The 288,358-nt window shown below is 38.7% G+C and overlaps 5 protein-coding genes and 4 long non-coding RNA genes across 35 annotated transcripts in view; 4 read left to right on the top strand and 5 right to left on the bottom strand.

The window, feature by feature from the left end:
• Positions 1 to 2,160, bottom strand: part of LOC147652602 (uncharacterized) — a 4,681-nt gene extending 2,521 nt beyond the window's left edge. Inside the window, exons 1-3 of the long non-coding RNA XR_015287911.1 lie at positions 1,931 to 2,160; positions 1,631 to 1,694; positions 1 to 983 (exon numbers count right to left, since the gene is read on the bottom strand). The exon at positions 1 to 983 is cut by the window's left edge and continues 2,521 nt beyond it. This is a non-coding gene — a long non-coding RNA (uncharacterized LOC147652602). The remainder of the gene's footprint in view (positions 984 to 1,630; positions 1,695 to 1,930) is intronic.
• Positions 2,161 to 11,514: 9,354 nt separating this feature from the next.
• LOC147652603 (uncharacterized) lies at positions 11,515 to 29,065 on the bottom strand. The gene is made up of 3 exons (XR_015287909.1): positions 28,869 to 29,065; positions 16,585 to 16,773; positions 11,515 to 15,260 (listed from the first exon to the last, which is right to left on the bottom strand). It is a non-coding gene; the product is annotated as an uncharacterized LOC147652603 (long non-coding RNA).
• On the top strand, positions 18,384 to 29,354 carry LOC147652604 (uncharacterized). The gene is made up of 3 exons (XR_015287910.1): positions 18,384 to 18,409; positions 22,915 to 23,042; positions 23,462 to 29,354. It is a non-coding gene; the product is annotated as an uncharacterized LOC147652604 (long non-coding RNA).
• Positions 29,355 to 35,213: 5,859 nt separating this feature from the next.
• On the top strand, positions 35,214 to 43,299 carry SRP14 (signal recognition particle 14). 2 transcript variants are annotated; one of them, XM_086892708.1, is made up of 5 exons: positions 35,214 to 35,319; positions 35,747 to 35,819; positions 36,470 to 36,582; positions 37,112 to 37,144; positions 43,155 to 43,299. In XM_086892708.1, exons 1-5 carry the CDS (start codon positions 35,296 to 35,298, stop codon positions 43,212 to 43,214), a joined length of 303 nt encoding a protein of 100 aa, XP_086748834.1. In that variant the 5' UTR covers positions 35,214 to 35,295; the 3' UTR covers positions 43,215 to 43,299. The 2 variants fall into 2 exon arrangements, with proteins under 2 accessions (XP_086748834.1, XP_023784091.1); XM_023928323.2 differs by lacking the exon at positions 43,155 to 43,299 and adding an exon at positions 37,486 to 38,304.
• On the bottom strand, positions 39,125 to 81,001 carry EIF2AK4 (eukaryotic translation initiation factor 2 alpha kinase 4). 5 transcript variants are annotated; one of them, XM_086892696.1, is made up of 39 exons: positions 80,775 to 81,001; positions 75,049 to 75,164; positions 73,821 to 73,923; positions 71,114 to 71,287; positions 70,197 to 70,277; positions 69,593 to 69,741; positions 69,187 to 69,302; positions 68,386 to 68,543; positions 67,444 to 67,979; positions 66,963 to 67,072; positions 66,300 to 66,457; positions 65,543 to 65,955; positions 64,749 to 64,818; positions 63,551 to 63,634; positions 62,492 to 62,614; positions 61,940 to 62,044; positions 61,613 to 61,670; positions 60,874 to 60,953; positions 59,331 to 59,432; positions 58,728 to 58,778; positions 57,470 to 57,706; positions 56,803 to 56,878; positions 55,057 to 55,178; positions 54,624 to 54,673; positions 54,364 to 54,532; positions 53,769 to 53,885; positions 53,268 to 53,333; positions 52,560 to 52,730; positions 51,841 to 51,975; positions 51,621 to 51,728; positions 50,748 to 50,876; positions 49,367 to 49,453; positions 47,966 to 48,078; positions 46,344 to 46,402; positions 45,154 to 45,251; positions 43,119 to 43,187; positions 42,443 to 42,487; positions 41,202 to 41,326; positions 39,125 to 39,999 (listed from the first exon to the last, which is right to left on the bottom strand). In XM_086892696.1, exons 4-39 carry the CDS (start codon positions 71,282 to 71,284, stop codon positions 39,945 to 39,947), a joined length of 4,596 nt encoding a protein of 1,531 aa, XP_086748822.1. In that variant the 5' UTR covers positions 71,285 to 71,287; positions 73,821 to 73,923; positions 75,049 to 75,164; positions 80,775 to 81,001; the 3' UTR covers positions 39,125 to 39,944. The 5 variants fall into 5 exon arrangements, with proteins under 5 accessions (XP_086748822.1, XP_086748823.1, XP_023784090.2 ...); XM_086892697.1 differs by having other exon boundaries at positions 80,790 to 80,997; XM_023928322.2 differs by lacking the exon at positions 80,775 to 81,001 and adding an exon at positions 76,703 to 76,935.
• GPR176 (G protein-coupled receptor 176) lies at positions 77,018 to 116,455 on the top strand. Of its 4 annotated transcripts, XR_015287908.1 has the most exons (5): positions 81,022 to 82,196; positions 109,678 to 109,930; positions 110,820 to 112,345; positions 114,964 to 115,091; positions 115,688 to 116,455. XR_015287908.1 is itself a non-coding variant. In XM_086892699.1 (3 exons), exons 2-3 carry the CDS (start codon positions 109,686 to 109,688, stop codon positions 111,925 to 111,927), a joined length of 1,353 nt encoding a protein of 450 aa, XP_086748825.1. In that variant the 5' UTR covers positions 77,018 to 77,837; positions 109,678 to 109,685; the 3' UTR covers positions 111,928 to 113,761. The 4 variants fall into 4 exon arrangements, 2 of the variants coding, with proteins under 2 accessions (XP_086748825.1, XP_086748824.1); XR_015287907.1 differs by lacking the exons at positions 114,964 to 115,091; positions 115,688 to 116,455 and adding an exon at positions 113,067 to 113,761; XM_086892699.1 differs by lacking the exons at positions 81,022 to 82,196; positions 114,964 to 115,091; positions 115,688 to 116,455 and adding an exon at positions 77,018 to 77,837 and having other exon boundaries at positions 110,820 to 113,761.
• A 1,610-nt stretch (positions 116,456 to 118,065) lies between these two features.
• FSIP1 (fibrous sheath interacting protein 1) lies at positions 118,066 to 186,340 on the top strand. 19 transcript variants are annotated; one of them, XR_015287685.1, is made up of 14 exons: positions 118,080 to 118,489; positions 119,671 to 119,802; positions 120,181 to 120,367; positions 121,158 to 121,241; positions 122,560 to 122,732; positions 123,586 to 123,670; positions 125,149 to 125,247; positions 127,893 to 127,984; positions 128,696 to 128,803; positions 132,194 to 132,358; positions 136,364 to 136,501; positions 182,902 to 183,448; positions 183,967 to 184,033; positions 186,188 to 186,340. XR_015287685.1 is itself a non-coding variant. In XM_086891957.1 (14 exons), exons 3-14 carry the CDS (start codon positions 119,767 to 119,769, stop codon positions 186,208 to 186,210), a joined length of 1,737 nt encoding a protein of 578 aa, XP_086748083.1. In that variant the 5' UTR covers positions 118,475 to 118,489; positions 119,152 to 119,189; positions 119,671 to 119,766; the 3' UTR covers positions 186,211 to 186,340. The 19 variants fall into 19 exon arrangements, 15 of the variants coding, with proteins under 15 accessions (XP_086748086.1, XP_086748082.1, XP_086748087.1 ...); XR_015287686.1 differs by having other exon boundaries at positions 118,423 to 118,489; positions 122,563 to 122,732; XM_086891957.1 differs by lacking the exon at positions 183,967 to 184,033 and adding an exon at positions 119,152 to 119,189 and having other exon boundaries at positions 118,475 to 118,489.
• A 7,009-nt stretch (positions 186,341 to 193,349) lies between these two features.
• Positions 193,350 to 209,125, bottom strand: THBS1 (thrombospondin 1). The gene is made up of 22 exons (XM_086891964.1): positions 209,006 to 209,125; positions 208,741 to 208,835; positions 207,425 to 208,002; positions 206,890 to 206,965; positions 206,444 to 206,640; positions 206,146 to 206,271; positions 204,522 to 204,615; positions 204,000 to 204,173; positions 203,454 to 203,630; positions 202,973 to 203,146; positions 202,670 to 202,797; positions 202,404 to 202,556; positions 201,740 to 201,958; positions 201,136 to 201,243; positions 200,602 to 200,761; positions 200,095 to 200,213; positions 198,234 to 198,468; positions 197,626 to 197,853; positions 197,161 to 197,432; positions 196,605 to 196,702; positions 196,359 to 196,498; positions 193,350 to 195,688 (listed from the first exon to the last, which is right to left on the bottom strand). Exons 2-22 carry the CDS (start codon positions 208,808 to 208,810, stop codon positions 195,681 to 195,683), a joined length of 3,534 nt encoding a protein of 1,177 aa, XP_086748090.1. The 5' UTR covers positions 208,811 to 208,835; positions 209,006 to 209,125; the 3' UTR covers positions 193,350 to 195,680.
• A 33,178-nt stretch (positions 209,126 to 242,303) lies between these two features.
• LOC147652605 (uncharacterized) lies at positions 242,304 to 244,578 on the bottom strand. The gene is made up of 3 exons (XR_015288314.1): positions 244,512 to 244,578; positions 242,654 to 242,834; positions 242,304 to 242,484 (listed from the first exon to the last, which is right to left on the bottom strand). It is a non-coding gene; the product is annotated as an uncharacterized LOC147652605 (long non-coding RNA).
• Between the last annotated feature and the right edge of the window lie 43,780 nt (positions 244,579 to 288,358).

Genomic DNA, 288,358 nt, shown 5'->3' on the forward strand with positions numbered 1-288,358 from the left:
GTATGCAAAACCACATTCTTCTCATTCATGCATCCATCGTGAGAAGATGGTGGTCTGAACTCCATCCCCCCACACTATTCTGATGACCCTAATTTCAGGAACATCTCTTTTTGGTGCCCATGTCTTTTACATCTCAATGACCGCAGCTCTGAAAATGAGAAAGTAAAAAAACAGCTTTTCTGAGAGCCATTAGCATGAATAGAACTACCTGGACTACCTCGAAAATACACTTTGCCAAATGTAAGGTGGTAAGAAAAGTTACCAAAATGAAGAGAATGAAGCCTTTTATTTCACATATATGCTATAGTAAATGGCATTTTCTTATCCTCATTTACTGCTGAATCTCCAACCTGTCCTGGACTGAATGCCCCCAGAGAAGAACAATAATAGTTTCCAGCTCTGAATACTGCCTTTTGTCATCAGGTTTGAAAGCCCTGCACAAAGGAGAGGAATCTAATTTTCTGTGTTTTTCCACAGGGAGAAAAGGGGTCACGCAGGCAGAGCCGGAGCACCGCTCCTCTCAATGCCAGCCCGCTGTTGTGCCTCCTTCCCAGGACATGACCATGCCCTCGCCTGCCACCCCGCTCCACAGCCTGAAATGCTGAAATGCTGAAATGCTGAAATGCTGAAATGCTGAAGCCACTTGCGCTGGCTTGTCCAGTAAACATTTGTTATCTACGCGGGAGACTGCAAATGCTCCTGGTGCGAGCACTAGCTGGTGGCTGAATCAAACGGAGGAGCTTCCAGTGAATGCTGACCAGGGCTAATGGAAAACTGACTCCCCAGCCCTTCGCTCACTCTCCAAGCTCCTCCTCCCCCAGCAAGCACAAGTGGGTTTTTTCTTTCATAACAAAACTTGAAGCGAAGAATTGCTTTCCATTACCCAAAGTGCAGATCTTGTCCTTCTCCTTAAATCACCTTCAGCTTGATGAGGGTGGGCACTCCTCGCTGGTGCCTCTAAACATCGCCTGGAGAGAAAACCTCTGCGGAAAGTGAAATTCAGAAGAGCTAATAAAACATTTTCTGAAGAGTTTGAATCTCTCATTCCAAAGAAAACAAAAAGGTCGGCTGACCTTTCAACCTGACCCTTTTCTTTTTTTTTTTTCTAAGGCATTAAGAAAAACATTCTGCAAACAATGAGTGCTCGTGGTAATTGTCCCTCCCCTGTGCCCCAGTTCTTGCCAAAAGCAACATTTCAATGGCTATGGGGGGTGGAGGTTGAAAGCAAATGAGTGAGCAAGCAAATGCTGGCTTTCACACATCAGTGGCTGGCTACGCCCTGACCACATCCAAGGAGGTTCAAGGTGAGGGAGTCAAGCTCTCAGGCTGCTCCTCACTGAGTTTTACAGTCGCAGTGTCTGAAATATTACGGTTCAAGTATGGAAATCTGTGTCGGAAGCATTCAGAAAGTCCAGTCAAAGGGTAAGAAAAAGGGTCATACAGCCTTAAAGTGAAGTATAATTTAGATCAACATCTCTTCCATCGGCTGTTGAATTCCACCTTCGTGTCACGTGCTACATCTACTCATTTCTCAGCCAGTCCTTCTAGTGTTAGGGAGAGGCCTGTGTGAAAATAATTTCATGTCAGGAAAAAAAAGTGTGTTTTTTATATGAGAAAAGCCTTCTTGTACCATTTATCTCCATTGTTTTCCAGCGCTAGGACCTGCAGTGGATCCTGCTGTGACATGTTTCCAGCTGCAAAAAGAATCAAAAGATTTAGGGTTGAGTTCCCTCCTGATTCTGGAACATGTTCCACTGTGCAATCTTTTGTAATATCTCTCTGCAATAAAAGCACTAATGCTCTCCAAGAGGCCTCCCCCCTTTCACTTTCCTCATAAGAGGTGATGACAAGCTCCCAGCCCAATTGTCTGCACACATCCTTAACTGCGTGAGCCAGAGATTTAGCTACCTTTCCTGGTTCTGACACTAACCTGTACAGTGGTCCAGGGCAAACCATTTAATCTTTACCCCACTCGGGGAAAATGTCCATAGAAATCCCTTCTTGCTCGTGCTGGAGCAGAAGCGTTAGCACTGCTGGGAGGTGGCTGTAAACAGAAGGGCTTTCAGCTGCCTTTGGGACTCGGCTGCCAGGAAAGGAGACCTGCCTATGCCAGGGCTCATCTTGCTAATTCTGAAGCAGCTGAATCCATTCTGTTAAAGCACACTGGTAGTGTCAAGGTCCTGCCTTTGAACGTGTTTCTCCAGCTGTAAAATGAGGATAGAAACACTGAGCGAGCTCTGTAAAGGTCTGCTGAGATTTAAGCTATGTTGGCATTCTCCTCCTCAGTGTTAGTGGAACTGGCAAACACTAGGAGAGAGCAGGACGGTTTCTACTTTCCTTTGAATCGTACTGCAAATCTCCACAGCCCTGAGAACAGACCTTGTAATTCCCAGCAAGCACACGAGTGCGTTTAGGCGCTGGTGTGGGAGGAAAGAAGAGGTCGGGGGGTGGTGGTAAGGTGGGGGTTAGGGCTGTGTGTGTGTGTGTGTGTGTGATGACATGATAAGTAAACAGTGCATCCAGAATCTCTTTGTTACCCTCCAGATTTACTTCTCCTCTTCAGTAGGGGTTTGTACAGCAAAGTACAATTTTGTGGCTCTTCTTCAAGACCATTAACTCAATATAAAAATATCAGCACTGTTTTTATTATCTGAAAAAAAGAGCTCAGAGCTGAGTTTTTGTGAGCAATGCTTGGTTCATTATACAGTGACTCAGAGTAGGTTTTGTGGTGAAGGATTCAGCTTTTCCTTAGTGGTAAGATCAAGATGTTCTGTTTCCATGATAATCTTACCTTTCATCTCTCTCACGTTGCAGAATTCATTTTTACCTTGATCCCACACAAACGTCTTAGTTTCTTGCCTTTGTTATTGTAAATTATTTACTTTAGAAATGCTGAATCATGACACTGAGGTTAGAGAAAATTGCACTTGTATTTAAAGTAAGGATTGTTCCCACATCTTCTGAAGATTCCTGGACTATTATTTTTGTGTGTCCTTACATTTTTATGGTTCAAAAAAGTTTAAGTGGCGCTCGGCTTGGCCCCCCTCAGAGAGGTCCAAACCTGAACCTTTTACCCTGGAGATATTTAATTCTAGCAAATGATGCCTCCCCAACGCTACATGGGGGGAACTGTGCTTGTGTATCAGCAGGAGAGCTGTGCTTTCAGACAGTACTGACTTCCTTCAGCCCTACTCGAAGCCTGGGGGGCAGAGCATGGGTGGGTTCTGGGGGCAGCTGTGGGGCTCCTGTTTCTGTGAATGCTGTGGCACCCAGACAGAGGCAGCCTGCAATTCAGAGAAGTGCTCCAGAGTTCTTGTGAGCGCCTGAAGCTCCTGTTAACACTTTGGGCCTGCAAAGATTGGGCTAGAATTCTCCCAAAGAAAAAGATGATCATAGTTCCTAGCTTTTATTTGAACAGAAACACAGGGAAAAGGAGTGAGAGCCCCAGCCCCAAGCATGCTCTGCAGCCCATCAAGCAGCCTGAAAATACATCATCACAGTGTGATGCCATGGCTTGGTTATTACCAGCCTGGTAATACCAAACAACTGCAACCTGGTCCACAGGTGCCAGGGCCACCCTCACCTCTCCATAATCTGCGTTCTGCTGGCCAAATCACAGCTGCTGTGAGCAGACATGCACTGCATGCCCATCCTCTAGTGACACACAGCTACCAAGGCTCTCTCCACAGCAGTCACAAATTGCAGTGAGAACTCGTGTGTCAGAGGGCTGCAGTGGATTTGAATGCAGAGACAGGCTGCCGTGTGGTGTGTGCTGCCTGCCCAACTGCAGTGAGTTGCAGCTAAGAGCCAGTCTGACCCAGTATCCCTTTTCTCCCCATTTTAATAGGTTTTTATGAGTGTGACGAAGAGATAGATGCAGGAGAGTGGGTAGAAGAGAGTGTGAATAATTTTCAATTTTCTTTTTTTTTTTTTTTTAAGCCATAATTTAAAATTTTCTTTTTTTTATTATTTTTTTAAGCCATATTTCCCAAGTTCCTGTGTTACATATACTTACAGGTGTCTGTTTTACCACCCTGTGCATTTTCTATGGGGTTATTGCAACACCGGCGCTACTTTGAGAGTAAACTCCGATGGGATACAACCAGTGGGGTGTGGCCAGTGGCCTGGGGCTGGCATGCGGGGCTCCTGCCATCTCTTCTCTGGTCGCCCACCAGCTCTAGCAGCAGCCGCCACCTCCGCTCCACTGAGCACCGGCTGGCATGCGCAGGGCCAGACAGGGGCCACCTCGTTAGTCATTTAATGAGTAAACAAACCATTTCTCCAGCGTTCTCCGGGATCATTCAGCCTGAGCCAGAAAGCCAGCCTGGCAGAAAAGGGTCTCTTGTTCTGGCCCCCCTCTGCAGCAGCTGATGAGGGGCTTCTCCCTCCAAGTGCAGCAGGGTTGCCACACAAGCAAGCCCACTGTGTACACAGCACACGGGACCACCCGTGCCAATGACTTTTTCCAGAGGCCAGCTCAATCTGCATCAGTTAATCCATGTTTTCTGTGCATTAGACCTCAAGTTCTTTTATATTCCCACTGATAATTGAATTCTCCATTTTAATGGCTCTCATCTTCTGTAGATGTCAGCAGTGCTCTGTAACTGTGGATTATTTAAGCCTCAGCACATCTTTAAGGCAGGTTTAATACCCTCCATTTACAGAAGGGCTGGGTGAGGCCAGGCAGCAGTCAGAGGGTACGTGCCAAACTGCACCATGGCCATGGATAAAGCCCCATTTTCCTCTGTTCCTGAAATGGGATGTTGTCTGTTTAATCTAGGCAACTCTGTCAAAGGATGGGGTTTCCCATCAGGATGGTATGGTGGTTTCTGTGCATGTGAAAGCCCAAGCCAAAGTTCAAAGCTGAAGTGCTTTTGGCTTTTCCAGTGTCAAAGTAACTATTTTACCTGTTAGTTGCCCTGCATTTTACAGCCCTTCACATTCTGTGTGACCTCACAACTGCATGGATGAGACTCTCAGGAGGTGCTAACCTGCTTACAGGCACAGCTATAGGGCAGCCGCTATTTCAGCTCAGGCTGGAAGGAGAGGTGTTGGAGAGCAGAGCTGTGGCGAGTGGTAGGACAGCAGGAACCATCTTCAGTCTCCCATCTTCTTTTCTCCAGGGCTTTATCAAGATGCCATGAAGGCACTTGATGTTTGCTCCTGCTTCATACGTGAGGCTTTGCCACCCTTTGCAGGAGTCACATGGGTGCTGTCCCTGCCAGCAGAGGCAGGGACAGACCTCCCTTGCCCCACCACCCACTCTCTGGAGGGGTGGCGAGGGGAGAACCATGTGCTGGAGGATTGGAAACAATGCAGGACGGCGGGGAGAGCATAGGACTGATGAAGCAGGAACATTTGGGTCGCGTGTTAGCACTAGAATCCTGCCAGAAACGGGACAAATGCAGGAGTGCAGTTAGTGACCCGTATTCCTGGCTGTTTCCAGGCAGCGTTCATTCCCCCTTCCCAGCTGTGCTGGGGTGGAGGTGAATTTGCAGTGCAGCGGGAGCACTAACAAGTTAATGTTTAACATTATTATTACCTCATCTTCCAGAGGCTCCTTCTAAACATAACAATTGACGACAGGCTCCTGATAGTTCGGAGAAGACCGACCTCAGCCCTAAGACTATGATGAATATGATTTCCCTTCCCCCTCTGTTTTGATTTTCTGCTCTGTTACTCCAGAGCATTGGCTGGCCATGACCCCTGGCTGCTTTTTCTGTAATTACCAGCTCCTGCCAGATTTACTGTGGAAGTTAATGTCTGTTCCAGCCAAGTCAGCCCCACTGTTATATTGTACGAGACAGTAACCCCTTCAGTACAGGCAGAGCTCTGGTGAAGCAAAACAAAGAGTCAGGAACGGGGCTTCTTGAGGCCCTGGGGAAAGTTTCACGTGCTTGACGAGGGTGCTGCACTAACAGGAGCACTTTCATTGTGCAATCTTCCTTGGGGTCTTTCATATCCTTCGGAGCACGAGGAGTGCTCAGTGTGGAAACAAGAAGAAAGCAACTTGTACAAGAGTTTACTCTGACCAGCTCTCAGGATTTGCTCTCAGTCCGCTGTGTGCCTCTGGGCCATTTCTTCAGAGCCTGTGCATGGTCTGGTGGGACTTTCTTTAATAAATTAACGTTCTGGACATTTACCCTTAAAACTGGAAGGATTTCTTTCAGATGTTGTTTTTGCAAGCAATTTTTTACATGCTCAAACAAAGCATGCCAGAAAGGGCAAGATTCAGGCTCAGATGGCTGTCCAGCAGATGCACAGGTCTCAGCTTCGGTCCAGCCATCAGAAACACCCTGTTCTGCACCGACATGTTCTGCCCTGGGCTGCACTCACTGCAGGTGTGCCAGTGCAAGAGCATTCTAAATGTCTGTGGAAGGTGAAACATAATTGAAACATAGTCAGGGGGTAAATGTAGTTAAAATACAGTCCAGATCCTGATAGAAATTATATTCAGCTATGTCTGGAATAATTCCATCTAAGCCATTGGAGCTGTGGGGTGCAAATCCTGTGCCATAAGGTCATGGGGAGATTAGATGAGTAGCCTTCGTATCCTGTGCACCACGGGAACAAGAAGTGGCCACCACAGCAGTGTGCAATGTCGGAAACTTCTGCTCCAGACACGGTTGGGAGCTAATAATGAGAAGTCAAAGAGATCACACAGGTGCCAGTCTGTTAACATGACCCTTTACTGTGGAGGGGAAGACACTAAGAATAGACCAAGTAGGCCTGAGTAACGCATTTGCAACAAATTCTGCTCCAGGGCTCCCATATTTCTGTTTAAGATTTTGCAGACAGATGCACAGCATGTGTGTGTCCTGTTATTCTTTGTGTTTTAGAGTGATATTTAGATATTTGGGGCAGTATGGATGCATTAGGTCTGTGCAATGGACTTACTGGGGTGGCTCCTGGGCACCTGTGTGAGACTCTGAGATGTGCTGCAGCACAGCAAGGGGCTTTTGACCTCCTGGTCCAACCATATATTCAGGAAACCATGAGAAATCTATAAAGCTTAAAGAAAAGAAAAATATCCAAAAATATCCAACTGGAGATATTTATCTATAGAAAAAGAGGACACAGCTGAAAATGTGTATGTATGGGCATCCCTAGTTTCCACCACAACTTGGATCTGTGGTTCATGGCAGATAGCCCATTCTTGAGGGAAAAACAGCACTCTTTTCTTCACCCACACCATCAGAGCCAGCTTTCGGGTTTGTGGGGCTGCGAGTGGGACTGGGCACCAGAGCTTCTTGGAAGGAGAGGCTCTCTGCTTATTCCCACTGTGGAAGCCAGGACTGGAGCCATGCCAGGACAGCGGGGCTGGAAGTAGCAGTTTGATACGTGGGAACTCACAAAACCCAGCTTTGGGTAAAAGACCACCAGTGACTACAGACACAGATGAGGTGAGCCACTGGCTGTCTGCATCCAGATTTGACAGGAGCTCATCTGCTCACGCTGTCCCAAGGGGTTGGTTGGTGTGGGTCCTGGGCTGGCTGCCTTTCTGCGCTGGTGGAAAACAAGAAGGGAAGGTCTACACCGGTGATGTTGGCAGTGGATTGCAAAACACAAACAAGAGTAAATGCAGAGTATCCCTATCAGAAACATGGGGTGATGAAAGTCATCTGCAGCACCCTGAGCACCAATTCTTAACCAGATCCAGGAAGAGGCTCACCCACCAGCCCCTGTAAACCCCAGGCTGAGTGAGGACAGTGAAGGGGACCCTGCATGGGCCTCTCAGTGATGAAGCAGACCTTCTCAAATCTTTTCTAGCCTGTGAAACAACCCAGTGGCCTGTCACGCGACGAGGGGACGTGTCTGGCAGGCTGGCCCTGCGAGATGCAGGGTCTGTGGCAGGAGGCCACGGCGTCCTGGCTGCCCGCCAGCCCGCGAGGCTCTCCTCCTCCAGCAACCTGCCAATCTGCCGCCCCTGGACGTGCTGTCGGGGAGCGGAGAGCCTGGCCCCGCGCTGTGCTCAGGCGTGAGGTATTTATTATCCCAGCAGTGAGAAGGTGGGAGTTGGATCTGTGAGGAAGGCAGGGATTGGCTCTGCCCTTGGCACAGGGATGCCTGAGCTGGGGACAGGAAGGTGCCACAGGAGCCATGGACAGCACTGCAGATGGAGATACCTGTCTTCTCAAGGTACTCCAATGTGCACAGGTGCCTGTTGGCTAAAATAATCCATGTCAGTACAGAGTACAGACAGCATTGCCCTCTCCCTTCACTGCTTAGGATGACATCCCAGCTTAGCACCCCACAGCTGCTGCCCTTGTCCCCCAGGCTGGCAAGATCTGCAGCACTGCCTGCAACACACTGCGTGCAGCGTGCTGGACACGCTTGGGCACATTTGCCTGCCCTCTGGATGCCACCACAGGTTTTTGGGAGCTGCCACTATGGGAGGCTGTGCAGACATGAGGAGAGGCCATCAGTGTCCCTGTGTGAATTGTGAATGGGGTCTTGCTGCCCTCGCCGCTCTGCGGGCGCAGAAGCCCTGCACAGGTGCGTATCGCACGGGCCGAGCTGTTCCGAGGCACACCTGTGCAGCACCCCACCGGCTGTCAGGGGTCACCAGGGCAGGGCTCACCACTTGTCTGGTGCAGCTGGCTGCCTACCTGCCCCTGGCTGTGGCTTGTACTCATGCTGCTGAGAGGAAGGGGAAGATCTTGTTCCTGCGTCAGGGCAGTGATGCTGGGCTGAACTTTGCAGGCAGGGAGTTCCCAGGGTGCTGTCCACCTTGTGAGGGAGACAGGGCTATTGCTTCTATACTTCATCCCTTCTCCCTTTGCTATGAGGTACATTGCTGGACATGTGGGAATCTTACAGGTATTTCCATGTGGGGAATAGCACAGGATAGACAAACATGTGTTACATGCCATTTGCAACATCTTCACCAGTGCACAGCTTAAGAATCTGCAACAGCTGCAGCCTGGCATCCTCTTGGGTACTCAGTTTCAAACCCTCAGCTTCACAATACTGAGAGAGCTGGATTGGCAAAAAATCCAAAAAGAGTTAGACTCTCTTGATTTTATATCACTCTCTGTCTGATTTTTAAAATATATTTTCAACCAGTATTGAAATGTGAAATATATTGTCATCATCTTCTTAAGTGTCTTCAGGTACAAGTAAACATGATGGGAAGACCTTGAACAAGGGCAGGAGTGGGAGGTAGTTCTGTCAGTTCCATTTATGATGTTCACTGGGATTTGCTTAATTTGTTGGATTTGACTGCAGTTTTGGTGCCATTTTGGGGGTGGGTACCTGTTTTGTCTGAGTAACTATTTTAATAGTTACAGCCTAGGATAAGAGCTTTCTGTGCCTGTAAATTAATGGTATAGATGGGCAATTTGTCAGTTTGAAACACTGAAGAATTACACCTACACTGCTGTGCTGATACATACAAATACCTATATGCAGACAACAGTTTTGTTTTTTATTGTTTATTGATGTTATTGATGTTGTTTATTATTGTTTATTTTATGGTCTGTTCCAAAGCCTGTTCCTGTAAGGTGAAACCCTCCCTGTCATAAACACACTCAGCTATCTGGTCATCAAGCTGTGGGGTTTTTCTTGTTGGGTTGGAGGCTGACACCAAACAACAGAACAAAAGCTTGGTCAGAGGAAAGAGGGTTTGCTGTGTATGAAGTGAGTTTTGATTCATTCCCAAGCTCAGATGTTGCTTTGGGAAATATATTCTCTTCAGGCCTCTCGCTGTGACTCTATAAACAGAGGCAGCAACGGGCATTTGGAGGCACTAAAAGTGATTTAAATGATCCAGCCTGGGACTTTTGCCAAGCAGCACCTCCTTCTGTTTGCTGCGGGGGCTTTTCTGCCCTCCCCCTTGCTGGTGGGTTGGTTGTTGTTTTTTTTGGTTTTTTTTTTCTTCTTCCATGCAAAATTTTTTGAGACTATCCTTTGAGACAATCTCTTTCTCCTAAAAGAAGAAGAAGAAAAAAAAAATAGCTTGCTTCTCCAGATGGACAGCTGCTCCCTGCTCCTTTTGATGTTGCTTTTATCTGCCAGGCCAGTGCTCTCTCACCCTCTCCCCTCCCCCGGAGGCAGTTTCCATGGGGGTCTCAGGGGAGCTTTGTCTCTCACATGTGTTTAAAGAGAAATGTGGAGCTGACACAAAGGCTCCACAGCTCGACCTTTCGCCCTCCGGAGTTATGAGGGCCATAAAGCTCGAGTCCCTGGTAACAGCGCCGATGACCAGGGCAGTCCTGGACACAGACAGAGCTTTTTTGGCAGAAAATTGTTTAACTAAAAATAGTTCTAGGAAGGAAAATAAAAGGTTGTGCAAACTAAGCAATGTCTTTTATTGCCTTATTTGGTGTTACTGGTAATAACATTAATTTCTTTGGTATGGCCAGAGGCAGATGGCTTCACTGCATTTAGTACCAATTTTGAAATGCGTGGGGCACGGATAAAAAGTGACACTGGCTGAGGTGCTGGGGACCAAGCCTGTGCTCGCTGGCCTGCAGATGCAAGAGGTGAAGGTTGTTCTGCTGCAGCACCTGACACCCAGCAAAGCTCAGTGCAGGCCCTGGCTGAGGCAACACCCCAGGCATCGAGCTTTCTCTACCAGGCAATGGGAGACCTGCTGGAGAGGAGGAACCTCGGAGCCCAGCAAAGGGCTGAGGAGCTGCCAAGCCAGCCAACGAAAAACTTCCAGCCTCAAGTGTCACAAAAGTATTCAAGTGCCTTAGCTCCAGAGCAGATGAAGGGATTGCTTTTCCCTCACTGCTCACACCCGTGATGCTCTCCTGGACTAGGTGTGCGCCCTGGGAGCCTCCCACCATGATTTGAGTCATTAGCAGTGCCATCCTTCTCTTGTCTTTACTTTCTATTTGGCCTGGCTAGCAGCAGATGTTGGATCCCAGTGCTCCCGAGTTGCCACAAAAGGTTCACCAGTATTTGCTTTCCTGCTGAAACTCATGCATTTGCCTAAATTGGGCCAGTTAGGAAATGAATGGGAAAAAAAGTCCCTATGCATGAGTTTTATCAAGTGGAAAAGCTTGGAAGCTCCCAGGACAGCTGGAGCCTAATGACAAAGCTTCTCTCCTCAGAGCTGCTGAACGCCGGAAGAGAAGCTCAGAGGTGGATCCTTCAATTCCTTAAGGGAAACTCTAATGTTTGAACGTGAAAAGGGGCTCCTGACAATGAAATCCTGTTGCCCCGGTTTTCCCTCCTCCAAGTGAAACTTGCTGCAGTGTGGCCTGGCCTTTTAGGCAGGGGTTTGACAACATGCATGAAGGCCAAGAAGGTGTTTCAAAATGCTTATGGAATCTATATATTGTGAGAAAATGCCTCACTGTCTTTTGGTAGCAGGTTGTTTGGGAGCAGTGGCCACCTGTTACATATGTATGTATGGGTGTGTCAGCTTGGTGGAGTTCTTATCAAGGCTTAGGGCTATGGCAGTAATAAGACACTTCCCAGGAATCTTTCCTGTAACTTTTGTTCTTCTAAACCAGATAAAGTGGAGGTCACTTGCTGTGCAACAGAGGGATGGGATTTTCCTACTCAGAAAAAAATCCAGGAGGCTTTTATTTTAGGTTGACTAAAACAAAGCCAAGAAGCAGAGGGGAAGGGGGGAAACCAAGTCTCCAAAAGAAGGAAAAACTTCAGTGATTTATGCTGAGACATTTTGCGTTTTTAACCTAAATACAGCTACTGTTAGGGCAGACAGGGAGAATTTTTACACCAAAAGGTACACACAAAAAACAAAGACAGCATCTCTTCCACTTGCTTGATCTCTCACCCTGGTAGTTTTTTGCTTGAAACGAGCAGCTTTGTGTGTCAACAAAAGTAAAATTCCCTGTGCAACCATGCACCAACAACCACATGCAGTAATTTTTCATGTAGCTACGTTTGTCTGCCTGTCTTGCATGATAAGGTACACATAGGCACTATCATATTTCTTCCTATAAATCTCCTTTTCTTTTCAGAAAGTTGTAAACCTAAAGATAACAGCACACACTCTCTTGAAAGCAAGGTTGACACTGAAATCCTTGGCTTAAAAATGTTGCCTGAGGGAAAAAAAGTCTCCATCAGTCCAAAGGCAGCAGATTTGGCTCATGTGCCAATTGTCACTCTCCCACCACGCCACGGGGAGCATGCTGCAGGAAGGAATGGTGCAGAAAAGGAGTGTGAAGGGCAAGCAGTCCTTCGACTCTGGCGATCCTTCAGTGGTATATGAGCCTTGAGGGGATCACATGATGGGAATAGAGCAAAACAACCATCTAGCTCCTCTAAATCACATCACCTTGTGGAATCAGTGAACACAATCTCTTCCCTCCCATATATCACCCTCACACCAGACAGATCTCAAATGCAGAGGAGAATTGAGCACTTCTGCTCCAAAGCATGCGTCTGTGGTTAATGACAGATGATCCTAATCACTGCTCCTGGAGCCCAGGGCTAGCTGATAACTCTCTCTTCTGACTACCGACCCCCATAATCATCTCATTCCTGAGAGGGAACAGATATTGTGAATGATGGGTTTTAGCAATTGGGACAAAAATAGTCCTCCTTTTGCTCAAGGAATTCAGATAGCAAACTAAGGGAGAAGCAAAGAGGCTGAACAACCACACTGCAGGGCTGGGAAAGATCTTCATCATATCTGGATCTGTCACAGGTTTGCTCTCAGTGACCTTAGGCAAATTAGTTAGTCTCACAGCCTCATTTTCTTCCTCTGGAAAAATCAAGATAATACTAGACAGCAATTTCAGAATGGCACTATGAGGATGCATCATTAATTGCTGCATTTATAATAAGTGTTGAATTTTCCAGAGATACTGTATTAACAGCTGGGAAACACACTTTGCTGAACCCACTTCTTTCCTCAGAGAGTGGTTTCAGTGCTTCTGCAGCAGCCCTCGAGGCTGCAGTGCCACTGAAGGGCAGCCTTCCCAGCTCTCCACTTACACTTTAAAACCTCTGTGCAGGCAGCAGCAGTCACAGATGCAGCTGCAAGAAGAAACCACACACCACACTTGTGCAGGTGCATGTGGGCCCCAGTGGGGAAGAATATTAACTATTTCCTGGTAATAGGGACACAGAGGTCCTTCACACGGCTCAAATAATCTCAGCACAGTTCCAGGACATGGCCTGTGTGGGAAATGCTATCCAAATGAATACACAACTGTGCTTAACAGATCCCAGCTTACTTAACTGCACACTATATTCTGGATTCTCTTTCAAATTCAGCTAGGTTTGTGCATTGTGCCCTGTATCTTCAATGTGGCAGGGAAAGCTTTCATCCTATGACTTCCCCATTAGTGTTAGTTTGAAGCTTAATTTCTAGAAGGCATAGTTGATATTTACCCCAGTATTTCAAGATCAGATCCATTTTGTGTAGCAAGCTAGTCATATTATTTGCATCTCTCCTTGACAAAAAGTTGCAGGAGGATCATTCTTTGTTTCCACTAAGTACATGGGAACTGGAAGAAAAGTTTATAATTGATGATTTTTAAAGAATATTTTTATCTCTTTGGGAGAAAATAGTTTAATTATATTCTTCTAATATGTTCTTTAATTGTAATCATTGTGTGAAATGGAAACTGCATGCTTATTTGCAAAAGTAATGAGGCAAGTTTCCCTTCTCTGAAAAGACTGAAGTGAGGATGAAGCCTTCACTATGAATGTATGCAGCTACATTTTAAAATAATTTTCTATGAAATTGCTTCCAGTTATCTGGTTTGCTAGACTATTAAGATGCAAATCTAGGCAAAGTAGATTTTTTTTTTATACACTAAATATCTGTGAGTCTATTAGGATTGGCTGAGCTGAAGCTGCTAGAGGAGATAATGATGCTCTGCTGAAACACAGCAGTGCTTCAGTGAACCCTGATGATGACAATACACTGAAATAACAACATGTGGCGTTGCAATCTACCCACACATCATCATGCATCACATCAAAAATGTCATGATACGCTGATGGTAAAGTTTCTCTTCTAAAATCACCAAGCTGGCAGTTCTAGCTGCAGTGCTCACAAACTGTCCCTTTTCATTTTGTGTCTTGCTGGTTTCAACTGTACCCAGGATCTTTCTTGAGATGGTGATGGTGGATGCCTCATAGCATTTAAAAATGGGATTCAGAAAAATACTTAGCCATCCAAGTTTCTGCTCCTACAGAGCCCCACCTGAACAGTAGGAGGCTGTAAAATGAGGCAGAAAATCTAGCAAGAAAGAAGTCTGGCACCAGATTTCCATGCTGTCTTGCTTTCAAGCAAGAAGTGGTCTCTGTCTTTCAATTCTACTTGAAATATAACTTCTTCATGTGTGCCAAATGCCTTTGCACTTAAAAATGTTTGAAAGCTGAGATTTGGCATGAATTTCAGAAAAGGATTTAGGGTGGTAGTTATTGCTATTATGGCAGAAATGGGATTTTGTCTTCCATCTAAGCCATCATAACAAAATGGCTAAAAAAACTTTTTTTGTTGTTTTTTTGGTTTTTTGTTTGTCTCCTTGTCTGATAAATCAGACAACACATTTTTCACAACCACTTTCAACATTCTACCACTGATGGAGCTAAAGATGAAAGATTTTAGGAAAAAAAATATGCTGAAATGGATCTGGCTAAATCCTAAGAGGGCCTGCCTGTATTAAGGTTGGGATCTGGATGGAGTTTTGGTTTCTATACCCTAAATTTTAACGTTGATAACCTCAGTTATGCTTAACTCTGCAAATACCTGCTTTCAGCAGGTGTTTCAACTCTTAACATCCACAGAAAAAAAAACATTTAAGCAAACACTTCGGTGTTTGCAGTCCAGAGAACTGTGACTTCTTCTTCCATATCTACAGTGGAGATCCAGGCACAAAATATTTCTTCTCTCTGCCATTCCCTCCTTTTCCCTGTAGGGCTGATGATGATGATTGCTGGTTTTTGTTGAGGATATTTTCCCCCCCAAAGCAACACTGATGATGATGATGATGATGATGATGATGATGATGATGATGATGATGATGATGATGATGATGTTGATGAAGAATCTGTGTTTTCACACCAGAGCTTGGCAGTTGCAAGTCATCCCAGGATATACATTAGATGCCACAAAGTAATTGACAGTCTTAAACATGTCCATTAGGATTTCTTCCATCCTAACCAAGGAGGGAGCTCTCATTTAATATTTTTAAGGTACTGTGGAGATGGACATAATTCCCTTCTGAAGGGCTTAAAATTCACATTTTCCACCTCCCTAGAAAGTGTGGTGATGATTCGGGGAGAGACCAGGATGGGACATTTCTTCTCTTGGAAGTCTTCAGCTGGAAAGGGAAAGAAAATGGGATATGTCAGAGAGAAAAAGAGTGGTTATGGTTATGATGCCTACTGGTTAGGACACTCACTAGCCAGGGCCTAGCACACCTGCCCTGCTAAGGGTTGATTGTGCACTTTGCACGAGGCAGCATTGCATGAAGTACCTGAACATCCCTGAGATCAGCATGTGGAGCCCAGGATGTCCCTTACCAGCTGACTGCAAACTGGACAGCTATATACTTTCCTTTTGATTCACTTTCCTAAAGCTGGGTTTCCCACAGGAGAGTTCAGGAATAGCCCCAGATTTCTTGTCTGGTGGCCAGAGTACTGTAAGCAGCTGTGGCTTTATGGAGGGTAGGAAAGGGCACAAGCAAGGCTCCACTGCATTTCACACCTCTGGCCAGTCGCACCTGCTAAGATACCACACACACAAATTACATGACGTGACAGTGGCCACAGGACTGACTGTGCTATGTATTTCCTGCTGCACTTAGATCAGAGTTGTGTCTGTCCCTGCCTCCTGGAAGGTCTGAACCTCCTCTGGGTCCTGGTTTCTGCTCAGTGGGACTGAAAATTAGGTATCGCACAGCCTAGCCCTGCAATGACAAAGTTTCTCTTCTGGACTCAGAAATACAGTGTGTGAATGAAGCCTGATCATATTTTAGTGCCATTCAGCCCTGTCTTTTAGGTGATACTACCAGTAATATTGGCAGTGATTTGCAGTGATTTAGTTAGGGCAGTGATATTTTGTTATGGGAACTCCCATCCTGGCCCCTGAACTGAGCACGCAGGTTTCTGCTCAGCAGAAAGAGCTTTGGATGGCTATTGTGCACAGACAGATTTAGAAACAGATTTGGAATCAGGGAAGAGTCTTATGGATCCCACTACTGATCAGTAGAGCCACTGGTTCCTGAGGAATGGCATGGCATACATATAAAAATACAGATAGTACAAAAGAAGAATAAAAATAGATGTGAGGCAGTGCATGGACTTCTTAGCAAAAGGACTTTGGGTTTGGGAACTTCCTGTACAGACACATGCTGTACCTTCTCCTTGTTCATACGGCAGGGGAAATGAAAGATGAGAAACACCAAGGGTGGGAATTAAGATCGTTTTCATTTCCTCTTTCTTGTTTGTTACTTGGTCTTTCTCTAGTAAAAGAAAAAATAACCAAAAACAACCCGACAACAAAAAACCCAGCTGCACCTGGGGTTTTACATAAATGTTCTCTTGCACTTCAACTCGATCACCTCCTGGCAACACTGAACTCCAGCAAAATGCGGTGCACTCTCTCTTTAAGAGAGACTGCTCCCTGCCCAGCTGTTGACTTGCCTGAAGGTGAGACCTCTGCTTAAATTCATGGCTCCAGCTGTCAAAAGCAAAGAAAAGCAGCTTTTCCTTGGCGGCTTTCTGCTTTGGGTAGAATTTGACATCTTCCTCAGTCAGCAGAATTTAATCAGTATCAAGTGCCCACAGCCACTCAGCTCCACCACTGCTGGGGCTGGGGCTGGGGAACCAGACCTGCAAAGGAGAAGAGGGGGAGAGTCCTCAACACAGCATAGACACAGGCACAATCACACATTTCTATGGGAAATCCAAAGCTTGTCACTGTCTAGGGAGAGCCTCATTATTCTGTTTGACTTAATTGCTGTTATCATGCAGTAACCTTACCTGGCTCAGAGTCTGCCATGTCCTCCTGAGCAGCTGAGAGCAGTAAATGGAGTGAGTTATTGACAGCTAACAATGATACTGATTTCCAAAGTAAAGCTGGTGAAACAGGCGCAGGGATATGGTTTCTCAGACCTGAGTGGACAAGTAAAGCCAAGGGAGCAACTCCTGATATCATTATGCCTTGCTTCCCCTGGGGAAAAGAGCTCCTTAAGTTATTGGCACATAGATGCCAACAAACTAAATGATCCAGAATGTCAGAATATTGTTAAGCTGAGTGCCCAACCTATGAAGCCCAGCATCTGATCCATTCATGAGCCTCCAATGATCAGATCAGAGCAGTGTGTGCACACATAGGGACACGCAGAGTTGCCTGTGGACATACTGTGGCAGGAGGGCATTTGCTTTTTCGCAGTATTGTCACCTGCTTCCTGCAACCAAGGCCACAAATCCTGCAGAGAGAAACACACTGGGGACAGATCAGGCTAAGGTGAGTTGAGAGCATGGCAGTTCCCAGTCCAGGTTTTGACCCTGTGCTGATGTGTGTTTTAGGACTGCATTTTGTTGTTCCTGGGAGCCAGCCTGGCTGCCCCAAACTTTCATTCCTTCCACCTGGAATAGTGCATCCAGCTCTGGGTCTTCAGCACTGGAAGGACACAGACCTGTTGAAATGGATCCAGAGGAGGGTCTTGAAGATGATCAGAGGGCTGGTGCACCTCTCCAGTGAGGAAAGGCTGAGAGAGTTGGGGTTGTTCAGCCTGGAGAAGGCTCTTGGGAGAGTTTACTGTGGCTTTCCAGCACCCAAAGGGGGCTACAAGATACATGGAGAGGGATTTTGAACAAAAGCATGTAGTAATAGAACCAGGGGGATTTGCTTTAAGCTGAAAGAGGGTAGGCTTATATATGAAGAAGAAACTCTCTACTGTGAGGGTGTTGAGACACTGGAACAGGTTGCCCAGAGAAATTGTGGATGTATAAAGTGTTCAAGGCCAGGTTAGTTGGGACTTTGAGCAGTCTGGTCTAGTGGAAGGTGTCCCTACCCATGGCAGAAGGCTTGGGGTGAGATGACCTTTAAGGCCTCTTCCAACCCAAACCATTCTATGATGTTGGGGCACTTGCTTAGAGCAAGACAACTGCTGGTACAGCAGAAGTGTGCTTGGGGTGCTTTGTCAAGGAGACCTTGCATTAGTGCTTACCTACTTAGAATAACCTATTCACAGTAAAAGTTATTTATCTACATATTTTCAACACTCAAACTCCAGGCATTCTTATACATGTAGTTAATTTTCTAGCACCTGCAGCTATTACCCATTTCCTGACAGCATCATCATGCCCATTGAGGAGAGGAAGGACACGTTGGGTTGTTTGGAGGGGTTTTTTTTTTATGTTTACCCCTTCCACCTGTTTGGTATTAGCCAGCATAATGGCCCAGAGTTAAAGCAAAGGAGACGGCTGCTGGGAGCAAACAGGAAATGAAGCAATACCCAAGGTAAGGCAGGCAAGGGCAGCAGAGAAACAAGCCTGTGGGGATATTAACTGGTGAATATCCACATGCCTCTAAGCAGAGGGGTGGTTTAGTCCAACCTATGTATCAGAGGTACACTAAAGACTGGAATGCCCTCGGAAAGGAAAGCAGAGGAGTGAGAAAGAAGGAGCTGGGTAAGGGGGGGATGCTGTGAGTGCAGGTGGGCGTGCAGGTAAAGGCTTGCTGCTCAGGGAGTGGGGGAGAGCTCGCAGGTGCATTGCAGGCCAGCAGCTTGACAGTGATCAATGTAGAGCTCTGGCTGTGAACTGTGTACTCTCCCAGCCTGTAGCCATGAATGTGGTGGGTTTTTTCCCCCCCGTTCCTTTGTATTTGGGGAATGAACTTCATAAAACCTGCATTCATCGTTTCTGCTCAGCCACATGACAAACTTCTACTGAACTGTGTCCTGGAGGGGTGATGCAGCCACAATAACAAGATCCCTCCTGCTCCAGTCATTAAGAACACTGCATTTCTCATGTCACAGAGCTGGGGGAGGGGACCGAGAGCAGCCGAGGAAGCAAATCCCGTTGTGGATACTGTTTCAATATGAAAGAAACCATTAACCCAGTGCATTTACCTATACAGAACTCATCGAATGCCTTACCAAAAGACATCTTTAATCTTATCATAATATCGCTCATCTTTCTCAACATTTGCCTTCCAAAAAAAGCTGTTACTGATAAGCAAACTTACAACCTTGCTCCCCTTCTTAAACATCTTTAAAACTTTGCAGTGCTAAAAGGCACAATGCTGATCTTGTGTCTGGAGCCTCTTCTTCTCCAATGGAATTGCCTGTATAGAGCAGCTAACTGAATGCATCTGTTGAATGTAATATGAATGCTGCATGTTTGGTCTATATGTATTATCTTCTATATTACTTGCAAATAATGTGTCTAATTATTTTTTTAACAATGCTATTATTTGTGAAGGTGGGTTTCTATTGTCAGCCAAGTTCAGTGAGTGGTCAAATACTGTTTGTAATTTTTTTAGTAAGATTTTGTTATTAATTAATGGTGTGGATGTGTATGTTTAATTATTTTGATAGTTCTTCCCTGCCTCCTGTAACTAGAAGAGGTGATATGCTCATTCACAAGCAGATCCTCAGTTATCTTTCACTATGATGCACAGATGAACTGTGACAAGCTTTGTGTCTGTAGGATTACCTGCTGTACAGCACTCTGCTTGTGGGAAATAGGCCAACTAATAATGTTGGATTACAGAATAGATGGAAATGACTGAAACGTATTTTCTTTTGGGATCAGAAATATTTTGCTAGAAGTCTTGGAACTTTCATTAAATTTCGTGACAGCAACTGGCATGGACTATTTTAAAAAGTACACATTCAGCAAATGTCTGCTGAGAACTTTTTCTCTACCAACTCCATTTTATCTCCTTTCTGAAAAAGGTCCTATAGACTCTGACACAGCCAAACTGCTGTGGCATGCAAAAATACCAGTGTTAGCTGAACCCTGGTAATTGTACAAACATGTGCTTTTAGCTGGGGCAAACACAGGATAAATGACATTAACACTTCTCTTGGGTATAGACTAAACATACTTCTCCTCTCAGGAGGAGGCCTGACTGCAGGTCCAGCAGGGCAGCCTGGCTAATGGGCAGTAACTATCTGAGCTTAGCCTGTAGATGTGTCCCAGCTTGATATGAAGCCCAGCTCCTTCCCAACAATGACAACAAGGGTGCCTGACCCGGTGAGTAGAGAGGGAAAGTGTATTATTAGTGTTATTTAATTTGCATTACTGTGATACTTAAGAGCTCTGGTTTGGATTAAGGACTTTGTTGTGCTAGGCTCTGTTTAAACACACATAAAAACATGACACTGTCCTCAAGAGCTGCCTGCCTTACACAAACACACATGGAAGTCAGGTATGGTTTCCTGCTGAGGTTGGGCTTTGTCTCCCTTAATGCCTTGTGCTGTGCCAGGCATGTTGTCGGTGGCTGCAGACCCTCCACATCTCACAGCCCATGCCTCAGCCAGCTCCTGGCTGAACTGGTAACTCGGTGAGCGCCTGTGTTTGTGTAGGATGTTGTGGGGTACCCAAAAGATACTCGAGGCCAAGGGGGACAGACCTCCTCTTTTAAGGGTAGCTACAAAAACACCCCAAGCACTGCAATTCTGAGTGGGAAATGCTTGAACTGGCTGAGTATGGAAAACGAGCACCTAGCACTGGCAATGCAGGGGCCAGGAGAAGGCAGTGTGATGTGGCATAGGCAATACTACAAGACCGCTTGGGAGTGCTGCATGCTTGATGCACGCAGGATGACTAAAGGGCTGCAGGGCTTGTCATCCCGTGGGAAGTATCTCTCCATCAACTCTGAGGCAATCCATTAAAAAACAATGACAAAATTGCCTTTGGAGGCAGCAACTAAAGCAGGACCAGTGAGAAGCAGTTAGTTTACCCTGTGAGAAATGTGGATTTGTTTTCCCTGTAGGCTGTTCATAGGACTTCTGGCTTTAGCATAAGTATCATAGAATGTTACGTGTTAGAAGTGACCTTAAGGATCATCTAGTCCCAACCCCTGCCTTCCATAGGTAGGGACACCTCCCACTAGTCCAGGTTGTTCTAAGCCTTAGAAATCCTACCTTGTTCCCTAAAACTTCCTCAATAAAGGTGAGTTACAAGCAGTATCTGTCTTTCAAAGCAGCAGTCCTTTTACCCTATGAAGGAATGGTGGCATGATTCCTGAGAAGGAACTGCATAAAAACCTGTTTGAGTAATACCCAGTGTTCAGTGGCCTATAGTGACAGACTCAAAGTAGTGTGCATCTAAATGGTACTTGGATTTATCATTTTCTAAAAGTAAGCAAAGACCTCTGTGCAGTAATCTTCTAATTTCCCCTCTTTCTCTCAATGTTGAAGATCTGACTAGACTACTTCTCATAAACCTACACTCACAGAATATGCTGAGTTGAAAAGGACCCACTAGAATCATCAAAGTTCAACTCCTGGCCCTGTGCACATCACCCCAAGAGTCACACCATGTGCCTGATGGCACTGTCCAAATAATCTTGAACTCTGTCAGGCTGGTGCTATCACCACTTCCCTGGGGAGCCTGTTCCAGTGCCCAAACACCTTTTCCTGATATCCAACCTAAACTTCCCCTGAAGTTTCAGCCCATTCCCTCTGTCCTGTCATTGGTCACCAGAGAGAAGAGATTGGTACCTGCCCCTCCAATTCTCCTGATATGGAAGCTGCAGGCAGCTATGAGGTCTCCTCCTGGTTGCAGACTAAGTCATCCTTGTCACTAGAGGACACGGAATGATTCACACAAACATGTCTCAGGGGTGTGATAGAAAAAAGAGAGCTTTTTATTTTCTGACTCCAGTATTTACAGATTCTTGACAATGATCAGGGATTGGATAATTAAGTTACCACCTTCCCAATCACACTGGTCATGTGAAATGTCCATCAAAAGACGTTTCTTAGAAGCAATGTATAAACATCTGTTTACAGTTACTTTCCTGGGAAAGTGTCTAAAAACTATGAAAACAAATGAAACTTATTTTTCAGGGTGACATCTCACGCTTTCTTCTTTAAAAAAGAAGAAAGAGAAAATGAGCAATATTCTAAACAATCAAAGGGAAAATAAAAAAGAAAATAACCATTGTTCTAAACAATCAGAAGGCCTTAGTTTCAGGGTGATAGCACCCTGCCCACTACTTTTCTGGTTTCCTGTCTAGACCCTTCCCCATCTTTGTTGCCCTCCTTTGGATGCTCTCTAACACTTTATACCTTTGCTATCCTGTGGCTCTCAGAACTGTCCCCAGCACTGGAGGTGAGGCTGTCCCAGCTCAGAGCAGAGGGGACAATCCCCTCCCTTGCCTGGCTGGTGATGCTGGGCCTGAAGCCCCCAGGACAGGGCTGGCCCTCCTGGCTGCCAGGGCACTGCTTGCCCTGCCTAATCCACTGTGTCTTGTGGATTAAACAAGTTATGTGGGCAGACTGATTCCAGGAAAGCATTTACATATCAAAAGATGTAAGAATTCTCAAAACTGGTATAAGCTTAATAAACAAGCGTCCTCAGGTGTCGTTCAAGATGGTTTGGTTTTGTTCAGAAGGAAGGATGCAATGCAGTCAAAGTGTTGTGGTCTGACTGATAAACCAGTTCTGGTCAAGATGGGGCACAGAGCCTATACCACTTAGCTAACCTCACAGAAGTGAAGCAATTTGCCTTTTCTTTAATGTACTGCACTCTGGCTCACTCCTGTGATCCGTCACTCCCCAATAAAAACACACATTTTTACTCTTGTAGACAAAATGTATAAACATTTGACCCCTGGAAATATGATATACAGCTAGAGACAGCCCTGGAAAAACCTGGAGTATGTTCGTGCATTATAAATTTCCCCTATCTCACAGGACCAGCATGGTAGAAAAAAAGATAATCGGTTGTCTCTCTTGGTCTCCACCTCATTCCCTCATGCCCTTGCACTCCCCCTCCCTTTTACTGCAGGATGTGCCAGCACTTGTCTTGGCAAAAGCCAGTCTTGGATCTTAAAACTGAAGAAAACTCCAGTGTGTTTGTGACTAGCTCAGCCTTTACCAGACCTCTCGTCCTCCTGCCCCAGCCTGCTCCACAAGGCGAGTACATGGTGGTGGGTGTGCTCTTGGGAGATGCAGGAGAGGAGCACGACTCCCTTGCAAGCACGTGGTTAATGCATCACTCAGGGAATGGGAAGCGTGTGTAAATGCATGTGTCCTGCTGGCAGAGCATGGCAGCTGCCACGAGCCATGGGAGAGCTAACAGGGTACCACCCTTCACTTTGGTCTCGGTCTGTGCTTTCAGTGGTGAAGTCAAATGAACAAGTGCTTTGTGGGCAGTGATATGGACCTGGGTCCTTCTCTGGACTCAGGCCAGGTAACAGGCTGTGTGATTTCCACCCACCACCTTCCACTACACCGCACATAGCTACTGGTTGGCTGTTTTCCCTGTCCAGACAATCTTTGGTGTTGTTAGAAAGACTGCCTGCAAATCTTATCGCCATCATCACTTTTGGCAGTGGCAATTTTGTGACAGAAAACTACTTGTTTGGAGTTTAAAGCAGCTCATTTCCCAAAGAAGTTACCAATGAACAGTTGGGTGTCTCTCCTTCAGCCACACTCAGTCTGGTCTGAATTTCAACCAGGAACCAAGACATGACAGCTTCCTGTTCTCAACAGTACCTCACAGTGCCCTGTCCTGATCATTAAAAATTAAATCACCCTGTGAGTAAACACACATGCTGTTTTTCATATGTATGCATCTGCAAAGTCCATACCAGGACCTGGGATGGAAAAGGTCTGGTGGGACCTTCTGCATCATATTATGCTAATAATTTGTGAAGCTCCATCCTAAGCTTGCTCTCTCTATTTCTCCCTTGTTAAATTTAATGGAAATTTTTCATATAAACTTGGTCATTATTTCATACACTATCTTGTTCTTGTGTTAAGGTCATGATTTAGTTTAAATGACTAGTTCTCTCTCCCTGTTGTTTTCTTTTCTGACATATTTAAATAATCCTGTCCCTGCTCATCCATTCTTGTTTTGTTGCTATCAAATCAGTTTATTTTAGTTTTCTAGGACAGTTCTCATTTTCCTGACCATCAGGGGTTGTGGTCTATTTTTTTCCGTAAATATGGGTGACACGGGCTGTATGCATTATTCTGGATGAAGCTTTGATACTGCTTTACACAGTAAATGTAAACACTTTTCTAATCATCTGAAGTATCTTGTCTAATATACCCTCTGCATGTGTTTACCTCTTCCATGGCTATGTCACACTGGTGGCTCAGTTATGCTGTAATGGTGAATAAGTTTTGGTCTCTATTCACTACTGTTTCTTACAAATACTGTGTCCCTGTCTTAGCAGCAGTAGCTCCTGCTGCCTAGGTTTATGCTTCTATGCTGTGAATTTCTGAAGTAATCACATTTTTTCCTGGTATTCTACTTGTCCTCTCTGTTGATGTGCCATTTCACCTTCAGTAAATTTCAGTAGCACACTGTTATTATTAATTTTATGCCTCCATCAGTCCTGCTTAAGACAAATAATAAGTAACATCTCCTTAACTTTTGTCTTATGTTGTTCCTGGTGGGAATCTCATCCTTAAAGCTGTAACACAAAACCTCTGTTGCAATTCCTTTTCATCAGTGGCAGAAGCTATGCATGCACCTTTGCCCACCTATTTCTGCTTTTCTCGAGTGCAAGAAAGGCAGGAGGAAAGCAGACCTCTTAACCATGCAACAGAGAACAGAAGTGTGCTGTGATAAGATCAGCCCTGAGCAGAGCAGGGTGTGGGATCCCTAGAAGTATTTGGGAAAGCAGTTGACATACCTATGGAGGGGGACAGAAAAGGATTTCTGCTACTTGTATAGGATTCCCAAATATGCTTTGGGAGCCACCATGGAGGCACATTTTACTTCTGCAATACATAGCTGTGGCCTTTACTCCACGTGCATCAGAGGCTAGAAGAAAACAAAAACAGTCTCGAGTTTGTGTGGCAGTTCATCTTCAGTCTGGTCAGTTCCACTGGGGAAGTCTCAGGGCTTTGAGTGCAGCATTTCCAAACACTGAGAGCAAACCCTAAGCATTTGTAAAAACCACAGAGTGTACAGTTAATACACCCAGATGTGCTGTCAGCTCCACAGCACTGCACTGGAGTGGATGGAGTGTGTAAATCTTGGAAAGGTTAAAGCTGAGAGACCAGTGATATGCATAAAGACTCATGTTCCTTCCAGGAGGAGGGGGGTGAGGTGTTATCATTCTCCATTAATCACTTACATCTCCAACCTGCCTAAATCCTCTGAAAAGAACCAGCAAAGAAAACACCAGCTGCTGTAGCTCCTACTTTTTCCTCTGTAACCACCAGTCTCCCTCCCTCCTCCCTGCCTTCCCCAGACTGTTTATTTTTACTGCTCGTGAATCAGCCAGGAACTTGCTCCCTGCAACAGGATCAGCTGAGAACAAGCTGCAGATTGAATGTTCCCTGAAATCCTGGGTTTGTTTTGTAGCTTAGGACCAGGGGAAAAACAGTGGAGAAAGGGAGAGAAAGTGATACCTGTCTTCTTCCTCACCTAGAGACTTCCATTCTGCATAGAGAGGGACTTTCCCAACTTGCTCTTTGAACACACTGTAGGTTTCCCTGGAGATTCTAAGCATGCTAAGCTTATGGAAGTCACTTAAACTGTGGGTGCACTGGGTAGGAAACAATTGTTTTATACAGGCATGCCTGAGTCCTACAGGAGCCTGAACTGCTTTATCAGAACACCCCACCACACCACAAGCAGCTCAACACTCTCCCTTCAGACATGACTGTGCTGGGATGTGAGAACTGCCCTGTCTTAAATAGCAAAAAGATTCACCTTCCAAGCTTGACTGCACCGTGGCTGCTCCAGCTCTGACATTAGTGCCTCAGCTTGCACCAGAGGCAGGGAAGTCCCTACATTAGTGAGGTCACTGCTCTGCTTAGTGAAAGCCATCCTGGGTGACAGCCAGGTGCATGACCAGGGTAGTGAAGAATGGCAACTGGTGACAAAGAAGTGACTGATAGGGAGGAAAGAGACAGAGGGAAACAAGAGTGGAAAATTGAAGGAAAAAAGGAACTGAAACAACCCCCCTAAATTATTTTTTTTTTTGTGGGAAAGGAGAAAAAGAAACAGTAAAATCATTCTTGGGAGAATGAGTGTCTTCCTCAACCAGGATGGGGTGGTGTCTCTGGTGCCTCTCTGAACCCACACTGTCTAACTACAGCACCCATGAGTGCAAGACCTGTGCACAGTGTCGCATGTCCTAGGGACCAGGACATGCCACACTGCAGTCCTGGTCCCTAGGAAGATCACCTTACTGATCCACAAGCAGTGGAATTTGGGGAATCAGTCTGGGGTCCTGTCCTTCACAGAGCAAAAAACCAAGGAAAGCCGTATTTACAGAGCCCTCAAAATATTAGCTTTCTCCAGATTATTGTGTTCAAACAGTCCAAAGGCCACCCTGACATTTGCAATCTGACAAATCATGTAATCTGATTTAAATCCAGCATTTCAATTTGTATGCCTCTGAAAGGCATGAAGGCATTCCCTTGTCACCAAATGCAAAGGAAAAGCACTCGACTTGTGCAGAGGGCTGCGTCCCCCACGCAGCGCCGCCACGGCACGCACCCAGAGGCTGAGCTGTCACTTGGGCTCTGGCCTGGTGCAGAACTGCTAATCTCACATTGAAGAGGATATTTGCTGCCAAGACTTCTCTGCCAAAAGATAGCTTTATAATACTGATAATCAGGTGTCCTGTGATGATAAAATGCCTGTTGCTTGCCCCGTATGAGGAGTTTCTTGCTGACATGCTGCTTATTACGGGAAACCATGTTAATTACAGAAAAAGCAGTCTTTTACTGAAAAGAAGCAACAAAATCTTATCTTAGTCTAGAAGTGGAGAAAGTGCAATTAATTAATTTGTTTCTGAGTCTAACCTCTAGACATAATAGATTTTATAGTACAGCTATATATTGTAATTACAGGATGGAGCAAGTCTATACTGTAGCTTGTATTTGAGTGTGTAATGAGGAGTGAAAGATTGATGTTCAGTGTGGTCAGATGACTAATACACTGTTAAGAGCTGAACTGGTTGAGCAAGTGTAACAAGCACCCAAGATAGCATTTGATGTTTTGCTGAATAATGATGTTGTTTCCTATGTTAATTATCTTCCTCTAACCTGATAATTAACTTGTCCTAAGAGTATGGAGTGCAACGCAACATTGAAGACACTGCTGCTCCATGGGTAGCTGGTGTCATGCCACTGCTCATCCCTGTGGTCTTTATTCTCCCTCAAGGACACTAGGGGATTTTCCCAGTCTGCACACAGTAGGCATGGATATATAAACACATGTGACAGATGACAGATGCCTTCTAGAAATTGCATTAATGATACTCTTCAGTCTTGTCTGGGAAAACAATGAAAAGAAAGACGAAGGTGAGAGAACGCCATACCTTGATTGCAAAATAATCTTAGCTAAACCTTTAGCATAGACAAAGCTGCTTTCATCCTAGGATTTATGGGGGCTTTTTTTTGTGTCAAACATATCCTTTTTGTAATGTTCTTCGTAAACACCTAGAGTGCTCTTCCTCCAATGGAGTTCAGTGTGGTTTTAACTCTCCTGCTGTGTTCAGATGATGATAAAACTATGTTGGGTCATTACAAGGTTTAAGCATGATAGATGCCCTACATTTACTATGTCTCACTGGCTGAGCTCTCTGTAAAACTTCTCTGTGTGCTTGGCAGTTTAAGTCCTGGAAATTTTACTGCTTTTTTTTTTACTGGCTTTATAACCCAATCATAACTTCTCTGAAAAAAAAATCCCACACCAAAACCAACAGGTGGGGTTGAGGTTTCACTGCAAAAACAAACAGACAAACAAAAGTTTTAACAAAATAAATTCTTCAATAAGGAGGTTTCTGGCACAGTATTCTGTAAACTTAGTGCAGTACTTGCACACTGGCTCTTCAAGCAGTGCCAGTCCTGAACCTTGAAAGCTGCAGGGCTCAGTTGTCACAGAAGTTTTTAAGGCTACAGGAAGTAACAAAGGAACTGCATTTGTAATATCTGCATTACTTCTGATAATTTCCTTGTCAGGATTGCATTTAAGGCTCTGTGAGCTTGATTGGCAATGTCTAGGTTACCTGCTCCTGCAAGCAGGGGTGACTCACCTGGGATTTCTATAGCCTGAGCACTAACAAAGAGCCTGTGACTTCCAATCTGCCTGGGGCTCCTGTCTGCTGCCCTGTGTGCCTTTGAAGACAACATGTATTCAGAAACAGAGGGGGAGGCAGAAATAAAGGGACAGGGAGAGCAACAAGCCCAGATTAAGGTTTGGGCACCTGTGCTTCCTGTTTCTGTGTGGCTCCACTCACAGTTATAATGCTTAGATTCTTCTGCTTTACAGAGGTACCCCCTGCAACCCTTAATCCCAGAAGAAACTTTCAATAAAGCCAGTAAGTGAGGTAGGATTTGGATATGGAGAGACATCACCACAACCAAACTATGTCAGGGTAGCAAGGGATGTTGCCTGAGTGTGTAGGCAGTAGGAGGCAAGTAGGAGAGTAAAAGCACTCCATGAGCTGATAAGAATGGATTAAGGATTTGGCACTGAGCAAACCACTAGAGAAGAAGGACATGTTTCAGAAAGGCAGAATGAGAAATCACGGCCTGTGCTGTTCCTGCCCTAATGAACTGACCACTGCTGGAAACAGTTATCTCAGGGTGGTGTTGAAAACTATCTCCTATGATGGACGAGATGTTTCAGGTGTTGTAAGAAGGCACGAGTGACGCTTGCTGACACCAAAGCTCCAGAAGCACTGCACGTGATTCTCATTTTCCCTCTTACAGAGAGCAGAAGAAAAGACATAGACTTGTAATATCAGCCTGCTGTTTCAGACTCACCTACATGGGGTCCAGGCTGTTTATATAGCAGAGATACCTTGAAGCCCTTGACACCTCAGCCTCGAGTGTCTCTGCCTCCTCTCCTGTGCTGCCATCCACCAGCTGGGGATGGGTGTGTGAGGTGGGGGTGTCTGGAGCAGAGGGGAAAGGCAGGCAGACAGCTCATGTAGAAAACAGCTTTGCAATGCCTAGATCCTGCAGTTTTTTCTTTCCCCCTATTGTTAAGTGGCATTGAGCACTAGCAAAACAGGAAACTGCTTCCTCCAGCCGCTGACCCAGTGAGCTCAGGGCAGCTGCTGGCTGTGCAAAGTGGCCTCCCCACGCCACCCTGTTCCTAGAAAGTGTCGGGACATTTGGAGGAGTCTTTAAGGAAGAGCAAAACATACCACTGAATCTTGAATAAGTAGGTATGCTTGGGAGCTCTTACAAGAAGGGAATCATACTGGAAATATCTGTTGGTAACAGTTAAAACTCTGTTTTTCCAAAGTTAGGGTTTATGTAAGCGAGAGCAATGATGTCTAAGCCAGTCTCTGTCACCTCACTAGTCTGGTAACTAACTTGACTGCCCTTTTTCTGTGATGTGCAGATCTTGTATCGGACATCATTACTTGAGTTATGAAGAAACTATTGTTTTACAGGCACAGCAGCTTTTGTTGTGATCCTTAAACCTCTGAAGTCCAGCCAGGTCTCGCCTTGCTGGGCATCCTCAACAGAGGCAGGAAATAGTGCTGGTGAGGTAGTAGGTGACCTTTTTCTTCCTGAGACACCAACACCCCACAGTATCAAGAGAATACATGTGCTGGGGTTTCTGCCCTTCTGGTGAGACTGCAAATGGAGGATAGCAATGACAGTGGCTCCCTTTCTAATTACACATTACACAGGTGATCTCTGATATCAAGGACAGTGTTATCCTCCCTGGTGACATTCTGTTGACCTAAAATTTCCACTGATTTGTTTTTGTTTAGTTGTTGGTTTTTCCTATGTTGTGATATTCTTCATTTGGTCTTTTAGAAATTTACATAGTTTAAAAAAATTCCTGTAGCCTCACTGGGAATGTCTGGTGGAAATTTTTCACAAGTGCATTTTTGTCTTTCTGAAAGTAGGACACATTGATGTGAAAGAAATGATGATCAACCTAATCTCTGTCACCTCATTACTCTTGAGCTCCAACTTAATTACCTCCCTGATGCTTTGCACAACTCTTAACCAGACATTTTGTGTCTACTTAAAAACCTGCCATACTAAATGAACTGATGACTAGATATACTCTTCCCACTGGAGAAAGGAGATGTGAAGTTTGGTTTCTAGAGCACCCAGAAGGTGCATCATATTGTACAGGATTGCTCCTGCACTCGTGGAGTTCACAGATGGCTTACAAAGACTCACTGAAGCCATGCTGAGCGCTTCCATCACACAGCGGCGGTGCCGCACTCACGGCCACACGGTCTCTAGCTGATGCCTGTGTGCAGTGCAGTGTCACTTCCCAGCAGTGGTGGCAGCAGCCACAGGCCAAGGACCGAGAGGAGGAGGGGACCGGCAGGACAGCTCAGCTGTGTCACCTCGCAGGTGCACTCCTTCAGAACAGGCTGTTCTTACACTCTGCTCTGCTCGCAGCTGAAAGTTACCAGGACCAACCCAAACACGTGTTTTGATGAACATGGATGTTAATATTGCATCTCTCCTTTTTTATCTGACCACTTTCCTCCAGTGTTTTGCATTGGATTTGGGGGTATGTGAGATGGTCTTTTGCTTGCTCTGTCCTTCAAACTAAATACATATGATGACACATTGATTCTTGTCCCTAGGCCCTTCTTCACACTTTGGGAGTTAAATCAATTGGCTCTTTAATTTCATTGTTCCCAGAAGTGTGTTGAGTGCTTCAGCATTATTCATGGATTCAGGACATACATGCCATTGCAGGGTCTCCTTAGAGATCACAGATGACACCATCACTTGTACAGACGAACAACTCTGCATCTGCACTTTTCTTCCAGCCTTTTCCCCCACATTTTTTGTCAGATGAGGGCTTGTCACAAAACCACTTCAAGCATGTGTGAGACACTTGATAATATGGTAAATATACATCCTTTATCTTCCTTGACAGGGAAACTTTCTAAAATCTGGATTTTCCAGGTCTTTTCCAACAAGGTCTTTTTGTGTCTAACTCAGATAGGCTTCAATTTGCACTACAATAGTAATGTGATGCATTAGAGTTTTAAGAAAGGTATCCATATCTATTTCCTGGTCTCCCTCACAAAATATAAATCACTGTTAACATTGCTATTACACAATGAAAGTAAGTCTGTTGAACTCAAGGTTGCACTTAACCTATCTTGAAACTCATTATGGGTAAATATGACCTAATATTAAATTAAAGGAGGGATTCACTAAAATGAACAGAAATGCTTAGGGAAGAGCTTAGGGTAAATGAATTGGTTCCTAAGACATAAGGAACCTCTTTCTTGAGGAGATCTTCTCTTTGAAAGTTGGCCTTCTTGCCAGGAAAAGCTTCTCACTCAGCAGCTTTCTGGTGGCATAACGTGGTCTCAGAAAGATCTTTCTAAAATGCATTGTTTAGTTCTCTGTTGGAATCTCTAAGGTATTCAGAATCTTTCTCTTTTTCAGGGTTATCAGCTGATGAGGTGAATAACACTGACTGTGCCTCTGTATCTATATTGATCAACAGGTCTCTGATCACTGTCCCCTTGCATGGCTTTTATTTCTTTTCTCTTATAAAGCAGGTTAAGACCCAATCTCAGGACTGACATTCACCGGTGCAAATGCAACCAACTGATTGCTTTGTTGGAAATCCACCTAATACCAGACAAAAAGAGTAACTGTTTCTTCCTCTTGTTAAAACTTTTCTTCTTTACTCCCCTGGCACAGGGCTTAGGGATGTTTTGGTAGCTATTCCAGGGTTAATAGTCTTTCTGCCCAACCAGCCTCTGTTAAATGTTGGCTCTAGAAGGCTTTTCCTTTGCCTATTAATCTCAGATCTGGTGAGGCCAGTAAGGCAGTGAGGTGTGCATCTCTGTTTTCACAGTGCTAATGATAGACTTGTAAAGGGGGGGAGGCAGTTACTGGGCTTTTGCTCTAACTCTGACTTTTTCCTGTGCATAGTTATACTTTGACGTGGTATTCTTGAACTTACAGATCAAAGAGAGTTACCAGAATGATCCACTTGTGAATTGTGGGCCATTATCTGTTATTAACTCATCTCGAGCACTGTGGTGAGCAAACTGTAATTTACAGTATGTTATTACATTTCTGCTCACTGTGGTGTGCAGCAGCTGAATATGTGTGTGTGCTAGTCCATAACGAGTAGTAATATTTGCTGGCTAATTCAAATAAATCTTTGCCAACCTCTACTAAGGCTGATCAAGAATTTAATTTACTTCTAATAGTTTTGTTTTTCTGCTTCCTGCCCCTCCCACCACATTTAGGAGAGATTTCACCTTCTCCTTTTCTCTTCAGTACATGCTTGCTTCCAGGAAAACTTGGAAGCACAGCAACAACCTCCTCCAGTCCTCTGCCAGATTTCCTTCAGGATTTAATGATTCAGGTGGCTTCATTTACTAAATTTTTGCCAAAAAAAGAAAGAAAGAAAAAAAAGTAGTTCTCCACTGACACCATATAATAAAGTTGAGCAAACAGGAGGGCTGGTAGGAGACTTATTTTTATTGCCTGGCCCTGGTCACATGACAGATCAGGTTACAAAATACTAATACCCCTGCCAACTCTCAGAATCCACCAATTCCTCTTGCTACTGTTTTAATCCAACCTGCCTTTTCTTATTTTTTCTTTTATTTTGTTTTCTTTCGTCTGTTTTTTCTATATTTTTCTTTTTCTTTTTTTTTCTTTTTTTCTTTTTTTTTTTTTGTGAGGGCATGGGGTGAGGGGAAAGACATCAGGCTGGGGCAGGAGATAGAGTGAAAAGCGAGTATATCATGATTGGGAGTATCCCTTTAGCTCCTTCAGTGTTTGTTCAGCACTTTTTAGCCAGCTGAATAGCTTATTCCCTCAGAGTGTTGGCAGCCTTTGGCAAAAGTAAAGCAATGTCAGCATTCCCCTGCTCCATCTATTTTTTGGAAAGGGATCGTTAAAAATGTTCCATTTTCACCTTGTTTGCAAGTTGTGATTAAGGCTTCTCCCCCAATTAAATTGTGACATTCTGGCTTGAAAAACAATTTCAAGATCAGGAAGATAACCTAACACACATGCAAAAGAAAAAAAAAATCCTCCTTCTTTCTTGTGGAAAGAAATTGAGCAGTTCAGTTGAGCCACTTCTTTTATTAGCAGTGAGACAAATATATTTTCAAAAAAATTGCTGATAAAACAACAGATTTGAAAAACGTAACCTTCATGCAACTCTCTGGAGCTCTTCACAGCAGTTTCCTCTTTGTCCCTTCTTCCAGCACGCAGCAGAACCAGAGCTTTAGTGTCACAGATTCCTGCAAAGAATCTGCCTGGAGAGGTGGATGCCCTGTATCTTTGTAGAGAGTCTCTGCTGTGGCACCTACACTGCTACTGACACTTCAGCTGCATCGAGATGGGCACAACTACGGCTGCAGCAACCCTCAGCAACCGAACAGAGCAGGGAGACTAAGGGAAAAAATCCCTGTGGTGTCGTCCCACAGGCATTGATGCTTTTTGTTGTGTCAGAGGTTTAAGAGAATGACTACATATAATGCTTCTCCACCTTTATAAAGAAGAGCTATGGCACAGAGAAGTTAGGAGAGCAGTTTATGGCAACTCAAGACCTCTCTGGTGAAGTCAACAGTCAGAATTCAGGTGAGGGTTGCAGTCCCTTTGTTTCAGCTACGAGACCACCCATCTTCTCTTTTGGCAAGCATGAGTGGAAATGTACTTCTGCCTTCCAGTGCCTGTGACCATGGTAGTTTCCAAGGGGGAGTATGTTGCAATTGTTTTAGTTTTTCCATTTCTGCTCTTTCACAAGTTGCCTATAAAAACCTGCAACACTCATACATTGTCCATGTTCAGGGCTCTCTTGAAAACACAACCCTACTCTGATTTCTGACAAAACAACCTCTTGTAGTCAGGAGTGTGTTACTTCTCCAGCAACCAGCCAGGGTTGTTAGAGGAAGTATGTGTCAGCAATGACTCCATGCATCCACCCATCTTCGCTTGCTGTGCCCACTGACTGCAGGCTGGCAGGGGCAGGGACCATCGCTTCCTACACTTCTACAGGGCTTTGGCCTATCCGTACTTCCAACCACAGCACTGATGGAGTCCCCTGAGAACGCCTGTTTTCAGGAGGTTTCAATAACATATTACTCCTTTTTAATGAGATTTTTAATGCCATGAGAAACAATGGAATTTAATTTACTTAAGACATTCCTCCTCAACTGCAAATAATAATAAGTGCAAAAGCATCAGGAGGATGCTTACAGTCCCACGATGTGGGAAAGTAGTGGTGGCTCTCTACACTTCCCCTGACTCTAACGTAATGGAGTTACCTTAATAAACTGGTAGATTTTCATAAACCATGGCCGTGTTGCAATGACCTGCTTCTTGGGTATTTATTTCCTTGTTCTTTAGGCAGTTTCATTTCTGTGTGTGCAATCACAGCACCCTCTACTGCCTCCCGCCGAACCTGCAAAAGGAGCGCGAGTAACTGGACTCTTAAATAAAAGGACTTTAGGAGTGACTAGGCTTTCTGATAATCACGCGTTGTTTCATGAACGACACAACCCCCGCACCATGAGAACGATAATGCAAGGTGTTTCGGTTCTGTCTAGAACGTAGGCCAGAGCTCATAAATGAACAGTACTAATTCCTCAGGGACTCAAGCACCTATCAGTCTGAGAACTGTTTTTCCTTTTAATCTGTAAGGCATTATCTTCCACTTTTGTTAGGGCCGTGGAGGAAAAAAACAGATCTATTTTCCTAGTGATAAACACGAAAAGGCGCTAGGCCACGAGACACTGCTGGGCACTCCTGCACCGACTGTCACGGGCCTGACGGAAAACTCCCACTACAGAATCCACCCCTCAGGAGCTTCAGGTGCCAGGGCTGTGGAGTGCCCTCTCGGCCCTGCCAAGCGCAGGTTTCCCCTCTGCTGTTTTTGCACAGATCCAGGAGTCTGGTTCGTTTAGTCTCACATCCCTCCCTTCACCGCCAGCCGCGCTCAGCGGGGCCCTTTGCACCAGTCCCGCCTCACGGGGGGCGACGGCCCGCTCCCAGGAGCGGCCTGCGAGCGGCTCCCGGTGCCCGGGCACTGACACCGCGCCTCGTGGGCCAGAGAACGCGGTCTCCGGGCTCCGGGAGCCGGCGGGGCGGCTGGAATCGCGCTCGGCCCGGCAGCGGGGGCGGGAGCGGGGCCATCCCGGGCCCTCCCACCCCGCGCCGCTGACGTGGCTCTCCCCGCGCTGCGCATGCGCCGCCGGCCCTTCCGGAGCGGAGCAGGATGGTGCTGCTGGAGAGCGAGCAGGTACGGGGCCGCGGCCCGCCGGGAATGGGCCCTGCCCCGTGTGCCGCCGCGGAGAGAGCGAGGGAAAGAAAGACAGAGGGAGGGCCCGCAAAGCCCTGCGGCGACGCTGGCTCCGGCGGTGGAGGAGCCACTGGGGGGGAGGGGAGCGGTCCGGTCCCCGGGGACTGTCTCAGCGAGGCAAAAGCGCCGCGGCCTCGGGATGTGCGGGGACTCAAGAGCTCGTGTTCGGAGACAGAACCGCGGGCCGGGCCGCCCCCGGCTGGGACTTCGTGTCCTGCAGCTTGAGCGTGGGGAAAGCCGAGAGTTGGTCTTCCCTCGGTGCTGCCTCCCGCGGGGGGCAGAGAGCCCGGGCCGGCGCGGCGCGGGGAGAAGAGCTCGGAGCTCGTGTGGGGGCCCCCAGCCACGGGCGCGTCTCTTTCTCTTGCAGTTCTTGACGGAGCTCACCAGGCTCTTCCAAAAGTGCAGGACTTCCGGGAGCGTTTTCATAACGCTGAAGAAATGTAAGTTTGGAGTCTGTTACTGGATTAAAGAGGTGTTCCTATAAATCTGACTGCTGTCATCAGGTATTTTAAGCAATACAGTTGTAATCTAGGGTATCTGGAGACAAGAGCGGCCATAGGGACAAACCCGTCAGCTGGAGCACTGATGTATTAGCCCTACGTTTATTAGTGTATTTACTAGTACTATTAGTATTAATAACCTTTGAGTAAAACTGTATTTCGAACTGCAGGAAATACTGGGACTTTCTGATTGTCAAACAGTAAGTGAAAATCATTAGTTTTCTGTAAAAGGAATGTTTTGATGTTGTTTTTGCGTGTTCACGTTCTCTGGTTCCTGGCTAGCTGGCACTACTAGAGAAGCAATATATCGAGGCAGGAGGCAGCAGGCTGACGAGCATTTAAAGCATCAGCAGGTGGGGCATACAGCACCTTGAGGGAGGATTTACTTCTATTTCTTCTGGCAGATGCAGTTTACAGAACAGATCCTTCTGGGGTTCTGGAGTAAGAGCAATTTGGCAGCAGTGTTAGTTCAGCTGGCCTGAAATTCCCGGTGCTTTACAGATCTGCTCATGAGCAGTTCTTAACATCTCACATCAGAAGGCATCTGTAGATTTTAATGAAATAAGAATAAAAATTCTTTTTCAATACAGATGATGGCCGAACAAAGCCAGTTCCACGCAAAGGCCATGTAGAAAGTTTTGAACCAGCAGACAATAAGTGTCTCCTAAGAGCAACTGATGGAAAGAAGAAAATTAGCACAGTGGTAAGTGACAAATTTTAGGTTAGAAAGATTAGTGCCTCTGTGTGTTTTTGATTTAATGCTCCATATTTTAAGTGAAACTTGAGAAAATGTTAACTGAAAGTTGAAAACCTGGTGTGTATTTACTTTGAATGGCGGATTGGAAAAGGCTTCAGCTGACTTTATCTCTGCTCTGTGATATGACACAAGGAAAAATGTTACTTGGAGAAAGAGCTGCTGATTTGAGCTGCAGCAATTTATGGCCCCACAAGTGAATCAAACTTTGAATGCTTTTTCACATTCTTCCCATTTGAAAACATTGACTTAAGGATGAATGGCCTGTAGAGGGTTTTGTTAATCAAGGAATGTTTTCAGTTTTCTAAATCAGTGAAGTCCTGTGATGTACCAGTACAGCACATTGACCACTGAATGCGGTAAGTTGATCCAACTCCTGCTAAAAAGACCAGATGCTAACTGATGGGTAAATGTTCTGATACTTGGTTTTAATAGAAACCAGAGTTTTCATGGTTAACCTCCAGTATTACTTTTGTAGGTGAGCTCAAAGGAAGTAAATAAATTCCAGATGGTAAGTTTTGTATGGCTTTTATCCTCCTTTTCCATAGGCAGTACATGTGGTCTGTTGGATGCACTGGACACCTGTGAACAGGTTGATTCTGTGCTGAACTGCCACAGAAACTAACTTAGACTACCCATTTATCTTAATCTGTTTTTTAAAAAATCCTGTTTTATTTTGCCTAACCTTGTACATTGGTTTAGAAACAGTATTTTCCTGGTGCAGGGTGTAAGAGCATGGTTCTCTGGAAAAAGGCAGATGACTGGCCATTAGTAATACATAAAATGTTACCTCTTGTGTATTGTCATTTTAGTATTAGGAGTTCTTTTAAATGGTTCTAATTGTTCTTTCAGGCATATTCAAATTTGCTAAGAGCTAACATGGATGGCTTGAAGAAGAAAGACAAGAAAAGCAAGGCCAAGAAGAGTAAAGCAACACAGTGATGGGATGGTGTGTCACCAGCACTATAATAGACTTGACCCTTGCTCAAAGCAAAGTCCATTTCTTTTTGAGTTACCACTTGTCTTTGGCTTTCCTTCCAGCAGGATACTGGGATGTGATCAGTACTTTTGTTTAAACTGAGAGCAGAGGTGCTTTCTTTGGGTTGTTGTATGGCAGGAGTATGTACAGCATTATACTGAAATAGCTTTACACTCAGCTGGTTTGTACTTACACTGCTGGGTTTTACTCTGCAGTGTAAAACCTGTCTGGGGGGTAGCACAGGGTAAGAGAAATGCACCGTGCCAGAAGCAAAACAAGACTGGTGCAGCAGCCTCAATGACAGATGCCCAGGTTTATAGATGAGCCTCAGTAGTTCTATGGAAAGCAGGTGCCACCATATTATCAGGAACAGCTGCTTTCCTGTTTCTTTCTTAATCTGAGGGCTATGTCTCCATGACACAGTGCAGATATCCCCACGGCAGCCAGCAAAGTGCTGGAGCTCCTGCAGAGCCTTCACTCCATGCTGATCCAGCTGTCCTGACCTGGGTTCAGGGTGGGACTCTGCATCACGTTCCCTTCAGACGTGGCTTAAAAATCCTCATGTCACCTAAACTTTTTTTTAAAAACATCATCCTTCAGGATATTCAGGGATCTGAATTTTCCTTCCTTCATATGAGCAGATGTAAAAAGTAAACATGTAATTGCTCCTATTAAACATAATGAAAAATTGATTTGGTGTAATGACTGATGTGACTTGTCTTGGTGAATTGCTAGGAATGGCACAGTTATCTATGCCTTTAGGATTGGCGGCTGCTGCTGCTGCTGCTTTGGACATTGCTGTTAGTACCTTCACATTTCTCAGAAGTTTTTTGGTTTGTCTTGCAAATTACCTATACACATTTTAACTTTGCCTTCTTTGCTACAAGAAAGGGTAGAAAAAGTAAGTAGGTATTTATTAATGTAATTTAAAAAACCCCTACAAATAGCAATCGTTTGAGTTAGAGAAATAAAAAGGTTTAAGTTATTTAAACAAAAGGTACCAAGTGGGGAGGGAGGGTGAACACCAATGTGTTTCCAAAAATCCTTAACATTTCTGCATATTCAGCCAGTGTTTTGATGTGAAATACACAGTTAACTATGGCTGCTGTAAATCAGTTTCTCAGCATCATTTTTCCTGATGGGGTTGTGTTACGGTTCAGCTTCAAGAAGGTAATTATAATACTTCCATCATTACTATGACTTTAACCTCAAACTTCATCTGACAACTCGGGTAAAGAAAGTTAGTTCAAAACTCTGGTTATGCCCCAAGCACATGCAGCTTATGTTTCTCTTCAAAGTCTTTGGTTTAGATTCTGCAGGTCTGAAACAAGTGTTTTTCTTTTAGCAGGTGTTGATCTCACAGAAGCTGCTGCTTGATTTCAATGCAAAAGTACAGACAGGACAAGCACAGGCTTGTAACAGCTCTCAGCCTGAAGTCTACCATATTTTATACATAAATTAAAACAGTAGGTTAAAAATCCCAACCAAAAATGAAACACAAAAGGCTCATAATGAGTATTTCAATAAGGCTCAGCAGTTTTTATTACATAAAAACTCAAAAACATTTAAAATTATTTGTTAAAGGTAATTAATTATTTCATAATTCTAGAACTGACATTGCTTGTTGCAGTACTACTGTTGCATAAAAGGCATTTTGAAACTATATAAAAAAAGGTTTTACATCTGTACAGCTGATTGATGTAGCATAAGGGGCAAGAATTACATGGTAATGCCTAGCTGTGGCTATAGTCAGACTTGCTCCTTAATTGCCTATAAAACAATTACTTCCACATTTTGAAAGCATTTAGTTTTGTATTTGTCATGGTTTAGGAATGTCATTCTCTAGTTTAGTGCTCCATTTGAATCCATGTGCCACTCACTACCCCCTCCCCTACTGGTGGCTGGGGAGGAGAACTGGGAGGGAGACACAGAAGGTAAAGAGCACAGGTTGAGGTATAAATTTACTGGAAACAGCAGTGAGATAAACCAGTAACAGCAACAACACCAGTGGCAGAAGGTTCAGGACAGGTGAACGAGTCCACAGAAACAACACACCCCAACTGCTCCCTCTGCCACACTGTGCCCGCCTGGAAGGCCCCCAGCAATGGCTTGAGGTGGTGCAAATGAACCTCTGGGTCCTGGCCATGCCTCCTAGCTACAGCAAATCTTAACCCTCTCCTGGCCAGAATCAGGACAGTATTATACGTGAAATGCAATTTGGACACAGAAAAAGGCACTAGTTGCCTGTCTTGTATTACAGCTTTTTGAAATTCCTTCTGACAAAACACTGTTGTCCATTTGTAGAAGGATCCCATGAAAGATGCTTTAAGTACTAAAACAAAACTTTGTATTCATCTCGGTAACTGTACAGGATAAGTGCAGGAACCCTGCAGAGGGAAAGCAAAAACAGTTTTAAAATTTTGAAACTGCAGGTTTGAATGCTGCAATTCCTGTGACAAATCCTCACAATAAGATAGCAGCAAAGATTTAGTAGAAAATCAGTAAGTTTTAGTTTGTTTGGCTGTGATTGCAATTTTCCCCTCATCCTCTTTCCATTGATCTTGCCTGTTCAGTTTTCACTTCAGTGATCTGAAGGCTTATGGCTAGGTAGTGCTCAAGCCCCAAATGGGGTAGGAAGATAGTCAGGGACTGTATTACATTAATACCCAGTATTGTATGGAATATTATTTGGGTTCTGTTGCTCACAGCCTTGCAAGCCCCATAAAGAAAAAAAAAAAATGCTCCACTTGATATGTAGCTGCCTTAGTAAACAGCAAACCTGGAGCAATTTTAGTGCATCTAAGAAAAAGGAACCAAAGTTTTAGTCTTATTTAAAGGTTAAGTAACTTCAAGTGGAACAAAAAAAAATTAAATTAAACCCATAATTAGGCATAAAGACCCAGGCCTCAAGTGGTTCGGTTTAAAACTGGTCATACTGGATGCGTCCAGATTATCTGTATCAGCCTTACCAGAATCCAGCTGGAGTCTATGGGAGATTATGAGTCGAATATAAATGTTTTTGTGCTTACAAAACAAAAATGGGCTTTACTGTATATGCTGGGGGAGCATCCATCACACTTGCACGAAACTGGGCACTCTCCCACCTGTGCCTGACTGCCATTGCATTATTTCAAAGCAGGAGGAATTAAATGTGCTCATGAATCCTGAAAGACAAGCTGCATGCCTCTCATCAAAAAAGAGAGCTTTTATGTAGCATATTATATATTATATATACATGTATATTTACATATATAGAAGTATGTGTACTATGTATAGCAGGACACCTGACTGTACATAGCTGTCTGCTATTTATTTTTATTAACACAGCAGCACATGAGATAAAAGTGGCAATACATTCTACAGCTTCTTGAAAAGACTTACAAAGATGAAGTATTTAACATTTTATCAGTAAGTGAGGGTTGGTGACCAGTCCTCTAGTTTTGAAGGAGCTATACACATTTTTTGAGTATTTCTTTTTGCCTCAGAGAGAGGGGAAAGCAGAAGACAAGTTAGGAGCAGCTTATCTTTTAGTTTGAATATAGAAAAAATTGAGGTAGTTTATATACCCATAAGAGCTTAACAAATTTACCTCTTTTCCATTTTGAGACTGTAAATTTCATCACAAATTGCTTGTAAATAGGAAGATCTCTGCTTGGGCCATCGTGACATCAGTTGTCTCACAGTAGCATCAAAGGCTTGTCTATCTCCATCAAGCTATGGGAAAAAAAATTGATAGGGAACTATGCCAGTCTTATATTCTTTTGTGAAGGAAATACTTCTCCCAGTAGTATGCAGCCTTCTGAATACTGTGCAATGTCAATGCTCTTTAATTGAACAGCTTTCAAACGTGATGAATGTCAACAACACATGGTAACTTGATTTATTTTTTTTTTAAGAAAAAATGTTAATTTAGTGATCAGTTTCTTAACATATTTCAGTGCTAAAAAGCAATAAAATGGTGGTATCAGCTTGGCAGTGCTGGAAAGAACACAGTAACTGACGTACTGGTGACCAAAAGTGAATGATGCCAGCTGATCATGTGCATATGCATTTTCTATTTTTTTTTAATTAAAAGGTGATAAACTAATTCCATGATTTATATAGATTGTATGAACAAAGTATTTTGAAAATGTTTTGAAACATTTCACTGGGTTTTGATTACCAGACAAGCACTTACTGCTTCAGAGCAGCAGACAAAAGGTATGAAAATACTAAATGGACTTCCAGTAGGATGCCGTTCTTGACTTTGGGTTTTTTTTAGGGGGTGGAGAGGCATCCATCCCCTCCATCCATCTCTCTCAAGTTAGCACTGCCATTGGAGAAAAGATGAAAGCTTTGTCTTTGGTGTTTTCATCTTTCTTGCATCATTGACCAGTTTCTGAGTTGTTAAAGGTGTCGATATAATATACATCCCCTTTATATCTTTGCTTCACTAAGGGATGCTTCAGCTACTGTACTTGAAACAATTGCCTCTGTATTTTGGGTTCTCCTTCATTAACAGCTTCAAGGAACATCTTTGTTAAAACTGCTATTAATGCTTATTGGTTTCTGAAAAAGAGGAGTTGATTTAATTTTAGATAACTATTATTGGGGAAAAAACTCAGAGCTTTGGATTAGGACTTCCTAGTCCTGTCTTGTGTAACTTGGACATTTGACAAAAAGATTTTTCTCAGTCAAGCTCCCTGGGTAAATCCTTTTAAGTTTTAAGCCTAATTCAAACTTGAAAGAGAAATCTAGAATGGGTGTATTTTACATTTCACTTAATTTGGAACAGAATTTATCATCTATTGTGTTTAGCTAGAGTTCTAACAACAATACTTAATTGCTTACCTCTAATGATAAGAAGTGTATCACAGTTGCTTTTGGCAGATCAACCTGTAAGAATATCAAGAAATCAATACTTAGCAGTTTTGTTACCAGTTTGCCAACTCGAGATGAGCTATGCTGAAGGGAGCCAGACTTTTTGATTTTCAGAGAAGCACTCATGCTGCTGAAACTGGGAACTTAGCTTAAAATTATTGAAACCTTTTTAACTATTCATGACAGATTCCACTATGGGAAGTGGCACATAGGTGCAGGCAAATAGGCAGTTATGTTTCCTGAGAAGGATACACCATTTTAAAGTTCTTTGTGACATGGTCAATGAAGTCTAAAAGCTATATACAAACAAGAGTTGTGTTGGCTTAAATGAAAGTCTAAATGTAGCCAGAAGCAAGTTGTTACATCTACCACAGTAGCTGGTGTAATTACAGCTTAAGAGCTTACAACTAAATGCTTGTTAAATTTTATTCCATGCAACTATCCCACACACACAATTTGAGATACTTTTCAAGTATCAGAGAAACAGACCAGGGGTCTTATTTAACCCTTTATTTAAATTCAATAAAGTTTGATTCATTAAATTATCACTAAAGTGAGGCAATTGGCAGTTTGTTCCAGACAGGAATGACATCATCCACTGCAATTAAGAATTTGGAATTAATTCAGGCTTCTGCCAAATACTTACTGCTAAAATCTCAATCTCACTTGTTTTCTGTTGCAGGCTAGAAATGAATGTCTGAAGTCTTGTTTGTACCTGGGAACAAAAGATGGGCAAAAGTAAAATACTGCTTGTGTGACACAGTTTAGAAGCACTAATTTAATATTGCATAAATGAGAACAAAAGAGGCTGCTTCTAACAAGACATAGAACTACATCAGATTTAAACAAATGTTTAATGTAATTTTCAGTAAAAATTTCACAATAATCCATGATGAGCAGAGATGAAGGAGACTGGGGCTGAGACACAGCAATGGTAATACTGGCACAGTGCTAAAGCAGACAGAACCATGTGGATGCTTGTGTAACAATTGAAAACTGCCCTCTGTTTCTGGTGTTAGGTAACTTTTAAAGGAACCTGAGAACCTGTGACTGGATGCAGTGAATCACCTCCAGCTAAAGGAGGAGGATGGCTTTCGAACACCAAACCAAAATAGGGGTCATGCCTTGTAACACCTTTTTTCAGAGAAAGCTAGTGGTCCTGCCAAGTTAGCACTATACAAATGTAGTTGCAGCCTTGCATTATGTTGTCTTTTGTACCTTGGAAATGTTGCTTTTACATATTCAAAACCTGAAAACAGTAAGTTTGTTTAGCTCAGAGAGTAACATCCACTTCTTTATTTGGGCTCTAAGAATTGTTAATTGGGAGATTTTTTTGTTGCACACCCAAGTTTGGACTGAAAAGGGGATAAGATTACAGTTCTGTTTTACCATGTACTCTAAATATGTTGAGGCTAGTAATGCTAAACAAGAAAACTGACATTTGTTTCTAGCACCACTGAATGTTTTCTACATTACTATAGTATCATGTTTTAGGCAGAATTGTAGGGGTTTTTTGTTTGTTTTTAAAAACCTGTAATTTTTTCTTAGGCCTTTAGTTTGAGACAACATAATGAAATAAAATACAAAAAGTATCTTTTACAAACATACTACAGATTAAAAGTAAGATGAACTTGCACCTTTGTGCTGGTTTTGTCTGGTGTAGAGTTAGCTTTCTTCACAAATCTGGTATGGGCCTATGTTTTGGACATTTGATGAGCACAGGATTGGTAACAGGCGTTTTTGTTACTGCTGAGCAGTTAATCACTGATAAAGTAAGGAAGCAATAGCTGGTACAAGACTGTTAGCCACAGATGTAGAGATCAAACACAACTGTATTGAAGTTAAAAGAATTTTCCAACATCTTCCCCCACTGCTGCATAGACTAGTTCTTTTAAAGAATGTAACTTGTTTGATAATACATAGAGCCACGGCCTTGTTGGTTTTCTTATGCCCACACTGGTGAGGAAGCTGAGGGTGAATGGCAGGCTGGGAGGCGACACAGCCAGGACAGGTGACCCCAGCTGACCAAAGGGACATTCCAGACCATGTGACATCATGCTCAGTATATACAGTGAGAGGAAAAAGGAAGAAGGGGGAGCATTTGAAGTGAAGGTGTTTGTCTCCCCATTCACCATTACAGGCAATGGGGCCCTGCTCTCCTGGGGATGGCTGAACACCTGCCTGCCCATGGGAAGCACTGAATTCATTCCTTGTTTTGCTTTGCTGGTCTGCACAGCTTTTGCTTTCCCTGTCTTTTTCTCAATCCAAGGGTTTTCTGGCTTTTACCCTTCTGATTCTCTCCCTGGTAATACTGGTGAGGGAGTGAGCTAGTGGCTGTGTGGGGCTTGGCTGCTGGCTGGGGTTAAACCATGACAACCTTTAATAGCATTTAGGGAGGAAGAAAAAGGAAGTTCCAGAACCACAGTTCCTAGAAAAGTAGGGTTTCTAATATGTATGCACAATGATAGCTGAGCCACAAACGTCACAGATAATCCTTAGCATCCAAACTGTTAAAAAGGGTGGTCTTTGCCTTCAACCATTTGTGTTGTTCCAGGTCTATTTTATGAATAAAGAACAAAAAGGATGAATTTGTTTTAGTTAGGTGATAATGGAAAGTATGAATTCTACCATTCCTTAACTTCTAGGGATCACTTCTGAATACTTATTTGATGGGTGTGTACCTGAATTTCTTGACGACGCCTGGCACTGGCAGATAATTTTTCAGGAGCTATAACACTAACGTTAGGCACTGCAAGAGTTCCATGTGATTCAAACACACCTAAAATGCAAACACATCATTTTAGTTTATAGTATTTCTTTATACAACTAGTATCAACAAACAGAAAATTCACAAATATTAATAAATGAAAATCAGTGTAGTACTGATTAAAAAGCTGCTGAAAACCTCCAAGATCTGACAGGATAATGAGACATGCACATAAATTCTCAAACACTCAGTTATGACTTTGAAGGACTGATTGTTAAGACTAAGAAATCTGGTATATCACTGTTGCCTGAAATGAAGAAAAGGTTCCAAATGACTTGCATAATTCTACAACAAAATGCAGTGCACCTAATAGTAAGCAAAGAAAAGCCATTACAAGAATGAGGTGACTATTTAGTGCTCGGTCCCACAGCAGAACAATAAGTCCCAGCTTCCCCAAATAATAATTAAAATTTGAAATGGCTTGTTTTGAAATCCAGATTTCCACTTCTGGTAGTCACACACACAAACCCCTCCAAGTTCAACATGGCTTCTCTCCCTCCCTATTATATAAAAGTGTGCATGTGTGAAGTGTTTCTCTAAAAATCACCACCACCACGCATGGGATCAGTGCTCAGTAAAACATGTATCAAAAATGCCAAACTTTAGCCACACGGTAAGCACTTAATATTATTCTTTATATACAAAATTGTATTAGAATAAGGAATGCAAATCCATAGCTAGAAATGTAAAGGCATTTTCATTTGGAAAAAATGTTATTTGTTGATTTTTTTTTTGGTAAGTCAATGTAAACAGATCTCAATATGCTAACTATCACAGGTCAAGTTATTTTTCATCAAGATGACATTTAAATTTCTCCTCAGCTATGACAAATTTGTGAGTTTTGGCTTTCCCAGCCTCTTGTATTACTGTGCCAATGAATGCTTGTACGAAGAATATTCTGTCCATTGGTCTGAGCACTTAGTTTGGAGAAAAATTCAGTTTTAAATCATTTGGAACAATATCTGAGATTAAGAGGAAGTGCCTCTAATCAGAGTTCTGCTACAAAATATTTTCTTACTTTACCTTTGTTAATATTTTCCTACAAAATAATTTTTGAGCAGCAAGAGGAACAGTTTGTATGTTCTATAATTAGAGATTAAATACCTGAAATATTAGTAAATGATCCTTTTTGATTTGGTATTGAAAGATTATCTGTGGTTTCTCTAAAAAAAACAAAACAAAACCAAAGACAGTTAAGGAAACAGATTTACAATTATAAACAAATCCTGTAATAAGACAGTAGTTTCAGATTATCATACACACTTAAACTTAGTTCCAATACATAAAGAAGTTTGTGGATACTCCCCAGCACACATTTGTTAACATGAATCAATTCTACTGATTGAGAGGAATTGAGAGGAAACCATACAGAATTGCATTAAGTCAGGTCTAGAAGCAGTGCTCTCTATGGATACAAAAAATGTCCTCCCTATCATGCAAGAGTGATTTATATCCTAATACAAAAATACACTGTGAGAGTATTCTCTCTGAATTATTAATTTAATCTGTTTCTCACAGGTTTCTGTGACATAATGCTGAAGTATAAAAGTAGTATTTATACTTAAAAGTACACATATTCAAAGAAGTCTTCAGTAATTCGTTTGGATACCTTTACTTTCCACATTCAGGAATTCATTCAAAGAGAAATTTGCCAGCGCTACTACAATCAGCTATTGCATGTCTCTGCTTAGTGGTACCATGCAGGGATTTCTCTATTCTGTTTTCAGGATTTAGAAATAAGGTAAGTTTTTGAAAGAGTATTTTTCTTTCACAGCTTCTAGTAGATCAGTAAGCACCTGAGGATCAGGTTAGTTGCAAAGTTAAATATGGAGACTGGCTGAGACCAGAAGAAGGAAAACAAGAGGTGGGTTGCAGGAGACATACACTGCTTGTATAAACTACTGCTTCATTTCAGCATTTCCAAACTTACGATTTCTTTTATTGTTAAGCCTAGTCAGAAAAACTGGATGGCAAATCTGTTAAGTTTCTGAATTCTACTTTGTGTGACTAATGCATGTCTATTCCTGCTGCCAATGCAGACATATATACGTACACACATATAAATATAGTTAGATGCATGAATAATGACAGACTGACAGGGCCTATGTGTAAGTAACAGCTGTACTGCTTGAGCACACAGGAATGACTAGTCTCCCCTGTCACTTCTGTACTAACTTCCACTGGTGACAATAAATAATAATTTCAGTGAAGACAGGATGAAGGGGTTCTCCTGTGTACCTCAAGTCTTTGCCAGGTGTTACTTCCACTTGTGCCAGCACAGCATACAGAAGTGCAACAGTTACACCTTCATTTCACCCTACCAATAGTGCCTCAGAACGAAAGGGATTTGTTGCTTTAGTATTTTGATTACACAGTACACAAATGTAATGGATTTCTGCTCAGTAACAGGGACTTGCACACAGCCAAACACTACTACTACTCTAGCTGCTCTGATAACTGAGATAACTGATATAAATGTGTGGACTTTTAATTTGTGAAGCACTATGCATGTGTGAACGTAGCAGCAGCTAGGATAATCAGTTTCTTTCCGACAATTCTGTAACAATTTCTACAATTCTATAACAAAGCCTTTTGCTTTCTTTTCCCCTTAAAAGAAATTTAGCAATTTCTTTACCAAATAAAATTAAGGTTTAACTGAGCACATGCAAACATATATTCACTTCTGATTTTGACCATTCACATTATTGACACATTGTGCTACTTACCTACTACATCTTTCATCACCGATTTTCATTTTCAGTTTCTGGATCAGGTGATCTACTAAGTCAGATTCTAAAATCCTTTTCTCCGTCTGCCTGTCTTTCTCAAAGGATTTCACCTATGATGTAGTTCAATGGTTCTTAAGATTGTTGATTCTTAAAATGGCATACAAATAAACTTCTCAAACTTAATCAAAACCAAACTTTCACCCATTAAAGGTGAAAGAGTCAAAGGTAGGAAGCTATTATCATTACCAATCAATCATTGCCAATTAAATATTTGATTAGATTTTTTTTCAGCCAACTACCAATTTATTCTGCATTCCCAAAGCGTAGCTTGGCTCCCTGCATTTAATATGTGATAAGTAAGTTCTAAACAGAATGGTTTATAATTGTAAAAACAGTATTTTTAATATTTTTAGTTAAGCAATTATATTAGAATAAGGCTTGCCTTTCAATTTGCAAGAGTTAACTCAAACGTTCAAAACTTAGGAATCTGCACCATCTTTATTGGCAAGAGCTTAATCAGTAACAACACCATTCACCTCATTAACATCTCCTTTCTTGGTTTTGCTGCAATATTTAAAAGAACACTCTATAATAGGCCTGTGGAGGACTTCGAAATATCACATTGTCATCATCAAGATTTACTTATTCTTGCAATTACTGCTGTTACAGTAACAGAATGAATAAGAAGTTAAAAATATTTTAGTAAGTCACATTGGCTGTCCTTGCCATATGCTGTAAAATGCCTAGTACTTTTTTCAGTCAAAGAATTAATCTTTATTCAAATAATAATAATGTTTTCTCTAGTGATCCAGAATACTTTAAAACTTTGAACTTCAAAAAACCAAAGGTACCAGAACCACAGGCTGCAGAGTACAGAAGTACACAGTACATACATGTTGTGAAACAGTCCAGTCTTTGCATCCTAATCTGAGTTTACAGAGGTGAAGAGTGTGGTTCTGACTGTCTGTTGGAACTACACCAATTTTTTTAGATTAACATTTTAGTTGTATTTGTTTTGTAACATGAAAAGGTGCCAACTGCAAAGTCAACTAATTCATTTTGTCGATTTAAAGAAATCAAGAGACAAGAGAAACCTTTTTCCATGTTAAACCATCCATGGCACTGTCAAGCAATGTTTGCACTAGTTTTTGGACTTTCCTAGAGGGAAGGAGGTCTGTGAATAACAGTGTTATGCAGGGATAAAAAAATGTTAGAAATGCTAAAATTAATTCTTCAGAATAACATTTCTACAACTTAATGACCAAAACTGTACTTATCTCAACTCCACTTAAGTATAATTTATATCATATTAATAATGACCTTAAAAAAAAGTAGAACAACATAGTACAAATCTGAAACACCATAAAGCACCCACCACCATAAAGGTCCCATGCTTACCTTCACATGACTTCCTTCTTTCTCTGACACCAGAGCCACATATGTAATCCCTGAGCATCTGCAGTATTCCTGCAGTTCTTCCTGGGACTAAAGTATGAACAAAATAAGAGGTATGAGACACTAATTTGACAGATTATAAAATGACCAATTAATTAATCACAGTCTCCTGTCTTTAATTAAAGTAACTTGATATACAACAGTCACACAGCTTCAGAGAGAGAAAAGCTTTAACAACTTGAGTAGCTGAAACTTCATTGTGCATATATTTATCCACCCAATGCTTGCTAAAATTGAAATCTGAGTCTACACTTAGAGAGAATGCCTAGGTCCTGTAGCCCAAGCTCCCACATAGAAGGACTACCTATACCTAGAAGTGCAGAGTCTAAGTAGCTGCAAAAATGTGCAGTCACCACCCTGCTGCCTGCAGCTTTCAGTCCTGCATGGTTGGAGGTCTGCCACGAAAGCTGACTCCAGCTTGGTTCCTATAAAACCAAGGCTATGCTGACTTACTCAGCACTGGGTTGCAGGACAGCATTAGACAGAGGCAAGGACTACCCAAATCTTCATTCCTTATGAATCAAAACAACCCCAAACCAAGAAATTCCAGCCTAAGTGATCATAGGAAAAGTATATAATATGGATTTTTTTCAGTCCCAAGGGATTGACACTGTTGGAAATGCGATGGCAAAAAATTACAAGAAAGTCAGACAATGAACTGAATGAGCTCAAAACTTCCTACCCTGCAGCACATGACATGGAAGGGGCAACTGCAGAGTCTCTCTCATTAGTCATGAACTGGCACACTTGAAGGTGAAGCAGACTCATAATCCTTACATAAGTGCCACCACCTCTAAAAGGGATTTCAGTGTTGCCATGCGGCTCCCTACACTCCAGTGTAGTGCTGGCTACAGCTCTGTTTGGTTTCACCTGGACAGAAAAGGGCACAACTCAGCTTGCCACTCTCTTCCCCTCCTACTACAGATCTTTCTCTTCAAGGACTAAAACAGGGCCCCATCTAGTAGCTCAGTTTGCCAAACTATTTCTAACAGTAGAATAATAACAATATTCCCTCTGCACCTGAGTGTCTTCAGCTATGTGATTGTTTAAAACTTGATACCACTGTTCTATTCTTGATGTATCCCCATTAAGTATTATATTTATTAATAGGAGGGATCTTTCTTCACAGTTTTAAATAATCTGGAAGAATGCTGCAAGTCCAGTGAGACTTTCTTGACATTATTTTGTCTGAATAGCACCCTACATGCCCAGTATTACGAGTCTATCGCCATAAAACCAGAAAAATACCCAAAAATAGTATGGTTTCACTGCATTAATCTTGCAGAACAAGAAGACAGATAACACATGGAGATAAAAATTCTACCTGGGACCAGTCATACATTATTTCGGCTGGAATTCCTGCAGTCCATAATTTCTGAACAATGTTGATAGCTCTACCCATTGACATCTGACCAACACTTACAACCAGTAGGTCACAAGAGCTGACAGAAACCTGAAGGGAAAGTAAAATTGAGACAATATTAGTGACAATAACACCTTTCACCTCACAAAGCAGTTGAAGCAAGAAAGATGGACAAATATTCTAACATTTGTTCAAAATGCATGAAGCTAAAAAACCAAAAAGGGATTAGATACACCTCTTTTTGAGAGCTACAATCCACCAAAGTCCACCTGAAAGTCACTGGAGCCCAATCTTCAACGTAAAGCACCTCCAGGGCCTCAGCCTGCCAAGTATCCCTGCCTACTTTCCTTCCCACTCTCCTTAGAAATGTTAATTCATTCTTATAGAGAAAAGATAATAAAATACACATTTCACGGCCAAGTGAAGATGTGTGACACTGTACAAAGTAGTCAATATTCTTAAAGTTTCTTTCCATCTCTATCTTCTATACTTTGATAAGGGGAGAGGCAGTAGGGGAAAAATAACACTAAATACACGCAGTTGTACTCTTCCATCTGAAAGAATACACAGGCTAAGAAAAACATCCCATTTAAATTCAAAATACAATGGTGTAAGCCTGATGATCCTGTCTTCCTGTGATTCTCACTTAATAAATAGTTCTGTGTAGAGAAACACAAAAGGAAACAGGTAATCTCGATGTCTGTCTTTTATTTCAGTATGGTATTGTTTGGGAACACATCTGAACGTCTTATTTTTTGTCCACCTCTAGCCACAATTAGGTTATTGAACTGTGAGAAGTAAACAAGTTCCCCACTTCCCAAGAAAGATACTTACAGAATCCTCCACACTGGAAACAGCAGCAGTTATTTTATCTATAGCTATGCTGACTCCAACAGCTGAAGGAACTGGTCCTACTGTCTGTGGCCCTCTAAACTGTGGAATCTCAAAACAAGAAAAAAACAGAATGGAAGACCAGATATTTATCTTGGCAAAATACCATTTTTCTCAAGGGTTAAAAAAATGTCCAAATTTACTAGAAGAGATGAACACATACCAGATGATCATATCTGCCTCCTGCAGCAAGAATTTCAGGAACAGTTCTTTGTCTTCTTTTGATGTATGCTATAAACTGAAAGATAATACCATTGTGCTGCTGTATTTTGTAAACTAGTCCCAGATTGATAGAGATCTGTAAAATAAAAACGAATATGTGCACATATATAACTAATTTCCTGTTAGCAGCATGGATTTAAAACACTGTTTTTACATAAGGAATACATATGGAAACACTCCTTAGCTCCAAAAATTTAAAATACAGCGAAAAATAAAGAAATAGTGTTTTAATCTTACAGCATCCCAATAAACCTGCAGCATAAAACCCAAATAGCAAGCTTCAAGGAAGGTGGAGGCCCTTAGCAGTCATTAGATTTCTATATTTTAAAATATTTACAGTTTGTTCAAAATTTATTAAAATCCCTGTTTTCACTCTAAGTAATGCCTTCAGTCTTGGCTGGGGAAAGAAAACAGTCTTAGTGTCATTAGAGAGAATTTAAGCCAGAGACTTCTGACTGGAAGAGGTCTTATTTTTATAATGCATCTTTAATTTAAAAAATAAGAACAGAAAGGAAGAAGTATCAATGCCAGTACTATTATTTGCCATCAAAAGACACTTGTGTGTGCTTTTTCTACTATAAAATATCTTAATTTCCTGGCATATTGCAAGGCCCAGCAGCCTGTAATCCCATTAATTTATTAGCCGAGCATTTTACAAACCTGAAGTTTTATTCCCAGTTGCTTTAATAAACCTATGATTTCCTCTAAATCCTTCATGCCATGCTTCAACAGCTGAGTGACACTTGGCTTTTGTTTTATCATTGTGTTTAGAAATGGAAATACATTACTTGCTTCTCCCTTCTGCTCAATGAATTTATAGAGTCGAGAAAGCTAAAACCAAAAAAATAAAATTATAAGCATACATAGCAACACAGACAACATTCATAATATGTCCCATCTAAAAGGAAGGAAAATATCTGACTTTATATCTGGAGTAAAACATCTTGCCTTTTTTGTTTGTTCTGTCTAGCAGGCTGTTTTTACCTAGTGAAGTTGAGCAAAAGAACAGAGACAGAGACAAGTCTTAGACTATCCAGAAGTTAACTTCAACTCTATGCACATTCAACATTTGCAGAGATTTTTTTTTAAAGTTTCTCACAGTTTTCTTTATTAAATAGTCTTCTAGAGTATTCCATTTACCCTTTATTAGTTTCCACAGCCTGTGAAACATGCTTAAAGAAGCTGCAATATTGGCTGCCAGAGAGAACAGAGAACAAAGCCAGACCACTTGCAAAGAGACTGACCTATTCTGAACAGCACATGTAACTGGTTATTTTTCTTACTCTGGTTGATTAAATTACAAAAAAAATAAAATATTACTGACTAATTACAAATTACAGGGAAATTAACTGAATTAAGATCACTTACACTAGCTGATGTGAGAGAAAGATTACAGAACTTGGCTTCTACTTCTCTTTTAGTTAGCTTTTCAGTCTACAAGAAAAACAGATTAAAACAGCATTTGGTTGTGTTTAATGCGTTATTGTAATTATTCAAAGTAACTTCACCTGTATTCTCTGCTTATAAAGTAGAAAAGACCTAACTGATATTAAAATACATTTCAAATTTAATTTTTTTAACGTTTTTATTGACTAGCCTGTCAGTTCTTGATTATACAGCTGAATAATTCTCTCATAAATACACATTCAGGAATCATAAACCATCCCAATTCAGAAGCAACAAGAAACTAATTAATCTATGTTTACAGCCCAAAGGCAGCTAGCCTTTTTATGCATCAAGAGTATACTCCTGGTCATGCTGGCAATGGGCTGTAAATAGTTTTTAGAGACAGCTCCACAAAATAGAATACTCTACAGCCATGTAGAGTTACATGTATACAATAGGTTACATTAATAACTAATGCCTTACCACAGCATCATAGAGAATGATGTAGACCTGATTGAGTTTGTCCTCTGGTATCCCACAGTGCAAAAGTATGGCTTTGAGTAAGGCAGTGTGGTTCAGATAAATACTGTAGTTTCTTTCCTAGCAAAGCATAAATTAAAAAAAGAAAGCATGAAAAAAACAAGTTTTACTTCCATTCTGTTTTCTTTAAAAAACCAACCCACATAAAACAAAGTCTTCCTAAACATTTAATAATAGTTCAAAATTAACTTCAAACCTCTTCTTTCACTACCTTAATTTTCATCTCTAACCAGAGAATGGCAACCTTTGTCCCATTCTACAGTAATCACTTCTTGTCTGACAGAAGACATTATTTCAATGGTAAATAATACTGTAAAGGATTCAGTCAGTATTTCCTTTGCACATAAATCTATGCTTCATTTAAGTTTACCTAGGAAACACATTTTTTATGACAGTGTTCTATAAGTGACTATAGATTAACTGTGAAAATAGTTCTGTACTGGTTAGAGTATCCTTTTACAACATGTCAAACTAGACATTTAGATAAATTAAAATTTTGTGTGGAAAAGAAAGGAAAGGGGCTGATTAGAGAATCTACCTGTAGCACTGAAAACTCTTGAATGATTTCTGAAATGGCATAAATCGTTTCTGCTATAGGCAAAAAGCTATTTCCAGTAGATGTAATGATGTCAAATGCACATTCTAGGAGTTCTTTGGGATGACAGCGGTCTAACTTCCGAGGTCTGAAAACTCGCTCTATACAGTATCTAAAAGAAATATTGAAGAATGAATCAGCCTCTTCGGAAGTCACTGTCCAAGCACAGTTTCAGTGCAAAGCATTACCTCTACATATCTTACCTTTTCAAGTTTGATATGTTATTTCTAGCTACAAATCTTGCAAAAGGAATCTGAAAAACAAAATACATGAAAATTGTTGAAACAAAAGTCAGTCTGAGCTCTGTAGCTAGAGATGAATTAAACTGTGTAGTTACACTTGTACTCTCCCAAGTCTAATATAATGCCTAAAAACCTGACATAGCCAAGTAATATTAATCTAACCACCCTTGCTGCAAGTTTTAAATAAAAACATTACTTTCAGCTATGTTAAAAAAACAAACTTCAACACATGGTCTGGGCTCCAGCTGTCAAGAAGAGTACAAGAGAAGTCAGGAGAACAAGGACATTGAGAGACTACTTCAGCAGTCAAAAGAAGTGCAAGCCTAAACCAAATTCCACCACTGCACCCTTCAAATCCTCTGCAAGCTTTGCCTGCAGAGATGATGCTACTTACTCTGAGGTCGTAAGGAAGCATTACCAGCATCCCGCTGTGATCCATGAAATACGAAGCTTCATTGTGTTCATATAGTTTTTTATTTCTGGGCATCAGCAGCGGAGTATGCAGCTTGATGGCTCCTGCACAAAACCAGAAAACACTTCTCTCATTTCAGAAGTAACACCTGCTTTTTACAGGCTCATGAACACCCTTGCAGGGCATAATTATGTCAATCCATAAGTTGAAAAAATTACATTAAATGTCCTTAATAGACTTCTCTCTTCCATATTTAAAGAAAGAAAGTCAGAGTTTGTTTTATGCTTAAGTTCCATGCTTCTTGGGCTCAGCAAGGAAGCCACAGAAGAGAGAACCGCCAATTCCACAGCTCAGCAGAATTCTTACCTTGCCCTCCCTCTTTAAACACCACCTTTCACAAAAGCAGGCATACCAAACAGATGAGAAACTCTGCAGTTACCAGTAGCAAATACTGCTTTGGTCTAGAGGCATTTCCATATAGAACAAATTTTGTTCAGACACGTTGCATCCTCTGTCTCAAAAATATACTAGAAGTATTTGTGTTTCATTTTAAGACCTCCTGAATATCAGTTTTTTTCCAGCTATATTTTGCAACCATCTATCTGTATGAATCCAATCTTCAGTGAAACCTTACTATTACTAACACCACTTACTACTGAAAAATAGTTTCTTGTTTTAATATTTGATTGAGAATCACTAGAGAATTTACTGAAGCCTAACTCAATTAGATTTCAATATAAACTTTTAAATGAGAAAAAAAGCACCCCAGATAGAAAGAAATTATTTTAGCCATTACAGATGTCAGACACAATCTAATGGAAAATATCCAATCCCTCTCCCCCCATTTTTTTTCCAAAAGCATGGAAACATTTCAGTCTCTAAAATGCTAACAAAAACTTTCCCAAATCTGTCAAGGTTTAAGGAGTGGGGGGAGAGAGTAAACCCATCCTTGACTTCTCATTCCTCAGTTTTCTCACTCTTTTGTATTGCCAAATTTTGATCATGCTTAACCAGATTATGATTTACTTGAAAAATGCAAAATTACTATTTCAAAATTCTCTATTTTTATATAAAATACTACTATGAACACCTGTAAGACAACACAACAACATTTCAAGTGTGACAGTGGCTGCGTAAATTTTCTTCTCAAAAAATAATTTAAAGTGAATACTACTATTAATGACTGGAGAGATTCCTGGAAAGGAAAATGAAAGACTATTACACATCATGGCATCAGCTTTGGCTCAGGAAGTTCCTGAACAGCAAAGCATTACCAAGAATACATCAGTGGAAGGAGCACTACACACTTTGTTTCCATGCTCTCCCTTATGCTTTTCCCATTCTGGCTGTTCAGTGAAAGGTTACTGTGCTACATGGATGCCTGATCTCCCACCACAGAACTACCTACCCTTGTATTCTGATCCTGATTTTGCATAACAGCCTCTACCTCTAAAACCTCATACAGATTTATCAGAACAACCATGTACATTCAAAAATATAATTAAGATTTTCACTCTTCTTTCTGTAGAAAAATGTAAATCATTCAGATTTGATGTTAGTAGCTACTACTAGAATGACAAATCAACAGAAGAAAACATCATAAAAACTTCAAATGATCAACTACTGAATATGTTTTCTGATTTCTCTTATAGCAGTAAATCCATTCCATTCTTTTAAATTAATTCAATCACAAAAAAGGAAATTAATGACTTTTGTAAACACACCCACCGTGTCTTTTAAATATCCGGCTGACAATCTCACATACATGCTGCTGTATCTTGGCTGCCCAAATAGAAAAACTACCCTGAAACCATCACAAATAAAAAGTACATATATAATTCACGTGTGATGAACACTCCATGTAGGCAATCATTCCATGTAATACAGGCAATAAACATTCTGCTATCTCATCCCACTACAAAAAACTGCAATGCTTACATAATAAAAAATAACTACAGCATTCTTGTACTGTGTTACCTCTAATTTCTTTAGATTTAGAAAGATTCAAGAGCTGAAAAACTAAGAAAAATTACATTAATTAAAAAGAGAAGAAAACACCCACGAGGGGCAACACTTTCTGCTGACAAGTGGTCAACCAATAATTTGACAGGAACTCAGAGTAAAGGACGCCATTATCTGGACATAAAGCTTTAGCTGCTACAATCAAACACTGCTGGTTTCTTCATTGAAAAATGAAATTAAGGCTCAAATGGGAAGTGGCTATTCAAACCCACACAGCAGAGACTGTAGTTTTAAATGGGAACCAATGTGAAAGTGAATCTTGAGATAATGCAGTTCACTCAGAAATGCTACAGGTTTACCCATATAAGCATGTTTTTAAAAAATTCAACACAGGGAAAAGCCAAACCCATTCATCCCCTGAACACCTACAAACCTTCAGCATATCACTGTCATAAGTATAGTCTATTCCTGGAGATACACGCTGTGCAAATATCTGACTCATCATAGTCCGGTAGGCCTTTCCATCCACGTTTGCTAAGGTATGGTGAAGAACTTCATGGAGTTCTGACTCTTCCATTTGTGGTGGTGGAAGATGTTCACTTTTTAGCAGCTCCACAGCTGTTGGTCGTGCTGCAGGGTCGTGGTTCAGAAGCCACGTAATAACCAATCTCTACAAATTAAATCAAAATTTTACAGATTAGAAACAGTTTGTAAATTGACAGTATTTGCAACAAACTTGGTAGGCATATCAATTCAATAACAAACTAAGACACTCTACAGGGGAAAAAACAGAATCCAAATCTTTTGGATAGACATTATTTTCTTATTAAATTTTGAATATATTTTATTATCATCTGAAAAAGTTTACTAAACCACACAAGTTATTAGAAATGTGACTCCTGGGATGACAAAATATGTAGTATTCTTTTCCTTTGTTGTTCCATGGTATGCAAGCTCTGGCATCTCTTTATCAACAAAGTTAAGAAAGCAGAATTGCATGCATGAGATCAAAGATTTGAGAGGCACAAGTATTAGAATCACAGGTATGTGAGAGGCACAAGTATTCCCCAGGGGGAATCTTCCTGGCATATTTCAGTGAAATGTACAAGCTGGAAATGTTTTTCTGGTACTAGCAACAGTGTAGATTGCTGTTATACAAGCATAACACACTGAAAGTTAACACTAATGGTCAACAAAAGAGTTGATTAGCACAAGGATAAAGCCACCTAGATGGTCCAGAAAAGATAACACTGCTTCTTATCACTTCATTGCTGTGCCATAGAGGCCTCCAGAACAGCTCTTGGCAGCTCTGTCAAGTTTGGAGCAGCCAACTGAGCTTGCACATTTCTTTCATTTGTGCGACACATTTCTTTCAAAAAGTTTAAGTAAAATGTTAAACAATTCAGCTGCCATTTCTCTGAGCATAAAAAGTCAGAATTGTCCCTCAGAGCTTAAAAGATGTGCCAGTGAACTCTAAATTTCTTCATGACTGAGCTCTGAAAATTTTGTAAGTAAATATATGTCAGCTTAGAGCATTCTTTTGAGATGTTATTTCCTGTGTTCTATTATCACGTAATAAGAACTTGGCAGAGAATACCAGGAGGGGCATTAAGTGGAAAATTATGAGCAAAAATGATAATCAATGTTTTCTGAGAAGGAATGCCTAATAGTTAAAATATCTTCAAAATTACCTGCTTTGCATGCTTGACTTCATCAAAGTCCTTAGGAAATATAATCGCAGGCTAACAAAACAAAAACCAAAATCCACATCTGAATTTTAACAAGCAGTCCAGACTTCTCAGATTAGTCTTAAATTCTACATATTAAACAGAGTATTTCCATTGCCCATGAAAAAATAAACCAAAACCACCAAACAAACCAACCCCCCACATTGCCAATTTAATTTGAAGAGCTCAAAGGAAAAAGAATGCTATTATGTTTTTTTACAATGAAAGTATGACCCATAATCACAAGCATTTTCTAACTACAAATACCAACTGATTCCTAAGAAAGGCCCACCAGGCCTAAACCTAGGTATAGTAATGAAATGATCCCTTTATCTGATACATAAAGATTAATTTCACAGACAGAACACTGACTGATGGCACAGTGCATTAAAGGAATGTCAGTGCAACAGCTTCAATTGTATTCTTCACTTTTAATGATATATTTTACGAACCTTATTTTTAAGCACTCTCTGTGGCAACATTTTTTGCTATATTTTGCATCCTTTTGCTTCTCTTAAAAAACTATTTGATGCATAGAATTAGTATGTTTCATCTCTGTGTACTTACCAGCCTTAGCTGACCAAGAACAAAGATCCTTTCTGATGCAGTATTCATAGGATGGTAACACATTTCGAAGAATATTATACCTAGGCTGAACAGGTCCACTTTCTAAGGAAGAAAAAAATGAAAACTTGAATGTAGTACTTACCAATTTTCTGAAGATGAACATAGCAGAGGGAAAAAAGGAGAGAGGGCTGGGTGTCTTTTTCTGTGTCTTTTTGCGTGTTTTTTTATTATTATTTGTTTTTAAAGCTTTTTTGTTAGAGGACACATTCCATTAAGATTTGGTAGATGTTAAAGCCTTCTATCATCACAGCTATGACATAAATGATGGTTGCACTCAGGTTGTGGTCAGCAGCTTAACACCGACCTGAGGAGTGAATGTTCCTCAGCAGTTGGTACTGGGATCAGCTGTTTAACATCTTTGCTGGTGACATGGACAGTGGGACCCTCAGCAAGTTTGCTGGTGACACTGAGCTGTGTGGTGCATTTGACCACATGGAGGGATGCCATCAAAAGGGATCATGACTGGTCGAAGAGGTGGGACTGTGTGTGCCTCATGAAGTTCAACAAGGCCAAGTGCAGGGTCCTGCACATGTATTAGGGCAATTCCAAGCACAAATACAGGCTGGGCAGAAAATGGATTGAGAGCTGCCTTGAGAAGAAGCTGGAGATGTAGGCTGAAAAGACCCTCAACATGATCTGTCAGTGCACTGACAGCCCACAAAGCCAAACATCCTGTGCTGCATCAAAAGCAGCGTGACCAACAGGTTGAGTGAGGCAATTCTCCCAATCTACTCCATTCTCATGATACCCCACCTGGAGTGCTGCATCCAGCTCTGGGGCCCCCAACACAAGGAGAACATAGATCTGCTACAGCAAGTCCATGGAGCAAGTCCAGAGAAAGGCGACAAAGATGATTAAAGGAATTGAGCACCTCTCGCACAAGGAAAGGCTGAGAGAGTTGAAATTGTTTAGCCTGGAGAGATTTCAGATCAGCCTCAAGCAGGCTACAAGAATGCCAGAGGGAACTTTTACAAGGCTTCTCAGTGATAGGTGAAGGGATAATGGCTTTAAAATGAAAGAGGGTAGAAAGAAATTCTTTACTGTGAGGGTGGAACAGGTTACCCTGAGAAGCTGTGGATGCCCTATTTCTGGAAGTGTTCAAGGCCAGTTGGATGGGGCTTGAAGCAACCTGGTGGTCTAGTGGAAGGTGCCCCTGCCCATGGCAGGGTGTTGGAACTGGATAAACTTTGGGGTCCCTTTCAACCTAAACCATTCTGTAATTCCATGACTCCCACTTGGAAAGCATTTCCCTGCTTTGCAATTCAGTTTGTCTCTGCATATAAACAGGATTCTCTTTGACGGAAAAAATACACCCTTCACCTCCCACAGTCACAGTCTAGAAACCCAAATCAACAATACACACTTTATTACTTTAACTAAAGACTAAGGTTTCTATCCTATTCAGTTACAAAGGTCCTCCAAATCATACCTGGTACATCTTAGATTCCATGCTACCTTTTCATTAAGTCTGCTCCAATCATACCTGATTGTATGTGGATTTTGTGCTTCCTTGGACCTCTGGGCTGACATACAGTGCGGTGCCAACCATCCCTGTCAAGTTACCTGTGTGGCAAGAGATGAGAGCACCAGTTTCAAGAAAGTGGGAGAGAAATACAGCATTCATGTCAAGAAAAAAAAATCATTCATGTTCTCTTCCTTCTAGGTGGGAGTGCAGTCCTTACTGAGAGAGACCCAGCTGAGAACGCTTTGACAAACAGTTCTTACTCCACGTATCTGTGTCTAGCTGTAGTAGCTAAACCTGTATCTTACTTTAAAGATTTGTAGTAGGTCAGCACACAAATGTTACTACTAATATTACTATTAAATTTCACAACCATTACATTTGTCTTTAAACATACCACGTACTGAATTTCTCTCAAAACACCATATTCAGACAAACAAAAACCAAATAAATGACAGTAAAGTCTTGAAATTGTCCTATACAAGCAAACACAAGTGCAGATAGAACAGATATACAGGCTCTCTATATACCTCACCATGAGGAAGGCACTGATCTATGACAGAAGGCTAGCAGAGGAAGCAAATTAATTTTTAGATAAGAGACAAAACTGCTAGATTTTAACATGGTGGCTAGGGAGGGTCCCACCCCTGACCTCAATAAAGAGAAGTTTTACTGTTAAAGTAAATGGGAAGTTTTAACAGTGTACACAAGACCACAGAAGATAAATGCTTGCTTAGGACCAGTTGTAATGTAAACTAACCTGATGGGTCAGACACAGCAGAACCATCTGAGAGATTTTCCTCTTGTTTGGAGACCACCTAAAATCAGCAAAACACTTGTATTGTAAATGACACATGAAATGCTTCTGTTGGTTGTTCTCACTTGGTTTGGCAGTGCATGCTTTAATTCTAGAATCTTAGAAATTTAAAAGAAGCTTATAGCATTCTTGATATATAAACACTGTGGTCATTTAACTTGTTTTTATTTTTATTTTTCAATAAATATATTTTTATGTTTTATTTTTGTTTTTTAAGTAATTACATCACCAAATTCAAGGGTCTTTTAATTCACTTCAAGCTGTACTTACTGCATTTGCTGGATAATCTGTAGCTAGACCAAAATCACCAATTTTCACATGATCATCTGAATCTAAAAAAATGTTCACAGGTTTCAAGTCTCTGTGGATCATTCCCTGTTACAAGACGAGAATAAAAAAAGACCCACAGAATATTAAACAAACACAATTCAAATTATAAGTATTTATAATAGACTGGAAAATCATATTACATACTTCTACTACAGTGGGAAATCTAGTGCATTAAGTCACCGAAGATCAGTCTTGAAGACAAGATTATAGTTTGTAGCCCAGAAGCTAGAAACAATTTTCAGTGCTACCAGACACCTAATGCATGTTTTCAAAAGATGGTCAAATTCTTACAACAAACAGGTTAAATCTGAAGTGGTTCATTATAAAATTCATGTGATAAAATATAATTAACCCCAAGTACAGACTAATAATGGAAAGGGTAAAGAGAGGAAACTTGCTAATAAATACCCCAAAATGAATACAAAGAAAGCCACAGATAAAGAGGCATAACACAGTTATTATGCACAGGTCTTAACTATCATATTTACTAACCTTTTCATGGATGTAAGCTAATCCATCCAAAATTTCTCGGAAAAGCCGCCAAAGCCGACTGGTATCTTCATGTAGCCCTTGGTCAATAGTGTCCCTTAATGTGCTTTTTTCACAATACTCCATCTTCAGTTACGCATACACAGGGGACAGAGGGAAGAAAGAACAGCTTTGTTAGGAAAAGAGACCATCGGAAACTTGTATCTGTACACACATTACTGTCTGGGCTCAGGAGCAAACAGTATCACCAAAAAGTTCAGCTGTTTGCAATTCTCCTGAGAGCTGTCTTTTAGCTGCCAACAGGCATTCACTTCTGGATCCCACCTCATTTTCTGGGACAATGGTATGAGCCTGCAGAGTAGCACATTCTCTAACATAAACATTAACAACAAAGTGAAACCAGCCAAGCCATAATATGTGATAAAGCCAAACCACAAAGAATCTCTGGCTTTATTGCACTTCGTGTATTAGCTGCTTTTATTATAAATATACACAACACATACAAACATGCTTATTAAAATCTAATTCCATCTACTTGTAACTTCCTTCCAGACAAGCTCTAGCATTAAGTGCATTATAAAAAATTGCACATCACCACAGAACAGTTAGCTATAAATAGTTAGCTTCTGGGAGAAGTTGACTAACTCCTAACACAAAGGAGGTGTCAGTAGAATAGCCTGAAGCTGCAACCCAGCAGGAGTTTCATTGTGTGCCTACTGTTAGAGCCATACAATGGATTTACGGATTACTGATTGCTATTAAAATGAAGTGCACACACAATACAGCTAGCAATGAGCAACACCAGTTATCCCATTACACACTATGGCACTACAAAACTTTGCTCTCTCCAGGCACAAATACAGAGCCTTGGAAGCCATAACAAACCACGTGCATTGCACAGAGCCTTCCACCAGCCAAGCCTTCAGAAAACCAAGCTATTGCAAAATCAGCACTGAACTTACTTGTTTGCATTCTTAAAGGTCATTACTCTTCTCATGAAAACCAGCAACTACTCTCTGCAAACTGAAATGAACAGTATCCTTTTTACAAGCACATTTGTACCTGAATGTACAGATAATGCACTGTCTGAACAACTGGTGTCCTGTCTTCTCCTCCATGGCTATTCTTTTCATTGCCTTCTTCATTCTTCATCACAATAAAAGTAACACAACAGTTAGCTACAGGAAGCTGTGCAGACTTTTTATTACACATACTACTATTTTTTAATGGCTAGAATACACTGATGATAACTAAACTTCTATGGACAGGTTTGAAAAATAGCAAAATAATACAATGACATTTTTGTAATACCACTGCATCTCTCAAAGTGGTGGTGGTATTTTGTAATACCACCATCTCTCAAAGTGAAATCGAGCAGCATTTTGCTATCATTAGACACTGAAGGAAAAGAATTCTGGAAGAACTAGATGAACCCTAAATCTCAAGCTGTGTCACACTAAAAAAAAGAGAAAACCAAAATATTTTAAACTAAAAGACAGAATGCTTGCTTGATAAATAATGCAACCCCCACCCTCAACCAATAATTTTGGTACTGTGTGTATGCCTATTGGTATATACGTATATACAATGACAAAAGAATGCACTGCCATATTATGAAATTATATACTGAAAACCTTTTCATGTCAATGAATATTATAACAGAAAGAGGCAGGAGATGCAGCTTTAAATAAAAGCATGTTACAGATCATCAGGATTGGTAATGACATACTGTAGATGCTGTAGAAGAGTGTGCATTAGCTTTGTAGAGATACAGAGCACTGACTGTCCACAGCAAGTGCTGTGACACAATCATCTAAACCCTTAGTCATTATACCGACTTCCCCTCTCTTTCAGACTGTAACAATATGTATATTGCCTGCTTTAAAAAGTGGCTATGAACAGATGTACTGGTTAAAAGCATCTAACGGCAGAACAGAATTTCAAATTTGAGAGGCCTAAGACCATGTAATCCATATGGCTGTTAATCATAAACACATTGAAGAAACTTGCAATAATAACCTGGGTCATGACTAAAATCCCCTCATATTTAATTCAAGAAACACTTTAGGAAACAGAATCCAGATTAGCTGCATCAGTCTGATTTCTATGAGATGCAGCTCACAATGGCACAACACTTACTCCAACAGACCTATAAAGTTGTGCTTATGTACTTACAACAGAAGTGAAATAAAACTTCCAAACTGACCTGTTTACTTGTAAAAGATTATTATATTTTCATTGTCACTAACTTTACACTTACTGGAGAATGACCTTTACTATTTTCATCTTCGTTATCAAATATTATTTCGCTTTCAGAATCTGTGGTTGGCCTGTTTAGAGAAGCAGAAAGAAAAAAAACCTCAAAAGTTCTGCAAATATTTACTGAAGTATTTGGAAATTATTTTGGGGGAGAAAAAAAACAAACTAAGCTTCTGCTGAAGACTTTCAATACACTTTAAACAAAAAAGCAAAACAAAACAATACCCAGAAAAGCATCCTGCTTGCAAAGAAACACTTCCTTTGATAGCCCAGTTCAAAAAAGGAAGGTATATATTTGTATCAGTAAAATTTAACTGCTACATACAATAAGCAAAACTGAGGTAAGTTTACTTACTTATACAAAAAATCACTCTGAGTGAGAGAACTGAACCATACACAGAGGAAGGTATGGAATACACTAATAAAAACCAAAATAAAAAAGGGCAAGTTGGATATTTTTCAAGACTTGTAATCTCTGTTAGTCTTTATTAAAAAACTTTATTCTCAAAGCTGGAAAAGACAGTCAAACATAAGGTAAGAATTCATGCATTCTGGCACAAATAAGCAGCTTCAAGAAGCCTACACCCAAACATTTTCCACACAGATTGACAATTCTTAGCTAGAAAATTTCCTCTTGCTGCCTGAGTGCTGGCAAATACACTTTTGAACAAGAGGACAGAATTAAAATACAGCAAACTACTTCTGACAAAAGAAACAAGAATGCTAAGACACGAACTTAGAGAAACTAACTCTGCTCATGCTCCCTCTGCAGTGGTAAAACTGAAGCCTACTTACAAAATTGAATGTGAGAACACGCCATCACCATCATCATCGTCATCACTGGACTCCTGATCAGCTCCACTGAATTTGTTGCTGGAGGATCTTTCACATGAAGTACTCCACTCAACTGAACTTGTCAAACACGGAGGAGGAGCATTAGTTTCCACATCACTTGTCTCCTCAGCAGAAAGGATGTAGGGACCGGCTTTGAGGGGCATTTTTCTCTCTTCAGTTGTTTCAAATGTTGACACGGTGGGAAGGGGACTTTCATGTTTTTCTATCCAAGCATTGTAATACCTCACAATATTCTCATGGTTCAAGCGGGAAAGTAACGTTACTTCCCCCTTAATCCTCCGAAATTGCTTGCTGGTAGGGTTTATGCGAATACGCTTCACAGCATAATAGCAACCATCAAGTTTATTTCTCACCTGAAAAATCCAAATTAATCCAAAGTCAAATGCTTACAAATGCCTTACCAAGCAGAGCCAGAAGAATAATTTCATCAAACAGGAAGTCTTCCTTTCACCTGGAAAATGACTACAATTCAAATGCAAGGTTCCCCATACTGAGAGGCTTCTCCCCAGTTTCCCAGCAACCTCTTGCAAGAAACTTTTCAGACTATTCAGTTCAGATAAAAACCTCAACACAGGCACAGCACACTGGCAGACAGTAAATAAAACCATGCAAACCATCCAATATATTGTTCTCCTTCACAGAAAACAAGCATATCTCCAGAAAGGTTTCCACAGAGGAAACAGTTTTCATACCATACCTTGATGACTGCTCCAAAAGCCCCTTTACCAAGTAATTTTAGCTCTTCAAATTCATTGTAGTATCGTGAAAATTGTCTTTGTGTTTCTGTGAAGAATGAAGCACTGGATATCCGACTGCTGGGTACAACTGTCTCCATGTAATCTATACCTGCTGAATCTGTAATGAAGACAAAGTTACCATCACTGGCAATATGGGGATAAAGCAGTAGGGATTGCCAAATAAGGAGCAAGAAGGAGACAAAACCTAAAAAACTGCAAGTGCTCTGCTGTGTAAAGCTCTAGTATAAGCATAAATCTTAATACAGTTTTTAATTACTAACATGAATTATGCTGAACAAAGGAATGGTTTTAACAAGAATGTAAGAAGGAAAGAAGTCTCATTGGAACACCATTTTCCAAGGACAAAGTTAAGTGTATATGCAGGAGGTGGATAAGTTTACAGGTTTCTTTAAAGCATGAGCTGATTCTACAGAAGGGAAAACAGTAGTCAGTCCACCCCAGCCAGTCTTGGACAGAGAAGTTGAAGATCACACTACCTTTTAAATTAGTTAATGTAACACACTTGGTGCAGTCTTGTGAAGCTGTAGCACAGCTCAGTTTTTCTTAGTGCAAGCATATAGTCCACTAACTTAGCAGAATACAAGAAGAGCCAAATTCCTTACCATCTAGATTTTCTTCAGCTACAGGTATTTTTATTCGTGGAATGTTTATAAAACTATGTTGTAGCAACTGCTGAGGAGTCCACCTTTCTTTATCTTCCAAGCAAACACACCTGTTAGCAAACAATAGTGAGAATCATTTCGTGTCTGACATAAATGTTAGAAGAGCTCTTATTATATTTAAGAAATTATTCCTTCCATCATTCAGATGGGAATCAGAAGCAAAGACAGACTAAATGGCTTATCCACAGTGATATACAGTTGGTGTCAGAGCAGAGAAAAAGAAAGCATCAAACCTGTTCTCCCAAATCCCAGATTAGCAGCCTGAGCTATGAGACCAACCTCTTCTATAAAAACTACAACTAACAAAACAGGAGGACTTATTTATTCTTCAAAAAACTAAAAAAAAACCCCAAAAAACTATAAAAAAAAAAAAAAAAAGGAGAATCAAAGACAAAAAGATACAAGAATGTGACAAACATACCTTTCTAGAAAGTCTTGAAAGTCAGCAGGTAAATTGGTAGGAACAGCAACTGGGAATTCCTTGGTTACTTGGCCCTGGCTGAGTGAAAGCAGGAGCAAGCCCAGACGCCATACATCTCCTTTTTTTCCAGGTTTGTTGGGAAGACCATCCTCACTAAAACGAACCTTGGTCTGCTCAAAAACATCAGCTTTGCAGATGTCAGCTAAGCGCTTGGAAATGCTGTAGTCTGTGACCTTGATGTTCCCCTCAGCATCTACCAGGACACTGGAAGCACAAAGGACCTTGTGCACTACTGAATTACTGTGCAAGTAGTCGAGAGCAGACAGTATCTGGATCACATAATGGCGCAACTGCTCAACTGGAACCGGAGTCTCTTTGTGCAAGTATGTAGAAAGGCTGCAACCACTTATGTGCTCCACTAAAATATCCACCACAATTGAGTCGTCCCTTTCTTTGAGGTTCATACATTTGTAGTGTACTATGTTTGGGTGGCTTAGCTTCGTCAGTGAGCTGAACTCTGTTTCTGCTCCCTGAAGCTGGTAGGGAAACACAACAGAACATGCACTTTGTCATATTTTGGAGTGCACTACTAATAAAATATGTAACACAAACAGAATATTTATGATATCCTCATAGTTTTCTAAAAAGGAAGTACTGTGCACTGGGGAAGTACAGCTTTGATTTCTAACAGATACTCTTCAGAATTTCAATGTTTATTTTATTTATGCATACTTGCAAACACACTTTCTTGCATTTGTATTATTGTAAAGGAACTCTTGAATACCCCAATACACTCATCTTCTTTCATGCAGATACTCTAAAAGATTAGCATTTTCAAGTTCATCACCACCATTCTCAAGTTTAATATAAACTAGCAGCCTAAAGAAAAGCACTGAACTTCACTTAATCTTTATTAAGCCAAATGCAAAATATAGGCATTACCTGTTTCTTAGACTTCTCAACCTTTTCTATTTCATGAGTTGTAAGAAACTTTCCCATCTTTTTTTGCCAGTGCAGAACCCACTCATATATTAGAACAAAGTCTCCACTGTGAACTTCCAAGGCATTGTAGACAGATTTACCAAGCTGCTCATCCTTGCCTATACACAAAGGGAAAGAAGAGGAACATGGCTACTTTTGTTTCTCAGGATTTGACAAAAGCTCCTGCAAAAGCTTAATAAATACCAATAACCCTGTTTTCTAAATTTAGAAGCATAAACCTACTTACAAGTAGACAAGACATATCTACATGGTAGGTATGGAAAATATCAAGCTTGATGAGACTGAATGCTATATAACAGTACTCTAATGAAAATAATTGCATATTGACAAAAAACTGCTGCATGTTTTCAAGAATTAGTTTTAACAAATGAACAACTTTCCTGCCTAGCAAATGCCAAGCTCTACACATAGTAACACAATTGTTCATCCTGAAACTGCAAAATAATAGAATTTTCCTTTCTTAAGAGACTTTCAGGCTGTTTGTCCATCCACTGAGGAAATGCTATGTTGAAAGCACATTTGATGGTCTGTCCATGTGGGCACTCCATGGAGATGTTACATCTCAAAGTTTCCTCTGTATTAATGTTTTTGCTGAACCTGCTGCTTTTATACCATCGCTATCAGCAGCAATGGATGGACAGTAAGCATGCATTTCCGGCTCTGTGCCTATCAGTGGCTTGACATGTTCCTGAAAGCATCCCAAACCCCAGCATTTCAAGCTGCAACTGTAATTTGGCTTACCCAGACATTTTCCTTTATGGACAGTAAGCTGTCCAGCACCACTTGTGCTGAAGTTCAGAACTTCGTGATTTCCAGGGGACTCTTCATTATTACTAACAGAAATCTGGCGTTCTCGTCTGCAATGTGAAGAGAACATTTTTCTCCAACTGAGAACAATAGTATAAAGTCAAGACTTGAATACAATCCTTAAAATTGGAAAGTTCACAAGTCATCCACAGCACATGGCTTAGTTAAGCCATGACAAATGAAGGTAGGGGGGAAGGTGGCAAGGAAGAAACCAAAATGAACAGGTCAACAGTATGGCACACTATTCTTCTGCCTCCAAATTTCACTTTATAATCAAATGTTTGGAACTAACTAAATAAATACAAATAAATCTAAAAACTCCACATGCAAACTGACATACTTTGAACGTCCAGCTGAATTTGGTCGGTGTTTATTATTCACTCCATGTTCCAAACAGCTCCCATTTAAGCGTGAAGCAACTCTATGTCCTGCAGTATCTCTCCTGTGAGAGTCTTCTTGATTTGTCAGAGCAGCTATTTCCAAACGTTCCTATAAATCAGGAAAAACACCAACTAAATACAGAAGCCACTCCTACCATCAAAATATGCAAACACATAGTTATTATTCTATGAAGTCATGCAAATCACAGAAGAAATATGTTTCCATAATAAATGCATGCATGAGGCCAAAGAAAAAGTGCTCAGATTTCAGAAAGTACATTTTGGCACTGCCCATGGCAAAAAAGCAAACAACTCTGGAAACACTAACATACAACCTTTTTTCTATGTCTGCTTGAAAATATTCACCTTGGTACACTCCAGATGCTAGTATATTCCAAAAATAAACCCCAGAAACAATCAAGAATCCATTTTAATTTAGATCTACTAGAAGCCCTGAATAAGAAAAGATGTCCAAGAAAATTTAAAATTTTTACAAGTACTGTTACAGTGCTGGGAAGAGCTTACTACAATTTTTTTTTTTGCACAACTGCTTAGAAAGAATACCTGTTTGGCAATCTCCTTCTTTTTTCTTTCTTCCCTTTTCTCTTCCTCCCTTCTCTGAATCTCGTTAAGGATTTCACGTTGCTAAAATAAATTTCAGTTGTTAGAGATGAGACAGTACATGCAGTGCAGCTGCTAAAACTTTACCCTGATTTAAAAGTCAAAAAGCTATGAACCTGATTTTTTGGAATTGTTGGAAAAGGACTTAGAGGATGTGTCACAAGAACAAAAACGCAGAACTCAAATTAGCTCTCCTGAAGAAATTAACAGCACCAATTGTATGATATAGGAGAATGGAACTGTAAATTACTTCTACTGCCAGACCCAACAATAAAGTCTGACACACATACACAAAAAAAAGACAGGGAGATAAATCCAAACGATCTTTTAAAAACCAGAGCTACTCTAACCATATTCCCCACAGAGTGGAGACTTCATACTACTATCTCCTGTGAGACTTGGATGAATCCCCTCATTTCTAGTGAAGGATGTTCACCTCTCCAGATTAGATTTGTTGCTCTCTAGAGGTGCCTGTCACAGCAAATGCTCCCGTCATCCTAAGTGTGAAAGAAGGTATCAATACCTGTCTGCCTGACTAACACTTCCTAGTTTAAGATGGAATGCACTTAATATTTACATTTGCTTAGATTTTGTAAAAGGTCCTTTTCATAAGTGATTTTTATAGGATCAGGAATCAACACTGAGGTTTGTTTCAGGCATAAATATTTCCCCGGGTTAAAACCACATCATTAAAACATTACAATTACAGCAGCAGGTAGTTCATATAATAAATATTGATCTACTCATACTGGCAGGTCTGGCAAGTTAATAATTCACTAAAACTCACCATTATGCAGAGGGATTTTAAAATCACGGTTATGTTAAGAATATACGGTTATTCATACTTTGACTTCTCTTACCTCCTGCTCTTCTCTTCTTTTAACTTCTTGTGCCCTACGCAATTCCTCCTGAGCCAATCTTTCCTGTTCCTTTTGATGATTTTTTAGCATTTCCTCATGAAAAGACTTGGAAGGTGGTTTATTATACTCACTGAGAAATGACTGTACATGGTCAGCTAGTTCAAATATCATCACCTGAAAGAAAATAAGTATGAATGACATGCAGAGTCAAATGATAGACAAATGATATGCATTCCAAAAAGCAACACAGCAGAAACATTACTGTCAATTTTTTTATTTATCAGGGAGAATCTATCATATTTCACTATTTTTTCAGAATTTATTTATTAATAAATTGTAACAGGACAAATCCCTGACTGCATTAGCAAAGATGGCAAAAATTACTGTCAGACTTAAGCCATCTTATTTTTCTAACAGAAAATGAAATTTAAAAATAATTTTCTCATCTTCTTTTAGGCATAATCGTTCTGTTCCCAAAGATAAGGTTTATGACAAATGAGCTACAACAGAAGAAATCCTTCACACTATCTGTTATTGCTACAAAATAATTATTATTTCACTGCTAACCACAAATCCAACCCTTCCTCTGCAAAGCAGTCCCCCAGTTGGGACTGTAAAGTCACATAAGGCATTCCATATTCATATAACCACAACCACTAAAATGAAAACTGCACTGAAAATTCTGCTCAGCTGAATTCTGCTACATGGTTTGCTGCTTAGAATCAATTTTCAGCTACTGTTTACTTGAACTGTGTATGTATTGCTGATCTATTGACCTGTCAGGGCTTAAGCTTCAGCAGTCTAGTAGCATCTCCTCTTTAATTCAAGCAATCCACAGTGCTAAGAGACCATTTTAGCTCTAAAATTAAAGAATAGGACAGGACAAAGGTGCAGTTAGCAGCACCACTGAGCAGGATTTGCATGTACAGGTGGGAGATCAGCCACATTAAATTGTACCATCTGCCTTAACAGGGTGACATTTAGAAGATTCTCAGACTCCAAATCCCTGCTTGAAAGTAAGAAGGTAGCCAGGAGGCAGTCCAAAATAGAAAGAACAGCACAATATGCATAAATCTGACATGTACAACTGAAATATTTTTCCCAGGTTACTATTCAAAAGGCAAGGCAATCATTCCATGTACACATATGTATAAAAAAACCCACTTAAAAACAACAAGAAAAACTCAATAATTAAAAAAACCCTAACAGTTTGCTGCTCAGTTTGAACAGGTGGTTGAGGTATTGTCAAACTTTCTGTATCACAAAATACAATTTAACAAGGAGTATCTGTCAAGGCCGAGAGAAAAGTTATCTCCCTTCTGCTGCAGATAAAGTAATTCAGGACAACTGCACATGCCATTCACACAAAATGAGTGCCATACATGTAACTCACAACCACATCTACACATTGCTGGAGCAAGCATGACTCTCTCTTTGGAAAACCAACATTAGAAAAATGTATGAGACATTTTTAGGTCCCTTCAATGAGATTAGAAATCAAACTGGGACTAATAATTCTTGTGGTCAGTTTTGAGCAGACCAAGTATATATTGCATGGTTTTGCAGTTACTTAGAGACTTTAACCCTTGTACTTTCTATGAATTGTCCATAACGCTGTCATTAGAAAAAAATAAACAGCAAACAAAAAAACCCACCTCTAAATTCCAGAATACATTATTAAACTGCTAATTTCCAAAGATACTGAAAAATTTGAGGAAATTTTCTGTTATTGAACAGAACATATCTGGCTAAAACAGTTATTTTGAAATAACTGCAGAAAAATTTGCAATCAAAATACAAATATGGTATTCAAATAGGAAAAAAGGCTTGATGCGGCAGGAGTGAATGACAGACAGCTCTTCCTAAACCTGTAAAGTCGACAGGCTTTGAAAAGTGAAAGCAAAATATTACCCCACTTCAGTCTATTATAATGTCCACAGCTGTGTAATTCTCATTTTTATAAAGGCAAATTGAGCTATTCAAATGAGTTCACCTGCAACACTTCCAAATAACAATGAGAAACATGCCAAAACCCCTCTTTTGACCAAAAATTCTTTGTTACCTTGTAATTCTTTAAATCATTGCAGTCCTCAACAACAACTGAAAGGTATCGTTAATACTAAACATACCCAAAGATGTATAAAATCCCTTAAAATAGATAAAAGGCCTAAGCTTCCCATCTTTCCCTTATTACCTAGTTCCAGAGAAACTCAAGTATCACTACTCCTAAACACAGAAATAAAAATGGCACAATGGCATGGAGTGACTGTGCTATGAAGTGTTGAGCTGGTGTTGGAGGGAAGATCTCTTGTGCTTCAGTTTAGCATTAGGTGAGCAAGATCACGTGGAAAAACTCCCCAGGTAACTACTGCTTGCTTAAACAGATATGGCCTCTTATGATATTCAAATTAATCTGAAAAGTGCAGAAAGCTCCCAGTTTAACAGTTAGCACTGCCTTTTTTTTTTTTGCCAAATATCTTCCTTTAAACAGGAATAAAGCTTGCAGTATTTATACATGCACTGGATTTTGAGAGTGTCCATAGTCTGAACTTTCATTAATTAGAAACATTCCTAAGAAAGATAGTCTCTCCTTAAAAGCAATGCAACTAGCACTTCCAATGTGGATGTATTCCACTATATTATACTATACATCTTTAGAACTATTCAAGTCCAGAGTCTATTTCTCAAGGAAGTGAAAATCTCTTACCTCTCCACAGCGCTGTTTTGCCAGTTCAGCTAGCCTGCACTTTAGTTCATTTATTTTCTCATTTGACAAGCCTTTGGAATTTTTTAGTTGTATTTCAGGAACTCTGAGGGACAGCAAGAAAATATAAAAAAGTCCTCATTAGAAAAATTGAGTGTAAAAAGCAAGATTTGGATAAAAACTGTGAAGGAAAAGGAAGGAAATTCATAGTCACTTGGCAATTAGTCAGTGCTCAGAAGCAGAAGACACTGTATAACAGATTTTGACAGATAAGTCAGAAACACTGTATTATATTCCCTATCATCAAATTTTCCAGTTGTAGATTACCTGTTGGTAACACTTAACAGTAGAACAACCAAAGAAACCCTGCAGACTCTAATAATTCAGCTCTTAACTGCTAACTTACTGAGCCAGCCATTTAAAACATTACTAACATAATATTCGGATGCTTATAATTTATTTATCTCCATCACACAGGTTGCACAAACTCCAAGAAACAAATGCAATAAATAAATATCATCTAGATTGAAAAAGTATTTAAAATAAACAAGCAAAATGTCTGAAGGTGTGTATTTTAAACTAAAACAAAAAAAATGAGAGTAGCTGTTACATCCTTGTTATAGGATATAACTGAGCTATCACTTAGTAAGGAATAGCATTTCCCTTCTACAGCACAAATGGATGGACTGAAGGGAGTTATGTTTTGGACTATCAGTGGTATAAGGACTGAATAAAATACAGCACAGGGTAACACAACCCAGAAATCACCTGCCAACATAAAATGCTGGGGTAGGCTGGTCACCTGCAACTCCTTCTACACTCTCTATAGAGAACTCATCCCAAGGCGAATCCAACAGAAAACAGAACAACAGATGGCTTTAAATAAAAAGGAGATTCCGTCTGTCTCAGGTGAAAGAGTCAGGAGCTGAAGAAGCCTAACAAGGGCCTTAAAATGGTGGCAGGTACACCTGTGTTTATGTACCTCCAAGCTACAAACTGGGGCTGCAGTTTTGCACTGTCAAACCCATCCCAACTATTTGCCATTGAACAAAAGACTAAATCCAATTCAGGTGTCAAAATTGAACGTTGCGTATTATAAAATACCCCAGGCTTAATAAATACTGATGTGCAGAAAGCAAGACTAAGAGTGATGAATAAAATTACATATTTTTTCAGCTTACATTTCACTGTGGAAAGCAGAGAAAAAAGGTTGTATTTTACGTTCACTTACGTATCAGGGTAAGTATGTGGACACTTGACCCACAGGTCAACTTTGGCATACACTTCATTAGCACCAGTCAATCCCTGAGGACGCAGAACTAAATTAATTTCAGGAGGCTGTCGTACCTAAAATGCAAAACAAAACTTCTGATTGATAAGGGTTGTTTGGTTTTGTTTTAATGAAAACACACAACCCTATACTATATAGAATATATTATATTATAGGAGAATACAGCTTAGACTATACAAACCATGAAAAAAATACACCAATGTGTTGACATTGCTCAGTAGGAGTGAAATGGTCCCCTGACTACCATGGTTTATCCAGTATATTTTTAGAGTTTATACAGATAAGTGTAGCAACAGTCATTAGAAAGATGATTCAGACTCAGCAAAAATGAGGTTCTATAATAAAACTTTTGTATTCTGCTTACTGTAAGATAGCAGTAGAGAAAAAATAAATTTAACACAGGTTATTTGTATCACAAACTAAAGCCTTCATTATAAAACCAGCATTTTTCTTTTGTGTTTAGGTTACTAACCCAGGCATTATTTTATTTTCTGACATGGCAGCAGACCACAATGTCACATTAATACACGTCTTATACAGCCGAACAAATGGACAGTGGGTTTTTTCCTGTTTTGCCATAAACCAGAATTTTAACAAGCCTTCCCCATTCCCACCCTGTCCAAATCACCTACTCAAAACCAGGATAAAGTAAAATATGCCCATATAAGCATTCCCAGCTTATTCTTTTCAATTAGATTTAACAATAAACAACAACAAAACAACCTAGCCCTTAGTAACATGAAAAACAGGGAGGGAAGTAAGACCACATGGAATAACAAATACAGAAACAGATGGTTAACTATCCCCCTTTGCTTTTCTAGCAAGGAGAACATGTTAAGCGAAGAGGATGTCAGATATGATCTTCAATACACAGTGAACACTTCTGAAAACCCAACAAGCTACTAAAACTGTTCTTACCAAACTTCATAAAAAGAGGAAAAAAAGTCGTAACTTGCTGCAAAAAAACTAAGACCAAGTCTCTGGCACAAAAGAAAGCAGAGGATATATTGTAGACATTCAAGACAAAAGAATGCAAAAAGAAACAAGAGTAAAAGTGAACTTGTGAAACAGAACAGAGTGACCATTATCTCCAGGTACAGGAAAACAATACCGTGGACACAGCTGGAAAGGAAATATCAATTTGATGTGGACACAAAAGACAAATGGAAGAGAGTAGTGAGTACCAGACCCAAGCATTAACTAGCTACAATTAAAAAAACCCAAACCTCTAAAAATGAAAGCAAAAATTATTATCATGGAAATAGGTGCACTGTGACAAAACCACAGCATGTAGCAACTATTCAAATATCATCATGTACACCGACGAGATGAATTCACTGAGCAGGTATGTAATTAGTAGGTTAAGGAATTAATTAAGAGGCAATTTTTTAAAAGCCTGACAGTTAATTAAAATGCAATTTACGAGCACAGCACCGATTACGGAGCGAGCATTTCTGTCTCGAGAATTAATCGCGAAGGCGGCCGGCCGAGCCGTCAGGCAAGGAGGACAAGCACCGGCGCCAGCGAGGCAGCGCCAACCGCGCTCCGCACCGGGACCCGGCCCGGCCCGCTGCACCCGGACCCCGCTCGCTACCTTCCAGGCCTGGCTCTGCCGCAGGTCCTGGAAGTCCTGCCCGTAAATGGACTCCAGCACCTGGAGCTCGTTCTCCTGCCGCAGCTGGTAGCTCTCCGGCGGCTCTGCGGGGAGCTCCGCCGGCTGCTGCCGCCCGCCGCTGGCCCCGGCCATGTCAGCGGCGGGGGCGCACAGCGGCCATGGCGGGTCCCGCGCTGCCGCCCTGGCACTGGAGCGGGGGCGGCCCCGGCCCGGTACCGCCTCCCGCGCTGCCGCCCTGGCACTGGAGCGGGGGCGGCCCCGGCCCGGTACCGCCTCCCGCGCTGCCGCCCTGGCACTGGAGCGGGGGCGGCCCCGGCCCGGTACCGCCTCCCGCGCTGCCGCTCTGGGACCGGAGCCCGATCGCGGCCCGGCACCGCCTCCGCCGGCGCGGCGCCAGGAGGAGCCGGGGGCCGGGTCCGCTGGCGCCGCCTGAGGCTCACTGGTTCGTCTCCAGGAACGCGTCTATGGAAGGGATCCATAAGGATCCTCACGGGACTCCTCAGAACTAAACAGTGGGACTAAGAGCACTGTCCGAACTCTGTGAGGCTTGGTGCCGTGGCCACTTCCCTGGATACCTGTTCCGGTGACCAACCACCCTCCGGGTGAAGAACCTTTTCTGGTGTCCTGTCTGAACTCCCTCAAGATATGCCTCCAGGTATATCTGCATTACAGAGATACACAGCAAAAACAGTTGGATACTGTGTAGATTTTTTTAAACTGACCTTGAGAAAGATTCACAAAAGGGAAAAAATAACCACGAATTTCATAGTATATTTAATGTAGAGCTTGGGCAGGATACAAGGTCCTGTGAAAACTGTGAAACGGTTCCCACCGACAATTGCTGTAGTGAGTAATAGCAGGTGGAGGGTGAAATGTCTTTGGTTGGACTGCAAATAAAAAGTGAGGCGGCCGGGTGTCCTTGGTGGACCTGCCAGAGAGAGGCACCCGGGGCTTGTCAGGGGAGCAGTGATAACCGGAGAAGAAAATGTGCTTTCCTTCAGACACTTCACATGGTAACTGCTACTAAGGACTGCCCCAAGATGGAGCCTTTAAAGTTTTGGGATCTTCATAAAGAAACCCCAAGTAAATTCATTCACACGAAGTTATCCAATAGGTGAGTAATCCCCAGGCAAAGAAAAATGTTTCAGTAGTCTGCAGCTTGCTACCACGCACCCAGATATAAAAATGGAGTTTTGGTGATTTTGACTTTACTCCTTGACCTTTGAGTACAGACTTTTGTTACAGAGAGATCATTTGCACTAATGAACGGTTTCTATAGCCCTCAATTTGTCCTTCCGAAATGAAAAGCTTGTTCCATGCATACTTTCAGTTGCACTTAAATAATATCCTTAGTATCAAACGAAAACCAAGTGTTAAATTGTATCACTGTTGTGATGCAGGTCTCTGTTCCACACTGTTTCTAGAGCGTACCTTTAGCGGCGGGGTCTTTCTATCTCATCTGCTTTTTGGTGGGAAATGCATGACCAAAGATGTTTAGTGTTTATCTAGCAACAAGAGAGACGTCCCTTTGCTCAGTCAGCTGTGACCTGGGGCACTGTAACTGGTCACTGGAGTTTCCTCTGGTGCAGTTGGGTATGCTTGTTATCAATTTGTATGTAATTAATAAAAAATTTCCCTGTGTTAAAGACTGGAAATAAAAGTTCCTAGACCACAGATTCATCTTCTGTCCCATACAAAGACACAGCAAGAATGGCCAGTTAGAAGACATGATGCAGTAAGCAATTAAGAAATGTCAGCAATATTTCCTTTAACAGCAATTGTGGGTTTATACTTCCCAAGCACGTGGTGTGGGACACACAGCCCCACACATGGGAAATTTCTCCCCTGTTACACTGTACAGCAGTGGGTGGGCCAGGTAACAATATGCCTTTTAAAGCTGTCCAACTTTCCCCTACTTTGTGACTTGGCAAAAATTCAACCAGTTAAGATGAAATGTTCTAGATGCCCAGATGTCTACCTCAAACTATTTTTCCCCTTAATTACTTCTATAATGATTCATTGTTTCCAAGAAGAAAGACAGGGTAAAATAACATTTTATAACATAATCATAAAAACATACTGAGAATTTGTTTTTAAAGGTCTTGTACTCCAGCAGGAGTGCGAAAATTTGATGAGGAAGAAGAGACAACCTTTTTTCAGTGCTCTGGGTTTGCTAGCTAACCTTGTGAAAACCTACATGAACGAAACCAAATTACATAATTGTAGGGAGTATTCACATACTCAGCACAGGTTTACTGGAATACAGAGAACATCCACCTGCCCCAAACATGTGCCAGACTGCATCTGGACAGAAGCTTCCCTTCCAAACTTTAAGACAAAATTTAAAACTCCATCCCACAACATTAAAATTTAATTATATCAAATAAAATTTAATTGAGTTGTGAGAATGTGCTTTCACTTCCCCATATGCATGTGGAGGGGAAGTCAGCCTTCCTATGTGAAGTGCAGGAGAGAAGGAAAAGGTTCTGAGTGTTAAGAGTAAGAAATTTGGCAGAAAATAAAACCTCTTGCATTCCAGCTAGTCTCCAGAGATCAGAGGGGCTGTGTGCAGCTGGGCTTATTCTGATTGTAACCAAACTGGCATTACATGTCTGGTCAAGTCCAGTGGGAACTACTGAGCACAGATTCACAACTAATGTGATTTATTGAAGTAACAGAATATAATAATAATCTAATCTAATCTAATCTAATATTATCAGAATATATGCACTAGCTGGGATAGCTAGCTCTAATGATAACGTTGTGTTAACTTGGGTAATAATAATAGCAGGTAGACCCTTACCAAGACAGCATCTCGACTTGGAAGGAGGGAGAGGAGAGTAGCCTGACAACTGTCTCTAAGGTCTTTTAGAGTCTTTTTCCTAACAAGTCTACCCTCCTTACATACAGTGCAATCTGATTCCCCTCCTTCTACATTACCTATAGCAGGGTCTAAGCAGAGAGTTGAGTAATAGTAATTTATGTGGTAGCATGTACTTCATTAAGCTTATTAGCATATGCAGGTATGAACATTTTAATATTTAAATTACTTTTAATCAGGGAGACATTTCCTTTTTGGCCACGCCGTCCTTCAAAGTTCCAGTCCTACCACTTCTGTTCTGCTCCATGCCTAAACCTGGACCATCTCATGTCCACAGGACCTTTTCCTTTAGACAACTCAATCTTACTTGACCATGCAGATCTATGCAAAGACAACGCAGAGGGTACACAGAGGTACAACGCAGAGGCTGTAGATAGTAAACATTAGGTCTTGCCTGGCTCCTTGGTCATTATTCTGTACCAATGAAGGAACTGAAGAAAGGGACAGCTGTGTGAGGAAAAACACCTTGCAGGTGGCTGGGAAGTGAAGGGACTGAGGTCAGACTCTGGTTACAGACATTGGCCACAGGAATGCTGGAGGCCAAAAGGAGGAAGAAGCCTGTTTGCATGTCTCAGGAAAGTAAACATGAAGGGAAAGCATGGTGAAAGCTGCTGATTATTGCCTGGGAAAGTGGGGAGAAATGGGACTGGGTGGACAAAGGAAATGAGTTACAGGTGAGAGGAAAAGGTAGGAGGGTGAGTGAGTCTGACGCCACAATCAGAGTTAATCAGAGACATTAATTACTAGAAAAGAGGCTGGAGCAATGAACTCCCAGGGGAATGAGAGGAGGCTGCAAATGGCTGGCCTGAAACACATGGAGGTACAAGCAGAGGCTTGGCCAACAGCCTCCAGGACCTGTGGTGGGATGGGACAATGGCAGTCCCCTACCCCTGTGGTCAGCAAATGGCTTTGAATCCATGGCACAGCACCGAGCTGTGTCCTGGATCACCGAAGTTCACATTGCAGGAGACTGCGCCAATGTCACTGGAACACATCTCATGTGTGTGGGGTCCCTAAAGAAGCTTTTCTGTGCAGAAGCTTTTCTGGGGCTGAGCACAGGGATAGCTCCTCTTCCCAGGGCACTCCAGACTGGCAGCCACTGTCTGGAAACCTTTTTGGCTTAATATTTAACAAGCACCCCCCCAACGTTAAAGGTAAACGTGTACCCACTATATGGATGCACACCGTCTGTAAAATCAATCTCCGAACTTATTGCGTCCACTGAAGAGCTTTTCTGGAAATTTATACATTTAGGAAAGTATCTATTTTAACAAGGAACATGCGTGTCTAGAACCCAGCACCGTCTTTTGAAAGTCTGTCCTCAGAATCAGGGCCCTGTTTTAAAGCACCGGTTTAAACGGCTCCCGCCGGCTCCCACAGCCCCCGAGCGAAATGGCGGCGCCGCGGCCGCGGTTACGTGATGGCGGCGCGCCCGCCCTCGGGAGCGCGCCCGGGCGGCGGCTCCTGCCCCGGCCTGGCATCGCCGCAGTGTTGGCAGCGCGGGGCCGCGGCGGCTCTGCGCCCGCGCCGGGATGAGGGAGCACGAAGGAGAAGGGCTGTCGCTGCCCGCAGCGCTCAGTGCGGGGCGCGCAGGGATCGTGCGGAGCCGCCTCGGTTCACTGGACACTCGAGCGCCCCCCGCCTTGCGATTGAAACCTGAGTTCGTTTTCCCCCAGAAGCAGCGGGAGCGCAGCGGCAGTCCCCGGGCAGTCACTGGCCTCTGGACGCTGTGTAAGGGTCGGCGCGGCGTCCAGCGCCTCGCAGAGCCAGCAGGGAGACTGGAGGGAGCTGTGTCTCACCACGGGCAGAGCGGGAGTAGAAATGCCACGGGGAAAGCCATGCTTTTCCCGTCTCAGGGCGGAGAGCAAAGCCAGAGCTCAGCGCTGAGAGTGGAGTGAGGGGACGGAGTTGGTGGCCCCGCCACTTCGGCAGGCCCGTTTTGCCGTGCAGTGTGCCCGTGGCCGTGCGAGCGTGTGCGAGGCGGGCGCGCCGCGACCCGCGGGAGGATGAGCCGCGGTGTGGGGTGTGATTCTGGGCACCGTGACTCCTTCTCTCCCGCTTATTGCGGTAAAACATGCTGAGGAGACCTGTGGCGGTGTGAAGCAAAAACTATGGCACAGCTGATCGGAAGGCGAAGCCTGGCTTGTTTTCTGCTTTTGTTTACTGGCTGTCGTGACTTACAAGGTGGAAACGCGAGCAGCCAGCCCTGCTTCTCGGGACACAGGAATGTGGTGAAGATGCCTCCGAGAGGCAGAGACCGGGCTTCATCCTCAGAAGCGTCCTTTTGCCTGTGGGCTCCGTTCATTCACTAAACGCAAGGGCTGGGCAAGCTGTGTGACAGTGAGAAAGGCGGGAACTTCGCCATGGGGTACGGCAGAAGCTGGGTGCTGATGAATGAAAGCGACCATGGCCCGTCGCCGGCGGTCAGCAGAGCTCTGGAGATGGGGAACGCCTCGGCCGCGCGGATGGTGTGGCAGGGCGGGAATGCCAGCGAGGCGGGCACCGCCGAGAGCGAGGAGCACGGCGAGGAGCAGAGCTACCGGCACTTCACCACCACCGTGCAGGTTGTCATCTTCGTGGGCTCTCTGCTGGGTGAGTGAGAGTTGCTGGAGTTTTTTGTTGATTTTTTTTTTTTTTTTTAATGTTTAATTTTTTTTTTTAATCCTTGCAGCCAGGGACTGCAGACCAAAAGGTAACTGGCATCATTGTCTGTCTTCGTGACTCTTAGTGCATTTCTGGTCCTCAGCTGTTTGATTTCAAGTTCCTTGTATAAAAGCTCTTTCTATAAAATGTATTTGTCACGGATGAGAACTTATACAATAGATGTATGTATTACTTAGTAAGCTTTTCTGTCAGAATTTAAACGGGCAGAAATTAAATGGGTTGATGACATGCTTATTTTCAGCTGCAATGGGATCTGTTCTCTTTAACATAAAAAGGGTGTGGAGTGTTTCAAACAAATTTTGCTGAATTTTTGTTTCATTTTGCAGTAATTTGGTGTCTGTGTCCCGCAGATTTTAAATAAATCCTTTGAAAGTACATTATACTGTAACTATGTATAACCATGTGCAATCTCGCCTACTCTATACTCTTACAGTAGGAATCATAGTTTAGATATGTGTTAGTAAGCTATTGCTATATAATTTTACTGATGTGTGTATATTTGATTTCTCGATGCTTATAGTTTTGTTAGGAATATGTGTGCATTTCTTAGGGAAAAAAAAAAGCCTTATGGTAAGTCAAGTTATCACTATTTGGGAGATAAGTAACCTGAGTTTCAGTAAAATGTCACCACTATCTCAATCATTCAAAGCTTTACACACAGGGTTTGACTGAGAAAACATCCACCTTTCATACGGGAGTTCAGCAGGAATTTGTTGATGGGAATTTGCTGATGGTCATTGGCTTATTTTATCGAGGATTTGTTTTGGATTTTCCTGATCTTGAATAATATTAAAACCTATTTTTCTGGTCATGGTAACAAATTCTTATATCTATCTCCTTTTGGTAATATTTAATGTCACTTAAATAATTCTTAAGAAGATGGTGGAACAGTCATGGAACAGTGTTGAGTCCCAGTCAACAGTGCACTTACTGGTTATTTCTGTAAATCACTGAGTCTTTTGACATCAATTACTCCTCTTTTCAGTTGGGATAATCCTCACGGTTCTTGCTTTTTTTCTATTTAGCACATAGTGTGGGGAAAGACACTATTAGGATAGGTACTCTTTTTCTTTTGTATGTGGGATAGTACCTGTCACAAAACCATAGCCGGCAGTGTCCTAAAATAACAAGACTAGATGAGAAAACTCAGAATTTTAATTCTTTATTATTTGGGTTTTGAGCCTTTAAGAGAATAAATTTGAGTCATATGTCCCGATTTAGTTTCATGAGCATGGATCCTCCAAATTTATTTGAAGATGAAAACACACATTATCATGTAATCATTCTTTCAGCACCTAGGAGTTTTTAGAAACCAGCCAACCAACCAAAAAATACTACAGGTACAAAATTTTGAAAGCTAATGTAAGTTATGGTTTGATACTCCTGCAATTGGTTTTCAAGAGGTGGACCTTACATTGTGAGAAAAAATTACATGTCACAAGGGGTTTATTTGCCAGTTGTATGGCTGGGAGGCTGATGAAACTTCCAGATCAACAACTTTTCCAGGCCTAATAAAGAGCTAAATAGGGGAGGAAATAATATGTTTTTTAAATTATGAAAATGCACTATCCAATGACAAATGTTAGCAGTGGGCCTCATGTATTTACAGTGATGGAAACCAGTTTTAAGTATGGTTTTGAAACTGCCCTTGCTTATGGTCTTCCTGTGTCCCCGAAATGCTAATTTAAAACATTTATGATATGTACTGTCATAACAGCTGAAAACTTTGGAGTCCTAAAAATGTCTTCTACCAACCTAATGAATGTACTACTATTTCTTCTTTGCTGAATGGAAAGAAAGCTATGTCTCCAGAAGGTCTCAGGGCTTTGGTGCCTGTGTGCTCAACTCTCATATGTGCCAGATGTTTTGCATGTTCAAATGCTGGACAGTATCTCTGCATCAGCAAGGCATAACAACTGGATAGTTATCTCACACTTAATGCTTGCACAAATGCTGTTAATTAAGTTGTCATTTTTTTCTCTTCCATGGTCCTTAGAGTGTGAGTGGTATCTAGCTGTTTTCTCTATCAGGTGAGCCCCTCGGTTAAACTGCAGAATAGTGGTTCTTTGTTCTAGTGAGTCCCAGGCTCCTCTGAGAGGGGCAGCCTTTCAGTAGGTGGATAAGACTATCCTCCCTAAAGACTGAGATGGGGGTCACACCCCTCAGGGGTAGGATGTGTGGGTTTGAATCTTTCTGGTTTGGGTGGATGTGCAGCTTGTGCATTTCACATCATCAGTGTGCACCCAAGGCACTTTGCTGTTGATAAAATAGCATTACCCTTTCAGAGGAAGAAATTATTTTTAGTTTCAGTGTGAAATGGAACAAACATATATGACTCAGTCTTGATAATGATTACAGGGGTCTGACATTAGCAGGAGTCTGCAGCATGGAGAAGTCCAGGTCCTGCAAGGGGGAAGAATCACAGTTGGCGTTGTGAATTTTATTTAGGTACCTGCTGCACAGAAGAATGTTGTCAGCTATGAGAGCTGCTAGATGAGCAGCTGTATGCATGTTATAGTTTTATTTTCTCCCATTTAAGACCTCTATTTGAGACCTGTGGGAAGACTTGGAACACTAGGATAAATTCTTGTGTTAGCTCTGACTGTGACATGACAAAACAGTGCTGAGTGTTTCATTATACCTGCTGAAGGCAAGGAAGAGTCAAACTTTTTTTTTCCTCTTGTTTTAAGCTTGGGATGACATAAGACACCTTTTCCAAGTGAGTAAATTTTTAATAGCTTTCTTTTTATCAAAGAAGATTCTTAAGATCAATTTTGCAGTGAATATAGCGAGTACAGCAACACTGATCTTGCCATTAGAAGGAATCAGTCTGCAGAGACGAATTATTACCTTAGGTTTGAAAGAAGAGTGTATTACTTCTGAGTTTTGGTGGGGAGAGGTCACCAGAGGTGGCTGTAGCTGCTTTCAGTTGAGTGTGAGCAGTGGGATGAGATCCTGGGGATGAAAAGGGTCTCCAAAGAGCTCTTGGAACCAGTATGCACAGTGAGCTTAGTTTGAAAGGGAGATAAAAAGGATGGGAGAAATGCATGGATCACCTTAGTGGCCAATTAGCTGAAATAAAGTTTGGCAAAGCAAAAAGTGATTGAAAATCAAGTCTAAAAAGAAGCATCAGACAAATGTGAGATATGCATGTAATGTGAGGTTGCATGTAATACTAACTGCATAGTAATAACATATTGCAGTATCATAACACTGTAGTAATAATTTTCCCCTGCAGTTTTGTATGGGTGGTTCTAAGCCTCAGGAATCATGGACTGTGCAGCAGTGAAGCTCAGTTCAGGATGCACCTTGGTAAAGTCTGCCTGGAATAGATGTTATGCTTTTGTTTCTTACGTGTGTTCAGTTGAACTGCTAAGCAGTTCTCTTTGGAATAAAAATTGAGTTTGAGGAAAGGGTGAAGAAGAGGGGTTGTGAGAGTGCTGGGACCCTTGTTGCCACGGAGACCTTGCCTGGTGTTGGCTGAGGGGCCCTTCAGGTAGCACTACTGCTGGCTTTTAAAAGAGAGGCTTTGGTGAAACAGCTCTTTACCTAGCCTGGAAGTGTGAGCTGCAGTGATTTATACCCGAAATGCACGTGCCCGATACTGTGGGGATACTGTGTGCTGAAGAGTTCCTCAGATGTGTTGGGTGGGTTAACCAATGTCTCTAAAGATCATGTGTGTCAAGGATGTTAAACTTATCCCCACTGATCCTAGAATCACAGAATATCCTGAGTTGGAAGGAACCCGCAAGGATCATTGAGTCTGACTCCTAGTCCTACACACGACAGCCCCAAGAACTACACCATGTGCGCGAGAGTATTGTCCAAATGCTTCTTGTTCTGCTACTCACTTCTCTGGGGAGCCTGTTCCAGTGCCCAGCCACCCTCTGGATGAAGAACCTTTTCCTGATATCCAGCCTATGCCTTCCCTGACACAGCGTCAGGCCATTCCCTCAGATCCTGTCATTAGTGATCACAGAGAATTAATCAATGCCTGCCCCTCTGCCTCCCGTTGTGAGGAAGTTGTAGACTGATACTATTTAGGGAGAAACTGATTCATACCAGTAATTTTACTGTCTGTACTCCCTTTGTGAACACTTTAATGAGAGCTATGAACCACAGCTCTTTAACTAAGTGACTGGATGTCATGTTTTGCTTTTTACTGTCAGTTACAGTTGCTGAAATGCCTGCTGGTGTGTATCACTCCACTGTTTTGAACTAAAATGAAAATCTGGATACAAGATTTTATATTGATGTTATAGGCAGTAAGTATTTCAGGCATGAATGAACCCACACACTTAGCAAGAATTTTAAATAGTGTTAGTTCTGTTACAGATTTCATTTATTGGCTTGCTGTTAGGCAGGCGTCATGAGCTCTTAAATGAGGGGTTTATTCTATTCTGTTAATCTTTAATTAATTTCTTATTTGTGTGATGTTGGAAAAAGTAAGTTTGCCACTTAGGGGCATTTTTCAAGATCTAGGAAGTTGTATACATCTCCACAAAAGGTGCTGGCAGTGCTGCTGAATCCTGTAGGCCTGTAGAGGTGTTCCTGCTGCAGCTTCATGTCCTCAGAATGAGCAATAGTAAGGCTGAGCACGTGTTCCCAAGAGGCAAACATGCATATTTATATAAAATATATAAGTATAAAATATATAAGTATACAGATATATAAGCCAATGTGGATCACTGTGATCTTAGACTCCCAGCCTACACAGTAGCTGGCCTGGGATCCTCTTGCCTCCCAGTTCCCTCACACACAGACACACAGATGTAGATGGCTCTCTCCAGGAGTTGGGTTGGAGCTCCTGGTCCTCTGCTGGACAATTTTCAGACCCCCTTGTCCCCTGTGGTTACCTGGGTCACACCCATGGCCACACCAGTGCTTGCCTCCTGAGTGTCTCCTACTTGCTGGCTGGTCTGGCTTGATGTTCAGTCACAGTCACACACTGACACACCCACACAAATCCTCACTTTGTCTCTCCAGGCATTGCCCTCCTGATGCATCAGCCCTGATGTCCCGTGCTCTTTCCCCAGTTACTGCACTTGGATTTCTGTTTCCTCACAGGTCCATGGAGGAGAGAGCCCCACACCCATGAGAAGAGTTGGAAATAGAGTTTAATGAGAAGGTGGTACAGACTGTGCTGATCTGGTGCAGGGTGTGGCCAGACCAGTGTACAAACCAAATGCCTATTTATAGATGCCTTTTATCTCATTTTTCCTCTGGTTTCCCACACTTGTTCCTACCCAAACCACCATGGCTGGATACCTGGATCTTGGACTGTAAGATAAGACACCACAGTGGGAACCTGAGATAAGATAAAGGGGGATACCATTGTCCAGGTGTTATCTCAGACGTAGGGACATGTTAAGAAAGCTTGGGGAGAAGGATCTATCACTGGTAATGGACACAAATAATGCTGGATTTACAAGCCTCAAGGAAAGCCAGCTCGGCAGCTGTGCTGAAATCAGCTCGGATTCCCTAAAAGGTAATTCTGGCAGGGGCAGATTGCAACCACTGACTCACAGCCCACCAGCTCAAAAAAAGACCAAGAATAAGAATGTGGACTTACTAGCCTTAGAGGTGAGGAAATCATTTAGCCAACAGAATAAGAGAATTGTGTAGTCAATGAGCGTTAATTCCTTTGTTTGCTAGGATGTATAAATAGCAAAAAGTTTTGAATGACCTTGGGATCCCCCCCCACTGAGAAGCCCAGGGTGAAGAAGGACCAACAGAGTATCAGTGGATCCACAGGTGGTGACTATTTTCTACTTGATCTCTCCACTGCTCCCCCTCCCTTTTCTATTTCTACCTCACGTTCATCGTTAAATAAAATCCGTATTACTGACTTTGGCATATATATATAGTCTCATTCTCTGGGAAGGGTTTGGGGCAGGGGCTACTTTCTCTGAATAAGATTTTGAGGTTCCCACACTTGCTATCTCTCTGCTTCTTCATCTTCATGGAGGTGAGCCTGTAATTATATTTCCTAATATAGCTTATTAGGAAATAATTCTTTTTGATACTTGGTTAAGATGAGGCTCTGAGATCATATAGGAGATGTATACTAGTGAAGTGCTTTGTGGAGGAAAAAAAAAAAAGGATTTTATATACATCATGTATATATTTAAGGAAGAATTTCCATATTACCAAAGTACTGTTTTGTTTTCCTGTTGTACTTGTTTTTGATCCCTTCACCCAACTGGCCCATCGCAGAATTTGTAAATTACTCTAAATAGTCTTGGGTGTCCAGTATGCGTGGTCACTGGGGCAACAGCTAAACTGATGCCCAAAGACTTGGGATTTCTCCGTGTTATGTTTCCTGTACTTGCTGTCTCAATATCCAATGAGGAAAGAGTTTTCAAAATGTTTTGATAGTGGGATAGGTATTGCTAGAAAGTTTGCAAATGGCAGAAATACCAGTGAAACAATTATCGTATTGTACCTTCCTTCATCTCACTGCTGATTAAATGCTCTCCCTGCAGGAAATACAGCCTCTTGTTTTCTGAACAGTACTGTTACATGTAAGCCTTTTCTATTTTTAGCATCTTTAGATTAGATTTAGCAGCTGGAAGCAGGGAAGAACTGGTGCCTTGTAGTCAGTCAGCTTCCATAGAAACATTACAATAAGGAAAATATCCTGGACTGGAAGGCTGGCTGAATAAGAAATTGTGTAACTTCTTATGGCAAGGCATGAGTTTAGCCAGACAATGCAAATAGCAATTATGGTGGTAATGAAAGCACTAGTGAAGCTGAAATGGTGATGGCAGGGAGAGCACAAATTGTCTTATTCTCTGCTCATGGTCTTGCTGTCATTGGTGATTGCTGGGAGATTGCTGTGGGCTGCTGCCTTCTAAAATGGTTTATTAGTTATGATATTCAATGCTGTAATTGACATATCTTTCCATAATGAATAATCTGGAATCCTGGCAAATACAGTCCTTCCTTCTGTTCTGCCAGTTCTTTTGGGAGGGGGGAAAAAAGCCTGTAGTTGTTTGAGAGACAGAGGCTATTTTTAGTCTGCTTTATTCTACCACCTTTGACTTATTTTCTTGTCTGTCAAAGCAATCCATACAAAAACTCAATAATTTTTTCCTGAAGACTGATAAAATACAAAATGATCTTCCTTCTTCTGTAACCTCTTGTATCTTTGTCCACAAACCTTGTGTCACTTGGCATGTTTCCAGACCCCAACAGCCTTACTTTTGTTGTATCTATATTTTGTGTGGCATAACTGATAATTTCTTTGATATCTTAGAAAAAACAAAAAAAAGTCAGTTATAAAAGGGTATAAAATACATTTTCTTCTGCTATTGCCTGGATTAATTGGAGCAAGTGGAAAACACTGAGGTAAGGTGTTTTGTTTTTTTTTTTTGTTGTTTCAGTTTAATATCTGTAGTTTTTAGGATTATCAAGAACAAAGAGTAGTCTGATTTGCCTTTTCTATTTGTGATATTAGGTTTATTTCCCATTTCCTTTTCAGAGGAGCCCCTTTATATTTTGTCAGTCTGAATTAGGGACTTCTCTGCCCCTGAGTAGGTAATCACATACATTGTGATCTGGCCAGTAGCATTATCTCTTTCTGGAATTTGGCTGGCGCATTGAGCTTAACATGGTAGTTTTAAAAAGTTTTATTAGTTTAGCGTGTCTTTTGCTTCAGTGCCTAAGATTGCTGTCCCCCTGCTGTACTGTAGGATGGTGCCTTTGTACAGTGCTTAGCAGTGAAGTTGCTTGGTGAATGCTCGGAGTAGCCTCAGCAAACTCTCACTTACCCAAAGCAAGTGGCCACCAAAGGAAGCGGGCCAATCCCAAACTCACCAGTCTTGCTTGGCCTTCCCTCTGCTCTGTCTTTCCTGGGCAAAACAGCTGTGCCACCTGCCCTGTTTGGTTGAACTTTGTTTGCTGCTCCCTCCACAGAGAGATAAGCATTCATCCTAATTTTTTTGGCGTGCACAGATACCCTGGGATTGCTGGACACAGCATCCATCTTTTTTTTTTTTTTTACTGATACGTTGTGTCTCCATCTTGCTTAAGTCTGGGAAAGGACCTATATATGTACAGTAACACTGTGTACATGACTGCTAATCATCAGGAAATGACAGGGGATGTTGCCACACACACTGTCCTTTGACATGTCCATAGTTTTTTTTAGCCCATATTTTAAAAGATAGAGGCTTATTTTGCCCATTCCACACAAACATTGATGCATTCACAGGAAATGGGGACATTGCAAGGAACATCATGTACAGGTCAGCAGAATTACTATTACACTTAGAGAAAAAGCTGCAGAATTCAATAGTGTATTACAGAATGTTCTTTTACGTCAATAATAAAAATTATCTGTTATCCTTATTTTCATCCACTGCAGTTTCTAGTGTTCATGTCAGATTAGGATAAGTATTCTATTAAGTATTCAGTATTCTATGTCTGCAGTTTAATTTGAAAAATTGCCACCACACTAAAATTTTTCTGACTGTAACAAGCCTCTGTACTAGGACAGCAGACATCCTTATGTTTTATTTGTTTTTTAAAACAGAGACAGTAGAAGAAAAGAGATCCTGAAGTCCAGAGAGCAAAGGAAAGAGTAAACGAAGCTAGAGTATATGAAGGTAGCAGAAGAAGCAATGGTTATGATGTGCATAGAGATTCATACAGGTGAAATAGTTAGAAATTATGAGTGAGTTTTGGCTGTCTGAGACAGATGGATGGTCACCATCTGCTGAGTATCAGGCTTGTGATGTCACCCAAAGAATCATTCTCTGCCTTTGGAAAATGGAGCCATGAGTGACTACCAAAGGTAACATGGCTTCTTAGGGAATACTGTGATCTTATCTCAGTACTCCTCCGATTTGTGGTCTCTCATTGTAGACAATGGCCAGGTTGTGCCTTTGGAAACTCAAGAAATAAAATATTCATAAACTTTTGATTTTAGAAATGCCCCCCCCCACACCCATATCCTCCCCCCTCCCCCGGCCCCGACACTTCTATCATGTTTCAGTCAAGTTATTTTTATAATAAATTTTTATTTGAAAAATGATTCACTACATTGGTAGAAGCTTAATTAGAAAATCCCTGCTGGTTGCTGAGTGCTTTTAGTTATTTTGATTAATCAGATACTACCACTGTGTGGAATAATTCTGCCATGACATGGAAAGTCTTTTAAACAATTTGCTGCTGCTTAGGGGTTCCCTAAGTTTGACTGTAAACTGAGATCATCACAGGAGTATGCAGTTAAGAAAAAAATTCTTTTTTATACTCGAGTTTAAAAATGCTTTTTAAAACTCGCTTGCAAAGCCTGTAAAAAACTGGAATAGAGATTGAAATCTGACGTAGATACGAAGGTGAGTTGCACAAAATTGCCTTGGTCTATGGAGAAGACAGCAGACAGACCAAAGAGTTTTCTTATATTTTTTTTTTCCTGTAGCCTTTTGGCTGTTGCTAAATCTACTGAGTGCAGTCAGAGACTTTGATTTTTTTTGAGATTTATTGTTTTTGGCATGGTGACTGCTGCAACAGCATCATGTAATAGGAGTCTCAGGCTAGTAGTATTTTAGGTAGTTATTAGGGAGCTTGCTTTGGTTTTCCTTACACAAGGGAATAGGTGTCAGGAAGCTCAATGCCATGTCTGGAGCAGCAACTGCTCCAGAACTGCTCTGTCCCATCTGTGTGGACTTGAGGTAGAGTGCAAATACGCTCAAGTGCTTATCATCCTTTGCATTCAAAAGTGTGAAGTCACAAATGAGATTTGTGCTTAAGGAATAAACATTCAGACTCCTTGTAGCTGTTTATTGTTAAATCAAATCTTTGTGGCATGTTGCAGTACTGAGAGGGCTCCATTTGTAACGTTTTTTCACTACAACAGATTAGCAAAGTTTGGTGTGCCTTAAAGTTTCTAAAAAAAGAATGTTGGTCTGCCATTCTGGTACTGATAAAATATCTTTCTGCATTTTATATAGGTTTTTAATGATAAATGAGATTTTGTTCCTTAGAAAACATGGTTAAAGCTGTAAATTTGTAAACTTTCAACTTTGTCTGTGTAAAAAGAGGTTGCCTTTAATCAAGTTAGTTTATTTTCAGTGTCTTATCCTTAATTTAGTTGAGTTTGCATGATTAGAACTAAACCTCTCTTGGCCTGGTAAATAATGCAAAATTCTATTTTGTAAGGTGCAGAGTGAGAAATATGAGAGATCTCTGTAACATTTGATTTTTGTATGTTTTGTATATATTGTTTTGTATGTTCCCTGTGAGTTTTTAATTTTTTTTTCTTTTTTGCTAAAGATCACAAAAGTATAAAGCACTTTTGTCTACAGAAAGCAAAATAGAGAACTCTTGATCCTGCCATTGGTACCAAAAAAAAAAAACCAATTACACTGGAGTGTTACCTTCACCTATTCTGATTGCAGGCTATGTGATTATGTGTGCAATGACAATCCAAATAGATAAAATTAAGTTTAAAGGCACATAAGTAAAGGTTCTTATGTAAATATGCTGAGAAGTGTCTATGAAAAAAGCTAAGTACTGTTATTCCATCCATGTAAGCCACTGAGCTGTGTACACGTTGCAGTGTTAATGCAATATTTGTCTCAACAACAGTATCATTAAAGTCACAAACATAGCTTTGAAGATTACTTAGTATTCACATGTGTCATAAATCTGCTTTATTTTGCATTTTGTTTACTTGCATTTCAGTAAATGTAAAAAATAACCTACTAGGTTTGTGCCAACTCAGATAAAAAAGAGCTTTTGTAAAAAATAGTACAAATCAAAGAGTACCGAGCAAGTCTCATGTCCAAGAATGGTGTGTCTTCAGCCTGAAAGCTTTTCTTTCTCTCTTCCCTCAACTTTTGCAGCTGGTTTAATAAGATTGCCTCCCATACCATCTTTGCCTCTTCTTACTTGGCAGAGCTATGATTCTTGTTGTTTGTTGTACTGAAATGGTAACTTGAGAATCATTTTCTTCTGCTTCATCCTCTGAAATGATGTAAAGACCTCATCTGAAGAGCACTTCCACAGAGCTTTAGTAATAGGCATTGGAAATGTATTTTTAAAACCCAAACAGCCAGAAACAACTCCCATGGGGTAAAAGTGTAAAATGAGTAAGTAATTTGAATTAATAATGTTCCCAAACATAATACCTAGCAGAAAGTGGATTTAGAGAAAAAAATTACCCATTAATATCTTTTGTAGCCAACAAACACATCATGAAAGCAGTCTTTGTAAATCTTCATGTTTGTCATAAAGAATGCTTATAAATAATAAAAAAAACCCCTAAAATTACCTTATATATGCAGACAAAGAAGCAGAGCTGTGCATGTCTTTTTCAACATTTGTCCTGTTTCTCAGCAATGTAGAATTGGTAAAAAAGTCATTTAACATAACTTAGAATAGAGGAAGGGAGTTATTTCAGTGCCAGTTGCATTGAATGGCAGTTTTAATATTTTTTCAGAGCAGTGGAAATCTGGTAACTGTACTATCAATGTACATCATTCATCTAAATGTGATGTTTGAAAGAAGTGGAATTTAAACGGACAAAGGCTTCTGATTCCTCTGTGGAGAGGAACACTGGGGTCTGTCACTGCTGATCACACTGGGGGCACACGTAGGTTATGTAAGGAATGAGCTGTTGACATAAGAAGTGTCTGCTTGCGTCTTGGCTTAGGTCCTTTGTTGCAGAGAGAGTTAAAAATGGTGATCAGAATACTACAGTTCAATCTCTGACTTTGTGTCTTTGAGGAGACTAACACTCTTAATATTCCCAGCAGAATGTGGACTTGCCATGTGTGATATGCGTACAGGGCTGAAGTCTCTTCCTCTCTCCTTTGTATTCCAAAGGAAAACACCTGCCTCTCTTTTATGGGTTGCGTTACTTTGATTTATTAACCTGATGGAAGAGCAAAGGAAAACTGTCCATCTTCTCTTCGTTTGGTTGCCCATAGCAGGGAGAAGCAGAGATGACCTGCAAGTCCTGCTTTCCTGTCAGGACTCGTGTCACAGGCATGAGACGTGGTTGGGAGGGCAGTAAGGTGTAGCTTTATGATCATGTTCCTCTAAGGAAGTACTGGGACAGCCAAATTCATTGACAGTGGCTTGCTTCAAGGATCAAAAGTGGCTTCAGGTCTCAGTTTTGCATTTTGTGATGTTTTTATCTTTTCTAAGATAAATGTAAATTTATAATGTAAATCTTCTTGCATTTCCTACAGAGACACTATCATCTCAGCAAAGGAAAGCTAGTTATGAAATATTTTACGACTACTTCATACATCAGACAGCTTGGGATCAGTGGGATCGCAAAAATAGGATATATAAAAATGCTTCCCAATTAAATCTGCTCATTTCCAAAAAATGTAAATTGTCCATTATTTCATTCCCCAGATCTCTTAGTGTATGGAAATGTAAAATTTAATTTCCATTTTCTTTGGAGAATATCATTATCAAGTCACATTAAAAACCTGCAGCCTTCAGAGAGTAGTGGCTTCTACTGATGCATGTATGTGAGCTTTCTGTACCCAGGCAGGTATATCTGTGGTCTGTGTGTTTGAAAACATTGCAAAACATAAAGCTAAATGACTGAGATCATATTGTAATGCCCCTGTGGTAGAAATCACTAGCCAAGCATTTGATCTGGGAGAGCTACTTCTGTTTAAAAAAAACCAAGCAACCAAACAAACAAAAAACCCCCCAAAAACCCACAAAAAAACCCCCAACTAAACCCTCAGATATGTAAATTAGATGTGAAATAATGGATACATTGTTTAGTCTAACCACTCTGTACAGTCAGATTAAGACTACTATAAGTAGGCTATTAATCAAGAATTTAAAACCATTAATGTATATAGAACTGAAACATTAATAGTTCAATACTTTTTTTTGATTGATGTGCACACTAGATGCTTTCTGAAAAATTTATACAACCATTGTAGTTGTCAGTTGCATTCCTATTAGAATATTTTGCCAATAAAGCTTGACATGGTAAATTAACTTTTCTGTCCTTGAAATACCAGTAGTTTTTGATTGGTTGCTGTTGAAACAGTGAGGCATGAACAAAGAAATGAATAATCTCCACTAAAAATAATTTTAGAGGAATCAGGGAAGTCATGTAAACTCTGCTTGAGGATGCAGGTTGGGGTGCCTTGCTCTCCTCAGTGTGCAGGTTCCACTGTGCTCTGTTGAGTAGTTCAGACAAGTGATAGGTGAACGAGTCAAGGTTTAACAATACCTTTGAGTTCTGATGCAGTGATTGTTTTTGCAGTGTTATAGAGCTAATTTCTCAAGTTAATTTTTGAGTAGGCACCAGAGGCAAGTGTAGCCTCTCACTAGAACACTGTGAACTCTTCGTTTTTTCTTTCTTTACTTTCAGTCTTGATCACATGCTGTTTAAATTTCAAGTTTGTTACTTAACTGCTGAATGCAATTCAGCATTGCTTCTGAATGCAATTCTCATAAATTAAAGCTTTTAAAGCAGCATTACAGTTTGTGTCACTCTTACGGTATTAGCACAGATCCAAAGATCAAATGGATCATGGATATGGAACATTACAGCTTTCTCTGTACATAGGAGTGGGTTGTCAGGACAGGGCAAAGGATTGTCATATGGTTTCCTGTGCAGAATATTTTTCTAGGAAAGCAGTGGAGTGCTGCAGTCTGTTGGTAATAAATACCCTGTTAAATGAAAAAAAAAAAAAAAAGAAAAAGAAAAAAAGAAAAAAGGGAGATTACTTCAACAGAATCTGAAAGAAATCTATATGCTAATGTGCTAAAATGAAAGCATCTTATTGAAGACCTTTTAGAACACAGGTGTCTATTTTTCCTGTGGTATTTATATAATTTTCAAGATACAAGAGATTATTGCAATTATGCAATCTAAAATTACAATCACAGTGAAGCCTTCTGTTTGCTTGTATTAAACTTTGAAGTTTATTGTATTATACCTTTGAAGTTTATGCAGTGATTCTCGTGTGGTTTTCCCCAGTACACATTTGGAAGAAAATTGTTACTGACAATGGGTTGTCTCCCTCTGGAAAATCAGAAAGAGTCGAGGTAACCTCTGATCGTGGATTGTTCTGTTCTTTGAGTGCCTTCTCATGAAGCATTACTGATGCTTGTATTGGCACTTCAATAACTGAATCATTGATTACAATATCTCTTAGGTGAAGAGAATTTCTGGAATGGCTTTTTCTTAATAAATTGTTTTTGAATAAAATGTCCTATCCAGATTGAATTAACATAAGGAATACAGCTCAGATATGTATTCATGTGTTTGCACTTAAGTTTCTTTGATAGTATATTCTTAGTGTAAGCATGCTGATGGTTTGTTTACTTTTGGAACTTCAATGACAGTTTGATAACAAAACTGGGAGTAATTTTGTTATGACATTGTTTATCATATACACTACTGTATGTTGGGGTTTTTAAAACTATTCTTTTTTCTTTCTCAATTAATTTATGTTTTTGATATAAGAAATTTGCTTATTTCCAGTGCTATTTTGATGTCTAGTAACTTATTCTAATAAAACAACCCAAATACATTCCAAATCCAAACAATAAAACTGTGTAATTTTCATTAAGGAGTGATTTTACATTTGTATTTGTGAATGTGTTTATTAAGTTGTTTTTGCAGTCATTTTTGATACAAGGAATATAATGATGAAATAATAGTAATCTAAAGATTCAAGTAATCTTCCTCACAATTGAATCAAGAAGATACATTTTTAAGAGACGTTTTATCAATGCATATAAATATCTTAAGGGTAGATGTCAAGAGGATGGGGCCAGACTCTTTTTAGTAGTGCCCAGTCACAGGATAAGGGGCACAAATTGAAACACAAGACATTCCCTCTGAATATGTGAAAAAACTCTTCACTTCAAGGATGACAGAGCACTGGAACATTCTTCCATGAGAGAATGTGAAGTCTCCTCTGGAGATATTCAAAACCTGTCTGGATGGGATCCTTTGTAACCTGCTCTGGGTGAGCCTGCCTTACCAGGGAGTTGGACTAGATGATCTCCAGAGGTCTCTTCCAACTCCTACCATTATTTGTAACAACTGAAATGTTGTCCATATCAAATATAATGTGTGGTTAAGCAAAACTAAATCTTTGATCACTTCTGGAAGGTTTCATCTGAAATTTATCAAAACCAGTGAGGAGGAGTTTAGTATTTCATGTGCAGCAGCTTAAATTGACCAAGGAAAAAAGCAGAACTGGTTTGTACTGCCTCTATCTGATGTAATACAGTTACTGTGGTCTAAGAATTACTGTCAGTGATGTCCTTGTTTTATCCATGACATTCTTTTAACATTCTTTTAATAAAGCATTCTTGCTTTATTGTATCTGCTGATGCTTTCACACACATTTGCTTCTGTTTGCATTTCATTCAGATTGATCTTGGTATTTCTGTTGCAGGTCTCCACAGACAAATCCCTAAGTGGCTCAGAAAAGGATCCACTACTCTTTCTTGTATTAAGGTCACAAGTTGAAGTATGCCAAAACCCCTGTGATTAAATATACAGGAGCTTTTTCTTTGTCTCTGCTGTCTTGGAAAAACTTTTGGATTTGTCATAATGATTTTTGAGGGACTATTAAAATATGCAGTCCTTATCTTGCTCTTCATATTTCCCCTGAAGTTACAAAGTATGTTTGTTTTTAAGGTAACAAGACTAATTATATAATTATTACTGAAAATATTGCATCCAGGCAATGGATGTACAACTTGAACTATTTCATGTGTTAATGACACATTTTAGTCCCTTAATGGAAGGGCTGAAATCACTATAGATATCTGGCATATGTTTCTGTTGCTACTTCATCTGCTGAAGTCAAGAGAAATTGCTGGATTTTTACTTTCTGCTTGTTTCCATGTGGCATAGAGAGAGACGAAACATTTTCACCTGCTGACAGTGGATGGCTCAGTACAAGAGAGGAGCAATTACATAAATGTGTCATCCCAACCAGTGTGACTGGGTAGTTTTTTTAGGAAAGCAAAAGGGAAAAACTGTGTGAGAAATGTAGAAATATAAAAGATGAAATATAAGTAACACATGCCTTGGTTTGTAGCAGTAAATGGGTTGAATGTTTAATAAGCAGAGGTCAATGATGCAGCAGCCAACATCTTGGTTATTTGTGGATTTACTGCCTGTGTCACAAGAAATATTGTTTTAGAGATGGCTGCAGAGAGCACATGCAAGATGCAAGTGGAAAGCTTTGCTAATGAGCGTGTATGTGTGTAGGAAAACACAGCAAGCTGTGTTTTGATGCATCCCCTTGCTGATTTGCCCCAATCCAACAAGTCACTGCCTGTGTGCTGTGTATTCTCTTTGGTGGAAAAGGTAGTATGTGCACATATGAAGCCTCTCTCTCATTTCTGCTGGAGGCTGCTGTTCTTTATAGGGTTAGCTGTGTGTGTCTTAGGTTCATTTAATTTTTATATGCATATGGCTAGTACATATTACCAGTTCATACATATATATAGGAAGACAGTGAAATATTTTTTTAGCTTCAGAAAATAAAATTAGAAACTAATTTTATGTTATATTGTTCCAGCTTTTGATAATTTTTTCATATTGAAATCAGTTTGATTTTAATATGCTAAGAGGCCCAGTAATTCCATTTGCCAGCAAAGAGATTCTGTTCAGCTGCATCTATCAGCAAAACACAAGTTTAAAATGATATACTGCATGCAGGTCATTGATGAGGGAGTTTGAGGAGCCATCAGTGCATGACAGGTCGTGCATCACTGCACTAGTGCAAAGTAACATTCAGCAAAGTACTGGTAATGTTATGGCAACTTTCAGGGTACATTATCTTCTGCTGTGTCCAGCAATTTCTGAAGTTCAAATATGGGCGTCTACTTGTATTTCTAACACTAGGGAAGAAAAGTAGGTTTAAAGCAAAACTAATCATATTCTCTTCCTTTGCCAGTATAGCAGTCATCTGGATTATTGGAAGATTAAAGAAAAGTTAAAAACTCTTTCCACATGTCACAGTTGTATTTTGGGTGACTGTTAGGCAGTTTTACAGCTTACCTTACTATCAGAACTATTTTGCTGCTAGACAGTGTCCAGACCTGGAATTTCAAAAAGAATTCATATTCTTAAGGTCAAGAAAAATTTCAGTGTTTCTCCAGTTTTTGCATCTTAATCTGGTTCCATTTACTACAGTGAATCCTTGGCACTTGCCTGTTGTTCTGAATTCTAAGCCATCAGTCCTAATGAGCTGTATTCCTGGCTTTTTTTAATTGAATGGAGGTGTTAAGTACTAATGCTAATTTTTTTCAGTGTTTCCTGTGAAGGCATCTGAAGATTGAAAAGTTGAGGCCCTTTTCACTAAGCCCAGTGTTATTCTGGGTTTAACAGTGCTGTTTTACAGAGTGGACTTGCGAACTGTGTCTTGCTGGGAGGATTTTGAGCAAAGAAAACAGAATTCAGTTATGAAAAGAGTAAAAGAAAGCAGATTGGGAGTGGACAATACAGAAGTCCAATATTTGAGTTCTGTGGAAGACTGTAAAAAAATAAGGGAGAAGAAATCTAGGGAGAGTCTCTGTCAACAATTGACTCTGTAAGTGAAATGCTTGATAAAAAAATTCTAAAATTATACTTCAAGCTTTTATATATTTTAAGAAAGCAAAAAACAAATCAAGCCAAACCCCACATCTTGCATTCTGTCAGGCCAGAAATGCCTTCATCTTAACAGTAAACCACCTTGCCTGCCCAGAGTTATCCCATGGGAACACTTCTCTTTGACAGACAGGATAAATCTGATTTGGTTCCATAATTTCATATTTCTTCAGAGAAATGCCACACTTTGGTAACTAAATAGAATATTTTTCCATGTGATTTTTAGAATAGTGTATGATTTAGGATCTTTTTTTTTTTTTATATATAAATCCAGATTATTCAGATGTGTGTTAAAGTCCCCAGATCTAATTTCTTACTCTTGGTGGGTATGACTTGAGTACATTTACAGGGCTGGGAGGAGTGGAGAGAAACATTCATTACAGTCAGCTGTCAGGGAGGGAAAAAAGTTTGTTTCTAAATAGAATGTAAATTAATCCCACTGCACAGGATGTTTTAGGCATATATAACTCCTGTCTGAAGACATCTGTGTTTGAGAAATGAAGAGCAAATATGCCCAACTGGTGACCTTGTGAATGGTTGCATGGCAAAACTGTTTAAAAAATAAAATTTTGTTTCTAGTAAACTGGCACTTGGAGAAAGCGAAGCACTGGCAAACTAATGCAGGAATGATGTCAGATCTTTCTTGTTTGTATAGAGAAAAAAAAAGTCACAGGACTGTGAGGTTGGTCCAGAAATAATTTCTGCTCTATGAAATAGCTGTTAGTGTGGTATCTTTCAGCTACAAACTCCCTAATTTCAGCTGTAGTGGGGGATGAAAATTGATGCTAACAGGTAGTAATTTTTTTAATTAAGAGTGCAAGATAGACTCAATTTCCAAACAAAAGATAGAGTCTGTCTTCCAGCTACTAGTAATTATCAAAGGCTTTTAAAATTTTGCTCTCTGTTAAGGATCATTAATTTTAAATTTTGTATACATCTCATTTTTTCCTCAATAAGCAAGCCAGGGGAAAACAGCTACCCAGTAATTTAGTAAAATTAAAGTTGTCCTCTTGGTTGTATAGGCTGCATTGATCTCTCATACCCACTATACTACAATATGGTGTAGCAACTAATTTCTTTCGTAAGTTTTGTCTGAAAATCTTGGGTGAACAATTAGAAAAGTACTGGATGCAGAAAAAATAATTTTGCATAAGCATGGTATTGTTGGACTGTATCTGCATTACATTCTGGTCTGGTAGCATTTTGTGTAAGGGTGGACATAAGGGTGAAGGCAGAGAATAAGGTTCTGAACAGCACAGGAGGTCATCAGGTGGAGTGTGGAAGGTGGGAAGTTGCTCCTGTCAGCTGTTGATCGTGGAGCAGTACAGCCAAATGCTGGAGCTGCACTAAAACACAATTTTTTTCACAGCCTCACAAGTGCAAACGTGTCAGTCTCCTCCTGGATCTGCCCTTGGCATGTCATGCAGAGATGATGAGGTCCTGCAGGTTCCTCCTAAAAGAACCTTGTTAGGGACTAGGGCTGGCTTTCTGAATGAATCATCTGTAATGTGAGAAGTCCCATCTTTGGGACCTTACATTCTTAATAATGGCACCAACAAACCTGCCATGAATTGCAGGTGCTTGTGGGAAGCCAGACAAAAAAGGTGCATTTGAAGAGCCATAGGGAGGTTACCAACAAAAGTGACTGTAGGCTCTCTGCAAACAAAGAGGTGCAAAGAGGCATACAACAGTGTTATTTAAAAACAAGTCTTAAAACCTGCTTGTTTCCTGTGTTAAGGCTTCTATTTGCTGTTAGATTCAGGGTCAGGGTTAGATTAGTGGTCAGGGTTGCTCAAGTAAATCACCTTGTTGCTTGACACAGTCCTCTCATGACAATACATGTTCAAAACAGTCCTTTTTTGATTGCTTTATAAAACAAAGGGATAATGGGTATTCCTCTTGTGCCAAGGATGGTGAGGAATAGACATATTGTTGAGAAAGATTACTACCTTCAGTTGCATTCACTGGCTACTTTAGATTTCCTCTCTGAGGGCGACTGGTGTGAAGCCTTGTGTAAGCTAGGGGGTTCACTAGATATGATCTTTGTTAGCAAAGGAGATTCAGGCCCAGACTTCTGCTAATGATTTCACATACATTGATGATGTGTGCATTCAATATATTTTCCTCTTCTCTATCTGTTCCTTGTATTTCCTTTGTCTGTAGAATTGATTGAAACATTAGTCTGTCTGTCATGGGGAACTCTTGTGGGTATCATGTAAAATCCTTGGTTTAAAAAATTTGGTTACATTTTTGTACTAAGGCTGGTCCCTTAGGCACTGTGATTCAAAAAGTTACTAATTTTGAAAGTACTTTATATTCCTGTTATGGTTAGGACAGTACATGTGGACATGTTTTTCAATTTCCTAGCTTAGGTTTGAAAGGTAAGGCCACACTTTGCTGCCATATTTTCCTGACATGGGAACAATCCATGGTTCTGAAGTTGCAGATGCAATATTCTCTAAACATTTTTCCTTCCAAGAATCTTGAAGAATTTCAGCTTCTTTGAGGAGATTGGTTTTAAAATAGAGACCAGGAAGTCAGGCAAGTCAAGTGTACTTTAGCAAAATCAGTGGGTTTGCTTGTTTTCTTGATTGGCTGAAATGATCTTGATGGCTGTTGAAGGACCATAGTTAATCAAAAGGGAGAAAATTATTGTTCCTGTCTAGAAATTCTTTCCATTTAGTGGGATAGCAGATACAAAAGGTAAGGCAGGAAAAAGTGGTATGGGGTATGAAGAACTGGAAGATGACCAGTGCAATGCTTTTTTACCTTCCTTCAAATAAGCATATCTGAAAGAAAGAAAAGTGGGCATACAAGACCATTAGCAAGATGTAGTTACTTTAGAATCTCCCTACAGACAATAAACATATCAGATACAAAGAATAACAGTGAAAAAAAAAAGTCACACTGGAAATATATTAATGGCAATTTAACGTAGTGATTTTGACATTAAAAACATCATATCACATAAGTTATGCTTGCTGTAAGTATAATTTAAAATTTGCTCATATATGTTTTCTGCCTTTTCTGCACCTTCAGAGCAAGTCAGAGTAGCAGCTGCCAGTTAAGTAGTTATGTAGGCAGGTTGTGGCCTTGGACTTACTCTAAGTGGTGCTGCAACAAAAGCCAGTGACATACGTGTCATACCTGCAAGGAAATCTCTGTTCACTTTCTGAGACTAAGCTGCTATGGACTAGCTCCTTCCATAAAGCCTTTCCTACCTTTTAACTGTACATTGCTGGGAACAGAAACCACGTAGACAACTATCACACTTAAAATGAAAGGGCTTCCAATATACATAGGAATATAGATATATTTGATATAATATATAATATAATATATATTATAATATATATAATATATATGTATATATATATATATAATATAGATATTTATATTGGATATAAACCTATGCTGAAACACTCCACAGGAAAACTTCCCTGTGCTGGAAAAATTCCTGTTTTGTGTAGTTCATTTAACCTGATAAATCTCTTACATAATTATACTTCTGAATCAGTAGTTATGATGAAAGTATGAACATGTGAATGAGAATTCTGAGAACAGGAGAAACATTTTAAAATTAGGGACTTCACCTGTTTTATGAAAGGAAAAGGTTTGGCATACAGCAATCCTTGTTCCAAGGTAGTTAATTTGCAGCAGACATTTCATTTTGGATATAAAACACTTGGTTGCACATATGCACATGCACAAACTGAAATTGAAAGAAATGTACTAAAATGACAAATATTTCCCCACTATTTTTAACTGGACTGCAATTGTTATTTTATCACTGAATTTTGAAGTTGGTAGCAAAAATGTTAGAAAAGGTTGGATTTGGTTTCAAGAAGTTTACTTTTTGTTTTTATGTAAAGGTTATTCCATCAGTCTCATAGCTACAGTTCTTCAAACTCATATAGAAAGAATTATTAAGAATTATAAAGAATTGCAAAAATTTATCCATGCTTGAGTAGGGTTTTCCTGACATGATCTTCAGAGGTCCTTTCTAGCCTCAACCATTCTGTGATTCTATGATCCTGTGATAAATTTTCACATTTTTTTCAAGCTGTGTAAGCCAAAATGTATCCTGACATATCCATATTCTTTCTGGAAATGAATAGGTAAACTTACTTATTAATAAGAAAAGTATTTTATGGCTACCTATCATGGGTGCAAAAAATGTTTCCAATTAATCACTTCTTTGGAGTGTGGTTTGTCAGAGTAAGTTCTCTCAAAAATACCTTCCTCAAAATACTTCAAAAAACAATAATAAATAGTATTGGAGAGTTGAGAATTTGATCACTGGTGTTTCAACATGAGAATTTTTCCCATTCACCGTGTTCACAGAAACTGTGACTTTTTCAGTTAGTTTTTAATGAGCAATTTTAATGGCTAAAGCCTAGTTTCTAACCTGTTTTGTGGCTTCCTGTTTTTGTTTTTTGTTTTTTTCATAAATAAGGCTGCCAGCTCCTTCCCTGTGACAATGCAGGCAGTGTGGGTGGGTACGCAAGGGCTCTCTGCTAGGAAAGCTGGCTGGTTTCTTGGAACCCTGCTCTGGAGGGAAGTGAGCAAGCAGAGGACAGCATGTTGTGAGGAGGAGGATGTTTCTGGAGTGTGGACTTTGTTTTGATTCAGTTGTGTGCTGATTAAATTTAACAAAAATGTGAGATGGATGTCATACCCAGTGAATGGATTGAGTTCCATGAATTAATTGACAAAAAGCAGTATTTATTTTTGTTTTTTTGGATGACTGCATGGCAAATGGATTTCTTAAGATAACTGTCTCTGGTTTCCATGGTGATCTTACTTCTGCTTGTTAAAGGTATTTTTAAGACTCTTTCACATTATTTGAAGTATTGCTAAAAGCTAGTACTTCAGGACTATCTCAGCTGTTGATGCCTGCATCAACATACTGCGTCTGGCAGTGAAATTCAAGCAGTACAAATTGGAAGGGGAGCAAAAGTAAGTTTTGCTGCTCTGAATCAGACTAATGTACTCTGATAACCATTTCATGGTCAGAGAAGGTTAATGTTTGCAGATTCAGTGAACTTGAACCACAGTAAAGGCTAGAAGGACTTCTGGGCAGCATGCTGTGGTGAACCATTGTATTTACTTTCTCAATGTACTTCTGTGCAAATAATGTACTGTGTGGCTGCTTATCTATGATGTTTCTCAATTCAAAAAAAAAGGGGATGAATAGAAACAATCATCTTTTCAATCTTGTACAATAGAGTTAGTTGGTATATAGTACATGGAGATTTATTGAATATTGATAGTTACGATAATAACACCATGAAAGAAATTCTGACTCGGCAGGCTTTAAACATGTTTCTAATGTGAAAAGAGCTGCTTCTCTTGCAGTGGTTACCTTTAATATTTCACATTTAGTTTTTGCTTGGAGAAATGGTTAAAGGCACAGATGATCTCCTTATGGGGAGCAGCTGAGGTCACTTAGTTTGTTCAGCTTGGAGGAGAGAAGGTGGAAGGGTGACCTCATTTCAGTCTACACCTTCCTCACGGAGGGCAGCAGAATGGGAGGTGCTGATCTCCCCTCTCTGGTGACCAGGAGTGGGACACAAGGAAATGGAATCAAGCTGCATCTGAAGCCCAGATGGGACATTAGGGAGAGGTTCTTCACCTTACAAGAGGGTGATTGGTGACTGGAACAGGCTCCCTGGAGAAGTGGTCACAGCATCAACCCTGACAGGGTTCAGGGAGTGTCTGGATGATGCTCTTAGTCATAGGGTTTAGTTGTAGGCAGTCTTGAGGGAGTCAAAGAACCTCACTGGGCCCCTTCCAACTTCAGCTATTCTATTCTAAGCCTGATTTTTGTGTCCTGCTCAGTCAGTCTGTGTACTGAGAAGGTTGTCAAATAATGTCAGGTGTCGTGTTTTATGTAGGTACAGCTCTCTGAGATGACCAAAGATATGCTTTTCCTTTTTAAATTGAAAACTCTTTATCTTTCTGCATTAGTGGTGGAACTTGGCAATATAGGATATGCTTTTTGAAATGTGATCTCTTATAAATGTCATGCAAGTTCTGACAGTATTGACTTAGAGGAAATTGCAAGATGCTGTATTTTCCAGCTGGTTGTTCACTCCAGTTTTTCTTGTATGTCCCCCAGCTAACCAGTACAAACCCCATGGGAAGTTTGGATCCAAGGTTATGTAGCTCTAGACTAGTGATCCAGTAGAAACCCTTCTGGAACTAACCTATGGTAGAAAATAACAGCTTTGCCCACTGTGAGGATGTGCAAAAGCCCAGTACAGTTGTAATCTAAAGAGAATAAAATTTTCCTAGGTTCATCAGTAAATGACTAATACATGGAGAGTGGAAAAGTGCCTCTAGACATTGTGAAAAGACTCAGAGCACAATTGCTATTCAGAGCACAACAGCTTGTTGAATTGCCCTGTTGCCTGGAACAGTGTTATTCTCTTCTATGGAAAGAAGTTGCTGGGGAAAATTGAGGAACAATGAAATGGGAAATGTTTGCAGTTTTGTTCCACAGCTTCTTACATTTAATGCCATGCAAAGATTCCGGTGTAATTTTTCCTCTGCTTTGGGATGCATGAAGGAAATACTTGATTCGAAGGCATCAGCACAAAAATCTACCAGTCTATACTAAAGCTGATCTGGTTCATTAGAGCAGTTTATTAATAGATAAATCATAGTTGCAAATGAAAAAATAACGTTTCCCTGAGAGATATTCTGTGACTAATTTTCCAGTGTCCCAAGTGGACACTTCTCTCTGCTTATCCTTTTTTGCCTTTCAGACTCTGATTTTATTTTATCTGTTTAAAGAGTTCCTCCTTGTCTTGGAACCAATACTTTTTTTCACACTTCATTCTTCCTAAGTCAGAACCAGAGTTAATTTAATTTCCTTGTAAGTCTCTGATGTATAAATGACATAATTTGTAGAAGTAATTCAACAGCTGAGAATATGGAGTCTTGAATGAAGCTCCTCTGCAGGACCCTGAAGAGCAGCTCAGCAGTTCTCTAGAGGCTTCTGAAGTATTAATGAAAACACTTCTGATTTCTTTTAGTTTTCCATTCTTCATTTATATTAATTCTAATGAAGATGAAACTTGTTTGGGAATTAATGTTATAAAATCAATGCAATTGTAACTAGATGAAAGATTTAAATTAATTTAAAACAAACAAAACCACACAACAAAAGTCTGTTTTCTCCCCTCTCCAGGGCATTGTAAAAATATGTTATTACTGTTAGAAGTACTTTCTAATTGCTGCAGAGTTTGAGATATTTTTGAAAGCAAGCTGTTTGATTGACAGAGTATCTCCTAGCAACTTAGAAAGCTTTAAATACAACTGATTGAATAGTGCTCGAGGAATACATTGTCGAGCCCAAAGCACCTGCCAAAACCAGGTGATGATTCCCTTCTTTAAAATACATCAGATAGTAGAGATGTAACTCAACTCAATATTTTGTCAGTATCAAAAAGGAATTTGCATAAGACACATGACACAATATATAGAAAATTAAATCCCAAATGACATTCTGGTACTGCAGACTGAAATAGGAGGTCTGTGAGGCAGATTTTAAATTTAATATTGCATACTTCTGTTGAAACGGTGCTGTGTTATCAAGAAGCAGAACTAGACTTATTGCTAGTTCTTGGTACTTGCCACTTGGTATACACATTGGCCATGTGAACAAGCATATGATCTTGCTGGTATTTTACATGGACAGCCATAGGAAAACTACTTAAAAACATGAAAGCTTGGGGTTTTTTATTGATTGGAGGACCAATCAAGGCAAAGAATGTTAATGTCAACAGAGAAGTGTTGGGGGACTGCAGCTGCTTTTTCATATTTCAATCAGCAGCTTAAGATGCTGTTTTCTCTCATTATGTCTATTTGTAGGTAACCTACAAAAATGCTAACAAATCTGCCACATAAATAATTGCACTTCAACTCAAAAGAACTTCTGGTAAGTGTCAACAGTATAGAGTATCCACAAAGTGGCTGTTGATATGGTCTGCAATAAGAGCAGTTTAACTTTGCTCGGAGGTGGGAAACTAAACTCTACTTTGCATGCTGTCCAGCTGCAGAGAATAAATGCAGTTAGTTGTCTTGTCGAGCAGTATTTGTATGCTGGTAGCTGTGCTTTGACTGATCTGGTGGTACTGCATAGTACAGCTTTGGGAAAAATCAAATAAAGGAGAAAAAGAATGTCTGTGAAGTCAGGGTTGGAAAGCTGGGACTAGGTTACACGATGTTGTTAGGTGATGTTACCTGAGTGTGCCCCACTCAGCTGTGCTCGCAGATTGATCCTTGCCTCCACAGATTAGAGGGCTGAAGCATTTGATCTAGGCAGGCTAAAGAAGTTGGGGTTGTTAAGCCCAGAGAAGGAAAGGCTCCAGGGAGACCTTACTGCAGCCTTCCAGTACTTCAAGGGGGCTACAAGAGAGCTGATTAGAAAAGGATTTTTTACAAGGGCATGTAGTGATAGCACAAGGGGAAATGGCTTTAAGCTGAAAGAGGGCAGGTTTAAATGAGATATTAGCAATAAATTATTTATTGTGAGGGTGGTGAGGCACTGGAACAGGTTCCCCAAAGACATTGTGGATGCCCCATCCCTGATGTGTTCAAGGCCAGGTTAAATGGGACTTTGAGCAACCTGGCCTAGTGAAAATTGTCTCTGCCCATGGCAGGGGGGTTGCAACAAGATGATCTTTTAAGGTCCCTTCCAACCCAAACTATCTGTCATTCTATGATCATTCTAGAGACAGATTTTTAAAGGAGAGAGAAAATTCTGTGAGTTTTATGGTATTTTGATATGCATTAGAAGGGGCCCATGGTGTAAGATCAGATCACTTAATTTACTCTTGCACTGTTGCTGTGTAAGATAGAATCATAGGGAAATTTGTGATGGAGAACTTGAGATGTGTCTGTCATACGATATTTCTTTCTGAGACTTGGATGGAATGCAGTGATAAAGGAAAAATACTGCCATAGCTAATCCTGGGCTTTTTCCCCTGTACTTCTGTTTCACTGCTGTCCATCCACCCTATTTGAAATGAATGTGTAGATCTTGAATATCCGAATCAGCAGGTTGCATTATGTGTGTATTTCTGTGAAGCTACATGCATCAAGTATTTTTTTTTTTTTTTCTGTTCTGCTTGTCCCATTTGTTTTGTTACTATGTACTTAGAGAATGTCCTGGGGGAAGGGGAAAGATAGATTTCTTCTGAATGTGGCTTTACACAGGCCTGTCTGTGCCATTGAAGTGGTCAGTGAAAAAAAAAGCAAGCTGCTGTGATCCACTTACAAACAGATTAAACTACATACTTACATTTATATTTTAATTGTATCTGTATTTACTTAGTGTATTTTTATCTGTAAAAAAGAATTCTGTACTATTTATTAAATATTAATATATATAAATATTATATGAACACTTTAACCAATTTCTGTATTTGAATATTCAGGATGGACCATTTAATACAGGAATCAACATAAGTATCTAAAAATATGGTTTGGATAATTTTCTTCGGCATTTGCCTCTGAAATCCCCTAGTTCATTCATTACCAGGAGCTGGGAGGGGATAGCTGGGGTGTAATTGTTTTCAGCCTTCTGATTCATAAAGCCACTAGCCCTTACAGGCTTCTGAATTTGAGCAGCATCATGATCCAAATCAGTGATACCTGGAAAATTCCAAACAATTATTTTCATTTGCAGTACTAGGGAACATTCAAATTTGTTAAGATTATTGTTACTGGGGCCTGGGGTTAGTTGTTTTTCTGTTTTCCTCTTTTTATGCTTCCTGTCTTTACTCGCAGGTAACATCATGGTGCTGTGGTCAACTTGCAGAACATCGCTACTTAAATCTGTAACCAACCGGTTCATTAAGAATTTGGCCTGCTCGGGGATCTGTGCCAGCCTGGTCTGTGTGCCTTTTGACATTGCTCTTAGTGCCAGTCCACACTGCTGCTGGTGGATCTATACGATGCTCTTCTGCAGAATTGCCAAGTTTCTGCACAAAGTCTTCTGCTCAGTGACCATCCTTAGTTTTCCAGCCATTGCTCTTGACAGGTAATGGGGAAAATTTGCTATGATCCTGGATTTTTCTTTCTTCTTTCTCCCTTTGTCTTGATAAATGTGGTATCACTATCTGTAATGCACACCAATGTTGCCACTGGAGCAGCATATAATTTACCCTTCTCCATGAGAACTTGTGGTCTGCCTCAGAAAAAGCACAAACTCCTATCACGTATAATGATAAATGTGAAAAGTCTGGTCTGTCACGAAAACTCTGTGAGCTTAAAAGTCCTCAGCAGTACTCCAGTAGTAAGGAAACAATCAGTATCTGAAATTTGAAGTGCATGTCAGAGATGCACTATTTTATTTTTTTACTTGCACAAAAAGTGTTCAGTGTTCAGCAACACTTTTGCTCAGGGTTTGCCAACCACAGCTTGTGCAAAGCAAAACACCATTGTACTTCAAATAGATTGATACATGTAATCTGTGGCCAACAGCTTTTTCCAAATATCCAGAAAAAGTCTGTTATAAAGCAACTTTTAAAACTATGAGTCTGGTCTTTGAATGTTGCATGTGTCTCCATCATGTGTTTTGAAATTTTGAGTGCAATGTGTTGTCTAGTTTACAAGTAAGTAGATGGTGAAATCTTAAAAATAATATTCATATGCATCAGCCAAAATGATGTATTGAAAGAAATTTTCACCACCAGAAATGTGATCTTGACATTTAAATATTCAGGTTTTTCTATAGACAGACCTGCAAAGGCAGACCTTGGGGGTGTGTGTGGGGGGGTTGTAGTTTTTTGTTTTGTTTTTCTTTCATAAAGGGGTAGTCAGTTGGCAGCCCAGTTAGGGATTTGGAATGTTATGCTCAGATGGCTCCTGAGAGGTTTCTCATAAGCAGTATGCACGTGAAAATAATTTTTTTTTTTTTTTTTTGACAGATACTACTCTGTTTTATACCCTCTGGAAAGAAAAATATCTGATGCAAAATCCCGAGACCTGGTTATCTATATCTGGGCCCATGCAATAGTGGCCAGCATTCCAGTATTTGCTGTGACCAATGTGTCTGATATTTATGCCATGTCCACTTGCTCTGAATCTTGGAGTTACTCCCTTGGCCACCTGATATATGTTGTCATTTATAATATCACCACTGTGATTGTACCAGTGGCTGTGGTGTTTCTCTTTATGATTCTTATTCGCAGAGCGCTGAGTGCCAGCCAGAAGAGAAAAGTCATCATAGCTGCATTAAGGACCCCTCAAAATACAGTTTCTATCCCATATGCCTCCCAGCGAGAAGCTGAGCTCCACATCATGCTGCTTTCTATGGTTATGATATTTATCTTCTGCAGCGTCCCCTACGTGACTTTGGTGATTTACCGCACCATACTCAATATTTCAGATATTTCAGTCTTCTTGCTCCTCACCGCTATTTGGTTGCCCAAGGTCTCTTTGCTGGCCAACCCTTTGTTATTTTTAACTGTTAACAAATCAGTACGGAAGTGCTTAGTGGGGACAGTAGTACAGCTGCACCAAAGGTTTAGCAGGAGAAACATCGTCAGCTCTGGTGGTATTGCAGACGATAACTTGGAGCCCAGTGTCCATTCGGGAAGCCAGCTTCTGGAGATGTTTCATATCGGGCAACAACAAATCTTCAAGCCCACGGAAGATGAGGAGAATGAGACCAAATCCATTGGCTCTGGTGACTTTCAACGGAAAGAAATCCCTACCACCGGTTTAGAGCTAGGACAGACTTCGGTTCACAGGTTTATACCACAGACAATTGCAGACTCTGCAGCTCAGGTGGCCCCAGCTGTGCCCACAGAAACTGATACAGTGAATGACAAGTATGCCATGCAGTTTGGTTTTGGACCCTTTGAGCTGCCTCCACAGTGGCTCTCAGAAAACCGAAACAATAAGAAGCGACTCCTGCCTCCTTTGGGGAATACCCCTGAAGAGCTAATCCAGACAAAACAGCCTAAGTGTAAAACAGAAAGAAAAGCCAGCAGAAACAATAAAGTCAGTATCTTTCCCAAGGTGGATTCTTAGTAAGAGCAGAAGCTTTAAGTGACAGAGGAAGGTCACTTTCTATTACATGTTTGATCCCATGGATCTTTATTATGTTGAAGTTTGTTATGGCCTGATGGGGTTGTTTTTTTTTGCCAAATATAAGTTAAATGAACAAACAAAAGAAAAACATATATACAAATGTTCCTTATTAATATGAAATACTTATTGAAAATATATCAAATTGTATATGGAAATTTGTAGTTTGATCTCTGAAATCCTTGCAATGTTACCTTGTTATTAACTTTCAGAAGTACATATGAATTTGAGAACTCTTTATGGCTGAATTATGGAAATGTGGCAGTTGGTTTTCTGGGAAATGTTATGTTGTATTAAAATGGACTGGGCATCAAAGTAACTTAAGAGGAAAGGCTGTAAAGAGCAGAAGACATGCATCATGGTAAGTCCTACTCTCCCGCAGATAGACACAGCAAGATTCTGCACATTTCACTAATGAAGTTGGATGGACTATTAGGTGCATTTGTTTTGTTATGCACATTTATTTGATCACAGTTAAAACTTTCTTGCACAAATTAGTTACCAAGCATCTGCCTAACATCTAAAATAGTTTAAATCCTACACCATTGTTTTTTGGCTTAAAACATTGAAAAAGCCAAGAATCCCCAAATCATAATGCATGTTAAACCTGAGAAAGACCTCTTTTTATAAATATTCCACATATATTCCTGTAGTTTTAAGTAAAAGCTGGATTGGAGACCATGCAAGACAAATCCTGACTCCAATAAATATGTATGTGTTAAGAATCCTGTGATAAAGGGCATATACAAAAGTCCTTACAGTGTCATGTATGTATTAATTAACTAAGGGGTAAACCTTGAAATAAACTTAGCTGCTGGTGCACTCTGCTGTTCTGTTATGGGAAAGCTAGCAAATGAAAGAAATGGGTGTGAAATGCTAGTGGCCTTTCTCTGAGTGTGACAGTCTCAGTTTCTGAATCTGCCTCTCTCACACAGAGACTCACAGAGAAGGATTCTGAGTGTTTCAGTGACAGCTGAACTGTTGGGTGAAGAAGCTGGCAACATATGCCAAAAGGCAAAGTTTTATTAATGCTGTTGCTCAATATTGCCAGTGGTAGAGAAGTTTTCCTTCTATCTTCACAGACACAGATACCAACCTTCCTGCTCCACTCGTCTTGCAGAGCAGACCACCCAATGTATGAACACAAGACTTTAAAATCTGGTGCCTAATTCCTGAGCGAGTCAGTCGTGCCAACCCTGGTATCAGCTCAGCAGGCTTTCTGTGAGAGTTCAGGCATTGTGCTGCAGCTTGCCTCTCTGCAAAATCACAGGCATATTGTCTCATTTATACTGAATGTGAACTTTAAATTGTATCTGTCTGTTAGGTGACCTAGAACTACTGTAGCCGCGGCATTTTAGTTCTTGTTCAGTTTCAAGTAGTCTTTCATCTGCACTCACTGTTGTCTCTGTGGGTAGTTTCTTAAAAGCACAATCTCGTAACGCCTGTTTGCTCCTTGTGGTTTCCCTGTACTTCAGCCCTTCGTGCATGCTGAACCTTTATCTGTGATTACTGTCTGTTTATGAAAGTAGTTTTCTTTAAAGCATTCTTTAAAAGGGACAAAGTGAAGAATCTTGACAAGTTCACAATAACTTACTGAATTCAACCAGTTAATTTTAAAAGTGAGAAAAAAAATTCTGCCAAAGCAGAATGTACCTTTTCTTCCTTTTACCTCTTTGAAGCAAGTCACCAGCTTCTAATGGCTCCAAGGTTGTGGATTTCTACAAATCATTAAAAGCAAATGTTTTAATAAAAATGTATTTAAAGAACAGTGTATAAATTAGTGTGTAAAAAACATTTTCTCCATTTCCTCTTCGGTTTCTTGCTAGTTCAAGAGCTTCTCAGCTTGGGAGTGAGGAACAGTCTTCCAGGGGTCCAGATGGGTGGTGTGAGCCTGAGGTGCCCTTAGATACAGAGATGAGAAGATAGACATAGCTTGCCTGAAATCAGAAAGAAGAAAGATTCCAGAAAAAAATTGGTCCTTCTGTGGGAGAGGTGGAGAAGTACTATAGCATGCAATTTTTTTTAAGTGCCAATAGAAAGTAATTTAATGGAGTGTTTGTTTTTCCAAAATTGGTGAAAGAAAATATTGAAAACCTAAAAATCAAAGTAGGAGTTGTAGTTTCCTTATGAATTTTGGCTAAGTTTAACATTCATGTCCTGCCTGCATATAGGTACTGTTCATAATCTCTGTGATTACTGAATGTGGCTAAATGTTTACTCAGATCTGAACTCCTTTGAAGAGTAAACTCCTTTGAGAAGTAAACTTGGTTTTGTCCTTTTCAACTCCCATGTTGAATGAAACAGCAATGATAAAATTAAGTTAAATTGTATATAATTTTGAGTTATATCTGGAAAGCGAAAGGTATGTGATGGGTTTTTACCATTGAGACAAAAATACCTGTTTTTTTCAAAAAGAACACATGTAAACACTTAATTGTATTTTTTTAGCAGATTATATCCAAAGACATTGAAATCCTTCACCAAAAAAATTTACTACAGTGGTTTTCCATACCTCAAGAATTACTTCAGAATGTTTTTAGTCCATCCTTCAGCAATTTATCCATGTGGAAAAAATTCACAAAAGTGCATCTTTTTATAGAAAAAAAACCCAACCTGTGTAAAAACCAACCTGTTTAATCTGTGTAAAATTCACAAACCAGTTTCTGTGCTAGAATTGCCATTAGAAAAGAGTCATTCAGAAAACTCTATGCAAGATGGAATATTTAACTTGTTTCATTTTTAACTCTGTTTAAGAGAGTATTAGCTTTGAGTCATTAGTGCTGTCTCTTGGATTTTTTCAAATTCACCTGGAAAAAATGTTTTCCATGTCCAACATGGAAAAAAAAAAATCAAGTCCTGTTATAGCATCACATTAAAGTTACGCAGAAGTAATTTATGGGGGGTTTTTTTGGTCTTTTTCTTTGTTTGTGGTTGTTTTTAACCACCATAGATGTCGGTAAGATAATTGTTTCTTTCTAGATTATTGAAGAACAAAAGGGAAATACAAAGCAAAGCCGTGGGAGTTTAAGAAGAAAAAGCCTGGGGTAATTCGGCAAGTGCAAATGGATTTAAAGGCTAAATCTTTCTAATGGAGAATAAACATGGAGGTAGGAAAGTTAGAATCCATTATTCTTGTACTTAAGGGAGGAAAATAGAGCTTACATTAAACAAAGGAGGAAATAGTTTAAAAAGGATGAAAAGACTGCAAGGACAATGTCAGTTTATTGTTCTGTGATATCCTTAAGAAATATTGTTAAATTAAAACAAACATGCAAAAATGAAAAAAAACAACAAAACGAACCTGAATGAAATGAAAAACCAAAACTGTCCTTCAGTACTAAATGCTATGTTGGTGGAGTACTTAAAAAAATGTATTTTGCTCTTCTCTGTAAGGAGAAAGTGGACTATTTTAAAAAGGAAGCACCAGAAATACCAAATGAGATTAACATTTGTTAATGCAAACAGGTTTTCTCTAGCAGCAGTTTTGCATCCTGAGGTTCCCTATGGCTAAGCATAGTGCAGTGGGATGGTGATGTACTCCCAAAACTCCTTTGTGCACACTTACTTGACTAAGCAGTATTAGAACTTCTTGGCCTCCATTTCTGTAAAACTAAACCCTCTACATTTTGCCTGGATCCCTTCCTAAGCCACGGAAGGTCCTGAGACACTTGCAAGATCAAATTTTTTTTGTGTTGCCTTGCAGCTGTTTGGTAGCAAACTCCCAACACTGCACTCCACAGCACTGAGAGACTTCAGCACAGCACAGTCCATCTTGAGCTCCTGCTTCCCATGCACTGCTCTTGTCCTGCAGCAGAAGATGTGGCAACATGGAAGGCAGTTTTGTCAACACAGGAGTTTTTCCAATGCAAGTCAGAGGATTAATAGCTGGCTTTAATAAACAATGGAAGTTTTACCATTGAGTCTGGACTTAGCATTGTAGCTTGGCCTGTCTCCCTCAGCTGACAGGTTACTGTGCTGTGTCACTGTTGTTGATGGAACACACTGCAGAACTCATCCTCACAAAAATACTAATACATAATCACTTGTCCTTTGCAAGAAAAGAGTCTGTTTATTGCCCTAATCTGTAAAGGAACTAATATAGCAAATATTATCTGTGCTTGTCCTAACCTGAGTACTGGAACTGCTACAGTCTGCCTTAAGAAATATTGCCTATGGTAAATAAGAGGTACTTCAGGTGAGTATACAGAAAGATATAAAAAAAAAGTAATCAAAGGTAAATAACTAATGAGCATTAAAAAAACCTTAATTTTTTTACTTCAACATGTATGAGACAATGACAGAAAGGAGTTTTGGCTACCTATTTGTGTATTAAAAGGCTTTTCAGAAGGGGGATGTGAAGGTAAGAAGTAGTAATTGGGAACAATTTCCCTGTATGTCCCCTGTTGTTTGTATTTCTTTTTGATTGGATCAGGAAGAAAAGGATAAATAAATTCTGTTACTATGACAACTGTGTTCTGAGTATCAGGACATCTTGTCTAAATGTGATTTCATCATGTCATAGTCTATCTTTCAGGATGAAAAGCACATCTTGGAGTGCTTTTCCTGCTGTCTACTTCTTAGACACAAAGAGTTTTCTCCATTCCAACCTTTTTTTTTTTTATTTTTTTTTTTTTTTTTTTTTTTAAATTGTCATACTTCAAAGAACTGTCTAGTTTATCTTGGAACAAAATTGACCTGTTCCTGGAAAGGCAAAAAAAGAAAGCACACGCTTCATTCTGCTTTTCTAGTTCAAGCCTAAGTGCACCTGCCACCTATAACAGTATTTAAGGTTATGTAAGATTTAACGTTATTAAAAAAGTTTAGTCCTTATTGGAGAGGAAGACTTTTATGACCTGATTTACAGGATTTGAGATGAACTCTATGAACCTCTTCATCACTGGGTCTTCCAGGATACATAGCAGATGGTAAGATAACTGTGGTTTGAGGTACCCCTGCTAAGCCATTATTACTCAGTCTGAGGTGTGACGGCCTCACTGGAAACCTTCACTAGCTCTATGTGGACAAGCAGCAGTAAGAAGTTTCAAAGAATTTCAAAGGAGTTTCATGTCCACTTATAACCAGATGCAGAGCTGGATAGTCTCTTTTCAAAGGCTCTTGTGAGCTTGTAGGCAGTCTGTAACGGGAAAGGTAGTAACAAATCAAACTGTCAGCTGTTAAGCATATGCATTGTACTGTAGAAAAAAAATTTAAAAATTGGGGCAGTTACACCTAGCTGCTTGCTATACCTCATTATGCATAGCTAATGTAATTCCTAGACACCCCATATTTTAGTTTAGGTAGTTTGGAACTATATTGTCCATTCTGCTGCTTTCTCATTGTCATTACTGGCCATACATATTCAACTTGCGAATGTAAACATGCATTCTTGTATTTTTTGCTTCAAGTCACCATCATCTGCACTATCTGGAAAGCACCACAGGGTCCAAAACACCACTTTGCTATTGCATTAGCAATCAGTAGACATGTTAACATTTTAATGTACCGGAGCTCAGCATGCTTAGGGAGGAGGCAAAACCACACAGGGTTCACTAGTGCATTTTCTCTGTTTGTCGTCAGTTCTTAACTGTGAACCACATTGCATCGTTACTGCACTAAAACACCAGGAGAAATTGTTCTCTTAGGGCACATGTGACAGTAAAACGCCACCTTCTGTAAGCATCGCTAAAAACCCTACTGAAGACCGCAACACACAATACCACTAGCCAAGTAAAATTTATTTTGGCACAAAAATTTGTCTATCAAAATCTTAATTTGAACGAGATGCACTTGATCTCTTCAGGAAAAACTGCTGTGAATTTTTACTGCCGATGCAAACCTGATTTTAACACGCATGGGTATCAAAGGAAGCAGTGGGAGCCCGGAATTCTCTGTCGTTTTCTAAAAGTTAATCGGGCCATGGGAATTAGTCCTCACATTATGTTTTAATGCAGGAAAGATAAAAAGGGATGGAATTACGAAGGCAATCGCGCTCCCCTTATTAATGAATCCCTTACAAACAGTGAGTATTCACAGCAATAATTTTAACGGGTTTATTTAAAAGTCTTTCCACAACCTTTGTGTGCGAGCACGACCCAGTTACCGCAGGAGCCAGCCGAGGGCACCAAGAATTCACGGCACAGGCTCTGCTGGGAAGGGGCAGCACAGTAACTTTTCCTTCCCGTTCTTCGAACGGGGGCGGCTCGGGGGAAGCGGCGCCCTCCAGGCATCTCCTCTAGCGGGACGGAGAGCGCAGAGCTGCAGGGACAGCTCGGTCCCGTCCGGATCCCCGGAACGGGCCGGGACAGCCCGCAGCTATGGCAGGGACAGCTCGGTCCCGTCCGGATCCCCGGGAACGGGCCGGGACAGCCCGCAGCTATGGCAGGGAGAGCTCGGTCCCGTCCGGATCCCCGGGAACGGGCCGGGACAGCCCGCAGCTATCGCGAGACCTCGCCGGCCCGGTCGTCACGGCAACGGCGGCGGCGCCAGCTGCTGCTGCCCTCCCGCGGTAAGGACGGGGCTCCTGCCTGCCTGTCCCCCTGCCTTCCTCTGTGCCTCCTTGCCTTCCTGCCTTTCTCTGCCCTCCTGCCTTCTTCTGTGCCTCCCTGCTTTCCTCCCTGCCTGCCTACCTCCCTGTCCTCCTGTCTTCCTCTGTGCCTTCTTGCCTTCCTCTTGCCTGTCTGCCTGTCCCCCTGCCTTCCTGCTTTCCTCCCTGCCTGCCTGCCTTCCTCCCTGCCTTCCTTCTCTTTGCTTTCTGCCCTGCCTTCCTGCCTGCTTGTCTGCTTGCCTGCCTTCCTTTCTGCCTTCCTGCCTGCCTTCCTCCATGTCTTCCTGCCTCCCTGCCTCTCTGCCTTCGTTCCTGCCTCCCTGCCTGTCTTCCTGCCTGCTCTCCTCACTCCCTGCCTGCCTCCCTGCCTGCCTTCCTTTCTACCTTTCTGCCTTTCTGCCTTTCTGCCTGCTTTCCTCCCTCACTCCCTCCCTGCCTCTCTGCCTTCCTGCTTACTTTCCTCCCTCCCTGCCTGCTTTCCTCCCTCCCTTATACTTCCTTATGCCTCCCTTATACTGAAATAAAGACTTGTATTCACTTGAGCCTTCTAAGAATCGCCAGCACGTGTCATAATGCACTGATATGTCTAATTCCTGGGAATTCACACTTTTTTTTTTTTTCAGAGAAACGTGCATTTCTGTGGTTTAAACTCAAAATTGAGGTTGGGAATGTGATCGTTTCGATCTGGGAACTTCCCATGTGAACATAAGTAGCATTTCGCTGTTTTAGTTGTGTACAAGATGTGTCTGAAACACCCTCATTCTTTTTTTGTGCTAACTTTGTCAGTCCAATGACTAAAAAAAAGAAAAAACCAAAAAGAAGAGCCATGGTAATTCCCCTGTTGTGAGATTACTTGTAAGATGTACATCATTCAAAGTGTCTTTGATAGTGAGCACATTTGAATACTTTGGTTGACTTTTTATATATATATATATAAATATTTATGTATATATTAAAAAACACGTTAAAAAAACGTTAGTGTCAAGTATGTCTAAACTGGAAAAGCCTTGCAACATGGAGTTGCTAGAAAGCATTTGAAACTCACTTGATATATATCTGAACTATTGCAGGGCTTGTAGTGCTTTATTATGAAATAGTTCATTTGAAATGGTTTTTTTTTTCTGTTTTTTCCCCAATTTTAGGTAACAGTGAGTATTACAAGTGGGAGCTTGGACGAAATTTCAAGGCCTGCATCTATCTCAAGACCTAATTGTAGATCTTTAAATACATCTACATCTATGGAGTTATTAACACCAGAACCATGTTTGCAAAAGGTAATGTTTCTCTCCTTCAGCAGGTTAAAACCTCCATGCCTAATTCTTCATAGTAGAATGCTAAAGAGCTTTTTTTCTTTTTTTCTTTTTCTTTTTTTTTTTTTCTTTTTCTTTTTTAGTTTCATATATACCCTAGCCTGGCAATCCCAAATCTTACAGTCTGGGAAATGATGATCTTGAGAATCAATGTGAAATCTAAGAAAGATAGCTCTTTCTTAGTATTAGTATCAGGCCTGGAAATGGTTCTTTTATTTAAGAAGTACACTGCAGTATTGTACAGAATTGTTGCTGTGCTTTGTGATAGCATGTGGGTATTGTGGTTATCTTCTTCACCCAAAGCATCCTTGTTTTCATGGTGGCAATAATTTAATTTCCTAGATTGATTCACCTGACAGTTTGCCTGATGGTTATCGGAGAGGCAGTCTAGAAGATTGCTGTCCAGCAGAAAACAAAGGTGATGACAGAGATAAATCTGAAGTTGAGGAACTAAGAACAGATCAGCAAATAGTGGCAAGTACGACCACATCTCTTCAGAAGTGCCTGTGGAATCCCGATGAGTTGTCAGGTGGGAATGACTAAAACTTTCTTGTGTTGTGACTAGACTAAATATCAAGTTTTTATATTTTGGGTAAAATTCTACTGGTGAAGGAAATAGAGGTTGCAAATAGGCAAGTTTCTGGAAAAGATGTCAAAATCCACACCTTCACTTCTCTTCACTATTTGAAATCTACCTTTGAAAGAAATGTGTTATTACTGTCAGTACAGTAGAGTAAATGTCTTGTGGCTTCATAAGCTGGGTTTACAAGATCAGAGGAATCCATCTGCGTGTGTTCCATGGAATCATGTTAGAAAGTGTTTTCATTAAGGTGTTTTTATCAAACTTTTCAGATAGTTTCAGATAATGGTCCATCTGTCCAAAAACTTGGAATTTATGATTATAAATTACAGTATGTAACAACTGAACAATGTTAATACTAATAAAATACTTTAAATATAAGTATGCAGTGTATAACTTTAATTGAAGCACTTGTAGAAGTGTTTCATGGAATTCTTCTGTCATTCTATAAAAAGTAATGGATTAATGTTCTGGGGTGTCTGACTGTTTACAAACAGAGATGCAAAGGCCAGTAAGTGAAGCAGATGTTTGGATACTGTCTTGAAATTCAGTTAAGATTTCATGACAGAATTGGGGTAAAAAGAAATCCCTTGATTCCTGCTCCTGTTTTTAGCATGAGTTCTGGTGTACTAGTACATACTGTTTTTTAAATTAATCCACTGCAAGGTCTCTGTGGTGATGCCTAATTGACAAAAATGTGTATGGTTCATTGTGAAAGGCTTTTCCCTGTGTTTTTCAGGATGTAGCTCTATTTCAGATTCTGGAGATGAAAGCACTGAAACACAGATGTTGAAGTTCTTTGAACCTTCCCCAGGACAACGAAGTAAGGCAAAATCAGATAGTATCTTTCAGGTGTATAAAATGAACAGTGCAGCAAAACCTTTTCCTTTTCTTATTAATGCTTCTAAGAGAGTTTGTAATGGTCATGTATTTGTGTGTCTATTATATAGTTAGAAAAGAATACTGCTGTATGTGAATTGTGCTATTCAAGAGGTATTGGGTGAATTCTTTATTTAGAGATTGCTTTATTAATGGATATTCATTTTCTTAAATGCTATAATAGAATTTAAGTTTTCCATAGATTCTATCAGTCTAATAAGGCAGAATTCAGTGGTTATCCTATCTAGTGCAGCAATGCTGGTCACCAAACGTGGTATTAATATCTACAGAACAGAAATTGGGTAGAACTCAACCTAAAGCTTCACTCAGTAGTTTAAAGTTTATATCAGTCTGCTGAGTTCAGGCCAGTGCTCTTTTTTTTACCATCTATCCTTGGGTCCATCTGTCCTCTGTAGCTCATTTAAATTTTTATAGCTGTCCCCTTGTTGTATCCCTCATCTTGTAGACCAATGCATCACAGTAAATTCTTGGATAAATGGCCATGTAAAGCATTTGACTTCCAAAGATTAGAAAATGAAAGAGTGTTGCAGGACTCCAAAATTTGTAAATCTGTGGGATTAGGGATAGTGCTACAAGTGTTTCCTCTACTCTTAATATGGAAGTCATAAACGAGGACAGAGCATGAAGATGCTAAAGGAAGGGGAAAAGCTAAAAGTTATAATTATAATCTGTATATTTAGGAAAAAAAAAAAAGGAGACAACATAGAAATCTACTTTAATTAAGTTAGGGTAGTTTCCATCATGTTTCACTGTTTTTCACGTTTTTAGAACCAGTATCAGAATCTGGTTTGGCTCAGATACAAGACTGAAAACTTCCCTAATATTTAAAGGCAGAGATATTACAGAGTCCCTCTTAACCCCAGAATTATTAATTTCAAAATATATTCTACTAGTCGGGCTGAAAAGATTATTTTACATTTTTAAAGTCAATGATTTTTGCTGATACTGTGGAGATATTGTCAATCTTCCATTATAAATTTGAATCAAATTGCTTGCCCAAAATAGGTGACTTTTCCTCTTCCACACCTCTATATCCAACTGCTACAGCTCAGAGTTTGATTCAGCATTCCATTGCAAAGACTTCCCTATTTTTCCCTGCTACAAACAGGTTTAGAAATTAACATATGTTTAAGAATGTTTTACTCTTTTCAATGGGTTGAATTCAATTACTTGAACTGCTTTTTAGTGTTTGTTTTTTTGACATGCTTCAAGCTCACATTAATTTAAAATATATTCTCCAGCAGACTCTTCTGACTTGGAATATTCTGAAGATGCAGTTACAAATGCTCAGATTCAAGCAGCTATAAAGAAAATGAATAAACTTGACACAATACTTGAAGAACAGCATTTTAAGGAAAAAGTAGTTAAAAAGCAAGGCAGAGAAATGAGGGCAATGCTCTGGGAAGAACTTCAGGTTAGAAGTGTTCTGCTTATTTTGTGATTGATATATCTTAGAGTACTGTCTTACAGAATCATCGTATTTCACAGAAGCCTTATTATTAAATACCTTACAGTTGGCAAACTAAAATTAAGAAATAGATCTTAAAAAGTAAGAATGGATAGTTTTTAATACATATTGTCTGGTCAAGGAAAGAAGAACATGGTCCTTAAAAATTGGTAAGATAAATTGCCAAATATGCAGCTGCCTGGGTGTAGTTTACTAGCTTGAATTCACTCCTCGCAGGGAAGGTGTGTCAAGAGGTAATGTCTGTGAAGCCAAGCTGAAAGGCATTTATTCTGCTCAAGTGGGATCCTTCTTAGGCCCAGCTATTTCAGTGCTGTCTGTTGTTGAAGAAATTAGAGATGCTATCTGAAGAAGGCATAAGAATGCTGCAGCACAAATTCCTTTACGTTATCTCTGTCTTGGTCTCTAGCAGTTAAATGCCTTGAAACAAGTTAGTATTTCCTCTGTTTTACATGAATAGAAAGGTGAGTTGCTAAAAGACATGATTAGTTTGACTGCATTTCATAATTTCATTGGATTTGGGTTTGAAGCCACATAGACATTACAGAACTTCTTTGTCTGGTGAAGTGGGTCTCCACATAAAAGACAATATATAACAGAGGCTTTAAAGTTTCACCATACTTCTGTAGTAATTTCAGGAGATATTCAGATACCCTCAAGAAGAAAATAAACTGAGAAGAGTAATTTTTAATAGGGTCTGAAGTTCATTAGATCTGAGAAGCAGACAATGTATTTCACTTGAAAAATTTACTTTAAATACATGAATGTATCTATACATACACAGTTTATTTCTTTTGAATAGTCTATCAGAAGCATAGGAAGCCATGAGGAGGTGGAAAACACAAACCAGTTTTTAGCTTTGTTCTCATCATGGCGTGATACAGCTGGTAAGTAAAGAGAAAAAGAATTGTGGTACATCCTATCTTTTTTTTTTTTTTGGGAGAGAGAATAAGGATTTGAGGTTTGAATGGTTATTCCTGAGAAAAAAATCTCAGTTTGAATGTTGGAAGTACATGAATAATAATAGCAGCAGTGTGTAGTTAAAATATTTCTACAAAACTTACTATTTACAATGTAACCTGCTTTTATTTCTATGCTAAAGTTCGGGTTACTAAGGGAAGAAAACAATTTGATATGGGTGATGTTTAGACAGCCTCCAGTAGATGTCAGGATATATTAAAATAACAGTAGACAAGGAAGACTATATGACTGCTAACTCCTTTATTTGAAAAGTATCTCCTGTAGATATCATGTGCATCCTGTGGTTTCTGTTGTACTGCACTGACAAAAGTGCATAGTATAGATTTATAGTTTTCCTCCAGCTTGATCTTTATCTTTTCTATATCATGCTAGTGCCTTACTTTTCAGGTCTTACTTATTTATTTAATTAAACAAATGTCTTGCTGGTTGCCCTGGTTGATACTGAAATGGAATACATTTCATGTATTTTGCTTCTCAGAACTTGAATTTGACAGAGCTTTATTAAGAGCTTTATATTTATTATATAAATTATATATGAGAGCTGTTATAGCTTTTAATGTAGCTGTGAAATCAAGCACAAGTTTGGGTACAAATTCATTAATAACTGAAGTTATTATTAAGTGTATTTCAGGCACAACAACACCTTCTGACACACTCACAGCAGAAATGTAAATCAGGAGTTAATTAAACAGCCCTAAATTCCTTACCCCATGCTCTGTTTAACAAAATAATTTCTTCAGTTGAGTCCATTACACTTCATTATTACTGCTTATTGTATGTTTTTTATATTGTGAAAATCACATGTGATTGATATGGTTCTTTGCAATATGAGTCCTTTCCTGTAAGTGCTAAGTGTATAGACTGCAACTTACTGCTCTAACTTATATTTCCAACTGACACATATGAACACTTCAATTGATTTTTTTTTTTTTTGAGTAACTGAAACAACTAGGATGCTTGAACACTTTTTCTAGACTATGCCCTTGACCTAAGCTGCTTGGAAGTCCAATAATTCGTGCACAGGCAGACACCAGCTGTGAAAACCTGGATGCTTTATCCTCATTCAATGTTTTAGATGTCTCGCCACATGGTGTCTGCAGAGGCATTTGAACTTTAGGCCCTTAGGCCATATCTTTGAGAATGTGATGAATTGTCTTCTATGGGCAGTGGTTGTTAAGAACACAGCCATAAGAAACAGCATACATATGACTTACACTTTACACTTTCCCCTTTCTTTATTTCTTGAGAAATACAGTGCTTATGTCATTTATCCAAGTGAATTTCTTTACTGTCCAAGTGTGAGGTCTTATAGTATGATACACATGATTCTAGATCTTCTTTAAATATGTTTCAGTTAAATTTTACTGGAAAAAAATCCTTACAGATCCCTCCCGTACTAAAGAAGATGAAATATCTACTTCAGTATTTCCCACATACATGAATCCTGAAGATTATGATTGCCATAAAGACCAAGAAAACCAGGGTAAGCTTTATTAATGGCAGAGTTTGTATTTTTAGAAATGGCAAAATAACATGTACAGTGAGTGGGTAATGAAGGCAGCCTCTGTGGCAAGGCCAGTGAAATGGGAAAAAGCAAGGTTACTTACTGGAACAGTGGCAGTTCTTATCCTTTTTGCAAATGAAAGAAGAGAACAGCAAACCATCTAGAAATGACAAGTGGTGCTGAATTTAACTGCAACTGTTCTGTGGTTTTTGTTTTTTTTTTTTTTCAGCAGAAATTGTATGGATTTGTGTCAAACGTAAATCTTCAGACAACTTATTTTATATTTTGCTATGCTGATTACTGTAAAGTCTGCATTGCTTTTATGAAATAAGTACTTTCTAGCAAAACTCAAACACCTGCTGATTCTTTTAGAGACTATGTGTTATCATGCACTGTGTAGACATTTCAAATGCTGTTAGCAGTGTAATGTGTCCAACATGTCAAAATAAATGGAATTGTGCTCATATGCCTCTATTCTTTCCCTATTTGAAATTCAAATTTGTGTGGTTAGTAACTTTTCACATGTGTTGTGATATAAGAGTAATAGCTTCAACTGCCAATGCTATCAGCTGCAATTGTTAATTTGTTTGTCAACTGCCATTCTATGTAAACAGAAGGAATCTATCTTCCTGGTGACTGGCTAAGTGCATTCTTCAAGGCTGAAGCATCAATGGCAGCGATATGGCTGCAGTTGTAGAATATGACTGCATGTTTTAATTTTTAAGCATGGAACTCAGCTCCTTTATAATTGTATCACTCGTCTTAGTTCCACACTGTGTGACCTTAACTTTGTGGGCTGGAGCTTTTAATTTCTCTTTCACCATGTGTTTTTATTCCTCCCTTGAAATAAATCTTGACCCTTAGCTCTCTTCTTCAAAATTTCTGAGTTGTGCTGAAGTGCCCTTGAATAACAATGGCAGGTTTCATTACCAGTATTCAGTACAGCACTGACTTCTGCAGCTTCCAGTACAGGCATGGTTGAGAGTTGCTGTCACTTGCTCTATTTTGAGATGTTCTGCACGTTCCTTCTTTGGGAATGCATGAAGGAGAGATCGCTTACAGCTTGTGAGCAATATATTGCTTTAAATGACTTTTACTATTTCTGCTGGAGGCTTTTGATGTGGTGTCTGAATAGCTAAGAATTACTGTTTTGATTGCTTTTGGATTTCTGTGTCACAGCTGTCATAAAGGCAGACCCTGGGCAAGAGTAGCTTGTGAAGAAGAATGTACACACTAGTTTTATGCTATTACTTCATCAGTCTTATCAAGATTTTTGCCAAATATTTGAAATTTGTGCCAAATCTACCAAAACACATATGGAAAATTTGTTTAGCTGCAGTTTCTCTTTTAATTACCCATGACAGTCTTCATTGTATTTGTCTCAGTGATCCATGTCTGTCCCTTCTGTTCTTTGATGTTCTGAGATGTTCTGTATGATAGGTCCTTCTCAAAAATACTATTCTACAGTCAAGGGAAAGACATAGCTTAAAAGTCATGTATATTTTGTGTGTTATGTTGATGTTTGGTGTGTTCTGCTCATTTCAAGACTCAACCTGTCATATTTATGTTGATTGTTAAGTGCCTATATGATCCTTTTCCTCGGCACATGATGTTGCCTGGTAATGGTGAAGAAAGCTCAGGATGCTTTCAGGAAACAGTTGTGCATTTGAACTGTGAGGGGAATTCTTGGTCACATTCAACACCTCAGTCCTTAAGGGTTTGTGTGTAAAGCATGCAGGAAATTTATTTCATATCTTTGGGAGTTTGCTTTCATTCTATTCACTCTGAAAAAGAGTTATTTCCCTATAGCTTGTCTTCAAATATCTAACATGTTAATTTCTTTTTTTATAGGGAAATAACCCACCCATTTTTCAAATTTCTGCTTTCCAGAAAAGGAAGAAGTACCATGCCTGCTTTTGAAGTAGTTCTTGAGATTTAGAAGTTGACTGTATTTGCTTAGACTTGCTATTTAATGTGACAAATATTTGCTGTTCATAAAGGAATTGTTATTTAAGCATAGTAAAAGTCTCTAAAAAACAGAATCATACCCCTTTTTTTGTCATGGATAGAAACCTATTGGTATTAGAATATCATGTGTCTGTTTAATAGATTTACAGCTCTATGATGAGTTTTATTTTTTAACAAAATTTGTTTTATAAACTGTGTTATAATAATATCAACGATATCATCTGTTTTTCAACTGTTTTATTTAGAAAAATGTACTTGATATGTCTCCAGATAGTTCTGTGGTTTTCAAAAAAATTATTGTCTGGTTTTGTAATGATGAGAAAGCTGCAATGATGAGAGGGTTTGAAGGAATGCTGTGGCTTTTAAGGCCACCATGTTTAACATTTTTGAGGTCAGAAATCCAAAAGTATTTTAGCCTTTGTAACATTGAGTGATCTCATATAATAAAAAGTTGAAAATGAAATTAGATTTTGGCAGTAGTATGTTTTAATTATAATGATGTTATTTACACAAATAATGAGAACATAATACAAAAAGTTTGTCTACTGACTCTATATGTTCGCTAAAGATTTGAATGGGATTGATGTTATTACAGTTCTTGTTGAATCAGAATAGGAATGATTATAATGTAACAACTTTTCTTCCTCAAACATCAGATTACTCAAGTGAATTAGAAACTGAAAAAACAGCAGAAAAAACGCATAGCAAAAATAAAACCAGCCAGCATTTCATTAAAAAGAACATTGAGGTAAGCATTAAAGCATAAAACCAATAACATTTTTTAAAATGTTAGCTAGAAATTAGTCTAGAAGTAGTTTTGAAGATAGTTTTCTTTTAAAATCAGAAACTTTTGAAGCTAATTAGGCATAAATAAAAAAATTACCTTTCTTAAAACTGCTGTTTATTGCAGAGTACTGTATTAGGCAGTTCTCAGTTTGGATGCTCATGTTGGTTAGAGTGATACTGCTTCTATGCATTTGTTAAAGAGTACTGGAAACTGAATTGTTGTGTTTGTGTTTGGACATAGATTTTTTTTAAGGACAACATCCTAAGACTTTTAAAAAATTTATTTACTGTTAAGTTAAAGGAAAATGTCCTGATGCATAAATAAGGGATAGATATACAGGTTGTTTGTCTGTATAGCTTGGACAGGACTAGTCTTTGTGAGAAAATACATCCCTTGATTTTCCTGCTTTATTTTTTTCCTGTGAGGACCTAGTAGGTATCTTTCATCCAATGAAAAATATTTGCTCTCCCTCTACGTCAAGACTAAGATAAGATTATAAATTTATTGTATGTAGACTGCTTTATTATTCTGTCAGAGTGATAACTTGTATTATGGAAATAAACAAGATTTGGCTGTTAATTTCATAGAGTTTAAAAACATTGTTTTGGAGGTGTTTGAATTAGTGGATTTCTAAAGTATGGGGTTTTTTTTTTCTTTTTGTAAATATTTCAGCTAGCAAAGGATTCAGGAAACCAATTTGTTATGCTTGAGGGAGAAAGGAAAAGATTAACTGAACTATTGAAAGATACAGAAGATGGGACTGAATTGCAAGATCTTGAGGTATGACAAATTTAATCTGTACTAATCTGTTGTATTTGGCTTATTTTTACAGTAAATCTTAATTTGATCTTAGCCCTACCATGAAGTACCCTACTGAGATAAGAGAGAATAGATGGAGAAATCTTGTTGAATTTGTCTCCAAAAATGAATTCTCATTGGTTTCTTTGTTAATTTTACTAACAGCAGAACATAAAAGAAAAGTTAGGCACAGGAGGAAAGAACCTTAGAACTAACTATACTTTGAGAGAATTACCTGTTTTTTTTGCATAAAATGTGAAGTTGTGGAGTATCAATATGAGTGGCTAGTGCTTTAGTCTCAGGGAGAAAGTCCAGCAACTACATGCAAAAAACTCCCTACAACAGTTTTTTGACAACTGATAAATGGCCTTCAAAATGCAGCAGTTGGGGAAATACACATTTATGAAGCTCGTGTGTCAATTTAGAAAGATAATGTGACATATTTCTGTGGCTTCCAACGCAGTCTGTCTTAAAAGTATATAAAGTCTGCTTAAGCATTAGACATCTGTGCTTTAACATAATATTGTTAAACAATGTACTGTCTGCATACTTCAGTGAATAGCAGGAGCTGAAGTGAGTAAAAATAATCCTCATGGAGAGTAATGAAGAGTATTTGATTGTCTCGTCAGTCACTGTTTCTAGGAGGTAGTCTTCAGTTTGATAAATGTCATCATGAAGATGTTTTAAATAGCCTTCTGTTATTTTATTATTCTTTATGTTAGTAAACATAGCTTTCTTACCTAGGGAATAGTGGCTTTTTTTATATTTTACTGATTGCAAAAGTATTCTCTCAAAATGTGTAGTTACTAGGTTTTCTTTCTCTTAAAGCTAGTGTCTGTCATAGAATTTCGACGCATTTATGCAGAGTAGCTAATGCAAATTCCAACTAACAACATGTACATTTTTTGGATCAGTTCTCAAGGCCTCAGAGCAATGGAAAAGAGTCACATTTGTCCACATTTTGTATTTGGCACATGTCACTATCATGTTCTCATGTATCTATAGAGACTTTGCAGTTAATGTTAGATATGAAGTAGATCATCTCACAGGACATTTTGCTGTATGTTCTTGATAGCATGGACAAGAATGGTAGTTTGTGGGTTACTCTAGTCTGTACTAGATCATTTCTTTACAGAATAAAAGCTCCTAATTCTCCTATCAAAATAAAGAAAGGATAATTGTTACTTAAACCTGTCTAGTCTAGTGATGGATTCTTCCTCTTCCACATTTGAATTTTATTATGGGTGAGGCATTTTCTGTGCCTACTTCATAACAAAAATTGTGAGGAAATTATCAGTTTATGAGTAATCTACACAATTTAAAGCTGGCCCAGGTAACTACCCAGCTGATGGCCTCTTTAATCTTATTTTATTCTGACTTTTATAAAGCTGGTGCATTCACATTGGCTGAAGTAATATTTTGGAGGCTGTCAATCATGGCAGATCTGGTTATGCTGTATGAATTTCTCTATATGGTGTAATGTGGATTAAATAACTTCATTTGACTTGTACTACTATAAATGCCAAGTATCCAAACGGCACTTCTCACTTTTTGGAAGAATGTGTTATGAATGTTTAAAATATTTTAGAAGTACACATATTCATGCTGCTCTAATTGTCGAAGCTGAAGCTGCAGGGGTACAATTTGTTTCAGATGTTCCACAGAAAGCACTGACTGTGCTGTTATGAAAGTATTGTTCTGAGTTAACACACAGGAAACATTGACAGGACAGAAGCTTATTTTCCAAGGAAAGCTATTTTGAAGATACAAAAGAGAATGTGTGAGTCCATTTCATCCTGGAGTAAAATGAGTACTGGGGTAATTTGGATATTTGGACTATGAGATCCTGAGCTGTACAGACACTGAGCTGGAGCTAATGAGCCCAGTTACATCTTACCAGACTCCTGTAGAGTAATTTCTGTGTTTTTGCACTGTGATCTTCATTCTCTGATTAGGAGGGGGTGGTTAACATGACACAAATGTAGTACCATGCTGGATACTTATATTTTGGTGGTCACTGTCTTACCTGAACAGATGTTTCCACAAAAGCTGGCAAGGATCTAAGACATTGGTGAGTGGCTATTTTGGAGTCAGCTCAGGTCTGGTCAGGCTCAATATGTCTCATCATATTTTTATGAGAAAGCATTAGAGCTGATTTTGTTTCACAAAAAGGATGTCTCTCTCTTGACTATCTTTTTGTCTTTCTTTTCCTTTTTTTTTTCTTTTTTGCATTTATTATGAAGATAATTTATAACAGGTGTTTGGGGTATGCTTATTTTTTCTTTTTGCAGCTAGTGTGCTTTAGGGTAATGGGGATGAACCACAAATGACCTCATAGCAGTGGTATTGTAATTGGAAGCTGATATTTCCTCCTCTTGTATGGATGCAATTGCTTGAATAGCCAGAGGACTAATCTGGAAGCTGGAAACAAATGGTGGACATGAATTTCTTGCAAGACAGATGTTAGAGTCTTGGGGCAAGGTGCTGGTCCCATTCTGGTAGGAAAAAGAAAGGAAACCAGCAATACTCTCATGTTCTTCCACACATCCTTGCTTTTCTAAGGTCCTAGCTGGTGTTTCATTGTGGTCAGGACAGAGATGTAATCTGATACCCAGCAAATGGGGTTGTGCAGACTTGCTTCCCTGAGTGTGAGTCAGGGAGTGACAAGTTGCTGTGGAGAACCTGCATCTGTCTGTGGGTATGAGTTCCTCTGCTTAAGTGACCTAGCTCACTCATAATATGCATAATATGCAAAAAAGGAGTATATATTTATATGTGTTATTCAGGTGTTAACTGCTATCAAGAGGAAAAAGTCATGTAAATCATGATCAGGAAAAAACTCCCTGCTTTCTATCTCTCCCAGAGTTTCTGTGATAACATATAGGGGCTCTAGAAGGATGGCAGCTACTGATCTCAGAGCAGCTCCTTTGATTTCCTATGAATGCCTTGTTTTCTTCTTTGGTGTTACCTTGCAAGTGTCACATTACATCTCATACCCTCTGAGATTTGGCTCCTGAAGGTTTCTGCCATAGTATCAACATCTGCAGTTCATTCCAAGCCAAGTTTTGGTCAGGCTTTCTCACTTTTTGACTCTTTTATCAGATGCAAAGTGGTTGTCCATTTAAGTTGTTCCTTGGTTATATTTAAAAGTGTTGAATGTATGAATCTCTCTCCTTGTTCTGTCCATAGCTGCTCTTGAGTGTGCTAGGGACATGAATATTTGGGAGATTTTAGCTGTGTACTGAGATGGATGAAAATGTACATTTTAGTATCAAGTATGGTTTATCTGAAAAATAAATACTCTTTTAAACTGCCCTTAAAGTCTTGTTTCCTTTGCGAATGAGGCTCAAGTATTTCCTGTACTTCCAACAGGAGAATGTAGCTGTCTGGCAGGCACCAGGAGAAGGGTACACACCTGAATTGACAGAAATTCATCTCCTGAATGAGATAGACAATAAGCTTCAACTGCTTCTTTCTGATGGAGAGTTTCCTGCTCTTTCCAGCTCTGGCTCAAAATGTCCAAGCCAGATGTATCAGGTAGGTTACAGATCAGAGCTCATCTGCAGATATTTTATTTGAAGTGTGTGTTGAGATCAATACCACATATGTCTGTATTTGTATCTTCTGCGTTTCTCTTTAGGATCCTTTATTTATTCATAAAGTCTAGGTGTTAAGGAATGAAGTGAGAAATTTTAGCTGTAGAAAACAATTGAAAAATAATTTGTTGCTATTTTGAGTCACATTTAGTTCGAGAACTGTCTTGTTTTTAACAATTGTTGATTCCACAATTCCAAGATACTTCATGTTCAGAAATTGGTAACTCATACATTTTTAACTGCATGAGGGTGATTTTTCCTGCATAGAAACAAATTATCCATGATAGTTTATCTTTGGGAATTGCATTAGGTTTCTTCTTATCTCAGGATACTAAAAGTGCCTGTTTACTTATGATCTGAAGGGTAAGGCAATGACTGATAAGCAGTGTTAAAGACCGTAGAAGATAGGTTGAAATTGTATGTCCCTTGTTTTTAAGGGCCTTTGTCTTTTTGCCAGCAGTACTGAGATTTGAAGATTAAGAATCAAGGTCTCAGCCTTGAGAAATTATTGTTTGCATTTTGTACTTAGATGACTCCAATTTATCCCATGCCCTGGTACTGTTGCCTCTACTATTATGGGGTTTAAAATAAAAAAAACCCCGTAATTCTTATTTTGCATTTAATTGCACAGAGCTTATTTACGTCTGTAATATTTTCATTTTATGACCAGAACTGATATATCAGAGAATATCTGTAAAAATGTTCATGCACAAAACTGTTTTCAGTTACCAGTGTTTGAGAATCATCTCTTAGAAAGGCTAAAATACCTGTGCGGTTTTTTTTCTTCTCCTTTTGTAAGGACGCTTTAATATAATTTTTTAAATTGTCTTCTTTCTGGATGTGAGGTTTTGTTTTACAAAACCAGTAAAAAAAAAAAAAAAAAAAAGTATTTTCTATAGCTCAGTTCCAGAGGAGTCACATTTTGCTGTTGATCATTTACCAGCTGGGATCTAATGTGTGAAAAAGCACCTCTCCCTCGCTGGTAATCACCTAACAAATGCAGGTGTTACCCTGAGCTAGCCAATGATCTCCTGATCAGTGTAGCAAGACATCAGCTTGAAGTTAATGTGACTTGTCTGTGATAATGAATACTCTGCTTGGAAATATTTATCCAAGTTATTGTTGTTGCTTCCTTTCAAGTAATAGCCCAGAAGTATTTGAATTGCATTTAGGTGTATGCTAATTAAAGAGTAACATATTATCTTTTTTTGAGTAATATTAAACCTAACAACCAAAAAGAGGTAGTTAATTTCTTGTTACCTTTCATTAGGGAAAAGCAGTTGCCTTTCAGTTTTGTTTTGCAGAATGTGAAAGGCTTTCAGGCATTGTAATTCTATGATTTTAATTTAGAATTAGTTTAGCATTGCATATTATGAAGCTGCACATTCTTCCAAGAATAGTGCTAGATATAGCTTTCAAAATGCAGACACTTAATCACTGTTTCCTCAGTGGGAGATGTCCTTTTTGTCACTGATGGATACTTTGACAAGATACAGGAACTATTCTCACTCTGAAGTCTTTAATAATGGGCTTTAATTATCCTGCAATACCATAGCTGAGCAGTAACAGAGGAGCAGGCATGTTCATCTTTTTGTGCAAGGAGTCCAGCTGGATTAAGAATGCTTCTCCATTACTAGTGTTCTCTTTTACATGGAAATGTTTCTCATCAGAGCTGCATTTTTCTCTGAAATGTTTCTTTGCTCTGGTGCCAAATTAACAAAATATTTTGAAATGTTTCTGTCTTAATATTTTTTGGGAAGAATAAATTAAGTTGATTGTAATCCTGAAAGAAATAGGAAAATGATAGGCTAAAGAATATGAGAGTAAGACTGTGTGTGAAGAGTACAGTTACCAGCTTGAGAAACTACCTGGAAACTAAAGCAAATGAAGATGGTAAAGAAACAATAATATATGTAGGCTTGGTTTTCTTAAAAGATAATTAATGTGTATTACTATGAGGAGTTCTTTCGTAACTGATTGGGGTCTTTTTATCAGGAAAATATTCCCTTTTTCTATTATAGAAGTGATTCCCTTTTCTATTATAGAAGTGAACCACAGTTAACAGTTTAAGACTAAATAAATACTCAAAATTCAGAAGATATGCTGATTTTTCAATTAATGAGCTCCTTGATAGCCTATGCTCTAAGCCTGTGCTTCGCCAAAACAGATGAATTTCACAGATGATATGTGTTTCAGAGCATGGTTAGAAGCAGGTTAATAAACTGATCAGCCAGTTTTATGCCTCAGGATGATTGTATGACACTAATATACTTCATTAGATGGGATTTTGTTATTATTTATTTATAAAATCTGGAGAAAAGGGAGTGCAACAAATAATTATAGATATTTCAAATACTGCATATTTCTCTTTGGCATTATGTTTGCTACAGCTTTGGCTCTTGATAAGTGTTTGTATTTTCCCGTATGTAAAATGTTTTGTTTTCTACATACCTAAAAATATGGAATATGAAGTAACCTCAAGTGGACTTCTACTATGTACATGTCCTGTCTAATTGAAATATAACATATTCTGAAGTATGTGAAACACTGACAATAAAATGTTTTCCTTCATATAATACTTCATACATTTATCTAATGGTATCTTGAGCAGAATGTTAAAAAATTAGCAAGTGCGGAAAAGCCTTGATTTTGCTCATGTGTGAGTTTCTATCAGTTACTTTTCAGGGATGAGATAGTACTTACTATACAGTAAGAATTACTTATGAGAAAGCAGCAGCTTAATGCTCCAGAGTGGTCAAATAGCAAATAGATTATTATGAATAATGTCAAAAGCAATACAGAATGAAGCAGAAAATATGATCGTTACATGAAAATTTACTGTCATTGTGGTACTGCAAACTATTACTGATTGTAAATATATATTAAAAAAATTTTACTGTATTAAAATAAGTTTATTTTCAGGAACTAAGTTTGATTTAAATGTCAGAACTCACAGATTTGATTGATGTTTAGAAAAAAGTTGTTTACAGATACACTTTTTTGTATATTGCAGCTGAGGAATTTCCTGTTGAGTGTTGAATTGTGAAGGTTGTTTTTCTTTCCAGTTAGGCAATTGCTACTTGGAATTATTTTCCTTGTGTGTCTATTAAAATTTCTTGAGCTGCTTTTGAAAGTAAGAATGAATAGAGTATTTTTTCATTCTATGCCTGCTCATGCCCCTCCCTTTGGGTTGAATTGATTATCAGGATGGGGAAACGTTTTTTTGTTTCAGCTTTATTATCTCTGCTACTCTTGGATTTTTCTATAGAATCTATTGTTTGCAAGATAGAGCTCTGGTTTTTTTCTGATTGCAATATGACTTTGCAGTTTTGCTATACTTGTCATTCTCAATGAATTAAATTACGTGTAACACTGAAACCTGCATGTATTTGGGACCGATACAAACTTCAGAATCTAATCCAAAACTATTGAAGCATATGAGAATGTGTAACCCAAATCTTTATTAAAGTTTGGGCAACTAACTCCAAATTACAGAGAGAAGGTTATGCCTCATTTACCATGATACCTAGTAAACAAAAGTTGTTGTCGTTTCAGCTCACTTTTTCCTTTTCCTTCTGGCTTAATTCTGATCCCAGTGTGGTTGATAGGAGCAAACTTGGAACCAGACATTCAGCCACACCTATTATCAGAGTGCTTTTATTGTTATAGTAAAAATTAAGCATCCAAGTGTTAGATCTGGAGACTAAGAAATTCCTCTTAAAATGCAAAGGGTAAGAATTCTTTTATTGAAATATGTCTTGCTTGATATTTAGCTATTTTATTTGAAAATATACAAAATGAAAAAACTATGTATTTGCAGAATTTGACATTGACGTATTATTCTAAGCATTCTACTATTTTCTTAGTAGAAAGCAAAAGAATCCTCATGTGTCTATGAAGCAATATAAAGTTACATGGTTAACTTCTGTGGTTTTTTTTTTCTCAGGAGTCTCTGGTTTGTGCAAATAGAAGCCCAGAAACAGTTCCAGGTGAAAAGGTTCTGCGGGACAATAAAGAAAAACGTGATCAACAGAATCGTCTGAAAGAAATTGATTATCAGCTGGAATCCCTAGGGAGAAGGCTTGTAAGTTTCCTATTTTTGTTGTATTTTTCTTCTTTCTTTGGTCTGGGAACAATTGAGTATCATTTCATGTGCCTTAAAATAAAATCAGGTTTTATAACCTTATGTAAATTTCTGAAGGAATCCCCAATGAAATATGTAGGCAAAAGTCTCAAATAATTACTCTTAATCTGGGAAATCTTTTTTTGTCAGTTGTAATGTATACTTACCTTTAGTATAGGGTTTTTCAAAGTTAAGGATGTTATCCTCCTCTCTTCTTCCCCAGAGGTGCATAAACAATAATATATAAATACACCCTAAAAGGACTTTTAATGGCTCATGTACTTCAGTGTTCTGTGAAGGACCAGGCCTGATGGGAATGCTATATACAAGAAATTGTTGTGGTAATCTTTATTTTCACTATATTGAAAGAAAAATAGCATTGTTATGTCTGTGCCTTGTAGAAATTTGTTTCTTGTGTGTAGCTGATTTTAGAGTTTTTTACTTAGTAAGAAAAACATAAATATTTAAGTTTGTTGTGACAGACCCAAAATCTATGTAGTCTACCTTTTTTCTTGGAGGTCTTTATTTGACAGTAGGCTTACTGTCCACAATAATCAGAATTAGGAAAAGTATTGTTCCTGTTATCTTTTATCACCCTCAAAAAGGGATCTCCAGTGCAGGTCAAAAGCTTTCTGATTCAGGTGGCAGCATAACCACAGTGGTGTAATCTCAATTACAGCACCGTTGCTGTAGTTGCATATGCTTCAGCCACTCAACATAAGCAAGGTTTATTCTGTCAGTGCTGGAGCATGTTTGAAGCATGGGAACAAAGACTTTGGACAAGGAAACAGTGATTGTTTTAGAGGCTGTTCACTTGTGTGTGTGTGTGTTTACAGTAAGGAAGCATATTTAATTTGTATTTATTCACAGTACCAAAACAATAGTAGCACTTCATTTTAATACAGTAGAACTTCATTTTAATACACTATTCTGTTATATTAAACAGTTAAAAGAGAGAGACAGATAAGCAGGGCTAATCTGTGAGCTTCAGTGTATTGAATAGCCTAATGGATAATCAGATAAAGTAAGTCTGCATATTGACATATTATTCTACTTGTTGACCTTTATATCACTTTTTGTCACTACTGACCTTGCTCATGAGGCAAGGACAATCTGAGGAAGTGCGTCTGGGGATTGTATGATAGCCTACAACAGGCCTGGGAAGGGCAGTGGGCTGCTGACTCATTCAAATATTTTGTGTATAAATGGGTCAGTTCCAAATCTTGTTTGGGTTATAGCAGTTTTGTTTGGTATCACATTACATGCAGACTCTTGCAATATGCCACCCATTTTTCCTTGACTAGATTTTGTGTATTTAAAACTCTAAATTGATAGACTGTAGTGCCAGTTTACACTGTTTGTAAATATAGAATGTCACCTGCACCAATGTGTGGCATTGCTGCCTGCTGTGCAGCACCTGGCAGGGCTTCTTTGGGGGACCCACTGTCTTCTGATGAGTTGATGCCCTGTAGCATGACTGAGATCATAGCATATGGATGTGAAATATGTGTGTAGTGGGTCCTTTTTGAGGTACTTCAGTTGTCAATGAAGATAAAGAAGTTTTCAGGTCTGAATGCAAGTAAGTTTTTCCTTTTAATAGTACAGTTAAATATATAGAAAGGATGCACTTTCTTCTGTGAAAAAAGAACAGCCTTAAAAAAAGAGTGCACTGCTTTTTTTTTTTCCTTTTCAATGCAACACACATCATTGAATTTTTTTTTTTTTCTTAAATCAGATAACTTATATGCAGTTTTGTTTGGACCTTGTTTCTATTCCAAAGTAATATGTTGGTAAATATAGTCTCTGCCAAGACACTGCATGATGAAAAACTAAGCTGAAAGCTTGGGTTGAGGAAGGGAATACATAGCCTGTATGTTTCCAGAATAATTTAATGATTTCTGGAAATGCTGTTTTTTATTCAGTAGGTGGCACTCTTCACTGTATGTCAGAAGAGGAATGCCGAAGCATGGATCTAGGGGATATTTGGGCTGGTAATGAAGTTGTCATTTCTGCTTCATAAAATGCATGTCGTGAGAGATTTGCCTCTCACTTGTGGCAAGAATCCATGTATGCAGCTTCTAGCATTGTTATTTTGCTAGCTTTCTTTAAAATTGTGTATTTTAAATCCACATTTTTAAAATTCATGTTTCATTTCAATTTCTCCTTTACTCTTTCCTAAACTACTGTAATTTGCTATGTAAAATTGTAAGTAAATTCTCAGCTCTGAGTAGAGGAGGTGATTTGCCAGCAGTTAGGAGTGTTATTTCTGAATGCACGGTTATGTGTCATAGTTGTGAAATACAATATTTTACAAACTTAGTAAGAGAGAACTTACATGAAAATTTGAAAGTCCCTTGGACAAAATACATTTTGTTTTTACTTCGTAGGTGGAAATTACGAATAGTTTAACTAAACAGAATTTAGCTCTGTGTGTTAGGGCATTACTTGCAGTAGGTATAAAGGAACTCTATTAGCTTTTTTTGGTATGTATGGTAAAATGCTGTACTTTTTCACTACAGTAGAATGTATTATTTAAATTTATTTGTATAATGGCAATGACCTACTCTTCAAGGGGAATGAATACGTTAATTATATTTCTGGAGGAGAATATTTAGTAGGTGTTGGTTTCTGAAATGATAACATTTATGGATTCCTCCACTACAGTTAATGTTATGTGCCTGTAAGTAATGCTATATGCTGTAAGACTTCATGGTCTCAGCTGAATCTGGGAGTAAACTCACAAAACAAAGTTGGAAGATAAAACTTCAATCTAATTCACGTTTGATATAAATGCATAAAATCTGCTGAATGTTTCACTTGAATTAGTGAAACTAATGGCTCTGGAATCTGAGTTCCTCCTTTACTTTGAAAAAAAATTGTCCCTAGTGAATTAATATACCAAAGAATGTATTGTATGCATTGTTGAAATGCATTGTGAAATTTCAATCCAACTGAAATGTATCTGTACCGTGGTATCTGGGCCCTTGCTGAATTTCTTTTAGGTTTCAGTTTGACCTTAGTTCACTTGTTCTTCATTTGAAACCATGTCTGACTCTCTCCACATTCTTTCATCTTTCAGTTTCCTGGAAACCACTGAGCTTATCTTTGTTTTGTGGATTGCATTGTTAACTGCTGCTTCAAAAAAATACCCAGTTCAGCTGCCAAATGCGTGTTGCTGAGCATTAACGAAAAGAATTTTATATAGAAAGAATAATAAATGTAGTTATTTTTCAATTGTAGCTTTGTCTCATTGGCCGTTTGTGATAATCCAGTGGCACGTTTGCTGATGTGTTGAATTTCTTCATGGCAGACAGTAGGTTTAAATGCACATCAAAGCAAGCTATTATGTAAGGTGGTTTCACCTTTGCTGGCTATACGTGTGTTGATTTCTAATGTATTACACTGGAAGCTTATTAATTCCTGCCAAAAGTCTACCTGCACATCTCTTTTGGGGTTTTGGTTAAATACATAAAACCAAAAATACTTTGAATGCATATATGTAATAGTGTGTACACACAGATATAAGTATAAATGCCAGCTACCTGTCAGCATGACCAAGACACTGATACCTACTTGAAAAAAAAAGTGTCCTCTTACTTCTAGTAAGTGCTTTTAAAAAAGAAGCTAGATATAGTTGCCCTAGTCTTATATTTAAATTTATTAGATGTCTGTACCCCTCTAGGAATTATTTTTCTCACAAGTTCATGCAATCTCGTGGCCAAATGTATTGTGTGATTGTTAATTATTAAGGGTCTTTTTAATATCAAGTGGTATTAGGAAAATACACATTTGGTTATTGGAATAACTGAAATTTGCAGGAAGGTGAGCAACTGGTGAGGATGATGAAGAAAAATAATAAATGTGACATTGCTGTCAGGAGCTTTGATTTCCTCCAGGAGCTTACTCCAGAAAGCATAAATCTTATCTTTTTGATGCAGAATAAAGTATATCTGTGGGGACATCTCAGGATGCAATTAATTGTTGTTAGGTCCTGGAGAAGGTCTTGCATCATTTACTGTTCATCAGGGTGATGATGGGGTTTGTTGTTACACAGTCTTGTTCCAGTTTTCGCCTTGATACTGATTGAATTCAGTGCATCTGGTCCTGCATCTGTATTAGGCAACTTCCAGAAAAGAAGAATAATTTCTTCCTGACCTCTGCCATAGTTCCTTTCTTCCCTTTTAAAGGGAAAATGAGAGTAACATAAAGCCCTATCACATATCTGGAAAGTAATTTATCAACCAGACAATACTGCAATATGTTGTTGTATCACAGTCTCTCCAGAAATTAACAATTGATACTTTTGAACACAGAAACAAAGCCCTATTTTTAACTGCTCTGTGCATTGGTAGTCATTGTAGGCTGTAGCAGATAAATAGCAAATATCTTAATTTTAATTCATATAGTATTATGTGGTGTCTGGTTTCTAAATAAGCATGTGTTTGTTAAGAAAATAGAAATTGTTTAATAAAGCATTTTCATAACACATTGCACCAAATAAAGGGAAAAGGGACAGCCTATCTAAATAAAGCTGAGATATGTCACTTTCTATGTTATTTCTTCAAAAAGTATCTACCAGGTGCTAAAATTGCTTGTCAAGCTGTTAACAAGCTTCAAACAGATCCTGTTTATTCAGGTTTTACAAGACTACATTCTAGTTATGTGATTGTACGGAGTTGTTTCAGAATGAAATGTGGTAGCATTTCCACCTGGGAAAATATCAGTGTGAAAATCTTATTTTCTTTTAGCAGCTACTACATACAATAAGAGAGCAATAACATTAATAGTCGATTGACAAAATGTAAGTATTTCACTCATGATTTAAATAAATTTACTGTGTGTTGATTTTCACTGTACTGTGGATAAGAGTGAAGTGGCTGCTAAAAATATTTATAAAGAATATTTTAAAACTACATGTTGTAGTAAGAGTCAGTGAAATTAAACTTTTGTAAAACATGTAAATTTTTAAAAGCATATTATATTAAAATATTTAATGATGCTAATGATTAAACTCTTAATGATGCTTCTGTTTTATATGGAAAATTAAGATAATTTTTATGTAAGTGCCTATTAAGTTGAACTGCATTCCTAGGATGGTGGTAAGTAATATTTCCAGTTGCATTGTAAGTATTATTTGTGTATTGATACTGTATATGAGACATTATTGTTGGAATTTGACACCTGTAATGGGACCTGTTTTAAATATAATGGATTTCAAGGTAGGGATGATGAAATTTTCTGTAAATTTAAGTTACTGATCCTCCCTCTCCCAAAATGCAATTTCCAGTTAAGACAACAACTCTGCTGGTTTACAACTCTGCTATGTTGTGGTGTTTGGCATCATAAAATAACAAAGTATCTTTGAATACTCACCCCTCTCTAAATTCATGTAGTGCAACTTAAAGTCATCCTTTGATCTCCCCCTGTTTTGTGTCTCAAATATGGGTTAAGGGCAACTGCATTGCTTTCTTCATTTTGTTTATTTAGAAATGGCATTTAACACCATCAAGCAGATTGTTATTGGAAATTGGCTTCTTGGTGAAAGAGTCCATGAAAACTGACTTCTGTGCTCTTGTGTTATTTGTTCAGTTTATCTTTGTCACACTGCTGTCTTCTCTGACCTCAATAGTGTTGTATTTGCCTATTACTTTTTTTACAATGTCATCAATTTTTCTGCCTCCTGCCCTCTCTCATCATCTCCAACTTGGGTTTCATGTATCTACTCGAAATGCTTTTTTTCATTCCTTTTAAACTCCTCTTTCAACTTGTCATCTGTAGTTCATGGTTGAGATAAATACATGGCTTCAAAGCAGGATGGTGCCCTTCATCCCGTGGTTATATTTTTAAACAATTGCTCATTGCTCTGCTCATGCCTGAAGCCTTCTGGCTAAAGACAGTCACGTTTATTGATCAGTGGAGTTTTTGTGTTTTCCAAGTGCTTGGCTATCTGTGTACCTGTACCTTTTGTATGGATATACTCAACAGGTTTATTTGGGCTTTTCATTTCTCCTTTCTCTTCCCTGTTTGTACAACATGTAGCATCGGTAATATTGAAGTAATGCTTAAAAATTCTCTGGTTAGTAGGTGTTGACACCATAAAATTTTCATCATTGAAGTGTGCATGTCCCTGTGAGGCAAGGGAGAAGGTATTTACCTGTTGTCACACATCTCTACTGGCAAATGCAGGACTTCCTCATTCCTTGCTGCAAGTTAGCACTGTTCTTTAATTTTGGTAGGAAAGAGGTATTATTTTTGTTGGCCTGCTTGCGCTCTGTACTCTCAGTGAAATAGCCAGGAAAAAGCCCCTGTTTCTCTGCAAATGTTGTCAGGGAAGGCTGTTTCTGCTTTGCCCCAGGATGTCCCGTTCAAAATGAGAAATGGAAAACAGGGCTGCTGTGGAGGAAACTTGCAATGTGTACTTAGGTGTAATTTATCCTTTGTGGGTAACTTTATTTTTTGATAAGTAGCATATAAATGCATCTCTACATCTTGTAGTTGGTGTCTGTGCGATTTTGACTCTGTGATAAATGTCAACATTGAAATATTTTGGCTGTAAATTTATCTTTTACCTGTGTGTGTCTGTATGTCTGCATGTACAAACTGTGTAGTAGAGCTTTGGTGTTTTTCTTGAGACACTTTAGCTCACTAGGCCAGGATGGAAATGTAATCATACAACGTCTCTATGAGTGAAAGATGTAAAGCACATAGCAGATGTACAGGTGGAGATACTCCTGTGAACTACATCAAACTGTTTGACAGCCACATGGGGTTCCAAACCATTCTTAAATGTCCTAGCAAATGTGACTTCTATAAATATTTGTACCATTGCTGTTGATGTGTTGTTTATTTCCATTTAAGCAATATAATATATATATATATATATATATATATATATATATATATATATATTTCACCTATGAAAGGCAGTAGTGGTAAACAAAAAGTTATTTTCAGTATGATTCCTAAGAATATAATTTGAAGTTATAGATAAGAGGGATACTGCAAATAATGTTTTAAAGCAAACTGATAGCATACTGTGATAAATCTGATAATCACAGTTTTATGACAAAGCTTAGTTGAAAGCTTGAAGTATTTCTGATGGAATTTTGGCTTCTAGAAATGCTTTCCTGAGATGACAACAGCAGTATTTTTAACATGAACATAGTAATTTTATTTCGGAAACAGGGTAAACCTGTTAAAAGAGTAAAACAAAGTTGGTTGCAGAAAAGCCTAGAAAGTTTTTTCTTATAAATCTAAATAGTCTGATTAGACATCATATTTTTTAGTTGTGCTGCACAGTACAGGTCAGTATCAAAAAATCCTTATGAGGCTGGGATGTCCCCTTTCCAGAAAATCTGCACTTAAAATAGTCTCTCTCATTAGAGCTAAGGGCATATAAACTTTTGATGGAAAAATATGTAAATGCCCCACATTCTGCTATTGAGTATTTGTACTGGTTGCCAGTTTGGCAGGGTTGGGCACCTCGTGGCTTGTCTCATGCTTAAGTCTGTTTTTTGATGCTGGACTGAGCATTCCTTTGTCTATGGCCTCTGTTTGCTACACATGCTCAGAGCATGCCATAGGTACAAAGCATGTTATCAGACATGATCAAAATTACACCTCTTTTCTTTCAGAAACACAGCCTATCTTAGAGTACGCCCCCACTTTATTCAACCTCAACAATTTCATCTCATTAGCTTTATCTCCATTTTGCTTCAGGCAGTAGAGTGACCTAACCTTACATCATTCTTTTTCCAAGATTTAGAGGAGGAAGGACATCATCTTTCTCATGATGTTATTACAGTGTTCATCCAGGAACAAAGTGTTCAGGGGCAAACCAGCATAAATTAGAAGGATGATATTTCTATGGCCTGGTGATGGGTGGAATATTGACCACTGGTTGTATCTCTCATGCAAAATGCATGAACAGATTGTTGTGTGGGAACTAGGAACTTCCTTTATCTGATGACAGTCTCACTGTTGATGTAGATTAATGGTTTCTAACAACGTGATTTTTTAATTTTTTTAATTTTATTTTCCCCCTGTTGGTTTGTTTTAGGGCTCTGATGAAAATTCGATGAAAATTTTTCAGACTCACTTATGTCCTAGCCATCAAGATCTCCCTCATATAAAGGGGAATTAGGCTGAGACTTAGAAATTGCTTTCTGGGCATGTACTTTTGTAACTATGCTGGGCAATTGTAATTATCTTCACACAAACTGATTGTGTTCATGTAAGAAGCACAGCCATGTACTTTGTGATAAATCCTAATCTTTAATGCAGTCCTCCAGTTCTTAAAGAAGCAGGGTTGTAGGATCTTCTCTTTGGGTATTTTTCTGTTGTCTGGTTTTGATTTCCCCTTAGAGCAGGGTGCTAATAACACCAAGGGTGTGAGTTCAATCCCTGTACAGGCCATTCACTTCAGAGTTGGACTTGATCATCTTTGTGAGTCCCTTCCAAGTCAGAATACTCTGTGTGATTCACCTCCTTATTCCTTCATTTTGGCACTGTTCTGCTTAGAGATACTGAGAAGTGTACATTGGAACGTGATACTGCATGATAATGATCACTTTTTATATGCTCCATACTACTTATTTATGGAGAAATGCTTTCTATATAGGGTGTTTGTTACCTTTAGTTTCAACTATTCAGGTAGGACCAAAAAAAGAAGCCCATTATAATAAGTTGACATTGGAAGACAGAAGATACAGACTGGACTTCATAAGAAATGCTTCTCAATGTGACCCATTTTTATTTTTTTATTCTGCCAATTATGTTTAGGAGTGAATAGCTTTATTTGAATTCCTGCTGTAGAAGTTTCATATTTCTAAATTATTCCTTCAAGAGTCTTTGCATTGTATCTTCATAGGCTCCCTCTTCAATTTAGAGTAAACCTATTGTGTAGTTAGTTATATTTCCCAAATGCAAAACCAAATCGAAATTAAACACACCTCCATACTAATAATCTCCCTTTGTATGTGCTCTGTCACTGACCTTTTCTTTTTAGAATACTTCTCTATTCCTTATGTGGTTGTCTTAATTTTCTGACATGCAGAGAGCTCCCCAGTCCATTATGGAGGGAGCTAGTCATTATTCATACCATATAGTCTTTTCTACCTGGACTATTGATGTTCTTTGTTTAGAACTGTATCTTTTCCTTTTGATTGCATTATCATCCCTAGTGCCTCAATGCAAAATGTAATTATAGTGTGGTATCTATATGTGTTGAACACTAAACAATATTTTTTGCTAAGACGAGTATTTAAATGTTCTGAATGATTTCACTTTTTGAGATGTTCTTGGAAAAGATTAAAACTGAATAACTGCTTCTACAAACATGAACATGTGGTTGCAGCAGTTCTTTTTTCTTTCCTAGCTGCTTTTCTTTCTGTAAATCAAAGCTTTTCTTCAAAGAAATATCAAGGAAGAGTGGTGTCTCTCAACAGGGAGTCTTCATTCTGCAGGAAACAAACATTTTGTGCCTGTCCTCTGCTATTGGCTTAAATGTAATTGAAGCTAATTAAGAGTGTGCTGGAAACTTCTGGTTTGTGAGGAGCAGTCTACAGAGCCTTTTTTGTTGAAGCCATGTATATTGCATTTTCAGTGTAGTGGCATATAAATATTACACACTCCTACAGTTTTTTGATTTATGATTGATGATTTTTGATTTATTGCATATTTAACAGGTATACTTGGGAATATACCTTGTAATAATTATCTTGTGTAATTGAGAAAGTGGTTAGAGTTGTTTATGGTTAGGATTGTCACTCATATACAATATCTTGTACTTATTTTTTGTTTAGGATAATTGACTAAAGAAATAAAATCCATTATAAGTACCAACAAGTGTTTTTATTGCTAGTTTTTTTAGAGGTAGAGCTAGAAAACAGTAGTGAGGTAAATTACTTCAAAGTGATAGCAGTAACCAGTTAAGAATTTTTAATTTAGTGAAGGAGAAAAAGAATGGTGATCGTTTTGGTATTGTATGCAAAGGAGGGCATTGTAATCTATATTTGTGAGAGAAATTTCAAGTATAGTGTGATGGTGGTCCTTTTCAGAAAGGCATGTCTTTAACCTGAACTTATATAACAATAATAATAAACTTGAATTATGTTAATTCAAGAAATGACAGAAGTAAGAACTGTATAGAATGTAGAGAGTATGGACTTGTGAAGGAAGATTAGAAATAGTGATCATGCACACATTATTCAGACTATGAATGATACACTTAGACTGTAACCTGTAAATATTATAGGTACGAAATGTGGAGATAAATTAGGGGTACATAGTGAATTCATGCCAACAATCATTATGCAAACAAATGCCTTTCCACCTGAATGGTACACAAAGTCAATTATTAGTGTTTAAAATTACTGTATGAGTAACTTTGATTGGTTTTTCAGTCTCTGTCTCATTACCAAGCGACTTCCAGTCACTCTGTACTTTTCACAAGGTGTAACAGCATTTCTCCCTTTGTAATCCATCCACCTGCCAAACACTTCTTGGTTGGAGGAGAAGTGTGAACACTATCCTCCAATATAAGTTCCAATACAGAAATGGCCTTTGAACTTGTCTTTGTATTCTTTATTTTCAATTACCTGTACTTCCTTATCTTACAGATTGCTTTTTAAATGTTTATAGTACAATAGTTCTAGTTCTTCTATGAAACTTTTGCCCTGTCACTAGGAGTTTCAGGTGTGATGTATGAAAGCTAAAAAACTAATACATATTATTGGAAACAGAAGTGGTAATGTTAGCAGGAAAATCAGCCCCAAATTTAATTTATTTTATGTTAATGACATGTTTTTATTTTCATAAAAATGAATAAAAATAAATTAGATTAAATCTGCTTTATTGTTGCATGCTAAAGAAATTACCTTTTTTTTTTCTTTTTTTTTTCTAAATGCAGCTGTTGGTTAATAAGAGGATAATCATGATAGGAAAAATAATATCTGTATCATACTTGTTTTTATACCAGGGGCTCAAAGCAGCATTTAGCTACAGAGTAAAGTGAGTGGACAAATCTTTTAATTAACCTCCGTCATTGTACATCATGCCCTCTTCATTAAATAGATGTAACAGGGAGAAAAGCCAGTTGTTTCTAATAATTTTCTAGTGCTTTTGTGGTTTGTATACTTCAGTGTTCTGAAGGTCGGATAGAACTACCAGACCATAAAATCCAGCCAGCGAGAGATCTGGAGCTAAGAGAGCTCAAGGATTTATTAAGTGATGTGAAACTCTATTGTTTTGTGCATGTGTTACATAATTGCTGTCAGTGCAAGGCTGTTAAAATTCCCGGCTAGTAATAACATGAATACCATTTTATAGCTTCAAGAGGAGATAAAAGAAGTTTCTTAGTCAGCACTTCAACAATATCACAGCACATGTCAGTTTTATTATTCTGGGGCCTTCAGTTTTGGCAGATGCTCTACATTCTGGCTGTGGTGTGGTAATTACCATATAAATTAAGCAGTGAAATAAGCTGAGTGCAGCCTTATCCCTGCTGCCTGTAACCAGGTTGCAAGTATCACAGTGTGAAACAGGCATAATTCAGGCTGATTATATTTGGAAGGCCACATTTTGAAATCCTGGACCTTTATCCCAATTCAAGTCAATTTTAAAAGTAAATTGAAGCCGTTTAGTTGCTGTGCAAACAGAAGGATCATTCTTTCTCCACAAGGTACTCTCCATAATAGCATTCCAGGAATTAGTTCAATCCATCCCAGTTTGATTCATAGCCACTAATTATATTTCAGCATGCATTCTAATGCTTCAAATTATATGTGTCCCTACTTTAATGAGTTGTAACTAGTCCTTAAATGGGGAGCTTTGCACTTTTCTTTTATATCTAACAGGCTTTACTTTGGATTTTATGGGATTAAGCTACTATGGAAAATCTAAGAAAGTAAGCTGAAATTAGTGGTTTTGTTTTATTTTGTTTTGTGCTTTTTTCCTCCCCTAATACAATTAATTCTGCTCATTTTGGGAAGCTTTGGGAATTGTTAAGAGTCCAAATGCAAATTTCTCAGATGATAGTGGTAAACCAGATATTTTTCTCCATGCGATAAGTAACCGCATGTGTCAAGACTGGGCAAAGAAAATAAAGATGATGTGGGCGACTGATGCTTTTTAAAATAAGAAAAATTGTGTTGGAAAATAAAAGCCTCAAAAAAAATAGTCTATTACTTTTTTTTTTTTTCTCCTTTTTGGTGTTGTATTACAGAAGTCAAAGCATTTCAGAGAACTCGATATGTTCTGAATGGTGCAGTGGACACAAAAAAAACATGGCCAGGTTTTCAGTGGGCAAGTTATAAAGCTGGTGATTTACCTGCAATCTTTTGATTTAAATTCTGCATTTAAATTTGGTGTCACGGAAAGAACAAGAGCAGAAACTTGTGCCATCAGTCTTAGGCTACAGTTAATTGTCTTTTGCTTTACTAGACTATTTTTTCTATATTAAAATGTGAATCCACAAAACTGCTACATTAGAGATAACCTCTGATTTTTAATAAGATGAAAAGTAAAATTTGCTTACTTTGCTCACCTCTGAGGGATAATGTGCAAGATACTTAAGTTAATAAATTTATAAGAAATACCTTTGCATTCAAAAGATACTAAAATTCCTATCTTCTCAATTTACAAGTACTTTTGGAATAAAAACTGTTTTCCTTGTTTTGTTGATTTTCTTCTAGCAGAGCAGATGGATTTCCTTTTACATTTCTGAAATTAAACTGGCATGGTAAGCAGGGAAGCAAAACTGAAATAATAGGAATTTTAATCTTTAAATAACAGAATTTAACTATTGTAGAAGTAAACACTAGTGTCAGAACCAATTCCAGCTCAGCTAATTTTATTGTTCCTACTTCAACTTCTCTTTGGTGTAAGGTATTTCTTTTTTCTGCTCTGATATGTTGTTTGGTTGGGATCCTTTTCCTCTTTTTCTGTGTCCTTCAGTAAGCTCTTCTCAACAGCTGATTGACTTATTTTTCTAACTGACAATTTAGGTAGTTTCATGTAGCACTTCAGTGGCCTTTATGAACAAAGATGTCACATAAAAATAAGCTCTTACTTGAATAGCTTGATTTTGAATTACTAAGGCCTTGTATGGTTAAATTCTGGGGTAATCTTTCTATGAGTGTATTGAATACATCTTGATATAGTTAGAGAGGCACCTCCAATCCATCAGCTGGATGGAAAATGGCATTAAATGACTTTTTCTTCTTTTGAAGAATCCTATTTTTTTCTCATTTTTGTAAACCTTTTCTGAAGACTGTATTAGGTAAATAATTTAAATAAAACCCACATTTTCTGTATGTGTATCTACTCTATGCATTGTTATTAATTCTTGATATATAATTACCTTCATTAGGGCTCTACTGTTTGCCTTTTCTTAAAAGATTACATCAGTTAAGGCCTGCCATAATCCCACAGAGACTTTTGAGAAGTCACAGGGTAGTATGACTGGCTGTAGAAATCTGTTTGGCAGAATAATTTTGATATTAAATGCTGAAGTTACTACTTGGTTTTGATACTCAGATCTTTCAGTAAATGCTTAGTTTGGTAAGACCTTCATGAGAGTATTTTCTGTGCTTGACAGATGTCATCTGAGAACACACATAACAGTGGATAAAACCAGTTATTGGTGCTGAGAATATGGGAGGGAAAGAGCTTGGTTAATCAGTAGAGATGTGTTACAGTTAAAGTTTGATAAACTGTTGAACTTGCTTCATAAGCAAATACATACAACAAAACAACTCCAAGCTTCTAATTATACTACATGACTTATTATCTGGATTTTTGCCAGGTAGAAAATGATTAGGCCAAATCTTACTTGTACTTTCACAGTTGACCTCCCAGTAATCCCACAGAGGAGGAAAGAAACCCAAAAAACAAATCCCAAACTCAACCAAAACCCATGGGGGTAATATTTTGTAGGGAAAAATGTGCTTAAGTGTTGTCAAACTTAACACTGTCATTGAAAAATTTAATTTCACTTCCATCCTTCAGCCTTAAAGTTATTAATTCACAAATTTATTGCCATTCCATTACAAAAAATACTTTAAAATAAAAGTAAAATACTTCCTTTATGGAGGTATCTAAGACACTGGTAGAACCTATTACAGTCACTCCACATACTGGATTATGTATTTGGATGGAGCCTTTGACTCTAGCTTTTCCTTCTCTACTGTCTTTCAGGCTTCCTGTTTGTATTCTGTTTGCTATTATTTGTAGTTTGCTAATGTGCTATTATTTATTTTCTTTAAGTTTCATAGTGTGTGAGTAGGCTGATCATGGTCAGTAGGGCAAGGTAGATCATAGGTGCTTCTCTTATGTTTAGTTAGTTTTGAATGTGGGGTTTACTTTTATAAATTCCATTGAGCAGCCAAATAACAGAAAACAAAATGCAATGTGAGGACAACAGATTTTAATGTGAAATTTTAATCCTGATTTATAATATTCTTTCATGTTGTTTTTGGAGCACAGCATGCAGCAAACACTTCCTCATTCAATTTGTTCTTAATCTCAATTTAAAACCATTTCTGTGGTTTACCTCACTATTACGTATTTGAAACTATAAACTGCCAGGTGATGTGCAGGTTTCCTAACTGCAAATAAATACAAAGTTTAAGTAAGGTTAAGTTAAGTAGCGTTGATGTGCAGTTTTGGTACAGAATACCAGAATCTCATGCAGAAATATTATTTATGTTTTGGTGAAAGCTAGAGAGAACAGTCGTTTTCTTAATCTCCATGTTTGATTAATTTTCTTAATTAATCTCCATGAGGTTGGGTTTTTTTTCACTAAAAGTGAAAAATTGTTGCCTGAATAAAGCCTACACAGTTATAAAGGTGTCCAAATGAGATGCAGAAGAGAAGAAACAAACTAAACAAGATAAAGATGGGAATGACTTTCAGCTCGTTGATACAACAAAACTGCTAATGTCTTTAACAGAAGTTTTAGCAGTAAAAGCTAATAAAGTAATATAGTGTAGTAACAATATAATGTGAAAGATAGAAAAATCCCATTTTTGAGGGATTTATGGTATAGCAAGCTAAATTTTGAATTTGGTGATTTTTAACAATCTGGCTTGAACTAGCTAAACATTCTCTATAGGACATTTAAAGTTCATTAATCATTAATAAAATTTTGTGAAATGAATGCCACCTGCAATGAGTTTGCTTTATTTGCATAGCAGCCAGTTGTCAGCCACAGCTGATAATTGCACATGCTTTCTGCTCTGAAGAAAAACATTCAATTTTTGGATACTTATTATTGCAAGAAAATACAAGGGAAAAAATAAAGGTATGCTTGATTTGAAGTGAAATTGTATGAATGTACTCTGAACCATTCTTGCATAGTTGTCTAGTTCAAAATGCCTGAAGACAATTAACATGTATTTAAACTTGATGGACTAGTAAGTATTACTTTGGCCCCAAAAAATGCAGTCTTCAAATAATTAAACAATAATTAAAAATGTGCTCTATTTCTTTTAGCACTGATGTCATAATTTTGGAAGGTGGTGTTCTTTCAGCCCTTTGAGGGTTTTTTGGTAAGAAAGGGGAACTGCCCAAAATTCTGTGTACTGGCAGACCCTTCACAGAATGCCTGTGTACAGCAAGCGAAGTGGCTTGTGCAGATTGCTCTACTCTGAAGGTTCTAGCTGTAGATGCAGTTAGGCAGGTGTCAGGTAAATTCAAAGAGGGAGATTAGATGTATAAGTTAACTTATAAGTCAAATATTTTTTTTATTTAGGTAATTAAATTTTTTCCCCCAATAAAATCTGCTCATTCATATTCTATTAGATCACTACATCTCTTTCAGATTGGATACATACAAGTACTTAAATCATTGCAAGACCAGTCACTTTATAAACTCTTGATATTACATAAACAAGTGTACACTGCAAGAAAGGCTACATTCAACTAAATGAAATTCACTTAGTACTGCAGGTGCATTCATGTGCTCTCTGTGAATGCTGTTTGTGCTTGGGTGTCAAGTTGCCTAAAACATTAAAAAAAGTCCCTCATGCAGTTTCTTAGTTTGTACTTGAAATGTTTAAGGAGTTTGCTGGAGTCTTAAGTCAGTTTAAGGTTCTAAGCTAAAGCTAGTCATAATCTATGCTCACAGTTGCCTTTAGTAAATTTGAAAAGTCTGTTCGACTGATTTTTACTAGTTTACCTCCTGAAAAACCTGAGACAGATGTCCTTTCATTTTGAGCAGAATACTATATTTTGAGTACAGGATGAGTTCTTGGATAAAATAAGAAGTCTTTCATTCTCAGGCCCATCTAGTTTCAAGGAATGTCATTTATGTGGTAATTTCCTTCAGCATTTATTTCCTGTCCTAAATCTTGAATGAATCAAACAGAATATATTACCTGTGGCATAGATTTTAAAATAGTATCATCTTGATTATCTCTTTGCAAGGAGGGAGAATAGCCTCATCCTGTGCTGCTTCTTAAGCTTTCATACAAATCTGTAAATTTGTCATTTGGAATTACTGATTCTTTTGAACACTTTATTTAGATATGAATATTCATGCATAATAGTCTTTACAGGTAAACTAGGCAGTTGTTTAATGAGCCATAACATTTATAGCTTTTGGAACAGAGTTTATCATGAATGTTCAAGAGCCATATTTTTTATGTTTTTGTAATGTGACAGAGAAAGAGCAGAATACATATTTAAAGAAGAATATTACAAATGGAATTAATTTTCTTTAAAACATTGCTCTTTTTCATCTTTGTAGATATTTGTGTTTGAGCACAGTAGCCTTAACAAAGAATTCTGAAATAGTAAACTTGTGATAATAATGGTCTTGTATCTCAGACTTCTGTAGTGAACTGATAGTGTACAAGCTGTTCAAAACATATGTCTAAATATCACAAATATTTTCAATTAACCTAGAAAATACTTGATACATAATTCTGAAATAAATTGAAATAAATTCTTAAAAAATTGTTTTTCTGCCATATATATTATGGTTTTGACTAAAAAGGTTTGCATAGAATCATTTAGGTTAGAAAAGATCTTTAATGTCATTGAGTCCAATCCAGCACTGCCATGTTCACCTCTAAACCATGTCCCTGAAGTGCCACACCTACACATCTTTTAAATACCTCCAGGGGGGATGATCCAGACACTTCTCTAGGCAGCCTGTTCCAATGTCTGACCCCCCTTTCAGTGAAGAAATATCCGATCTAATCCTCCTTTGGTGCAACCTGAGGCCATTTCCTCTGTCCTATCACTCATTCCATGGGAGAATGTCCATCTGCCTGCAATCTTCTTTTGGGTAGTTGTAAGGAGCAATGAAGTCCCCCCTGAGCCTGCTCTTCTCCAGGCTAAGCAAGTCCAGCTCCTCCAGCAGCTCCATGTAGGACTTGTGCTCCAGATCCTTTACCCCCTTCACTGATCTTCTTTGGTTCTGAATTACTTTTGTTAACTGGTAAAGTTATCAATAAAATAAAATATTGTGGTAAGTCAAAAATAAATACAAAAGGTTGTATTTAGTGTTTGAACATTAGTAATAAATAAGTTGTGCAAAGCAGTAAGAAAAAGGAACTAGCCATTTAAAATATAATACTTTGCTGAAGCAGCTGTACAAGACAGAACACAATGAATGCTATCTTTAGCTCAGTACAGTATCTGCTTTGTATCTTTTAATTTTTTCAGAATTAAAACTTAGGTTACTGGGTTTGTTGGAAAAAGGAAATATTGGTCAGAGTGCTGTTAAAGGTATTACTATATAGATATTGTTAGAAGTAGTTTTCACCTTGAGTTACCGTATTTATTTTTCCATTCTGACAAATTTATTAGAACCATTCATATAAAAAATTAAATAGTAGGAAATGTCTTAGTCTTATTTTATGTGAAAGAGGAGTGTATACACATGACAAATATGTTACTCCTACATTATTGTTTATAACAGCAGGCTGATAGTTTGGCTTAAGGTGTCCAAAACGTCAGTAGCTTATCTCTAGCTTTTGGCATACTTTAATTATGGTTATACTTTATTGGCATATACCTGCACAGGAATCTTTAATAAAATGGGAAACCTTGCTGTAAGTGGGGTTTTGTTAGTATGACAAGTAGACTAAACAGTAAAGATGATTACATGTCAAGATTTCATATTGGATTTCAAAGTGTCTTACATCAGAGACATACTACTGAGATCTCTTTCATATCATACATGAAAGACATATTATTATATTTCTAAAAATAACCATCTCCTCACTTTTCAATTGTTTTCCCTCTCCAGAACCAACATAATAGTTCTATTTAAAATATGTGGTCAGTATTTGTGTATTCAGATACTTCTATGGTGGTGAAGTTTCATAGATTGAAATATATATATATAAAATACATTAATAGATGTTTTAATTATATTTAATTACATACTTGTATTTACTGTGGAGGGGTAAATTGAGTGGCTTTGTCATAATTAGGTGTACATGCTTGCAGTTGTTCAAGTACAAAGGAAGGGTCTACTTATTTAATATTTTATGATCTTGCCAATCTGTCTTCACTACTTAAATTCGTATTATAAAGGTCGGATCCTGCAGGTCCATGCTCGTAATGTGAATTAAAAGAAATATCCATAATTTAATTTTTTCCTGTGTTTATTTAGGATGAAGCCTGTAGTTTGCATTACTGGAAATTATGAAAGTGGCAGAAAAGTAACATAACTCATTATTGTGGCATATGCTATAAGATGGTTTAAGAAAATTAATTGAACAAAATGTCTAGACCATTTCAGAGATTTCTTACCATAACAAAAATGCATGCTTCTGGGATAAAAGTGCAATTTTCTGGTGAATTTCTTTTTTGCGTTTTCTTTATGGCAGTAACAACTATGAACTTTCTCCAGCAACACTAAAAGGTGGGCAGAAATATTATGGTAGTCCAATCCATAGTGAAGTTTGACTTCTATGTGATTTTTAAATTATTCTTAGATGAGGTTTATAGTTGTGTATTCAGTTGTATATGCTTGCTTAGGTGCTGTCTTGCCAAGTCAGGCCATAGAAACCAGGGCTAGACTTTCACAACACTGTGGCAAAAAACTCTGCATGGTGTGCACCGGCTGTGTACAGAATCATTTTCTCATGTAAATTATTCTTTGCATATCTAGTTACTGCTTTTACCATAGTAATGTGGAGATTTGTTTTCACAATAGGAAAGTGCCTGTTGTGTGCACATAATAAATTAGATGCATAGCTGTCATCATGTGAGAAGAATTTTTTGCGTGGCCAGATGAGACATTGCAAGGTAGCTACTTCACCTTGAGATGGCTGGCTGTGAAAAGAGCCAGTGAAAAAAATGATAGATAGTCCTTTTTTCCATTGTGGTAGTTGCCTCTTACATTTAATAATTTTGTAGAATTGGTTTTAAAGACTTCGTTGTGTCTCTTTACTGGTCAGGAGATATTAATCTTCTAATATGTAAATCATATAATTGCTTAAACAAAGGTTCATATATATGAATTTTGTACAAAGGAATAAAACTTTTGCCGTGGCCTATTGTTTGGCTGGATGTGGTTTCTACCTATGCTGTTTAAATGTACTATTTCTGATCTGCTTAAAGACCAACTATTTTCTACTTTTATGGGAAACAAACGGAATGTCTGGAATTCCACTTACAAAAAGGAATCTGTATCCTGCTGAGTAATAGCATGTCTTTTTTTCCTAGATGCAGATGTAAAATTCAATACCCAAAGGCATGCAAAATATTGAAGGTGATTTACTGTTAAGATTTAATATTGTTCCTTAAATTACATAGCTATAAGGAGTATATCTGGCTGCAGGATTAATTTCAAGAGAGGTAGCTTAATCTTTTGTTGGAGAAATACGTTTCGTAAAGGCAAAATAAAAGTGATAGATTTAAATGTTTCAGTTGTTCATATTATTTGTACTTAATTAACTCTAAATTTTCTTCTTCAGTAAAATACTTGGGGTGGCAGGTGAAGAAATATGACCAGTTTCTATCTTACTAACATTAAAAATATTTAATTGAACATCATTTTTATGCTTGCAGATACCCAATTTTAAATTTGAAGTCCTACATAAAGACATTTGAGCACTTGTTTGTGGCAAATAGAGGCAAAAAAAAAGACTGGCAAGTTGTCTTGTTGACCACTCTTCAGAAGTGCGCCATATAAATATACAGTTCATAAAGGTTTTTTTTTTAATTTAGAAGGAAATCATCAGAAGCGACTTAGAATTTGGAGAAATACAGGAACATTCAATGTTATTTTTTTTGCAACCCTTAGGTTGTTGGAATCATGGTGTTAATCGATTATGGACATCCAGTAATAGGAAAAATTCCACATATCTAGGAAATAGACTTAAAAGCTCCCTTTTTTTCATGTTGGGAGAACTAATTTCTACAAACATCCAGACAGAAGTATGGGAGAACACTATTTAATTTGTACCAGTTATATGTCTAAAGTCAAACACTTTATGCCTCTGAAGAAGTAGAAGTGAGATGTATGGACTGTTTCAAAGGGGGAAATACGATTTTGGGGGCTGAAGATTTTTTTGGTGTAATGAAAGCACAGAGCTCATGCTGAAGTAATTGGAATTCACTCTTCTAATTAGGTTTTATAAATCTCGTTATATAGGGTTAAAACATTTGGTTTCTTGACCTGTTTCTTTGTGTAATTGATAATGATAATTGATAATGATAATTCTGTTGGGACTGACTGAGTCATTTCGACCCCTATATTCAGATCAGAACATGGGTACCTGCCTGTTTACCAGTTTTCCTCCTTTTTGTAGTTTGGTTTATCCTCTTTTGATCGCTTCCATAGATTTTGGTGTTTGGCTTTTTATACTGTTTCAAGGAAGTAAGTTTATTATTTTATTTCTGCCTTTAAAAAATGAGTATATTACTATGCCCATGAATCATGCTCAGTAAATAAATGTGTTTAAGTCCAGAAAGAGGAATGCTTTGTAAGTTCCCTTAAGTAAAGGACAAGACTTTTGGAGAGAATGCTGACATATTGAAGGGGGTGGGGGGCAAGCTGCAAACTGCCCACCACATTTTCCTTTGACAAGTTCTCTGTAGCTGAGGACACACAATGAACATTTTAGAAGTCGTTCTAGGTATGAAATGTCTACGAGGATGTTGTGATGGGAAGTCATCCAAGAAACAATGTGCTATAAAGGATGAAATAACAAACATTGTTACACTAGTGACTTGGCTTATAAAATATCACTTTATCACATTAAAAGCATTGTTATACTTGTCAGAGTGAAAGGGAATACGAATACATCTCTATCCACTTGCCTTATTATTTCTTGTTCTATGTAGAGCACACCAGTAACAAGAGGCTCAAAGCATTTATTTGGAGAGGATCTGTTAAGGGAACATTCAGCATTTGTACTGTTCTCTAAAAATTTGTGTTTTTCTGTTTGTTTTTAGCATGAGTTGCCTTTTTAGTCCAGGGTTGTTTTGTGTGTGCTTTTTTCCCCTAGGTGATTTCACATGGCAGTGTAGCAGGGCAGTTGATAATATGTTTGGAGGTGTGGCTGATCCATTGCCCTTGATAGAATTTTGAGGCAAATCAGCTGTTTTGATGAAGCAAAAAATCATCTTTTTTCCTTGGTTCTTGTTTCTCACATTTTGGTTGTGTTATATTTACCACATTAACTTCTGTTTGCCTTTTCTGGTATCATATTCTTTCTTGCTTTCTTGCTTTCTTGCTTTCTTGCTTTCTTGCTTTCTTGCTTTCTTTCTTTCTTTCTTGCTTTATTTCTTGCTTTCTTTCTTGCTTTCTTTCTTGCTTTCTTTCTTTCTTGCTTTCTTTCTTGCTTGCTTTCTTGCTTTCTTTCTTGCTTGCTTTCTTGCTTTCTTGCTTTCTTGCTTTCTTTCTTGCTTGCTTTCTTTCTTTCTTGCTTTCTTTCTTGCTTTCTTGCTTTCTTGCTTTCTTTCGCTTTCTTTCGCTTTCTTTCGCTTTCTTTCGCTTTCTTTTCCTTTCTCTTTTTCTTTCTCTTTCTTTCTCTTTCTTCCTCTTTCTTTTCTTTCTCTTTCTTTCTCTTTCTTTCTCTTTCTTTCTTTTCTTTCTTTTCTTTCTTCCCGGCCGGCCCGACCTGCTAGCCTGTCTGCCCTCCCTGCTTCCTTCCTCCCTTCCCTTTCCTCCCTTCCCTTTCCTCCCTTTCTTTCCCTGTTTTTCCCATAACAGAGATGGTCCCTTTTGAGTTGTTACCAAACCATTGTGATCATTGCAACCCACTCATCCATTCATTTCTTACAAAATCTTTCCATCATTAGTGCTGTCTCATGCTCTGTGTTTTCTCCTTTAGCTTCCTTCTTTGACCCCTGTGTGTTCCTTCTGTTTTGTGTCTCCTGCAAGAAATTTCTGATTTTTAGTCACGGTAGAAACTACTCATTGTTGAGAAAATAGAGAGCTGAGTATAAGAATATCTTTTAAGATCTTTTCCTCCTTTTGTTGAAAAGAAGAAGGTAGAATGGGAGATTCTTTTCCCTACTCTTAGTACCTTCTTAGAAGCACTTTTTTCCTCTGCTAGGGAAAGTGTGTAAAGCTTTTAAATTCAGGAGGATTTTAGTTGCCAAAAGTAAGACTGGACTCAAAACCAGGTGGCAGAGATGAATAGACAGTGTCTCTTAAAAGTGCTGTGTTGAATTCTACATCACAATACCTACCCTGATGAGATTCTTTTCTTCATACTGAAATTCTTCAATACTGAAATAAGAATTTAAGTAGTGCACAGTGGATCACTGAATAATGCTTTAAGAAATATTAAAAAAAAAAAAAGTTAAGCTATTGTTTTGGTATCTTTGTCTGTTTCTTTGTTGTCTAAATTCAAACTGTTTTTAATCCTTCAACCCCTGTTGTTTCTTGCATTATTGCTCTCAATGCACCACACATTGTTATTTCTGCCCAAGTTCCCTTCAATGAGAAAGGATTGATCCATTGTCCCTCCTAACCTCATATTGTGGGGAAGTGTTGAGAGTGTGAACTACAGAGATGTATTTTTGTGTTTGGAGTACCACTATCATTATTAATATAGCTATATTTTTTCTTGTTCTCTTCAGTCTTTATTGCCATGAGCATGTAATTGGGTACTGAATTTGGTATTTGTCCTGAATGCTTGCCTCTCTAGGATATGTAACTCCAGGGGAGGAAAATTCTTCTACTGTGACATCAATTAATGGTATTGTGTTGTATAGTAGGCATGAATGGCAAAAATCCAGCCAGTCAGAGGAGGCATGTAACTTCAGGTTCTTTTGTTGTAATATTCAGAGTTGGTTTAAGCTGGATACAAAGCTTTGATTAGTGCATAAAAATCCCATCACTTTGAAAAATTAAACATACTTTAGCTATGGTTTGAAGATGGAAGGGGATATGGATGATTCCTTGAGATTTTACTTAGTCATGGGATTCATACCTTGGATAATGATTTCAATTGAATAAGATGAAAATGGGAAGCATAATTTACAGAGGTGTTTATAAAGTACAGTATAAAAAGTGTTCTTTTTCAGGTTTGAAGGTGATTCCAGATTGGGGGAGGGCAGAGAGGTGATGTGACTCTCAGCTCAATACACTTGAGAGCAGGGCTGCTGTCCCGAGAAACTTCAGCAAGCTGGAGGAGTGTGCCAACAGAAACTTTATGAAATTCAGCAAGGGTAAAAGCAAAGCCCTTCACCTGGGACAGAGGAACTGCCAACAACAGTTCTGGGGAGCTGCAGGCTGGGAAGCAGTTCCACCTGGGGTTCCTGGTGGATAGGGGATATAGCTGCAAGAGAGCCAGCAATGTGCCTTGGCAGCAGAGCAGGCCAGCAGCATCTTGGACAGTATTTACAGGAGCAGATGTTCCATATGATTACCTAATATTCTATTGTTTAGAATGATTTATCCTAATTTCCTGTCATGTTTTTGTATTTATAAACAATGAGCCCATTGTCTGCTACCATTTCTGTTACTGTCTATTTTACAGATTTTCACTTCGAATTCAGGCAAATTTCCTCTCCTTTTGAGGGCAAATTTGTATATATGTGAAATGTGTTGCTTCATCTCAGCATGTTGACTGGAAGTTGGGAATCCTTCACATGAAATTATTGCCCGTATCACAGAAATAATTCCTATTATTCTAAATATCTGTATTGTAAATGAAGGGAAAAAGATGTGTTTACATGATGTTAGTCCATTGTGGTGGAGATTTTGTGTTTTGAAAAGAAAAAGCTTCATGTTTGGATGCTTGTCTATGTCTTAATAAGTAGTTGCTGAGGAAAGCTGCAGGGCTCTGCCAGTGCTTTTTATAAGCATGAAGGACTATACAGGTTTTTAAAATCGGTAGGGAGCATTCTACAATTATAATCAACTCCTACTACATTTAAACTGAAACCAAACTTGCTAGCTGACCAGCTAGTGAATATCAGCCTGCAGCATTTTGAAGGTGAAAACATATCTAACAAATTGGAGCCAAGTTATATAGGACTAGCTTTCCTCACATTACTGTATTCGTATGTTTATCAGTGTGTTTTAAATATAAAGATTTACCCCCTCCTTTTCCTTTTTTTTTTATACTGATAAGCCCTACTGACATCTATCTATCTTAGGCTTAATGCCTGGCACTTTTAAATCACTTTTACTGTCACTTACAATATTTAAGAAAAAATCCAAACCAACCAGTAAATGTAACCCTTCACAGATGTTTGCAGGGTTATAGCACAGTTGTTTCAATAAAGCACAGTAACAGCTTTGTTGTAGGAAATGAGGGCAGATATCTCTTCCAGCAGAAAATATGGGAAGAATTTAAAGAGAAAGAATATTTGGGCACTTTAGGTGGTAAATTTAAAACTTATATGCTTAAAGTGCTGAGGGATCCTTCTATGCAGTTATTAAATCCCCGGTTTTAGATCTAACTCCTGATGAGGCTGGTTGTGCTAAGAAAGTAGGGCTTTTTTATTAAAAAAGCTACCTCAGTTGTGAAGTAGAAGTTAATCAGATCTCTCTTGTGCAAATTCTGAGTGGAATCTGGTTCTGCTTTTGTAGCATGCAAGATTGGTGCTGAACACGGCTGTGGAGCATGTCATGTTGAGTGTGATCACACAGCACATAAAGGACAACCAAGGGATCAGACCCAGCCAGCAGGGGTTTAGGAAAGGCAGGTTCTGCATCAACTTCATCTCCTTTTGTGACCAGGGGTCGGGAAAGGCTGTGGATGTAGCCCATCTGACTTCAGTAAAGCCTTTGACACTGTCTCCCATGGTTTTCTCCTGGAAAAGCTGGCAGCCCACAGCTTGGACAGGAGCACTCTTTGCTGGGTTAAGAACTGGCTGGACAGTGAGGCCTGGTGAATGGTGCTGCTTCTATTTGGTGGCCAGTCACCAGTGGTGCACCCTAATGATCAGTGTAGGGCTGAGACCTGTTTAATATCTTTATTGATGATCTGGATGAGGGTATCGAATCTATTATTAGCAAATTTACAGATACAAAATTTGAGTCGAAGTATTGATCTATTGGAGGGTAGTAGGTCTCTGCAGAGGAACAGGTGGACTGAGACCAACAGCATGAGGTTCAACAAAACCAAGTGCTAGGTCCTGTAGTTTGGCCACAATAACCCATACAGGCTGAGGGAAGAGTGGTTGGAAAGCTGCCCAGTGGAAAAGAATCTGGCGATGTTGGTCAGCAGCCAACTGAACATGATCCAGCATGTGGCCAGGTGGCCAAGAAGGCCAGCAGCATTCTGGCCTGTATCTAGTATAGCATAGCCAGCAGGACCAGGGAAATGATTCTTGCACTTTACTCAGCATTGGTGAGGGCACACCTTGAGTGCTGTGTCCAGTTCTGGGCCCTTCAATTCAGGAGGGACATTGAGGTGCTGGAATGTGTCCAAGGAAGGGCAGTGAAGAGACAGGGTACAATAAATGGAGTCTTTTTCCAAGTCAGACCAAAGAATCAGAAGAGAAAAGCATATGTATCAAAAATTTAGAGTAATCTAGAGTTACTGAATGAATTATTAAGGTCTGAAGTCAAAATGAGCAGATCACCACAGAAGTTGAATAAATATATGCAGAATTTCGTAAGCAGTTATCAAAGTGATCTAGGATTTGGTAGTGCGACAAAATGTTTAATTACCCAGATATCCTTTGAGAAAGGTATAATAGAGTAAGTTTAACAAGCATTCACTGGTCACTTTTTTCCTTTTAGTAATGTCATAGTGTTTTGGGTTTTTTTTTCTTTAGACAGAAAATGAAAGCAACTTGCTGGAAAGTTTCTATAGATGTCATTTTAAATAGTGAGAAACCAACTAGAAATGGCTAAATGAAAGGCAGCTTGATTGATGTGACAGTGAAATGATGGTACTCACAATGTTTAGTAAAGAAAACAAAATAGAAACAGTGGATGTCAAGAAGCAGACTCTGAGAACTAATAGGACTAAACTTCTCAAGGGAATAAGGATTGAAAGGAAAGCTTTCAAAAAAAACCAACAAACCTCCCAACCCCCCCCAACTTTCAAACTCATTTTAAAAGTGAAAGGTCAGAAGTGAAGGTAATCCAGTTGCAAAAGAAGGCTTGGAACTGATTTGTTTATTTCAAACACACTAAGTATATGAAAAGGGAAAATAGTCTTGCATTTGCAAGGTAATATGGATAAATATAAAAGAAAACTATCAGGTTAGAGAGAGAATTTTATAAAGGCTAAGGCTTATAAGCTCTGAAATGAGCATAGTATGTCAAAGAAAGGAACATTATATATTAGAATATCCTGTCACTAAAAGGAGACCAAACCTGTTTTAAGTCATACTAGGGACAAAGTTCTTTATTTTAAAATATTTTTCTTACATCACTCTTTGCTAAAAAAATTGTATACCAAGTTCTAACCATACTATTTCTAATATCAGTGAACTAGCCACCTCTATTTGTAGCAAAAAATCCCCCCAAAGTAAGATAGGTTTGCTGCACAGACTGAGTGTTTTCAAATGATCTGGTTTATGGGCTTCATCAGATTTAAATTACTGCAAGAAGAAATCTCAGAAATATTCTTAGACAAAATTTAAACTGGCCACAAGAGTGGTTAATGAGAGATTGCAAATGGGAAAAAAGTGCTAATTTTTTAAAAAGAAGGAAAAAAATAACAAGCAGCAAAACAGATTTGTCAAGAAAAATAGTATCATGAGAAAGGACTTGTTCCTGTGCCAGTATAGCAGAGGCCATTTAGATGGAAGCAGTGGATTGAAGTTGTGTTCAAATCAATTTACATGTGCAGGCTAGAAACATTAAATGTTCATTGTGGAAAAGTCAGTGAAACATGAATGTGACAGGATTTTTCCTTGGCTCAGTTTTATTCTGAATTTTCATACAACCTGGAAATTGAAATGAACAGTATTCTTATTAATTTTTTGGTAGCATGAAGTTGACAGATGTGTCAGTATCTTAAAAAAATGACTATGTATAAAAATGGTCCAGTAATAGTTAGGATACAGTTCATCAAGGTACTGTGATTAGAAATAACAGCACAAATACAAGGATAATACCTGTTTAGGTGCAAGGTTTCTCAGGTTTAAAAAGCAAACTTCTCATTTTTGTACTAATATTTGAAAAAGAAGATAGGAAGAAAAGCAAAAGGACAATGAAGAAGCTGATTGAGTATTAGTATTATAGTTTCATAAATAAAGAGTTTTTAGCCAAGACTGAGAGGCCTAAAATAATCTTTCATTTGGATTTTGTGATGAGATATAGCAAGCATCAATTTAGTTTTATTGCACAGATGTTGTATGTCTAGACTCTCATACTAAATAACTCTGGAGTTTTTCCTAACTTGCAATCTAGGGCTTGTTCTTTGTGGTTGAAGAAGGAAACGTGGACTGGAGGAGGTTGTGGCTCTTAAGTCACTTGTCTGTATACTGTGGGAACAGACATGATAATTAGCACAAGTCCAATAAGTGCTTGGCGAATCAGCTACCCCTAAAAAAATATGGAAAAAAAAAAGTATATGTGAGAGTAATGATCAGCAGGACTGGCAGAGAGGACTCCTTGTCCCAAGAGGGTGGGTAGAAAAAGCAGAAGTATGCAATTTCTGTAGGGGTTAATACAACATTAAGAATACAAGTATTGTATCACCCTCCGCCGTCTCTCAGTCGACATTACAAATGACGGCGGCGGTGGTGCCAGTGCTGATAATGGAGCCATCGTTAGAATGGATCCACCTTGGACTGCACATGCTCTCTGGAAATCATGAGCGGATTCCATGATCACTGGCCCACGCTGAGCTCTGTTGCTGTGGTTTTCCTTCTAACAGCTGTTTTCAAGAAAGTTTATGTATGGTTTCACAAATAGCAGCCATCACACTGGATGGCAATCCATGCACAGCTTTAGACTCAGATATGTATTTGACAAAGAACAGTTGTGTACTAAAAAGTTCTTGGCAGAAGTTTGACTTGAAAACACATTCCAGTGTAAAATTCAGATGAACTTTATCCATTCTTTCGTTTCGTTTGTCTGGTTTTTGTGAATCTTTGTGTTGTTAGCCATCGTGTGAAACCCAGCAACTGGCTGATGATTTTAGCTTTGTTAGAACCGTCAAGTAAAGAGTGACTTTAGCAAGCCCAGAAGATGATGTTCATGAACAATGTGTTGTTAAACTGTTAATATGATTTACCAAGACTGTTATAGGAAAATTAATTAACTTGGTGTTAGAAGATGAAATTTGAGATAGTGTCTTCCTTGTACTTATTGATGGTGGCACATATTGTTTGAGTTTTCTAAGAAAGAGTGTTAAAGTCTTGTGTTGGTTAAAAGTATTAAATTCCTGGCATTGTGTGAATGTTTTTCAGACACTCCTTTTTAAGTATTTCAGGGTTATTGAAGTTTAACTGAACTCAGAATGCAATTGGTGGAAGCTAGCTCACAAATCTTGCTTCATAAGCATTGTTTTCATATCTTTTCTTTCAGAAAAAAAAACCAACAAACGGGTTCTAACTGGAATGCAAAATGTTCCTTTTAAACATTAGGGGGAAAACCCCAAACCTTTGAGAGTGATTGCACACTAGTACAGGTGAGTAAGGGGTTGTGTTCAGTGGTGCTGGTTCATCCCCAAAGAGAGTTGGAAGCTGACTGGACACAACCTGATCAACCTACTCTAGTTAATTCTGCTTTAAGCATTTGGAATAGGCAAGCTCCAGAGGTCCCTTCCAACCTCAATTATGCTATGATCCTGTGATCCTATATTGGATAAAATGAATTTGTGTCTTTGAAGAAATCTGACTAAGTATTTGATACCTACTCATACTAGCTTCTTTCAATCAAATGACTTTTCTATTTCTTTTTTATTATTTTATTAGATATACATTATTGGTTGACGGTTTCATACTGAACAAAACCAGGCAAAACCAGTAATCTTCCCGTTTATGAAGAAAGGAGGAATTCCATTAAAAGCATAAATATGAGGTTTTTGGTTACCATGTGTATGAATACCATGCTTCACATGTTATAACTATGAATTACATGATAGTAGCTCTCGACTTTTGGCAAGTGGGATAAGATACATGTCTGAAAATTTAGAGTGGAATTTTGTTTAGATATATTTATCTTGTTTTTGGAAAATACCCTGGGTAAGGTGCTAGAGGATATGTATATATAGATGAACTCTAAAGGTTTTGTGATTTACAGGAAGAAAATCTCCTGAAGCAGGAAAATAAAAACAAGTATTTAATACTGCTTTACAAGAATTTCTCTTTCATTTAGATGCCAAGGAGAGTGATGAGGAGGAGAATTAAACTACAGTGGACCACCCTGAAGTGGTTTTGAAGCACCTTGCCCCCAAGCAACCCTTTGAACAAACCAAAATTAAAAAGGAAAAGAATTTTTCTGAATCCTTTTGCCCTTTACCTTCCATAGGCTGTGAGTTCTTTGGTGCTATTAAAAGACGCATCAGATAATCTCACATCTGGATATTGTTTGTGGCTTTACTCAAACTCCTTGTAGCTATATGACATGAACACCGAAATATGCAGGTGCAAAGAGCATATCAGTATGCCTTGGCTTTACCTTGTGATATTTTCCATTGTTTGAAGTGTTCATATGCTTGAAATGTAATGTTCTCGTCAGGTAGTGCTGTAGAATGTCCAAGCTGATCCCCTTCGGGAAGCTACCTTTGGCAGTCGTCTTTAGCAATGGTCGTAGTATGCTTAGTAATGCTGTAATTTTAATTACAGTTCAGTACTTTTATAGTGCCAGACACACATACTGTGCAGTAGGTGCTGTGTAGATAGTTGGCAATTGTAGGGTATATAGCAGTCAGGATTAAATAGCGATAAAGGAGTCACTGAACTGCACTAATAAATCAGGCATGATTGCAGTCTGTGTCAATGCACAGGCAGAGATTTAGAAGATGTGTGCTGATGAATAGACCATAGACTTTCTGCTTATGTTATTTTTCTTTGTGTGAGGTAAGTGAAGAGAAAATGGTAGTATAAGAGTATGGTCCTAAATTGCATGCAATATGTAATGAAGGCGGTAATAATTGAGGAGGCTGAATGAAACATTCCTTTAGTTTTGTGAGGTATGTCACCTCTTGTTTTTAGTTCTGTTCATCAGTGTTTTCCTCTTTTCAACATTCTGCAGTAATCTTACTGTTATATGGTTGTCAATAAAATACTTTGTTTTACTGTTCAAATAATGTAAAATTTAATCACTTGAGGTATCATGATGTGTCTAATTTCAGAAGAAATACAGAATGCAGTTTTCTCTTCATTGTTTGACTTTTTTTGTGCTTACCTTTCTCAAATTCTAATTTTTTTGCTGTAATCCCAGTTTTGTGATCACTTGTAAGAACAAAAACACAGCATTGTTCTAAAAGATTTGTAGGTCTGATTTCTCATTTTTAGCATATACAATATTGCATAGTTTGCCCATATTAGTATTCTTTCATGCATCATATAATATATTTTATTCAAGGAATTCAGAGTCCTCCAGTCCAGCTTTTGATTGAACTGTTTTATCTCTTTAATAGTAATTTTTTTCAAATAGAATAAAGTGAGATACAGTAAGCTGAACAGAAAAAATTATATAGTAAAATCAGGAATCAAAATTGTATTGTAAGCAAAATTTATCCTTTTATGGGTACAGTATCTTTGGTCTTTATTTCCTTCCTTTCCTAATGATAGAAGCTGTATATAGAGCTTCTAGTAGCAGTTGAAGTTTAGCAGACTGAACTCCTCTGGTTTACTTTGCAGCAGCTTCAGAATAGCCACAGGTGTTTCTTGAATTTAGGATCAGGTTCACTTTTGTATTAGGATGAGAGATTGAATAGGATGTGTCATTAATTCCTTGACTGCACAACTTTTCTTGCCTCATGGTCTGCTGGCACCTTTTCTGCAGTGCTCCAGCTTCAGACAGGCATGTCTTTTGCTGTAGCTGTAATCAGATGTAAGCATGGGGAGCGGGGCAAGGCTTTCACTTCTCCACTGTCACACTATTCCCCTTTTTGCAAGGGCAGTACAGTATTCGCCCCTCACAGCTGTCCAAAAGCCAGAAGATTCCCTCCTGGTAAAACACTCAACCAAGTATAGCTCATCTGTTATAAAGAGGCCTCATTTGGAGAAGGAAAATTGTCCTTTTATTCTTTATCTCATTATATTTGTTTTTATTACCAAAAACCCACCACTTCTTGTTTGTTTTCTTTTTTTTCCCAGAGTAGCCTTTTAAAGATTTCAGCATGAACTTTCTTCCTGTGTCATGAGAAGAATAAATCTTAAGTTTCTCATTACAGAAATTATTAGAATTCTTTGATGAGTCTTGTTAAAAATATTCTTGAATATTTTTAAAAGATTGATTTTTTTTTTTTCCATATGGTTTGTTTCATGAGCATATGGGTCTGGTTTGTGGTTTTGGAAGATACAGTGATCTAGATTTTTTTTTTTTTTTGTATGTCCTAGAGTCAAATATTGGGATTTTACAAAATTCTTTAATTACGTACTGCAGAGTAGGAATTTGTATTCTATACATTCACTTCACTTGGTAATTTATTCTTTATTATTTTGTACTGGTTTCATTTTCAGCCTTTTCCTGTGCCCATCCTGATATTTCTGGTTTTGTGAATAAGCCAGTAAATGATTTAACAAACTCATTAGGGTGCATAGTGGTTTTGTGCATACGTACTTGCATACCCTTACCCCATTCCACATGCAGAGATATAAACTGAGAGAGAGAGAGACTCAAATCACCTTTTCATTACTGAGCCTTTCTTTTTTATTTTTTCAACTAGATGTGAATCTCTATCCTAGGAACATTGTGAGAGACAGGTAAGTACAGTGGCTTAGCACATTTTGCCCTCCCACTTTGGGCAAGTCAGTTAAAGCTGCATTGAGTGAATGTATATTAATTCCTGGGCTTTCTCTGCAGTTCAGGGTGAGGATTATGTGGGTTTAGAATAATATTCAGAGCAGCCAGTTTACTGAGCTGGGAACAGCCTAAGGCTAATTTATAAGAGGAAAATAAAAAAAACAACTCAGGACCCAAACGTCTGTGGACTCACCCTTTCTGGAGTCTGGGGTTTTTTTATGTGGGCTCCAGTCAGGTGTCCTGATCTTCTTAAGATCTAAAGCTAGAGGAATTTTGTGAAGCAAGGCACTTTTAAAATATTTTTGTTTCAAACAAGAAAGAGCTCTTTTAATTACGCAATTTGTCTCATGCTTCAAACATTCACTTGGCAATGGGGTAAATAAATTTAGTTCTTTGTAAGCCTGCTGTTTCAAACTAAAAGTGTGGTCTTCTAAGAGAAACCTATCCATCCTCATCAGATTGCTGTAGAATAGATTCAGTGCGTTACTGTTCATGGCTGTTGATGAAACTGCTCTGTCCTGTAGAGAAAGTCAAGCCAAAGAGTGGGCCTAAAAAGGTGCAAGATGTTGTGACACAGTACTTCCAGCTCTGAGCAGGGAGACTGAAGTGCCTTAATTCTCTTTGCCAAGAATGACTTGAGGATAAAATACAAAAGTACCTATGTCGTGTCCCTCACCTTGTTATTTCCTCCATATTCTATTTTACAGCTTTTCACTATGGTGCCTGACAGCCTGTAACTCCCAGTAGCCAATATTAGACTGGCTCACATAAAAGCTACCAATGACTCATATGCATATAAACAATTATGTAATAATGCATAAAATAAAGCATAGACTGTGCCAAATGCATCAAGTGCATTTAAATAATTCCTGTATGAAGTGGTGCTTAGTACAGTAAGGGGATACATGTGTGAATAGATTCCATAAGGCAAGAACAAGCTGATGGTGTCTCCTGCCAGGCAGACCAGTGAGATCCACAACAATTCATTCTTAAAATTCCAGAAGGAATGAATTTCTGATGTCTCTGGAAAGGATACAATGTCATTGTGTGGCTCAGATCCCTTATGTGTCTTTGTTAATTAAAACTCATTCATTTTAGGAATTAAATACAACTTTCAAATTGTGCCAGCCAGGCTGGTACACGTACATGTAATCACATTGTAAAGGCTGTACTAATACACAGCATCATCCTTCCAGATTGTAGCTGTATCCAACCTTGATATTTACATACACTTTCATGTCTGAAACAACAGGTTAGATGTTTATGTATGTTTTTATTTTTGCCATCAGGATAAAAAAAAATCAGATATATGGAACTTCCATCTCTTTTAATTTCCTTTTATTGTGTCTTATGCAGCATAATAGTGCTGGAAACTGCAGCTGCTCCATGTGTTTTCAGAGATGTATATCTTTCTATGAACACATGTTATACTTGTCTTTGTTTAGTACAGTTTGATATATAAACTGATTCTCAATCTGGTCTTTGGTACATTTAATTTGAACAATTTTCCCATCTATCTTGGAAGTCTTTTAAAAGTTTGAAATTTTTATAAGCCTAATGGAAACTCATGTTAACCTAAGCAGTGAGTGTCCTTGGTTAAAGAAGTGATGATTTTTAAATATTTGTCATTCATCCTAAACTCCTATGTTTTGTTTCAAAAACTATGATCAGTTCTTTTCAAAAGGAACTCTCTATGTGAATTAACCTAATGAATAAATAGGTTTCTCCTAACTGCCTGGAAGAAGCACATAAAATGCTTGACTGTCACTGCTTAGTGATTCAGTAGCTGTGATTCCACATAGCTGAGAGTAGTATAGTGCCCTCTAAAACCAACAATGTCATCATTAATTCATCAGAAACACAGTTGTGAACTTTGGTTGTTCTTTTTTACCAAAGCAACTGGGCAAAAACATTCCAATGTGCAGTAAAGAAAGTTCCAAGCAACTGGGGTGCACAGTGCTTTGTGTTTAAGCCATTGACCTTGTAATGTGATCACACGGACTTTTTGTAAATTAATCTTTCAGATCTTATGAGTGACATGTGAACTTTGACTTTATGGGCAAAAGACAGACTCCAGCTTCAGCAGAGTCACCTGTATCCCAAATGCATGATAAATTTACATAACTTTCTTTTGAAAAACATGAGCCTTTTGGTGCTTTCATGTCTTTTACTAGGGGGAATATTATAATTTTTTTTTTCCTTTCTGTGCTGTGGAGTACATCATTGAGTATAAATTGGATTGTCACAAGCTTCATTTAAAAATATATTTTAGCTATTCCTATCAGTCATAGGAAAATATGCAGTATATTCCAAAATATACTGCAAAATATTAAATTTTCTCTGAGTTACATGCAGCTGTATCATTTTACATTTCTGTAATTTGTTTGTTGTTTCTAGAATTGTTTTAATTTCTCTAAAAGCAAAATTTCTTAGAATCAATATTTACTCAGCTGTTTTGAACGGCATTTTACATATGAGCACATTCTGCAGAAAATAGTTGAAAAATTCAAACATTAAAATATTCTCCTATCATCAAGACATTATATTTTAAGCCACCAGTCTTTTTACTATAAAGCCTTCTACATGAGTGTAGTTATTTTTTGTCCCTGGTTCAGGAAAGCTGGAATGCTTATGCTTAGTATATGCTGTTTGGGCTATCTGATTCCCTGTACCTCTGTCACCTGGCTTGTGGCATGCTCCTTGGTGATGAGGAAGAAATACAGCAACCTGCCCAGTGTGATTGTGTGACCTGTTGAATATCGTTGCTTAACCATCCTACAGGCCATGGATTTACCAGGAAAAGTGAGTGGAGACAAGGAAAAGTGTACTGCAGCGATGTGTTTTGTACCTTTTGGTCTATGGCTCCCATCGTCAAATCCACTTACTGCCTCTCTAAACTGAGTAAGGGGTTTGTTTCTTGCTTTTCACGTATATGCATCTGTGCTTCTGATTACATGAACCAGGATAATAACAATAAGGAACTGCAACACTTGGAATGCATGTACATTTTTGGTTGTCCGTGCTACAGGACATGAGGAAAAGGACAACTGAAGATGCTGAAAGTGGATTTTATTGCTAACGGCTAGGGTATTGAAAACTATTATAAAGTTAGTGGCAGAAAGTAGCTGAGGCTTTCCCTTGTTGCCTCAGAAGAAAAACAGAGAGGCTTGCTCTCTTATCTGTTTTTAAAATTTTTATGCTGTTTCTAGTTTGTCAAAGACATAAAACACATGGGTTTTGGTTATAATAATATATGAAATTTTTCATGCCAACAGGAATGTGGACTTTAGTACTATTACACATTTACTTTGTTAGAGAAACCTGAGGAAAAAATGTGTTTTAAAAAATAATCAAATCTGAAGTTTACTTTAACAACTAGACTTTCTGTGCAGTGCCTTTTGTAGTTAGAAAAAAAAAGAAATAACGTTATAATTTTGATTTTTTATGTGTCTTCATAAAAACAGCTGCCAAACATCAAGTGGTAACAATAGATTAGCATTTGTATTATCTTAATCTCAGGTTTTTTAATGGTAACTGAGAATTTTCTGGTAATAGATATTTGAATGTTTCAAGCTTTAACTCCTGTTCTTGTACTTACTGAAAGGTTTTGTGCCCCACCCCCTATCCAAAATCAAGAACGGGTGCAGGAAGGATGAAACTCCAAATAAAATGTTTTGCCTGGGGCAATATTGTTCATCACATTCTTCCTAAAGGCTTTTGGGTTTTCCTTTTGAATGGAAATACAAGAGCCAGATGCAGTTACCTCATTTCAAAATACCCTTCCATTCTTCAGTAAAGAAAAAGCTTGATACTATTCTCTTTCTTTTTAAGAAATGTTATTTCAGCGCTCCATAAAATACATGCCCTCACTTAGAAACACAGCTACAACCTGATGTTCTCTGTAGAAACTTTGCACTTGCCTTGTGGCAACAGGCCCCACCAAACAGAACTGATAAAGAATTTTTTTTCTCTGGCCTCTCACAAGCAGAGACAGAGATGTGGCACAACTATCTATACTCATTTATCTATATTTAACTATATTTAAGGGTATTTAACTACCCTTACTCATTTATCTATACTTATGTACAGGGACCCTTAAAGACAATGACAGTTTCATAGATTTTAGATGGGATGTTCCTTTATGAGTGTAATTATCTATGCCATGAATTGAAAACTACAGAAATATTTCAGAAGCAATGAATGGGAACCTGATTTTTTTCCTTTTTTTTAAAGAGACTTCATTGTCCTGAGACTGTGAGATAGGATTCCATATTTGCAATTCACACAGCTACAAAGATTGACAGCTTCTCTTTTTTATTCCTATAAGTTGTGTAATTTTTGGTACTGTTAATGCTCTAGATTTTAGCAGTGCCATAATTGCACTAGAATCTTTGCTCCTTATAAAAAAAGAGACAAACCCAAGCCTTTCTTTAAAACTGTAATAATTAAAAGATCAAAACAAGAAAAAAGTTGTAGTTTCAACTGTACTAGACCTGATATTTTTGGAGAGGATGCTGTCTCTCAGTGTTTGAATTCTTGCATTTACCAATACATGGCAATACTGTGCATGCTGTTATATTAAGCTTGTGGGAGAAAGACAATGAAATGCTAAGCCAGTGTGATACATTATGGGTCTTGTCATTTAAAGCTAGATAATAGATTTTCAATTCTATATTTCAACATATTTCTTCACAACAAGTTTCTGAAAAGTAGTATATTTTATTGCTTTTTCTGTGACTTGAGAAATTTCTTTCTTAATATTGATTTCTACTTCCTCCCATTCTCTTTTTTTGTTGAGTAGCCTTTTAAATATGTTGTCAGAAAGGCTTCAATGTTAAAAGAGTAATTAGTAAGCAAAATTATAAATGTTCTGTCTTTAAATTTTAGCTGGGTTGAATTTCAGTTCCTGGTGCTGGTGTCTCTCGGCTGCCTGTGAGGACCTTGGGGAACTACAGCTGACGTTAGCACTTGGCTGAGGCTCTTGATTTAGGTGATGCGAATGTGAAACAAAGAGAGGATGTCAAAAACTCTGTAAGAAAACCATATTCATAAAAGAGACTGTGATCTACCTTAACTTGGATAACTGAGATTGTACCCTACCTATATTACTTCACTGAAGAACCCTGTGTGTTTCTGTATCTTCTTTTTCTGAATATAGCAGACCTCCTTCATATAATACTTCTGCTATCAGAAGAGAATATTTACACTTTCCAAATATGTTCTACAGATCAGGCTTACCATATACATTAATATCTTATTTAGAAAAAGTCAATATTTAGAGGTGCCTGTTACAATTGATGCACAAGGCCAACAAGAGTCACTTTAAAAGATATCTCTAAAGAGCATCAGAAAATCCGGTCTGAAGCTTCTGTCTGTAGTTGCTTTAGATGAATTTTTATGGTCTGCTGCTCCTTGGGCCAGTTCCTTCCATGCTTAAGTACTCTTAATTGCATAGGTCACCTAGATCATGTGTTTGTGGGTTCTCTGTTTTCACAGAATTATAGAAGGATAGAATGGTTTGGGCTGAAAGGGAGTTGAACCTCACCTACTCAACTGCCCTGCTGTGGCTAGGGACACTTTCTATTATAGACCAGGTTGCTCAGAGCCACATCTAACCTGGCCTTGAACACTTCTGTTCTTGAACATTTTCTGTTCCTCCTCTGTATTATAGACCTGTAAGCATTCTTAAAATCTCTGGATAGTTCATTGCAGTTTTAAAAATGCTGTATTTGAGGGTGATCCCATTATGCTACACTATTTCTCTGAAAAAAATATTAAGCCAGTATGACAAAAAAAAAAAAAAAAAAAAGGGGGGTTTTGTAACAGAAAACAGCTGCAACCACATCAAGGCATTTTTGTCTACTCTACTGGCTTTGCTGAAAATTAAAGCCACAACTTAATATTCAAGGAAGAGATTTCTGTGGAATGAAATCTGTTAAATGCTTAATAACAAACAGTTAAAAACACAAAATGAGATGTTTAGGACACTGGTTTTGAATGCTAAATAGTCTAGATTGCAGAAGTTCTACTTCTTCAATAGAGGCTAGAAAATGAGTCTTATTCTGAGTAATGGATTTTAAATACCAGTTCAGGAATTTGTGTCTTATGTTTTCACACACTGTCAGTGTGTTTAGTTAAAACCAGCTTGCTTCTAATATAAGAACTCTTGAAACTGTATGAAATCAAGTGCTCTAAAAACAGGGAGCTACCATTTGTTGAGAAAGATTTTAGAATGAAAATTTTTACAGTGACTCAAATATGGAAAAATACCTAGATTTTTTCTAACTGCAAACACAGTAGATTAGAAGAGCTAGATTTTGAACTAATATGGAGTTAGAACAGCTAAATTATTGCAAAACATCTGTTGACAACCTTGGAGTAGATGGTTTTTCAAATTCAAAGTGATTTAAATCAGAGACTTTTCTCATAGTATAGTGTTTAAATGAAGGAGGATTTACATAATGATTTTTGCAGCTTTTAAAATTCATAAACTTTGAAAATGCATTCTCTAAGCAACACCCAACTCTAATTGTTTAGTGACTAGTAGGATATCCAGTTAAACAAGCTGTTTACATCAAGTCAGTACCTCTTCTCCTTAGCCAGGAAAATATATTTTATGCACATTTAATTACACTATTTAATATCAATTTATTTAGAATTTTAGTTATTATATTTTGTTAAAGATGTTGATTAAAATTGCTTCCTTTGTTAATTCCTGCTTCCTTGAAATTTGTGCCCTGCTACTAATGACGGAAGCTGGAGTAAAACTGAGTAACAATGTTGAAACTTCACTAAAGAAAATTTTTATTATCCAGTATATACATCCTCTGTTTTGAACTTAGGGGAAATATAACTTTGATGCATAAGTCTTATATTAACTCCAAAAGGACAGAAAAAGCCATCATGCTAATGGAAATAGATATTATAAAGAATTATATTTGATATTTTAAGTGTTTATGTTGAATCCAATACTGCTTAGGGTCTAAAGGTTAAAAATACCCTATTGGTTCAGATAATGAAAATAGAGCTTCAAAGTCATATATACTCAGTTGAGGAAAATGATGAGGCAGAGTAATTTTCCACTACTTGAAACATACTCATTTTTTTATTACAATGTGCCTGATAGAAATGGTAGAAACTTTAAGCTTTCCTTACTTTAAGCTGCCTGATTTGGCATTTTCAGTTTGTTTCCTTAAGTTACCTTTTTAAAACTTGGTGAGGACATACAAATTTAGATTTTATTGCCCATGGGTACACTCATTAATATGTAAGTTCCTAGAAAATGTAATGGAACCTGTAGATCAAAAGCTACCATTAAATGCAATTAATATTAAAAGTTAGGGTTAAAAGTGCAACTTGTAGCAATTCAGAAGTATGGCTTTTTGGGTCTTTAAAAATGATGGAATTATTTCCATAGGTTTCCAAGAAATAATTCCCACTTGTAGCCATCCCACTTAGAAACCTCTTAATTATACCCTCATATAGTACCATGTAAACTCTGCAGCCGTGAGCAATGTAGCTTTGTGTCTATAGTGTCAAATGAAAAGTAAATAGTTTTAAAATTATTTAAAAACATCAAAAGATCTTCTATCTTCTTTTTTTCTCCTCCAACTTCTGTTGCCTCTAGCAACCAGTTGCTTTCTCTTTCTAAAGTTTACAGAGTGTGGCATAGCTGATGAAACACACTTTTCCTTTATTGGCACATTCAAGCCACAGGCAATTGACTTGATATTTTTGAGAGAGGTAAAATTAAAACAAGTGTTGCGCCTCTTTGTAATGACTGAAATCGGCATGTTTATGACAAGTTCTTGGAGGCAAAACTGATTTAATTGGTTTTACCTGGATAACCTATAGGCTACCTTTAAAAAGCTCTGATGCAATTATTATGTCTTGTCTCCACAGTGTTCACCTACTTCGCTACTCTAAATAAGATCAAAATTGTATAAACTCATGTCTCTTTTAAATTTCTTTTAAAACACCTCTTTGTCAGAGAAAGAAGGGGAAAAATTTTAAAAATCTAGGTTTTTTAATTTTAAATTTCTTGATGAAGTTTATTTTCTCTTCTAAAATTCTTAAATTTTTTTTCTAGTGGAGATTTTATATTATTCCATGAGGCTGATCATCACTTTGATGTTGAGATTCTGATGGCTCATAATGTTACAAATTGAATTTTCTTTTCAGACAGTGATGTTACCAGATGCCCAATAATCTCCCCCTCTTTTTGTCTGGTGCTTCTGTGTTTTTGCCAAGATACTTCTGTACTTTCTGTGTTTTGGCTCTTAGCAGCAGCAGCTACCAAAAATTGACTAATAGACCTTTTCATTTTGCCCTTACACAAACAGAAACAGTGGAAAAAATAAAAGAAGGGAAAATTTAACTAACAGAAGGAAAGGGAGGGAAAAACAGAAGCAGGAGATTTTCTTTATGGCTTAGGAGTCCTGTTCATTCTTGAAGATATATGTCATTGCTGAAACACTACAGAAGCCCACTAGACATAAGCACAGAACCACCAGATGGTAAATCATGATTGTAAGGAGCTCTTAATTTCTGAATCCATTATTCAGCTTTCAGTCTCAATTTTTAACACTGTCAAATCCATACACATAACTGGCCTCTCCAAAAACACGCTCATTGAGTTGTGAGCATGTTTCTGGTCTACTCCATTTAATATTTTCTGTCATTACATTCTAAACTAACCCTTCTGAAGCAGCCATACAGAGGAAATATTACCTTTTTTCTTTTGCCTTCATTAAGCTTTTTCTCTTAAGACAGGGTTTGTAAGCACAAGCAACAAGCAGCCACTAGAAGCAGTAAAATGACATGCTGAACACTTAATTTCTTTGTGAAAGCAGATGTGTGGGTCCCTGTACTGGGTTTGGCTGGGATGTGAATGATTTCATAGCAGCCTGTAGGGTGCTGTGTTTTGGATTTGTGACCAAAAAGTGGCTATAACTCACCTGTGTTTTAGCTGTTGCTGAACAGCATTTGCACAGTGTCAGGACCTACTCTGGTTCTCGCTTTGCCCTCCTAGGGAGTAGATTGGGGATGTGCAGCGTGCTGGGATCCAGACAGATGACCCAAATTAACCAAACAGATGCTCCATACCAATGCATATAACCTTGTGCACAGTAATAAAAAGGGAAAAGAGTGGGTTCTACAAAGTTAATAATTTTTTCCTCAGAATTGGCTGGGTGTTGGTCTACCCATGGGAGACACTGAGTGATTGCCTTTGCATTGCTTGTTTTGTTATCTTTCTCTCTCTTTGCTTATTAAACAATTTTTATCTTGATCCACAAGTTTTATTGCTTTTACTCTTCCTTTCCTTTACTCTTTTTGCTCTTCCTTTCCTCTTTCCCACTTGGGTGGGGGGGTGGGGAGCAAGCAAGCATCTGAGTGGTCCTTAGGTACCTGCTGGGCTCAATCCACAATGGACATAGTACATCAATTTAAATCAGTTTACAAGTTATGGACACCAAACTGACTTCTGTGGTGGAAAAGAACTCTGGGCTTTCATCATTTCTGGAAATTGTAAGAAACTGTTCCACAGTGAGATGATGTGTGTGGTTTGTATGCAGCATATTAATGATATTTCACAGTTGCCCTGGCCGGTACTGTTCACAGACAAGTACATGATGCTTGGGTGTGATGCAGAAAGGTGAGACCTTGGAGTTCATGGTGCACATTGAGTTATGTGGAGATAGAAGGCGAGGGTTGCTTTTTCAAAGCAGAATGGAGCTGTTTGAGAAACTGTCAAAAAAATACTAAATAACTAAAACTTACAAAACTACCCTGGGATGATCTGTCAAAAATCTGAACTTTGTCTCAGTAGATCAGTATTCTGTTAAAATGGAGTAGTTTTACCAGGAAGAAAGCAGCTAAAGCTCTAAAATTGACTGTTGCACTCTCACACACCAGTAAAAATGTCAGCAAATTAAGCATCAAAGTAAATTATTTCAAACAAATAAAGTATCACGAGAACTATTGATTGCAGCACTTTAAGGAACAAAATTTCCACGTTTATAGATGTGCCAGCTGCATAGTCCTTAAATATCCCGACTTTGTAGTACTTACTCATTTGCTACGTGTCATTTTATGATTATTTACTATAATTAGAAATAATCCTGACATGTTAGCTTTCTCCCCATGGTAAAATCTGATAAGGGCTTTCAGTGTTAGTCTGTTTTTGTTACTGTATAGGTGTAGAAAGAAAGCCTAAAGATTTGAACTTGAAAACTTGTAGTCACAGCAGGGCTGTCCACAGCAAAGCACAAGTTTGCATTCCTACCACATGCAGTAAGGTTTTCTCTATAGACTCCTGTCACGGAGGAATTCAGCAAGGAACAAGAAATCTTCAGTCAGAGGAGGGCCACAAGTGTGTGAAAAGCTAACCACACATAAACAGTTAAGGTCATTAGCAGGCTCCTAAACTCCTGGCTAGGAATTAGTTTTTTGGATCATTAACGATAAAAAAGCCTAGGAAATGAATAGGACTCAGTGTCCTATTAAAAATTAGCCAGAACAATTAAAAGGTTTTCTAGTTTTTAATGGGAATCAGACCTGATACCTAATTTTCCCTTGTCTAGTGGGGTTTTTCTGCATTTTGAATGACACTCACTTTATGTCCTTGTATTTTTAAAGAAATGTCTAGAAGTATTTATTCTGGATAGGAGCTGTAAATTATTTACAATGAGGGGAGTGTAAGCTTGGGAGATGTTGAATCCAGTGTCTCCCTAAGACTGTGTTACTGATTCCAAGTCATGACTCTGAACTATTACAGTTGGTTGTGGCTGGATTGCTTCTGATGTGTGCAAATATATACTCTGCAGACTCCTAATACAGTTGTTGTATTATGCAATTCCATGAGTTCAAATGCTCATTTGATTGCAAATGCACAGACGTTTTTCTTTGAGATGTCTTTCCCTACGCTGTTTCCCTAAACTCGGTTTCCTGATTTTAACAGCAGCCTTTTTGCTTTCATTTCAATGTAAATTCCTGGCTGCTGAGTGGATGACTGATGGCTATTTATCTTCTCCTTCACTGTGTATTTTTCCTTAAGCCTATAGTCATCTCATGAGTTTGGCAAAAGAAAATAATAGTGTGCCTTTAGTATTATAAAATGTAATTTTTGGAGATGTTTATTAAGTACTTTCTTTATCTTTACATGCAAGTCTAACAAAAAAAACCAAAGGGGGAGAGAGAGAGAGAAAGAAAAAAGAAGGAACAAAGAAATGTTTTACACTGTCTGCTTTGGCTGCAGGCCTGCCACTCTGGAGAAAAACAAGCCCACTAATTCCCAAACTGTTTAACTCTATAGTTGTTATATTCATTTCCCTCCTATGCCTTAGGCTCTAATCTTACACTTACCCCTCTGGTAATAATCAAGGTAATCTATGAATACAAGCCATATGATTTTCCTGAAAGAAAAAAAGAAAAAGAAGAAAAAAAAAAATGTGATGAGGGAAAATGGTCTGCAGATAGGGGAAATAAAAGGACCAAAGGAAGGCAGGACAAGATGTTCTTCCTCACAATGTAAATTTTGTACTGATCATTCATTTGCTTCATATACATAATTCCTTTCTGCAGTGAGTGAATTGCCCTGTCATTAACATAAAATTAGCTCCAAATTATCTTGGCCAAGAGCTTTGAAATATGTTAGTATAGAACCACACACTCAAAACCATGTGAGAATCCATGTGGGTTTCCAGATGTGAGAATCTTCTGTGTTACAAATATAGTTGTGTTTACACAGTATAATCTGCTCTTTGGATATACTCTCAATGCAGCTGTGCTTCCAGTAGTGCTCTCTTATGTTATTCTCTTCCTGTGTGAATGCATCTTATTTCTTACAGTGAGTCCATGCCGATAATCACTGGTTTGAAACAAAAGCTATCCTGCAAATTAAAATACTTTTTCAAGAAATTGAAGAGTTTCAGCATGGGCTAGTAGATTAGAAATGAAAAATTGAAAAATTTCATGTTTCATTTTCGATTCATCATAATGTTTTGCTGCTAATTGTTTATTCAAGTTATTTTTGATTTACTTTTCATCAGTGAGTTCTTTCTGCACTAGGATTAAAATCTAGAAGACTAACTAAAGTTTGAAGATGTAATATTTTACATGTTTTCTATGTTCCACTTAAGCTTGTGGTTTGGTTGCAGTTAATATTATCAAAAATAAATATATTGATACCAAGATTACTTGAATCTCAATAAAATTAGCCAATTCTTGTTTATCTAAATAAAGATCTCTACCTATAATGATAGTCTGTTGGTGCTCTTTTTTTTTTTCCTTTCTTTTTCCATGTTTAAAAGCCCTCAACATGTTGATTTCTTTAATGCAGTTGTCTTCTGTTTTATGTGTAAGAAAGAAACTCGGAGTATTTTTGGGAAATAAATTGATTCCGCAGGAAAAGACTACTGGGTTAAATAACTCTATAGAGCTGAGTTTATGCACATCAGTTAGTGCCTGAACTGTACAATATTCAGTCTGTAGCAGTGATTATTAGCTGTTATTAATGTTTGACAATATAAGTACAGAATGATGACTGAAGATAACTTAAAATGTCGTTCATGTCCACTTTTTAGTGTCATCTTGTACTTTTTAATAGCCATAAGTTTTTCAAAGAAATATTCCTTCTTTCCTGACTGAAAACTGTCCCCATTGATGAACACGAATAATCAGTTTTCAGGTGTAATCCATACACCCTGTGGTACCTTGGCTGTAGCCAAGTCATGTCATATATATCAAACAGAATAGTATGACTCCTGTAGTTGGATCAGAAACCCTCGGGGAAAAAAATATCAGCTAAACATCTGATACTGATCTCACCTCTGAAATGACAGTAGCTCCATCCTCTAGCACAATGTAAATTCTGCATAGAAGTCATTGCACAATGAATAAAATTTTTGTTTTATATAAATCACGGTAGCCTAGAGGTTCATTAGTATGTCAGCTGATCTTTTGTGTCTTGGAGGTTGGGTAAAACTGAGATTCTGATTGTAGAAAGCATTTTTCTCTAATAAATGTTGCATAGCATTTCCAACATTTTTAATATATCTTATGATATCTTCTATAGCTCCTATTTCACGGGCAAATGTATTACACATATCTAAAAACAGTCTTGTTCTTATTACTGTAATCTTTAAATTGTCAGGAAATATTGTGCTACTGTTTTCAGGAACATTAAGGATTGTAAAAGCTGGAAGTAACTCCTTATTGCTAGCCTCTTTAAGCAAAATATCCTTTGCTATTCTTCACCATAACCAGCTAATATCAGTCATTATCTTTAATATCAAATTTTAAGAAATGTCCAATAAAGAAGACCTGTGTGATAAAAATGATGGGAGTGTGTCAGTCTCTGAATAAGAAATTAACTGAAAAGATATATCTGCGAGCTATGCGAGCAGTGACAGCTTGAAGGAAGCACTAGAACTGTCCTGCAGAAGCTATGGAGCTTTCTTCTGTCACATGCCATGGGTACTACTTGCCATGGTCGGTAACTGATGTGCTTTGTGTCCCATGGTTGAGAAAGAGACTATGTGGCATTGCTACCTGAGAGGCCGGTAATATTTCAGTGAGTATGTGACAGGCTTTGTGGGCTGGTGCTGTCCAAAACCATTTCTAACCCCAGCTGCATTGCCCCAAGTCTTCTAGCCACGTGCTATTTTGCTTTCAATAACTAAAACCTTAAAGAGTCTGTATGTGTGTGTGTGTCTGTATATGTTCACAGCAAACCAAGAAATATGAAAAGTGCATGCTCTGCTAATAAAAACCAGTCAGATCTCATGGAAGACTATGCAAAATCATAGACCTCTCAGTGCCTTGTGGACACTGAACTTCTTTCCTAACTTTCATAACAGAATCTATCTAGAACCTAGTGAGGATGCTGCATAAATTTTGTGATTATGGAAATGTATATTTAAATTCAGTTTGACTTGAAAAACATTGATATTTGTTCAAGGATTCTGCCAGTGTGTCTCTCAAGCTATTTTATGGCACTGCTTTTCATTAATTATATTTTGACAGAAGAAATTCTCGCCTTTTTTTTTTTTTTCAGACTGAAGAACAAATGAGCCTCTCTGAAGAGCAGATTAAGACCCTTCTGGAAGAATGTATGCAGCCTCAGAGAACAATAAGTAACGTTACCATGCCACAGTCTCAGGAATCTCTTTCTTTTGGATTAAGTCCCCCCTGTTACACAAGTCAAGACTCCACTCTTCACTCCACATCTAGTCTTTCCAAAATGTTAGTTGAAGACCATATTGTAGGGATGTTAATGGCTCAGGAAAAGGCTGGACTTGAAGACAAAAGCTTATGTGTTAATGCAGAGAGCAAAATCCCTGGCTACTATATCAGCAAAGCACTGGCTGGTAGTCACTTATCAAAGGATTCACTGGCCCAAACAGAGGAACCTGATGACCTAGAAGGTTTACAGAAGATGGAAGATAAGAGTATTACTGAGGGTTACTTTATGTCAAGAGCACTCAACACAAAAAGATTGAAGAAACCTTCTTTCTTGGGTGAACCATTATATTGCATCAGCATGAACAATGAGCCATCCACAGAGGCTGACATTCTCAGCATACCACTGCAAACCAAAGGAGGTGAGACTCTTAACAACCCTTTAGAATAGGCTTTTGATTATAATGAAAAACCTAAGCAGGTTCTCACCAAAGGTATGCACCAATACACACTGATTATTATGGTGGGACAAGAATGATCTTTTAGAAAACATGAAACTGTGCCAAATGAAATACACACAAAATAACAGAATGTTTATTAAAATTCTTACTCTGAAATAATTGACTAGGAGGTTTATGAAATATATCATTGATGTTGATTTATTCTGTCAGCTGGAAAACAGGGTTGAAAATGCATATGGATTACTTTTTGGTAGTAGAAAATCATGGTCACTGTTCTGTGGAGAGCAAATATTCTCACAGTAGTTGGTACAAAAATTCAGATGAAAATCCAGGTGTTTCATGAAAGTTTTTAATTAGGTAAAATTAAATTTTTTCACTGGTATTATAAAAAGATTATGGAAATGTATCTTGTTTTTATGTTCTTTACATATATGTAATTACATAGTGATATTGCAATCTAAATCTATATCTATATTTAGATTTTTAACCTAAGACTAGTTCTCTTCCTGGGAGGCCAGCTGATCAAATAAGCCAGATTTTAGGCAGGTAAACTTTTCATTTTTTTCATAAAAGTTATGACAGTATGAAGTTTGTGGTTATAGTGCTACAATCAAATCTTATTAGAAATCAATACATTTTGCTATGTTTGTCAATTGATCTTTGTTATACTGGAAATCTATTCTGGATTTAGAGAAACTGTTTTTTTCACATGCATCAGTAATTTAAAAGAACATCCTAATATCCCTCTGTTATGTTATAATTTTGTAATTATGATCACAACACTTTCTTTGCTTGTAGTTAATCTTTCTACAGTGAGAGGAATGTTTATATTTTTTCAAGGCAATTCTGCCTGTCAGGATGCAGGAAGTCTTGTTATTGCTGTTTTTACACTGCCAAAGTTGATATCCGTACTTGCCTGCACTGTTTTCCCCTTATGAGAGTTAAGTCATTTTAGCTTCTATGTGAAGAAAATAGAAATAATACCTGTAGAAAAGGTTGGGCAGTTTTGGTGCTTTTTTTGTATTTTTTGTTAGGTGACTTATCAGCTACCTTTACAAGCTGCCTTTGCTCTTCATGTAGATGCAGGCATCGGAGGAGCAGAGTGAGGGGAGACAGTGGTCTGCCCAGAGGAGAGCAGGGTGGCAGTGGTGGTCGTGGGGAGCACCACAGAGTTCATCTCTGCCAGGGGCAACCTGATCTCATGCAGGAGTAACATGATTACCTGCTACACCACCAAGCTTCTTTGGCAACCAACAGTGAGAAAAACTCAGTAACTTGCTGCCTTCACTTGAGTTAAAATTCTCCTTTTAGCCCAAACAGATATAGCATGGTCAGAGCCAAGTGTGACCCTGCCCCACCTTCCACCTCCCATTATGAGTGGGTTTTAAGAGGGGATGTGTTAGATCAAGGAAATGCTGTGACCACTGGGTACTGAAGTGAGCAGGTAACTGTAGATAGAGTCACTGTGAGGTATTCTTACTGCACAAGAGAGGAAGGAGATTTTTACTATTAAGTGAATTTCCATATGGGACATCTCATTGTAGAAGTCTACAAGGTGAATGAGTTAACAGTTATCTCATAATAATTTAAATATCTTTGAGTCAAAATCATGTGTGTCAGAGTAATGTAATGGGGTATTTTGATTATCTGTTTTCAATAGTGAATGAAACAGATGATGAGTAATGTTTAATCATGTAGAACTCAAATCTGCATGGTTAATAAGCATCTCGGTTTTATAATGTTTTTGCTTACCAGTTCTTTCTTTGAGAGGGGAAATATTCTGAATTTTCAGTCCCTGATTATTTTTCATTTTTTACTAAGGGGCTAATTAATTTGTTTCCTACAAAGGTGACTCAGTTCTGTCTGAAGCAGTTAGTCCTGGACATAGGCCAAAGGGTGTGTTATTTATCAAATTTGTAAACTTGCTTAACATATTCTGTAGATAATTTGCTCGTTAGTTCAGACATGATTAGATGTGCTAATTGTATTGGGAAATGGAGATCCCAGTGCAATCCAGTTTAAGGCAAATACATCTAAAGATGAAGGTATGAGAAGTATCAGGTGTTATTGTAATTTGTAAGAGATATTTACATAGCTGAGTTTTGTTATTGTCTTAAATGTAAAGGACATTTAAATATGTATGCATAATATTCTGCAAGTAGTTTGATTTTCTTGCCCACTCTACATATGGTTTAAATTCTTTGTAGTGCTGGTTAAGCAAATAAAATAGTGTGAAACTACTTTAGCACAATTTCAGTTTTGCATTCTTTATGGTACTGTAGTCTGTGATACAGATTTACTGTAATATATTAAATTGTAGATATATCTTTTTTAAGGAAAGCATAATTATTAGCATAACACATATATATGTATATATTGAAGGAAATGCTCGTGTGCCTTCAAAGATAAATAATGGCTGTTTCTTGAAAGAAGCACTAACCTATACCCAGCTCATATGTACGTAAACATAGATGGTGTTTACTGAGGTTAACAGAATCCAGACTTGCCCACATGCAGAAATGAAAAGGCTGTTATTTCTCATACTTGTATGAGCCAGTAAATAATTATTTCCAGCTCTATTTTGAGGGGCTATATTAAGGTTGAAGTAGAAGTTATATCACAACTGTTCTTATGTTTTTCTCTTACAAATAATGTTGTGCTTACAGCAGCTTAGCACCTTTTTATTTTCTTTTTTTTCAGATCATATGAACATTGAAATTTGAGGGGAGAGTGACAATATACTTCTCTGCACAACTGTGTTCCAAAAGTGTAGCTAAACCTCTATCAGTGTTATTACACTGATGCAGTATCATATAAAGCAATCTGATGGGAATAAATTATCATAATTGAAAATTTCCGTGAGTTGATTTTTTCTTTAGAGATAATTGTTATTGTTATTGTCATTGTCATATATTTTTGCAGTTTGATTTCAAAATAAACTCTTGCATTTCATTAAATTTCCTGGATGTGTTCTTCCTAATAAAGAAATGTACACAGATATTGTGTAGCTTTGTGTCTGGTAAGACATGCCTGTCTTGATCTGTAAAAAAAAAAAACAACGAAAAAACCAACTAAACTTGAGAATTTTAGTATTTACTGACAAGGCTTTATTAGAGAGGTTGTGCAATATATATAATAATTTCATTTTTCTTCACACACACACACACACAGAGTCTGGCTTTTTCATAAGGTTAGCTAAATTGTGGCTTCTGTTACCTCACTGCAGTTTGCTGAAGCTTGCAGCCTGTCTGACAGTCCTGACTCAATGAAGCATCCATTACTCAGTGTTTTGCCCAGGGCTGTCTCTTGGCTGGACCAGGTTTGGTTGAGGGCTTGAATTGCACAAGTGCTCTGCTGGATCAGAACATCAGCACCTGTCTGCTCAGGTCTGCCTGATTCTTGTCTGGGAAAACAACAACCACACGGCAAACATTTGTGTCTTCCAGTTAAGAAATGTAATTAAATGAGGAAGGATGGCAGCCCCTGGTGAAGGCTTGGTGGGAGTAAAAGCGGAGGCATTCAGAAGTTTTCCCTGGCAGCTACTAGATTGTGAAACCTTGTAGTGATGGGGGGAGGGTAATGCAGCTGGTTTGGGTTTGAGAGAATAGTAACAATTCATTACAGGCTTTTGATTGTCTAGTCTTCAACTAGTATTTCTTCTTGATTTTTGCCTTATTTACTCAGCTGATGGTCAGTTTTCCATTTCATGTGCTGCAATATCAGAATAAGAAAACATTAAAAAAACATGGTTCTTTTAAAAAACTTTTTTTAAATGGGGAGAGATACTCTAGCAAAGAAGATTCAACAGATTTATCCCATTTACAAGCTCTCATGTGACTTAACCTAAAAGGACAAATTATTTCTTGGATCCTATACCTATAGTCGTTTAACATTCACCAAGAAAAGATAGAGATAGTATTAACTATACATGGGCTGTTATTGCTTAGGGTTTACTTGATCTAATATGAATGTTTAAATTAGTGTGCATATTGGCTCAAATTTTAATCTAATTTACTGAGTTATCATTAGGGGTGGATGCACACTTCTGGAGAAATTGCAACTGTGTGGATATAACAGAGATCAGAATCTAATCAACTTGCTTTTAGTTAAACATATGAATGGGACATTGTATTTGCAACAAGAAATTGCTATTTCTTTTTTGACTTTCTGATATTTTTACTTGTTCTTCAGTACACAGGAATAACAAACCTTTGGACAGTGGATGTTCTGTGTAGGATTGCTGTAAGCAAATCCATGGAACTTTTCAAATCTCACCTACATATTTTTCTTACTGTAAAAATATTAAGCCTGTGCCATAGTTTTGTTAGCATAAATATAATTGAAGAAATACTGACAGGCATTTTTAAGAGTATTTTCTGTGCCTATATGATATTAATTCAGGACAGTCTGCTGGCTCTAATCTTTCCACAGTCCAGTTATTTTCACATGGAACTTGTGTTCTATAGAGACCTTCTCAAAAACAGTGTTTCAAGTGCTTGGGCAGTTTTTGAAGAAATCTAAATTATGTTTAAAGATTATATGTATAATATCTAGAGAAAATTAAGAAAAATACTAAGTAATTCTTATTTTTCTTGTTTTATTTTCTTATCTTGAATCTCTCACTGCTGTAAAACAGCTTTTGCTAGCACCCTCAAGGAAGGGTTGCTGTTGCTAACAGACTTGCAACATTCCTGAAGCCACACAACTTTTTATTTGCATCTGGCATTTCAGGGATAAGCAGGTAAGTTTGGGTAGCTATTGACTTGAAAAGTATATTCCAGCAGGAGGTCTGTAATTTAACTTTTAGTCTTGAGAAGTGCTGAGCACCCTGCACCAGTTGTGGTCACTGCAAACCACTGGGACCTAGCACTCATGGCTTGCTATTCCAGAGGTGTGTTGGGTCAACACCCAAAGCTCAGAGACTGAAAAATTAGTGACCTAATGTTTATCTGTACTTGGTTTCTACTGCATTATATTAAACAATGGGTTGTTTGGGAATATTTTATTTCTTGCTTGATGTTACAGGTGAAGTATCAATTCAAGCCCTCCTTTGTTTTTGTATTCTCAGTTTTAAGTAAAGCTGTTAGAAATAAAATTATTTGGAAAAATATGGTACTGGTGAGAGGTGGACAATAACAGAGATATTATATAAAATATAGTGACAAGGTCATTTGCTAAAACATTGCCAATACCAGGGTAAAAAGAAAGTTGAGCCCAGGAGGATTCATGAGTTTTTCTGTGTTTTTCCAGTGACTGTGTGTTGTGACCTGCAATAACCCCTCAGTTGGGGCCACCATTTGAATTCCAGCTGCACTGGAATGTGGCAGCTTCTCCTCAGGGGAGTGATGCAGCAGTGATGATTAAGATGTTTAAATTCTCTCTTTTTGCAGCCTAACTTGGGATTTGGAAACAGGTTTTTTGAAATAAATAAATAAATCCATTCCACATAAGTTGTATTTGGCAAAAGATTCTGATAACTTCTTTATTGTCTTCTGTAGCTCCTTTAATAGCAGAGCACAGCCATTTTTAAAGTTATCCTTCTGATTTTTGGGCTTTGAGATGTTTGAGGAACAAGAAGTTTCATGAGTGCATGTAAATCTATGCTGTTTGTTCTCCTTGTCTTTTTTCACACAGTGATTTTACAGCACAGATAGCTGCTTTGTTCCAAGAATTTAATATTGGAGAAAGCAACATAGCCATGAAGAAAAGATTCTGATGTGCTTGTATCTAATTGCTGAGCAATACATGACCAGATCATTCTGTCTTTGTCACTGAGACCCCTCAGTGACACACACACGGTGCTGGTGTTTGTGGTGGCCAGTGCTCAGCTGTTGATACTGATTTTCTCCAGTGGGTATGTTTCGATGCTGCCATGGTTTGCCCTTAAAGTGGAAAACTGCATATTGTTTTCCTCTGAAAGTGGAAAATTAGGGTGGTTCAATCATTTTCATGAACATTATATATGTGTGTGTGTGTATGTATGCATACATGAATTGTATGTATGTATTGAATACAATTGTATGTATTAATTGGATATATAATATAGAAAATATACATTCTAGTGAGACATTTTAAAGGATTACAGCATTGATTTCAGTATACTGTAATGGTGTCAGAAGTTCACTCCAGCTTTGCATTTATTGTGCAGACTTAGAGTGGTTGAGGGATTTTAATTTCAAAAAGAAGTGACAAACTAAATATCCTGATTTAAAAAAAAAAAAAAAAAGTTAAAAAGTTTCTTGAATCTAGACAACAATAAAATGAGTGAAATTATTATTGTATGTCCAGAATTCAAGTTTAAATTAAAGTAGTTCTACCAAGGGGTAAAAAAACTTGCAGTTTCATCATTAAAAAAAATAAAAAGAGGAAAACACCCCACAAAAATCCTCAGCCTGATGCCTTTTTCTGAGACAGACGTGGGCTGGTGTCTGCTTAGTGGATCTGTAGTGCATGCTTTCCTTCTCACTTCCCGAGCAGAACTCCTGCAGAGCCAGTGGGCATGCTGAGCGCAGAGTGAAAACAGGCTGTGCAAAAATTATCTGCTGCATAGATCAGCAAGGAAAGAGCTGCTTAAACATGTCATCAGAGTAACAAGGACTAGTCTAGAAATGTGAAAAAGTATGCCAGGAAATTCATGTACTGGAAAGGGTGCTTTTTTACCTCCATGTCAGGGATGGATAAAGTGAGAGGCAGTTGTTTGCAGCTCAGTTTCTGTGATTTCAGTAACTACAAGAATTTTAATATTTTATTAGAACTCCCTACTTGCTGGATAAAATTTCAGCAAATAATATGAGAATGCACCTTTTTGCTATGCTTCTTAAAAAGGCTTTCTAAGCACAGCTTTGGAAAAGATCTCCTCTCTCTTGATTTTTACATGAAAAAATTGCCAGAGCTTACACTTCCAAGTGTGTTTCCTCCCCCAGTTATGAAGAGAGAGCCTCACCTCTGGGAGTCTCACAGTGTGAAGGATAGACACAAGGCAAGGTGGTTTGGCAGATCCTCAGGAAGCTGACAAGTTAGGAGGGTTTATGAAAGCTAGGAAAAATAGTAACTGATTTTTTCTTTAATTTAATTTAGTTTTCAACAGATGCACTTATTGAGAAATAATTGCTCCTTTATTTGTAGTGAGATTTAAAGGTCAGAAAAACTGTTTCCTTTTCAAATAGAATAGAGGCACTTGAATACTACTAATGCCATAACCTACATTTATCCAATTATACGTTTCATTGAGGGGTTGGCTAGGATCCAGAAGCAGTAGTTGGAATGAAAGGCTCCCTGTCATTTATGTCTATGTGAAATAGTTCACTACTTGCAGTTGAATCTGCAATACCTCTTATGCTTAAAAAAAACCCCAGTAAACTGGAATATTCTGGAGTGTGCAGCAACTTGCGGAATGTTAAAGTGCATGAACAATTTTGCTTTGTAAGCAGGTATTCTGTATTCAGAACGTTTTTCCTCTTAAAAATCTGCTGTTTTCTTGTGGAAATGCTGATCTGTGCCATTGTTTTCTTATTGTTTGCTTTGTGTATTTGGTATGCATAGTTTTGGTGGGAAGGGCATTGCCCGAGGCATTCTACCCTAATTTTACAATAACACTAAAATGGTCTCTCCATACACATTTTGTGAGCAGAGCCATCAAGGGACAAGGACACAGAGTCTAAGCAGCCCTCAGTTTAGCTTTTTATGTTTTGCCTAGGCTAGGAGTTCTTCACTTTGAAAGTAGGAGAAGAATGAAAGACAAATGATGTCTGGGCTTCCTGGAATTTGTTTGAATTTGAAAATCCAAATTTCTCTATGATAATTGTCTAATTTTATGGATTTCCTGTGGAAGATTTTATCTTTAAGACTTCTTGCCAAGCACTTTTTAAAATGAGTTCTCTTCCTCTTGTTATAACTCTGCTTAAATATTCATACAACTTTGTGCACCTGTTTTTTCTCTTTGGAAAAAGTGAGAAGAGCTAGAACTCCCCGTGTGGATACTAGAAGATGCTTACCTCTGCAATCTCAACAGTCCTTTCCAAAACAAATTTATGTTGAAAATCTACCAATTACTGTGGACTTCCCTGCAAAAATCATGCCAGTATCAGTAAAAAATGCACTATTGTCATTAAGATGCAGATCTTTCTACACTTACCTCAGCCATTATGTCTTTATCTGTATCATAGCTTTGAATACCTACTGGTTAAACTACTGCACCTGTTGAATACAAGTTTGATGCAGATGACCACTTTAAAACTTAAGGTGCTGCATTTGTATGGGCTCTGGGAAGACTGTGTTGTGGAAGGAAAACATTGTGTTCTCTACAATAGCATGAAATTAAAAGATTACCTATGCAAAAATAGGCGAAATACTTGGCCAATCCCAAGTAATTCTAGAAGTGGCATGCATTGGTTGGTACACTTACATGGTCCACTGATGAGTCTCCAGGGAGGCTGGGAACAGCAAATTTCCCACAGGCTTCTCTGCTCTGGGAAGTGTGGCCATCTTCCATGCTCATCCTGTTTAGTTTTCCTTTAGTAGTTGTTTCTCTGGACAAGTAAAGGCCTAACTTACCTCAACTATAGCTCCTTCTTGTGTTGGACTGTATTCACACCCACCAAGCAAAAAGTGGTGTGAATTAAGTGACTTAAGCTGTGGGTTAACACAAAGCATATGGCTTGCCTTTTTTATTCTAATGACAAGAAAAGCTACATAAAGGCATGCAATAAATTAGCATGAAAGTTTGGCATGGCTCAGACAAGATCATTGGAATGGGCTGCAAAGTCTGTCTTCTGCACAACAGCAGCAGTTCTCTGTTTAAAACTTTTGATTAGACCTACACATATCCATATATTGATATGTTCAGCTATAAATACGTGCTCAGAAAACTGGTTGGCTTTAAGGTATCTCCTTCTTCCTGCAAGTAAACAAAGAGATTTCTCCAGGTTGTAACCATCCTTTTTTTTTCTTTTTTGTAGTTCCATTTTCTGTGTCCTTTGGAGGCCAGAAGAGTTAAGAGACCAAACCTGCAGGCCATATGGTACTGTAAGATCAGATGGGTTACATTGGCAGTGCACTCCCACTACCCCATCTCATTCCAGAGAAGTCAAGCAGACAGTCCTGTAAGTGATGAGGGCAGAAATTCCTGCTCTCTCATCACAGGCCAGGAGTTCTTTCTTTGCTCCTTGTTCTCCGTGGGAAAAAATTAAATATACAGGACTACCCTCAAAAGTGTAGTGACACAGAAACAGGAGTCTTCATCCTCAGGAAAAGAAGATGTAAAGATTTATTTTCTACACCTGCAGGACCCCCTAACTACACTTCTTATGTGGGTATCTAGCACTCCTGTTACAGCACCTGGCTTTGCTAAGGGGTGCACAAGACAAGATGCTGCTGCAAGTAGAGATCAAGGAACCAGTCTTGACCCTTCTTAGTTTTGGCAGCATGTTCTAAAAGTTGATTGAGGGCCCTGGCATCAGCTCTTTGATCACACTAGCAGTTTCAGTCTTGAGAATCTGATGCACCAGCCCCTGCAAATAGCCAACATGCTGCTTTTTATGTGAAAGGGGCAGGCCTGGCTGGGCATGACTGCAGTCACTCCAAGACTGGTTTGTGGCTGCATCAAGGGCAGCACAACTTTAGAAGTCTTCAAGGAAAGCCTTCAGAATCAAACATGCCAGCTGCCTGTGCTGTGTGACTGCAGCAGTGCCTTCAGGTGGGGCAGCAGGTAGGTGTAGGGCAGCAGCTCAGGTACACCCCCCCAGCATAGCTGTATTGGAGAGTGCAGAGAAAATCTTGCATTGAAGTCAAATTTTACACAAATAATACATCAGTGATCCAGAGATGTACTACAAAACATCAATAAAACCAGAGCACAAAGGTATAAATATAAATGTCCTTGGTGGTTTATTGTTCTTTGTATGTAAGAAGCTTTATTGTACAACTTACACAACTTTAGAATGGAAAAATGGTTAAAAATGTTTACAAAAAAAGCATGTTCTTAGAAAATTATGCTAGCAAAAACATCGGGAGGAGGGAAGCAAAAAAAAATCTTCAGTGTGCAAACTTTTTATAAAAATAGAAATACTAACTCTACAGGTAGCATTTCATGATAAATTATTTAAATAGCCTATCTACACAATTATGTGATTAACTATTACAATGGCAATGAGAAAAATAATTTATAAAAATACAAGCAATGGTATACAAGATGACAGGAAAAAATATAATACAACATTAGAAATTGTATTTGACTTTTTTTTTCCAATGCCATTTCCTTTCTGGGAATACATTTTTTGCAAAGAAATTTTAACTATATACAGCATTAACTTTTTAGTACTACAGTAGCTTTAAAGTTTGTTAGACATTTGAACTCTGCTTACTCCAAAGGTTTTTCTCAGTCACACAACAATGAGGTAATATTTGTACGTAAAACTTTCACCATGTTCATTTCTTTTCATTTTTTGAAAAGACAAGGAAATATTATAGGTATAAGGATGCTGCCCCTTCTGTTGGGGAAGACAGTCTTTTAATGTACATCAAGGCCTCTCCCTCTTTTGCAAGGAGCTCCTGAAATTGTCTAGTCTGTGTTGAATTCCTTCTTTTGTAGCTGCACATCACTGGTTCCAAACTGAGCATGCAGTAGCCCAGAGGGCCCTTTAAATGATTGTTGAGGGCTGTCCTTGTGCCTCACTGCAATCTCCTCAGAGCAGCTATCCTGGCTCTGGGTTAGACCAGTGGTAAAGAATCACAGGCGTGTCCCAGCACTAGAGAGCACTGAGAGGGTGAATGGCATTCCCTCTCCTCTAGTGCCATGGATGGGACAGAAACTGATACCATCTAAAGGGACTTGAATTTTAGCACTGCAGAACAGTTGCCTGCCAAGCTACCAGCTGCCTTGCACAAAGAAAGGAAAAGCCAACATTGAGCTCAGACTGAGAAAAACAAGCATCCCGTTGCCCACACCCTCACTTTTCCTTGCGCCTCAAAGCCTTAATGGGAAAATTGCTCTTTGTAACAAATACATCACCACTATCTGCTCCAGACAAGATTTTTTTTTCTCAACTAAACCCTCTCTAGTTTCAGTATAGAACAGAGATAATAAATAATCTGTATTTACAATCTTACAGTCATGAAGACTTGTAACAATGATTAGGTGGATAGTCTTGACGCATTTCTTGTTGTTTTAATCAATAATCCCTCAGTCATTATAACATCAAGAATAGGCAAAAATAAATATTTTACAATTTTATCTACAGGCCTCTTTTCCTCCCCTCTAAAGAAGCGAGGGGTTTAAAACATCTGTGGCATGTAGAAAAGGAATGTTTTCATTACATTATTTTTGTGCCTCTTTAACCATAAAAAGTGAAGCACGTGCTGGTTTCCTGAAGGACAGCACAGTGCTAGCTGAGATGGTGGTGCTTTCTTGCACCAGGTCTAAAAGAACACATTTGAAGGTAAGCAAGACCTGCATCTAAATCAGGAAAAAACAGAATCTAATCATAAATCCCAGTTCTCCCCAAGCTGGTGTGATCCAGTGTACTAGTTTTTATCCTCTTCCCCCCCTGCCACAACAGAAATCAGTTTTAGGATATCTGTTTTGTCCTGTACAGCAGCTGATCTAGCTCACCACAAAGAGTAAGGCTATGTTTTTATCTGCAAGGTATGACATAGAAAACAGTAATTTCTCCAAGTTAAATGGATGTAAACCAAATTGGCATGGCCTTCCTTAAAAAAATTCTCTACCCGATAAAGAAAAAAGACCTAGAGTTCCCCCTCCCACCCAAACCCCCTCTTCCCCACACAATGAAAGGTCTTCAGTTTAAGTAGTCCACAGCACATCCAAAGATGTTCTTTTACAAAATGCTACTCCATGGGACCTCCAGTTAGAGAGGCAGTGACACTGCACTGTGATAAACAGCGAAAAAATGTCTTTCCTACTGAAAGAAGTGTGCTTGTTCAGTGACGACAATTCTCATTTGCAAGACACAATTGTTTCCTTCCACTTCAGCAGAGGTCAGATACCAAGTATGTTCTCACTTTCATTCTCTCAAAAGCATTCTCTTGAGGCAGGTCATGTGTTTCGAGTCCACATTTATGCAGAAAGAAGAAAGGAAGGAATAATATAATGGTCCCAGGATTTGTAAGGCTAAACGTTTCAAAAGGTGCAATTACCAGCATTTTTAAATAGTCTCTGAATCCAACAATCTCGTGATTATGAATCTGTGAAAAAAAGAAAAGATAAATTTAAATATTTCTGTGTATTATGCATGATTATGTCCAAGTCATTAATGCCCAGAGCCATTTGTAGAGAAAATTGAAAATACTTTCAATTAGGTACCTCCTTGAGTTAGAGTTCATAATCCAGTCTATGTTCATTACATAACTAAGTAACACTTTCAGAAGACTAGGACAGCTGGAACTAGTTTTATGCATTTACCTCCACTGAACTTCAAGTCTGCAATATATGGACAATCTTCTTACTTTTAGGCAAATCAGCTTTTTACTTGCTGAAGTCAATATATTGCATTTCTATCGTAGATTTTATCAGATCTGCTCATTCATTCTAGTCAGCACTTCAAAGAAGATTCAAAATATATTTATTTTCTGGAACTCAACATGGATTTCTGATACTTTGAAATAACACAATAGAAATATACTTAGATTTTATATATTTAAATTTTTTACTGTAAAGCTGTAAAATTTTAACTGTAAAATTTTTTAAAAAAAAATTTAAACTGTTTATCAAGGTGTCCTGTTTCTGCCTGCAGAACTTGTTCAAACCTGAACCATGAAAGATCACAGTTGAACTTTCCCTCTTGGCTCTTATGTCTTGAGCTTTCTTGAACCAATTAATTTATATAGGATCTCTTAAATGCAATGTCATCCTTACCTCTGCATTCATATTTAAGGTCTGAGAAGAACACCATTTCTTGAGAGAAGACAAATAATCCTAGCCGACCACCAGCATAGGTTTTATCGTAGATTGGTCCTGAGTCTGCCATGATTTTCTTCCCTTCATACATTACAACCCTATAAAGAGACAATAGCTCAGTCATCTCTGGCAAGGTCCTGTGAGGTTCATCTTCACACTCACTTTTCCTGTGATATTTACTTCAGATAAAGGGATGATGCTCACCTGATGTAGCCGGTCTTTGGTCTATGGCTAAGTCGCCATCTGTATGCAGTGAAGTCCTTCCAGCCTATGTGACGGGGATCATGCCACAGAGTTCTCACCTACGAAAGAATATTATTTTATAAACCAAAGGCACAGAGATAACACAGCAGTTATTTTGACATGAAGGTGCTTTGCTAAAGGCTACAACTAAGTCATTAGGCTCTGTAATACCCTAAAGATAGAAATAATAGAAATCAACTGCATTTAAATTTACTTTTTAAATATGTAAATTTGAAGCTACAGCACAATTCCAGAAACAATTGACTCACTGCTGCTGGAAAGCCTGTCTGCAGCAAGCAATCCTGTTAATTGTATACAATATTTTGCTTGATTAGGAAAAATGACTAAGTTATTGGTCTTTGCCAAGAAGCCAACATGGTCAGCATGTACAGGCCCCCTTAAGTGTCTAATTTGCTGGAAGAACAGCCTGCCTTATGCAGAAGAGTGTGTTATTACACCAGAGTACTCATGTTATCATGTTTTGAGTACTTCAGCATGTAGTAAGTGCCATTCTTACCTGGCCAGGAGTGTTTCCTGTGTGCCACAGAGCATTACGAAGGTGTTCTCCAGGACCAGTGGTGGAATTCACAACTTTGATGGAGAGACCTGAATAGCCTTGAGCTTTGGTTGGTGTGGAGTCCCAGTAAGACTGGGTGATCTGCTTCCACATGACAACATAGAAACGACTGCTAGATTGGTAGCCAAATACAAAGCCAGCATAATCATCATCCCTTTCTGTATTGATAAAGAAGGTACCACTGAAGTCCACAGCATTGAATTCATCAAAACCTATGGGGACAATAAAGAATGAAGTTTTAGGTGCTACTTTTTAACAATTCTTAATCAACTCAATAGTTACTCAGGTTCTCTTCCTCTTCCCCACCCCAACTAAAAAAAAGAACAAAACAACTCCCCACCCCCACCAACAAACAAAATATCAAACCACCCCAAACAACAGTGCCTGTTAAATTTTTCCTCTTACCAACTGCAAGGCCAGGGTCACAGTTGACTGTTTGAACCAGTTCTTTACCCTGGTGACGAACAACCCAGTTTGGATCATTTTGGGATGTTCCTTTGGGATCCAGGGGAATCATCTGAAATTTTCGGAAATCAGTCTCACTAATTTCCACATTTTCAGGGCAGATATCATCAATGTCTGGCACACTGTCTTGGTCAAAGTCATCTTTGCAAGCATCTCCACGTCCATCACCTGTGGGATAAAAGTAATTTTACCGTTATATTACCACCACTGTTTGTTTCTGAGCCTTACAGCTTGGGAGCTGAAGTTTGAATTGCAGATCTCTGACTGCCCAGGTACTTGGCAGACACATGACAGAAGCCACATCAGCCACTGTAAAAATGCCCTATCACTCCAGCCTGATAGTGACTTAGGAGTCAGTTGGATATGTGGTCATTTCTACATTGATCTTCACTCCTGAGCAGCACTATAACAATACTGGCTTTTTTTTTCCCTGGTACAGACATTCTGGTTTTTTGTTACTTAGTTTTGTCCAAAATTAAATAATGTGAAAAAAAATAGCATTAAATATTGGAAGATACTCTTAAATGTTATTATGATAGTTATCTTACCATCAGAATCAGCTTGATCTGGGTTGGCAACCAATCTGCAGTTATCTTTGTCATCAGGGATACCATCATTGTCATCATCATGGTCACAGGCATCACCTTTTCCATCCTTGTCATGGTCAGCTTGATTGGCATTGGGCACATAGGGGCAGTTATCAAGGTTATTTTGATGACCATCCTCATCTATGTCCTGGTTGTTGTCACACTGATCACCTATGCGATCAGAATCAGTATCTTCCTATCAGATGAGAAAAAAAACGCATTTAAAAAAGCCACTTAAAGAAAGTTGAGATAGGAGTCTCTGAAATAGGAGTCTTAATACATAGAATTAATTGGTATTTGTGTTTGCTTTATCAAGAGCTAAGATGGATAGAGTGGGTGGACAGTGGATTAATACACACTTTAAACTGCCTGTGCTAAGTGGTTTTATGCTACTTTAGTCTTGTTCTGTTTTTAATTTGAATTCACAGCATCAGAAAGCAGTGTGACAATCAGCTATCTTGTGCCTTTGTCACTTGCATCTTCTGTCACTAGTCCACCATACTGGATGCGGGGTAGTTTATCTCCTACCTTCCCTGGCAGCAATGTGGTTTCAAGGGCCAAATCAGGGTTGGAGTACTCTGTATCTTGTCAGTAGAGACTGTAACATTAAAACAGTCTACCAATGCTTGGTGTTACATCTCCAACACCACAACTTAATTTTCTCTATCATAAATGCTTTTCATGCCCTCTGATTCATCAGTCAAGACAATTGTTCCCATGGTGATCACAGACTACATTAACTGACTAGAGGGCTTGCTGATCACATAATTTAGCCAGTCATTTGCATAATCAGCTTCTGAACTAAGATAGTCCCATCATCCCTGAAGTTTCCTCACATTTAGCCTAGCAGTCTTGAGAACACAGGTGGATGACCCTGGTGTAGACAGAAGGCATACCACACACTGTTGGATTAGCTACTAATTCTGGCACTTGAAATCTAATATCTCCACTTCTAGAACTTGATCAGTGTTTCGAAAGCCATAGGAGTCTTATATTAAGATTTCAAAGTCACAAGAGAAAGGAGCTGCTTCAAAGGATCTTCAGGCAATTCCCTCCCTTAAGTGGGGAACTAGTAAAGCAAGTGACAATGACAAAGACATTTTACATCACCTGTTTAAATCCTTCAAGTAACACTGCTTAATACACTATACTACATGCCACTAATTTGCAACAGCTTTTCTAACCCTTCAGACATTCCAGTTATGTCCCTGCAACTATTAAACTTAGTCTTTTAACTGACAGGATGTCACAGGCTTTACGTACTGCCTTTGGTTTTTGAATCAGTAAGTTATCTGAGTGTGGATCCCCCTGGATTTTTATAAAGTTGAATTTTAGAAGTGTCAGAATGTGCCTTTTTCTTGCAGAAAAGTAACCTGTGCTGCCTTCTACTTACTGCTAGAAATGTTATCTTCTGAAATGCAGTTAGCTTCAAGGTTAGGGACAAAGTTTAAAGGACACTTTTGTGTCTAAGTGAGCACTACAGGCTAAGAAGAGAGTAGTTCCACTACCCACATTTTACACAATGCTCCCAAAGTATTTCATGTTCTCACTGTGAGGATCACCACAACTGACAAACCTAAGAAATGTTTAGGCAACAAGACATGCAGTAGTCTCACAGATCTTCACTACAGCTGCTTTTCAGAAAATACCTAGCAGCAGTTCAATCCCTTTATTTGATAAACACACCATTTGGGAAAGTAGTAAGAATGATTTGTGACAAGTCAAATTTCAGGTGTAACCTGTTCAAATATCTTTTATAACACACAACATGCTATATTTTTTAGCACACCAGTCCTCTACTTACATAATTCAAATCCCTTACCTGGTCAGGGTTATGTTCCAGTGGACAGTTATCACACTGATCTCCAACACCATCCAAGTCTGTATCCCTCTGGTCTACATTGTAGACATACTGGCAGTTGTCCCTTTCATTAAGCACCCCTGTAAGAGTTTATGAATGAAAGTCAGGCATCCAAATGCTGCAAAGGACTGTATAAAGCCACCACACAATTCTTGATGCCTATTTAAAAGCATTTGGAGCAGCATTTAAAAGCTTTGAAACAAGACTCATCACTAGCTCTGCCACATACTTCTGCTCCTACTTGTGAGAGTGGGGCTAGAATTGAACTGTGCCAAAATATATGAATTCCAAAGTGAATTTCCATTAGTCCTAACTGTTCCTTCAGTAGCCTTCATGTCCTCAAACCACCATAAGGGAACTTTGGCGTGTTCAGGGATGAAATTTTGGTAGGCAATCAGGATTACATTGGGTTCATTTGATTCATGGCTGATTAGAAAGCCATCTAAAGGAGTGATTAGAGGTACCTACCATCTCCATCAATATCTATTGCACATGCATCTCCTTCTCCATTGTTGTCAGTGTCAGTTTGATCAGGGTTGTGATTGTAGGGACAGTTGTCACAGCGGTCACCAACATCATCCCTGTCATAGTCATACTGCTGTGGGTTGTAGATGAATGGACAGTTGTCCTGTAAAAGTGGGAAAAGTCAGGTTTTAAAAAGAGTCAAATTAAAGCTTTAACCAGATTCTGCTTATGCTATATGAAAGAACAAGTGAAAGGTGGGGAAACAGTTAAAACTCAGATGCTACTATCTCAAAACACCCCGTTGTTGGCATGAGTGTATGAATGGCTGAATGAAAAATGAAAATTCACTTCCAAAGCTCAAACAGCTGCAGAAAGTTTGTCTGCATAGTTATGCATATCTAAGGTTTCCAGGCTAGCTGTCAGTGCCAGCAATTTCCTACAGTCCTCTCAAGATTAAGGTTAGAAGTCAGACCCCAGCTATGGGAAGAGGAATAGGAAAGCCACATTCTCAAAGGCTGTTCTTTTCTGTTTCCTTACCCGGTCATCAGGAATGCCATCATCATCATCATCATCGTCACAGGCATCACCAATCCCATCCTTATCATAGTCTTCCTGCCCTGAGTTAGGTAGATTAGGGCAGTTATCCTACAAAGAAAGAAGTACACAGAGGTGTTCACTCCTGGTATTATTACAATATGGATTCGAGGAGATAAAATCTAATCATTAGGCAAAATTGTAACACCTCAATCAGGTAGGAGCAACCTTGGTGTAATTCTCTCCATTTAAGCTAGTCATTACAGTGATAAGTCTTAGAAAGCCACAGTTAAATATGTTTTAAGATAAAGTTGATTTTAGGGTTGATTTTGAGAATCTTACCCTACTTTTCTTCCCTTAGAGATTGCTATCAGAACAAAGCTGATATACGTATGGGCTAAACAAGAATCTTCCTAGAACATTTACAACAATCAGGCTTCATTTTTTCCCATATCACAAGAATAAAGCAATACAGCAAAAGCCTCCTAGCAATGCCTTGACAATGGCATCCCTACACCTCCTCTATCCCTAAAAGGTTATTTGCAGAGAGAATAGTCTAATAGCGTAGTCTGCTATAATGGCAGATGGTAAAAGAGGATAAACTTACCTTTTTACAGTGGTAAGTAGCATTGGCAACACAAACCAGGTTCTCATTTGGCCATCCATCCAAGTCAGTATCTTCTCCACAGATTATGCCATTGCCAGCATAGCCTGGTTTACATTCACAGCGATACATGGGATCACTGAAGTGGCCAAGGTAATTGCATTTGGCATTCTTGTTGCAGTCATGTGTTCCATCTGTGCATGGATTACGTGGCTTGCAGACCTAGGAGACCACACAGAAATTAAACCCACTGAAAACATTATCCCTCACTTTTTCCTCAGAGATTCAAATACATCCTAATCAATCAGGAAGAAAAAAAAGCCTCTTTCTTCTGGTCCCCAACTCCAGTACCAGTCTTAGCACTTATTCTTTTTCTTGTTCAACCCTTATGTATTATCAAATGGAACCAAGCACTAAGATATCTGAGGCACGTATTGTTGTATCATTAGTGAATACTGATTTATTCCTGAATTACTCCTAAAATTATGTGTAATTTCCTCTGAACCCTCCATGGCTGAGGGTTAATGCTTCTTCTGTTCTGAAGCACAGAAGATGGTCTTTTATTAAATGCTCCAAGTCTTTTTTGCCCAAAACACATAGGTGTCTTCTGGTTTTTAGAAACTTCGTGAGATTTTGTAACCCAGAACAACTCTCAAATTGACAATACCTGTTTGTTTGTCATGGCATCCTCAACACTGCGGCCGAACGGCTGTGTTCCAGTGAAGCGCGGTGGACAAGGCAGACAGTTGTACCCAGGTTCAGTATTCTCACACCTGTGCACTCCGTTGAAGATAAAGCAGGCATCAGGAACCTCTTTGCACTGAAATATGAGTTTGAGACAAAGGAGAACAACAGTTAGCATTATAAAACAGTGATTCTATTCTTCCTAATTTTTTTCATTCCCTTTCAAGGAGCAAACTATAGTATTCTTACCTCATCAATATCTTGGCAGTGAATACCATCACCGTGGTAGCCAGCAGGACAGGCACCACACTTCCAGGAACCATCAGGGGCACTGGTGCACGTAGCCCCCGCAAAGCAGGGATTAGACAGACACCCATCTGTGAAACAAGCGAGGAAATGTTATGATACAGGATGCTTTACCATGCTGCTACAGTACTGTATTTGGCTGATATTCTGGTTGAGAATTCTAGCACTTGAAGTTTGCAGACTCCACATTGGTATTTTAAAGATTATCAACAACTTTCAGACGTTTATGAGCAAATGGACACTCACCAATTGGACAGTCCTGTTTGTTGCAGACCTGAGTCCCTCTAGCTTCACCTACACAAGTCTTCCCACCATACTGAGGCTCGGGATTATTGCAGAGACGGCTTCGCTTCTGAAGTCCTCCTCCACATGTCACTGTGCAAGCATCCCATGGAGACCATGGTCCCCAGTTGCCATTGACTAAAGGGAGAAAAAGTTACAAAACATGTATAGCTTTAAATTCAGTGCTACAATTAGTGTTTGTCTGACTAAGGACTTTACTTTTGTAGTGAGAGCAGCTCAGACATTGTTCTGACATAAATGACAGAATTAATGGACTCCATGGAAGAGGCATAAAAATAGTTTCATCTGAAACTAACCTGTTGAGGTTTCATGGAGCCCATCCCTACATTTAAAGAGAGAATACTAGAACAAGCTTACTTAGTAACTACTCAGGACATTCACTATTTAAGATACCAATTAGTAGTTACCACCAGGTCACACTTACTTGGGCAAGGATCTTTCTGGCAGGCTTTGTTTTCTCTTGCTTCACCCTCACAGGGTTTGCCATTCAGCTGTGGTACTGGAGAGTTGCAAAGCCGAATTCTAGTGATGATGCCCGTGCCACAAGTGACGGAACATGATGACCATGGCGACCAGTGACTCCAGCCACCATCCTGTTTAACTACAAGAGAGATTTCTGTTATTCATAGTTTCTAAAGACTTCAGCTGTGCAGCACCTAGGGCACAGCCAGTACCAGGACTGTACCAAAAATTCCATGTGTAATGGATAGCCTCCTGACTGTCACAGATCAAGTTTTGCAACTAAGAAATTTCACACCTAAACTGGCATCACATTTAGTCCTGGGAGCAGTGCCCAAACATGCCTGTTTACTGCATTAACTATCTGCTCCCCTCTACTTTGTTCATACAAACCCTTAAACCTAGAAGCCAAGGATCCATGCCAGTGGCAGACCTACATGGTGATCTTTGCTTTTAACATTCAGCCAATAAGAGCAGCCTCTGTTTTACTACCAGCATGTGTAGTACTTACATCTCTTATCACACTCCTGAAGGTGGCAAGTCCGAGTCTGTACAGAGGAGCCTTCACAGCGGTTATTGAGGCTGTCACAGGAGCGGCCTCTCTGCTGAATCCCATTACCACAGGTCACAGAACACGAGGTCCATTCAGACCAAGGAGACCATCCATCATCTGCATAGTCGCTAGCTGCAGAGAGATACAGCTCTGAATAAGACTCCAGGTACATGCTTTTCCATATCTTTTCTCCCACCCCTCTCTCCACAAAAAAAGACACAACTGTCAGAAGTCACATGCACCTTCTTTCTCTGTATGAGATAAAAGCCATGAACTCAAGCATTTCAGTATGTTGCATACTGTAGAAAAATATTTGAACATGTATCATGTAAGTGATTAGCCTCAAAGACACATCAAATGAACCTACTTCAGAAGCACAAGGTTACCCTTGGATATCCAGTTCCGGTATACTGCAGAGCAGCATGTGTCTAGTTAGATGTGGCCAGCTGCTACAGAATTGTCAAAGTATTGTGTACTTACGCCAGCACCGAGGGCAGCACTCCCCGTCAGGCACGGTGGCATTGGAACAAGGCATGAGAGGACAGGACACTTTCCGGCATATAGTGGCAGAGTTCTATAAAGAGTTGTGAAAATTACAGTTACCAAGTGGAATATAAACAGTGTCTGGAATATGGGTAAATAATAGAGACCTTTTCTGCAGAACTTTAAGACTCAGTAGCACATCTAAAGCAGAGACCCTTGTATTTACAGCTAATACAACCCAAGGGGTAGTCCCAGGTATTTTCAGCCAAATTTCATCTCATTTCCATTCTCACCCATTTTTTAAGTCAAAAAGAGAAATATTTTGGTTTTGCAGAAGTTTATCAGTAGTAGCTAGAAGATGCTGGCTGAAGTAAATGACTGTTATGCGATACCCAAAGAACAAGGTCACATTGCAAAGAAGTTAAACAAGAATGAAAAGAGCCAACTTTCTTTTAAGTTAATATGGATTTAAGATGATTATATGGTAAAGATAAAATGAGTTTAGTGGACTCTGCTCAAGCACTGTGCAATCTATAACTTATACTTAGAAGTTTTTGATCTGTAGGCCAAACAGGCAGGGTAGGAACACCCACCTCCAATCTCAATAAGAGCTAAAGCTACAGTTTTGCCTCTTGAAGGTAGCAGCTTGGTCAGAAGAATGCTATCATGATTACTGTTTTAATGTCCCCAAGCAAATTACTAGATTAAGGCAATTACAGCTAACATTGAGTAAGCAGGTTGGTAGGAACAAGGCAAATGCAAACGTCACAGTATCATTTGCTGACTACAAGACAAAAATGTAGAGAGCTAAAGAAGCAGACACAGAATTTGAGTTGCCTTGTATTGCACATATACAAATATTCGACTTTTATTTTCTAAGGAGTGTCATGCTAATTAACCCACTCTTTGGTAGCCTGGTACCCTAAAATGCTTTTACTAAGGTATACTGAAATGGAACAAGCAAATAGTTTAAAGAAAACCTGAAACTGCATGTTTTGTGTATATTTACAACATTCAGCAGAAGTGAAACAGCTTAAGTATTTTGCCAGGTGATCCTGGGATTTAAACAGATAAACTGAAATCCAAAAGGGATTGCTGTTCCATATAATCTGTAAAAACTAACAGGACACACCTAGAAGCATTTTCTAGATAAAGAAAAACATGACAAGTTTAAGTGCCTTTACTGGGTACTAGAGTCTTTCTCTACTAAGTCAGCAGGAGGTTCAGTGAGGACAGAAGGCAGATCTAGCAAAGCTGATAGTACTATACATTTGTTCTGTTGATGTTGTCTTAGTTATGTCTTATTATGTAAAGAATACAGGCATTCCCCAAATTATGAACTAATTATTAGCTAAAAATAAGCTAGCTATTAAGTATCAATAACTATATCAGAGTGATGTTTCACATGATTTTCTAGAATACTGCTGTTGACACAAGGTATGGAAGCTACCTTTTTAGCGGAGATCTAGTAGAATGAAATAAACTGAGTAATTCTATGGCTTCCCTAGTATGCTCAGTTCTGTGTATGATTCACTCTAACAAACAATGCCATTTAGAATTATCTGTTAATTCCAACTTATGAGTTTATATTCAGGTGCTTTGTGAATGTGAGGAATCTTACCTGGCAAGTACATTCAGTGCAGCTGTCAATAGTCCACTCCTCTTTATTTTTGTGCAAGACTCCATTATGAATGCATGCTCCAGGAGTGATCTGGACTACTTTGGCAATGATTTCATTTTCTTCAGTCTTGGGGGTGAGAAGAAAAAAGAAGGTATTTAGAATTTAATACAGAAATACCCTTTTTCACAAAAGTCAAAGTAAATTTTTTGCTGTTTACACAGGCTCTCAAAAGTCAGGTTATAATTAATTCACTAATTGCTAGTTCATGAAAGGTACCATGAAGTTAACCATCACTCACCACTTTGCGAACTCTGTCTTGAAGTGTTGTAACCATGGACCGTAGCCCTTGCAGTTCCACAAACATATTTGTCAATTCATCACAGGAAAATCCACAGACTGCTTGGATGTCCTTTGTTTTATGGCCTATGTAATTAGTGCGGATAGCTGGGCTGGAACCATTGATGGGGTTGTCCAAAGTAATGATTGCACTAGTGGCTAAGAGAAAAAACCAAATATGAAGTAAATGCATTTTATACCACATACATTTATCATTCCAGGTTAACACCTGCTAAACAGCTGCCACCAGATTCATTAGGGTGCCTGCAGAAATATAATCTTATTTCTTATGCAATGTGGATTTGCATGTCAGCATACTTCTGAGTTCTGTTTTAACTTGTCTTTCTAATGTAATGAAAAAAATCTTATTTTTAATAGGTCATTGGATTCAGAAGACTGTAAACTTACAGCTGGAGCAGCCTTTGTTCCGCAGGATAGTTTCCAGAGTTGTTCCAAACACAAACCGCACATTCTGCAGCAGACCCTGTGGACAGAGGAAGAATTACAGCCACTTGCAGCATCTGCAAGGGAAAGAAGGACCACTTGCATGATCTTACAGAGCAATATCATGACAGACAGATGGAAAAGTGAAACATATTGCTCTGTTCTTCTTAATGAAAACCAGCCCTGCTTCCTAACAGTCTTATCCTTAAGCATAAGGACCTGGCGACTCTCCAGGCAGGAAGGAAAAAACCCGTGGATTTCTGAATCTCATATAGGAAGCTGAGCAATGAAGCTGCAATTACCTGTCTGGAAGCTTCAATGCCTTCTTATTGCTGTAGAAAATTCCATCCCTGCAAATCTAATGCTTTACCCTTCAAAATCCATTAGTAACATTTAGTAGATTCAGAGGTCTTTGTTGCTATTTAGGCTCATTCAGTAGCTAATGCACTTTCAAAACATGACTGTAAATTCTAGGCAAAAATGTAGGTGAAAGTCTTACCTGGAAGTTGTCATTGACTCCCCCTTTGGCAATACGGAGCCTGGCACTGCTGGCCAGGTCCCTAGTGAAGATGCTCTGGATGGGGATGTCCAGTTCAGCATTCTCCATTTTCTCACACCCCACATAGAGCTGAGCTCGGTCCTCCTGCACAAACAGGGTGATATTCTTCCAATGTCCTGTAGCTAGCAAGACATCCTCTACTGACACTAACTGCTGCTTGCCATCAACAGAAAGGCTCAGGTCCAGGGAGCCTGCCTTGCCATTAGATACTAGACTGAAGACATGACCAGAGCCATCTTTCTGTTCCACGGAGAGCAGTGTGCCTCTGCTTTTCTTGGACTGCCGGAGAGTGGCCAGGAGAATGAAGCCCTTCTCAGCATGGATGGCATCTAATAAGTCTTGGAACTTGGAGTCAGGGACAGCAGGGATGCGACTGGCATCTTCAATGCGGTAAGCAGGGCTGGAGGATTCTGGTCCCTTCACCAGGTACACCCCGGGGGCCCGGCGCCCGGCTCCCTTCCGCATGAAGCCAATGAGTTCAAAGAGATCGAAGACACTGTTATCATCATTCCTGGACTCTGCAGAGAGATCAGGACAAGCATCATGAGAAAAGGACGAGAGGCTGAGTAGGTGCAAGTCTCCCAGGATTACTTAACGTTTTGGCTCCTGGTGCACGTCGTGCAAGGCACAGTGCCTCACATCAGAGCACAGACAGTAGCTCTGATGGTGCAGCAGTCCCACCAGGAGCTGCTGTGCAGCAGTACATGTGCATTCTTGTACAGGAGCCAGTCGGCGCAGGAGTGCCAGGTACCCGCTGACTGACACACAAAGGTAGCAGCCGTTCTGGCACCTCATTACACTCTAGCAGCACAGAAATAGACAGCAAAGCCCAGACTGCAATATTCCTATGCTAGAACATGGCAAAGTGAGTTTGCATAATCCAGCTGAGTGACAGCAGCACAGTAGCAGCTTCTCTATGGCACCAAGACGGCAGCCTACTACCCCATTCCTTCTTCAGCCGGTTCCTACATCATGTTCCTCCTTTCCTCTGCTCAGCGCAGAAGCAGACAAGCTACACGTTCGAGTTCTGGAGACTCTGCATTCCTACTTCTGAAAGTTACACAAATTCCACACCAGAGAGAATTTTCCTGTTGCCAACTAGCTGATGCTCAGGTTAAAACGTTTTTGTTCATTGAGACCTTTGGAGCTCTCTGCCACCGAGCACAACTTCATCCGCCTACAACGGCACCAAAGTTTTTTATTTTTGTGTCTCACTTCCCAGATTGTCCCGGGTATCAGCACAGAGCTGGCCTTACCTGCAGTTCGCTTGGTCTCGGAGCCGCCGAACACGAGGAGAAGGAGGCAGAGAGCAGTCGCTGGCCCCATGGCAAAGGTCCGTCTCTGAACCAGCCTGGGGACACACACGAGGAAGGTCACCGCGCTGCCGTCGCACCACGACCGGCGCCAGCGCGGCTCCCGCAGGCAGGCAGGGAGGGAGGCTGCGCCGCGGGGACGGTGCAGGTGTCCCCGGCCGCCCTCGGACGGGACAGCGAGCGCGGCGGGAGCCGCTTCCGCACTTACCTGCGGGAAGAGCGATGCGGGCTGTCAGCGCCAGCCTCTGGGTACCGACGACCAATATCCGCGGGCGGCCCCGACTGTCCCGGCGCGGGAGGGCGAGCAGCGGCTGGCAGCTGTGGCGGCGCTGCCGGGACTCTGCGGGCGCCGGCCGCCGCGCGCGGCTATAAAGGGATGGCTCGCATTCCTGGGCGCACGGCGGGCCAATCGGCGGCGGCGGGGCAGGAAGCGGGAGGCGGGAGCCGGGTGGCTCCGGGGCCAGGGACAACTTTCCGCAGGGGCCGGGGGGCGGGGGCGGGAGCGCCCCGCGGGCCGGGGGAACGGGCGGACGCGGAGCCGCTCCCGCCCGGCCGCGCCGCGAGGGGGCGCTGCTCTCTCGGGGCCTCCCTCACGCCCGCCCGCGGGGTCCGGCTCCCGTGGCCTTCCCCGCCGGCAGCGGGAGCCGCGGCGAGGCGCTGGGGGCCCTCGCTCCTCCAGCCGGCCGTGAACCCCGCCTGGCACCCGCTCCTGCCTGCCCCGCCGCCCTCTCGGCGTCCCGGCCCTGCCCTCCGGCCCCGGGGCCGGCCACGAGCAGCGGCGCAGGGAGGGCGCTGGGAGCGCGTCCCGCCGCCGGCACCTGGCGGGGCCCTGGAGAAGAGGTGCGTCCAGACGCCGCTGCCTCCGGCTGTCCTGAGGCGCCGGTGAAAGCATCCTTCACTTAATTAACCCAATTCGCTTAATGAGACCTTCTCTGCCTCCGCTGGTTCCAATACACAGCACACAGGGCACTGGGTTCACAAAAGGGGAATAACGTGAATTCCCGTTAGCCCTTCCTGCCCAGCCTTGGAACAGCCGGGCCCTGTGGGGTAAGAGCGGAGAGAGGACGGCAGGCTGGAGGAGCGGGGACCTGCTGTCTCTTTTGCGCTCCATCTCTCCTTGTCACTGGAGGAAGGTGTGTGGGGCTGACCCTCAAACAAGTTGGCCTTAGGAATGAAATTACTATTACTGTACTGCAGCTGAGACTCTCAGCTTTGTTTAATGAATAAAATAAACTAACACTACTTCAGCTAAGAATTTCCCTTGTAATATGAATTCCAGGTAACAGGAAATCTAAAGGTTAAAAGGTAGGTTCCCTACATCATACTGTATTCCGAATGACTAAAAGTGACTTGGGCGTGTGAAATGGCTTTGAAGTAATCAAATTCCAAAAATGGTTAATTCCTCTGCATTCCCTGGCCTTCGTATGCTTGGCATGTGCTCGTGTGGGAAGTGGAGTGTCAGTGAAGGAGAAGGACCTAGTCAGGCAATTGCGTGTGTGGTGAGGGAAAATTGGAGCAAGCAGTGACTGAGTTGGACTCTGAACTGTGTAAAATGCATCCGACAATTGTGCTGGCTAACGAGGAGGAATTACTGCACTACGGATTATCCTAGGAAATGCTCTGAGAAATTATCGACCCAAAGAATGAGATAGATACAGAATTGTGTATATTAGGGCAAAGCCAAAATTTTTGTCTGCCCTTTTAACTCAGAAGATAGAGTATACCATCTGAAGTATGCCTCTTTACTGCACAGTGATTCATAGAAGAGAAACCTCAAGTGTCTCAAGACAAAGAACTGAGAGAGGAGAGAAGTTATGGTGATAATGAGAGCCCTGTCAGTGAAAAAAATCCCTAAAAGATCAGCAAGAGAGCATGCAAGATACACAGACTGCTCTAACCTGGACAGGTTTAATGTCTTATGCTAGTTGAGAAAATTTTTCTCTCCTCTTGCAGTTAGTATTTTCAGCAGAAAGCATAGTGAATGCATTATCATATATCACAGAGTATTTAGCTTCTGTAAGCATAGTGGTACAAGAAAGAACAGCTTATCTGTTCACTGTTTTCTGGGTAAGGAATTGGTTGGACCGTCACATCCAGAGGATGGTGGTTAAGGACTCAGAGTCCTGATGGACATGAGTCCCTCAGGGGTCTGTACTTGGACCAGTTCTATTTAATGTCTTTCTCAATTACATAGATGAAGAGATCATCAAGTTTGCAGATGACACCCAGCTGAGTGGTGGAGTTGACACATCTGAAGGATGGAATACCATCCAGCTGGACTGGGACAAGCTCAGGAATCAGTGCATGGAAATCTCACAGGATTTAACAAGGCCAAGTGCAGGGTGCTGCACCCTTGTCAGGCAACCCCCAGTACCAACACAGGCTGGGAGATAGACAGAACAGAGCAGCCCTGCCCAGAGGGACTTGGGGGTGCTGCTGGGTGAGAGGCTGGACATGACCCAGCCATGGGCACTGCCAGCCCAGAGAGCCAAACGTGTCCTGGGCTGCATCCAGAGCAGCGTGGGCAGCAGGGGAGGGAGGGGATTCTGCCCCTCTGCTCTGCTCTGCTGAGACCACACCTGGAACCCTGCATCAGCTCTGGAGTGCAGCACAGGAAGGACAAGGAACTGTTGGAGTGAGTCTGGAGAGGGCCACTAAGTTGATTAGAGGGATGGAGCACCACTGCTACAAGGAAAGGCTTAAAGAATTGGGATTGTTCAGCCTGTAGGAGGCTATGAATTGGCTTTATTGTGGCCTTTCAAGAGAGTTGGAGAGGGTATGTAGAGGTGTGAAAAGAGGTAATGCCTTCACGCTGAATGAGAGTAGATTTAGATTAGATACTAGAATGAAATTCTTTATTACATCTCTGGAAGGCCAGGCTGGATGGGGTTCTGAGCAACTTGGTTTAATGGAAGGTGTACCTGCCCTTGACAGAGGGAAAGTAAAGCAATACTGAAGTGTTTTGCGTACCACGATTTCTCCCTCTGACAGGTATCCAGTCCCTGGAATTTGATATGAGATGGTATTAAATAACATTAGGGCTTGGCCACGCCCCCTTCCTGGCTACTGTAAAAAATTAACCTTGTCCTGGCTTGTCCTTAGGACAGTGGATAAAGTCAGATGAGAAGGATCTCACCATTTATGACTTTTTGTGGCATGTCCTCTGTTGGTGTTTATTGTCCTGACAGAAAGGAAGCTAAGATTGCTTCCCAAGAGGAGGTAGATACCTGTTGGAGGAGTGCAGATTTCAATGCAGGGCATAACCCTTCCCCTCTTGGGTGGAATCCAGGACATTGCTGTTTGGCAAATCTGTGTCATGTCTGTGAAAGAGTCATTCTACTTAATTTGGAGTCAAAAAATATGTTGATGCGTATGTTCTTGACAAGAATACCTTGTGTTCTTTTTTTTCAGGCATATTCTGTGTGCTAATCACAGCTGTAATCTGTCTGCATGCACAAGTCAGGTTGGATATTTTTTGTTTTTGAAGTTCTTCCATCAAAATTAGACCTTCTCCCATACCAGAAAAGGTGTGGGAAATTACAGTGTCTGATTAATGGATAGCTAACTCATTAAGTTGAGCCCTTAACCCTTTAAAAAACAGAAATGTTTTAATTTCTTCTAAATTGAAGTGGGTGTGCAGCACATTTGTTTATTAAGAGTCAGATTTTGGGGTTTGCAAAATGTACTGCAATTTAAAGAGAAGAACATTCTTTAAAGGGGTTAACTGAGTGATAAAATTTTCTTGCAGGGTTGGATGTAGTTTTGTACCAGAGTAATGCCAATAACATTTTTTTAAGCAGAAAAAGTGAAGCTATTCAGTATTTTTAAGCCTTTTTTTTTTCCCTAGAAGGAGAAAACATTTCTTTTAAAGAAATATTTAGAATTTGCATCATGAACGAAAAAACACCCCCAAACTCTATTCCTGAAATGAAAAACATTTACTGTACTTCAGAGTTCAAGTTGGTTTCTTTTGTCTGTGAAGGCAAAAAGAAGAAAACCCTAGCATTCACTATCAATAGGCTTTTTCATGTACTTCTTTTGTAAGTAGCAGATCAAAAGTAACCGTAGATATAGGCATCTAGTCTCTGCCTCAGTGAAGTATTTCTAGTCAGTGAATCATTAGAGCATGTATTCAAATTCAAGCCCATGGTAGAGTTTCCTTGGTTTTCATTAGAATTCTTGCGGACATACTTGTGGATATGTGTTTTCAGATGTTTTATTCAGCGGAGGTGACCATAAGTACATGTTTGTACATTTATATACTGGGACCTTTGATCCTACGAAGTGAAAGAAAGCTGTTCATTTACATCCGTTAGCAATCTGTGTCCCAGTGTGGTTTTGTGAGTTGTAAACAAGCAGCTGCAGAGCTTATATTCCTCACAACATAATCACAGGAGAACTGAAAAAGAGATTTAACTTTTTGTTCACCTATCAGAGCATCTCTCATCTTCATTAACTTCATATTACACAATCAGGCAGGATTGATTATGCACAAGACAGAACATACACATTTTGCCACAACATGAAACCACACTTGAGCAAAATACCATATCATAGATGAATCTTTACCCTGTTCTTTTCTTCTTTTAATTAGGCAGAAGCAATCAATTATTCACAGTTCTGATAGAACACTTAAAAATGCTATTAGTTACTTAATATTGCATAATATCTTCCAATCATCAGGAAAAAAGGCATTGAAAGATCTGTGCAATACATAGCTGGGTGTTGCTGGCAGTCATGTGGTAGAAAAAATGAATAACTTGTATATTAAAAAAGGACTGTTCTGTCATTACACAACTTGAAAGATATGTGTTTAAAATAACTAAGAGAATTGATGAATAAACAGTAATGTGCTCATGAGGGGGAAGATTAACTTTGTTCTAGGAAGTGATGTGCCTGGAGTTTCTTAAAGGCCAGTTGCTTAAAATGGAGTGTCCAGAAGAAACAGAAATACAAAATCAAAAGCCTGGTTTGTCATTTCCAATGTCCTCTCTGTGTTATCACAATATGTGTAGCTCTCTGGTTTTTTTTCTCCTTGCATAAAAACTGTTAGTGCAATCTTTCTAAATTACAGTCTGTCTTATGAACTCTAGAGCTAACAATATTAGACAAAGGATGAACTTCACAAATGAGCTGTGAAATAAAGAATACTGGCATTTAGTGAACTTATACTGGACAAGTTTCTGTGCAGTTTGATGCAGCAGTTACACAATGTACACATACAGAGTAAGAATAACCACACTAGGAAGAATACAGACTGGAAGAGATTCCATTTCATGTTGAAGAAGGAGTCTGAATAACAAAATTGCCTGGTATAGTTATTTTCAGGCTTTTATTACAAACAATGCCTTGGGGGCAGGGAAGTAAGATGGCTTGCCAAGAGATTATTTTGAGCAAATAAAATGATCTATGAAATTTATGACTAAGAATCCTTGACACGCCCCAGCTGAAACTCTCAAGCAGTCTGCTACTTAGTGGAACTGCAAGCCACATAATGTATATACATGAGGTGAAAAGTGCATAGAAAATATGAGTACATATTATGTCTAGCCTTTTCTTTATCCCAGAGGTCATAGTAATTGTACAGAATATTGAAAACTTTCCCATTCCTGTAGATTTCACATACATCATTAGCCCTGTTGACCTGCTAACACAAAGTCAAAAATTCTTCATAATTAGGTTCTTATATGGCTTTATTAGAAGGTGTCCTGATTTTGTCTGGGATAGAGTTAATTTTCTTCCTATTAGTTGGTACAGCACTGTGTTTTGGAATGAGCATGAGAATAATGTTGGTAACACACTCCTCTTTTAGTTGTTGCTAGGTAGTGTTTATATTGAGCCAAGGACCTTTCAGCTTCTCACCCCACTCTACTGGCATGTAGTCTGGGGGGCACAAGAAGCTGGAAGGGGACACAGCCAGGACAGCTGACACTAAAAGGCCAGAGGAATGTTCCATACTATGTGGTGTCATGCTGTACGATAAAACTGGCATGGGAATGGTGGCTCAGGAACTGGCTCAGGAACTGGCTGGGCATTGGTCAGTGAGTGGTGAGCAATTACATTGGGCATCACTTGTACATTTTAATTCTTATAACAGTAATAAGAAATAGCAGTATTGTTGTTATTATTTTTCCTTTCTTTTTCTGTCTTCTGAATCTTTATCTTAGCCCACAGTTTTTGTTTTTCTCCTGGTTCTCTACCCCACTGATGGGGGGAGTGAGTGGCTGTGTGGTGTTAAGGTGCCTGCTGGGTTAATCCATGACAGAAGTGCAGCCTGCTGTGACTCATACTTTCTAAATTCAGATCACATATAGCATTATATCTATATCAATTACAGTTCTCTCCCAAGTGATGTCACTTTAATTATATTAATTTTTTGGAATAGGAGGAAATTTTGAGAAAGTTTTCTTAGCAGTTTGCTTGATACTGTAGCATTGCCGAGTTGCACAGCCTGTGGAGTAGAGTAAGAAGCTCTGAAGAGTCATGCAGAAGCTAAAAGAGTCTGATGTGTAGCACATACCTCCCCCTTTCCCCTGAAAAAATGAAACGAATATTTTCCACTGTACAGACACCTCTCTTACTTCATTCTCTGAAGTAAAACCTCTTGTAATAGCTGAAATAGGACAGTCTGACAGCTCCAGTTAACATTGGAGACATCAAATAATTTGATCTTTAGTGAGGAATAATTCTTATGGCCCTTTTGACATGCCAGAACATCTGTTTTGTTGGCCTGCAAAATAGAATGAAAGCACCAGCAGTGCTCTGCAACAGTTCAGCCTAGGGATGCTTCCACTCAATATTAGAAAGTTCTCTAGGAAATTACACTGATACACCTGGGCCTTGAAGTTGGAGCCTAGCATATTCTTCTAGTAGCCTCAATTTTTTAGCAAGCACTTCATTCTAACAAACGTGACAGTGAAAGTAGTTCCTAGGAACTGAGAATGTATACAGAAAAATTATTTTGTCTAGGAGTTGAATGGAGGTAGATTTTTTTTGGCCAAATTTTGTAAGGCGATGAGACGTCTGTGATCATGTTCTGTGTCTGTTTGGATATGTCTATGTAACAAATTTCTCTCTTCCTACCCCCCTGATAACTTTAAGACTGTTTTCAAGCACAGTCACACACAAATTCATCAGAGGAGCAGCATTTTAAAGAAAGTTTTAACAGGCCCTATGAAAATTGGCAGCTGAGTAAAGACAGACAACTCAAACTGGGATGCCACTCCAAGGGCTCTTGACAAACTTGGGCAGTTGGCCTACGCAACCCTCATGAAGTTTGACAAGGCCAAGCGCAAGGTCCTGCACCAGTTTTAGGGCAATTCTGAGCATTAATGCAGGTTGGGCAGAGAACAGATTGAAAGGCTCTAAGGATACCTTATAACACCTTCCAGTACAGAGGCTCAAGTACAGCAGACCTTTTCCAGTTGTCCAACCTATTTTTGTAAACCTTTTGTTCAATTTAGTTCCACAGCTTCTCCATGCAGCTTGATTACACCTCTCTTCTTGTAGAGTTGCTTTCACAGTACAGTTTTCTGTATTGAAAATTACTCTGATTTCTTCTTGTGTTCCTTCAGTAGACATAGAGATTGGTTGCCATCCCCTTACAAGCAATCTTGTGTGTATGAAAGCCTCCTCTCATGTCTTTCCTCAGTATTCTAGACTAAACAAAGCCAATTTCTTTAATATCTCTTCATAGTTCTTATTTTCTGAAACTCTTCATCTTCACTTTGGACTTTTTCCAGCTTTTCTTTAGCTTTTTTGAAAAGCATGATTATAAAAACTCTTATGCAATGCAATTCTCTATCTAAAGCCTTAGTAAGACTTAGGGAAAAATTTAGTCTCTTATGTATAGAGTTTTTCTGGTAGCGTGTACTGGCATGACAGTGGAGTCCTCTTTCCTTGAATTTTAGTTTTGCAGTGTCATATCATTAATTTTTATGCTGCCTGTGGTTTAATACAGGCCTTCAGTCTTGTCAGTGTTTTTTGTTGTCTTGCCAATTATTTTTGCATTGTATTTAATTTCTTTTTCATATATACAGGAGTTGGTCTTCACTGTGATGAATTCCAACTTAGTTTTTTGTATACAAAACTATATGGTAGAGCAGTTTGCATCTCAACATGGTTCTAGCCAACCTTGCAAAGGTAAGTGAAGACCAAGAGTCTGATATAACTGCACTGAGCAAGCCAGTAAGTAGTGGAAGTTACTGTCAGTATTAGAGCATTTATTACAGAAGTACTCAAGAATATCCTCTAAATATTTGTAGACTTATATTATTCAATTGCAGGGGAGAAAAATAGAGGCATGAAGGAAGGTCTTGACAATAAGATTTAAAAAAACTGCCAGTGAAAAATTGGTGTCTCTGCAGAGCAGCCTTGGATGTATTGGCCAAATGTAAACTATTTGCTTCCTAAGAGTAAGCCTGATTTCCTGCAATGGTAAAGGTGTCCAAACTTTAAGGCCATTTGGAAAATTTTGTCCAAAGCAACCTATCTGAAAACATCAAGCCAAGGCATAAACAAGTCATGGGCTGGAATGTAATTTGAGCGTCTGTATCTAGGAGTACATTCTATCTTGGCAACAGGTCTGAAGTAAAATATACAGCCTTGCAGCTATACTTACTAACTCCAGCACAGTGCTAACCGGCAGTGTCTCTGTTCCACAGCTGTGCATGTCTAGCTGACTCAGTCTGTGAGTAGAGTTAATACAAGACTATCTCCATTGTTCATTTAAACAAACACTGAATCTTTGTTTTCAGGCTTTTCCTCAACAGGTAGACAAAACACTGTACTGCCTCATATTGGCAGCCTAACATTTTTTGCAAGTAATAAAAGTCAAGATTTCAGGATACTAGCTGCAATTTTCTCTTAGAAATTTTTAACTACCTGTAGTTTCCCAGTGCAGAGCAGTGCCAAATGTACTTACTAGAAGTGTAATTCATCAGTGCAGAATCTGTAGATTGCTGACTGCTGCATGCAATTGTGCACATCCAGTTCTCAGGCATGTACAGATTTAAATTATACCATTCTTAATGCAAAGTGCCTGTCCTTTCTGGACACTGGATTCTATCTTTCTGCTTTTCTCTTTCATCTCTAAATTACAGATTGAGAAACAACTCTCAAACTTTAAAAAGTTTCTCTCTGAGAAACTGTGAATTTCAGTATATGTATTCTTCTCTTATAGATCTTCCTACAAACATACTCCATATGCTAAAGAGGCCTAAAAATCCAAATGCTGGCAATGTAGCTCTGAACAATTTTTTTCTCGTGCTAAAGACAGGATAGTATTCAACATACAGATGCAAAGAAAACTGAAACTGCTAGAACATGTTTCAGAGTATGACCAATTATCACAAGTCAGGGAAAAAGTACAGTCTCCAATTCACTTGCAGAAACATAAACGGATAAAGTAAGTATATATTGCATTTAATAATGTATATATCCTCAGGGAGAGATAAACAGTATTTCTCCTTTTAGATAAAAATAGATGAAAAAAAAAAGATTAAAATCAGTAAGATGTTTAGTGTCTGGATTTCATAACTCTGCATGTAGCTTTTCAGTTCATCATCTGCTAGAAACTACCCCTGTGTTGCTGAATATATCACTCCGTGTTGCTTTGTGTTTGAGGTTTTATTTTTGAACCAGTGATACTCCACACAAAATATCCATTCTACAAACAAGTAGGAAGACATGTTTAATCAGAGCTTTCAGGAGTTAGGAACTAGAAAGGCTGTGGAATGTGGTATGTGGATTGGCATGAAAAAGTAGGCGACTTCCTTTTTTTTTTTTTTTTTGTTGGGAGGTGTTATTTGAGGTCAGGTAGCCCATGTAGGCTGAAGGGGAAAAAAGGGAAAAACAGCATAATCCCGACCCCATTGCCTGTAATACGTTAAGGAATGGGATGTTTGTGGAGAGATTGTCCAGGCTGCTCAGGTCTTGATTTGGAAGCAAGAATCTAAGTACATGAACTTAAACTGGGAACAGGACATTCTGCATGGTTTTCTGCACCTCAGCTTGCCTGTTTGTGAGAGAGGGTTAGCTTTAACAGATTGGAACGCGCCAGTAATCAGAGGTTGCTGTCCCAATTTTGACTATGATATTGGGACCTCACCCTGAATGAACTATCTGCTATTGACTGCATTACAATCCACATGTTTTTCACATGTAGTAGATTGTCAGTCAAAACACTCTTCTTCTTCGAGGACATCCTCAATAAGGGGAGTATATCGGTAGCCACATCACGTCTTGATGGAGAGGAAACATGCGTTTTCTTCATTCAAAAGAGACATTCTGTGTCTTGAACTTCTTCATATGTAAACAAGATACTAGTATATTAATAGGTTAAAAAGGACTGTATAACTGAATACATAAAAACAAAATGCAGAAAATATATATATATAAAGGTTATGAGGTTTTTAGTTGGCATGTCAATTCTAGCCACAAAAAGGAATTTCTAACAGGGTTTGTAATACATGTATTGATATGTTTATGGAGGGAATGCTAACTATTGTATGGTAATCCAACTGCTTTTAGAGTTTGTTGGCTTATTTCTTTCTCCTGTAAATGATGCTTTAAGGACACTAAAACTTGTAGTTGTTTCATCAGGCAAGGATGTTAGCGACACCGTGAGTATTTTCATTTATTTCCTTTTTATAGCTAAAGCAATTTTATAATTGCAAAACTCCTTTTTAATTACCATTGTTATTTCTACAGTTGGAAGCTCACCCTGTTGTGGAATGTTGGTTCTGTTCTTGATTCTTTGCCTTCCCAGCTTGTATAATTCTGCATAAGCAATTATTAAAATGTAAACTTGTCTAGCGCAAAACAACCACAGAGATTTCCACATAAAGATGAGTAACTGTAGAGTCAAGTAGGAAGTGAAAAATTTGAACTTGGAAGGGAAAAAGGAAAGGAAGAGCACATTTTTAAGTACACTTGGTGGGAGTACAAAGGATGAAGAGCTTACCTATCTGGGCCTTGCCCTTCATTTGCTTTGGTTGCCATGTAGAAGCCAAATCAATTTTTCATTCCTCAGATCACCCATCAATGTGGACCATAGCATAAATGGTAGGATAGCCATGAAATACATACAGCATCTCAAAGGTACAATACTGTTATGAATTCAGAGCATTTAAAACTGCTTCAAAAATAATTTAAGGAAATGCACAAGGAAAATATAGTGGGGGTTTTTTTCTGACATGTTTTGTCATGATATGTTTTGCCCTGCTGTTAGAGCTATATTTTTGCTCTTTTCTGGTCCATTCATGTGTGCAGTCAGCTCAGTTTATTGAAACTATGAAGAAATACATTTTCTCAGGATTGGCAACCAAAGAGAATACATTCCCAAGATTTACAAAGAGGTCTCATATCTAAAATGTTCAAATAAATCTCCAGTCATAAGAATGCTTAACCAAAATACCATAAAGGCCATTTTACTAAGGGAAAAAAATCAAAACTAAAGTTTTATATAGTGGAGATCCTTCACAGTGGTAAGAGTTGGCACATGCAGTGGTACTAGGAAAGGAAAATAAGCATGCACAGTATAAAGTATTTAGAATTACTAGGCTTTTAATTTTGTTTGTAATTTCAAAGATTAGCTAATTGTCACACAGAGAGGGAAAGAAAAGAAAAGTAATTTTTTTTATTAAATTATTTTGGGACAAACAACTACTTTAAACCTCCTTTCTATGCCTGAGTACAAATAAATGCCTGGCTGTATCAGTAGTCTGGGAATGGTACAAGTACAGCATGTGCTTATAGGGTGTGCGTGGTAAAAATGCACTTTATGAACTGTCTATCGGCATGGTATTAATTTAATGAATACTGTCAGCTGAGTGTTAAGTGCAGTCTGCTTACTGAAACGTTTGGAATCTGCGCTGCTGAGAATGTGACCTAAAAATGTTGCCTTTAAACTTTTATATAACCTTGTCTTGACCTGGCTGCATTTCAGCTGAAGTTTTCAACAGTCAGTAACTTACACTGTTTCATGTGAGCAGCAGGGAAGACTTCAGACTGAGGGACAGCAAGTCAAGAAATTAATTGTCTAAAAAAGGGAGGAGGAAAAGGATGGAATGAGGAAAACATGAGAAGAGAATTGCTGTGAAACTTGGTGACGATGACAATAAGATTATTCTTATTGTTTGGTTTTACCCTGTGCCCCATAAAACTTTAATCCAGTCATGTGGGGAAAGTAGATTACTGTACAAATTATTCATGCAAAAGAACATACACTAGAGCACACTTTTCTAGCAAAAGAGTTTGAGATCAGCACTCAGGATGTGCAGAATGGGAGCAAACATTTGGTTTGTAAAAGACCTCAGAAAGAAATATTAAATAATCCTCTTGAGATGGGAGGAGAATCACTGTTAGTATGAGTGTGTCATAGCATCTGAAGAGCAGTGATTACTTGTGTGTTGCAATGGCCAGAAAAACGAACAGTTGCTCTGTTGCTGGAGAACAATACTGGTAATTTTAACTCTGATGGTGGTCTTTAAAATTTTTTTTTCTCCCGTCTGGTTTAGGATATGGTACTGTCTCTGACAATTTGTTTGAGGGATAAATGTATCTGTAAAGATCAAGACTTTGCAGTCATATGAAATCATTAACAGGTTTTTCTACAAAAACCCTTAACCAACCCAGATTTTCACTTTGGCACAAATTCAATCATTAATTGGGTTTTGTTGCCGTTAGTAAATTGAGCAAGATAGTATTATGCTTTTTGAGGCAGGGTTATTGTTCCAAATAAAAGTCTGTTTTGAAGTTCTATTTGGGTCAGAAGTTGGTAACCGTTCAAAGGAGATGGGAACATATAAAATGAGGAAAGATTGTAAGAATGAAAATCTCTAGAATGATTGAAGCATCTTAGATTGAAAAGGGATTTGTCTAAGACAAACTTCTTCTAATTTTTTCATCTGTGCCTTTTTGCCTTTTAGTAAAAGAAGACTTCAAACATTGGGCAACCTCAGGTTTTTTGGGGGCATTTTGCTGTAGCATTGACGGTCTAATGTGATTTACAACTGCAATCCAGTGATTTTCAAAAAGCATAGAGAAACTGAAGGTCAACATATTTTCTGGAGATGAAAATTTTGGCTCTTAAGTTCTTCTAGGTAGTTTTGGCAAATGTTCTCTGTGGTCTAGAGTGCCAGACTTATCTATATGTTATTTTTATGTCCTGGATAATAAAGGGAGGCCTTTACTGTGTCTTTTACAATGTCATTGACATTGTCATTTACCTTGGTTAGCCAGAAATAAACTGAAAAATACACACTGATACTCATAATTATTTCAAATATTATGATTTATTACTCCATATGACAAGATAAGTGGTCTTTTATATTTTCTTCAGTGTGTAGTTTTTGATAATTTTGTGATGGGATAATCAATGAACAAAATGCCATCCTTCAGTTAAGTCATCATATTGCCACTGGAAAATCTCCTTGCAGTAAAAGCCCTTCCTAACTGCTGCTCACTTAGAAATTTGTTATGTGTTAACACTAGCAAATACATCTTTTAAATATCTTCTGTATGTGAATTAAGATGTCTTGATCTTTATCCTAGACTGGATCTTAGAGCAGAGGTCCAACGTGACAGTCTGAACTAGCTGAGTTTATGATTTAAGTGTGTGACAATTACATGTGGCTTTTGACATTGGACAGGAAGGAAACGGCTTTTATCCCTGTTAAAGAAAGTGATATATTTTGATGACAGATTCAGAAGAGGAAAACGTCAACTAGGTATTTAGATAGGCAGGGAAGACTGGTGCAGGATCTTACTCTGTCAAAATTAAGTTTAAATAATTAGGACTACAAAATGCCATGTAAAGTAAAGGTTTTCTTGGTGAGGTGCCAAAGATGTCATGGCTGAGATTTCCAGAAAAAGGTGAAATCCAGTCCTGTGGCTTTTTATTTTTTTTTTTCTGTTTTCAGTGTATACATAATTTATGGTGGCATTTCTGGAGCTGTAAAGTTACTGTCTTCCAGAATTCTTCAGGATGTGTGTGTTCTCAAACATATACATATGCACAACTGCCTCACCCTCCAGAAGAATCAACACAGCATGTCACGTCAGTCTGGCAGGATTATGTTCATTAGATGTTCATTTTTGCTCCTGACCTTTACCTACCCCCTTTCCTTTAATTTTCATTGTGAGGAAACAGCTTTAATAGTGGGATTATTTCTGGATTAGTTGAGCTCTTTAACATATTGTCTATGGGGCTGTTTACCTTGTAAGACTCAATGAGCCTGATCTGAGTCCCATAACAATGTCAGAGCACAATGGCCTGGAATGAGCAGTAGGCACAGAAACTCAGGACTATTAGCCTGGCATAGGGAATGGCAATGGTCAAAGGCTTCTGGCAGGTTGTTTGTGCTGGCAAGAGATTGAGAGCTGCTGCCAAAAAACCCCCGCAGAGACCACTTTCTGAAAAAAATCAGAATGGCCTGCCCGAGGAAACTACTGCATCCATCCTGTGCTAGATACTGGGAGTAATCCCAGTGTCTTCTCCAAGTGGTTTTGAAAAGCAGAAGAAAATTGCTTTCCAAGATGCACTATCCAATTATTGAATCTGGAGGATGGGAGATATGGATATTGTCTTTAACACAACTGAGATCAATGTAAAACTCTCAGGCAAATCCCCTCTGGATCTGCCAGATCACAGCTCCTGGGCCTGGAGGACCTCGCTGGAAATTTATATAATGAATAGTTTTCAATGTGGAGACCTCAATATGGAGAGAGGTGTATTATAAGTTTTGATAGCAACTAGATAGATATGTTTATTTGGCACATTTATCCTGTTTCTTTTCTGGGCTGTTTAAATTTTTGGCTGAACCATTTCCTGTACTCATTGTTGTATGGATTTTTTTTTTTTTTTTTTTTTTTTTTTTTTTTTTTTTTTCTTGGAAATGTGCAACAGGCCTACTGTTCAGTCAGGATCTTGCATCTTTCCTCCCTTCTGTCTTTGAATGCTACTCTGTTGTGATTTGTCAGCTAATTGAAAGTTATATTCTAATGCTTAACATCCCTCTCAAAATAGTCACTTGCAGACATGAGTAAGAACCTCATATCAGCCTATTGTTTTTTTATCTTGGGAAGTGAAAATACTGATTCCTAGCATGGCAGATGGCATTTGTTGGTTATGCACCGAATTTTCTTTTGCATTTTTCTGTCCAAATGTCAAACAAACCAAACATATTTTGTTTTTTCCCAATGTGGATTTTTTCAGAGAGCCTATTTGGACTTGCCTTTGACCACAGTACTCTTGGCAGGCTTATAATAGACCTATAAACTCTCCAGTTGCGAGCAGCTGTTGGATGAAAGTATTAGCTTAAAGAATAGTTTCAGGGTATTCGTAGGAAATTCTGAAAGTCTTCTAACTCAGTAGATTTTCACACAGTGGGTTTTGCATCACTGTCACATTTTATCCCATGATTTCCCCATTCAGTCCATTTGAGTAAGAATCTTATTAACATATCTTTGTTTATAATTGTCTTCAAGGCAAGAATGTGGAAGAATTAAAATTCTAGAATGTTTTAAATCCAAATTACATTAGCAAAGAAAAGTCTGGAAAACAAGGAGGAAAATCAACACTGAGGAAAAAAGGAAAATTGTTAACAAGATGGGAAAGAGGACTGGACTTTCAGAGAACTTTTGCTGAGCCCTTCCAGTCCCACTCCTCTGGACTTCCTCAACATGAGTCTTTGCTGATATGCAGGTGTGGAGGAAGGATGAGGAGTATTTAATGCACAGAATGGAATTCATCTGGATCCAATGCCACTCCCAGCCACTTGAAAGCTCACACTCATTATTATGAGCTTTTAACCAGGATCCGGCTCTATTGTAGGCTCCTGAGTGAACTTCCACTTCTGAACAGAATAGGAGCTTTGTTTTAGGCCAGCACATTGTAGTGAATCACTCTTCCATGTTTTGCAGCATGCACAGCCGAACTGTTTGTTCTAGAAATGAACCTAAACACTAAATTTCAGATTCAAATTCAGCCTTTCCTAAGGTTCAGTGGTGTTCTTCTCTGATGGATGCACCAAATCCTTTCCTTTATGCCATAACTAGGATCTGTCACTCTCTGTCTCTGGAAAAGTGATGCTCTTGACTAGCACTGCCATTGTGTCTGTCACAAAGAAAGCTAACAAATTTACGAGTCAAATTTTAAAAAATCTTATTTTTTTTCCCAAGGAAATGAAAACGCCACTTTACCCCTTCCTTCCCTGGCCAAAAAATCTAATTATGAACTGCTGTCTTAAATTGATTTCAATCCTGTATGAGGGACATTATCAGGTTCGACTTTGGGGCGTTTTCTGTTTGCAGGCTTGTTGTTTACTTAATTTTACAGTGTTTGCCTTTTCTTTGGGGGCAAGCTAAAGCTAGGAATGTGAGTGTGCTGGAAATTTATTGCTTCTGGCAGCTGCAAAACAGTGATTCTCAGCCAATGTGTTCATGAAAGAAGGAGAAGAAAAAGTTACCAAGTGTACAGTAATAAATAGCATGGTTCCAGTGTTGTCCTTTGTCAAGCAACTGCTACAGTATATGGCATACATGAACAAACCTTAGATTGGTATTAAACTTTTGCAAAAGGTTTGATAGACCTGTTTCTTCTTGCACTTTTCTGACCATATGTGTTGCTGGCTTGATTAATTTCTTGTTAATTTGTGATTTTGTGCTAGCAACTAGATCATGTATTTTATTTCAGTGAATCTGCTAATTTTGCTTCTTGGCAAAGTAACAGAAAATTTGCCTCAGAATTTGTGAAGAGATGGAACAGATAACATTTTTGTGTGACAGGATCAGGACACATTGTCCCTTTTAGCCAGGTCTACCAGTGGCAGAAATATAATCTGATCCATCTGTGCCAACACATCTCCTGTGCTGATTTTGTGTGCAGGTACCAAAACCAAAGCAAGAGCTTAATTTCCAAACAAAACTAAAGAAAACTTTCTACAGACAACATCTCATAAACCTCTAGTGAGCCCCTGGCCTCTTTAAGGCACTTCAGTCAGACTCCAAAGGGAACCAGTGCTTCTCACTTCAGGAATTTCTTTTTCTCCTTGCTTATCAGCTCATCAGACTTCACTGATCTTTCAAAAAGTCAAACTTGCACATTCCTTGGAAGTGGGGCTGGGAGAAAGCATTTGCACAGTATGATTGTCCTGGTTCCTTTCAGGACAGGGTTAATTTTTGCTGTAGCCAGGAGGGCCATGGCCAGGACCCAGAGGTGATCTGTACCACCTCTGGGCACATCACTGCCCGGGTGGGGAGTCTCTTACGAGGAGAGGGGGAAGGGATTTGTTGCAGTCAAGTAAGCGTGGCAGAGGGAGCAGGTGGGTGGTGCCAGTTCTGAGCTGGAGGGAGAGGTCAGGGTGGCGTGCCTGTGGTCAGGTCGGGCTCCACAGTGAGAACTTTGCATGTGAATCATTCTATCATTTTTGTACAAATTTATTATTAATATTAATGCTCTTACCATTCATTTTCTTATCCCACTGCTGTTTCCAGTAAGTTATTCTTATTTCAACCTATGATCTTTACCTTTTATGCCTCTAATTCACCTCTCCATCCTGCCAAAGGGCAGAGGAGGAGGGGCAGTGAGCGAGCAGCAGCATGGTTTGGAGAGGCTCAGTGGGAGCACTAAAATGGGGAATTCCATTTCTAAACCATGACAATAGTCCATCTGTAATTTAGTTGCTGAGATGGTATAGGGAGAAGAAATGTTGCAATTGAAAACAGTATGTGATAAAATTTACTTTTTCATTTCCTTTCCTTTATGCCATACCAGATACATACAGGACAAATCCTTAGCAAATTATCAGTAATCAAATGTCTGCACCAAACACAGGCTGAAGGTTCAAATAAATAAATAAGCATATTCTGAACAAATAAGCTCTGAAATGTTGCTTATCATGTTTTTCTTTCTTTCACAGTTTTGTGGTAACTTTCAGGTTAGATTACTCAGGATATTTTTTTTCTGTTTTCCAGTCTATGGTATGTGTCTGCTTATTTTTAAATAAATGCTAATGCTGGTAATGATCAGACACCATTTCTTTTTCTCTATCTATTGTCACTTTAGAGTGGACTGAGGGAGTTTATAGTTTGTTACTGCTGTTTCTCAGGGAAACTTTAAAAGCCTAAATGCATTCAGATGTGTTGAGTGAGGCTCAGAAGAAAAAGAAGAAACCCTTAAAGGGTTTTAGATGGAAGCTGTTTTAAAGTTAATTGGTTCTTTGGCTTCTTAAGGTTAAATGTGTATACATTGACATATATGAAATGAGATTGTTGCATCCAGAACTGAAATGCTCATATGCTTCATTGTAGCAGAAAGGAGTATTGGGAAATGATGAACTCATTGCAAAATCTCTGCAATTATAAAAAAGTAGAAGAAATTTATAATTTATTATAAAATATTAATTAATGTGATTCAATTCTGATATATAAAATTTAACTTATTTTCAATATCCTGGAGGAAAGAATGTTTTTCTTTTTGTGTCATTTAAATGCTCTCCTAGAATGTATTAATGCAAATCTTTGGAGTGGATTAATACAAGTCTTCAATATGTATTCATGAATCCTTGCTCTTCAAAGAGTTAATAAACCTATTTCCAGATTACATTCTCTTTGTATGACAGCAACATTTGAATTTCATGGCACAGTCATCTTTCAACTTCACCATAATGCTAAGATTATTCATTTTGTCTGTGCTAGGATACTGCATTATATATCTATAAAAAATCAGGCAATGAATCCCCTAAAGCTCAGCAGGTGTCCCTGAATCTGGGTACTCCCTTGAATAGAGACAAGACTTTGGAAAACCAAGTGAACACCACAAAACGGAGCTTTTTGAAAACAGGATTTTTTTAACAAGTCTGGTGACTAAAAGAACTTTCCTTAAATCTCCCAAAATCCTGCCTGCCAAAAATCCTCCCACCTCAGATTCCCACAAACTTAAATTAGGAAATAATTTCAAGTTTCTTATCTGTAAGAAACTTTACTGATTTAGTTAAATGTTGCAGAACCAAATACACTTCCAATACAAATGAAGGGACATGTAAAAATATTTTCTATTAAAATCCACACTAAATGGATTGTTATGCCTGCTTCCCAGCATGATGCAAAGCCTTACTTCTGGTTTTACTTTTAAACTTCCTAATCCTTCAAAAACATGAAAATTCAAGTCCAATTTTTATTATACGCCTGAGACTGAAAATGCATAGGCGTCACTTCATGTTTTAATGCAGCGTGGTTTAAAGCAAATGTTCTAAAAATAATTTGCTTCGCCCTCTGAAAATCAGTAATGACCTCCCAGATGACTGATTCACTTAATAACTTTGGAGACCACAGGTATGAGACTAAAATGGAGTAGGAATCCAGTGGGTGCTGTCTATCCTTTGACACTGCCTTAAGAGTGCTTTTTGTACAGCTAACACATGTTTTTCCCTTGGAGTTAAAAGAATTTCTCTTCTGATTTTAAACAAAAGCATGATCTCAATTATTTGGCAAGTCCTTAAAGATGTTATTCTGTACTTAAGAAAAAGAGAGTAGTGATTCTGGTGGCTTTTTGGGGTTTTTTTCCACACTTTACCATGACTAACTCATGAGCACAATCCCTGCATGCAATGTTAAGGCTCAGTAGGATGCATTATTTAATACCAGCGTATCATAGAAAATGTCCTTACTGTGCAACGATAGACAGTGCTACCATCTTCCATACCATCTGTCTGCCTTCCCCAGCTTAATGAATCAATTCCTGAGTTACAAAGATACTTTATAAAAAAGCCTGAGTCATCTTAGAAGAAATGTAAGTTGATAGTATCAGAAGTTATTTTGTCCTAATTAGTTGATATATGCTCAAAATTGCTTTTAGAATATCAAAATCAACAGCCCAACTTTGGGTTTTCCTCACTACACAGGTCACATATAATTTCTAAAAGTGATCCAGAATAATTTTGAACAAATGAAGATTCACTAAAATCAGCATGAAAAAGGATACTGGAAAACTTTTCCCATCTAAAGGACAGAATAAACCCAATGCAAGAAAACTGTATTTTTGACTGGTTAACATCCCATCATCTGCAGAGCGTGTCAGTAATCTGTGAAGCAGCTGACCTTGTCCCATGATACACTGCAGAGCTTGGTGGAACTGCAGTCCAAGGCTCTGCTCTTTGCTCCTAGGCTGGCTTTGTGCTCGGTCTCTTGGTGCTCTGCATTACATCCTTGGCCAATTCAGCAGCAATATTACACATGCTCATGAGGGAGCCTCTGCAGTGCCTTTCTTGCTGGGAAGGATAGGCTGCCTCATATGGGACCTTGCATGTGGGAGGAGTACACAAAAGAATAGGATGATTCAGAGTCCTTAGAGAAGCAAAATGTAGCAGCAGACTGACTATTGAGGCTCTGTCTGGGCAAACTCGGTTTGATTCCTTATGTGGCAGTGCAAAACTGCAGCCAGCATGTTGATGATCTTCCCCTCAGACTTGCATTTTACTTCCAGACTTTACAGTGCTAAGATGCTGCAAGGATGTTTTTGTTGGAGGGCAGAAGATAAGAACAAACAAGCCAAAGCCAAATTTTGCTGCAATCCAGTTACCATTGTAGCTGCTCGTTTTTATGGTAAAAGGTTCGGGTTAGTTTTATTTCCTTTTTTTTTTTTTTTAAAAGGATATTTTTAAAATAAAAACATCTATATATTTTTAATAAAAAATAAGTACTAATAGAGCATATAAATCTTTCTGTGACATTGGACATTTGCAGTTCAACCTCAGCTCTGTATCAGCTCACACTTCCAAGACATGAATATCTATACCATCATGAAAAAGTAGGTAATGTTACAAATTTCCTTGAGGACATTCAATGTCAAGAGGCTCATTTAAAGTTCAGACAGGAATTTCAGGAAAACCTAACTCTCTTCTGGCCCAGTAAATTCCTACTTGCTCTTGAGTCAACCCAATATTTTATGAGGCCTCGTATTTCTGAAAAAAACTATAAAAGAACAATGTCTGCTTGCACCAGTGCCCATTTTCTGTAAAGAATTTCTGTTTGCTGCTTTATGGCCTCCCCATATACATCCCATGTCTAAAGTAGAAGGATGAAGCAGTGCCTTTCCCACAGTTTATTAACACCAGAAAGCTACATGGCTCCAGCTGAGATATAGGACCTTTAGATTCGCTTATTACTGCAGTAACCATTTTGGTTGTTACAATTTTTTCATTGGTGCATAGAAAAAAAATAAGTGCAGATATATTTTTTCTATACTTGTCACTGTTTCCTCTATTAAATCAGGCTTTAGCAGCAGGCGGGTTAACATTTTCCTCATTATTTTGATCAGAAGATAGTCATAAAAGCCAATAAGCCAAAACACTTTTCCTTGCAGTGGATCTAGGCTATTGCAGTATTCACTGAGACACCCCTTGAATCAGTTGAGAGTAAAACATACACTTGCAATACTACAGTTTTGCACATGGATTTAATTTTTAGGCTTAATATAGAGGATGCGTGATGTGTGATGTGGCTGTTCAGTCTTTTCTGAATTGGTAACTTATTTAAACAGGAGCTACCTTTTGTGTTCCTTGAAGTAGTAATTGTAGGACTAAACCAGCACACTGTGATTCTCAAACTTTTAAACATTTAAGTAGTTTAAAATTCAATATTAGATTATGCTAGAGCCTCTTAGTTTTATCTTCATCTTCTATGAATGTTCCTCATAGTGATGCTAGATGTTTTAAGGGGTCTAATGAGATATCTAAATGGTCTGGCTCTATATTAATTAAATAATTCCACTCACAAACTAAAAACTGTAAAAAAGCTACACAAATAATTTAGAAAATAAAAGAGTGACAACCTAGACAATGGTAGAAACAACATTGGTTTTAGCATGTGATTAAATACTTGGTGAAGGAAAATTCCACTGCATTTGTTCTCATTGATTTATTTTGCCTGTTTTAAGCCAAAGACTTGGAGTCTAGGAGTTTTGATGTTTGCTGTATCACAGACCTTAGCATTACTAATTCCTTGATGCCATGGGAATGTACCTGCCTATTAGAGGTGTAGTTTTTCCTGATGGTGTGAGAGTATTCAGGGTACACATTCTGGGTTCCCCAAGGAATCCTCACCCAGTTCTTTTTTTTTGTCCTAAGGCAATCACTTGATGCTAGAAGGGAAAGCATCTGAAGGAAAACTTTTAACTCTAGTGTCTTCTAAAATACTGGATTTCACCCAAGAAGGAGCTTTCAGACCCTTCAGTAACATCAGCATCATCACATGAGCAGTCAGAATTAGTTTGTGAACTGGATGTAGCACAAGTTCAAGAAGGAAAAGCTCAGGGCAGGAGTGTGTTTTGTGGTGTCAATGAGTTTATTTGTCAACAATGGATAACTGAGGAGTTCTGCAGTGAAGTCTGCCTGCTCCTGCCTTCTGCCCCAGAGATTTATTTGCAAGGCATACGGTTGCTTTGCATGTTCTTAGACACATTAGGAACTTGGAGAGACTTTAAGGCTGTGAATTTGAACTCACTGCATTGTTGTGTTTTTCTGGTAAGTCTTTTTTTCAATAGCCTAAACGATTTCCATCTACAGCAGAATTTAATCCAGACCAGAACAGAGGATCTCAGTCTGCTCATTCTGTGGGAGGGTGCAGACTGGGATGTGGTTCCAGTCTCTCTGGCCTAAGCCCATTTCTTGTCTCTGTTGTGGTTTTATGAGTTGATATAGCAAATATGTGACATTTGCTCTCCTTTTTTCTTCTCTTGGAGTTTTTAGAGGCATAAGAGTTCCCGCTGTAGTGTAAGACAAAAAACAACAGAAGAAGAAGAAGTCTGAATAATAATGGTATTCTGTGCAGAAATCTCCATGCCTGGAGAACAGCAATTATTTGGAACCTCCTAAAGGTTAAGGACATGTTGGATGTATGTGGATCATGAAAAAGTCCCTTTTGAGGAAGAGCAGAGACACAAACATCATTTTCCCCAGCAGATGCTACCAAACTATGAAGTCCATGTCTATATCTCAGGAATTTCTAAAGGAATACCATTACTGGGACAAAGATGCAGCCTTATTAAATATTCTCAGTTCAGTAATATGAAAGTTCAGACTTCAGTTCAGAGAAGTTCTTTCTGACAGTTATTTGGAATCTAAACTAGCTTCCTGAACATCTATTGAGTAGAGAGAAATGGACACTTCCAACAAGTGTTTCATCTCTGAAATTATGGTACCTAAAATAGCTGGAGGAATACATTTTCTGGGTGGTTCTGTCATTTTCCAGTGGTAATGGAGGTACCATGGGATAGACATCTAAATTTTAGATGACCTGTGTTTCTTCCCATTGTGGTGTGAAGAGGCAGTGTCTCAGTAACAATGCTGTGGGAGGTATTACCACGTTAGTCAAGAGTGGTAGTTAAATGTTTGTGCAACAAAACCTGTAACAGTGTATATTCCACTTAAAAAGTCACGACAATTAAGCAAACAGTGCCACAGTGTGAAGCACACAGCTGTCTGAGCGACAGGAGCTTTATCTGACCACTAAAAATTCCTCACAGCTGTGCAGCCATTACAAGTGTAATGATTAAAAGCCATGTAATTGGAGACTAACAAATAGCTTTTGTTATCCTAATTTCTAAAACTACCTGCAATACTTGTGTGTTTTGCTTTTGATGTTTGGGGGTTTTTCTGTTAAATATGTGGTATTTTCACTCATGTCCCCTTGGTGGACATTCATAAGTCACAACTTTAGGACCTATCCACAATGTTGTCTCAATAAACAGGGCATTGATGTAGAGTTCAGGCATTTGTGCTGGGCCTTTGTGCAGCTCTGGACTGTAAGGAACAAGAAAAGATGGCTACTGAAGAGGATGATTTTCTTGACTTTTTTGTGTTTCTTGGTAGTCAGGAACAGCAGAGAATTCATTCCTTCCTTTCTCCCCAGAGAATTTGAAATGTAAACGGATTCAACTTTTTCTCTTTTAATTTTTTTTTCAGAGTGCTTTTCTGTGTTCTATTTCCTTCATGACATGTCAGAAGCAATTAAAAAGAAGACAGATTGGAACAGTTCCTTTTTGGCCAGAGCCAACTTCACTCCATGCTACAGTGACCTGGCTCTAATTGATACTTCCTTTGCTGCCAAATATTCTAGATAACTCTCTAAATTCTGCAAAGGAGTGCTATGGTGTGTGCTATAAGCTTCTTATAGATTTCTGGTTTCATATGTTACACTATGGTTAAGCTAAAGAAACAATTTTTTCCGTCATATTGATTGTGTCAATCTTTAGGATATGGTTTGAAAGTGGATAAATATGCACTGATAATTTTGCATTTAGATTTCTGTGTACACATTCTGCTGCCACTGGCATATAGGAATTGAACAGTCTCTGCTCTGTTTAGACAGGTAAAGTTTCCTGCTGGCAAAGGCAGGAATTTGAGATAGAAAGTAAAATTTCTCAGTTAAAACTAAGGGCAGTTGGGGATGTTTTAAAGACCCTTTGCAGACACTGCAGGAGGTACCTCAATACAGAGCTTGTTATATCCAGATGGCCAATATTATGACTGAGAGGTAAATATGTTCTGATTTAAAAGGAATATATTATTACAAGTACAATTAGTTAGTTCACCAGTGTCACGGAAAAGTTTCCAGATACAAAATATCCAGCTGGGAAAGGTAGGAAATGACAGTGACACATTGTTTTGTTACCATTTTTTCCCCAAGAAAATATTTTGCTTTTCCTCCTATCAAGATAGGAGGCCAATAGCTTGGCCTTCACCAAGGACGTTGCTTTTTTACACCAGTTTTTTGTGTATGGAGAAAATACTGATATGATAAATATAATATGGCAGAGACATCACACTGGCTGTAACCAAATTTTTATCTATTAATATATTCAGCATGCTCTAGCTGACCTCATCAAAGGGTCATAGCAGGAGCAGATGTGGGCTATTCTTTAAAATGTCCTTTAATTCAACTTGTTTTTATTCAGAAGCCTAAATGCTGGATAAATATGTTCTAAGGTATCTAAAGAGCTCTTGCATTTCAGGTGCCATACAGAACTTTCTGTTTATCACTCAGCACTTTACTATACAGTAGTGATGAGGAAGATGAGCTTGTATGAATTTTGTGCACTTCCCCCTCAAATAATTTCTTAATGTTCTTCCTGCAAAGACTAGGATTTGGTAAATACTTGTGTGTGGCATGTTCTGTGGTTGGATCTGGACTGTCTCCTCAGCGGTACATCTCTGTACATGTCTCAAACATTATATCTTAGCTATGTGGTAGGTAGGCAGAATTTCAAGGCAGAAGGAATTACATGCCAATGTCTGAGGAAAGACAGTAATGCTTTGCTTGCTGTCACTAGATATTTCTTAATCTGACATACATATTTCAGAGGTAGATATTTTCCTTTAGAGAATTTCCAGTAGAAAAAAACAAACAAACAAAAAAAATCTTCAATTATTTGTCTTGTTTTACTATTTGTGCAAGTGCTTCTGATGCAGATGTAATTTCTGAGTCTAAAATTTATTATTTCACCTGCCTTTAAATAAGAATGCCAGCACGTTGCCACTCTGAGCAGTGAGATGCTTTGTTTCATTTTAACTTGTACAGCATGCAAACTGTGGTAGCCTCCAGTGAAATTTGTTTTGTTTTCTGCACTAATATTTTGCCACACCTACCAGACACACCTATGTCTCCTATGGGAGTTAGAATTTAGAGAAAGCAGAATTTTCCCTTTAGTGGCATGGATGGTACAGGCAGCTGCTTCTCTCTCCACTCAATTTTTTTCATTTGGTGCCGAAACAAAGTGTCTCTTCATAGCCATTTGCCCTTTAAAATAAGGCTTATGATAAAGATTTCCATGATGGAAAAGTGAGAGAAGGATGTAAGTTATTTATTTTCATGTCTGTAAGAGCATGACTCATCCACAGGTTAGCTGATTTTTGTGCATAACTCCTTTTTGCCCATATGTTGACATTTTTAGATTTAAAAAATTGAATGCCTGTTAGGAAACCACAGAGCTTAGGCAGCTCTGTAGTCTTAATATCTGCTTATCTTCTATTTTTTTTTGGCATATGCATTTCCAAATCTTTACATAATTTATAATTGTCCTTCAATTTTACTACTGAGAAAATAATAGACAAAAAATACTTGAATAATCTTGCACAGGAGAAAATATCCAATGTTGCTTCTGACACGAATCTAAATAGCATATACTTTCTCAGTAGCTGATTAAAAAAGGAATTTTTGTCCTTTCTGTAATGGAAAACATTATTAGTCCTGAATTTAGTCATAGCTAGTTTTTATTTTTGCATTAAATAGATTATTAAATAAAATTTTTTATAGAAAATTCTGATTTTGATTAAGTGGAAACTTAATCAAATAAAAAAAAATCAGATTTTTTTCCCCCCTTAATTTAGTTTGTACTTTTTAGCTTTCACAGGAGAAAATATTTCCTTAATTTCTCACATAATTTTGAGGAAAATTATCTTTTCCAGACTTAGGTTTTGGGGGCTCCAAGAGATTAAACTATGGGCAGAATGTCCATGAAAGTGTTTGGATTCCAGAATGTTGCTATATAATTACTATGCTATTGCCACTTCACAAAAAGTTACTATTTGTTTAAAGTTACTGCTGTGTTGTGTTTCCAAGCCATTAGATTTCAGGCTTAATTAGAACTTTAAGGATATATCTACATATGTTACTTAATGTGCAGAAGGGGATTAACACAGTAGCATAAGCATATAACAATGTAAGAGTAGCATTCGAAGTAACTTTAAAAAGAGATCAGGATTTTCTTATCCACCCTTGAAAGAAAGCAGCCAAAGGAAAGGAACACAGTACAATAATATTTATGTGTCAAAAGTACTCATGGCATCTGCTTTTTATTGATGAGGATAATATTTATTGCCATCTGGATTTCCTAGTTAATTTTTCTCATTTAATTTCATTTTCTTATTTCATTTTGCTTATCTGGGGTTGCCATAGGACACAAACAGCTGGATTAAATTCCATCATGTTGCATCACTCTGACTCATTTATTTTTTCTTATCTATGAAAATTTATTGTTGTAAATAACATCTCACTCTTTCCCTTTCTGAAGTGCTTTGCTCTTTTGCAGAATTTATGTGGTCTCCTTCAGTGTTTCTCTCTCTCTTCCTATTTTCTATCCCTGCTTTTTATTTTTACCTCTGTCTCTCAGATTCTTTCTCCTTTTTCTTGTTTTTTTATCCTGTTTCTTAGCTCAACAAATGCTAAATAGCCCTATAGATATGTTTTAGCCTTATCTGTGGGAGCTAAATATAAGTTTAATGTTTCCTGAATAATATAAGGCATTAGTTAAAGTTCATTTAATCTTCCCAACTTTCAGAGATTTCAGTCTACCTAATTCAGAAATTCTGACCCATTGTCATAGGGACAGGGCCTTATGGCTGGTTCCCTGGTACTGTTTTGCTGCTTTACAGTATGCGGTGTGGAACTTTTTATAGTTTTGATGATGCCTAACATATCGGCTGTCTTCAAGCTTTTGTAGAGTGTCTGAAGCCCACTAGTTCTGTATAAGCTTGTAGCATCGATATGCAAAAGAAATAATCGCAAAAATATGATTTATCAATTTACTTACCACGCTTCTTCAGAAACTGGTAGGTTTTCCTTTTACTTTTTCACAAATGAGACATTTTAGGAGTATTAATTCAGACGTTGCTGGAAGTCTTTCAAAAATGTAGATTCAAATCTGCCTCAGATTTTGGGCAAAACCACAGTGTGGTGACTTTGTGCATATTTATTTGAAAAATGCTATTTTTTCTTTGCCAGTGGCAAAGTCTAAAACAAGATTCCTTATTTGTGAGAAGGGGCTTCTGATGAAAATGGTCATTGTTCCACTTTAGAATCTTAGTGTTGCAGAGATATTTTGCTTTCAAAGTTTTACTCAAATTTTGTGTATTTTAAGTCTTTTAAAGCCACTTGCAGTATATTGCTGCAAGTATAATAGATCTTTTCTAACAACTCAGAACCGATTTCTTAATAGAACATAGACCAAAGAGACATTTCTTTAGGTCAGCTACAAAACAAAGAGGAAGAATCTGAATTCAGGGCAGAAATCGTAGTTTATCTCTCATCCATGCCTGAAGAAATGCAGCTCTTTTGTGGTCTCTAAAACCCATCTGAAGCTCATCTAACCTTCCCTGTACCGCCCCTGAAGGTGTGTCCCTGGAAGTGGCCTGTAAGTGCACCTATTGCATATCCAGTAGCTCTGCAAGATGTTCCCTTGCAGGCTGGGATGGGATCTGGGTGTTACCACAGCATTGTAAGGGCAGTGAGTTAAATTTGTGAACACAAGAACATCCTGTTCTTACAGGCTGAAGGACCAGCTCTGGTGCTATTCAAGGAGCTCAAAGCTGAGGCACACAGGATGTGGACTAATTCTGGGCAAAGACACCCTGACTCTGCCCAAGTTTCTAGAGAATACATGAAGGAACAGACTGGCGTGACAAACAGGTCTAGGAAGATACACCTTGTTATAATGTCTCTAAGAACTGATGGCATTATGTGTGCCATTGTAAAGGGATGAACAACCGGACCGGGTGACAGAATCATTGCTGCATCCTAGGTGCAAGCCAGAAAGGAATTCTCTTGGGAACAAATAAAGCATGCTTGCAGGTATCTATAGTAGTAGTCTACTTCATGTATAGAAACCTGGTATTATGGCTGAAAACTAAATTTTGTCATCAGCTGTGGAATAGGAAAGGAAAACAAGAGGACTTGTGGAAATTCATGCACATTGGTGTCCTGCATCTTAAGCATTGAAGTGCCTTCAGCAAAAAATATCACTGGCCTAGGAAATATTTTCTGCATGGATTGTGACAATATTTAGTGAACTTGTGAAGTCTGTTGAAAATATGGGTCCAGCATCTGGCTACCATGGATGGAAAATGGGAAGGAGTGAAATCCATGGTTCTATGCAGCTTGGTTGAGCACCCTGTTTATACTGGCCTGAATTTTTCTCCTCTTTGGGGTAATGGTGCTAGAAAACATCTCATGAAGCGGGAACTTGAATCACTCTATCAGGATTCTCACCAGTGTAAATTTCTCCTTTGTCGTGCTCTTGCTGGTTGCTTATTATCCTGTTCAGCCATTAATCCCTATAACTTGCAAGATGATTAAGTAGTTCCCTTTAGAATGATGTTTTCATATGGGCCATTTTGTTCTGCATGGTTCTGTGGTTGCATGAGAAAAATCTGGAAATGGAAAGTCTACATGCAATTAATAAGAGTCCTTCATTAGTGAAACAACTGGATTGAGGTTAGGTTGTTAAATGATATAAACTGAGCTACAATTTGTGGTATACAGTTTTCTCTGGTGTAGACAACCTACAGTATACAAGATCTTTTCTGTTTTGCTGCTTCACTCAGATGCTAATGATACATATCCCATTGAGCATAGACATGCATGCACTTTGAGAACCCAAGACCCGTGCTGATTGATTTTTTCAGTAGGTTTTGTGTGAGTTTGTGTGTGTGTGTGTGTGTCTGTGTCTGTGTGTGTGTGTGTTGAGGTTTGGGGTATTTTAGGGTGGTTTTGTGCTAATTGAAAGAGCAGATATTTCTTCTTACTAAAATCTATTAACTTCTAGACTACAGACTGGAGGAAAACATTAGTGACAGTTGTTCATAAATGGAGCTGCCCAGGTCCTTTCAAAAAGATTCTTTCCTCAAAACATACATACACATTAACAGTGAAAGGAGCAGTGACTAACCAACCCAGGCACACTTACATATTTTTATCTTTATGGTATATTCTAACAGGAACTGAAATATGTGCTCATTGCTTTTTACCATGATGAGGAGATTGTTGCTTATTGGTTAGTGTTACTTTTGGCTATTTCTGGGAGTCATCAAAGTAAACAGAAAGGGCAATTAATACATGCTCATTTAATAAGTTTACTGTGTAAAGCAACAGCAAAGATTCAGTAATTTCTTAGGACAGATGTACCTTGTAAGTATTGTAAGCTGAGCAATGGCTATTCAATATATGATTTATTGAAAGATGTTCTTTATATTTCTCTGACATCCATCCTCACCAACTAGGTTTACTTTGTAACCCTGTCAGTGGTTGTTCTTAATTGTGTTGATTTTTTTGAGCTTTCTATGTGTTTGTACTGATCTTTGTATTTTGGTGCTACCTAGTGAACACCTCTATGAAAAATGAAAAATATTAGAAAAAAAGACAGGAAGGACTTATTTTCCAGTAATATCATTAGAGTAGCACCCTTGGATGGAGGCCATTTTGCTTGCAGCCTCTCATGAAGCCTGGGACAAAGCCACTGTGAGAATTCCTCGCTGAGAACAGAGCTGGGATACTGAGGGGAGCGCTCTGCTGTCACTACAACGTGTCATGCTTGACATGAGAACAAACATAAGAACTTTATTCAGGAGATTCAGAGACCTGTAATTAACATGTGCTGAGGGGTACCTGTCTGCATAAGGGATAGAAACAGGCACCGTAACATTTATTCAGTTTGGCAGCCAGCAGAAGGAAACAGAAGGTCTTATTTCTTTAATTTCAAAAAGAGAGAAACATTCTGGAGGGTTCTAAGTGCTACATTCTGCTACATTTAAGCTCTGCATTCAGTTTTAAATGCTGCCCTTAAACTGTGCTTGAAGGCATTCTTCTCTAAGTATCAGGTGCACTGGAAGAACAAACAGCAGAAAAGAGGGAAATGCCCTTAAGTAGACTGATATTATATTTGTTTTAATCCTTAATTTATGAGAAAATCTGTTTCACAGATTGAACTTGAGGAAAATCAAGAATGAAGCCCTTTTAAAGACCTTTCTAACAGATCTTAGTAAAATAAGCAGAAAAGCAAGTTTTCAGTTTTCTTAACATTTCTCTTTTTTACTTACAAATATATAATTTGCCATTCTCTGCCATGTCACAAAACAAAGAGAAATTCTTATGTGGAGTTATTATACACTGAATTTTCCTCTTAATAAAATGTGAATAGAATGAATTACAAGGGGCATTCCATAATGACAGGTTAAGGACATGTTGAACTCATTGTGTGGAATCTTGACAGAGACTTTTCAGGAGTATTTCTGTGAACTAATTCTGTTCTCTCACAAAATATGTAAGATGAAGAAAGGAAATGTACAGGAATCAATTGTGTGCAAAGATAGCAGTAGAGGATGTTGCAAGTAAGATTTCTTGTCTAGTCTTTGTGTATTATAACTACATATGATGTGCCAGATTTATTGCTGCTGGAACTGAATTGCGGTATCCTGTCAGATCATTTAAGTGTCAAGTCACATGGGATTTTAGTATCAAAACCTAAAGTGCTTGAAAACACTAGAAAGAAAGGTACTGTATCTTCTAAATACCAGCTAGTTGTAGTATTTTGAGTTTATTTCAGAAGTTTTGTTAAGATCTTAGAGATGAAAAGCTCAACTTGACACCATGTTCTACTTTTATGATGACACCATCAGCAGCAGTATTTTCTGATGGATGAGTGGAATCAGATGAAAAAGAATCTAACATAAGAATTGACACCTGTTCCAACTCTCCTTCCTCTCTGCATTCCCCCTCCCCAAAAAACCCCAAAACAAAACAAAAAAAAACCACCAACAAAAGAATCTTGTTGCTCACTTCCTAGGCTTTCAAAAACACAAGCAACTTTTTTTCCTTTTTTTTTTTCTTTTTTTCTTTCTATCTTTTTTCAAATGGAATGCTTGGAAATTCTGGACTAGCATGAAAACATTGCTTTTAGCATTGTTTGTAGCTTGGCTTTGCAGAGTTCCTCCTTCAAGAAAGTGTGTTATTATCACAACAGATTTGTTAGGCTCTGCTTGGAACTCCCAGCCATGAACCAAACACAAAGCTATTTCAATATAGTTCAGACATGAGCAAACAGAAGAAGACAAAAATGACCCTAGCCTTGAGTAGCAAAAATTTCTTTTGGAGTTCAAAGCTGTGCTATCATTTTCTGTCTGTTTGTTGCAGTTCAGACCTTCCCCTTCCACCAGTGTATCAGCAATGTGTGACTGTGATCATAACTGTTGCTCCCGCTTGCCCCGTGTCTGCTTGTTTTGGCAGTTTGGATGGCAGAGAGCGCCGGGCCTCTTTCATGTGGTTTGTGTCACATGTGCTGCTGTGCAAGACACGCGCAGCTCTTTGGGAGCGCTCGCCCCTTGCTGCTTTGCCTGCTCTTGTGTGCTTCCTCTGCAGATGGCTTTCCTGGCTCCCATGGACCATTTGTTTGTTCAGTTTCTTTTATGGTGTGTACACCCACCCCATGCAGTTCCAATGAAATATGTGTTGTTTATTTCCTCTGCTGTCCAGCTCTGAAGGTTTAGATCTAAGGAGGCAATCACTGACACTAAGTCCAGCAACAGTTGTTAACACAGCCTGTCTTCTCCTGTGAATCTTAATCTTTTCTCTCTTGGAAATGTGGAAGTCTCCATTTGTCCCTTTTTTAACCCTGTAGTGACTAATTTTAGTTATCTTACGTCCAGGCACCCACTGTGGATGAGATACCTTCCGCAGGCAGGCCTAAAATAGATGGACAGATTTGTCTTTCTCAGATGGCTTTTGTTTCTCTCCCCATTGACAAGGAGGAAGACCAGATGACAAACGTGGGCTAATTGGCTCACTTTGAGATAGCAGTATCTGTGTGAGATACATCCCCCTTCAGGGACCCAGTCTTTGTAGTGGTATGCATGAATGCTCTATGCTTGCAAACTGATCTCTGGCATTTTTTCATCAGCTAATCCTCTTATCAGCGCTTTCCATACTGCTTTACTCATGAGGACAGAGTAGAGAGCCAGTGTCAGCAGAGGGGCATGTGAGTAAAAGATAAGGGCTAAGAGCCTCCTTTCAAGTGGGTCAGTTTCAGGCTCACAGGAATGACTTATTCACTACATAAAACAGGTAAGCTAGGAAAGAAGGGCAGGGAAAAAGAAGGTGAGAAAGTATTGGTGAGAGGGAAGGGCAAAACCCCAGAACATGATCAACAAAAAACCCCTGGAACTGTAGAAGGACAAACCTCCCACTGAAGAATGTTGCAAATGCAGGTGGAAGATTTAGCAAGTTCTTATAGTCTGAACTAGAAGTAAAAGCTGAGAAAGGTCAGGCTTTCCATTATGTTAATGGTCCCACTGACATACTTCTTGAAAAAGCAGAATCTGTGCCATATACTTTATTTATACCAAGAGCTATTTATTTCCCTATCAAGACTGTTATTTTCATTAACAACTCTGCTCATTTTGTTCAAGAGCAAAACTGTCAGAACCCAGGTAACAATGGTAAGTTTAAAGGATTTCTTCTGATCCATCATTTTTCTCTAGCAATTTTCAGAATTTTTACCACTTCTATATTTAAAGGTGTGCATTAGGTAAAGTAACCAACCACATCTGTGAGAAATAAGACTTTCTCGTATTAGAAGCAAAAGCTTGCTTACTGGAAGAGCTGTTAAAATAATCCAGTTTTTACATCCATATCCTGAAATAGTATTGAAAAGATCAAATAAATCATTAGCAGCAGTGAGATTTTTATTTTAGTTGTTGTCCAGCAGTAAGAAAAATCTTACAGGTATAGACTTCTTTATGTTTACCTTAGGATTTGCAAACTGATCCTGCATGTGAACTACATGTGATAGTCCCTGTGACGCCAGTGGCAGCTCTGCTCGTGGGACACACACAGTCTATTCCCATATGCAGGATGCAAGATCTGTAGTGAAGGAGATTTTAACAGCAAGGCTGTTACCTGGAGAAAAACTGGCGTTGAAGTAACTCTGCACATCAGTGTTGCTGTTGCAGCATAAGGCAAAGATCAAAAGGCAATAAATGTGACTCTAGGAGAAATTACAGGGTTCAAAAGGGGTTAATTGCTCTCTTACCAGACAGGTATTACATGTAAGGGTAGACTTCTACTGCTTCATTTCTAGTTTGGTCCTTATCCATCCCTTAGGAGTTTCCTGTACAAAGATGCTGGAAAAAAGTCCTCCATAGCGTGAATTATAGGTAAGGATTCAGTCCTATGCTCATGAAGCATCCTGTTGTAGCCACTGGAAATCAAGCCTGTAAAGAAGGCAAAAGTGAATGTAGTATGCCTTTTAAGAATGTTATTTCTTTGCCTGAAAATTGATTAAAAATAAAATGAAAAATAATGTTTTCTGCCACTGGCATCAGCTTTACAAGGCATCAAAGCAACAGACTGCTCATAATCTCTAGACATTTCCTGACTGACTGCAAAGGTCATCTTGGAGTGACTGGGAGAAACTGAAAAAGAGTTATCTGAAGGCTAAATAAGGTGAAGGTTGCTGTGGCTAAAGTTCAAGTTTATTTATGCAGAATAAAAAAGAGAAGTGAAAAGTTTATTTTCTAAAGCTTTGGACTGGTTCATGTAAAAGACAATGAAAATTAAAATAAAGGGAGCAGAATGTACAGTGCTGTAATACAAATAGCAGCTAATGACTGTCCTTGGCAACTTGACTTTTTCATTATTTATCTTATTCTAACCCAGACTGTGATATCTGTGATATTCCTGTTATTTTCTAGCTTGGGAAATCTTTGGGGCTGAGACCTTAAGTTTTTTTCCGTCTGGAAAAATTGCACTTGTCTTGCCACCATGGAAGGAGCATAAAATTAAAACAAGCAGTGGAAATAAGGATGAACACATTTATGTAGTTGCATATATTCTACTTTACCTTTATAACATAATCATCAACAACAAAGTAATGTGTAATTCTTCTGCATTCCTTACAGCATTCCAGAAAACTAGTGACAGCACATGGTTCTGTCTTGACCTTGGCTGGTTTCCAGATGCCCACCAAAGCCACTTTATTGCTACCCTTCTCAGTGGGACAGGGGAGAGGAAATACAATGATAGTCCCATGATTTAAGGACAGAAGAGATCATTCTGATTATTATTGTGGGCAAAATAGACATGACTTGGAGAAATTAATCAAATTTATCACCAACAAAAATCAGAGCAGGATAACAAGAAGTAAAAAAAATCTTAAAAACACCTTCCTCCCACCCCCCTCTCCTTCCCAGGTGTAACTTCATTCCCAATTCTCTACCTTCTCTCACCCAATGCTGCAGGGAGATAGGGAATGGGAGGTTGCAGTCAGTTTACATCTTTGGGGTCCTCCCTCCCTTCCTCCCGGAGGAAGAACAAGTGGACAGAAACCTCTGATCTTATGTCTTATTTATCTTATTGATAAAAAGAAAGAGCAAACCCTTTATCTGAACAGTATAAATGTGATGAAAAGCCACAATAGTAAGCACAAAAAAATGAATGGGTAGTTGTATTAAGATTGCTAAAATCTAGTATTTTTCAAAGTTAAATTCAGAACAGCAGTAGGGATTTTTCTTTCACTATTGTTCAATGAATTAGCAAGAGAAGGATCAACAATGTCACTGTCATCCAGAATTCTCATCTGGTCACTTTTCCCTGGCATGCAGCTGTTAGGAAAGAGAATGCTATGAAAAAGCAGTGAACAAGGGAATGGGGAAAGAAATAAGTACAAAGACTCAAAAAGTAGAGGAGAGAATTAAAATATAGTTGAAAAGGGGAAAAAATGATAGATCAAATGGAGAAGAAACCAAATTAAAAATTAAAAAGATGGAGCCCCAACAACACTGGTCTGCCAAAGTACCCATGTTTTGTGAAGCTATTTTCATCAGCCTACTGAACTTGCATCTCTTCTTGGTAGTCCTAGCAGCTTTTTGAATTATTTTTTGGGGACTTACAGGCTTTCTATAACATCTGTGGGATGGACACTAGCTGAAGACCCCCAATGAAGACATTGTCAAATTCTGATCACTAGGATTTAATTCTGAGAGGTCATTATGACATGAAAGTGTTCTTTGGAGTTCCCTGGTTCCTCACAGGAAGTGAGAAATGTTTTGTGAAATATTATGTGCATGGGCAGAACTTAAGACAGAAACAGGTCAGGTACATAGGAGGTCTTTATTTCTGTATGTTCATGTTTAAACTTGTATGCTATTGCAAAATCATAGAACAGAGTCACAGAATCACAGCATATTCTGAGTTGAAAGGGACCCACAGAGTCCAGCTCCTGGCCCTGCCCAGGACACTCCAAGTGTCACACCATTTTCCAAATGCTTGTGTGCTCTGTCAGGCCAGTGCCATGACCACTTTCCTGGGGAGCCTGTTCCAATGCCCAGCCACCCTCTGGGTGAAGAACCTTGCTCTAAAATCCAGCCTAAACCTTCTGTGACACAACTTCCTGCCATTTCCTTGGAATCATGTGTAACATGGTGACAAAGCGCTCATTTCACTCTAGTGCACATAGTAACAGCAGACCTGCAAACAAAATAAACAATCTAGTGACAGCCCCACCTTAAGTATTAAAGATACACAGTAGCCAAGAATAGGAGTGCTGCACCAAATGTCAATATCTCCTGTTTCTGACTAAATTTTTACGGTTGGCTGTTGCCCATATGCCATGTGTGCAGTGAGAAGCATGGGAAGGGCTAAGTGAGGAGCCTTGAGGGTCTTTAGCTGGCTACTGTGATTGTTTGGGCTCAGGAGGGAGGTGAGCCTGCTAGGATCTGTTGTGGCTGTGCTTTGAGGGATGAGTTACTCCTGCCTTCTCCAGCAGGGAGGACAGCCTGTGCTCTGGATAGCTTGTCTCCAGATATGCTGAAGTGAGACCTTGTTTCCAGGGGAGAGAAGCAGCTTAACCATGCTTGGAAGTCCCCAAGAGCATCTGTGTCTTCTGAGGCTCTACTCCACAGCACAAATTCAGTAGAAAAGCTGCAGTGATGCTTTAACTGAGCCACTGTAGTAGCTTTGCTTGTCCATCATGTTCCCTGGTTGTGAAAAAGTTAAATTATGTGACTGCCTTGATAGGAGGGAGGTAGATTTTTGTGTTGAAGCAAGTTACAGTCAGCCCAAATAGTTGAACAGATGAGGAAGGTCATGGGACTTTTATGTCTGGTACCGTGCTGAAGCAGGGCTACGTGTCTCACTACAGTAATCAGGGAGCGGCTGTCTGACCTGTTACTGCTTGTAGCTCTGCCACATATCCTGCTAGGAGCTCAGCAGAGATGAAAGCAGCTGCTATCTGCTTTTTGAATAGGTGTATGGGGCAAGAAGTCCCTGTCCTGCTTTGAACTTGGACTCAGGGAGGGACAGAAGCAGCAAACTGCCTTAAAGAGAAAGGGAAAATTCTGGTGATAAGCTTTAAAGCCTAATGTTGTCTGGGAGTGGACTCCTGTGCATGTTTGGCTGTGAATCCACAGATGTATAGCACAGCATTAGGAGGGGGTACTTGGAATACGAAGCATGCATGTGGCTCCCTGTATGCATCCCTACCAATATGTATCTTAATTCCTGATGGTTTTTCGTTTGGGTGTCTTTACCATGATCTTATATAGGCTGGACTTCACAGGAAATAAGCCCACAGAGTGTGACCCAGTAGAGCTGTTATTCCAAGATGCTCTTGTATGATTTGTGGTCCTAGATATTGTACCTCAGCCATGGAGCAGAGAGCAGAATGGCTGCCATACAGCAGAGAAGCATTAGTGCCCCTGGAGAGAGATGGTGGTTATCTCACTTCTACTCTAAATGTGTTTCTGTATCTTCCTTCTCTGGCAGACTGTTGTATGGTCCTCCCAAAGCTGTCTGTTGAGCAGGCTGAACAGGGGTGGGTTCATCAGCATTTCCTCACTGGTCAAGTGCTCCAGCCCCCAACCATCTTGCTACCACTCTGCTGAACTTCATGAACTTTATTAGTGTCTTTCATGCACCAGGGGGCTCAGAACTGAATGTAGCATCTAGATATGGTCCAACAAGTGCTCTGAGTGTAGAAGCTGATTGCTTCCCTTGCTGTTCTAGCTCTGCACCTATGAACGCAGCCCAGGGTGCTTTAGGCCTTCACTGCCATCAGGAGACACTTCTGGCTCACATGCTGCTTGGTTCTCTCTCTGTCTACCAGGTCCTTCTCAACATCACTGCTTCCCACTCAGTCCCTACCTCCAGCAGTGCAAGGGTGTTTTCTTTCTCAGCTGGAGGTCTTGCCATCTCACTGAATTTTATGAAGTTTCTGTCAGCCCTTTCCTCGAGCCTGCTGCCCTCTCTGTAAGTGGTAGTCTTGCTCTCAAGTCTGTTAATTGTTTTCTACCAATTTAATGCCATCTGGAAACATGACTATCCTTAATTCTGTTGTGTCCTCCAGATTGTGAGAGGAAGATGTTAAACAGGATGGCCACAGGACAGACCCCTGCCATTCACCCAGCTAAACCACTCACTTGACCAGCAATGTTCCTTCTTGTGCACAAGAGTATTGTAAGAGAGAGTGCTTGGAAGCCTTGCTAAAGTTGAGGAAATTGCTTTCTCTTATCCACAAATTTAGTCATTTTGTCATAGAGCACAATCAGATGGGTCAGACATTATTCACCATTAGACAACCCATGCCTTTGCCTGTTCACAACCAGAAGGAGTCATTGCCTGAATGAAACACCCACTTCAAGTACCTGAAAGGAGTGTGTCAGTTTTATAAGAGGGGAAAAAAAAAAAAGCTTTTTATGTATTTTAAACTGCTCAGTCACTTCAGTGTTACTGCAATGTTTGAGTTATCCTGTGATGATTGGCTCATGAAGTTATAAATATCATGTAGGGAGTTGTTTCAGACTTATTCTGGATTCAGGCAGGGAATAATGAATTGGTTACCTGCATTCATAGCAGTAAGCCGTTAAAAAATCTTGAAAGACAGTTTGGATTTCTGGACACAAGGGAAATCAAGTGCTAAATAACATTTTGCCAGAGTGCTTTTGAAAACAATGGCTTTACAGCCTGCTTTTCTTTTTTTTTTTTTTTTTCTTTCTTTGCAAGGAGAAATAACTCCTCTTTAATTTGTAAAAGATAGTTTTCATATTTTCAGGGAAATCGTATGCAAGTACATGCAAAAGAAAGAGAGGCTTCTTTATACTATTGCATAACCTGAGAAACTTTGTAGTTAGATACTCTATTTCTGTTCATAATTAGACTGGAATGTGATGTGCTAACCAGAAAGTAATTATCTTCTACTCAAACAGTTTTCTGGGAGTTTGAACTGTGCCAATTTACTTTGTCCAGGGCTCTCATCATCCAGGTACCTGTGTGCTAAAGGAAGGAAAGAGACACTTCACAGATTTTTTGGAGGTCCTCCTCTCCACTGCAGCCTTTGGAAGTGTGATTCACTGAGTGTAAGGGAGAATGTAGTGAGAATCACTGAAAGGCATTCAGACAAGGTGGCTCTTACTTCAGAGAAAGTGTACAAACAGAAGTTAATGTCTTTCAGGCCACATAAAGTATGCCATAGGAATGCTAAATAGCAGAAACTTTTGGGTTGTGTATGCGAAGGAACCTGTCACATGCCTGAAGCAGCCCTAAGGTGTTTTTTTCTCTTTAACTAGTGCTTTATTGACATTGTCCTTAGCTTTCAGCTTTAGCACTGCCAGCTTGTCTCTTCTTTCCAAACATCTTATTGTGTCTGCTTTAGTTTATCTGTGCAATGCTGCAGTAACTTTGATTCCATGTTCTCAATCACAACCTGCCATCTCAAATGGTCCCTTCAGAATCCAGCCTGAAGGAGCTTATAGAGAAATAGGCATAATAACCAACGGTATTACTTTTAAAAATCCACTAATGCTCTTTCTCTTATGTTTTCTGGAATTTGCTTGGCTTCTCTAGATCATGTTGTGTGATCTTTTTCTCCCCCTCCCAGTTCTTTCTTTTCTGCTTAGAATGGAGTACTCTCTCATGTACTTTTCTGTTACAGGACTTGTTTAAATCTCTCCCTGTACATACAGAGAAAGAAGAGAGACAAAACAACAGGGATTTGTAAGGACAAATCCCATATTATAGGGTTGTAAGAACAAATCTGATGAAACTCCCTAGTGAGCTCCAGCTGTGGAGAAACAGCAAAAATCCAATAGTTGCAATGTCAGGAAGCCCTGCTCTGTCAATTCCTTGCTGTGTTAAGAATTCTCTCTGGTGCAAATTGCCTTCATTTTTTTTCTTAGCACCCCTTTAAGCCAAAGTACAGGATTAGGTAGAGCTGGACAGCATTACCTGCCAGTCTTCAGCGGCTGAGTGTTTACAGGTAGATATATGTACAACCTTTTGGAAATAAAATGGTTTTAATCAAAATTGAAAGTCCAAGGAGGGATTTCTTAAAAAAATGAACTCTGAAAACTTTGCATAATATGATTGATATTTTCATTATTTTAAAAATGTCCGATTAAAGAAAAATAAAAGGAAAAGCTTTGATCTTGGATTATCTTATGAAAACCAAGGAAAATAAGTTTAAAATGTTATAAATTATTGACTTTTTATCATTGGCTTTCCTGAGGCCTGCTTAAAAATCACCTTTATGAAATCAGCCATAGAAATAAATCCTAGATTTGAAGACAAAGATGGTCTTGGCTTTGGATTGCTGCTACTTGAATCTGAAGGTAGTAGTGTGATTCCAAATAATGTGGATACATTGCTGTTGGAAAACTATACTCATTAGCACTGAATAAAACTCTAACATTTATCTTGAACATACAGCATTTGCTAAAGATGATATAATATAATGCTATCAGCAACAATCTTAATGTTGTTCAGACAGATGTAGAGATGAGCAAAATAATGCAATCAAATATTAATTTTAAATAATCACAAGTTTTTCTACTCCATAGCTTATTTGTTAACTTTTGTTTCTGAGTTCATTTTTAGTTGTGTTTTTTTCACATTATGGTATCATATCTGTTTAAATTGGAGAGCAAAATTTTATAGTATTTAATTACAGAACCTTCAGTAAACGTAATTTATACCTTATTAGTTGCTTCTCTTTGATCTCCTATTCTTGTAGTAGATTTTTAAGACAAATACACTAATACTATCCTTATAAATAATGAGGCCAGAACTCTGTGAAATGGTGGTGGCTGTATTATTAGGTTAAATCTGCAACAGCTGTTTTCTCTCTATGTGAAGTTATGGGGTAAGCTGAACTAGCCTTCACCCTGAGATTCTTTCATCTCTGAAATACAACCAGGCGGAGAGGCATTTGGAATGGAAAGAATCATGACAATGAATAATAACTATTTATTATTACTTGATAATAATTGTTACTTAGCAAACAGTAATCACATGTGCAGTGAAACTGTATGTGTTTTGATACTTTGAGTTTTTTTACTTTTCTTTCATTGCATTTGAAAATGACTGATTCGTTAGTGCCTTCCTCCAGCAGAAAAAAACCAAAGCTGTATTTTTTTCCTTATTTCACCTGTTTGTGATCAGAGGGACTGTCTTCCTCTAATCTGCTTGATGAAGTTGTTATAAAACTATATTCACATTCACAGTTCATTCTCAGCACTTGGGAGGCTGCAGTACTTTGTTCTTTTTAGAATAAAAAAGATGCTATGAAAGTTTGCCTGTTTTTGTTTTATCTTGCTAATGTGATATAAAGTAATCAGTAGAAGTCATAGCTAGCAATACTTATAAAGTCAGATTATAGAACAGTGATTTAAAAAGGTACACAAGTTAAATGGTGAAAGATTGTTTGCTTATTAGTGCAAGAGTTGCAGTATCATGCACTAGGATTTAAATTGAACCTGCAGTCTCGACACAGTAGGCTGGAAATGAAGACAGGTAATTAGGAGACAAATGGAGAACTGATACGAATCTTGTGTGGAGAGGAAATAGTGGGTATTGATTTGAGAGAGCAATGGTGTGACAAACCAGTAGCGAAATTACTTTTATGTGTGTTTGTTGTCTAGTTCATTTGTGGAATTTATTGTACCTTGTTTCTCTCATGTGAATGTCTCTTTTACAGATTCAGATTTCCAGTAGGATTTATATTAGCACAGCAAAATCCCACTGCAGTAGCACAGTTTTAAAGTCTGTAATTTTTCAGCAATGTTCACTCCTGCGGTGCTGAACAGCTGAGATATCATGCTGTAATAAATTGTTACATAGGTTACTTATTTAATTTCCTTGTCTTTTGAAGTAGATAACAGCTGCATTTGTAGATGAATGTTCAGCATGATTGTTTCTACATTGCAGAGACAGAGCAAACCGCTGCAATATATTAATAGACTGTTCTTAACATTTATCAAAGAATAATATGATTAAATATTGCATTTATGATGATGAGATTACTAAAAATATTATACTATATTATAGACTTTCTTTGTTACTAATAGACTTACTAGACTTTTTACTAATATAGACTTACTTTGTTACTAATTTAAAACTCCTGATTTTATTTTTAAGAGTTTTTTATAACTTGTTCTCTTTTGAAAGAATTTGGTCTTCCTGATAGATGTATCCTAAGCTTCCTTGCATCATAATTTGAAGTATAACATAGTCAAGAAGAATCATTCAGAGGCACATACTCTGGGACAGCAGATTGAAAAATGTAATTAAGACATTAAAAAAAAGCAAAAAAAGCTCTTATAAACAAAAAACAAAACCATCAATGCCACCAAAAATAGGAGAAAAAAATGAAAATTCTTTCTCTTGGTCCAGATCCACAGTAGTATTTTCCCAGAGTACACAGTGAAGTGTTAGCCTTTGTAGGTAAAAGTTGGTGACGTCCTGAGCACTGGAATGCATTAGTGTAGTACTGCATGGTGACATTCCTTGGCTGTTCACATCTGAGAGTGAGCAGCAGCCTGGGACACTTGATGAGTTAAGGGGAAAGCATTCATGGTAATATGCTGCACGTCATAGGAAGTTACAGCCTAGATTTCTACATATAAGGCCATCGTTCCGGTGGAAGCAGAGTGTCTGCAGAAAAACACCACAAAAAAAATAACCTATCGTTGAATCTCTGAGCATTCCCAGATTACATCTGTACATTTTCCAGCAAACAATTGGCCTACATGTTTCCCTGAAATATGGAGATTCTTTGGTTGTGCAGTCATGCGTTGGCTGATAGAAGACTTCCTGTGAAATCTGTAAATCATCAGTAGTGAGATAACAAAAATAAAACCTAAAAAGATCATATAAGTTAGTGTTCTCCCAAACAGTGCGTCTCCCTAGAGCATTAATGCATTTATATACAACGTTACAGCTGTTGTACTGGATCAGAAATTGTTAGTGACCTAGGAACTGGCAAGAGAAAAAGTACAACTGTAATGGTTTGATGACTCCTTGTAAGTAGCAGCTGCATTTCCTTTTCCTTCACTTTTGTGTTGCTTTCCAAATGAACTAGTGAAACCCTGTCATACTGTGGTGTGACCATCTTAAAGGTTTTTTCCCTAAAGCTGAGCTATTAAACTGGTGGCCCAGCTCTCAGTCTGTTCTCAGCTGGAAGTAATTGCTGCTCTTTACATCAGGAAGGACAGCAGAAGGAAGAATCAGGAGATGACCAAGCAGTTGTTGAACTCTGCTCTTACCCCAGAGGCAAAAGCTGCCTGCTTAGAGATAATAAATGCAAGAAGATGCCTTGGGGAAACCTTTGTTGTGGCTTGCAATGCTGCCTCTAGAGAGGATTTCATTCTGTGGTGTTGGTATTCAAGAACCTTTAATTAACAATCAATTAAGTAAGAGATAAGTAATTTAAAAGAGAAGAATATATTAGTTGTTGAATCCTTTGGATTTAAGTGTTTTAGCTGGAGCCAAATGAATGTACTAGCAGTGGAAATAGGCTGCGGTAAGTTCTTGGCCACCACATTTGTCACCCCAAATGTCACAGGAATAAGTGTGTTGACAGATGAACTGATCAGAAATCTTGCTTGTTGGTTTGAAACATTAAAATCCATGTGCTCCTATTGCCTCCTGTAAGCTGGTCTTTCCATAATAGGTTCAGTGGGAGAAAATGACCTAGTTCCTCAGCTTGGAGGAAACAGTCAGACTTTGGAGCGTGTGCTTCTGTTCTGATCCACTGCTTGCTGTGGAAGGGAATGGCTGAGGCTGGAGCTCTGTTTGACAGTGTTCTAGGATTAAGAAACTAAGAAACCCTTGCTGTGGTTACAAGGATGTTGTTCTGTGCTAACAACATCCTCTTTGAATCAGTTTGGGTAGTATTGTGTATTTAATCAAAGTCATGCTTAGTTGCTTTTCTGACACAGAGCCTAAAATTTACCATTGTATGACAGTAATACTAGTGACTAAATAAAGTAAAATTAGCCTCTGGGTAGCACAGCTGCATTGTTTAACAATCTCATGGCTGTTTTACAATATAACTTTGCTGGGAAATTGTCCTCTTAAGACAGAAGCCTTACCATAAGATACTAAAAATATAATTCAGTTGGTAAATTGAATATTGCTTCAAAGACTTCCAGTGTATAAATGTGCAGCAGGTCAGGATATAGTGTGACCTTAAACAGTAAAAATTTTGTCTGACCATTTTAAGTTTTAAAATATCCTTCTATACCAACCTTGATTTGAGCAAGACATACTTCTGTCATATAGTTGTGACATGATGAAGAGCTACTTTTCTACTGAAAATTATTATCTTACACTTTCTGTTCTTCAGCACAGTAGAAGTTGGAACAGAACTGTTAATTGGTTCAGTAAGTATCTTTGTTTTTTGCATAATGTTGCTAATTTGGAGTTGCTTGATGAAAAAATTCATAGTGGTTTATTGTAATATGGCTTAATAACAGTAAATTAGGTCTTTTTGCTTGCAGCTTTCTTTAGTAGGGTATTTCCTTCATTTAATTGATATGCTAACATGACCTAGTGAATTCCAGGGACTGGATTATTACATCTGTGATTTTAACGAAACAAAATTCAAAATCTCCAGAAATCCTGTACCCAAAGCTAAAGTAACATGCGGACAACATGAGCTCACAAAACCTTTGCTTAATAAACAAATAAATAAAATGACCAGACAGTGAATTTTCGCAAAGATGTTTCCCTTGGTTCTGCTTATTGGGACTGACTAATGTAAGTCATTAGTGAACAGGAAGAACTTTCCCCATGCGTGGCTTAAGCTGTTGAATATGTTGACTCATATGTTTAGAATGCATCATGCCGTGACTTATCCATGTTATATATAGATGTATATTTGGGATTCCTCATGCATGACTAGGCATCGATGAACCTCTTGTAACTGAAGGTTGTAGCTATGTAGCTATGAAAGGGAATATCACAATTGTTACAGAATCACATACAATCACAGAATAACCTACCAATCTGTTGTCTGTGGGACCTGGATTTCTCCTGTGAATGACACTATCATAAAAGTTTGGGAATAAATAAATAAATAAATAAAAGCTATTTTTGATAACTTTGCTTTTTTTATCCAAGAGAGCCCTTGTATAAAAAGACACCTTTTCACACTAAGGTTCTCAAAACCATTCCTTTTCTTCCACTGCCTCCTTGCTCCAGGATGGTTTAGTTCCAGCCCATATAGTGAGCAGACTGCACTTACCTTTTATATTTTCTAGTGAGTTTAACTGCTAGCAGTGTACGCAAGATTCCAGGTTCATAATCTTCCTGCATATGAAAAGCATTTGTGAGACTTTTTGGAGTTAGTTGTTTTGAACTTCAGGTAGACCTTATGTGGTAATATGGGTGTTAAGAATGGCTGCTCTGCAGCCAGGTAAGTCTATAGATCTGCTTTATGTGGTAACAGATGCTGTGTTCTGTTGCCTGCTCTGAGGTACTTCACATGCTGGTTTACAGCACACAGCTTGGTTATTGGTAACTTCTCCCTCCACTAGTTGTACCAACCTTCTTTGGACATCATGACAGATGTTTGTAATGACATATGAGGTGACTGTTGCTTCTGAATGGCTATTCTTGGCTTTGCATGTCTAGTTTTAATCAGTTGATTAGTTGTCTACAAGATTTACTGAAAAAACTTCTGAAAGTATAGACAAATGCCAAAATTCTTGAAGGATTTTTGCTATACAGAAAAATTTTTTTTCTACTGTATAGGAAATCAGCATTTTTGACCAGGGAAGGGATGGATAAAACCACTCATTCTTTTGTCTGTGACCTGTAGAAACTGAGGATGTGATAAATAGGGCATGCTCTTTTCCATATCCAACTCCTTGTTTCTTGCCCAATAAAAGAGTAAAATAGCTGTTTCCCAGAAGTGAAATGTTCTTTAATCATTGTGTGAATGACATTATGGCTTCACTGCCTTGTTTAAAAAAAATAAGTTCCATAAGCAACCCATTAAAAAGGTAATTAGAAGAACAGTGCCTTAACACACTCGGTGGAGAACTTGCAGTCCTTCCCTGCTTGTGGCTCATCGCGGTCAGAGGAATCTGGCATGCAGATGGTGTGGCACAGAGCTTTGTCAGACAGATAGCGAGAAGGCCAAGGGAGTCTAGGAAGAATGACAAAGCAGGATGAGCAGACCAAAGATCTTAAAGATGCCTCACACATGCTCTCACCACAGGAGTGTGTCAAATGTTCTCACTTGTGCCTTTACAAAAAATTTGGTGGAATGGATTATTTGGTGACGCTTAAGGGGAAAATTTTACTCCACAAAAAGATTCTGGAACTTCAGTCCTAACTCCCTTTCTTCATTCTTTTTCTCTTCTATGAGTTCAATTTTTCCGTATCATTTTAATTCTTCTGTGTTAAAGGCTTTGACTAAAGGTGATGTGAATACGATTCTTGCGAAAGAGTCCAGTCTTTTGAAAAGTAATGAAAGTCATATTTGCTGTGGTGGCAACTGGCCCGGGCTGTGTTTAGTTGAAGTGTTTCTCATTTTGCAATGTGAAGGAGAAGTATTCATTTTGCCAGGGTTGTTACTAAACCACATTGATACTGAGGGTATGTGTTGCCTCCTATTTAAGGGGGCTCAAAAAATTTACAAAAATGTTGGACTTGTAGGAAACCGCTGTGATCTTTTTTTTATAGGCTCATGAATTTTGTGATATTGGTGTTTGAAATGCTTAAAAAGGATGAGGGAAGATTTAGGTATCTGAGGAAAGCAGAAAGGCTTGTTTTTGTTGTACTGCATTTTGTATTTAGGAGAAATGACAATATTTATCTTTCCCTTCAACCTTACATCAGTCCGATGACCTAAATGCATGTTTAAGAGAAGATTGTAACTTGATAGAGAGATTTTGTTTCTCCAAATTCAATGGTAGCAAATGGCTAATAGTCATCCAGAGAAAATATCACGGTCTTCCCTTTTTGGAATGTAAACCCAATTATCTGGCGTATGCTTGATACATATTTGGGCAATACTGAATGTGTTTCTGGTGCAGTGTGACAACCGCCAAAAATGCAGTTTGTTATTTCTTTGTGAAGCTTAGTTATGGTACACTGGAAAATCAGTCACTTGGTGCAATAAACTGTTTTCTAGTAAAATGTTCTTCATGCTTTCTCTTGCATTGCATCCCATTAATGGGATGAGTCCAAGGTCACCTTCAGTTCTGGCCACAAGACTGTTTTTCCATGACACTCTCAACTTCCTTCTCCTTCCCCATCCTGCCCCAATGACCATCCAGCTTCTGGTTTGATGACTTTAATTTCTTTCACATCTACTATTGTTATTGCCTTATTGTATTCCTGACATTCCCCTTGTGTTGTCTCCATGCTCTACAGCAATGATTAAAACATATATCTAGCAATTATTTAAAATATATATTTTTATGAGAAACCTCCATAAGTGACTAACATATGGGAAGAAAAACATTTAATTCCACTCCTTTCCATAACTTCTGTGTTTCCTGTAACCTTTGATTTTCCTTCAGGAGATATTAAAATGATACAAAAGTGCTTTAGAACTGGATTCCTCTGAATATTGTCATGTCATACAGATCATATAAAGAGCAAATACCACTGTAAATCCATGGAAGTAGCTCTCCTCTACTAAACTAGAAGGGATTTATTTATTTATTTAATTTTATATACTTGCAATATCATCACAAAACACTGCTGAAATAAAAAGACAGCAGTTGACATGACCTTTTCAAAACAGTTATCTCAGGCAGTAAAGAATAAGTCTACTGCATCATGTTTAAATATTTCTGTTTTCCTGGGGTTTTTTTGGCTTTTTTTCTCCCTTCAGGGGTAAATATGAAATTTCCCTGATTACATTGAAGATCTGAGTCTTTTGACAAAACTTAGTTTGGCCGATTATTTAAAGGGTGTTTCTTTTAGTAATGAAATTGCATTCATTCATTGAAAGGAGTTAAATATCTTAGAATAGGTGTCTTTCAAATTTTCTGATCTTACTATCCCATAAAAACAAGCACTTTGTCAAAATTTTTAATATGAATTAGTACAGACTTTGGGTAGTATTTGTGCAGAAGGTACCTGGAGTTTTGTGGGTAGTCAAATGAATTGATTGCAGCCTAAGAACATATCTATTTTAAATAGCTTAAGAATTGTGCTTGTGACTCAAGAGAGCCACATAGAGAATATAAACTGTCATTATTTTATTGCCATTAACGATTCTCAGCCAGATTATGCACAATGTCCTTCAGCTATATCTATCTATATTGTCACTCAGTAGCTAAACAAGTAAGGACATTACTTGTAAATTTTCATACAAAAGAAGAGATGAAAGGAAACAGGTGAGTGTAGATAATAATTTATGTTGCATTTAATAAGTTGTCAGACTAATCATCAAATAAATGATCTATGGTTTCTGTTTACTCAGTACTTAGTATGCAGTAACTTTTTGGAGTAGCCAAGCGCTACAAAAATCTTCCTCAAGTAATCAATCTAAGAGGAACTCCAGCACTCTCAAGTAAGAACAGCAGCCAGCTCCAGTGGATATAAAGCCAAGTATGTCACTAGTTGTTTGGCTTTCCTTGGTGTTACAGATCTAAGATTGCTGTCCAACAATCCATATCAGGTAGATTGCAATTTTTCATTCCTATTTTACATATTGTACAAGGCACAGCCGTTAACTGATTCACTCCAGGCCATATTTAAAAGCCCATGCTAATTTCCGGTTTGAGCGGTGCCATTGTGACAGTGTTTGCAGGATCAAATGTTCAGCCTCTCTAAAGTGGATACAATTTTGACAAACCCTACAGAAACTTCAAAACTGGATAGTATGCAACTAATTTTTCAGAAAAGTAAAGCTTCAGTACAGCTTGCCTGACACCTTAGTTGTTGTTTCTCCTTCATCTAGGATGATAAATTTGCTTTTATATTCAAGGTCACATTATGCCCCTGACATTAAATGCTAATGATTAGAGTAGTGGAATTGACAAACCTCTCTCCCTTGTCTGTTCCTTGCAAAATTTACAACCACACTGCATACATAGCACCTTGCTGCTTTATCTGTTTTGTAACATCTGGCCAGTTGCTCTGTTTTGAGAAACTTCAGGGAAACAAAAAATCCTCCCAGGTAATCTGAAATAAGGAAAGAAGATTTTGTTTTTAACATTGGAGGTTTTTTAATACTTTCTTTCTAGAAGCTGTCCAATTAATCATCCTATCAAATTACTATCTTTAAACTTGTGGCTTCTTGTTTGCATCCCACTCTGGAAAAGGAATGTAATCTGTTTATATCCTTCTTATTTTTAGAGATGTGAATCTCAACCAGCAACTACTTTATTTTTTCCTTTTTAATGTCTTCCCTTTTTTTGGCGCTGAGATTTGATCTGAAATGCAAGCAAACTTTATGCTTATTGCGTATCAAAGCCTCTATAAACCAAAACTGATCTGTGTGTGGGTGGATGGGAGGAAATGCACTGAAGGAAGTTGCAGTCCAGTGTGGGAGTCGGACAATTCGGCTAGATGACTCTTTCTCCTGTTTTCTTCAGAGAATTTTTAATGCTCCATCTAAAGCTGAAACTTTGCCCATTCTCTCTTTTGGCTACCACTTTCTGCTTATTTGTTTCTGAGGGCAAATATCTTTCTGATTAATGTATTAATTCCAAAGAGGTCTGGGCAGGGAGGTTCTGATGTGAAGGGAAGCTAATATGCAATAAGAAAACGGTCTCCTGTGCTGCTTGTCTAATGCGTTTCACTTTTCCTACATCAATATCTGAAACCAGCTACTGTCATAGGGCTAAGGGAACACTTGACTCAATTTCACATTTTTGCAGCTTCCATCCATGTACTTAACAGCATTTTGACTGACAAAGCCTCAAAACAGAATGGAGACTATTTTGGTTTTTACACAGAAAGAAGTTTTAGTCTGTTGCGGGGACTGTACTTAGAGGGGCTGTTTGTATCCAGATTGAGTAACAATATAAGAGGTAGGTGCTAGGCAGATTTAGAAAGACCCCTTATACAATAGCAGGAGGGGCAGTAGATAATACAGAATTGTGATAGTAACATAGAGTAATTTGAATAATATAAGAATGCTTATAATTTTTAGATGTTTATTTAGACATAATCACTTTAGAATTTGCTTCTTAAAACATGGGTATGTGATGTGTGTAGAGGTTCAGGGTTTAATCACACACAGTATATTGAAAATACATAATAATTCAGCTTAGTGTTATAAGAATCTGTAGGAAATTTCAGGTTGGAAAGGATCATAGGTTGTCTCTACTCCAATCTCTTGCTCAAAGCAGAGTTAACTATGAGGTCAGTGACCAAGTAGCCCAGAGCTTTACTCAAACTTTCATCTTGAAAACACTTGAGGCTGAAGAGGAGACAAAATATCTCAGCAACCTGCTCCAACTGCCCAATTGTCCTCATGATAAAGATGATCTTCCTTATATCCAGTTAGGACCTCTCTTACTTCAAATGATGCTTCTTGTCTCTTCTCCTTCCTCCATGTGCCACTATGAAGACGTAGGCTTTGTCTTCCTAATATCCATCTTCCCCCTTCAGGTGCTGGCAGGCTGCTGTTAGGTCTCCCCCAAAGCTATCTCCTGTGCAGGCTGAACAAGTCTTATTCCCTCAGCCTTTCCTCACAGGCAAGAGCTCCAGCTCCCAGCCATCCTAGTGGCTCTGCTGAACTCACTGCCATTGCATGTCTATCCTATATTGGAAGCTCAAACGTGGGTACCATGAGGAGAATAGAAGATAAGATTACCCTTTATCAGTTCCTTGCTTGAATTGTGCTTCTTACTTCTTCCTCTCTACTCATGAAAAGTATAAATTTTCCCTTGTATATTTTTTGTAAGCTTTCTTCATTTTTAATGGCTGCTTAGGTTTTCTCTTCTTCAATGCTTGGTTTTGACTAACAAATTGACTAATGGCAGAGCTTTTAAAGTTTCAGATGCTGTGCATTCTTTCCCTCTCTACAGTAGATATACTAAGAAAAGTGCTGGGCATGAGATCTGAACCCAATAATTGGTTTAGAGATGCCAATGCTCTGTAACAATGTCCATGAAAAGAAATAAATAGCTCATTTATTTAAACACTCATTTCAGTGTTTCCCTTTGCCAGAAAAAGATTCAGGGCACTCCATAAAGATTTCACTTCTTTCTCAATCTTTCCTTTTCATGCAACTTTTTAACAGTAAGGGCATCTTACTGATGTTGTGCATGTCTTGTATACTTAAGTGACCATCATTAATGGGAAAACCTTTGTGGGAATTGAGTAATGTCTCAACTTTGTTAGCCTGTGGATAAGCCTGTCCTGAGTTTTTTATGTGGATCATGCATGGGATGGGATATATTAAAGCCTAACGGTGGAACTTAAACCAGCTTTCTGATCCTGCTTGGAGTAGGAGACAGCCATTCCAAGCTGGCTCATCAAGTGCACTTGTGCTCTAGGGAACATTCCTCTAAAGCCTGAAGTCAGCTTCCTTGGGATGTGTAACACTAATGTTGTCTCTATCTCACATTTCTCCATGCCAGCTTTTTTCTACTTTCCATCATGTTGCATCTACATCCAGGTTCATCTCATTTCTCTTTTGCTGCATTTGCTAAGCTTTATTTCATTTTGACAAAGTAAACACTTCTGCACTAGATAAACTGTGTCTTCAATGACAGAAAAACTGTTAAAATCTGGGCCAGCTGTGATATCCCATTTGTTGGAATCTGCTTGTCTCTAGGAGTATCCCATTCTCAGAACAACATGTTCATAGCTGGAGTTCACAAGTTAGCAGTGCCATTTTCCTCTGCTTAGAATTTTCATGATTTTGGCAGTGTTCCATGATGTCACATAGAGCTTCCCAGAAGTCTGGAGAGAACAGAGCATAAACTCTAGTCTTATAAAATGAGGAGCTTCTTCAGTATTCATGTGGCTGACCTGCCTAACATTGGGTGAATCCTTGTCTTTATAAATTATCTTTCATACTGCAAGACCTTTGTTTAGTGAGTGAGTTTGCCTAAATGCTGTTAGAAGGCTTAAATTTACTTAAACAGCAAACTTTTCTCATTTGCTGAAAACGTTGAAGTGTCTATAGTGTTTATAGTGTTTAAGAGCAAAAGAGGTATAGTATATTGATATGCAAGTGTATATACAAAATCTTCCAGTCTCAGGTTTCATAAGAGACTTGGCCTAGAAGAAATAATTTCCTCAGACTAAATGTAATATAATAACTGAGTGTTTTGCTGCTGCTGTGACCTTGCTTGACTTGAACTAATATGCTATATTTTAGTTGGGGGTTTTTGTGATGTAAAAAAAGGGGTATGCATATTTCAGTAATGCTGTCATTCAGAAATCTCATGCCTTTATAAGCTATTCCCTATTTCTGGCTAAGGATTGTGTGGAGGGTGGGTGACACATCAGAACTTGATGATCAACCTAGTACATTCTGTTCTTTGAACAAAAACTGCAAAACCCCTTTCACTGAGATCGGTTTGAACCATTTCAAGAAACTATCAACATAGATTAAATAGTAGTATGGGTATTCCCTTCTGAGCTGTCTGCATGTGTTAAACTTTGAATTAATGGATTTTAAACAAACATTGCATAATGCAGAAGATATGGAGAGGCTTTTGACTTGGAATCCCCAGATGTTCAAAATACTTTTGTACATGGATATAATCTTTAAGATTCTGGAAGTGTTCTTGATAGGGTATTCCATTTATTTTTTTTGGTGGTGGGGAGATGTTGACTGAGCCAACTGAGATGCAGAAATGACCTGAATTCAGTCTGAAATGGTTAATCTGATATTCTGTGACCATACTTTGAGCAACACAGTCTATAATACAAAATACCAACATTTCATCTGGCATTCTTGACAAACTTCATGGGTAAGAACAAAGACTGTAGACTGCTTTCCCCTAGAGAAGGTCTTTTTTGGCTTGCATCAGTCCAGTAGGAGGTAAACAATAGCCTGTCATACTAATAGCTTAAGTGTTATCTTAAGGAGGCTTCCTTTTCTACTGCCTGCAAAATATGTTTTTTCTGGGGGAAAAAGGGGTTTTCTACACGTGTTTCTTATTTTTAACTGTGTGTTAACACGCTTCTTTAGGAGGTTTAATAACGCTTGTGATTTAATTGCGCTTCAACTTTACAGCATGAATGTCAGCCTTTAGAGACAAATTGGAGAAGCAATTCCTGGCTGTTCTCCAGCACAAAACCAAAACCATTTCTGAGAAACTCTTGTTACTATCAGCTAGACTGTCTGGAGTGCTTTCACCCTCAGCTACTGAGGGCAAAATACAGGAAATTTGGTCCAGATACAGCAGAAGAAAAAAGAAGCACATGCCCAAGAAATGAAGGAAAGTTTTCTTGAGGATCTTATCCCTGTGTGCTGAAAAATGAGACTCACAGTTTGTTCATTGAACTAATGAACTAATAGAAGCACTAGGTTCCCATGACTTGTGTAAAGCCCTCTGAGTCTTCAGTTCTCCTTTCTGAGGACCTACTGTTCACCATCTTAGTAAAAAGATAAAAACAACACTAACAAAAACTGAAAAAGGAAGATACTAATAGGAAATAGGAGACAAAAGTACATGTTAACACAGAGGTCTTGTGATTCCTTTTAAAATATGTACACGGTATGCTTTTATAAATTGAATTTAGACTTTCCTTCTACGTTTCTGATACCAGCAATACTGCAGGTGACTTTTAAGGTGAGTTTGGAAAAAATCCCTGACTGCTACAGAATACATAGTATCACACTGTGAAAGAGGAAAGAAAATAAAGACATTTTCAGAGAGCTGCAAATGGAAACTTAAAAAGAGCTGATTAAAGACACCTGGCTCTTTCTTGGGATAGAGAGAGCTAATACTAAGCATACAATGGTCAAAGCAAGGAATAATTTATACGCACTTTCCTGTACCAGTCATGGGATGGGGTAAGGAATCATATTCCACAAAGATTGTGAAAATGCCTTCCTTACATATTTAGGTTTTCTAGGACCTAATCTTACAAGTATGATTGTGCAAGGCTACTGATGTAGCATTCACTCATAATTTTCATCTTGCTTTGTAGGTGTAGATAGGCAAAACTGACTCAATAGGGATTTCAGTTGTTTATATGTCTTGGGAACATCTTGAGACCAAATCTAGATGTAGGTCTTATGAGACTGACTGAAAATATAAATTACACTTCTTCACTAAATATTGCAGAACCTTGCACTCAGCTGCTTTTGAGCAGGCAATATTTAACAGAAGTACTTTAAATATTATTCTGTTTTTTCCCTGAGAAGCAAATGTATCTTTGACTCAATCAGACATACCCAAGGCAGCATTAAATGCCTTCTGACGTTTTACAAGTGTCACTGTTGGACATGAAGTAGAAGGGTGGATTCATTCACAGCAGCCAGATGCTCAGGAAAGTTTTATTATCCAAATTTTTCAGCTTTTTATAGAGTATTATGATACAGATTTAACATGATTGGTTATAGGAACACCAGCTCTCTGTCCCATTAGTGGCACAAGAGAAAAATACACTAACCACAGCTGTACAGAACTGTTTTGAGAAAATTAAATTGTTTATAAAGATAGTCCTTGAGCGAGAGATGCTCTCAAGAGACTTTCCCTTGGGAACAGATCAGCCACCGACAGGCTGGAACTCTCTCAGACAAATCAGGTCCACATACAAAGATTTTTCAGGAATTAATTTTCTACAGGATACATTGTGCTTATATTTTTATTCCACAAATGGAAAGCCTTCATCTTAGGAAAACAACCTTTTTATTTCTTTTGTGAACTATACTTTTGGAAACATCCATGTCACCTTGGTATTCAACATTTTTTGTAAAAGATTCTACTCTGCACTTGAGAAAATGAGCTAAATATCTTCTTACTGTAAAGCCTGGTACTTGAATTAAGGAGTGGCCTGATGAACAGGACACTGGTTAACCATCTTGTTTACCATACAGTTTACTATTTATTTGGAATGCTGTATTGAGATTGGCATGGATTCTGTGGATGAAGGAAAGGCCTCACAAAGCATGCTAAAATTAAGACTATCCTATAAACTTTCCATTCTAGATCCCAAATGGGTGCATAAATCGTGGTTCAAGAATGATAAATTGTTTCTGAAAACCATGAATTTAGGCATTTGCCCATTTTTTTCTCACTGGTTGCTGAAATTTTAAAATATATATATTTTTTAGTCCCCCATGAATATTTTTAGCAATATGTGGAATATGTGTCTAATGTAAAACTCCCCAAACTCTCTGACAGAAGCTGTGGCTATTCAGCTTAAGCTGAGGTAACCTTTCCACTATGCTTGCTAAGTTTTTCACCTGGCTCTCCACACATAAAAACTGATGCAGGTTAAAATAACCTTAGGGAATAGGGGAGTATGGGAGAGGATGATTTTCACCCAGAAAACCAATAGGTGCAGTAATCTAAATACCCATAACTCATGCTGAGGAAGTGATTGTTATGCAGATCAGAATTTAGCTGGACTGCTAAAAGCAGCTGCTGCAATTTGTGGGAGCATGGTCTGTGATCTTGTGGAAACCTGTTACCCAAAGTTTCTATGTCTTCTTCCATCTTGACATCAGTTGCTGGACTGTCTTCCTGTTTCTTAACAGAAATTTATTTCTATTAGAATTCTTCTCTGAAGAGCCTTAAGCTTTGGGAACTCCTTCAGCCCCTGGTATGACTCCAGATTAGGAGAAGGAATAGTGCTTCAAGAAAGCCAAAAGTTCCAGTAAAAGGAACTCAACCCTGTGTGTTGAAACTCAGGCCATGGAACCACCAGGACATCCAGCACAGATTCAAACTCTGAAGTGATGAGCCAGATAGAGGAATATGTCCATATTGTTGATCACTGACAACAGTGGAAAAAATTTCTGCAAAACAAAGGATTGTGCGCAATGCTGAATGTACATCAAAAAATTATCATGTTAAATTATGTCTGACAGCAGGGAACAAATGAAAAAAATTCTCCACAGATGATGAAATCTAGAGTTAGTGGTCTAAACTGCAATAGCTCCACTGACTTCACATTGTACTAGCCAGCTATCCAAACAACTGTGTTAAAAAATGTTAATAGCATAATTAAAATCAAAGCACATTTCCAAGAGAAAACCATAACAGCTTTTTTTTTTCTTTCTCTCTTCTCTAATGTGCTGGAATCTGGAATCTGATGAAAAATTGAGCACTGTATTTAATTTTAGCACTCTCTGTGGATAAAGTTTGATTAAAACCTTCAATTAAATGTATACAGCACTTCAGATACCCTGAAATCAGTAGGAGTCAGGGAGCTTCAGAGATGGTGTTCTGAGAAGCTCTTCAGCTCTGTCTTCAGAGATGGCCATTTCCACCATCAGCCCTTTGTTGTAAATACTGGAATACACCTCAGTGCTCTCAATGCTCTGCAGTTCTCAGAGCTGGACCTGTCTCAAAAGCATTGCTTCAAGTACAAACAGATCTCACAGTGTATTAAGTGTTCTTAGACGTGGCTGTATTCTCAACCTTTCAATGACTTTCCAGGATGTTATACCCAAATCAGCCATGGCGCCTGCCTGGTCCTTGAGAAAGGACATTACAGAAGCCCCTGATAATGTTTTTTAGAGGGATTTCATTGAAATGTTTTCATAACTTCTTTGTAAAATTAGCCCAAGTAGAATAAAATTTAAAGCAGTCTTTCCTTACCACTTTCAAACAACATTCTTCTCTGTGTTTTGGGAAATGGTGCAATAGCATTGAGGTAGGTCAGGTATTATTATATTCTCAATAATATTTTTTATACACAAGAGTGCTTTCCTAATGTTCACGGGCATGGAGAACTAAAGAGCTCTTGTTTCATTATCGGTACATGCAACAGACTGTAACCTGACTTTTTCTTATTACACAAAGAAATTTAATGTAATTAATTCAAACAATTATTAAAAAAGATACATGGGGTATTTCGTGAACCAGCCAGTGAAGTCAGCATAGAAAAATTCCAGATAGCCAAATAGCAGTTAGCAGCTAATTGTATGATAGCTAAAATAGTACTGAGACTCCCTGCTCTTTTTATATATACCTTTATGCCTGATTGAATAACAGAGTATACTACGCATAATGTGTGCACACTTAAACCACTGTGGTCAGACGAAAAATTGAAGGACAAAATGGTGTTGGTTGACATTTTACGGATAGGATAGCCCCAAGCCCTGATTCAAACACATCTGCCTACAAAAATGGTAGCCTCACTCTGTCTCCAAGGCTTTCAGGTATGATTTGTACAGTTGCAAGCCAAGCAACCACATACATGTTGCTCCTTCGTGCCCCAATGCATCTAGTACATGACTGGGCCTGTATTCCTGGCTGCACTTCAGGGTAAAAGAACCACCAATAGATCAAAACAAGCAGCATTTCCTAATTATCTTTCCTAGGTGACAAACTGAATTGGCTGTACATACTGCAGATTTGCTGTATACTCAGAAAATACCTCAGAAACTGAAAGCAGTCTAGAGCCATGTAAATGCTTTCTCCCCACACCAAAAATATTTCATTGCCTGTTACAACAGTGGCAATCTGCTCTAATCTTCTTGACTGGCTACTCTTGGTATTGAATTTTATTAACTGATTTTTCTAATTTCTGTATTAAGGAAGAGTGCTAACAGTAATAGAAATTATTCTATTTAAAAAGTTTATTTTTGTATACAATTCAATCTGGTTCCAAGGTCACTCCAAATGAGCCTGAACAGTCTTATGCTTTGGGAGTTTGCACTGTTCAAGAGAATTTACCAAGAATCAGTGTAAGTGCATCCATGCTACTGGTAGATATAATTTATCTTTTCGAAGGAGAAATTTAAGATGTTTTAGAGCAGTAGAAATTGAAAAGTACAATGCAGACAGACAATTATCTTTTTTGTAGTCAAGAAGTCATTTATGTCAGTAACATTTGAATTTAGTATTACCATTTTCTTTATCAGGACTTTTTGAGGGACATTTTTCTCTGAGTATGTGGGCTAAAAATTCCAGACACCACCTAGCAAGGAAAGAAGTCAGATGGAAGTCACTGTACCAATAAATGGCTTAGAGTATTTGATTTTGGTTATTTGGCTCACCAGCTGTAAAAATGATTGAAAAGAGCTATAATACACTTCATGGTTTATTTTTTTCTTTCTGTGAAAGCATTGAAAGCAAAATATAAACTCAAATGATTGCTCAGACACTGAAAAAAGAGTTAGACTTCTTCCTGGAAATAGGCATCTCCTGATGTGGCTGTTACAGGTGACTTCTCCCTCTGCACCCCTAAAGGCTGTCTCAAAGATGCCTTTATGAAGGAGACCACAAGTAATACTGTGAAACATTCCTGCTCTCCAGCTCTCCTGCTTTACACTCTCTGTAAACAAACATTAGCTTAGATCAGAGTGTGGATACAAGATAACCCCTTCTGCAAACAGTGTATGACTTCTAAAGCTAACACAGCAAGTATGTTGTCCCTCTCCCTGGACGCTTTGCTGGGGCGAAGGGAGTCTCCTCATAACTCAGCAGTGAAAGGATTCTTTGATGTGTTTGAGCCCCTGTGCTGAGATCCCTGCTCAGTGGCATGGGAGTGTTTAGGAGCTCCAGCTTTGTGAGGCTGAAGTGTCGGGTCAGGCTGAGGCATGATTTGCAAAGTTTGCCAAGACTGTGTCTGATCTCAGAGTGCCTGTGGAGCAACCAAAATAGTGCATCTGATGTACTGACGTGCACATAACACTGGAATGGTGAGTGTCTTTGATTGCATAAAGGGGTACTTTGCAGACTCCTGTGCCTGTGACTCAGAGCAGATACTTTCCAAATGTCTGGGGCTTATTCTGTTAGAAGAAAAAAAAAAAAATGAAAGAAAAGAAAAAAGAAAGGCTCCAACATTTTCCTTTTATAAGTCCAAAGGAACATTTCACAATAAAAAATACTTTTTATTTTTTTAAACCAGCTCACACTGGTATTTTTAATGTGTCTCTGAGCTCCTGATTAAGAGCCTAATCCAACTTTTTCAGAAAGGAGGGTGTCTTTGACTGTTTTGAAAACAAATAAATCTACAGAGCTATTTCTAGCTCAGAAAATGCAAAATTCTTGAATGGGGTATATTCTTAAAAGGACCCTTATGATTTATTTATGTATATCCTTGTGTTTTACTTCACAATAATTCTTGTTTCTTGTCTTTTATAGAAGAATCTTTTAGGTGTTGGTTCTTTCTGTTTTCTGTTTTCATTCTTAACTAGGATTTTAAATTATGAGGGGATTAAACTAGGAAAAAACCTAGTCCCTAAGTAGGAATCTAAAATTTTGTACTTTTATCCATGTATAAGTTGCTTATATTAAGTAAGAATGACCTGGTTTTCCCTGTAATGCCAGCATTGCAGAGAACAACTGAAATTATAGAGAGTAATGGAGATTTAATCCAATTAAAACAAAAAAAAAATCAATTTGTCTAAGTAGACAGTTAGGAAACAGTTATTTGTGGGTGAGTCTTTTTAAAACCACCATGAAGAGAGGATAATTTGGAATGACACAAGATCTTTAAGTTGCTGTTAGTGGTGTCATCCTAGTCCTCTACACCTGTTTTAGTCCAGTCAGTAGAGCCGAGGCTTCATCACAATTTTCTGCTTACCATACCCTAAGCTCATCAGAACTTGGGAACTCTGGTCCAGAGCCTCCATCAGCTAATATTGGCAATTTTAAAGAAAATGAACAAGATGTTCTTTTAAATTGAATGCAAGTGGTTTGATGTCTGTGAAATTATTATGTCAAAGATTATTTCCCCTCACATAACCACCTATTTCTATCCAAGTGCTATTATATTCCACCCCAAGTATTCTAAGTATATTTTCATTAAACAATAAGGTTTGGAGAAACCAGAAAAGTATGTTTTCCTAAGAAGGATCCATTAACTTGCAGAGCTGAAAACAGAGCATTCCATATATGACCGTGTATGTCACTGGATTTGAGTCTTCCTGGAGTTAGGATTCCTAAATTCCTGTGTTAATACAGTTCTTGCAGTACATTGCTTTGGAGTGTATGTCCATGATCATATTATCCTCATTGGCTTATCCCTTGCAAGGTCTGCAGGACACCTGTTGAGGTAGCTGCAAATTTTTCAAAGCTGCCACTCAGAACAGCCTTGAAAATGTCAAGGCTCTGCTCAGAGCCTTCCTGCTGCAAAAGCTGGAAGTCCTGTGAAAGTGAAACCATATTTAGTAGGTGGTATTAAGTGTGTTTATTTCTCAGAGCCAAAAATCTTCTTAACTCTCAAATCGTATCAAATCTGAGATTAAATCAATGCAATCTCCTCACATAAACACTTTGAAACACACCAGGCTGCATCAGTCTACTAGTTCTGCAAAGTACTGAAACTAAGCTATGTAGCTCTGCTTTTTTATTTAGAAAATTGCACAGAGCTTCCTTTTTTCCCTTTCACTTGGCAAATCTTCCTGGTGAGTTGAACTTACTTGCTTCAGTTCTGTGCAATAGGTGAGAGAATGCTTAAACATCTTGGGAATTTCTACATAAATCTGCATTATCTTCATTTCCTCCATCTCAATTCTAGCTAAAAGGCAAATGTAAGAAGTTGTACACAAGGGCAATTTCAGGATCTATACCCAACATCTGCAAAGTTATTAAATGCAGTTTTTTCTGCAAAGGCTTTTAGTTATACACAATATTGTCTAGACAAAATAAAAACAGTTTGCTTTCTCTTCAAATAAAAACAAACTCTTAAATTTTAAAAGGCATTATGGAATCTGACCAAAACTAACAAAAGCTAAGTAATTCCAAGATAAGTGTGATTGAATCAGAGCAACTTTGTTCGGTTCATGCTGGTCAAAAGTACAAGTGCATCACAAATCAGACAGAATTGACTTCAACATAAAAGTTTTAGATCTTTGCTTTTCACTTAAGGTCTCCTTTTGTTTTTCAGAGCTTTTGATATTTTGGGGTAAAGGTGTTGTGATTAACAGGAAGTAGTTCACATGCAATCAACAGAAGGAATAAGAGCTTCAGAGAGTCTAAGAGCTAATGAGGTCTCTATTTGTATATATCCATTATGAAGTATTTCAAATGTCTTCACTAGCAATTTCTTCAATCATTTAGCTATTCTATAATTATGATTATTAAATTTGACAATATGCCAGCAGAAGTTTACAAAATTGTGTTACATTCTGTTCAATTTTATTGAAATTTTTCATGGGACCCATGCAGTTCATGAAGGAGAAAAAAGGTGACAATATCTTAATTATGGGGGGAGAAAAATTTGAAGTGCTCTAGATGACATAACACATCTTTATATCTAAAAAATATAGTGTGTACTGGTGGTGATTTCATTACCTTCTGATCAAAACCAACATATTCAATGTAGAGAATCTGGCTCCAATCCTAGCTTTTGTCAGTTTTCTTTAAATGGCTATATTCTACAAACAATTTACAGAACTGACCCACAAAAACTTACATACACTGTGGTGTGGGAGTTCTCTTATGAGTGAAATATTCTAAAGATAGAATAACCATATCCAGCACTCACATAATGGAATTACAGCCTTGGTGTTGATATAAGCTACTTTTTATCCGAGGGTGCTCCCACTGCAGACCTGACTGTGGTTATGACCCAAAGATTCCTTTGAGCATTAGCTTTGTCCTTATGCAATCACTCCTATATATCTAGCAGGAATAAGCTGACCATTTGGGAACAAAGGGATTTAGTTGCTCAGGCTGCACGTTTGCCTTGGAACAGTTTGCTGGCACTAACACCATCATGCACCATACCTCAAGCGAAATTCTGCAGTGTGACTTTCCTTACCTAGCTTACACTAGTAGTTAAATTGATTCATGTTTTCAGGGAAGAAATATGTGAAACTTTCCTGATTAATTTTTATCTAGGTTTCCCCTTTACCCAGCTGCCATTCACAGAGGAACATTCCTCTTCCCCAAATACAATGGTGCTTTAAACTGGAATTGGCTGGCCTAGTTTTGGGTGTAAATTAGAGTTTAGGTACTAATTTCATAGAGCATAATAATTTTCAGTGAAAAAACTGATTGGGACACATAGGTGCCCACACTGACCTGTCTGCCTTCCTGCTGCTGTTTCCTATGAAGAATCCTACAATAGTTGAGTTTGGAATGGACCTTTGGAGATCATCAGGTCCAAAGTCCTCTGTTCAGATCAAGGTCAACTAGTGAAAGGTGTTCAGGGTTGTGTCCATTTTGGTCTCAATATTTTCAAAGTCAGAGGTTTCTATTTGTGGCCATTGCTTAAAGTCCTTCCACGTGGCTCTGTCATCTTCACTACCACCACCAGGTATTTGCAAACACTGCGACTGGATTCTCTGCTAGGTCTGCTCTTTCCAGACTGAACAGTCCCAGCACTCTCAACCACTCCTTGTATGATGAGAACCTACAGGATAGATTCTCTAATATTTTAGCGATATTTGTGGCCCTTTGTGGTACTGGGTCCATGTTCCTCTTATATTGGATTCAGCACACCTGATGTGGTCTCACCAGTGCTGGTTAGAGGGGAAGGATCACTTCCCTCAGACTCCTGGAGACGCTGTTCCTACTGCAGCCCAGGAATGTTTGCATTCTTTGCTGCAAGGATGTATTGCGGGCTTATATTCAAAAAATGTTGAACATGAGAAAGGCTGAAATCTTTTCCAAGCAAATACATTGCAAATTTTAAAGTCACTTGTTTTGCTGAAGAACAAAGCGATGTTCCCAGAAGTTTTAATAGTATCATGTGGATTTCAAGAGCATTAATGTGTGATCTTTTTGCATCAGAATTATTCATGCCTTAGTTTGGCTACTTTGGTGGTTATCTCTTTAACAATCCAACCCTGGAGTCATCAGGATATCTTCTATACTAATGTGTATAAAAGAAAAGGAGGAGCACCCCAGGTGCTCCATGTTGCAGTTTCTTGCAGAAAAAGAAAAAAAAACAACCAAGGAAAGGCTAGATCTGTTCATTATCTGTCACTATATGGTGCTTCTCCTTTGTTCTTCTCAGGGATGAGGCCATGGAAGTAAGCATGGTCCTGTGTGTGCAAGGTTCACAAGCATTTAGCAGCAAATCATGTAGAGACACAGATTTTAATTTTATTTACATGACAGCCTGAGGTTTTAATGCCTAACTAGTGTTAAACAACTGGGGTTTTTTTCTGTATCTTTTGTTTTTCCTCCAGTTTTCCATCTGTAAAATTCAGACAACTCTATGTCCTTACCAAAGGAGAGGAAATCAAAAACTTGGAAAGCAACTTTGAACAACATAGAGAATCTTTTCTGCTTGTACTTTTTGGACTCCATCTTGTTCTGAAACAAAAACTTTGTCAAATACTGCTTCACTCTAATGCCAGGATTTGATCTTATTACTTAAAATCTCTGTTGGATTTTATAGACTTTTGTAATTAAAACTGTTCAAAGTTTCCCCTCAGGACAAACTGAATAAGATCTTTAGGGTTTAATCCATTCTTTTTTATTGATATTCCTTAAATCTCTTAAGGGTACTTTGCTTATAAGTGCATGTTTGTTTTCATATGCAAATACCACAGAAGGGCTTATCTTTAATGACATTTTTATTATGTGTGTTTTACATTTTTTAATATTTAATACACCTAATTAATTTATAGAATGGTAACCCTTTAACCCATTTTAACTAGTCACTGTGTGTGATAAAGATGGGATTTTATTGAGGAAGAATTAAACTCATCTTTCCCCTACTAATTTTCACTGGAAGGATCACTCCTCTGCTCTGAAAAGTCAGGCCCTTTGGACCTTCTTTCCGGTTATGTGAAGTCCCCACATTATGGAGCCCTGAAACTGGAGGTCTAAGTGCTTATCCTGCAGCAATTAAAGAGAAATCAATCTATCCCATATGCTGCAGTCTATATTAAATATTTGTCTTTCTGATTCTGATTTTTTAAAATTTGTGTGCATTTTTGATTTGACTGTTATTTACATTGCTTTTCAGAGTGATCTTTATCAGAAATGTGAGCAAAAATTTCTCATTATTTTAATTTCTGTGTATTGAGAACTTTCCTCCTAGCTCATTTTACTCCACCTCTTCCCATTGTACTACTTCCTACATAGTGTGATATTTTTAGAATATTTTGCATCTACTTTTCTTGTTTGTGGACCAATGAATATCCTCTCGCTGTGCTGCCTTTGCACTCTACTATGCTGAACTAACAAGTTTTCAGGGGCATTCTCCCCTCAGTACAAATTCCTATAACATCATGGCCATTTTTCACTATGTTTGCTTGGATTGATTGTATGTTTTGAAAGAAAGTTACTTCTATGTGCTGTTACTGAAATGAATATTTAATTCTTAAAACTTTGGAAGAAATAAATGTTAACCTGGCCATGTTATTAAGTAATTATTTTTATGGTCACACTGTTATTTGTCAGTTTTCATTACACTAAGCAAACTGAAAGTCTAACATTGCTGAGTTTTGCATGTCTCTTTCAGGGCAAAAGAATTAATTCAAAGTGCTTTGCTTCACCTTAGGCTATTTGGTCTAGGGAATTTATGGTGGTAAAATTCCTAACATTGAGCTATCATTCTGTTCAGTACTCCAAACATGAGTATATTTTTGGCAATTGGAACAAAAAGACTGATAGAGTCATGCTTTTTTTTTATTGTATCCATCCCTGTTAGTATACAAGTAGCAATCCTATAAGATACTTGCTCCCTTGCTAATTGTTTTAATGAAGATTGTGCCATACCTGCAAAGCAAAATCAATTTTTTAATTTCTCATGGTCCTTAATCTTTCTCTTTTTCTCATGATACTGTTTTAGAGCTCTTCAAGGATCCAGGTATTGTAAAAATGCTTTAAAACTTACTCATTTACCCTAGCTGTTCTTTCTTTGTGCTACAGTTTGCAATTTTACATTTGCAAGTGCATTAAAACTGGTAGAAATTAATTTAATAATTATGTTATCACACTTCTACAAGATATCAAATCTTCCCAGAGTTATACCTGAGATTTTAAAAACTGTGATAGACCATATCAGTTTCATTCTCCATCTAGATAACTATATTTGCTGTATAATGTTTTCTGTATATGCCTAAATTGGATGACAGTGATGCTTTCAACGAGATTGAGTTAGCCTAGAATTACAGGGTGTTAAGTAAGGAAATGTGAACTCATTAAATAATTCAGTAGAGAAAACTTCACAGTTTTCACATCCTCTGTAAGTTCAGACTGTGACAAAGGTTTATAATTTAAAAGATTTTTCCTAAAGAACTGGAAATCCTCAGTGAAAAATAGCCCCAGTGAAACCAAGGACAATTTGTTTTCATTACAAGTCATAGGGCCATAGAATATTTTGGGTTGGAAGGGACATTTAAAGGACATCTAGCTCAACCCCCCCTGCCATGGGCAGGGACATCTTTCCCTAGATCAGGTTGTTCAGAGCCCCAGCCAACCTGGCCTTGAACACTTCCAGGGCTGGGGCATCTACCACTTCCCTCCTGGGCAATTATTCCAGTACATCACCTAAGTAAAGAATTTCTTCTTAAAATCTAATCTAAACCTCCCCTCTTTCAGCTTAAAGCCATTATGCCTTGCCCTATCACTACTTGCCCTTGTAAAAAGCCTCTCTCCACCTCTTTGTGGAGGTGCAAAGTGCTGTAAGGATGGACAACTTCTAATTTCTCAACCTGTCTTCATAGGTGAGGTGCTTCATCTCTCTGATCATCTTCATGACCCTCCTGTGGACTTACTCCAGCAGGTTCATGTCCTCCTTATGTTGGGAGCCCCAGTGCTGGGTGCAGCACTGCAGATATGATATTGTGAGAGTGGAATAGAGGGAGAGAATTACCTGCTGCCTGTGCTTCTTTTGATGGAGCCCAGGATATAACCAGCTTTTTGGGCTGCAATTGTGTACTGTCATGTTGAGCTTCTTGTCAACCACATCCCTCAAATCCTGCTCCTCAGGGCAGCTCTCAATCCATTTTCTGCCCAGCCTGTATTTGTGCTTGGAATTGCCCCAATACATGTGCAGGATCTTGCACTTGGCCTTGTTGAACTTCATGAGGCACACACAGTCCCACCTCTTCGACCAGTCAAGATCCCTTTTGATGGCATCCCTTCCCTCCATGTGGTCAAATGCACCACACAGCTCAGTGTCACCAGCAAACTTGCTGAGGGTCCCATTGTCCCTGTCACCAGCAAAGATGTTAGTGCCAGTCCCAGCACTGACCCCTCATGAAAATCACTGGTCTCCACTTGAACATTGAGCTTCTGTGGTTCCCCAGCTCTTCTTTCATTCAATTTAGTAAAGTAGGTGTTATATCATTGTCATTATTTTCTAATGGAACTGAACTCTAACAGAAAACTCTGTCTTCCTCTAAGATTGGAAAACCAGGGCCTTATTGTCATTTACACTTGAATGCCTTTGTGCTACTCTAGTGGTCTAATTGCAGTCGAAGGCACTCTGAGAATGGATAGGAACAAAGGCTTCAGGAGATTATAAAGAATATTAATACTCTCTAAAACATTGCCAAACAATTAGAAAATTTATTTTTGCAAAATATTGTCTATCTAAGAGGTTTTACCGAAAACAACAACTTAGAGCAATGGAAAGTTGAGTCAGGATAAGTATGCCTTTACTGTATCTAAATAGAGAGAATATAAGTAAAATCAAGGACATTTGGAAAATTCTCCAGTTTCACCTTTGAACAGATATTAGAACATCTACACTTTTTAAAAAACCTCAAAATCTCCTTTTTAGACTGTGTTTGAGAGAGGGAAGCAAACCAAAATACTGATTGATAAATTATTTAAAAATAAAAATGTTTTCTATTAAAAAATATTTTGCATCCAAGGGCCAGGGGTTTTTCATAGTCTAAATCTCCTGCTTATGCTGTCACAAAATGGCATCTGAGCTCTCTAGTTCTGCAAGACTAAATATTGCTCATTGTCAGCATAAGGCCAGGGTTACTTTCTGAAAGAAATTTTGTATTTGGGGGAAATTAGAAAGCATTTTTGTGGCATGCTGATGTTTGAAAAACAATGGTTGTTTAGAATTGCTTAGAGGGGTGGAATGTCAGAAGTAGTCTGAGGGAAAATGGATTTGTTGGCAGAAGACAGGCAAAGTGGTCAAAGCTGTGTGTTAAGTGCAGCTATTGACATGGCTTTTTGGGTTGTGTTGTACATAGCACACTTGTGGATTTGGTTAATGTGGTTAATATGGCATGTTGATTGCCATAGACAGCAGCCAGATGTTAAATTCCTGTAATATTATCAACATATCTAGAAAAATGTCAAACTTTTTGGCTAACACAAAATTTGAATTTTCAAATAATCGGAGAACAAGGGCTCAATGGATTCCGTTTATTTTTAAGGAAGCTATTTAAAAATGAGAGTGCAGAATGTGGAATTGCCTTCATTCCTTCTTCCTTGGATGTCTTTCAGGTGTGTGCCTCAACTCCTCCATCTGTAACTGGTTCTAACAGTCCTTGTAGGACCGTGCCTATGACAAGAGCTCAAACCCCTCTTTTGTTACAAGTATAATAAAACATATATTTAACTCCAATGCAGTCATAAGCTTTCTGGTTGATGAAGATGTTAATCAAATGCACTATGAATAAAAAATGCAGATGAACTCAAAACCAATGTTATATATTAACATTGTAGGACACTATACAGATACATATATAGAATATTATATATGTTCTTCTGGCTGAATGGTTTCCATAGGACATTCTTAAACAAAAATGCTGCAATGTAGGAGTGATGTTTATACCAGGTGCAATAATTTCTTTAATGTTTCATTTTCATCTACTGAAAATGCTGAAATACTTACTTGGTCTTTTCAAGGCCAATAACCTTAGAATATTTAGAAGTTTTATGTACAGGAAATCATACTTGATTTACTGATACCTCTAAACGTATTCATCTGTTTTCCTCTTGTTATCACATTAGAGTACAATCCTTGCTTCACATTTATGGTGCACATAAAACTCCATTCCATTTATCATTCTTGACACACATCTGCTTGCATTTCCTTAGAATGAGCTGTTTTCAGCTAAAAATAGCTCTCAGCTATAGATATTTTTATTTTTTCAGTAAAATTTAATATATTTATTTGGAAAATATATCCGTGTCTTCAAGATCACTTTTTTGTAACTCACTGCAAATCATTATGAGGTGCTAAACCCACAGATTCTTTGAATGTCCATCACAAGTGTCTGTGGTTAAAGGTTACTTATTTTCTAGCAAGCAGAGGTCACTCGGTTCCTGCAAGTGTTATAAACACTTGGTTAGTATTTGCTTAGAAGAATAACCTTTTCAGCATTGTGTATTTTCTTAACACTTGCATTTGGTCTGTTTATTTTTATTTTTTTTTCTGGAAAATTGAAAGTTAATATCAGTCACAATTCATGAGCCTTTTAAAGATTAACATTTCAGCTTTGTACTGTTCATTATGGAATGGCGCAGGCATTCATCCATCTAAATCCAAACACACACATGCAGGATTTCTGATGAACAGGAACCCTATGATACTTGCAAAAGTTAGGTAATACCAGTATTAAATGTTAGTTTCCTTATGAGTGGGCATATGCACACAATTTTTGTCACAGGAAAACAGGTATTTTTCTTCAGAAGCCTTCTGTCTCATTCCCAGTAAAACCTAACTGATCTTCATTTAACAAGAGTATTATCTTAATTTTCCTCTTTGCAGTTGAATGGATGGCCCTATGTTATTTTAGTGCATGTTATTGAAACTCTCTTCTGTGGTTGTTTACATAGTGTATTTCTCCTTATATCCAAAGTTTAGGAGTACAGTGTTTGAGAACAAGTCCTCTTATTTTTTCTACAGATGAATCTAGTACTCATTTTACATGGATGCAGAAAGTAGGCTCTGTAAAACAGAGTTTAAATATAGAAATTTTATATTCCACCATCTTGATACCAACATTGTTTACAAGCTTTTTTTGCTTGTGTGTTCAGAAATACAGGAAAAAGTGGTATTCATAGTTCAGGGTTCCAGTCTGCATCTTATACAGGAGCATCCTTTGAAAAAGATTTGCTTTTCTTTCCAGGTTTTGCTAGCTTCAACTCCGCTGCTCATCTCCTTCTGTCTGCCCTTGTTGTAGTTCTGTGTCTCCCCTACTACAATTCGTCATCCAGCTCCATTCCTCTCATTTAGCAGACACACTTTCTGCTTTCCAGATTTTTCATTTCAGTCTTATTTTCATCATAGTCTTGTCATACATTTCTCAGGCAAATCTAAGTCTCTGTTCTGGACCCAGCCTTTGCCTGGTCACTACTATCTGATTTGGTTATGTCATATACTGCCTCCCCCTGAAACACCCAACTCATTTTAATCTCACTTCCCAATTCCTGTCCTGCGTTTCTCACCCAGTTTTAACGGTGATGGCTCTTGCCAGTTTGCATTCTGATGCCCTTCAGTGACTATCCACCTTTGCAGCGTCAGGTCCTGCAGAGTTGAAGGTGTCCAGAGCACTGAGGAGAGTGCTGTACTGGGGAGAGTGTGTGCTCAGCCAGGCATTCCAACTCAGGAAATAGGAACTATGCATTTTTATTTTGCCTTGGGAGAAGTTGTCTAATTCCATCCAAAGTCATAATAAAAGGATGTCCTAAAAGAAAGCACGAGAAATGAGAGAGTTTCAGTTCCCTGGCTCTGTCCTTCCGTGACCTCTCAGGCAGCAAGGCTCAATCATGCTTCCTCTGGGTCTAGTAGGGAAGGGGAGGGCAAGAAATGCCTCCAGCCTCTCATGGCTGGCACCAGGCATGGTGTAGTGGAGGAACTGCTGCAGTAGGAGAAGCTGGAGTGGGAAATCATTCCTGTGCATGGGTTTTAATTCCCTGATTTGTCTCCCTGGTAGTAGCTTTCCTGGGTGCAGCCTGTGAGGAGTGCTGAGGAGTGCTCTGGGGGGATGTGCAGGGGACAGGGGTTTGTGAGGAGCATGGCCATGTTTGTGACCTGACTTTTCCTGGTATGGTAGAGACATCTACCTCAGCTTATTCTGCTGTCTGCATGCCAAGCCAGCCCCTCAGCCAGAATCTTTGCCACTCATTTGTCACGTAAGTCTGGAATGGAGGGATCATGTCAGCTGACCAGAGAGATGTGTGGTTTGGGCAGGAGAGGCCAGAGCTCATGCTCACCCCATCCTCTGTGAGCCTGGTCCATGCTCCTTCCCATTGTCTCTTCTCTATGCTCAAACCTGTGCTGCCCCTCTACTCACTAGACCCTTGAGTGGTGGCAGGAGCAGAGCACTGGTGCCATCAGACAGACACTGCAGATGACTGCCTTTCTGCAGATCCTGTTAAGTGGTGTCAGTTTTTTTTTATCATAACATGATGCCTCATTCACACTGCTGTTTTTCAAATCATAGGGGCTTCTAAATCTGTTACAATGAATAGAACACTTCAAAGTCCTAAGAGAAAGCAGAAGTCAGATAATAACTGCAGGGAAGGGGAGAAAATTCCCTGATGAGGAAATCAGAACAAATCAATAAACTGCTATTTTTATTTCTCACAGTTTGGGGGTGAAAGATACCAGAACTTCAAGAATTAACAGTGTACAAGCACTTTAGGAGTTGTCTCGAAGGAGAAGGAAGTTTCAAGTGTCTACTTTTATCAATCATGCAAGATTTTACATAGTGTTTCTATCATTTCCAGGCCTCCCAGTCATGTGTGCATGCTTGGCTTTCTAAGTGATACAGGTCAAGGGCAAAGTGCCATGCAACGGTTTTAAATTTAGTGATTCCCAAAACACAATTGTGTTGATGAGGTAACCAGCATAATGATCTGCTTTGTCATTTTATAGAGTAATTTTTAAAAGATTAAAAACCTTGGAAGACACAGTAAGGCATGAAGGTTTGGCAAGAATTTCATAGATCCATCAGTAAGGCAATGAGACAAATGGATTCTCTTTCCAAGGGTTTTTTGTTTTGTTTTGTTTTTTATTTTCAAGTGCTGCTCAAATTTGCCAGATTAACAACTTTTCAGAAAATGAAGTTCTTTATTACTGAACATATATTGAACCATTCAGGACCCAAAAATATAGTTCAATTTTTCTTTATTGAACTGTACTGCAGTTTAAGAAACTGTCCTCAGTTTGACAAGCTTGAGGCGTTGACCTGTGGGGCATTAAATGAATAAATAAACTATTGCTAAGGTTACCAAACACTGTACTTCAGTAAACAGATGCTTCCAAGAGCCATAACTCACATACAGTTTAAAAGAAGCAGTATTGCTCAAATCATGTGAGTACTTGATAATCTCAGATTCCTGTTTCAAGTTAAGTGCTGTGGTGGACAACTTTCTGAATTGCATATTTTTTGCCTATTAATGCTGTATTTAGGAATTAAAGGCTGGAAAACGGATCTGTTTGAGATCAACATATTGCCCAATACTTCCATAGAGAAACAACATAAATCACAAAATACATTATTTTCTCAAAGGAGGCCTTGGCATATACAGACATCCAGCTTCTTTTGGAATGAATCACACATAGAAGCTGAACTGCTCACTTCTACAGTGACTCATTTTAATACACTTCTTTGTTAGACCCGGCTCAAGAAACAAACAAATTGATCAGCACAAATATGCCCCATCTGCACTGTTTGTTTCAATCACTGCTGGTTCTTATCATGTCATGCTTTGTGTGATGGGGGGACCCAGTGCCCAAAAATGGACATAAAACCATGTGTAGTGTGAATGGAATGAAACCTCCTCTCCTTTTCAATTCATGCAACAGAATGTAAAACATTCCTTAATATGAGAAAATTCAAGGAAATGTTAACCTGGCTTGTTAAAAGGACCATCAGCAGCCCTGTGGAAATGAATACAGATTGTTTTGACTATTTCAGTTGAAAGGCACTTTGGTATCTGAAGCAATCTGCATTGTGTGGTCAGATGTAATATGGTTTTTATTCCCCTTAATTGTCAGGAAAAATAGGAGAAGATAATATCATTAGGCCACTGACAAAACCTCAGGCCCATAATACTTTCTGATGCTGAAACTGATAGTTTGTAGATTGTATCTATTTGGATATTGCTATAAACCAAAAAATGAGAGATTAAATTAGATATCCAGTCAACATTTGAATGCTTTCCTAGCCAGTCTGGTGTCTGTGAATATGCCATTTTTGTTCTATTTGGTTTAAGCAGCTTGAGTAGGAGAATCTGGTTAAAAATAACTATTTACATTTTTCATATTTTTCACTTTCTGATCATCTCATTTTTGTGTGTTATCTAACAAATATGTAGGCAACATCTGGAAAGGCCACCAGTTTGCAGTATTTCACCTCTAAGGTAGTTTTTGTGTTAGATAGATATCAGAAACCAGTAGAATTACAAGTACTTTCATGTATTTTAGAAAATCCATGAAAAACAGTATGTTTTTAAGCTAAGACTCAATATTTTATTGATTCAATATCAATATTTGTATTTCTCAGACACCTTTGACTGAAATGATTCCATACCATCTCAGTATATAAAGTCTTACATGATGCTGCTAAGTGCACTGTTGTGGGATATGTAAGTTCTATGTAGGAGTCATTTAATATCATTTTATGTTTATTAATCTAGAAGTCTATCTTGTGTAACATTATCACATTTACTTTTTTCATTATAAGCTACCAGTTACTTATTCTTTCAGTGTTTCCCTGAGGAAAAGGATGATTTACTCTAAATCCATCTTTTCTGCCATATGAAATGACTTGACCATAGGAGAGATTGGAGGAGGAGATGCTAAAAAAGATGGGAGGGGACAGGGTCTCTAGGGTCACTGATTTCTATGCCAAAAGGATTACAGCATGATTTTCTACTTCAAATAAGATGCCTCAAAAAACAGTTTTGGATCATGCTTACTCCGTAACTGCATCCCTTCTGTTGTGCAATATGGAAATTTCCTGATAGTGACAATACCTGCCAGAAGTAATGTCTAATTATGGGGTGTTAAATTTTGGGTGACTGGTATAATGAAATGCTCCAAAGAATTTTCAGCTTTGGAAAGACTTGCTTATATATTTGGGTAGTCTGATGAAAATCTGTTAAGTCTAAATTTTATTCATTCTTCTTGCAGGTGACAAGGAAGACACTTCAACTTGCAAGAGGGGAGGGAAGGAACCTGGATATAAGAATTAACTTCTACAGTTGAAAGATGTACTCTGAGTGGTTTTTTATGTACGTTTGAAGCTGGATCTTCCAATGTATTTCTTGCCAGCTCACCAACTTAGTAACACTTGGCACAGCTAAAAACTATCTTAAATTAAAATACAATTATGAGTTTGTGGGAGGTATCAAAGATCAAATAACCCAGAAAATGAAGTCCATTCTCTTTTTCCAAGATGGTATTTTGCCATATTATGAAGTAGGTATATTTTCAGGCTAATACAGGGAGCTGGCCAAATAAAGCTCCCCATAAAGGTACTGCTTGTATATGTTGACATTATCAGCATATTAAAATAAGGGTGAAGTATTGAAGCAAAGTGCTGTCAAAGCATATGTGCCTGAGTGTCCCGACAGCTTCCTTCTCTGTGTGCTAACAAATATTCCAAAGCTTCAGTCTACCTGATGTGTCATTTACTGCATCACTGTATTCTCAGTGTATGAAGAAATTGTGAAGAAGATGTGGTTTTTTTTCTGACTGAGGAGAGAAATGTATGATTTCTCTGAGTTTCCTTTGTTGATTTGTCATTCCTTGCTCAAGTTGGCTAGGCTTGACATAGCTGAAGGTGACCTGATTTTGATCCTGACAAATTCCATTGACTGTGATAGAAGGAAGTGCTGCAGAAAATATATAGTTGAGTGGCAGGACATAATTAATCCTGCCACTCAAGCTAGGAATGCACAATGCCTCATCTTAGAGATAGCACAATTGCAGGCTTTAGGCTTGTTCTGTGATAGTTTTTCTATGAGTTTCCAAACTCTTTCATTAAGCACAGTAGAAGCTGCACAGACTACACAGAAGGAATGGTGACAATCCATGACTATTTTGCAGTCTGATTCCACGGCCTGTCTAACCAAGATCTTTAAGGTTTAAGTTTCAGAGAGTTAACACTAACACTTCTAATCTGAACATTATATATTAAAAAAATTATGTCTGCTTATTGACAAAGAGGACTGGCTGATTCTAAATACCTTAGGTGCTACATACTTCCTAATCCAGAGTCACCCTGCTGGGAAAAGCAATTGACAGCAAATGATTGATTAGAAGAATGTTAAAAAGAAGTTTTTCTAACATGTGTACTTGCTGGAGGTTGTTTTATTTACAGCACCTTTTCCCTCCAAACATTCAAATAAATTACCTGCAACACTTATTTTCCCAAATCTCATGAGTTTTATACATGTTCCCACTTTTAAAAATGGCATTAAGTGTATTAGTGTACTCATCTTTTCCACTGCCCTTTTGTTTTGAGTGTGCTCAGTTAACAGTTTTTCTCCCTAAAAGCACACCAATTCATTCAGTACTGTGCAAATAACTGTAACTTCACAGTTTTTATGCATTGTGTTCTGTAAGAAAGCCAAATATTTATACCAAAAATTCAAACATTAAAAAAAAATCTCCCATGCTACTCCACCGCCTCTTCTAGCTGTGGTTTGTGAGAAACCATCAACGAACATTTTAATTCCAAGAAAAAAACCCCTTGAAATTCCTAGAAAAATCTTGAAAATCTGCGAATCCCATTCTCCTTTTATGGAGAAGGAAAAAAAAAGGTTTCCACATGATGCACTGCTTTTGTGGAACACTTTTTAAGTTGCTTAACTTTGCAACACCTTGGAACACGAACTGAACTGCCTTGTTCACAGCCATCAATTCCCTGAGGTGATGGAAAGGTAAGTGTTGTGACAGTGATGGCAAACCCTTTGTGGATCAGTTCCATGGTAAATAATTCTGTTGATGATGCAGAACGCTGTACAGAGAATCCTAGGCTTCCTCCAATGCTTTTAACCTTCCAGCATATGATGTAATTCTGTAAGTAGATAAATGTTCAATATTGCCTCTTGAGGTAGCTTTTTCTTTTTTTATTCTGGAAAATGCCTTGCTTTAACGATTGGCACCTAGGTGTGGTCTGGAATGTCCATCAGATTTTTGAGCTGGGCCATACTGTTCCCTTATTACACATTACAGGAATTTCTCTGCACTCAGGAGGATTTTTATTTCAAACACTCTAGTGAAAAAACCAACCCAAAAAACAATCAACCCAAACAACCCAACCCAAAACAAAACAAACCAAACAAACAAACAAAAGAAGTGGGGTTGGGAAAATATGACATTTGCATCCCTCCCTGGATTTTCAATCAAATAAGTCATTAAGAAAGCAGTTCCTTCCAAGATTTGGGTGCGGGCTTGTAGCTCTTCAATGAAAACTTTCATTAAGGGGTTGTTAAATTGTGAGATATAGGGAGCAAGGTGGGCTTGCAAAGTTGGTTTGTAGTAGCAGTGTAGATCCTTCATGTCACTGAAAATTCCATCCAAATAGGGACCAGAGTCTGTATTCAAGATAGCATTGCCTTCCAGTCTGATAAGAGTACATGTAAGTGCTTTCATTGAAACAGAGTTGTTCAAGCCTGTGCTAAAAATAAAGCATGTCTGTACATGCTTTACTGAATCAAGAGTGGTTTGCTGTGAGATAACCTCAGTGCAATTTTATCATTACTATGCAAGAGTTCAGTAGTAGGTAGAAAAGCGCAAAATTTATTCATTTCACTCCAGACAGATGCTAAGATCTTCTTACATGGAGATAATTTCAGCTGTTTTTTTAATAGGTTGAATTTAAAATTTTAAAAATGTCTCCTCTGTAGCTTTCTGCTGAGAAATTTTTATTCCTTTTTATATTTAAAATTAGTGTACATGATTCCATTTATTTCTTGCTACACAAACCAGATCTTACTACAATTAATAATTTGTCCCAGATTGTGATAATTTTTTTAAAAAACCTTAATATTTTTTAGTTCTACATAATTTTAATTGTACACTATACTCTTGTAAGATTCATGTAATGTTCCTTCATGTTATGTGAGTTTCTGTAGAAAAAGAATTTGCTTACAATGCTATAGAGAAACAGATTATTTTACATAATTATCATGAAATCAAAGGAGATAAGCCTGTCAGAAGAAAATCTAATATATAACTCAGCAGCTGAAATGATGCTGGACTGAAATAATTTTCAGATCTCACCAAATTAAATCAGATAAACTGTCACTGGGTAAATAGAATGGGTAAAAGTAATATTATCTTTGAGAAGGTTTTTCTTTTTGTTTGTTTTATATCCATGAACATTTTGGCTAACTCCTGGGAAATTACTCAAATACTTACAGGCAAAATAACATTAATTTCCAGAAATTCTAAAGTCATCTGTCTATCTATCTATCACCTATCTATTTATTCTATGTATTCTATGTATTTTATTATCTATCTTATTTTTAATCATAAATTCAGTTGAATTCATTACTTCAGATTATAGGGAGCTGTTACATTGGTTTTAATCAAAGTTTGGGAAGAAAAAACAAAGCCTTATTTTTATTACTTAAGTCATTAAAATAGAAAATTGTAAATAGGTAAATAGTGTCTCTATAGTGCCTTTACACAAGCTTTTCCTGTAAATCCATGTTGGATATCTCATCTCGAGCCTGCCAGGCTGAATGGAAGATCAAAAGTGACATTAGCAATATAGTTTATCATAGACCATGGATGCAAGTGTGCTGGATAAAATGCAGAAGGACAGAAACAAGATAACACAAAGAAGAAAAGATGGAATTGGCTCCAGCTCTCTGTAAGAGAGTAATAGTAAACCACTATTACTGGCCTTGAATCCAGAAATGCTTTTGTGCATATCCAACTGAAAAACACTGGGAGATGACAATAAGCCACTCCCATAGCTCAGAAAACTGCAGATGAACTATCTTTTTAAAAAAGAAATTTATTTTATTAAAGGAATTCAAAATAGTTTAGGTGTTTGTCCCTTGCTTTTTAAGGTACTTTTCAGGGTAAAAAAAAAAAAATTCTTACAGGGTTAATACAATATTTTAATTGGTTTTTTTCCAAGTCAGAGTCAGAGACCCCAAAGTCAGAATCTTCTTGAATCTTTTTTTATCCTAACATTCTTAATGCTTTGTTTATCGCAGCTCAGCTCATTCATTTTGTGTTACTGTGACGACAGTTACAAAATTGTTACAAAATAATTAATAAATACTGTTTCAAAATTGTGTTACTGTGATGACAGTACTTCCATACCACCTTAGGAAAAAACTTTTTATACTTTCATTCTTCTGGTTCCTTTAGTAGCAAGAAATTTTTTCAGCCACAGTTCAAAACAAAACACACTCTAAAATCTAAACGAAGGCAAGCACTAGTGTTTTGTATGCATCAATAATGGAAGTCAAACTCCCAATCTCAGCCTGGGACCTCTGCAAAGGTACCAAATACCGAATGTTCAGATTTTTGGATGAAAAGTGGAATGAATGGGTCATGATATGGCCCAGACCATAGGGTCTGGAGCTTGTCAGCTTGTGGCAGGCAGCTACTAGAAAACTGGGTTGGGGTAATTCTGGTCTCTGAAGGTGACACAAACCCACAGTGGTGGCACCACACCCCGTCAGTGACTGCTTGGAAAGATGACTTCGTGAAGTTCTCTGGAGCATACCAAGCTTTTCATTTAGAAAGGAAAATGCACTACCCTTGAATTGGCATGAGCCCACTAAGCTCCAGAAGGCTGAAACACTCATAGGAATTGCTCTTCCAGCATTGGAACATTTACAGAGAGCTCCCATCCCTCCCTTTCCGTGCTGCAGCTCTCTGTCTATCTGGAGGATATTCCTATAAGATTGTGAAGCTCACAAGGTGAAGTGGAGAATAATATGGTCTCTTTGCAAGAAAGAACACCTCTCTAACTCTCTTCCTCTGTGGGATAAATATACATTTTGCTGAAGTATTCGTTAAAAATTTAGGCATTTTGGGTGCAAATAATATAATACCTTTTTTTTCTTTGCGTTGTGATTGCATCAAAACAGATCTATTTCTAGTCCTGGATTTTTACAGGGTTCATGTTTCTTCATTCCATATTTTGAGAAATCCTTACATAGCTGAGGTGCTGGAGATGACCTCAAAGACACTAATTAATATTCCAGAATGTTAATGGCATAGCATGAGGAGGAAAGTGGGTTACTAAGGAATGGCAGTAACCACTTAGTATCTGAAGCTGTGCCACAGCTCTGTTATGAATTTTCATTTTGACACTATATCACCATGCCTACCCCTCCACCCACAATATTCTGCTGAAAGAGAAATCCTGGAATTAAGAGATTTTAGCACAATCCATCTCATCCTAGAGAAGATTGTTAAAATACGAAAACAGGTTTAAACCTAGGAGGAAGAAAGGATATGAGGTCTCACTGGTTTTAGGATTGGCAGGATTTCAGTTGTGTGTACGAAAATATAGTTGCCTTTGGTTTGCTTGTCCTCTCCCCCCAGTGGTAACTGACTGCAAGTGTGGGAAATACAGCAAAAACAGTAAATCAATTATATCCTGAACCAGACTGTACTGGCCAGTGCAGTAATTCAGCTAAAAGTGAATGCTCTGTGGGAACTGAGTACCGTCTGAACCCACAGTAAGGACCTGTTGGGTTCTTGCAATCCTTTCTTCACTGTAAGACATCTCATATTTTTCAGAGGTTAGACTGGCCTTATTCAATATAAGTTTTTAAGTCTATCAGAATCTTTCAGATGGTAATTGAATAATTCTGAAGCATCCAAAGTTTCATCCAAAACAGCTAATATTTGCTGAAATTTGGAACAGTTACAGAAGTTTGAAATTCTGAAGAATATTTATTTCAGGAAGTAACTAAAATTTTGACAATCCTAAAAGGACATAAAGCAGTTTGTCTTAGTAATTCTTCCATTAAATGAGTATGGTAATAGCTTTCTCTTATTGTCAGTTTGTACGTGTCACTAGGTCCTGGAAATCTCAGCTGAGATTTTAAACATATTGTACTTGACACAGCTGTGAGAAAAAATAATCATGGAACCAAAATCTGATATGGATCTATCATTTTCCTCGGTCTATGTTTGGAGACCCATAAAAATGACATCCTTATATGTTTTCTAAATTTCAAACGTCATTTTATTTCTCTTAAGCCCATTACACTGCTTTAACCTCAGGCCTGTTCTTCTTCCCATGACTTTTTTCAGTTTTTTCTTTAAGATATTATCAATGCAATGCTCATAAAATGCTAGGAATTTACAGATAATCCCCAATGTCATCAGAAAGAAAGCAAACTTCCAATAACTTTGTACACCTCATGTCACTTTGGTTTTAAAATTCCCTGGGAAATTTGGTCAGCAACCAGATTAAAATAAACATTTAAGCATTTTGAAAATGGCATTACAGTTCTGTTTTTTCCAAGTTCTTGTCGTCGTGTTCTTGGCTTATAATATCATTGACATGACTTGGTCATGTTTTGTTAAGTTGACC

The sequence above is a fragment of the Cyanistes caeruleus genome, chromosome 6 (genome assembly GCF_971803275.1).
Source record: "Cyanistes caeruleus chromosome 6, bCyaCae1.hap1.1, whole genome shotgun sequence".
NCBI lineage: Eukaryota > Metazoa > Chordata > Aves > Passeriformes > Paridae > Cyanistes > Cyanistes caeruleus.

What these genes read in the sequence shown, in the direction of transcription:
- EIF2AK4 (XM_023928322.2), bottom strand. Translation starts at nt 76,855, where the DNA reads ATGGCCGGGGCCAGCGGCGGGCGGCAGCAGCCGGCGGAGCTCCCCGCA. An exon ending in AGAAGGAGATTGCCAAACAG is followed by an intron (nt 69,742 to 70,196) that starts GTATTCTTTCTA and finishes CCTGATTTATAG; the next exon opens with GAACGTTTGGAAATAGCTGC. An exon ending in AACATATCAAACTTGAAAAG is followed by an intron (nt 54,533 to 54,623) that starts GTAAGATATGTA and finishes TATTTCTTTTAG; the next exon opens with ATACTGTATAGAGCGAGTTT.
- SRP14 (XM_023928323.2), top strand. Translation starts at nt 35,296, where the DNA reads ATGGTGCTGCTGGAGAGCGAGCAG. An exon ending in TGCTGCTGGAGAGCGAGCAG is followed by an intron (nt 35,320 to 35,746) that starts GTACGGGGCCGC and finishes TTTCTCTTGCAG; the next exon opens with TTCTTGACGGAGCTCACCAG. An exon ending in AAGTAAATAAATTCCAGATG is followed by an intron (nt 37,145 to 37,485) that starts GTAAGTTTTGTA and finishes TTGTTCTTTCAG; the next exon opens with GCATATTCAAATTTGCTAAG.
- FSIP1 (XM_086891953.1), top strand. Translation starts at nt 119,319, where the DNA reads ATGACTAAAAAAAAGAAAAAACCAAAAAGAAGAGCCATG. An exon ending in ATCATGGCGTGATACAGCTG is followed by an intron (nt 123,671 to 125,148) that starts GTAAGTAAAGAG and finishes AAATCCTTACAG; the next exon opens with ATCCCTCCCGTACTAAAGAA. An exon ending in CTGAATTGCAAGATCTTGAG is followed by an intron (nt 128,804 to 132,193) that starts GTATGACAAATT and finishes TACTTCCAACAG; the next exon opens with GAGAATGTAGCTGTCTGGCA.
- THBS1 (XM_086891964.1), bottom strand. Translation starts at nt 208,810, where the DNA reads ATGGGGCCAGCGACTGCTCTCTGCCTCCTTCTCCTCGTGTTCGGCGGC. An exon ending in TGGAACATAACCCTGACCAG is followed by an intron (nt 198,469 to 200,094) that starts GTAAGGGATTTG and finishes CTCATCTGATAG; the next exon opens with GAAGATACTGATTCTGATCG. An exon ending in CCAAAGACCGGCTACATCAG is followed by an intron (nt 196,499 to 196,604) that starts GTGAGCATCATC and finishes GTCTCTTTATAG; the next exon opens with GGTTGTAATGTATGAAGGGA.
- GPR176 (XM_086892698.1), top strand. Translation starts at nt 81,968, where the DNA reads ATGGGGTACGGCAGAAGCTGGGTGCTGATGAATGAAAGCGACCATGGC. An exon ending in CTTCGTGGGCTCTCTGCTGG is followed by an intron (nt 82,197 to 109,677) that starts GTGAGTGAGAGT and finishes CTTTACTCGCAG; the next exon opens with GTAACATCATGGTGCTGTGG. An exon ending in CCAGCCATTGCTCTTGACAG is followed by an intron (nt 109,931 to 110,819) that starts GTAATGGGGAAA and finishes TTTTTTTGACAG; the next exon opens with ATACTACTCTGTTTTATACC.